The 209,597-nt window shown below is 37.0% G+C and overlaps 2 protein-coding genes, 1 long non-coding RNA gene and 1 pseudogene across 9 annotated transcripts; 2 read left to right on the top strand and 2 right to left on the bottom strand.

Moving 5' to 3' along the window:
* Positions 1-49,489: 49,489 nt before the first annotated feature.
* METTL14 (methyltransferase like 14) lies at positions 49,490-76,002 on the top strand. Of its 2 annotated transcripts, none has more exons than XM_038581770.1 (11): positions 49,490-49,716; positions 53,597-53,685; positions 54,557-54,644; positions 57,216-57,296; positions 57,653-57,740; positions 61,842-61,932; positions 63,177-63,318; positions 68,089-68,181; positions 70,339-70,455; positions 71,760-71,970; positions 74,519-76,002. In XM_038581770.1, exons 1-11 carry the CDS (start codon positions 49,651-49,653, stop codon positions 74,821-74,823), a joined length of 1,371 nt encoding a protein of 456 aa, XP_038437698.1. In that variant the 5' UTR covers positions 49,490-49,650; the 3' UTR covers positions 74,824-76,002. The 2 variants fall into 2 exon arrangements, with proteins under 2 accessions (XP_038437698.1, XP_038437699.1); XM_038581771.1 differs by lacking the exon at positions 49,490-49,716 and adding an exon at positions 50,129-50,438.
* On the bottom strand, positions 56,540-56,626 carry LOC119867241 (annotated as a pseudogene).
* Positions 76,003-86,655: 10,653 nt separating the features above from the next.
* SEC24D (SEC24 homolog D, COPII coat complex component) lies at positions 86,656-191,647 on the bottom strand. Of its 6 annotated transcripts, none has more exons than XM_038581764.1 (24): positions 189,218-189,356; positions 188,335-188,455; positions 186,830-186,988; positions 176,715-176,844; positions 170,004-170,170; positions 167,604-167,864; positions 167,194-167,324; positions 159,004-159,115; positions 156,025-156,152; positions 132,472-132,610; positions 129,498-129,613; positions 121,767-121,891; positions 116,958-117,149; positions 116,061-116,154; positions 107,975-108,091; positions 107,028-107,198; positions 105,722-105,818; positions 105,439-105,584; positions 104,122-104,260; positions 102,995-103,113; positions 97,903-98,082; positions 95,391-95,582; positions 92,635-92,724; positions 87,348-87,488 (listed from the first exon to the last, which is right to left on the bottom strand). In XM_038581764.1, exons 3-24 carry the CDS (start codon positions 186,945-186,947, stop codon positions 87,348-87,350), a joined length of 3,105 nt encoding a protein of 1,034 aa, XP_038437692.1. In that variant the 5' UTR covers positions 186,948-186,988; positions 188,335-188,455; positions 189,218-189,356. The 6 variants fall into 6 exon arrangements, with proteins under 6 accessions (XP_038437696.1, XP_038437692.1, XP_038437697.1 ...); XM_038581769.1 differs by having other exon boundaries at positions 167,194-167,321; XM_038581765.1 differs by lacking the exon at positions 189,218-189,356 and adding an exon at positions 188,797-188,814.
* Positions 188,364-192,335, top strand: LOC102152811. The gene is made up of 3 exons (XR_005382577.1): positions 188,364-189,104; positions 189,781-189,855; positions 190,101-192,335. It is a non-coding gene; the product is annotated as an uncharacterized LOC102152811 (long non-coding RNA).
* Positions 192,336-209,597: the final 17,262 nt, after the last annotated feature.

The following is a 209,597-nucleotide window of genomic DNA, read 5'->3' as shown; positions in this document are numbered from 1 at the left end:
AGAGTCACATGCTCTACCAACTGAGCCAGCCAGGCTCCCCTAACACCACTATTTTGACTAATTAACTTAAAAGTCTGCTTTATGTTTTGTGCCATTTCAATAATAACAGTGTTCATCACTTGATAAGTCCTGGCAATGATGAATAAATTGAAGATATATTATCTCCTTTAATCAACCCAGCAACCCTGTCAAGACAGACATTTTACATGAGGATAGTGAGGTTTGGTGGAGTTAAATAATGTGCTAGACCTTAAAAGATGAAACTAGGACTCAAAGCCAGGCCTTATCAGATGCCAAAGCACTTGCACTTCTCTGCTGCTCTGTGCTGCCTCACCCTGGATGCAAGCAGCTTACAAGCAGCAAGAAGGGCACAGGCTTTCTTCTTTTTCTTTTTCTTTTTCTTTTTCTTTTTCTTTTTCTTTTTCTTTTATTTATTTATTTATTCATGAGAGAGAGAGAGAGAGAGAGAGAGAGAGAGAAGCAGAGACACAGGCAGAGGGAGAAGCAGGTTCCATGCAGGAAGCCTGATGCGGGACTCGATCCCGGGACTCCAGGATCATGCCCTGGGCAGAAGGCAGGTGCCGAACCGCTGAGCCATCCAGGGATCTCCAGCTTTCTTCTTTCAAACAGATGTGTGCAGGACTTTGTGAGCTCACCAGTAAAAAACTAAACCAAAGCAAAAATATAAAGCACTAAAGGTTTAAAAAAAACTAAACAAAGCCAATGGATTTCAGTGTCTGAGCTTTGTCTGGTTTCTTTGGTGATGAAATAGAGTTGAACTTGTGAGCCTCTCTGTAAAATGGAGATATTCGTGGGAGAAGATATGCAAAACATGATAATCCTAGGACTATTGTTCTTATAAAATACATCCATCTCTTTCAGACAGCAACATTAGTCATGACTTACACATTCTTTTAAAAATACATCACTGAGTCCATTTAAAGTTCCGAAATGTGTTAGCACAGAAATAGAGTAACAGTTGTTGTAACCAAATTCAGGGCTCCCCTCAGATATCTTTTATTGACATTATGTTGATACACAGGAACATTAAAGCCTTTGAATAAAGTGCTACATTATCAACATAAAGGATTTGGTGGGAAATAATAGATGTTTCAGTTTCAATTATTCAATTCAAATGGATGTTTCAAACAAGTGGCTTTCTAGTTAATAAATATGTTTATAGATATTTTAGTTCTTGCTTAATGCCTTGTTCTACTCTATTCTAGAACTTATTACAGTCCTGCAATTGTTTGCTTCTAGACCACTCACTCAATAAACTGTGAGCCCCTGGTGTGCAGGGCCTATATGTGTGTGATCCCTCTTTGTACAGCCATGGCCTTGATAATGGCCTAGTAACTAGTAGACACTTATATTTTTACTTTTTGGAATATATACATAAAACAGAGTTTCTCAACCTTGGCTCCATTGATACTTTGGGCCAGACAATTGGGGTGGGGGGCATTGTGCTATATGTACATTGCAGGCATATGGCGGTATCCCTAACATTCACCCACCCACTAGATGCTATCTACTCAACTTGAAGTATCCGCAGACATTCCAAATGTTTCCTGGGGGGCAAAACCACTCCAGGTTGTGAACCATTTACATAGAAGGATGCATACACACACAGAGATATAAAAAAATGATGCTTTTAATGATTTTTTCAGATTTCTTTGAATAGGTTAACAAGTACATGGACTACAAAAAAACAAAAGTACAAAAGAATATATAATAAGGGGCGCCTGGGTAGTGCAGTTGGTTAGGCAACTGGCTCTTGATTTCCACTCAGGTCATGATCCCAGGGTCATGACATGGAGCCCTGCGTTGGGTTCCACGCTCAGTGGCAAGCCTGCTCATGGCTCTCTCTTTCTCCTTGGCTCCACCCTCATCCCCACCTTGCCCTCTCTCTAAAAATAAATAAATATTTTTAAAAACAAAAAAGAATATATAGTAAAAGGTAAATCTCTCTCTTTCATCTCTCCCCAACAGTTTCTTGTCTTTGTATTTTATTCTAGACCTGAGATGTTCAACACAGATGCCACTAGGTATACACGTCGCTATTATGCACTTGAGATGTAGTTTGTTCTGAGATGTAAGTATAATATACAATGAATTTTTAAGACATAAATGAAAAAAGAGTGTAAACTATATCATTAATAATTGTTTTACATTTATATGTAAGAATATTTTTGTTAATATTTTGGATATATTGGGTAAAATAAAATATACAATTAAAATTAATTTCACCAAAAAATAAAAAATAAAAATAAAATTTCACCTTTAAGAAAACAATTTTAGGGATGCCTGGGTGGCTCAGTGGTTGAGCATCTGCTTTCGGCCCAGGGCTTGATCCTGGAGTCCTGGGATCGAGTGCTGCATCCGGCTCCCGGCATGGAGCCTGCTTTTCCCTCCTCCTGTGTCTCTGCCTCTCTCTCTCTCTCTGTCTATCATAAATAAATAAATAAATCTTAAAAAAAATAAGAAAACAATTTTACTATGGCTACTAAGAAATTTAAAATTATATGTGTGACTTGCATTCTATTTCTATTATAAAGCACATTTTTAGAGAAATTTTCTTTTGGGTTATAAACCTATAAATATGTGTATTTAATGTTGTTAAACTTAATACTTTTCTATACATTGCTTTATTCTGTACTTAGCATAAATATAGCATATGATACTTAGTAGATACCTAATAGATGTTTACTGAGTCAGTAAACAATTGAATGACTACATATATACATATATAAATATATACATACTAATTCATATACACATATGGTGTTTTTTACATAGGACTTTCACATACTTTTATTTGATTCTTATAATATTGAATATAAATATTTAGCCATCACCCTCATTTATCTCACATGTGAACTGGATATAACAACATTTTTGTGAAGATTAAATATATTTAGATAACTAAAGAACTTAGAACAGTACCTATCAGATTACAAGAACTATATATCATCATCCTTCTCTTCTTTGTTATCATAATTGTTTTTGTGTTAACTGTTTTTTTAAAGATGAGGACACCAAATCTCACAGAGAATAATGCTCCTACATTACATATCTAGTAACATGGCTGGTCATAATTGGAATCTTGTGCTTTGACTTAGAAATTCATGCTCTCAGTGCACCTGGGTGGCTCAGTGGTTGAACGTCTGTCTTAGGCTCAAGTTGTGATCCTGGAGACCCTGGATCTAGTCCTACATCTGGCTCCCCACGGGGAGTGGGGAGTCTGCTTCTCCCTCTACCTATGTCTCTGCCTCTCTGTGTGTGTCTCTCATGAATAAATAAATAAAATCTTAAAAAAAAAAAAAGAAAGTCATGCACTCATCTCTATCTTATGCTGCCTCATTATATTTATTTACTTAAAAACACAAAAAAGGAAACTCAGTTTCCAGATCATGTTTTTAAATTCCATCCCCCTAGAGAAGCAATCAAGTGCCTATTTCCAGGTCTGGATCAGTAAAGCACAAACCTGGAATACTTTGATATGCCAGATAATAAGGAATGCTTAAAAATTGAGAATATACGGGAGTTTTGTGTACATTTCTCAAACTTTTGTTTTTTACAAAGATTTTATTTATTTGAGAGAGAGAGAGCGAGTACAAGCATGAGTAGTACAAGCATGAGAGGAAGAGGGAGAAGCAGGCCCCCCACTGAGTAGGGAGCCCGATGTGGGGCTCGACCCCAGGACCCTGGTATTATAACCTGAGCCAAAGGCAGATACTTAACTGACTGAGTCACCTGAGTGCTCCATTTCTGAAATTTCCAGTAATTCCAATTATTTCAAAATATTAAGTTAAAAACATACACAAATATTTAGAATGTCAGAACATGTATCCATGTAATTTATGGGTTAAGGAAGTATAACCAGAGGGCACCTGGCAGGCTCAGTCATTAGAGCATGCAACTTTTGATCTCAGGGTGGTGAGTTCAAGCCCCACATAGGGCATAGCGATTACTTTAAAATCTTAAAAAAAGGTATAAGCACAATGGAAGTTGGTATTTAGGACTGAATGAAAATGAATTTACTTATCCAATTTTGTGGGATACAGCTATGATGGCAATTGGAAGGAATTATAAAACTTTAAATACCTATATTAGAAAGTAACAAATATAATGGGATAAAGTGATATTATGTGCTTCCTAATGTAATGCATTTGAGGGAGACATATCCTCTTTTCAATACTTTTATCAAAAATATTTCAAATGACTCAAATCATGAGGAAACAATCAGACAAACTGAAATCATAGAACATTCATTCTACAAAACATCTGGTCTTGATGCTTCAAAAATGTCAGTCATGATAATCAAAGAGAAGATAAAACACTCCTAGACTGAAAGAGGCTAGAGAAACCCATCATCTACATGCAATGCCTGATCCCAATTTGGGTAGGGTTAAAAAAACAAAACAAAACAAAACAAACCAGGGATGCCTGGGTGGCTCAGCAGTTGAGCATCTGCCTCTGGCTCAGGGCGTGATCCCAGGTGCTGGGATCGAGTCCTACATCGGGCTTCCTGCATGGAGCCTGCTTCTCCCTCTGCCTCTCTCTGTGTCTCTCTCATGAATGAATAAATAAAATCTTTTTAAAAAGTTGTCATTGTTATTATTTAGACAACTGGGGAATTTACAAATAACAATATTGCTGTAAGAATTAAATTTCTCAATTGTGATAATAGTTTAATGTTTGGGTAAAACATGTAGATGGGTATTTTGTTCTGTAGGGATGATGAGCAATGATATTAGCAAAGATAGAGAAGATAGATGACAGATAAAACAAATGTAGCAAATAAATTAACACTTGGGATTAGAGGATGTGTATTCTGATAGTTGGGTGTTCATTGCTTGGTATTTTTTTTTCATTGTTTTTGAAGGTTTGAAATTTAAGAAACATTTGTTAAGCACTATGTTCTGGCAAAGATCAAAATAAACAAGGCTCTCTTCCCCAGGGAAACTCTACCTTTGTGGAAAAGATGGCATGACTGAATTGCTATAGTAAATGCTGATAGGGGCATGAATATAGATGTAAAAAAATTATGCAGTAAATAGGGAGGAAATTTAGTTAATAAAAATTATCATTATTGAAAACATAAAAAATAAAGAAAAATCTAGAAAATCAAAATTCTTACATTCTATGGTCCATAGATTACAGAAAATATAAAAAATAAAAACTGAGAAAATTAAAATTCTTATATCCCATGGTCCACAGATAAGTATTATTAACATTTTATTTGTAATAATATGAAACTATAGTTCTTTACCTGATTTTCCAACTTCTTTTTTTTTTTTTTAAGATTTTATTTATTCGTGAGTGACACACAGAGAGGCAGAGACAAAGGCAGAGGGAAGAGCAAGCTCCCCAAGGGAGCCCAATGTGGGACTCCATACCAGGACCCCAGGATCAGGACCTGAGCCAAAGGCAGATGCTCAACCACTGAGCCACCCAGGCTCCCCTTTCCAACTTCTTTTTATTTTATTTATTTATTTGAGAGAAAGAGCATGAGAGAGAGAGCAGAGAGCACAAGCAGGGGAGGAGGCAGGATGGGCAAGGAAGAGAGTCTGAGGGAAAGGGAAGCAAACTCCCTGCTGTGCAGGGAGCCAGGCTCAATCCCAAGACCCTGAGATCATGACCTGAGCAGAAGGCAGATGCTTAACCAACTGAGCCACCCAGGTGTCCTGATTTTTCAACTTCTGAAAAGTAATTTTAATGTAAAATGTATTTCAAAAGACACATTATACTAAAAATAATTTACCTTATTGAATATCTTTCTCCCTCTAACCTTTCCCTTTCTCTACTATAGATTCTATCCCTCTAAATGGAAATATCTTTGCACATTTATGTAAGTATGTCTGAAAGAAAAATTACCCAAGGGACTTGACAATTAAGGACAATTTAACCTATCATGTTGGGGAAAAAATACACTGTTGTTTGTTTTATAATATCATGCAAAATGGATTGTAAAGAGGAAGTCTTTCACAAATGAATGTGCTGCAGTTTCTTTTTTTTTCATTTTTAAAAAAGATTTTATTTATTTAGAGAGAACACACGCATGCAGGAGCAGGGGGGGAAGGGGCAGAGGGAGAGGGAGTAGCAGACTCTCCACTGAGCAGGGAGCCCGTCCTGGAGCTTGATACCTGGACCCTAAGATATTGACCTGCCAACTGAGCCACCCAGGTGCCCAGGTGCTGTAGTTTCAATGGGGAATTCTAAGTGAATTAAATGGTCTAAATACAGAGAAGAAGAAAAAATGATAATTGAAAATACTGAACATAGATAATGAAAACATTAAAGACAGGAAAGTCACTCTCCTACACCATTTATGGGGAGTGTCAATTGGTAGAACTTTCTTGTAGGACAAGAGAGCAATACCCATTAAAATTTTAAATCTGGGAGGGGGATGATGAAAAAAGAAAAAGAAAAAAATTTACGTGTGCAACATACAGGTGCCAAGAGACACATGAAAAGAAGCTCAGTATCACTAACCATTAAGGAAATACAATCAAAACCGCAATGAGATATCACTTCACACCTGTGAGAATGGCTAGTATCAAAAAGACAAGAATAACAATCGAAGGTGAAAGAAGTAGAGAAAAGGGAAATCTTGTGCCCTGTTGGTGAGAATGCAAACTGGTGAAGCCACTGTGGAAAACAGTATGGAGGTTCCTCAAAAAATTAAAAATAGAAATACCATATGATCTAGTAATTCCACTACTGGGTATTTACAAAGAATATGAAAATATTAATTTGAAAAAGTATGTGTACCCTTATGTTTATTGTAGCATTATTTCTAATAGCCAAGATATGGAAACAACCCAAGTGTCCCTAGATAGATGAATGCATAAAGAAGATGTCATGTATATATACACATATACACATACAAAGTATATGTTACTCAGCTTTAAAAAAGAATGAAATCCTGCCATTTGCAACAACATGATGGATCTAGAGGGCTTATGCTAAATGAAATACATCAGTCAGAGAAAGACAAATACCATATGACTTCACTCATATGTGGAATTTAAAAACAAACCAAACAAATAAAAACAGAAATTGGCTCATGAATACAAGAATGAACTGATGATTGCCAGAGAGGAAAAAGGTGCAGGCCAAAATAGGTAAAGGAGATTAAGAGGTGCAAATTTCCAGTTATAAAATAAATAAGTCATGGGGATTAAAAGTAGAGTGTAGGGAATATAGTCAATAATATTTTAATATACTGCACAGTGACAGATGTTGACTACACTCACTCTGGTAAGTATCATGTAATGTATGGAACTGTCACTATTTTGTACTCCTGAAACTAATATAACATTGTATAGCAACTCTACTTCAATTAAAAAAAAAGTCTTTTAAATAATGTGCCTAACCATGTTGTTGAAGTCTGAAAGTTTGTGTTCTCCCAAAATTCATATACTGAAATCCTAATTCCCAATGGTAATGGTATTAGTAGATAGGGCCTTTGGGAGTTGATGAGCTTGTGAGGCTGGAGCACTCAAGAATGGGACTAATGCCCTTATAAAAGAGACCCCGCAGGGCTCCTTACCCACATCTTCTGAGTGACTATACAAAGAGGTCTGTAATCCAGAAGAGAGCCCTCACCTGACCATGCTGTCACCTTCATCTCATACTTTCTAGTTTCTAGAACTGTGAGCAACAAATTTCTGCTGTTCATAAAGCCATCTAGTCTATGGTATTTGGTTATAGCAGCCAGAATGGACGAAAACACATGTTCTTATTCTTACAGTTTTCAGAACATACATAGGGAACTTTAAAAAAGAAGAAAGAAAGAAGAAAGAAAGAAAGAAAGAAAGAAAGAAAGAAAGAAAGAAAGAAGAAAGGAAAGAAAGAAAGAGAAAGAAAGAAAGAAAGAAAGAAAGAAAGAAAGAAAGAAAGAAAGAAAGAAAGAAAGAAAGAAAGAAAGAAGAAAGAAAAAGAAAAGAAAGAACAAGAAAGAAAGATAGCAAGCAAGAAAGAGAGCTTTTAATTGTCTTTGGGAGACAAAGAACATAGATAATGAAAACATTAAGGTCCACTGAGTTACACACAAGCTTTAATTTTCTCACTCATTAAAGATTTTATTAAATCTTCTAAGAAAGAGCAAAATGATGGAAATGTGATCCTCTGCTTTACTATTCCCAAACCACTCTTGGCAGACATGCTGATGATTAGGGAAATGGCTGAACAGCCAGCAAAAGTGAGACAGAGTAGAAACAAAATGCTTGTATAATTCCCAAACAGGACAATCAGCCACTAAATAATTAAGGTTTGTCTATGCAATAGATGTAAATTATGTTTAACAATTCCCTTCTGCTCAGTCCTTTCACTATAACATGCAAAATGGATTGTGCAGAGCAAGTCTTCCCGCAAATGTTTCACAGTTGAAGATATGCTGGGGTTTCAATGGGAATTCCACATGAATTAAATTGGCCTAACTACAAAGAACAGAAAAAAGATAATTTGAAAGGTGTGAAATGGCTGACCAGTACTGAAATCACTGAAAATCATCAAGGAAATGATAACAAATCAAACAGATTAATTACATCCATGGATGGTATTTTACAATTGCACGTGTCCCTAAATGGCAACTTTAAAAAAAAATCTTATTTATTCATGAGAGACACAGAAAGAGGCAGAGACACAGGCAGAGGAAGAAGCAAGCTCCATGCAGGGAGCCCGAGGTGGGACTCGATCCCAGGGCCTCCAGGATCACGCCCTGGACTGAAGGCAGCGCCAAACCGCGGAGCCACCCGGGCTGCCTCTTAAATGGTGAAGTAAATCAAAGTTTGTACCTTAGACGGTCACAACCCACAGTTTTCTTTTTTTTTAATCTTTTTTTTTTAATTTTTATTTATTTATGATAGTCACACAGAGAGAGAGAGAGGCAGAGACACAGGCAGAGGGAGAAGCAGGCTCCATGCACCGGGAGCCCGATGTGGGATTCGATCCCGGGTCTCCAGGGTCGCGCCCTGGGCCAAAGGCAGGCGCCAAACCGCTGCGCCACCCAGGGATCCCAACCCACAGTTTTCTTAATGAGCAGAATTGTTTATTGGGTCTTTATAGCTAGTCTTCCCACTTTGAATCTCTGAAGACATGAATGTATATTGTTAGCCCAGTAACAATTTCCTAATACATTTCCTAAAATTTTTACTTTGAATATATCCAAGGGTGCCCAGGTGGCTCAGTCAGCTAAGTGTCTGCCTCTTGGTTTTGGCTCAGGTCATGATCTCAGGGTCACGGGATCTAGCCCTGAGCCAGACTCCGCAATCAGCAGGGAATCTGCTGGAGATTCTTTCCCTTTATCCTCTCCTGCTCACTTGCCTCTGTATTCTCTCTCTCCAAAATATAAATCAATTAATCAATCAGTCAATCCAAAATATTTTTACTTGTGTGTGCGTGTGTATTTGTGTATATGTCTCAAAAGAGGTATGACAGTCCAGAGATGGTTCAGAACCTGAGAAAATAAAATTATCTTCTAAGATGTACTTCCTCTAATGTGACAATTTATATTCAAGATCCCAAAAGTTTATGAGAAGAAATCAACATTAACATTGATGTTACTCTTTATTTGTGGATCCATATTTTGTGTGTTTAAATGCAATTGCCAATTGCCAAAATAAAGTTTATTTTATAAATATTATAAGGTCTGCAAATATTTTCTTTTCTACTTAAGCTAGTATGATTTTGTTATTTTAATTTGAAACTTCTTAAAGTGTATATTTTTGGAATGTAATCAATTACATTTAAACTATGAGCAGCAGCAGAATTATTGACAACATTCAGCACAATGAGGCTAATTTATAGATTTAGACATTTGGTTTGCTCCTAATTGAATACAGTTGTTTTAAATTCACCAAATTATTTACCTTTGAAAATAATTTCCTTTTACTCTACTAGATCTAGCTTTATTTACTTTTTCTTAGTAATTGGCCATTGCTATATTATCTTTCCTTTCACCTAAGCTAACACACCACAAATTAAGTAAACATTTTTGAATCACCTATTCGACTTGTCTAAGATAGGAAAAAGTCCATGTGGTTCAGTTTTGGAAACTCCGTTATAAAGTGGGCATCTGAAGGTGCCTGTGTGACTCAGTTGGCTAAATGTCTTACTTTCTTTCTTTCTTTCTTTCTTTTTTTAAGATTTATTTATTCACGAGAGACACACACACACAGAGGCAGAGACACAGGCAGAGGGAGGAGAAGCAGGCTCCATGCAGGGAGCCCACAGTGGGACTGGATCCCGGAACTTGATCTAGGGACTCAATCCAGGGACTCCAGGATCACGCCCCAAGCCCAAGGCAGACGCTCAACCACTGAGCCACCCAGGCATCCCATTTTTTTCTTTTAAAAAATATTTTATTTATCTGTTGGAGAGAGAGACAGAGAGTGTGCATGCACAGAAGAGAGAGAATGAGCATGAGCAGAGTGGAAGGGCAGAGGGAGAGGGAGAAGCATGATCCTTGTGACACAGGGCTCAATCCCAGGACCCTGGGATCACAAACCCAGCTGAAGGCACATATGTAACCAAATGAGCCATCCAGGTGGCTCAAGTGTCTTGTCTGACTCTTGGTCTCAGCTCAGTGGAAATCTGTAAAGGAATTTGCATGCTCAAATTTGGAGGTACAATATTACAAGTGAATCAAATACTTTGTTATTTTAAAAAGTGTAGAAGAATGTATTATGAGTTATATCCCATAATTTAAAACATCTAAAACCAGTAAAACTGAGCTCTAAATTATGGAATTATAGATTTGATCGCTGAGAGGAACTGTATTAACCTTTCGAATGTAATCTCCTCATTTTTATCACTTCTCAGCACTTTGGCTAAGATCAAATGTAATCTCCTCATTTTATAAATGAAGAAACTGAGGTGCAAATAAGTGATTCTTTCCTAAGCTATACAATTACATTGTAGTGAAGATGGAGCTAGAAATCCAGACACCAAACTCTCAGTTTGATGCTCATTTTAGTGCCCATATACTGACTCCCTGATATGAACAGTATATAGTTGTATACCAAAAATCTATGTCTCAAAAATAATGGAATAACAAGTAGATGCTGATATAAAGATAGCATATAAAACAAATATTTAGTCAAACCAAACATGTTAATAAAGTATATTAGATAATAACTAGTTATGGCTATCTCAAAATTCACTGCTTTATGCATTCCTCATATCTTAATAATCTTCCAGGAGCAAGATAAACAATTTTTTCTCTTATTTCTTTTAAGATTTATTTATCTACGTTAAAAAGAAAAGAGAGCATGCATGCAAACAGGGGGAGGGGCAGAGAGAGAGAGAGAATCCCAAGCAGACTCCATGCTGTTCATGCTCTCCATTTTAGGGCCCTGAGATCATGACCTGAGCCAAAATCAAGAGTTGCTTAACCAACTGAACCTCCTGGGTGCCGCAATAAATTTTTCAATTATTCCTTTTCAAAACATTAGCCATTGAGATATCTTAGAGGAATCCATCATATTTATTGAGCATCTTTCATTATTGGACCAGAGACTGTTGCAGGCAGTGGGAATGCCAATGGTTAGACAAGACAAAGAGGGTTCTTGTTCTTATGGAGCTTTGAATTCTTTTTTTAAAGATTTTATATTTATTTATTTATTTATTTATTTATTTATTTATTTATTTATTTGAGTGAGAGAGCATGAATAAGGGGGGGAGACAGAGAGAGAAAAGCCGACTCCCAACTGAGCAGGGAATCCGACACAGGGCTCTATCCCAGGACTCCAGGATCATGATCTAAGCCAAGGCAGATGCTCAGCCAACTGAGCCACCTAGATGCCCCTAGAGTTTGAATTCTAAGGAATATGCATGCATGGGTATGTATGTGTGTTTGTACATGCATGTGTGGTGGTGGGGAAGAGTCAAACAAACAATAAATCTCACAGAATGAAAAGGGCTGTGAAGAATAAAGGATGAGTAACAGAGAATAGACAGAGGCTACGTAGATTGAGTAGCCAATAAAGGTTTCCAGAGAAATTGAATCCTGAAAACAAAAGAGAGCTAGCCAGGAAATACCAGATAAAGAGTATCTCAAGCCAAAGGAAAAGCTAGTGCAAAGGATTTAAACTTGGGATAAGATTGGTCCACTTAAGTGACATCTGCGTAGCTCAAGAGTTGAGCATCTATCTGCCTTAGGCTCAGGATGTGATTCCGTGGTCCAGGGATCAAGTCCTGACATCAGGCTCCCTGTGAGGAGCCTGCTTCTCCCTCTGTCTACGTCTCTACCTCTCTCTGTGTGTTTCTCATGAATAAATAAAATCTTAAAAAAAAATTGGTCCACTGAAGAAACAATGAAGGAAGTAAATACTTAAAGATTAAATAAAACAGAGAACAGAAAGACAATAGAGAAAATTGGTTCTTTGAAAAGAACAAAATTGACAATATGAATCTTCTTTTATCTTCTTTTGTCAATCTAGCTAAAGATTAAGACGCACATGCTAAAATCAGAAATAAAAACAGGAACATTACAGGCAATTCTGCAGAAATAAAAAGGATTCTGAAAGTACTACAAACAACTGTATGCCAATAAATTGGATAACCAATACAAAATGGACAAATTCCTAGAAACATAAAACTTAACAAAGACTGAAGCACAAAGAAATAGAAAATTGGAATAGACCCATAATAAGTAAGGAGATTGAATTAGTAATCAAAACATCCTGACAAAGAAAAGTCCTGGACATGATGATTTCAGTGGTGAATTGTACCAAAAGTTTAAAGAAGCAATAACAGCAATCTTTCTCAAACTTCAGAATAGTTGAAGTAGAGGAAACACTTCCTAACTCCTTCCGTGAGGCCACCATTGCCCTGATACTAAGTCAAAGACATTATAAGAAAACGCTAAAGACCAATATCCCTTAGGGAAACTGATGCAAAAATCCTCAACAAAATATAAGCAAACGTAATTCAGCAGCATATGAAATGGACTATCTACCATGACCAAGAGGGATTTATTTACTTATTTTTTAAGATCTTATTTATTTATTCATGAGAAACACACACAGAGAGAGAGAGGCAGAGACACAGGCAGAGGGAGAAGCAGGCTCCATGCAGGGAGCCTGATGTGGGACTCGATCCCGGGTCTCCAGAATCATGCCCTGGGCTGAAGACGGCACTAAACCACTGAGCCACCGGGACTGCCCTGACCAAGAGGGATTTATTCCTAGAATGCAAAGTTGATTCAACATATGGAAATCAATCAGTGTAATACATCACATTGACAGAATGAAGGAAAAACACCACATGATCATCTCAGTTGATGCAGGAAAAGAATTGGACAAAATTCCATAATCTTTCATGATAAAAACACCCAACAAACTAGAAATAGAAGGAAGCTACCTCAGCATAAAAGCCATACATTACAAACACACAATTACAGGGCAGCCCGGGTGGCTCAGCAGTTTAGCGCCTCTTTCAACCCAGGGCATGATCCTGGGGACCTGGGATTGAGTCCCACTTTGGGCTCTCTGCATGGAGCCTGCTTCTCCCTTTGCCTATGTCTCTGCCTCTCTCTCTGTCTCTCATGAACAAATAAAATCTTAAAAAAATTTTTTTTACAAACCCACAATTATCACCATACTCAGTGAAAGATTGAAAGCTTTTCCTCTCAGAGCAGGAACAAGATAAGGATGCTCACTTTTACTACTGCTATTCAACATAGTACTGGAAATTCTGGCTAGAGCAATTAGGCAAGAGAAATAGAAGTCATTCAAATTGGAAAGAAGTAAAATGATCTGTTTGCAGATGACATGATCTTATATGTAGATAACCCTACAGATTCCATACAAAACCTGTTAGAACTAATAAATGAGTTCAAAAAAATAGTAGGATATAAGATCAACATGCAAAAATTAGTTGCATTTCTATTAACAAGAAATAGAAAAAGAAGGAAGCCTGGGTGGCTCAATGGTTGAGCATCTGCCTTTGGCCCAGGGCATGAACCTGGAATCCTGGGATCCAGTCTCACATTGGGCTTCCTGCATGAAGCCTGCTTCTTTCTCTGCCTATGTCTCTGCCTCTCTCTCTCTCTCCATGTGTCTCATGAATAAATTAAAAATCTTAAAAAAATATAGAAAAAAAAACAATTCCATTTACAATAGCATCAAAAAGAATACTTAAGGGGTGTCTGGCTGGCCCAGTTGGTGGAGCATGCAACTACTGATCTCGAGGTTGTTGAGCTCAAGACCCACATTGTGTACAGAAATTACTTAAAAATAAAATCTTAAAAAAAGAATATTTAAAAATTAACCATAAGGTGAAACATTTGTATAATGAAAACTATAAAAATGCTGCTGAAGGAAATTAAAGAAGACATAAATGGAAAGATACATTTTCATGTATTGGAGGACTTAACATTGTTAAGATGTTGATATGACCCACACTGATCTACAGATTCAGTGCAATCTCTATCAAAATCCCAAGGATATTCTTTGCAGAAATAGAAAAATCCATCCTAAAACTCCTATGGAATCTCAAAGGACCCCAAATATTCAAAACAATTTTGACAGACACTAACAAAGTTGGAAGACTCATACTTCCTGATTTCAAAACTTTCTACAATGCTATAGTGATCAAAACAGTGTGGTACTGGGATAAAGACATATATAGACCCATAGGATTGAATGAAAATCCTGGATATAAATCCTTACGTATATGTTCAAATAATTTTCAACAAGGATGCCAAGACCTTGAATGGGGACAGCATCATCTCTTTAACAAGTGGCAGTGGGAAAACTGGATATCCACATGCAAAAGAATTAAACTAGACCCTTACTTAACACTATATACAAAAATTAACTCAAAATTAATCAAAGACCTAAACATGAGAGCTAAAACTACAAATTCTTAGAAGAAAACTTAGGGGGAAACCTTGATGATATTAGATTTGGCAATGACTTCTTGGATATAACACCAAAAACACAGGCAACAATAGAAAAAATAGACAAATTAGACTTCATCAAAATAAAAAAAACTTTTGTGGACATTATCAACAGAGTAAAAAAGCAACCCACACAATGGGGGGAAATATTTGGAAATCACATTATCTGGTGAAAGATTAATAGCCAGAATATATAGAAAATTCCTAAAACTCAACAGAAATATATTTTAAAATGGGTAAAGGACTATAGTAGATATTTCTCGAAGAAGATATACAAATGGCCAACAATCATGAAAAGATACACAATGTCACTAATAATTAAGGAAATGCAAATCAAAACCACAATAAGATACCATTTCATACCCATTAAGATGGTCACTATCAGAAAAACAAAAAACACAAGTAGAGAATGTGGAAAATTAGAGTTCTTTTGCACAGGTGGGATTAAATGGTGCAGTTGCTATGGAAAGCAGTGTGGTGGTTTCCCCAAAAATTAAAATTAGAATTACCATATGATCCACAATTCTACTTCTAGATATATGCCCAGAATGATGGAAGACAGGGTCTTTTTGTGTGTGTGTGTGTGTATTTTTTTTATTAGAGTTCTATTTGCCAACATATAGTATAACACCCAGTGCTCATCCCATCCAGTGCCCCCCTCAGTGCCCGACACCCAGTCACCCCATCTCCCCGCCCACCTCCCCTTCCACCTTGAATAGATATTTGTACACCCATGATCAAAGCAGTTTATTCACAATAGCCAAAAGCTGGAAGCAACTCAAGTTTCCATGAAAGAAAGAAAAGAAGAAAGAAAGAAAGAAGAAAGAAAGAAAGAAAGGTGATATACACACAAGGTGGAATATTATTCAGCTCTGAAATGGAACAAAATAATGACATCTGCTACAACATTGATTAACCTCAAGGATACTATGCTGAGTGAAATAAGCCAGTCACAAAAAAGACAATAATGTATGATTCTACTTATCTGAGGTACCTAGAGTAGTCAAATTCATAGAGACAGAAAGTAAAATGATGATTGCCAGGCGATACATGGGGAGAGGTGATCAGGGAGCTGTTGTTTAATGGGTATAGAGTTTTAGTTCTGCAAGATGAAAAGCGTTTTAGAGATTGGGTGCACAGCAATGTGAATGTACATAATGTCACAGAACTGTACACTTAAAAATGGTTAAGATAGTAAATTTTGCGTTATATGTATTTATCAAATTTTTAAGTAATCTCTTTGTTCAACATGGGGCTCAAACTCATGACCCCAAGATCAGGAGTCACATGCTCCACCAACTGAGACAGCCAGGTGCCCCACCAATTTTTTTAAAAGGCTATAAATTGAACTCCAATAAAAAAATACACACACACACACACACACAAACCTTTATTTTAAAACATAAAAAAATAAAAATAAAAGGCTATAAATACTTTTTAAAAAAGAGACATGTAAATTTTTTGTCTCATTCTGACCCTAGTTGTATGATATGATCCTCTGGTTCATCTTCAAGTTCAAGAAATAACTTTTGAGAAGGTACTGTGGAGAAGATACAGTAGTAGGTACACGAGACCTACAAAGAGGAATATGAGTGGGTTCCTACCTTTATGGAGGAACTTTGCCAGGTGCCCCAAGCAGAGGGTTTAGCAGGAAAAGTAACACAATGCATGGCATGTTTGGAGCAGTTTTCAATCTAGTTTGGTTGGTGGTAAGGCATAAAACAGACATATTTGGCTTTTGTATTAAACAATTATTTTCTAATCTCCTCTAGGTCACTCTAAAGATCAACCTCTTTTGTCCTCTTTCCCTATACACTTTCTAAGTTCTAATTCCCATGCTTGTGTTATGCAGAGCAATTTAGAATCATTAAACTATGTTCAAAACTCAATCTCAGGGGACCCACAGGTCTGGGAAATGTCATCTCAGGTGAGGTTCATAAAGTATTCAGCTATCAGTGGGTAACTTCTTAAAGGGGGACTCATATGACCTGTCAAAGTGAGTAAGATTTTTCCAATACTGTTTTACATAAAAGAAATAATTGAATACACAATAGTGAAGTGCAAAGTAAAGACATAAAGAATACAGTGAAAACATAGAAACAAATATTTGAATCCTGGCTGGGAAATTAAGGAAAGTTAGGTAGAAATGTAGCATTTGAATAGCTATAAATTTATTGAAAGAGGTTTTACTTAATCTTTACATCTCTGGAACCCTACTGAGTGACTGGTACATTGTACATTGTCAAGAAAGTGGATTAAAAAAATGTGCAAGGTGTCAATAGTCAGAAAAGAGAAAAGACATCATAAGCAGAGGGTTTATTTATTTAAGATTTTATTTATTTATTCATGAGAGACACACAGAGAGAGGCAAAGACATAGGCAGAGGGAGAAGCAGGCTCCCTACAGGGAGCCTGTTGTGGGACTCGATCCCAGGACCCTGGGATCATGACCTGAACCAAAGGCAGATAGATGCTCAACCACTGAGCCACCCAGGTGCCCCAGGCAGAAGGTTTAGCAGGAAAAGTAACACAATCTTTTATGCATGGCATATTTGGAACAGTGAATAGTCTAGTATGCCCTTAGTATGGAAGGATTTAGTGGATCAGGCTAGGAAAGGAAGGCCAGGCATTTGTATTATAAGCTCTTAGAGAGAACTTTATCTCTCACCTACTGCGGAGGGTACTGTGTCATCGTTGAGTCAATGAGTAAAGATCATGGAGGGAAATTTCTGTATCTGATAACATGTCACACTATAACCATAAAACTTTCATATTACAAAACGTTAAGACATCCTGGTTAAAATATAACAAATGCCCTTTGTAATAGATGAGCTGAAAAGAAAAAGAAAAATTCCAAGGGTCAAAAAATAAAAAAGAAATTGTAAACCAGAGGAATAAACACCTGAATTTTTGAAACTGCTGTTCTGAAAGTTTTGCTGGATTTAGTAATGAAGGGGCTTGGGTTTTAACATTTAAGTGAGATCATAAGACAAGATTTTAGGTAGTTATTGCAATTCCTGTCCAAAGCTGAGTCTTCATCTCAATATAAGGATAAATTAGGAAAAGCACCCTGCCAGCTCAGGAAGAACAAAATCTACCCTGGGAATTCATAAAAACTCATGAAAAGGGAATCTGAGATTGTGTGAAAAAAGTGGAGAAAGGGAAGCAACTACCCTTCTTTTTCTTTGCCTTGATAATGGTCAGCATGATTACAGGCTAACTTCATAAAAATAGCTTTAGGGTCATAAAATATTCCTCCATGGAAATCTGGGGTAATTTATTTAAACAACATATTACCACTACTTAGATTGTTTCTGATTTCTTGTTAGGATAAATGATATAGCAATGAATGACTTTGTATCAATTAACTATTGCTGCCTAATAAACCATGCCAAAATTTATCACTTAAAACAATAACTTAACACAAGTCTGTTGATCACCTGGCTCATTCTTCTGGCCTGGGCCAGATTCAACTATCTTCCCTGGGCATATTCATGAGTCTATACTCAGCAGCAGACTGGGCCGACAGGTTTGCTGATCTCTCGTGTAACACATGAGCAAACAGACGTCTGGTCCACGTAGTCATTCACTTCGTAGCAGGCTAGCTGTTGTTTACATGGCACCTAGACAGGGTTCCAACAGCCAGCATAGAAGCGTGCAAATGCATTTGAGACCTAGGCTCAGAACTGGCTAGCACAACCTCACTCTTCTCGCATTCTTTTGTTTAAGGCTTCTCATAAAAACAACCCTGATTCAAGGAGAGGTTAAAACAGACTCCACCTCTTCCCGGAGGGAGGTGCAAATTCACATGACAAAGGGTTAGGATACAGGAGTATGAAAAGCTATGGGAATTCAGCAATATATTGTAGCTGTCTTCATGTCTGTAGGGAATTTTTTTTTTCCCAGTCAGCCACCATATGAATATTTAATTCTACTTTCACCAATAATATTCTACTTTCTTTTCAGATAAACATTTCTTACCTAATGTGTGTACTCTCGGTAAAATTGTAAATTAAGGTGTCCTGTGCTCCCACTTAATCTAACTACGGTGCGGCAGAGACTACTAATTGTCCCCAGCAACACCAGAACCAGGCAATGAGGCACTTAGGGTACAAAATGTAAGGGGCACATGCATCTGCACAATCCCAAGAGTGTCTCTTTCATTTATACCTCGAGCAACTTACTTGCCTCATTCTAGTCTGTCCTCTGGTCCCCAGTATCCATTGTCTTATTCCTTCTTTTAGTAATTGGGTATTTCCAAGTCTTAGTGTGGACATGAGGCCACATTTCCTAACCTCATTTCCAGCTCCATGTGGCTTCCAGTAAACAGGAAATGAATGGAGTATTATATATAATTTTTGGGTCCTATCTTTTTAAAAAAAGAAGTTGCTTGTTCCCTATCCTCTCCAACCACTTTTCTGCCGGCTTGGATGCAAGGTTGTGACCCATCTATAATCCTGTGGGTAACATCACTACTTTCTAGGGGATGGTGGAACAATAAAACAAAAGAAACCAGAGTCCGTGACTGATGTAGAACACTGCTAATCTGCCTTGAAGGGTTATATGAGAAAGAAACAGATTTCTTTTAATTATCAACCTACCATATTTTGGGGTGTTGGTTGCTCTAGTACACAAAGCCAATAGGATGCCCCCACTACCCTCCCCCACCATGGATGATTTTGAATCTTAAGTCCACTGAAACCAGGGCAGGAAAAGTAGTTGGAACTGGCTAATTCTAGCAGTAGCCCACTGACAAGAGATTCTAGAAATTCTTAGAGCTTGGATCACCTGCTCTAGAGCTGTTTCTTAGCTCCTGTCCATTCCTGAGCCAATTTTACAAATTTCTCATTAATTTTTTTACTTAACTGTAACCTTTAAAATAAATTCTCCTAAATTTTTTTTTAAAGGGGCATCTGAGTGGCTCAGTCAGTTAAGCATCTGACTCTTGTTTCTGGCTCAGGTCATGATCTCTGCGCCCCAAGACTTGAGCCCCTCGTTGGGCTCTCCACTCAGCACAGAGTCTGCTTGTCTCTCTCCCTCTGCTCCTCCCCTCGCTCACACTCGCTCTCTCAGATAAATAAAAACAATTTTTAAGTAAAATTAATAAAACAAAATAAATTCTTTTTGCTTAATTTTGCCAAAATTTATTTTATTATTTTCAGCAATACTTGCATCCATACTTTTCCATGTTTGAACATATATTTTAGGACATATTTGTTAGCCCACTGACATCCATTTGTTAGCACTGGGATCTATAAGTAAAAGTTCTTGATGGTTTTTCTGGCCTTTGATATAAATAACTTTCCATGTGATTCCAGAGGCCAGACTGAACTGAAAAATTCTTTCTATTCCTTCAATAATGAATGGTATGACACATGCAGAAAATGGCAAAAGCAATTGCCGTCTTTACATGGTGACCATTTTACAACAAGAAAAGAGTTACTTTTTTATTCTTACACCTTTCTATGATAATGAGAAGCTACTGCAATTGTTCTAATGAAATAATTGTGACTAGGTCTTTAGTAAAAATAACTTGCCAAGAAGAAACTGAACATAATAGCTATATACCAAAGATAGCCCTGTTCATGTTCATGAATATGTGATGTGGCTGTGTTGGGAGAGGCAAGAAGGGATCTGGAACGGGAAGGCTAGGGTAGAAGAGAGAGAGAAACAAGAGATGTAATGCAAATGTGCAGGGCACTGGTGTATTAATTGGTTCATCTCTCAAGGATGCACAAAACCAAAGGCTTTGGGGTGGTTCAGTGGTTGAGCATCTGCCTTTGGCTCAGGTCATGATCCTAGGTCCTGGGATCGAGTCCCGCATCAGGCTCCCCGAAGGGACCCTGCTTCTCCTTCTGCCTCTGTCTCTGCCTCTGTGTGTGTGTGTCTCACAAATACATAATATCTTAAAAAAAAAAAAAAGTCTTTGGTTATAAGACTGATTGATGTTGATGATTCTTTTTCTATTATTTCCAACCTAATTTGTAGTCCTTTTATAAATTAAAACAGAAAGCTGTTCCTGTTACTGTGTATTTATATTCATTACTCTGCTCTGGAGGTCCAGTTACCAATAATGAATACTGTTGTGGATTTTAATAGACATTTGTTTAAAATCTATTTAATTCCGCTCCCTCATTTAACTTTGGGAACTTCTGTTAAACACAGTGACCAGTGCATTCCTATGCCTAACAGTTGTTGGGAAATAAAGCCAGACTAGGTTTGACTCTGGCTATCAGTATTTCTTTGTAGCTTTGCCTCTCAAAAACAAAACAAAACAAAAACTGAAGAGTTTATCTTTGAATTGTTGAAAATTCTCACTTTCAGAAGATGTAAGTTACATATTAGTCATTTACAAGGGTAATTTTTTATGGTGTTGGAGATTTAACTTACTTATTAACAACACAGCAAAATAAGTCTGTATTAAATAAAAAACATATTTGTGACGTTCTATGAAAGTCAGGGAAACCACATTCTAAAACCATTACAATCCTGCTTGGTTTAAAGAGTTATGTCTCTGTCATTTTTTTTTTTAAAGTAAGCTCTATGCCCAACATGGGGCTTAAACTTATGACCCCAAGATCAAGAGTCTCTTGCTTTACCAACTGAACCAGCCAGGCGCCCCTCTGTCATATTTTTAAGGCAAAGCCATTTCATTTAAATAGAAAGAAAAAACACATGTCATATAAGGCTTTGGGATTCACATTTCTTTCTGGTACAGATTTAGCCAAAGATTTGGCACATTCAATTTTTAAAGGGCTAACAAAAATATGACACTTGCAAGTTTTTTAAAAGTTAGGTTTAGGGATCCCTGGGTGGCGCAGCGGTTTGGCGCCTGCCTTTGGCCCAGGGCGCGATCCTGGAGACCCGGGATCGAATCCCACATCAGGCTCCCAGTGCATGGAGCCTGCTTCTCCCTCTGCCTGTGTCTCTGCCTCTCTCTCTCTCTCCGTGTGACTATCATGAATAAATAAATTTTAAAAAAATAAATAAAAGTTAGGTTTATTTATAGAATTTTCATTATTTTGTTATTTCTATTATATCAAATCAAAAACAAAGAATCTTCACTGTTTATTCATTCAATTTTCATTTATTCCAGTAAGACATTTATTGACCATCTGCTATGTAGTAGATAGTAAATAAAGCAGAGAATGAAAAAAGTCCTGGTATTTAAAGTTTAGTGAAGGAAGGCATATAATAAATATAAAAAAATATAAATGTTATAAGCCAGATGGTGATAAATGCTATGAAAAATTAAGAGACAGTAACAACAGAGGTGACAATGCTATTTTATATAGTTTGATCACAACCTTCATTTTTATGATTTATAATCTCCTTTTGGAGATCAACATAATTTTAGGGTTGTGCTAATAATTCCAAGTTAATGCTCAGGTCTGTCAAAGAATCTGTCATATCTAATATTTAATGTATATACACACACACCTCTTAGTATTTATGTTTCACTTGATTATGATTTTTTTAAATTTTATTTATTTATAGAGACAGAGAGAGAGAGAGAGAGGCAGAGACACAGGCAGAGGGAGAAGCAGGCATCATACAGAGAGCCTGACGTGGGACTCGATCCAGGGTCTCCAGGATCACGCCCCGGGCTGCAGGTGGCACTAAACTGCTGCGCCACCGGGGCTGCCCTGATTATGAATTATATATTTGAACACAATGTTATCTGGTCATATACATGTATTGTGAAATATGAGGTTAAATAAATATTGTTTACTCTTTGATATTGGAAATCCTTTGCTTATAAGCAAATTGTGTTGCTAAAAGTCCATTTGTAATTATGCATTTAGAGCTCTGAACAGTTTCCCACAGAAATAATATCAAGTAAAAGGATATATACCCAAGTTTATTATTTAGCTGAAATGCAATTTATTAGAATTAAAGAAATAACAATATTGTCTCTGACATGGTATTAGGTCAAATGGAAAATCCATACAAAAGAATCAGATTTTTTTGTTGTTGTTGAAGGATGATATTCAAGAAAACTGGGTTCATTGAGAGGAAAACAGAAAATGAAGAGAATACTGAGGGCCTAAGGGGCATTTTCAGGGTCTTTATTGCTTGAATTGATTGTATTTTAATATTACAAAATAATTGTATTTTGAGGGGGTTATGTAAAGGGTTTCTTAATGAAATATTTTTTAAAAATCACATAATTGAGGTAAATATAGCTCTATGAATTTTTTCAATTATTTGTGTATTTTATTATTATATTTAATTCAAGTACAATTAACATCGTTATATTAGTTTTAGTGTACAATACAGTGATTCAACAATTCTATTCACTTCTCAGTGCTCATCAAGATAAGTTAATTCCCTTTATCTAGTTTACCCATCTCCCACACACCTCCCTTCTGATTTGTTCTTTGTGTTAAGGTCTAGTTTTGATGTTGTTGTTGTCTTTTCTTCGTTTATTGTTTGTTTCTTAAATGCCACACATGACTGAAATAATATGGTATTTGTCTTTCCCTGACTTATTACACTTATAATACTTTCTAGCTCCATCTACATTATTGCAAATGGTAAGATTTCGTTCATTCCAAATAACTGTATTTTAAAGTTCTAATTTTCCTTTATTTTTAAGAAGCCATGTCATTTAGCACTACTCATATTAAGTCATCTCATCAATTTAATTAAGAAAAGACAAAGAGGGGGTGATTTTTTTCTTAAGTTTGGAAATAATCAAAGAGGCAGGAAAAAGCGTACTTATAAGACTCTTACATTATAGCTTTATTTGAAATAGCAGAGTTGGCATAAACTCAGTGTCCAACAGTAGGTAAATGGAAAAGAAATTTAGACTTAGAATACACTGAAGCCACCAAAGGGACAGTTTCTGAGGAATATTTAATGAACTAGGAAGGAAACAAAATTCAAAGGCAAAAAAAAAAAAAAAAAAGCTAGTGACAAGACTATATGATCCTATACAGGTTTTTGTATAAGCTTTTCAACTAAAACTTTGGCAGTATTATCTCTGGGTGATAGAATTAGTGGTATTTTAAAGTTTTTTTCTTTATATATATTATATATATATTTAAGATTTTATTTACTTATTCATGAGAGACACAGAGAGAGAGGCAGAGGGAGAAGCAGGCTCCCTACAGGGAACCTGATGTGGGACTCCATCCCAGGACCCTGGGATCACCCCCTGAGCTGAAGGCAGACACTCAACTACTGAGCCACCCAGGCATCCATTTCTTTATATTTTTTATTTCTAAATGTACATTGTTGATTTTATCACTTTAAAGGGTTTTTTTTTTAAGTATGCCTTGCATAATAGGAAAAGTAAGTAAGAAAACGGTTTTAGAATAACTGTGTTGGACACATATATGGGAAATAATATTCTTAAGAAAGAAACTGCGAAGTATCTGTTTACTTCATTCTTCCTTAGATGAAACAGCTTGAAGATGAAGACACTTTAGACAGGAACTGGTGCTGGCCCCAGATTTCAGGACCTTTGAAATGGATGCCTATATTAAATTCCCTCTAGTGAACTTACCTGGTATGGGCCGCATTTTCCTGACTGGATCTTTTTTTTTTTTTAAAGATTTTATTTATTTATTCATGATAGACATAGAGAGAGAGAGAGAGAGGCAGAGACACAAGCAGGCTCCATGCACTGGGAGCCCGATGTGGGATTCGATCCCGGGTCTCCAGGATCGCGCCCTGGGCCAAAGGCAGGCGCTAAACCACTGCGCCACCCAGGGATCCCCAGTAGGCCTTGTCTTTGTGGAAACATACAGTAGAACCTCCACCATTATAGATTGTTGATCTATGTCAAATGCAGATACACATTAGAAAGAAACTGGACATCTATCATTTCATCATAGCTGCTATAGATTGTTAGAATTTTCACTCTTTACAATTTCCCTCAAAGTTTCCCAAACTTTCAGTCACTAAAGATTGTGTCTTTGCTTTACTTGTATAATTACATTATCATAAATTTGGAGGGTTTTTTTGGATGCCTGGGTGGCAGAGTGGTTGGGCATCTGCCTTCGGCTCAGGGCGTGATCGGCTCAGGGCATGATCCTGGAGACCCGGGATCAAGTCCCACATCGGGCTCCCACAGAGCCTACTTTTCCCTATGCCTATGTCTCTGCCTCTCTCTTTGTGTCTCTCATGAATAAATAAAATCTTTCATAAATAAATAAATAAATAAATAAATAAATAAATAAATAAATAAATAAATAGGAGGTTTTCAAAGAACTTTAGATTTTGTGTAGAAAGTCACATCCTTAGCCATCCAGAAAGTAGCATTTCCCTATTTTAAATTCCTGTGATGTAGTCACATTCCTATTCCACTTTCACAGAAATTTGGAGTGGGCCAGTATTAATATACAATGATGAGGTGACAAAGACAAAGACAGGTTCTGGCCTAGAACTGACTCCAAGACCTTGGAATCTTAATACCTATAATTTGCTGCCTCACTTTATATGCTTACAATTTTTCACCATATAATCTAGATTGTAATAAAAACTTTTTAGAAATATATTTGATTATTTGTCCTTATAACAATTTCCTAAAAACATAAGTATTATTCAGAGGACTCTGTCTACCACCATACTACCCTGAATAGGCCCAATTTCATCAGAGGGCTCTCACCTATTAACTGCACATAGAGACAATCAGTGTAAAGGCTGAAAGCTTGGCTTCCCAAACTAAGCTTTTGCATTTAAAGACTGCCCTGCTATTCTGCTATCTCACCAGGTGTATGTGCTTGGATGAGTTACTTCATCTGAACAGCCCCCATCTGTATGATGAAGTTAAAATTAGTACCTAATTTAGGACTGTAAGAGAAGCAAAGGAATTAATTAAAATCTTGGCACACTGTTGGTTATTAGCACATTACCAGATTACTCTTGAAACAGTGTATATGAATTTGCATTCCCTAGCAGCAAGTATTTTTATTATATTAAAGCCACTAAACTTTTGGGTTTGAATTTAGTTCCCTGACTCATATAACTTCATGGGTGTATACCCAATTCCTGACCTATATCTGGTTCTCAGTTTCCTAATTGTCCCAAAGAGCCCCCTCCTTTTAATATTCTCAGAACCAATCACCACTCACCTTTCCAAAACTGCCCCCTTCAGCACAGCATTCTTTTCTTTTTTTTAAGGATTTTATTTATTTATCTAAGAGAGAGCACACACATTCGGGCAAGCAGAGGGAGGGAGAGGGACAAGCAGACTCCACGCTGAGCTCGGAGCCCTACAGGGGGCTCAACTCCAGGACGCTGAGACCAGGACCGGAGCCCAAAATCAAGAGTCAGGTGCCCAACAGACTGAGCCATCCAGACACCCCTCACCACAGCATTCTATCACAACTGTACGAATTGTTTGTACTAAGGACACAAATGACTTGCAAACTTTTGATCAGTTCCCACTCTCTTCTCTGAAGACAGCTTAAAGCAATCTACAGGATATCTTTAGTTTTAGCCTTGTTACAGAGAATTTACTGATTTCCCTGAATCAGCAATGCCTTCATGTACCAGGCTTCATTTCCCATTTGTTTAGCATGTGTTTACTGAGCATATACTGTATGCAGCACTTTGCTAAATGTTGGGAATCGAATATGAGGCATAATCCCAGCCTTCCAGAAGTTTGCAATGCAGTCTTTTAATCATGTCCCCACTACTGTCTCAAATTTATCAATTAATTCCAGAGCAGGAAATTATTTTTGGAGCACATAACAATGCACTAGGATATTATATTCCTTCATGAGCCTCCAAAATGGACCTAGATTTCTTCAAGCCATTCCAATCTGGAAGTAGAATGACAGGTTCACAATATCCCTTTGTCCTTGAATGTGGGGACTGCCATTTCCCTTTCAGAAGCCCCTAAACACTTCTGCACATTCCTAGAGGTCATCTCATGTGTGCTCAAGAACTTAATAATCACACTGATCATTTTGTGTTCTTTATTGTTCTTTCTTCCCTGTGTTACTGCCCTAGGAGGCTGTCCCCAAGCCAAATGTAGGGGTCCCACTACATTCACTGCTGAAGTTATGAGAATCAGTCTTCTTACTTTAGCAGTAAACTGATGACTAGGTCTAAAACAGTAATGAAATTGGGTTTTTATCTGCTTGCTGGTTGCTTGGTTGGTCAGAAGAGTTTTGGTATCTATTCATTGTCCTCTCTCCTTAGAAATCATCTGTGGTCAATGACACTGGAGGAAATCCTACCTGAGAGCCCCACTTTATGATTCTCTTCCTGGCAGTTTCAGCAGGACCTAGAGACATGCCCTAACATGTCTGAAGCACTGTTTACTCTGAAATTGGAAGTTTTGCTCTAACATGTTTGTAAAAACAATTGCACATACAAAACCTTATAGGAATAGTTATACCACATTCCTCAAGAAGACTGAATCGGGATAGTGGTATTGTGTATAAAATGTCATTATTTCCTAAGTTTTCTAAGGTTCCATCATGTAATTTTATGGCTTTTATAATGAAAAAAAAAGTATAGCTATATTGAGGAAAGGCATAGTGGTTCTAGAAAACCATATTCTCAATGGCACAGCTTCAGCTGTCTGAGACATATCTGAATCAGTGTTCTAGGGCTGGTGCTGGCATAGTGTTATTGATCCGGCCCATCTGCAACAGGTTGAGGTTCTAGTTAAGACTCTAATTATAGTTGCAAAAGGAGTGCTAAACAGGAAACACAGAGGCAGAAAAACAATTTTCCAAGTGCTCGGCATGCCAAGTACAGGACCTATCATTAGAAGAACTAATCCCAAGTCTCACCAGCTAGTGAGGTGAGGAGTGCTTGGTTAGGAGTGGCTCAGGACTTGCAAATGGGGGCTTTCAGTGACCCTAGCTCACAGGCAGAATCAGAATGGGAAATCTTGAGAAGTTCTGCCTGGCTACTCCCAACTCAACCTGGTATAGATACAGAGCACAAGGAAGTTTGGGTTTGCTGAGTTTATCTCTATCCTCTGAATATATTCTAAGCCATTCTTTTCATCAATATCTTTATCAAAAGAAATAATTCTTATTTACTTGGTATATTTTTTAAAACATATCTTGAGCCCTCTTTATGATACATTTACCTGTTCTAGAAATTCAGATAAGAAATAGGATGCTACTAATAATTTGGTCCAAGTCTGATGGGATGACTTGTTCATTTACCATATTTTAAAATGTGATCCAGAATTAAGCGCTGTTAGTGTACTTATTAGCTAACTTATGTTAAGTTTGTGGTCATTATGTATGTTTGGTTTTGTCATTTGTATCAATACCATATGGGTCATTTCACTTATTTCTTTTCTGTTTGCAACTTTCACAGTCTATGGAGGTTGTTTGGAAATTCTGAAAAATTCGTTATTTTTTATTATGAAAGCAAAACCTGCTTATTGTAGGAAACTTCGTAAGTATAGTACAACATTAAGAAGAAAATTTAAATAATTCACAGTCCTACCACAAGGGATAATCATTAATATATCCATGTATCTTTCAATTTAGTGGTATTTTTAAAAATCACAATGCAATTACGAGGTTTACTGGATAAGCAAGACTCAGCATGCTTGCTATGTTTGTAACACCCCTCTAAGTGGTTTCTTTCACCTAAATTACTCTGATGCTACCATATGACCTTGGCCCCTAGCTACATATGATTGGTCAGAATGAGCACTGCTCTGAAGGGCAATGAAGGGCAAGGCCCCCCTCAAATATGTCCACATCCTAATCTCTGGAACCTGCTGGTACATGTTACATGGCAAATGGGAATTAAGGTTGCTCTTCTGCTGACTCATTACATTATCCAGATGGGCCAAATTTCATGATTCCAGATATAAATTACAGAGGCTGCTGCTGCTGCTACTATTACTAAGAAGTCATGAGAAAATCTCAAGAGATCTTCCCTGAGTCATCCCCACTCTTTAAAGGGCCATACTACTTTAACGTCTTTTCAATTTTTTTTGAGAGAGAGAGACAGCACACACAAGATGGGGGGGGGGGCAGAAAGAGAGAGAGAGAGAGAGAGAGAATCTCAAGCAGGCTCCATGCTCACAACCCTGAAACCATCATCAGAGCCAAAATCGAGTCAGATGCTTAACTGACTGATTAGTTCTAGAACTAATCTTTCTCTAGAAGCTAGGAAAGTTCTGCCTTTAAAAAAATTCCCAGGCCCTAATTCAGAGCTTCTCAATTGGGTTGCTAGAGGACATTTACTTGTCAAAAGTGTGTAGGAGGTAGTACCTCCTCCAGCTGCAGAGTGGTGGGGCAGCACCTAGAGGGCAGGTACTTGCTTGGCTACAGCATTTTCACAGCATTTTCTCTGGGTGCCTTACAATATTACCATAATTTATGTTGCCAGGACATGAAAAATGTTAGAAAAGAAGAACAATTAATATTCTCAAAATACTTGTATCCTGACCCACTTTTTCATGAGACAGAAAAGAATATGAATACTGAGTAATCACAAAATTCATAAATAATAAAAATATACATATATATAACATTCTTAGAAACATTTTTGACATGTTCTAAGACATTTTAGTAGAGGTATTTAACTATGATTAAAGGATATTATTTAAAATATTAATATGGAAAATCATATTATTCCTAAAATATTAATGGGTCATAGAAAAAGGTGATTATATTGAACACTTTCTTTTTAAACCAAGAGAGACATCCATGAGAACTTCTAAATGAGACTGCGCTATTGAAAAGTAATGCCCTTTGAATATTACAGCCCATAGAATTCAATCTTCATTTGATTATAAAGTTCACATTGCTATGATTTATTAAGTACAGTATGGATAGAAATGACATAATACCTAGGAGACATTATTAAAGAGCCTAAGATTAATACCAGGAACACCAAAGCTATTGAATAATGCAGTATGTTAAGTATGACAGAATAGCATCTATAAGCTATAATTTGTAGTATATTGTTCAGGTGAGAATTAATGATGGAGAAAATTTTATTGATGAAAGGTTTAGTCAGAGAGTATGAGCAATGGGGTCATACTGTAAGAACAAAACAAACATGCATTTTAAACTACTGCCTGATAGTTTACAAAAAACTCGACAAAAGGCAACATCTTGACAGAACAATTTTGTATTTGTTTTAGAGAGAATAAATAACCACATTTTCAAATTTTCACTTCTTTCTTAGACTGATCGCTGGAACCCAATTTCAGATTAATTTCTAACACTTCTGCTGGAGGGATATATTTAAAGCAAGAATTTATACTAATCAAATATCCATCTGTCCACTACATAAGACCATTCAAATCCTCCAGAATCTGTTTTAAAACATGTACATCCTTTTGCTGGGAACATTAATTATTTTCCCTCCAAATTAGGACAAACATGCTAATTATCCATGAGTTATACGGCCCTCAAATACACAGATTTCCACTATCATTATAAGTCCATGCAATGTCCCTCTCATTTTACTTCATTATTCCCCCTTTGTCTTACCCATTCTCATTTACATTGCCCTTTCCATCAAAGATGTTCACACTAGCATATTCAGTATATGTCCTTAGGCATCTGAAAATCTAGCCATGAGAGATAATAGATTTTCTCTGTGTGTTTTGAATGTACATAAATTGTTTTTCCCAATAGAATTCAGTATGTATTTCTAAGATCTATCCACTTTGCTATATATAAAAATGGCTAATTTTAATTAAGCATCTCTTCACATTGGTTATTTAGGATCCGTATTCCATGAATAGCCTATTTTTTTCCCTTGTCCAATTTTTGTTTACAAAAATTACAGTTTTTAATGGCTCCTAGTATATCTATGGTAATCACTTTTCAGTTTTACATTTTGAAAATATCTTTTAACCTGCCACCAGTCTGTTAAACTTATCATGTCTTCTTTGTACAGAAGTACTTAATATGAATATGATCACATCAATTGATCTCTACTACCTACCCTTAAGTTTTGTACTTTTATTTAAAAAAGATTTTATTTATTTATTCAGGAGAGACACAGAGAGACAGAGACATAGAGGGAGAAGCAAGCTCCCTACAGGGAGCCTGATGTAGGACTCAATCTCAGGACCCCGGAATCATGCCCTGAGCCAAAGGCAGATGCCACTGAGCCACCCAGGTGACCCAAGTTTTGTACTTTTCAAATCTTGTTTAAACATCCTTTCCCAGCCCAAGTTCACAAAGAGAGCCTCATATATTTTATGACTTTTGTATGCTGCCTTTTATAGTTAGGTTTTTAATCCATTTGGAGTTTATTTTGTATTTAGAGTGAGGTAAGTGTCTAAATTTACTTTCCCTATCTACGTATATTAAATAATCCCTCTTTCCCCCTCTGATTTGTGATGCTAATTTCTACTACATTCTACATGCTCATATACAACATGGACTTTGCTGTTTTTTTTTAATTATTGTTGCATCATTTTATCTGTTCCTAAATCAGTAGCATATTGTTTTTATTGCTGTGACTTTATAAAATGCCTTAATATATACAGTAAGATAAATTTTATTCATTATTCTTCCATGCAGATTTTTAAAACTATTTGTCTAGTTCCTCAAAAACACTGCTGAAAATTTCATTAAAACTCCACTGAATTTATAAATTTATGGAAAATCACATTTTTACAGTGTTCATTTTTTCCATACTCGAACTTGGTACTTTTCCTCTTTTTGCCTAGATCTTGTCTTATGTCATTTAATACAATTTGAAAAGTTCTTTGCAAAGGTACATTGGGTTATATACTATGTACTTGGCAGTTCTTGTTGCTATTGTGAGTGAAATCACATTTTCCATATTAATTTTAGGTGGTTGCTGCTGACATTGAAGAACGTTTGGACACTTACATGAAACTTAATAAATATATATAAAGTATTTATTTTTGTATTTTATTTATTCATGAGAGACACAGAAGGAGAGGCAGAGACACACGCAGATGGAGAAGCAGGCCTCCTGCAAGGAGTCCCTGATGTGGGACTCAATCCCAGATCCCGGGATCATGCCTCGTGCTGAAGGCAGACACTCAACCGCTGAGCCACCCAGGCATCCCTGTATAAAGTATTTATTTTATTTATTTTTGTATAAAGTATTTATAAAGTTTCTTATATAGTACTTAGTAGTCACTATCATTATTGTTGCTATTGCCTATTATTGATCTTCCATCTCCACAATATTTCTGAATTCCCCGTTAGTTCTTTTTTTAAAAAAAATAAAAGATTTATTTATTTTTTAGAGAGAAAGCATGAGTGAGGGAAGGGCTGAGGGAGGAGAATCCTTAGCAGACTCCCCACTTAGTGCGGAGCCAGACATGGAGCTCAACCCCAGGACCCTGAGATCATGACCAGAGCAGCAACCAAGAGTTGGACATTTAATGGACTGAGTGACCCAGGCACATCTCCCCTATTAATTTTAATAGTTTGTCTATTGATTCAATGGGGTCTTCTCAAAGAAGATCTAATAATCCACATATTCCATTCAATGTTATACCTCCTATTTTTTCTTATTTTAGTAAGAACCCCTTACTAAATTGAATGGCATATGTGATAACAAACCTTTTTTCTGCTCCTAATCATAAAGATAATGTGTCACATTTTTCCCCCAGTACATTTCCAGTAGGCTTTGCTAAAAGCTTTAATAAAATTAAGGAAATTCTCTTCTATTTCTAATATTTCTAACACTTTAAAAATGTCATTAATAGATATTAAACTTTATCAAATGTCCTTTCTGCATATATTGAGGTAATTTTTTTCCTTTTAGGGCATTAATGTTCTAAATTATAGATATCTTTTCTGGTGGTGACCCTCCTAACATTTCTGGAGTAAGACATTACCAAGTTTTATTTATTAAAACATCACTGAATTCAGCTAATATTTATTCAGGACTTCAGATTTTTATGCATAAGTGAAATGGGCTAATAAATTTCTTGTATTGTCCTAATCCAGTGTTGGTCTGAAAATTTTAATTAATAAATTAATCAATTTTAATCAAGATTTAAAACGAGTTGCACAGCTTTCCCATGTTTTCTTTTTTCTGGAACACTTTATATCAGCTGAAATTATCTCTACCTTGAACAGTGTGAAGAACTCAAAACTTTAAAACTATCTGAGCCTGTGGATTAATTTTTCAATCCCATTCTAACCCCTCTGTGACATCCAGAAACTGCAAGTAAAATCTACGTTTCAGATTTCTTAGCAGTTAGGATTTCTAAATGTGATTTAAATTCTGTCAGTAAGATTCACTTGTGGGAGATTTTGTTTCAAGATTGAGTCATGTGAAAGCAGGATACAGTACATTCATTTTTATGGTATAGATTGTAGCAGCAGCAGTATTAGACTAAAGCCAGCAGTGCTGGCAGCAAATTCCTGATTGTAATAGGAGCCACAGTTCTTCTGTTTACTGAGTTCTGCTGGGTTTTCAAGATCATTCTTCAAATTTCAGCCAGAGTCTTCAGCCTTTCCAATAATTCTGTGGTTTTTATACATTCCTCAATAAACTCCCTTCGGATTATACTAGGTAGAGTGGATTTGCTTACGTAAAATTAAGAACCTTAACTACAACAAATTGTAGTTAGACTGGAGGCCTGGTGAATTATTAGAAATCTCTTTCATGGTTTATGGGTGATACAAGTTTTCTATTTCTCCTTACGCAAAATTTTCCTGGAAATTAATAAAATATTCTGTTGTTTTCTCTAGGATTTTTCTCTTGATTGAATACTTCTATCAGGAATACTTTCTAAAAAGGTTTTTGAGTGACGAACTTTTTGTATCCTCATACCATCAAGCTCTCACATGTCAATGTAGTTTATTTATCTAGATGTAAAAATCTAGGTTACAAGTTATTTTTGCTAAAATCCTTTGAAATTAGTACTCCGTTATCTCCTTGCATCAAGGGCCTGGACACTACTCTTTCCTGCAATTGCTTCTTTCACCTTTGATTATCTGGCCAAAGAGTTGGGGTGAAGGAATGGAGAGAAAGATGAATGCTCAGAGCATGGCATTTGTTGTTCTATGCTGCCATGTCATTACTCTGATTGGCACTGAGCTGATGCCACTGTTTTTCTGTCCTGCAGAGGCAAGGGGATGGGAAATGATTGGCCAGAACAATGTGGGAGATAGAAAAGGACAACTCTTTCTTCAACCAAACCTCTGTTCATGATGCCTAGCCTTCTTCATCTGTAGGCTGTCATTCCCTGCCATCACTTCTTTCCTTTCATTCTCTTCTCCCCTCTCCTAGACACACACATAGCTTTTGTATTTCAAAACAGGTATATACAGCCTTAGAATAAAACTTTTGTAAATATCCTCAGATGACTGACACACTGAGAGGTATTTAAATCTTCGGAGCAAGGGTGCCTGGGTGGCTCAGTCCATTGAGTGCTCTGCCTTTGGCTCAGGTTTTGATACCAGGGTCCTGGGATGGAGTCCTGCATCAGGCTCCCAGCTCCATGGGGAGGCTGCTTCTCCCTGCCTCTGCCTCTCACTCTATCTCTCATGAATAAATAAAATATTTTAAAAATAATAAAAAATAAATCTTTGGAGCATAGATCAAATTTATTTGCTTATGATTGAGGAGACAATAATCTGATAAGAGAAAATGAGGGAAAGTAGGCACAGTAGTATCTGAAATAAAGAATAAAATCAAGAGAAAGCAAGCAGACCAAATGAAGACCAGAATGAGGTTCAAAGTATGTACATGTTGTACATTCACCAATTACCCTTATTATGAAAGTAGGTGAACCTGCTGGGTCTATTTCCATGAAAAACTGTAAAATTAATTGGAAGGTCTAGCTACTTTTTTTTTTAATATTTTATTTATTCATAGAGACAGAGAGAGAGAGAGAGAGTGAGGCAGAGAGAAGCAGGCACCACACAGAGAGCCTGACGTGGGACTCGATCCCAGGTCTCCAGGATCACGCCTTGGGCTGCAGGTGGCGCTAAACCGCTGCGCCACCGGGGCTGCCCAGGTCTAGCTACTTTTGATAGCTGTTCTCCAGCTCAACTGTAAGGTCCTTAAATTATCAGAGAGTAAGATCCAATCTTTAACCTTTTAACTAGAATGTCAGACTGAAAAGAAACTCTCAAAATAAAATGGAGAATGGAATACAAGCCATTTTGAGGAGTATATTTGTCCTAATGGCATAGATAGATGAGAAGAATGGTGTGTCTTTATTTCAGGGAAGAACAGATCATTAGAGATATGGTTACACAGAACTCAGGAGGCTATTTTTATCAGCAGGGGAGGGAAACTGCTAAAAGGAGGCTAAGAAGACTTAAATGCTTAACAGATCTACATAATATCTTGGGTATTTCTTGATCTTGATGGAAAGATTCAGAAGCTAGGTTCCCATGATTCTGCTTTAGAATAGAATCAGAATATTATTCTATTATTACTATTATTATCATTGTGTCTAACCATTATCATTGCTCTGTCTTCTCCTCTCCTCCACCAATCTACTTACATCTTTCAGATACTGAAAATATCTGTGTAGGTATTCATAGATACCTAAAGAATTTCAGACTAAATTAATTGTATTAGGTATTTATCATTTTACTGTGATATCTATCTATCCAACTATCTATCTACATAGAGATTATTATTTTTCTAGTCTTGCAAAAACTCACTGAAAATAAATATTTTTAAAGATTTGAGAGAGAGAGAGAGAAAGAGAGTGCACATGGGCTTGATCTTATGATTCTGAGATCATGACTTGAGACGAAATCAAGAGTTGGATACTTAACCAACTGAGCCACCCAAGTACCACAAAGATAAATAACTTTTATTTACAAAAAATTTTTTTAAATAAAAGAATTAAAAAAATGAAAATGAAAATAAAAATAAAAGAATATTCATTGACGAAAAGTAGCTAAATAAGATAAAGGAAAAAATCCTTATCACATCACACTGTGGTGGCATATTGAAGACGGCAAAATCTATTAAAGTATTTTTAGGCCACTCCCCATTTTCCTTAATGTGAAAAATTCATTACTATGGTTTTGGATCTCACATAGTAATTAGACTTTAAGAAATTACAACATGTCAAATTTCCATATAATAGACAGAACATTATTAATTATCTGAAAAGAACATTCAAGTTTTAAAGGCTTAAACCGCTTTCCAAATATCTGCATGAGGCCAGATTTTCTTCATATAATTCAATCAAAACAAACATACCACAGCAAAATTAATACAGAAAATATATGAGAATCTAGCCAACCTGTAAGCCAGACATAAAGCAGATTTCAAAAAAATGCAAACAATGCCACTCTTTCCAAAAAAAATTTGTTTTAGAAAATACAGTTATTATTTTTCATAAAATACATTATTTATGCTAACATAAAATGGGATAGTTATCTTTGAATAAATAGATGTCTTAAATTTTTCTAATATTTTAAGTAATGATTGATATAATCCTCATAAATTGAGCTCTTTGAGGTCTCCAATTTTAAGAGTGTAAAGGGGTCCCTGACCAAAATGTTTGAGTACTTAAACTGCAATTGAGGAACCTGTGATACAAAATGCTTAGATGACTTGTTCCAAGTCATAGAGTTAGCTCATTTTCATGGCCCAGAAATTTCAAAGATCTTTAAAAATTTTTATATTTTTATAAATATTTTATAACTATTTCATAAAATAAATTACATTTATTTAAGGTAAATATAAGGCTCTTTTGATATTTTAAAATCCTTTAAAAAATTTTCTACAATGCACCTTAGGAAACTATATATTTCAAGTTCCAGTTTCTTTAAGATTATAGTATCATCCTTTCAGAATCAGTTACATCTTACATAAGTTGATAATTCTTTTTCCAGTCCTATTATTTTGTTAAGTTCCACAGGCTCTCAAGTAAATGAGTACTAATAATATCAGAAAGTTTTTTTCATTTCAAGTAAGGAACGTGTCTGCAAAGTCCTATTTATATATTCATATACACACATAAACTTTATAAATTTGTAAGTTCATAAGATATAGTTCATTGATTTTTCTATAAAGTTTTGAGATATCTAAGAGTCTTTTTCTACAAACACAATTAAAAATTGAGACAATTTTTTCAGTCTAGCTAAATACCAAGTTTATCTTTACTTTAACTCAGATACAATCCCCAAAATTAATTTGTCACATGCAGTATAATCCCTCTAGAATCTCCAAGAATGTGGCATCCTTCATGGCACAAAGTCTTTTGATACCATCATATAATAAATATGTGTTCCACACTAATATAGACACAAAAATCACACAGTATTTGTAATAAATAGAAACTGCTTAACATAGCATCTTGATGAGGTAAGCTTGTGTTACATTATTTTAACAGAACAAAAAACTAAGCTGTAAAGGCCTGTTCAGACTTGCCTAGGGTAAATCGCAGAATTAGTGGTGAAGCCAAAGGATATGAATTTCCAGTTTTTGGAGCTTGTGACAACACAATAGTGGTATCCTCTCTTATAGTTAGATTCAAAATATATTTGAGATATGTTTTGTTCTACATTATGTCTGTGCACTTCATGCAATATGAATAAAAGACATGACTTGGTAGTAATATGAGTTGGATTGATCAGAAAGCAGAACTCACTATTCTTTGATCCCCTAATTAGCAATAATATAAATAGTCCTTTCTGAGGACATATTGAATCTACCAGCAGCTGAATCCTCAAAAGGAAATTTGCTTTTTGAAAAAGAAATGGAAGAGATAAACATTTAATAAGTATTAATTGGGTGACCCTATATGCTAGGTGTTTGAGATGTGATGGATAGGCAGGGGCACTGCTCTGGTAGAGAACCTTTGAGTGGGGGCAGACAAATTAAGCATATAACATAAGCCAGTAAAGTGCAACAAAAAAGGTAATACAACAGAGTTATAACACAAAATGACAAGAGAAAAGCAAGCTTCCTTAAATACGGCGGGCATTCATTGAAGGTATCTTGTACCAGTTAACTTCCAACTGTGGAGTGACTTGAATGAGGAGAAGCTAGGCCTACAAAGAGTGGTGGCAAGTGCAAGGGTCAACAGTGCAAAGAAGCCTGAGTCTGAGGGACAAACAGAAGGGAGCACAGCTGTAGTTTAGTGAGTCAAAGAGAGATGAAGAGAGGTCAGAGAAGCTAGGCAGGCCAGATGTGGCAGGTTCTTACAGGCTGCGGTAGAGTTTGGATTTCATTCCAAGCCTAATGGAATACTTTGGAGGATTTTATGTTAGAGCCAGATAAAATAATCTACAGTTTTAAATTAAAGGGAGGAAGGAAGAAGGGGAACCAGTTAAGTGAATGATTATGGTGATCTGAACCTGGAAGATAGTGTAAAAATGGAGAAAAGCAGACATTTAGGTTCTGTTTTAGAAGTGTTTCTTATAGGAATTATTGATGGTTTGGACATAGGAGGAGGTGAAGGAAAGAGAGAATGCACTTATTTCTTCACACAAAATATTTACTACTTATAACAAAAGTACAATTCATAAAAATAAAACTTAGACTTCATCAAAATTAAAACCTTCACTCTGTAAAAAACTGTTAAGAGGAAAAAAAAAAGATACAGATTGGAAAAAAAAATTTGAAAATCACATACCTAACAAAAAATCAACACCTAGAATGTATAAAGAACTCTCAAAACTCAATAGTATAAAATAAATCATCTAATTAGTACATGGGCAAGAGACATGAAGAGACATTTCACCAGAAAGATACATATATGGCAAACAAACACATGAAATGATGTTCAACACCATTATTCATTAAGGAAGGGCAAATTAAAACCATAATGAGATGGTTTTAGTAATATCAGAAAGTTTCTTCATTTCAAAATAAGGAATGTGTCTACAGTGTTGTATACCTTATCAGGATACTACATAAAGTGCACGCACTATATATAGAAGAATGGGTAAAATAGGGCAGCCCAGGTGGCTCAGCGGTTTAGCGCCACCTTCAGTCCAGGGCGTGATCCTGAAGACCCAGGATGGAATCCCACATTGAGCTCCCTGCATGGAGCCTGCTTCTCCCTCTGCCTGTGTCTCTGCCTCTCTCTCTCTCTCTCTCTCTTTCTCTCTGTGTTTCTCGTGAAGAAATAAATAAAATCTTTTTTTTTAAATGGATAAAATAATAAATAGTGACACTGCCAAATGACAGCAAGGATGTGGAGAAATGGAATTACTCATACACTTCTGGCGGGAATATAAAATGATACAGATGTTCTGGAAAACAGTCTGGCACTTTCTTTAAAAACTGAACATGCAACTACTACACAATGCAGCAATTGCACTCCAAGCATTTATCCCAAAAGAATGAAGACTTATATTCACACAAAAACTTCACATAAAGGTTTATAGGAGCTTTAATGCATAGCAAAAAAACTGGAAGAAACTATATGGCCTTCATCAATCATATCATCAGACATGTTACTGCACATGAATGATTAAACAAATTATGGTACATCCATATTATGGAATACTGCTCAGCAATAAAAAAGGAATAAAGTATTGAAATATACAATAATCTGGATGAATCTCCAGAGAATCATGCTGAGTATGAAAAGATAATAATCTTAAAAGGTCACATTTAAATAATATTCTTGAAATGACAAAATTTCCAGGGGTTGAGGAGGAGGTAGGAATGAGAGAGAAGTGGGTATTGCTATAAATATATAATTTATATAATTATAAATTAATATAACATAAATTTATATAAATATATAAACATATAAAGAGGGACCCTGTGGTGATGGAAATACTCCGTCAGTGTTATACCCTGGTTATGATATTGTATCATATTGTATAGTTTTGCAAAATGTCACCACTGAGGGGTAAAAGATCACTGGATCTTTCTGTATTATTTATTACAACTGCATGGGACTCTATAACTATCTCAAAATAAAATGTTTTATATATATAAATTATATATATATATATATATAATTTATATATATAAAAGGACATCTCTCACTTAACGTAAAACAGGACTTGCAGAAGTTTTGGCTAAGACCCCAAAAGAGTAAATTCAACATTACAAAGTGAAGATCAAAGCCACCCAGTAAGGACTTGTATGAAAAAATTGAGGGTAACTAGTTGTAAGGCTCTGAATGACTTTAGTCACTTTGATGGTCTCAAATGGTTGAGAATTAGATATTGGAGGAGAAAGTTTTCAGGAATCGTTGTTATGCTGTGATAACACCCTCCCCCTCAAGGAAGAGACATAGATAATAGTCCCTCTTCATTCTAAATCAAGAGAGGAGCTTTTAGGAGACCACTGGGAGAACTTAAGGTCTGGGGGACATGGGAGTGTTTACTTCCTACTTGGGAAATCCAAAAAGCTAGAGAATGGCTGGTGAGTTGCTCAGAGGGCAATTTGGCTGTGTAGAGTGGTCACTCTCTAACAGATTTCTGCTTTTCCTGAATTCTAGCAGTAAAATACTACATGAACCAAATGTGGACACTCACTTAAGAAAGCCAGCATGGGGGTCCTTCTAGGTTATACCCAAAAGCATGGCCAAGACAGGTGAACAGTCCTCTGCAGAAAGAAGCTAAGTAAATAAATAAAGCCAAGGACCAGCAGGACAAGATACATTAGCTCTTGTCATGGGAACCTACAGGGAGTGTGGAGTGGGTCTTTGAAGAACCCGTGAAAATGCTCATGAGAAAAAGAGTCCATTTTAAACTACCAAGTCCAGAAGGTGCCAATGCTAAGATAGTACTAGTTTAGTTGTAACTTTTCTTGTAAGCCACTTCCATTAAATCCCCTCTGTCCCCACACTCCAACCTTGGGAGGGACTGCAGGCCTAAACAAGATAGAGTTGGAGCATCCTTGTGGAGAAAGAGAGAAGAAGCAGACTTTACTGACCTTTCTCTACCTCCTGGACTGGTAGCTTCAGGTCTTCAACTCTCCTGGAGATGGGCAAGGATACAAGCCTTAAACTTGAAAGCCAGATTTAAATTTTGACCTTATATTGTAATTGTTAAACTGAGACTGAAGTTTAAACATAACTCTTTCTAATATCTAAGAACGACCAGAAAAAACATGAAGATTGCTTAAATTTTCATCCAGGGATAGGGGAAGAACCAGCCTCACAGAAATAGTGGAAAAAATAATTAGTTTAATGAATGTACACTACAAGTCCTGCTTACTCAGTATTCTTTTTTAAAAATCGTTATCTATGTATTTATTCATGAGAAAGAGAGAGGCAGAGACAGAGGCAAAGGAAGCAGCAGGCTCCACGCAGGGAGCCCGATTTGGGACTTGATCCTGGGAGCCCAGGATCATGCCCTGAGCCAAAGGCAGACGCTGAACCACTGAGCCACCCAGGCGCCCCTTATTCAGTATTCTAAATACAAGGTAATCTTCCTATATATTTTGATCAAATTTTTCCAAATTATACTATTGCATAATAGTATGTATGTGCATGTGTATATATACATGTGTACAGAATTATGTACTTTTCCATCCTACTGTGAATACTGTTTTCAGCAAAAACAATATAGTCTTAGATACAGACATAGGAGAGTTGCTTCTTCATAATATGATTTCCAGTTTTACTAAATTATTTTACTTACTGAGCGGTAATAGAGTACTACAAATGTGAAACTGCACATTTTGGTTTGAAAGAAACGTTTTACCATATGTGAGATTCAGCCTTTAGAAGAATAGCAAAATGATTACAGTTGGAAATTTAAGTTAGAATCAAGCTCCTATCCAGGATGAGAAAATATCCAATTTTTTTCCCCTGAGTAAAGATTTTCAAATTTTTGTGGCCAATTGGCCAAAACTGTTTTTCTCTGCTAAATATCACCAGGATCAACATGCTTTGATTTATTGTACATATGACCCATAAATGGATGGGAGGAAAAAAACAGCGGAGATAATTCAAATCAGAGAGAATTTTGAATAGCCATATGACCCATAAATGGATGGGAGGAAAAAAAACAGCAGAGATAATTCAAATCAGAGAATTTTCAATAGCCAATGACTGGCCAGCACATACTAATTCTGCACATCCCTAAGTCCTCTGACATAAATGCCCAGAGGAGAATGCTGGGAATGGAGAATAAAGGGTGACTCCAGTGATTTCATTTGGATGTACTCATTTATAATATGAAACAGATTTAGCATGGTAACCATAATTTCCTTTTAATTTCTTTATTGGGATTGCCTTTTTATATTCATTTGAAACTTAATTCTTTGAAATGCAGAAATTTAATTCCAAATATTGTAAAAATTACAATATTTGCATTGGCAACAAAAATGTCACATGCTTTAAAGAATGTATACAACTAAATCTATCTTTATGGTAGTTTGGTATAAAGTTCTAGAAATAATTTTTAGTATTTTTCTGAGCCAAATTTCTACAATAATGCCTTTCTTTATAATAATATTTTTTTAATGGTATAAAGTTCAGTAGTACTTTGTAAATTCTGAGAACAGATCTACTTTTTTTGCGGAGGGTTATAAAATGATATAAATATTTAAAATCCCAAGTAGGGGATGCCTGGGTGGCTCAGTGGTTGAGCGTCTTACTTTGGCTCAGGGCGTGATCCCGGAGTCCAGGATTGAGTCCCATGTGGGGATCCTTCCATGGAGTCTGCTTCTCCCTCTGCCTATATCTCTGCCTCTTTCTCTGTGTCTCTCATGAATAAATAAATAAAATCTTTAAAGAAAAAAAATAAAATCCCAAATAGATCATTTAAAAAAAAATCAGCACTTAATGATGATACTATACCATCAATCTCTCATTAAATGTGGGTTATATTTTTGATTTATCACAGAATGCACTTTCTTTTTCTAATTGTTTTTACCATTTCAAACTCTGGAGGGAGAGAATTTTCAACTTCAAAGTAAGAATTAAATTTTAATTTAAAAGAATTAAATTTAAATTTAAAAACAATATAAAGTATTGGAGCTATTAGTTTGAATGAGCTAAATCCCCAAATTTCATATTCTTTTACAAATCACGGAATAAGCTCCATGAAGCGGTTCCTTCAGAAACAGTTTCATCTATGTAAGTAATTTTATGGTAATCTTCTTAGAGAAAATCCTACATGCTCTTATATATATTTCACTTAGACAAGTTTTTAACTCAACATTTTTTGTAATACGTACAGATAGTGACCTGTTAAAGAAAATAAATTATAAGAGATAAATTAGGAATCAATTATTTTCACTTCAAAGGGATATTTTCCTCACTAAGTCTATTCTCTCACAGCACTTTTTTTTTTTTTTTTTTTTTTTTTTTTAAGATTTTATTATTTACTCAGGAGCAACACAGAAAGAGAGGCAGAGACACAGGCAGAGGGAGAACCAGACTCCCCGCGACAAGCTCGATGCAGACTGAATCCCAAGACCCCGGGATCATGCCCTGAGCCAAAAGCAGATGCTCACTCACTGAACCACCCAGGCGTCCCTCTCTCACAGCTCTTTAAAATAGCTGTAATTTTAGTGTTTTTAAATAAGAATTGAGTTTTAGGAGATGTTTCAAAATTGGGCAGAAATAAGAAAAACTTCTATGGAAAGTAGTACAACATGTGCATTTTCATTCATTCATTCTTTCATTCATTTGACAGAGAGAAGGGGGGGAGAGAGAGCATAAGCAGGGAGAGAAGGAGAAGCAGACTTGCCTCTGAGCAAGGAGCCAGAAGTGGGGCTCAATCCTGGGAACATGACCTGAGCAGAGCAGATGCTTAACCAACTGAGTCACTCAGGCACCCCAATTATAAATATTTTTAAAGCTTCTTTCTTTTCTCCCTTCTTGATGGTGTAAATGCTTTAAAATGTGACAAGCATTAAAAAAAAAAACTACTGCAATATTATGTAAAGTGAATTAAGAAGAATTTCTGGGACACCGGGTGGCTCAGTCAGTTAAGCATCTGACTTTTCTTCTCAGGGTCATGAGTTTAAATCCCACACTGGGATCAGAGCCTACTTAAAAAAAAAATTTTTTTTCTGGAATTAGTCCACTGTTAAAAGTTCATTTCCCTTCATTTGGATTTTGTTGTATTTACCTCTGATACAGTTATTTTGGTCACAGCAATAAAGTTTAATTGGTTATTTATTCACGAGAGACACAGAAAGAGAGGCAGAGATTTAGGCAGAGGAGAAGCAGGCTCCCCAGAAGGAGCCCGATGTGAGACTCAATCCCAGATCCCAGAATCATGCCCTGAGTGGAAGGTAGGCACTCAATTGCTGAGCCACCCAGACGTCCCAGCCTGCAAAGTTTCAATAAGGATCAAATACATACTGACTGCTATATTCTTAAAGGTTCTCTTGATTGCCTGTAAATCTTACCGATAGTTAATACTGAACTGAATGATAAGCACTAAAGAAATCTTGGGAAAGTAATTTTATAAGTAACAATTCAAAGACATTTATGATCTAATATGCCCTGTACATCCCCTCTCCCTTGAACACTAAGCATATACCACCAGCTTCATACAGCAAAAGTGTAGTTCTTTCTGCCCACAAGTCCTGTCCCAATGCTACTTAAATAAGAGACTGTAAGATGTTTCAAGAATTATTTCTGAACCATTCTGCTCAATGATCCCAGAACAACATGGTTGTCGGCGTAGAGGTGGCATGATCATGGTTTGGTCTTTCCATCCCTTTCTACCTATAAATAACACTCTTGCTTGTTCCATCATATATTTATCACTTAGTCTATCTAGTGATACATCTACATCTTTCAGGTTACTTAGTATCTATTTTTAGCACATCTTATGAATTCTGCACATATCTCACAATCTACTTGCTATTTTATTATCTATACTTACCACATCCTATGGGATTCATCCATCCCATTTTTTGCTCTCTAGTAGAAATGATTTTCTGTAATAATATAGCAAATTAACATTACTTTAGCCAACATTTAGTTTTCTTCATCTATTCAGTGAACTGTATTGCCATTATAAAGTCTTTATTATTTTACTCTTTCACCTTACCATTCTCACTTTCCTCTCAGTTTGGTATTTTTCTTTTTTAATTTTTTTATTATTTATTTATGATAGTCATACAGAGAGAGAGAGAGAGGCAGAGACACAGGCGGAGGGAGAAGCAGGCTCCATGCACCGGGAGCCCGATGTGGGATTCGATCCAAGATCGAAGATCTCCAAGATCGTGCCCTGGGCCAAAGGCAGGCGCCAAACCGCTGCGCCACCCAGGGATCCCAGTTTTGGTATTTTGAAAAGACAAAAGGGATGTTTTGTGCAAATTCCCCAAATTAATCAAATTTATTCAATTTTCTACACATTTCCATTTGCTATTGACATATAATTTCTGAAATATATCTCTTCTTACTTTATATTCCAGGAAACCAATGCTTTAAGATATTGTAATGTAATCACAACACCCTTTAAAAAGATCTATTGTTAAGTGATAAGAAACTTCATCCCTGTTTCTTATGTAGTCTATGTATTTGACACATAGGCTTATTAAATATTCTTTGTGTTGCAGTTGCACTGAATTTTAGCAACTGAGTATAAAAAAATACACACAGATTCGGAAACTTTCTGCACCTATTAACCATAAATGAACTTCCAATGATGATGTAGATGCAGAATGCTAACTGGCAGTCTCCTATCCCTTCCCAACACAGCTACCTCCAACCAATCTTTCCAACAAAGCTCAGATAAGTTAGAGTTAGCTCCAATTAACAGGTTCACCAGTAGGCATCTGTTGAGTGTGTTCTTTTCACTGGCAGAGGGTGCCTGGGTGCCTCAGTTGGTTAAGCATCTGCCTTTGGCTCAAGTCATGATCCCAGGGTCCTGTGATTGAGTTTGGCTGGGCTCCCTGCTCAGCAGGGATTGGCTTCTCTTTCTACCCCTCCCTCCTGCTTGTGATCTTGCTCTCTCATGCTCTTTCTCTCAAATAAATAGAATCTTTTAAAAAACAAAAACAAAACAAGACATGGGCAGAAAGCAGAAATTATTAGCAGTTCTGACATTTATTTTACCTTTAGTGCTTTCCTAAAAAGTTCTATTTACCATATGTTGTATTTTTTTAAGTCATTTTGGAGCCCTTTATTTTAGAATTTTTCTCTTACTCAATTATAAATTCATAAAATGTACAAAAAAAGAAGGCATGTTTGGAGAAAAAAAAAAAAAGACAAAAACTTGAATATGCCCAGAAGACTGGGTTTATAAAGGAGAATAGAATGAAGCTGGGCAGGGTGGTAGAGGATTGCTTAGCATATGATGCTAAGTGATGTCAGTTTTTATCCCCTTGAAATCTGTGCTGTCCAACATGGTAGCCACTAGCCAAATATGATTAATTAAATTTAATTTACTAAAATCAAAAGAAATTCAGTTTCTTGGGTACACAAGCCAGGTTTCAAATGCTAAGTAGATACATGTGGCTAGTGGCAACTATACTGGTTAGTGAAGGAGCACATTTCCATTATTACAAAATAATGTATATATATTTACATATTTTTAAAAGGATGGGGTAGATAATGGATTTAGGTTATATCCCTGTTAAGTCTGAGATTGTGAGGGACATCCTAGTAAGATATACAATAGGCAGTTGGATATATAGGTTTTGAAGAGTCATTCTCAAGGAGCTTAGGAGGAGATATATAAATTGTTATATGGATTTCTCATTACTTCCTTGAAATAAGTAACTAGAAATGAAATTTTTTTCAAAGACTTGGAGTTCAATGTGGAGACTTTCCAAATTTCTTCTTCCTCCTTTTCCCACAACACACACTCCCTAGTGACCCTTACATTGCCATGAACAGATGATATTGACAGGCCTGTACTGTACTCTACAGGTGAGCTGATGTGGTCTAGTGTTTTATAATTCATTGGTTGGGAGACAGATTTCAGAGTTATATCCCTTTCTTTGTAAAAACTACAACCTTCCACCAGATTCCAATGACTTTGTAAATACCATAAAGTAGAAGATATTTGCATCTTTATTAGTTTGGGTACCAGGCAAGAACAAAAATCATTTAAAAAATTCACTCGGTGCCGGGTGGCTCAACTGGTTAAGTGCCTGCCTCCAGCTCAGGTCACATTCTTGGGGTCTTGGGATTGAGCCCTGTGTTGGGTTCCCGATTCCTCAGGGAGACTGCTCCTCTCTAGCCCTCCACCACTCTCCCTCCTTGTGTGCACATATGCATTCTCTCCCTGTCTCTCTCTCTCAAAATAAATAAATAAATAAAATCTTAAAAAAAATTCTAAACAGCATTTGCTATGGGGAAATGTTAACACAGGTGTTGAACGTTAGAAGAACAAAAAGGGGAAGGTGAGATTAAATTAGAAATTCCTTTTTTTTTTTAAACTTTTATTTATGATAGTCACAGAGAGAGAGAGAGAGAGAGAGAGAGAGAGGCAGAGACACAGGCAGAGGGAGAAGCAGGCTCCTCACAGGGAGCCCAATGTGGGATCCACGATCCCGGGACTCCAGGATCACGCTGTGGCCGAAGGCAGGAGCTAATCCATTGAGCCACTCAGGGATCCCCGCTCTGGGACTTTTAAAGGGCACAGATGTCCTCCTGGATACCAGATGCAGAGAGTGAGAGAAAAGAACGACAGTTTTCCCATGTTCCACGTTAGGATTTTCTGCCTGTGTTTCTTCTTGGGAGAATCATACAGAAAGTCATTTGATAAGGAAGGCTGAGTAATGTGGTCTGCAGGCTTCCAGACCAACAACCACCATCAGAGCCAGAGTTTAGGTGAGTGTGAGGCTCAAAGACCACAGGCAAATAATGTACACCACGCTTTACCAGAAAAAATACATATATAAGTAAGCTCTACAAAAGCAAATAAATTAATTAATTAAAAAAAAAACTCTACAAAAGCAAAAAACAAAAAAAATCTGACTTATTTGGTTTATAGACGTTGACACTTGATATATTCTAAGATCACAGTTAACTGTCATTTAAAATGCTAAATAGGTATTTGAAATGAATAAATGTTTAATCCTATCTTAAGAGTTCAAATCAGTACTCAACTTACATGATTGGCAGGAGATGCAACTGATTTTTAAAGATAAACACTTTAATTCATATTACAAGTTAGTACTGTCTTTTAAAGTATTGGCCCCTTGACGTGTGGGTGACTCACTGGTCACCTGAGTGGCTCAGTGGTTAAGCGTCTGCCTTCGGCTCAGGGCGTGACCCCAGAGTCCCAGGGAATGAATCCCACATCAGGCTCCCTGAAGGGAGCCTGCTTCTCCCTCTGCCTAGGTCTCTGCCTCTCTCTCTGTATCTCTCATGAATAAATAAATTCTTCAAAAAAAAAAAAAAAAAAGCATTGGCCCCTTGAAAGTTAAATACTTTCAAACCGTGTTGCCACTACTCGAGGGATTTTTAGAGCTCCTTTGAAATTGCCTTTCACAGCTAGTTCTTGAGAAATACACGATAATTAGTAGAATCTATCCCTGCCCACTTTTGGCTTAGTCTGAGTCACCTGGTTTTGATGTGGAGAATTTAATAAGTCTCAAAAATTAAATCCACTCTCAGAGAATAAAGACGTGTTACTAATATTGGTGATTACTTGCCACAATTTCCAATTTAACTTGAGGCAACAAGATGCCTTGGTCTACGTCTGCTACTTCGAATATGGAATAAGAGGACAAATATGCAGGATAATAATGGTAACTTAAGACTTTGATCTCGGGAGCCCGGGTGGCTCAACGGTTTAGGCCTGTCTTCAGCCCAGGGAATGATCCCGGAGTCCCGGGTTCAGTCCCACGTCGGGCTCCCTGCATGGAGCCTGCCTCTCCCTCTCCCTGTGTCTCTGCCTCTCTCTCTGTGTCTCATGAATAAATAAAATCTTAAAAAAAAAAAAAAAAAAAAAACGACTTTGGTCTTTATTGCCTTTCTATGAAGAGAGGACAATCTCCCTAACTTCAGTAGGCTGTTTCCATATCCCAGGGTTATTTCAAATGTATCAACAGCAAAAGCGCCCGCAGCACTTTTTCTGACGTCTAGGACATGGACCAAGACCACATTTCACTATCACCCACCTCCCTTAAGAGAAGCATCCCTATCTTTCTCTCTTTGCCGTACCCACATGGCATTTGGGTAAAATAGGACACTTCTCAAGGACTAGTGAGGCGTGGACACAGGCTGATGCGATGGTTGCTCCCTGACCGAAAGGAAACGCTAGCGATACTAAAAATCTTAACAAACACGTGCATGGCACTAGGTGCCAAACTCTTTGATTCTTCCAGTCGTCACAATCCTGCGAGGTCGGCGCTTCTACAACTCCCAGTCTACGAACGAGAAACCTGGGGCTCACGGAGGTTTGATCGAGTCATTACTAGCCAAGGATACTCCTCCAGTAAAGGCTAGTCCAGGGTTCAAACCGGACACTCCAGTTCAAGTTAGTGCTTTCAGTTAAAAAAAAAAAAAAAAAAAAGGCCTGCTCTCTGGCCATTTTTAAACCGGCAACTGGGTGGGGAACTAATGGAAGGGGGAATCCACAAAACGTGTCCACACCTCGTGCGCAGGCTGATACACCGGAGAAGCCTGACGTCCCAAGGTCGGGCCAGCGAGAGGCCAGCAACGGCCGCGCTCCGGAGAGGCTTTGACCGACGCAGTTCCCGGCGGCAGAAGGGACTCGGAGACGCTCCGCCGCCACAACGTCCCTCATTGGGTCGCTTCCCGGCGACGTCAAATCGAGAGCGTCCGGGAGGAGGAGGGACTTCCGGGCTCGGGGGAGCCAATACTGGCTGAGCCGGAAATACCTATTGAGGAAAGGTCGAGGGACGCCGGGTGTCGGAAGGTCCCGGCGAATCTTGTATTCCACAGACTCAGAAGAAAAATAAGGCGGCTACTTATCCGCTAATTGTCAGCTTTTCGGGGCAGTGGGAAACAGGTGTTGGGACATGGACAGCCGCTTGCAGGAGATCCGGGAGCGGCAGAAGTTGCGGCGACAGCTCCTCGCGCAGCAGGTCCGCGGCCCAGGGAAGACTCGAGAATGCGCGTGCGCGGTTCCCTTCTCCCCCCCCCCCCCCCCTTTTCTTCCCGGTCTTTTCCTACCCGCTGCTGTGCATACCTTTCCAGGTCCGGCGACCCTGACCCCTAGGCCTCTTTGCCTTTCTTGTTCTTAACTTCCGCAGTACCCCGAACATTCTCCATTCTGTGCCGTGGTCCTTCTGTTGCTGATCTCCCGCCACGATTGGTCTCCAGCAACCAGCGTGGGATGCGCGCCGAGGGCCTGGCGCAGGGCTCAGTGAGGGGATACGAAGCTGCTTTGTCTTTGTAAACGAATTACCGTAGTTCACGCAAGGGAACGTGATTTGTTATACCCTGTGTCTCTTCACTGTTTAAATGGTCTTTCTTGCCTTTCTTCGCAGCACCTAATTCTTGAGATCGTGGCTTCCTTGCGAAGTAGATTTAGAGTGTTTTCTGGGATCCTGTCGCAAGACTGCATTAGAAGAAGCCTGAGTGTAAATTTTAGATGGTGCATCTTGTGTGTTGCAGCCCTCTTATGTTAAGTAGGGCACCGTCGTCATCCCCCACCCCTGGTATTTGAATTCTACTCTAGCGGTCACAGCGAACCCTTGAAATAGGGAGCATTGACTCCGCTTACCGAATGATGAGACTGAGGCTGAAGAGGTTAAGTAGATTTTGCCTCGTGTCACTCACCGCTAGGCCAGAAAATTGAACCCAGGTTTGTCTCTCTAAAGCTTGTCTTCGCTGCTTCTCGTGTCTAAGTTAACACTTGATTAGGAGAGGACACATGCAGAAATGCAGTACACCTCTCCTTAAAGTCAGGCTGTTTCCCGTCCTACTATCCATATCCGTAAAAGTGATGGAAGACATGCTACGAGGTTTTAATGAGGCATCTTACTGTTTTTTCAGTAATGAATCTTGGTTTTAGTAAATGGAAATTTGGAACTTCTACTCTTAAGATCTGATGAAAAGGTTTATGGCATAGTGTTAAAATGTGGGAATTTGGAATCAGATATGGCCCTCTGGCATTACAGTCTGGGGCAAATCAGGTGTCTTTTTCAGGCCTTCTTTTTCCCAGCTTCTTTTATGTTGTCTTCACAATGTTCAGTAGCTTTGTTACCACCAAGTAAGGTTCTTATTTTTTTTTTTTTTTTAGTTTTGAATTCTTGGACCCAAAATGCATTCATAAACAATTACTTATTGTGTCTTGCTGTATACCAGGGAATCTAGTAGCCCCTGACAATTCAACTATGAATAAAAAGTATTTCTTACCCTAAAAGAGCTTGCATAGCACATAAAATTTAATAATGGGTGCTGTTTAGTAAGTACCTTCAATGAATCAAGACACTTCCAAGCTTTCAATACACATTACCTTCAGTCATGCAAGTCAGATGCTATTTGCATGATCTAGATGCAGAAGATAGAGCTCAAATAATTTAAGTTTAGCGTGCTGAAGTCCACAAAGTTTGTAAGTTTGCAAGCTACAGTTTAGGCTTTCCTATGCTCTTTCAGGTACACTAGCTGTTCCCTGGTCTTCTAGTTGGTTAGGAACCATTCCCCTTAAGTAGAGATATCTGACATAATCAATAACAGACCTCTACGTTACCAACTAATTTCAGCCTTTCTTTCAGTTGCTTTTCTCTATGAACAGCACAGACTGGTTTATTACCTTCCAGAATGTGATTTGTGTGATATATACTTTATGATTTTTTTTTTAAATTGTCCTTCCTTTCTGATTTCTGTCCATCCTCTAGAGCACAGCTCAGGTCAGAACTTTGTAATAAAAGCTATCTTGATCTCTCTGGCTTAGGCTCTTCTTCTACCTGGCTTACATTGTCCTCACTGTTGAGTACACTGCTTACGTACTGTTACACAGAATATAAACATCAGCAATTTACACCTGCTTTTTACTTAGCTGTAGCTTTATTCCCAAAAAAATTGTATATAGAAAGGATACCAAATTGTCCTGATTATTCAAATAATATATTTAGGGCTACCATAACAGAAAATCTATGATTTACTTATTCCAGTCATTCCACAATTTTTTTGGAGCATTAGAGGACAATTATATATGTGAGCAGAATCTTGACTTAAAGCAGTCCTATTGTATACGTTATATTCTAATGTAGGAAATCTAGTTGGCTCATTCAAATATTGAACATCTGCTGTGAGTCAGGCATAATGCAAGCTGCTGAACATACAGATAGCAAGAAGAGTTCATCTCCTTAGGAAGTTTACATGTTAACTTGAGAAGTAAACAAAAGTAAAGATAAAATAATTGAAGTATAAAATAAAATAATTGAAAGTCGCGATAAAGACTATGAAACAATATAAACAGTAAGCAAAAGTAAAACATAAATAATTGAAAGTTGTGTTAAGTACTATAATCCGAATAAGGAAATGAGAGAAAAAGAAAAGTGGAAGGAGCCTACCCATTCTATATACTCTAAGGAAATCACTTGTACTCATCAGAGACATGAAGAAAGAGTCAGCCATGGGAAGAAAGAAATCATTTTAACAATAGGAAGTAGATGTGTGTTCTAACTAATGAGAATAGAGTTAAGATTTTATGGAAGAAGTAAAATATCAGAAACAGTTGATATACTGGTAGAGATGTATCACTGGAGTGACACAACTCCTTAGGGGAGTTGTGAAGGTAGGCAGACTAAAAAGGTAGTGGTAATTGTTTAAGATCAAGGCTAACAAGACCACTTGCAGCTCTGATATTTTAGTATATTCCCTTTCTTGAGCTAAAGGAACTAATTAATCCAAATTTCCTCATGCCCTTCTTGTACTTAAAAAATATCAAATGGTTCTTCATGGCCTATAAATTGCATTCTACACTTGTTTGTTTGGCTTTTAAAGATTTCCGTGAACTGATCCCACTCTCTGTAGCCAGTTTATCTCAACTAGTTATTTGTTCTGTTTTGCAAAATTTCTCCAACTGCTAAACAGAATTTGCATTACCACTTTTTAGGAATTATTAAAGTTCAGTATTGTGCCTATAGATCATTGTATAAAGACTTGAATAGGGATCCCTGGGTGGCACAGCGGTTTGGTGCCTGCCTTTGGCCCAGGGCGCAATCCTGGAGACCTGGGATCGAGTCCCATGTTGGGGTCCCAGTGCATGGAGCCTGCTTCTCCCTCTGCCTGCATCTCTGCCTCTCTCTCTCTCTCTCTCTCTCTCTCTCTCTCTCTGTGTGTGACTATCATAAATAAATAAAAATTAAAAAAAAAAAGACTTGAATAAAACTGGATATTTATTATAGCACAGGATAAAGTGTAATATGTGAATTGACAGATGCAAAGTGTTAGTGCCTATACGTTAGCCGCTTTTTTTGTTATTGCTACTATTACTAAATTGTGTTTTATTATTTACTTAAAAAGTAGAAGATTGGCTAAAATTGTCTTAATTTCAAATATAACTGAAAGTATAATATGCTCACTAGCTCTCCAATTTATTCCTAATTAACATGGTTTTGTTCCAAGGTATTTCCTATTATTCCTGCAAATTAACTAATCTATTTGCCTGCTGAGGTTGTTAAGATTTTTTGTTTTGTTTTGTTTTTTTTAAGGATTTTATTTATTTATCTGAGAGAGTGCACACGCGCAGTCACAGGCACATACAAGGGGGGCTGGGCAGGGGTGGGGGGTGGAGAGAAGCTGACTCCCTGCTGAGCAGGGAACTGCAATGTGGGGCTCCATCCCTGGACCCTGGGATCATGACCTGAGCCAAAGGCAGACATTTAACTGACTGAGCCACCCAGGTGCTCCTTGTTTTGTTTTTTAATATCTGATATATTAAATGTTACTACATAAGCTGGGAAGGCTATCCAGTGCATTATGATCTAATTTTTGGTTTTTGTCTTTTCTCAGTTGGGAGCCGAAAGTGCGGACAGCATTGGTGCTGTGTTAAATAGCAAAGATGAGCAGAGAGAAATTGCTGAAACAAGAGAAACTTGCAGGTAGTTGAATTTTTTTCTTTTTTTTTTTTTTAGTGACGTGAATATTGTGAATGTTTTTTGTTTTTTTTTTTAAGATTTTATTTGAGGCAAAGAGAAAGAGGGAGGGCGGACATGAGCAGGGGGAGGGGCAGAGGAAAGGGACAAGCAGATTCCCTGCTGAGCAGGGAGCCCAAAGCTGAGCTTGATCTCCAAGACTCCAGATCATGACCTGAGCTGAAGGCAGGCGCTTAACTGACTGAGCCACCCAGGTGCCCTGGGTTATTGTTTTGATAAACATAATCCTAGGTATGAAGTGTGTTGTTAATGACAGGCATCAAAATAAAAGATTTCAGAAATACTGGTTTTTAGTATTCATGAATTATGAATACTTATTTTCTGAATGTAATAAGTTCTTATTCATAAAGTAGTTAGAAAATGGAATGTTAGACTAAGGATAGCTTATATACCATAAATAAACAATTATATTTACAAATTCTTATAAGAAAAAACAGGCTTTACCCTAAAAGCAGTTTTCATTGGTAGTTCAGAAAGCACTTCAGAATTTTTCAGTATTCTGGTTATTAATTTGAATATCAATTTTTCTTAAGACAAATTAGAATGGTAACATAATATAGAAGTTTCTTTTTGCCATATATCCATTACATGAACTTAAGTTTCTGATTTGGTTGCTTTCTCATAATAATAAAATACAGAATTACCAATCAGGATGTATGACTTTTTTGATTTATAAACTGAATGAATAGATAGATACCGTTTAATCAGAAAAAAGTGCCTTGTTCTGTTTTTATAAACTGTCATTTAATATTATTAATAGCTACCATTTATACATCTTTCTATATCTGTGTGTGATACTCCAGTTTTAATTTTTCAGGGCTTCCTATGATACCTCTGCTCCAAATGCAAAACGTAAGTATCAGGATGAAGGAGAAACCGATGAAGACAAAATGGAAGAATATAAGGCAAGTAGAGAACAAAGCAATTTTATGATCAAGAAAAAAATAAATCCCTACAATAATGGATTCTTATCCAGGAAAATAAATATAGTGAAAAGCTCAATTTTAAACTTTCTAAAAGAATTGTTAGTAGCATATGTATACAGGTATACCTCGGAGATACTGCAGGTTTGGTACCAGACCACCACAATGAAGTGAATGTTGCAATAAAACCAAGTCAAATGAAAGTTTTGGTCTCCCAGTGCATATAAAAGTTATGTCTGTGCAATCTTACAGTCTTTTAATTGTACAACAGCATTAATGTCTGATTAAACAAAGTGTATACCTTAATTTAAAAATACTTTATTGCTAAAAAATGCTATCCATTATTTGAGCTTTATACCAAGTTTTAATCTTTTTTTTTTTCTGGTGGAGGGCCTTGCTTGCCTCACTGTTGCTGCTTTACCTTAAGCTTTTATGTTATGGAGATGTCTTCTTTCCTTAAACCTCAGAACCGACTTTTATTTACTTCAGACTTTTCTTATGCAGTGTCCTTAACTCTCTCAGCCTTCATAGAATGGAAGAGAGTTAGGGCCTTGCTCTAAATTAGGCTTTGCCTGAAAGGAATGTTGTGGCTAGTTTGATCTTCTGTTCAGACCAGTAAGCTTTTTCTATATTGGAAATAAGGCTGTTTCACTTTTTTTGTATCTGTGTGTTTACTGAGGTAGCATTTTTTTCTTATCATCTGTGTGTTTACTGAAGTAGCATTTTTTTTTTCCTTCAAGAACTTTTCCTTTGTATTCACAAGTTAGCTGTTTGGCATAAGAGCCCCAGGTTTTGGCCTATCTTGAATTCCACATGCTTTCCTCATTAAGCTTAAGTTTTAACTTTTGATTTTAAGTGGGAAATGTACAATTCTTCCTTTTACTTGAATACTTAGAAGACGTTATAGGGTTATTAATTTCAATATGAAGTCTCAGGGAGGCCCAAGGAGAGGGAGAGAGACACAGGAACCACCAGTTGGTGAAACAATGAAAACACATTTATGGATTAAGTTCACTATCTTGTATGCACATGGTTCATGGTGCCCCAAAACAATTAAAATGGTAACATCAGAGATCACTGATCATAGATCACCATAACAGATATGGTAATGAAGAAGTTATAAATTTTGCAAGAATTACCAAAATGTGACACAGAGACATGAAGTGAACAGATGCCATCAGAAAAATGGTGCCAGTAGACTTGCTGGCAGGGTTGCCACAAACCTTTAATTTGTAAAACATGCAATATCTTCAGAGTGCAATAAATTCAAGCACAATCAAATGAAGTAATTCGGTAATCGGTTCAATTAAGATCTTTATTTCAGTTTCCTCATTTTAATATAAGAGGTGACATATAAAAAGCATAATGCCTAGTAAGCACTGGACATTAATATTCTTAAGTAAGAGTAAAGAGGTAGATGTATCAGAAACTTTGGATAATTGGACCAAATTTTGAGTGGCTACAGTACTGTCTTTTTGAGTTGTGTTATTCCATACTTACTATATAGGGTAGTGCAATTAAGATATTTTGAGGACTCATGAGCTAGACAACAATGTAGAACCGTTTCTGAAAAGGCCGAAGAAAAAAACACAACTTCTAAATCTATACTTAGAATAGTTAGTTGAAAAGAGACTATTAATAGATAAAAAACCTATCCCGATTTTTTTTTTTTAAACTTTATTTTTTTATTTATTTATGATAGTCACAGAGAGAGAGAGAGAGAGAGAGAGAGGCAGAGACATAGGCAGAGGAAGAAACAGGCTCCATGCACCGGGAGCCCGACGTGGGATTTGATCCTGGATCTCCAGGATCGCGCCCTGGGCCAAAGGCAGGCACTAAACCCACTGCGCCACCCAGGGTTCCCTCCCGATTTTTTTCAAGTTAGTTGTGCAACTGTATTTAATTAGCAATAATCGCGCCTCGGATAAACCTCATTGGCTACGATACTGCCACTGCGCAAAGCTGCAACTGTATTTAATAGAGAAAAGAATGCATAGTTTCAGTAAATCTCTAGGAAGTTTAGGGATAAAATTACCTAATCTCATAAATGCCATTTTGTGTGTTCCATTTTGGTATATGCTGATATGCAACTTAAATATTACTGATTATTGTATTGGTATCATTCTATTTTATTATTATGATTATATAAATATGTATATTTTAACCATATCAGTTCTTGATATTTTTGACCTATAAAAATAGCAGTTTCATACGATTAGAAATAAAATTGCCCCATCTGTAGTCATATCTTTCATGACTTGAGCTAAATTCTAATACTTCTAGTATGATGAGATAAATAATACTAGACAGCTCAGTCAACTAAATCAGTAGTTACAGATATTTATTGGTAAGAATGAAAAGGAAATTTTTATTTATTGTAAACGTAACTAGATAATGATGAGAATGCAAAGACTTCAGTGTTTGAGTTTAATGATAATTTGAAAAATAATATCTTAGGGAAATGAAATATTTATATTGAGTCTCAATACTCAAGATATCATGAATACATAAAATATTCCTCCTATACATAAAATGTCTACTTCCTTTTCCAAGGATGAATTAGAAATGCAACAGGAAGAAGAGAATTTGCCATATGAAGAAGAGATTTATAAGGATTCTAGTACTTTTCTTAAGGTAAATAAATTTTCATATCATAACTTCATGTTTCAGCTTTATGCATGAAAAGATTTTAAATACTTATTATTTTCCATATTTTTTCAGTTTTTGAGGGATCATTATAAAATAATCATAAAATGTTCTTGAAATAGTCTTCTGATATTTGGCTGGTTAGGATGAGATAATGCTGTATCAGTGTCTAGCTACTAAAGATTAATACTGTCATTTTAGTTGTGTTTTCAAATATTAATAATTTTTTAAATCTATGTATCAACTTCTATTTCGTATGACCTCATAATAAAAAATAAAGTACAGAGTTAGTGTATCTGCCATTAGACTAAATGCTCTTAATTTAATTTTGACTTTTTCTTTAGGGAACGCAGAGTTTAAATCCCCATAATGATTACTGCCAGCATTTTGTAGACACTGGACATAGACCTCAAAATTTCATCAGGGATGTAGGTATGTTAGATTTGTTGGGAATATGCTATTGCTAACTCTTGATTACATGCATGTAGTTTATGCATTTTGTGGATTATTTCTAACAAAATTATTTGCCCTGGCTTGGCTTTTCTAATTCCAAAATAATCTTTCGTGGCTTCCCATTTCCATTTTCCATACTTCCCGTATACCCTCCTTATCCTTCCAGCAGTGTACTTCCTTCCTTCCTTCCTTCCTCCTTCCTTCCTTCTTCAGTTTGGTTTTGTGCGTTTTTATTTTACCTTAATTTATTCTCTCTGTGATGCTTTTCCTTTCTTTTTGTAGATCTGATTTTTCTTCCGTATATTATTTTTTTCCTTCTCTCTAAACAATTTTTTTTTAACATTTCTTGCAAGGCAAGTCTATTGGCAACAAATTCTCTAAATTTTTATTTTTCTAAGAAAGTCTTTTTTTTTTTTAATTTTTATTTATTTATGATAGTCAGAGAGAGAGAGAGAGAGAGAAAGGCAGAGACACAGGCAGATGGAGAAGCAGGCTTCATGCACCGGGAGCCCGATGTGGGATTCGATCCCGGGTCTCCAGGATCGCGCCCTGGGCCAAAGACAGGCGCCAAACCGCTGGGCCACCCAGGGATCCCTAAGAAAGTCTTTATCTCAAAGAGTATAGAATTCTTGTTTGGTGTTCTGTTTCTTCCAACACTTTAAATATTTCACTCTAATCTTTTCTTGCTTTCATGTTTCTGAGAAATTGGATATAATTCTTGGTTCTTTGTAGGCATAGTGTTTTTTCCCTCTAGTTTCTTTAGGATCTTTTCTTTATCTTTGATTTTCTGTAGTTTGAAAATGATACGCTGTAGGTTTAGAGGTTTTTTGTTTTTTTTTTTAGTATTATCCTGCTTGATGTTCTCTGAGCTTCCTGAATCTGGTTTGTTCTCTGACATTAATTTGGGAAAATCTCAATCATTATTATTTCAAATATTCTGTTCCTCTCTCTCGTTCTTCAGCTATTTCCATTACACGTTACATCTTTTGTAGTTGTCCCATAGTCCTTGGATTTTCCAACCTTCTTTTTTCTTTTTTCTCTTTGCTTTTCAGTTTTTAATGTTGTATTAAGATATCCTCAGGCTCAGAGGTTCTTCCCTCAGCCCCTGTCCAGTCTACTAAGAAGTTCCTCAAATGCATTACTCCTGCATTTTTAAAAACAGCTTTATTGAGATAATTCACATACCATATAATTCACCCATTTAAAGGATATAATTCCTTTTTTTTTGGAAATCCAGTTTGTATAGTCATTACCACAATCTAATTTTCATTTCCCCTATAGAAACTCAGTATTCATTAGCAGTCAGTTCCCATTTCCTCCTCATCTGCCCCCTCACCTTAAGTAACCATTAACTTTTTATCTCTAACAATTTGCCTATTCTAGACATTTCAAGTAATGGAATTATACAGTGTGGCATTTGTATCTGGCTTCTTTCACTTGGCACAATGTTTTCAAGGATTGTTGATGTTGTGGCATGTGCCAGTACTTCGTTTATTTTTACTGCCAAATAATATTCCATTGTATGTATATACTGCATTTTGTTTATCCATTTGGGTGGTTTCCACTTTTTGGCTGTTACAAACAGTGCTTCATGAGTATTCATGTAAAATTCTTATGTGAACATATGCTTTCATTTCTGTTAGGCATGTAACTAGGAGTGGAACTGCTGGGTCATATGTTAATTCAGTGTTTAACTTTTAGAGGAACTGCACAGTTGTTTTTCAAAGCAACTATACCATTTTATATTCCTCCCAGCAATGTATAAGGGTTCCAGTTTCTTTCCATGCTTGACATTTACTATTGTCTGTCTTTTTAATTATAGCCATTCTAGTGGGTATGAAGTGGTAATTTTGTTGGGATTTTGACTTACATTTTCCTAGTGATTAATTTAGGCATCTTTTATATGTTTGATGGCTATATAAATACCTACTTTGGAGAAATATCCAAAGGCTTTGCCTAGTTTTTAATTGATTATTTGTCTTTTTATTATTACTTTATAAGAGTTCTTTATATATTTTCTGTTCAAGTCTCTTATCAGACCTATGATTTGGAAATATTTTGTCCATTCTGTGGGGTTGTCTTTTCACTTTCTGGTAGTATCATTTGCAACACACAAAAAATTTAATTTTGGTATAATCTGATTTATTTTTTTCTGTGTTGCTTGTAAGCAATCTTACTCTTGAAGTAGAAACTGATTTTAATGTTTTCATGAGCAAAATTGAGCTATAGCATAAAAAGTTATAATGCTAAGTGAAATAAGCCAGTCACAGAACAAATATGCAGATAATTACAGAGGTACCTAAAATAGTACATGTAATATGATAAATACCTATACTTTTATGAGGTACCTAAAACAGTCAAACTCATGGAAGCAGAGAACAATGGTTATCAGGGGCTGGAGGAATGGGAAATAGAGAGTTGTTATTCAATTAATAAAAGGTTTTGGTTATGCAAGATAAATTAGTTCTAGAGATCTACTTATAGCATAGTCCTTATAGTCAGCAGTGCTGTTGACTGTAGTCAATAAAACTTTAACAATTTTTTAAAGATAGATCTCATCTTATTTAAGCATTCTTATCACAGTTGTATGTGCGCACACACATATACACATACAAACACACCCAGAGAAACACAGAAAAACTTTCAGAGGTGATGGATATGTCTGTTACCTTGGTTGTGATGATTTCACAGGTATATGCATATGTCTGAATTCATCAGATTGTGTACATTAAATATGTGTGTTTTTTATATATCAATCATACTTCAGTAAAACTGTTTTTTAAAAAAATTATGATAGTTGTATAACTGAATGTCCCAGTATTCACCTTTCTGCTTTTAAGATATTTACTTCCCCCACAGGAAAGATAAAATGCTTAGGAAACCATTATGGATTGAGAAAAACTTGCACTTTCTGTTTTGTAGAAGGTTGAGAGCCAATTCTACTGTGATTAAAACTTGACTAAAATAAAATCTTCAAACTTGTTTTATTTGAAATTTGTTTTATAAGCACTCATTAAGGAGGCTTTATAAAATCTTTCACTTTTACAGTTTCATATTAAACTTATTAATATCTGTATTTGTAGTTTTTAAATTAAGATGCTTACATGATTTATATTGCTAGGAATATGTTTCTTATGGGGGAAAAGAAAACTAAATAAAAGCTTTTAGGAATCTTTGATATTTGAAGACCTACTTTTCCCTACAGTTCTTTAAACAGGGATTATGCTATTTTACCTAAAATCTCTTCTGAGCTCAGAGATCTAAAACAGTTTTGAGAACATGGGAACAGTGAATCTCCTGTTTTTAAGTACCCTTTATAGCACTTATACATGTTTCCTAAGACCTTAAAGCCTGAAAATATGTATGAGGATTTGGTGTATAATGGTCTGGAGATGTGAAATCTTTAAAATTACAAATACTGATACAAGAAATACTTGTAGAGAAAGCAACTTGTCTTGGAGGTGAGAGGTAGTCTACTGTTAGGGGACATATCTTTACTAGATTTGTTCCAGGATTGTGTCCATGAGCCATAGCCAATTTAAGATCATTGGCAGTGTTTTTCTCACCTCTAACTATTCGGTTTCTTCCTATACATAATCATAAGAAAAAAAAATACTTTCCCTGCCCTTGATAACTATTTAAGAAGCTAAGTACAAACCTCAATAATCACTAGATTCTTAAGAAGAAAGAATCCTTTTAGTTAAGGGAAAAAGGGAAAAACATGATAGAAAGGAGTTGTTTTTTCTCTCCCTGAGAACTGAATGAAAGACTAGACTTAATTCTGTGAGCAAATTTAATTTAAATATGAGAGATTAAATGATTTATTGATTTGGACTGGGCTTTAGAACATCTGGGTTTTTGTTTGCATGTGGGATTAAGGTGTGTGTGTGTGTGTGTATATATATATATATATGTGAAAATTTTTTTAAATACTCAAAATTAACTTTTTTAAAAGGACACAGGAATAAAGTAGTGTTTGTGTATTGTTTTGTTTTCTTGGAAGGGCTCATAACCTTTGAGTTCACTGATTATTAACTTCAATTGTATTGAAATTTAGTACTTAATATTTTTTGTCCTCAGGTTTGGCTGACAGATTTGAAGAATACCCTAAACTGAGGGAGCTCATCAGGCTGAAGGATGAGTTGATAGCTAAATCTAACACTCCTCCTATGTAAGTGTGTTTTTTCAGTTACTTTTTATTCTCAACTCAGGCGTACAATAGCATTCTTTTTATCCTGTAGCCTTTGTGTTTGAAAAAAATTCAGCAGCACCTATATAAGATTAACATACTGTGTTTTATTCTGTATGATAAAATAGATTCATTTGACATTCCACTGCTCAATAAACTAGTAGGTTTCCATTTTATTTTTATTTTTTCAGTTTTCTAGATAATTTCCTTAAAGTGTCTTTAAGTGTTTTTTTCTTAGAAAAATCATTCATGTTTGTTGTATTCTTGAGTTTCTTAAAATGTTTTTAAATGACTTTTTCTCTCAAAAAGCAGTCTATTTATTGGAGGGAGTTTAGAAAACTTAGATGAAGGAAAGAAGAAAATAAAAATTAACTATAACTCAGCATTCAAAGATACTATTTTTTTTTCAAAGATACTATTCTTAACATAGTGGATTATGAAAATTCATTTTAACCTTCGCTAAACAGAATATTTTCCTTAAAATGTGTAGAAAGTCTTTGGAGATTCTACTTAATTCACATTTTGCTTACCTTGAACATTTTATACATTTAACAATTTGCTAAAATGTATACTGTTAGTGATTAGAGGAACTAGAAAGAAGTCTGAATGTGCAGAGAAAAGTATTGGCAGATTCTAATATTCATCCAATTTAAAAAAATCTTACTCTTCAAGTATTTTACATTTAAATTACTTTCGTGATATGTATAAATAACCTTTCAGTAAAGGCTAGTAGTAATTTATACTAGGTAGCCAGAAAAGGTTATTAATATAAACAACTTTACTAACAAACTGATAAAATTATATCCATCTTTAGAAACAATTTTTTAGAGGGAGGATTTTAAAACTAACAAATAGTTTTTCTAACGTAATAATTAAGAAAAAAATAATGTGATAGTCCTTAGAAAATTCAGATGATGATGGAATGGGACTCAGAGACTTATTCACATACTATTATGGATTTTCAGTGTAAAAATGAGAGTACATTCTTGATGTACATGGGGGAATATGATTTTAGTTTGTAGTGCGATTATATCCATCTCCTAGAGAAGAGTGTGGGTAGATGGTTTACTGTCTCTACTGAAGAAAGATACTCCTGCATAAAAATATCAGTAATTAGTTTATAATTACTTTGTAAATAGTGTTTAGTAATATTTAAGCAATTCCTTTCACTATCATCTGTAAGGTATTTGAAAATCTTAGTCACTTTTTATGCCTTAATCAAATAGGTACTTACAAGCAGATATAGAAGCCTTTGACATCAGAGAACTGACACCTAAATTTGATGTGATTCTTCTGGAACCCCCTTTAGAAGAATATTACAGAGAAACTGGCATCACTGCTAATGAAAAATGCTGGACTTGGGATGATGTATGATGAAACTTTCTACATTGTCATTAATTATTTATTTTTCAAATGAATATTTATTTAATGAGAAGATTATAAATATTCCTACCTTTTTAAGAATCATAAATATATAGTATATGATGTAGCAGAAGATCCAGGGTACATGGACAAATATTGTACTATCTTTGGTCTGATTCTTCTTTTTGGGACTGAAATTGAGCAGGTAGTGAGTAAATAGTCTCTAGAAGACTCACAGTTCCAGTCTTTAAGTCTTTGATGTATAGCTAGAAAAGTCTAAAAACAGAATGATTGATAATTCTTTCTGCATTTGCTTAGTTTTAGTAAACATTAGAGTATATTACATAGATATAAAAAAGATGGTTTCTTTTCAAGAAGCTTAGAGTATAATAGATAAAAAAGATACATAATTTTGGTATAATTGTAATAAAATTACATTTTCCTAAATAAATTAAGCAAACCGATAACTTTAGTTACATCAAGTTACCTGTTTTTACTGATAAATAACAAAAATATAAAATACTTACTGAATACCACTTTGCTAGGTAATGTGATAGGTACTAGAGATTCAGAAAGAATAAGATCTGGTACCTGAACTTAAGGAGCACAATAGTTTAATGGGATAAATCAATATTTATCTAACCAGATAATTGCATTATTATTTTGTTAGTTCTGTAATAGAGAACTGTGTAAGATGATCTGAGAAAAACTGACCAAGCCTTGGAGGATAGGTACATGAACAAAGAGGAGGTGACACATTAACATTATAAATAGATTCATTGGAATTGACCAGAATGAAAGGGGTGGGTTGGTGATTCCAAATGGAAAGAACAGTAAGAGCAGAATGGATGGAGGCAAAGAATATCTGGTGTGTAGGTTGATGTTGTTAGAAAACAGATTGGGACCTTTTTGAGATGATGTCCTCTTAGAAGCTTAAACTTTTATCCTGAAGACATTAAGGAGTATTTAAAGGGTTTTAACCAGTTTAGTTAAATGGTCAGATTAGTGTGTGGAGGATGGACTAGAGGAAAAGTCTGGAAAATGGAAAGCAGTTAGAAGACTGTTGAATAGCCTAGTTAGGAGATGAAGGGATCTTGAATTGGGGTGATGGTAGTAAGAATAGAAAGGTGATAAATTCAGTAATGTTTAGTAGATGCTATGGTGAGATCTAGTGATTGGACTAAGGGCGGAGAGTTAAGGATGATTCAAAGATTTCAGTCTTGGGGTAAGTGGGTTGAGTTTTCACTACTTAAAGAGTGGATTTAAGAAGAACTGTATTCAAGGAATTAGATCATATTGAATATGTTGATTTTGAGGTGTATGTGAGACATCCATGTGGAAGTTGTAATAGGAATATGTCGTTCAAAGGACAGATCTGTGTGTGAAAATACAGACTTAGAAGAATAGCACATCAAATCTGTGAGAATAGATAAATTTGTCCTGAGATAGTGTCTTAATTAAGATAATGTGTGGATTGACAGTAAAGCCTCAGAAAACTTTTAGGGGCACAGATAAAACAGAGGTAAAAAAAAATGGGTCAAAGATAAATAAGGAAAACCAAGAGTATGAACATCATAGGGATCAGGGGAATAGGGAATTTCAAGGAGAGAGTAGGCAGGAGCTGTTGAGCACAGAGGGGATATAGGGAAAGGAAAGGGCTGACACTGTAAGGCTGGTGTTTCTTAGGAAACTGCTGAATCCTTGTATGTGCTCCTCTGAGTTAATGATAGTTACTCTTATTAATAATTATTTAATCCTCAAGATAACACATCCAGTTTTCCTCGAAGCTTTTCCTTTCATTTCATTCCCTCTGACACTTTTATTTACATTTTTATGGATCTTACCACTTTGAAAAGTTTTTTCCATACTCTGATGGTAAATGTAATTTGTGCTGATTGTTGACCTTCAGAAAGATAACAGTATATAGTATTCTAAAAACAAGGTGAAAGACATAATGCTCTTGATATTTATTGATGAGAAGTTTTCCAGATAGGTTGTACAAATTTATGTTTCTTCCAGTAGTGTTTAAGAAATATCTATTAAACCATATCCTCATCAAAATTGATTAGTATAAAAACAATCTTTATAAATCTTGAGTTTAGTAAAAAAAAAAAAAAAAATTGAAAAACTAAATCTCATTATGTCTGATTAGTATGTTGATCCTTGAACAATGTGGGTTTCAGCTGCATCATTTTACTTCTACATGGATTTTTTACAGTGCAGTAACATAAATGTATTATCTCTTCCTTATGATTTTATTAACATTTCTTTTCTCTAGCTTACTTTAAATATAGAGTATAAAATATATATAATATACAAAATATGTGTTAGGTGACTGTTTATGCTATCAGTAAGGCTTCCAGGCAACAGTAAATTATTAGTAGTTAAGTTTGGGCGAGTCAGAAGTTATAGTAACATTGTCTATGGCGGTATGGGTTGGTGCCACTAGCCCCTCATTGTTCATGGGTCAACTGAAATTAGGTTGAACTTTATTTTCTCTGGCCATTCTCTGAGGTTTGGTCAATAAAGGGCACACGAGCTTCAATTATATGTGACAGACTAATAGAGTTTTTGAAATAAAGGAATTTCATTTTATATGCATATTCTTGATTTCAGTTTAATTTCACTGAACAACACTGGCAGGCATACTGAAATGGTCTGTCTGGCCCTTGAGCCTTAAGTTCTTAACCTTTATGTGAAACTATCCTAAAGAAAGTGCATTAGTTAAAATACATAAAATGTAAATGAGAAAAGAGTTTGGATTTCACAAGTATTCTCTTTCACATTAGAGAATCAGTAGTGCTCAATACATTTTGATAAAGTATGTAAGCACTTACTTAAAATACCAGCTCTTAGCATTTAGAACTGCAATGCCAGAAAGAGTAATTTGCTTCATGTTCTTCACTAATGTGTGTTATCACTTATTTTTAGCTATTTCATGTATAACCACGTGGGAATATGTGTGTGTGTTACATATTTACTTATTCATGTGCCTCTGAGAATATTAGATGAGAGACTGCAAGATTTAAAAAGTCAGAAGTATAAAACTCAATAGGTTTGTACATATTATAACTTATTTCCATTATTACTGTCAAATAATGTTTTTCTATTTAGATTAAGTTTAGAAATGATATGGTTATAACTTAAATGGATCTATTACTAAAGTTAAGATTTTTTTTTTTAAATAAATGAAACGTAAATGTTTGCCTGAACCGTGGTCTTGAAACTTAACTGTGGCAGAAAACCAGAAGAAAAAGAATATCATATAAAATGATTGCTTTAAGTTTTTATTTAAATTCCAGTTAGTTAACATACAGGGTAATATTAGTTTCAGGTGTAGAATTTAGTGATTCATTACTTACGTAAAACACCTGGTGCTCATCACAAGTGCCCCCTTAATACCTATTACCTATGTAACCCATCCCCCTGCCTCCCTGCCCTCCAGCAACCCTCAAGTTTGTTCTCTATAGTTGTCTTTTTTATGCTTCATCTCTTTTTTTTCTCTGTGTTCATCTGTTTTGTTTCCTAAATTCCAAAGATGAATGAAATCATATGTCTATCTCTTATTTTACTTAGCATAATACACTCTAGCTCCATCCATGTCATTGCAGGTGGCAAGATTTCATTCTTTTATATGGCCAAGTAATATTCCATTGTATATATACCACCTCGTCTTTATCCATACACCAGTTGATGGACATTTGGGCTCTTTCCATAGTTTAGCTATAGCTGATAATGCTGCTATAAACATTGGGGTGCATGTGCTCCTTTGAATCAGTATTTTTGTATCCTTTGGGTAGTAGCACAATTGCTAGATCGTAGGGTAGTTCTGTGTTTAAATTTTTGAGGAACCTCCACACTGTTTTCCAGAGTAGCTGCACCAGTTTGCATTCCCACCAACAGTGCATGAGGGTTCCCCTTTCTCCACATCCTTGCCAACACCTGTTGTTTCTTGTCTTGTTAATTTTAGCCATTCTGACAGGTGTGAGGTGATATCTCATTGTAGCATTTCCCTGATGATGAGTGATGCTGAGCATCTTTTCATGTGTCTGTTTGCGTCTATATGTCTGTCCTCTTTGGAAAAATTAGACTACTTTTTTTTTTTTTGCATTTCAGACTTAAAGTGGGTATTATAATGAAATGTGCATATTGACTTATTTTATATAGAACTTTTTTTTAAGATTTATCTATTTATTTATTTATGATAGACATAGAGAGGCAGAGACACAGGAGGAGGGAGAAGCAGGCTCCATGCCAGGAGCCCAACGCTAGACTCGATCCCGGGACTCCAGGATCGCGCCCTGCACCAAAGGCAGGCGCTAAACCACTGAACCACCCAGGGATCCCCTTATTTTATATAGAACTTTTGTAGATAATGGAGACCAACTCTTCCCCAAACATTTGTTATATTTCATTTTAATTTTGCCCCTAATTTTGGAGTAATTTAACCTCTTTTTGTTTCTTTTTCTGTAAATCATAAAGGATTGCTCTCAAGCTATATCTTATAAAATTCCATTATTCTGTGAATATGGTCCCCCATAACCTTTCTCTATATAAAATCAAGTGTGTGTATGTGTGTGCATGTGTGTGTTTTCTTAATATAGAATAAGAAAACAGGATAAATTGTAAGGATACAATTTATTTTCTAATGAAAATTAGTACATTTAAAGAATACATCTACTGAAAGCCTTGATAAATCTCAGTGGTTGTTCTTTTGGATTTAGGATGAATGGGAAACAAAATACTTTTATGCAGTATCGTTTTGGTTTCCTACAGATAATGAAGTTAGAAATTGATGAGATTGCAGCACCTCGATCATTTATCTTTCTCTGGTGTGGTTCCGGGGAGGGATTGGACCTTGGAAGAGTGGTAAGATGGTTTTCTTGAAGTGGATTTTTAAATTCATAAGAAAAAGTATAAAAAGTTTGAAGATAGATGTTTCTTTGTTTCTTGAATAGTTGCTTAAATATTCAGAAGGAAAAAAATATGTTCAGAAAGAATGCATGAAAGGCAGTACTCTTTAGTTAACTAGCCCAAGGGATCAGTAAGTCAAAATACGATTTGTTACAACTTCAGGAGGAAAACAGTTTAGACATTTGAAACTGCAGCTCAAAAACGGGCTGCTTAGTGTCATTTACTGCTCATTATGAGTAGCTAAAAAGTATTCTGAATAACGTTAACTCCTAAATTCCAAATAGAAGCCAAATCAAATTGGAAAAATAACAGCATCTGGAACACATGGTTTGAATGATTGCATGAGAGTGAGAAAGAAGTTACATAACATCTGTATTTATGTTAAGCATCTTATATTTACTGTATTTCAGAACTTTATTGTAATATTTTGTCTTCTAAATGGAAACAAAATAGCATATGCTTTTTTATCCAAGAATCATGGAAGCATGTGGCTAAGAATTAGAAGGCTTCATTTAGTTTTGGTCTCAGTTCTGCTGTCTAGCAGTGAAACTTTGGGTAAAGAGATTTTTATTCTGGTGGGTTTCAGTTTCCTCACTTGTTATTATATGACATCTTTCATTTTTAGAACATTACTTGTTATACAGCAAATGATCTCATTTAATCGTGTTTATTTTAGGAAGTGCCCAGTTGACAGATAAAGAATTTAAGTAGGATTATATTGAGATAAATTTGTGCTGAAATTCTGAAATTCTACAATTACTTTGTATGTTTTATATAAATAAGAAGTTTGAGACTGTTGGTTAACATCGTTGCTTGCGTCATTTATTAACTCCCAAGGTTAAGACTATAGCTGTATTCCAGTTGGGTATCTATTTTTTTGCTGGCACTTCTCCAAGATTCTCTGGAAAAGCTAAGAAAATAGAAACATACTATTTTTATAGATATATTGGCATTTACCCTTTATAAGCTGTAACGTCTGGCTTTGGGCTTGCCTTCCAACTGGCAAATTAGGTTGAAAATGATTAGGAGGCGTTAATCACATTTGTTTATGCAGCAGTCTGTCATACTGGTGAAAGTATATTTTGGCCAAAAATGATTACAAAAATAATTTAACATGAGAAATACTCCTGAGCTTTTGTTAAATTGATTAGGGCATGAGGATTTAGACTCTTGTGATGTATAATGAATATCCAGTGTAAAACAAATAATTGGCAACAGGAACAGATACTGATCTTGATTTTTGAGATTTTAAAATAAAAATCCAACGTTCATTTTGAGATGTTTCTCACTTTACAGTAAGAGCATTCCTGAAATGAACAGTACCAACAGTATTGTACTGCACAATTTACTTATTTCCCCTCTACTTTCCTCTTAAATCGGTGAGTGGGGGGAAACAAGGACATACCTTTGTTTTTAATCCCACCAGCTAATCAGCAGTAGGCCTTCAATTTGCCACTCTAAGCAATGTATTAGCAAGTACTTGTTACATGTTCTTACATAACATTCTAGGACACAAAGGGTCAAAACTCTATTTTCTAGATCGTATGAAGATGAAAGTAGTTTTACCCAGTAATGAGATAAAGATAATAATTTTAACTCTGAGTATTTTGAAGTTGTTAGTATTAAATATGTAAAAATAAGACTCATTTGAAAAGAAGCTATCAGAATACTTTCAATAGTTTTTAGTTTTGTCGGAGGATCGAAAATTGAGGTGCTAGGAAACATCTGTTGAATTATTCTATGATTAAAGAGGGGCTGAATGTTTCATAATTTAAAATCCACTTTCTATTGATGACAGTGGAAGGTAGTATTAAAGAATTGGAGTATTATGTAATCCTTTCTATGTCTTGATACTATACTTAACTGTATAGATTATATTTATATCCAAAAGGTATCTGTACATTCTGTATAGTGACTGTTTATTTAAAAACTAGCATTTCTTTTTTTTTTTTTTTTCCTATTTCTGAACTAAGAATTACTGTGACATCTTAGAGGTTAGTGTCTCAAACCTCTAGGAAGTTTTTTGATGCTGGTTGGTTATTTTTAAGTATTATTTATTTCTTTTAGCTAAGAATTTCTTTCTTCTTTTTTTTTTAATTCTTTCATTTCTAGTGTTTACGCAAATGGGGTTACAGAAGATGTGAAGATATTTGTTGGATTAAAACCAATAAAAACAATCCTGGAAAGACTAAGACTTTAGATCCAAAGGCTGTCTTCCAGAGAACAAAGGTATTGCTTTGCTGTTTTGTTTTCTTTACTTTCATTATTTTCCCGCAGGCTTTTCCAAATGACTGTATATTGTTTAGTTTTGGTAGAAAAGCTCTTTTCTTAGACTTGTACAAATGGCATTGAATAGTACAGTGGTACATCCAGTTTAATTTAAAAATATTTTATTCACTGTGTTAGATCAACAACCTTCACTGTCCTGGAGAAGGTAATATGTATTCTTTTGTGTCCTAAACATCTTTCTTAGTCGGTTACTCTGACCCCTCCAGACTTTGTCCCTTTTTCTGGGCCTAGAAAAAAGAAATGACAGCAAGACTCACAGCTGGCTGGCTTAGAGGCATACTCTTGTCCTTCAATTTTGCCTACATGAGAACCCCTGAGAACTTCTGCTCCATACAACTACCCTGTTACTATCAGGCTTTAAAAGTTTGTCCTCCAATCTTTCCCTCTTTAGGGAGCAACTGGTGGAAGAGTCTTGTTAAGTGTTTCTTAGACTGGAAAATTCTTTTGAGGGGAATCTAAGGGAACCTTTGCCATGATTCATGGAGTCAAATGAAAGATTAAATTTATTTAACCCATACTCCTGCCATTCAGATTAAATAGGGAAGGTCAAAAAAACAACAAAAAAGAAAATTGTTTGATTTTCACATTTTCTTATGTCAATTAGAAGTTTGTGTAGATGATTAAAGTCCCCTTTCCATATAAAAAGCTTGCATCTTGTTTCCATATAAAAAAGCTACATATCATTTTGATCTTGAATCATACATGAGGCCTAGTATAACACCATTTTAGGATCCCAAGGTCAAGTGCCATGTTTTCATAACTGGTGAAAAGAAGTTATCTAGTGTTGCAGAGGAAAAGACAGTGGTCAGTTGACACAGTTCTAAAACATCATGGCCCCGAATTTAATACTGTCATGTCTAGCTTCCCTGGCAGTCTTCCCACATCCAAAGACCCAGGTTTTCCTATTGTGTTTTTGCCCATGGAACTATTTCCCAAAGATGTGGAGAAATGCAGTTTGTTTTGGAATTGGGGACATCAGAAATGTAAAATGTGGGTAGCCCCGGTGGCCCAGCGGTTTAGCGCTGCCTTCCTCCCAGGGTGTGATCCTAGAGACCCGGGATTGAGTCCCATGTCGGGCTCCCTGCATGGAGCCTGCTTCTCCCTCTGCCTGTGTCTCTACCTCTCTCTCTCTGTATCTGTCATGAATAAATAAGTAAAATCTTAAAAAAAAGAAAAGAAATGTAAAATGTTATGAAATATGACTTCTGATGAAGAAATTAATTGGTTTGCTCTTTTTTATTTAGGAACACTGCCTTATGGGGATCAAAGGAACTGTTAAGCGTAGCACGGATGGGGACTTCATTCATGCTAATGTTGACATTGACTTGATTATCACTGAAGAACCTGAAATTGGCAATATAGAAAAGCCTGTAGAAATTTTTCATATAATTGAACATTTTTGCCTTGGTAGAAGACGCCTTCATCTATTTGGAAGAGATAGTACAATTCGACCAGGTAGGACCTCAGAAAATCTTTTAAAAACTTTATGCCCTCTTGGGATATAGGTGTCAAGAAAAAGCACACGCTGCTGTGTAAAATAAAGTTCTTACGATGTATTTGGTTCTTCTTGCTATATTTCGATATGCCAAGCTTGTTCTTGTCTCTTTATGGTCGTCTCATTCAAATACCTGACAGACCTTTCCTCACAACTTCTAAACTGGCCACCTTCCCACTCCACTCCCCTCTTTCCACCACTCTCTTTCCTTTTACTTGGTTTTCTTTTTCTTCATAGTACTTATTAGATGAATCACAGATTCATTTGGACATAGGTTTATAGTCCGTTTCTCCAGCATGCAGTCTCATGGAAGGCAAAGATTGTCTTACTTCTTTCTACCTGGCATTCAGATCATTCAGTAAATAATGTGTTGAAGAAATGCATAAATGAATGGTTGAATAATCCTGCAGAAAATAACCATACATTTGTGAAATACAGATCTTGACTTTATGAGAAACCAAAATACCTAGCTTGTTTACTTTATATGTATAATGGTGTTGTCTTTTCAAAATTTTAGTAAAATTAGTAAATTTTTAGTAATAGTAAAATTAGTAAAATGTGAACTTACTATTTTGAAAAAAAGAAAACAGGCTGTTATGGAGGAAGATTTTTTTTTCTTAGAGGGCACAACTTCTATGTACAAAGTATTGAAATATCAGTATATGCTGTTTCTTTTATTGCTATCTCAGAAGATGTAAAAGTAGCATTTCTTTATTCATGATAAATAAGCAGCCTGTTTAATATGTTAGAAATCCAGTTTAAAGATGGAAATAGCCAGATCTTGTTTGTTTTAAATAGCCTACATTTTATAAAAAGTAGGAAAAGTTAAAGAAGTAATAATAGATTAATTGGCTGTGAAGGTACCTAAGAATTTAAAAGAAACTCTGATTTTCATTCTAAAAAAAGTAATCCTTTAAAGTTGCCTTAATTTGTACATATAACATAATTCATTATCTCTCTTCTTACCCATCAGCTACTTCTTTGTGGGTGTACTTTGATGAGCACAGTAACTTGAAAATACTTCAGAGTTAGAAATCCATGATCTTAAGTTTCATGAAATTATGTAAAATAATAAACAGAAAAGTAAATAATTGAAAAATCAGTCTCTATTGGACATTTACAGTTAATTTGTAGTTTTTTCTATTCCAGATACAATTTGATCAGAAATCAGTAAAGCTGTCTAGCAATATAGCTGACAAAAATACCTTCGTACCTATAGAGGCATAATCTGATCATAAAATTCTGAGAACTTTTTTTCTTTTAAGATTATTTATTTGAGAGAGAATGAGAGCACAACCTGGAGGAGGAACAGAGGGAGAGAGAAGCAGACTCCATGGTGGGTAGGAAGTCCAATGCAAGGCTCAACTGAGAAATTATTTTTATTTCATATAAGATGTATATTTGAATTGGATTTTGAAGGATGTAATTTTCAATAGGTTGAAAGGATCGAACAAACAGATGGAATTTTTGTTTTTTGTTGTGTTTTTTTTCAGAGGTAGAGATTTGTACGGAAATAGATACTATAGTGATAACTTTTTTTTTTAACTCAAATGAAATTGTCATGAAAGGCATTAATGAGAAATGTGACTGGAAAGGTAGTTCAATGGGACACCTGGGTAGCTCAGCAGTTGAGCATCTGCCTTAGGCTCAGGGTATGATCCCGGAGTCTGAGATCAAGTCCCGCAGTAGGCTCCCTGTGAGGATCCTGCTTCTCCCCCTGCCTATGCCTCTGCTTCTCTCTGTGTGTCTCTCATGAATAAATAAATAAATAAATAATTTTTTTAAAAGAAAGTTATTTCAAGCTGCATCATAAAAGACCTTAGATAACATATACATGAATCTGTGCTTTGTGGAGAGCCCTAGAAGGTTACGCAGAGAAGTGACATATTTTAAGGTTTGTTTTAGGCTTTCCACTTTCAGGGAGGAGAGGCTGGGAGAGCATTACAATATGTATGTGTGTCTGTGACATGTACAGGAGGCTGGCCTAGTAGAAAAATAAAGGCTCACATTTGAGGGTGGCAATAGACATGGAAAAATGGGAATGAATAGGAGCAACATGGTAGTGGTTGAATTTCTGGCACCTGTCAGCAGGGTTAATGTTGTGGTTCGGAAGAGTAGAGGCAAAGTTGGTTCCAGGATCTTAATCAGAAAACAATGGTATTATTTTCCCAAGTAGGAAGGTAAGCGAAGTTTATTACATTTTCACTGAGCCCAAACTCACTGTAGTGTGTAATGTTTTTTCTAAGTGCTAGTCTTACAAAATGTGAAACATGGATGGAGACAATGAGGAAGATATATTACAAAGTTACAATCATGCAGGTGAAATAAGATATATACATATGAAATCTGTATAACCATGATTAAATGCCATGTGTTGTAAAAAAGATAAATATTGAGTGAGTGATAGGGGGAACTTTAAAAATACTTTAGAAATTTGAAGTAGCTCCGAAAGGATCAGTAAGAGAAATGAGGGGGAAAAAAGATAATCTTTCTTTCCGTCTATTTCAGGCTGGCTTACAGTTGGACCAACCCTTACAAATAGCAACTATAATGCAGAAACATATGCATCCTACTTTAGTGCTCCTAATTCCTACTTGACTGGATGTACAGAAGAAATTGAGAGACTTCGACCAAAATCACCTCCTCCCAAATCTAAGTCTGATCGGGGAGGTGGAGCTCCCAGGGGTGGAGGAAGAGGTGGAACTTCTGCTGGCCGTGGACGAGAAAGAAATCGATCTAACTTCCGAGGCGAAAGAGGTGGCTTTAGGGGGGGCCGTGGAGGAGCACACAGAGGTGGCTTTCCACCTCGATAACTTTGTAAGACCGTGATCTATTCATGCCCCTATACCTTCTTTACCGTAGTTTAAATTCCAAATGGGAGGCTTTGTTTAGTACTCAATTCCAGCTTGCATTTTGCTTTAGTTTCTTTGAGCTGCAGGAATATTTTAGCCAATCTCCCTTGCAGTCATTACACACATTGTGTAGTCTTGTCCAGGATAAACAAATCATCCTGCCTTTGGTTATGTGCATGTAACTGAATAATGAACAAATACCTTCCTTTCAGAGACTAATTTATTCTGATAGATTCCAACTAATTACAAAGTCTTTTGCTTTTTAGAAATAATTTAACTGAACAGTGAAAAAGACCCAGTCTGTAGTATGCTACTAGTGCCAAGAGCATTTGATAATAGGCATCCTGCCATTGCTGTCATAGTAAATAGAAAGCTGTTTGGGAGCCTTGAGAGAATGGAGTTGGGACAGATGGTTAACTTCTGTCAAAGTTTTAATATTTTCTTGGTGAAACAATAAAAAGAGACTTCTTTTTAAAAAATCTTAAACTCAGATATGACTACCACTGAGAAATTGAGAGAATTTGAACAAAATCACCTCCCAAATCTAAATCTGTTAGAGGAGGTTGGCACTCCCAGCAGTGGGCAGAGGAAGAATTTAGTAGGTAGCCTTAAAGAGAAAAAGCTCATCATAATTTGAGTTGCATAGTTCCAGATGACTGTTAATCACACTTCTTCAGAAGCAAAGGACAAATATCCAAGTGCTAGACCTTTGGTGTAGACTTGAACTTGGATTGACTTTCAAAACAGTTTCATATTCCTTAGCAAAGTAAAAGAAATTAGGCAACAACAGAGACACCTGGTTATCAGGTGTTTTGGAAAATAAAGTACTTGGTGGTGAGGAAGTGATATCTTTGAACTTGTTATGGAGAAAACAATATAAAAATCAATTACAGAAAACTCAAATTAAGACAGCTTAGAAAACAGAATTGCAATTGCCTTTTATTAAAACCATATGGTGTGTTGTTTTTAAGAGCCTGGTTTTGCAGATCAGTTGGTTGTATAAAACTTAATGCTGTCATTTTTCTCTCTGTACTATAATTCATGTTTTAAATGAATCTGATGAATGAAATACCCTTATTCTTGAAAAATATATTTTTATTTGGTGTATGATTTTTCTAATGAAACTTTAAACCTTTGAAATGTGGGAGTCTGTTTTCTGTAAGTGAAATTGCCTTTGTTAACCTAATGAAAAAGGACTGACTTAAGATCACTCCTGTTTTGATCTGTGAGCATTTTAGTAGCCATTCTCAACTTGTCATTGGCTCATATTATACCTAAAATAAGATTATATTACATGCACTGAAGACTCAGTTTGAAGATTAGGGCTGAATTATAGAAATAGGGTTGAGATCCTTAAAAGCCTGATGAATTTAACTTGCTCAACCTGTTCGTTCTTTCTAGTACAAATACCATTTGATGCCTTTTTTTTTTTTTAAGATTTTATTTATTCATTCATAGACAGAGAGAGAGAGGCAGAGACACAGGCAGAGGGAGAGGGAGAAGCAGGCTCCATGCAGGGAGCCCGATGTGGGACTCGATCCCAGGTCCCCAGGATCACACCCCAGGCTGCAGGCAGCGCCAAACCGCTGTGCCACCAGGGCTACCCGCGTTTTTTTTTTTTTTTTTTTTTTTTTAAAGATTTTATTTATTTATTCATGAGAGACACAGAGAGACAGAGAGGCAGAGACACAGGCAGAGGGAGGAGGCGGCTCCACGCAGGGAGCCCAATGTGGGACTCGATCCTGGGACTCCAGGATCACACCCTGGGCCAAAGACAGGCGAAGAACCGCTGAGCCACCCAGGCGTCCCGATTAATGCCTTATTGTAAATATGAATCACAGTTGGTTAGAATTTTTACTGAAATGATTGTATATTTTCAACTTCAGTAATTATAAAATATCTAGAGATATAATTGTATTTGTCAAAGTTGACATGAGAATAAAGAAGATAGATGTTCTAATTGCCCACAGTGAGCAAGTAGAAATACCAGTTAGGAAGTGACCCCATCCTGTAAATGAGACTAGTGTGGTCCACACCTTGGGTCTAGCCAAGGGAAGACAATATTCTTAGTGCTTACCTGGCCTAGTTACCTGTGAGATGTATATCATAATGTCCTCTTACAGAGAGTTAGGAATGGCCTCTTTGTAAGGTGAAAGTTATAGGGAGCCACTGCCCATCATATTTAGAATACAGCAGTTAAGGAGGGGTGGGGGAAAATGCAAGGCCTAGAATTATCTCTTTGACAATGTAACGTGGAACTTTTATAGCACAGGATGGCATTGACTCAGTTTTGCTACCTTTCAGTTTCAGTAAAGGTCGGGGTATTATTTTTATGACCGCATATTCTTTGAGGAAAAGTTTCCAATGAAAACTCATTAGTTGGACCTCTTCTGACTTTTGATCATCTTTATATTTACATGTCTTAGATTTTCAAAAAATTATCTAGGAATTACCCAAAATAATTTATAGTTGCTTCACTTACAGATTCCTTATTGGGGATAGAAGCTAATAATTGTGAAATAATATTATATTTTTTCAGTTTAAAAGTTATAAGATCATGGGGATCCCTGGGTGGCTCAGCGGTTTCGCGCCTGCCTTTGGCCCAGGGCGTGATCCTGGAGTCCCAGGATCGAGTCCCATGTCAAGCTCCCTGCATGGAGCCTGCTTCTCCCTCTGTCTGTGTCTCTGTCTCTCTCTCTCTCTCTCTCTCTCTCTCTCTCTATGTGTGTGTGTCTATCAAAAATAAATACAAATAAATCTTTAAAAAATAATAAAAGTTCTAAGATCAAGCATACCTATTATACATAATTATAATTCTAAGTGTTCCAGTCCAGATATTGATGTTTATTTTCATTGGCAATAGTTCTTTCTCTGTTACCTGTTTCCCTTCAAAGATTGGAGATTAGGAAGCCTAAAGTACTACAGTTCTTTTGGACTTTTCCTTCACTGTGTAGAATAGAAAAGGAGAGGAGGTTGATGGTATTATTTAGAATAGATTTTGTTGGTGGGGACTATCATACCCAAACACTACTGAACCAGATTAGACCAAAGAATTATGGAAACATCAGTCAAAGAGTAGAATGGTCACCATAACACAGCACCATATGAGAGGTGTCAAACTGGGAAATGGAGGCCAAGTGTGCAGGAGACTCTGGTTATGGCAGTCAGGTCATATATCCAAGGTTGGAATGGATCAGCACTGCAGCACCAGTATACTGGTCTGATGCTCAGGTAAGTCAAAGAGCCACCTATAGCCCATAAATCTGGAAACTTAAATTATATGTCTGTCTCTGTTCTAAAGCTGCGTGTTATGCCATAGCTTGATTTTAAGTTGATGGAGTTTTAATGGCTAGATGCCTGCATGTTAGTGTGTTGTCCACAGCTGAGGTCCTGCATCGTGGCTGTTACTAGGAATGATTCCTTTCATGTCTTCCAGAGTACTTCCTACTCATTTTAATTGCTACATTATAACTTTCTGATTAGTTTCAGCAGCTTATTTTAAAACTTCTGCTTTCATCCTGAATTTAACTACATAAGATTTGGTCTTTGAAGTATAGTTCCAGATTTTTCTGATTTGCTTAATCTTTATTATCTTGACAGAATTATGGCCCACTGGGACTCATTCATAAATAGTAGTTTTTGATCTAAAAGTGTCTTATATTTTTGTGAGCTATTAAAAACAAACTTTTGCCTATAAGTAGGGCCTCTCTTGGTACAATCCTGTAATCTTGCAATCCATGTAGGATTTTTAGCATTATCTTGTCTTTGATACTTAGTGATAGGGATTGAACTTTAGTTTGGGTGTCAAGTAAATGTAGTCAGTTCTGAAGCTATAAATCCAGGACTTCCCAGCCATGGAAGACTCCATTTCTGGAAAAGCCACATTGCTCCTGTTCACAAAGCCTCTATCATTTACTCAGATATAAACACTGCTATCTGTAGTGCATAGAAAATATTACCTCATTTAATCTAGATAATTCTTTTCCAGCAAACCCTCTTCCCAGTATTAGACAAAATGTCAAAATGATCAGTTTGTGTATGTGTTATACTTCTTGTCTCTGACTGGAGGTGCTAATAAATAGTGAAATTGGGTAAGGTAGGTTTTTTTTCAAAAAATAATTCTAAGTAATGGAGACTCTAGAGGTCAACAATATAAAATGCATATATAGGAACCAAGCATATAACACAAATCGGTGAAGCAAGCCATGAGTTTGTTTTATAGTGGAAGAATTACCTTTTTTGAAATATTTTGTGTGCATATTAAACATGGGAGTATTTACTTTCCATTTATGTTTTCCCAGTTTGATGGGTTTTTTTCAAGTGTTCTCTAAGAAAAGCAGAGCAACACAGAGCACTTTAATAAATAGCCACTGACTTGATCTCAGGCCCATGGAGACTAGAGAGAAAGGAGGACAGGAGAGCTCACATCCTGGATAAGGTGGACATCACTACTTACCTAGTTGTCCCCACACAGTGCAGATGGTAAGATTGAGCTATCCATGTGAAATCTCCCTGATAATCTAGATGTTGGCAGTTATGTCCTTTGCTACATTTCCTTTTGTTAAAATTAGTTTGGCTAGCTAAACCTGCATGCATATTTTAAATTCTGGTTTCTAAACACTAGTGACCAAATTTATTAAAAGAAGAGGAGAAAAGGTTTACTCAATTGGAACAGGAAACCATCAGCTTTGGAAGAATGTGAGGTAGTCGATATACTTCAGAACATACATAAAAGATCGCAGGTGTGAATACTTTAAAGTGGCATATGGTGATGTGACTGCAAGCCTTTTGTCCACTGGGAGAAAATGTAGAGGTCTAGGCCTGTATTACCACAAACACCTTTTATAGAACCTCATACCTAGACAAGTTTATAGATTTACGGTTGTTAATATCCTAAAAGAGTAACTGCATTATTCTGTTTTGTCTTAAAGGGACGAAGTCAGTTTTGTTCAGAGCCAGTTTAGTAGTTTGCTAGTTAATAAGGTAATTGCCTAAGTGTCTTCTGGAATTTACTGTCATTCTATAGGTTTATGCTTCTCAAGACAACTTCTGGGTAGATACATACTTCAATATTTAGTAAAGTTTTTAATGTAGTAACATTGGTCATAATTCATATAAGCTACACAGGTGTATGGATTATTTGGCCTTGTCCAAAAAGCTAGGCTTATATGCATGGTTTATAGGAGCTCAAGATTATAGCTTACTTTTCTATTGTTATCTCTTATGGAAAAAATTAAGCATATAGTAGTACCCCCTTATCCATGGGGGACATGTCCCAAGACCTCAGTAGATGCCTGAAACCAGGAATAGTACCAAATCATATATATAGTAAGCTTTTCTTATATATATGTACTTGTGATAAAGTTCAGTATATAAATTAGGTATAGTAAGAGATGAACTATAATTCCAACAATATGCTGTGATAAGTTATGTGAACACAGTCTTAAAATATCTTACTGTACTCTTTTTGTGATGATGTGAAATGTTAAAATGTGTATTTGATGAGATAAAGTGGGGTGAATGATACAGGTGTTGTGCTGTAATGTTAGGCTACTATGTCAGAGGAGGATCATCTGCTTCTGAACCCTGATTGACCTCAAGTAACTGAAACCATGGGAAGCAAAACCATAGATAAAGGGGGACTACTACAGCATCATCATAATTAGGAACACTGTATAAAAATCCCAAAGCAGGGATCCCTGGGTGGTGCAGCGGTTTGGCGCCTGCCTTTGGCCCAGGGCGCGATCCTGGAGACCCGGGATCGAATCCCACTCGGGCTCCCAGTGCATGGAGCCTGCTTCTCCCTCTGCCTGTGTCTCTGCGCCTCTCTCTCTCGCTCTCTCTCTGTGACTATCATAAATTAAAAAATAAAAAATAAAAAATAAAATAAAATAAAAATCCCAAAGCAAAATTTCAGCAAATACAAGCACAAATGTAAGCTTATCAGCCAACGAACTTCCTGAATCTTAAATCCCATCTCTGTAAGATGATGCTAACAAGGTATTTGATCAAGATAGCTTTAGAACCTTTTTGGGGTACATTGCCACTTTTGATTGTCTTTACTCACCCCAAATTAAGTGCAAGATTGTAAAGGTACTTGCCTTTGTCTACTCATTTAGTCCTGACTTAGAACCCTGCTGCCTGTGCTCACAGACATTAGTCTTTGTCATTTATAAAAAGGCAGCAATGTGCTTTCTCAGCTTTTAATGGATAGCACAAAGTAAGTGCCTAATAAATAGTCCTTTACTCCTTTGCTTGCTTAGTAATTGGAAGTAATGCCCAGAGAGTTTTTAATATCCTCTTTCCACTTCTTTTCCCTTCTGCTGGTGCTTTCTTGGCTACATTAGAAGACTGTGTTTTCCTAATAAGGATATTTTTTTCTCTCAAGAGAACATTATTTTTGAGGCTGAGACAACAAAGTAATTTCCACTTAGCAGATTTATAGAATGAATTTTATCTGACTTCAAAGACACCTGATTCTTTTCTCAGGTTGTAAGTTTTCTTTCTACCAAATGTAACATAACTACATATGTATCACCTTGTTAATAATAGCTTAAGTAAAAAGTCAGACTGCATTCCTATAAGTAATAGTGGAACTAAGAATAGGTTGCTTGAGAGAGGACAGGGTAGGTGAGGATTGGCTTAGGGTGGCCCTCAGGAGTTTTGGGAAACTGCTGCGGACCAGTAACACTGCCTCAGGGAGAGATGGCCTTACTCAGAAATAGCTGGATGGCTAGGAAAATGTTCGTCCCTAGACATTCATTTCCCACAAGCACACTGAAAAGCAGAGAAACCCTGGAATTAAGGAGACTGTCGGTGGGCCTGGACACTAGTCATCAATGTGAGGCAAAGATGGTAAAGTTTCTTTGCCAGCCCTGTGAAATAGACATTCAGATTCAATTATGTTGACTTATAAAACATGACCTTTTTGGTTTTTTTTTTCACACTAGAGTTTACTTTTGTAAATTCGTATCTGCTAAATCTGCTTTGCCCTAATTCATAATGTAATAACTTTTTTTCCAAATAGGCATATTGGGCCTGTAAAACATTAATTGGGTTACATTAATCTAAACCCCATCGGATATCCTAAAAACTTTATTTTTCAAACGTGAATAATATATAAGAATAAACAGTTTTTCATGGACTTCAATGAAATACCTCTGTTTGAAAAATATGGACTTAAGAAACTAGTCGTATAAAATATCTTAGAATTGAAAATCCTTATTGCAAGAGTTTTAGATATATGACAGGTAAAAAAAAATTACTGTCATCAAAATAAAAAGTACACCCTGAAACTTTTTGTACAGCTTATGAACTCTTGAGACCATCTGTATGGCTGTAATGATAGTTTCTGTAGACGCTAGTCATTTTGCTTCCCCAAATTAACTTTGTTCTTTATGTGACTTAAAACTGGATTTTCATTTATTAAGTTTGAATAACAGTGGCTGTTATTAACAAATAATAATAAATTAATTAATTAATAATAAATAGAGTGAGCTGGCACCAAAAGGAAATATTTCTGGAAAATAATGTGTGCTAAATATAATTTTCTTACAAACAGAACTGTTCATAAGGGCAGGAGTAAGCTGCTTATCCGTGTCTCAAGAAAAGGCCAAGAAACATCCATGTGATGATGACTAAGAGATTTCTATTGCTTTTTTCTGAGATTTTTTTTTTTTATCCAGTTTAGTCAGCATTACATTTGTGTTTTCAGCAATGTGAATTTACAAATTCACCCTCAATTGCCTTTCTGGAAAATTATTTGACCAACCTGTCTGAAGGGTTTCAAACACTTTGGTATATAATGCCTCCTAGTGGAGCTGAAGTTCAATTTCCGGTATCTTTCCATATGTCAAAGCATTATCTAAAAATTTGATCCTTATTCCTCATTTTTTTGATAAACATGCTCCCACCTGACTGAACATTAAAAAAAAATATTAACATACCATTCCTAATTGTTCTGTCTCTTGTCATTAGAACAGACTTGTAGAAGTGAAGGTAATGGCATTAGTAACTTCCTCAAAGATGTGCCTTCTTTTGAGTAAACTCATTTTTTCATAATAGCTCCTCAAAATACAAAATATAAATTATTGTCTTTGGCTTATATTTTACTGAAGTTTTGGGTTTTTACACTTTAAAGCAGCTTAGGCTACAGTTTTCTCATACTGATAAGTTTCTTTTAATATCTGAAACCATCTTTTAATTGGACATTTCTATAGCGTTTAAGGATAGCTTGATTTTGAGGGTTATCCGTTAAGACACTCATGGCATAAGAGCAGATAAAACTAGGAGTCACATTAGTCCTAGTTTTCATGATACTTAGCAGGTTTAATAATAAAAAAAACTAATAAAATAACAATGAACATTTAAATAGAACTGTGTCAGGGACTGTTCTAAGCCCTTTACAGTTGTTAACTTTATCCTTGAAACAAGTGAGTAGGAAACCAAGGCACAAGTTTTTCTAATTTGCCCTGAAGTTCCATTTCAGGGTGGAGCTCATATAGAAACCCAGGTCAGTGGTTCCCGTGACCATTCTGCTCTATTGCTTCTCGAGGTTTGGGGAGGGGATGTACATTTCTGAACACCGTGGAATAGCACCCACCATTATTGGCAAGCGGTCCTTCAGGATTCTTGGGAGCATTTCCATTATATTTTTGCGTTTCCCTTCCCATTAAAAGCTACTCTCCATTTATACCCTATATTATATTACCTCTGTCTTTCAAGAGTCTTGCTCTTTTAAATATTCTTTTCTGGGGATCTCTGGGTGGCGCAGCGGTTTGGCGCCTGCCTTTGGCCCAGGGCGCGATCCTGGAGCCCTGGGATCGAATCCCACGTCGGGCTCCCAGTGCATGGAACCTGCTTCTCCCTCTGTGTCTCTGCCTCTCTCTCTCTCTCTCTGTGTGACTATCATAAATAAAAATAAAAAATATTCTGTTTCAGTTTTCAACATTTTTCGGAGTTGATGAAACAGTACAGCTACAATTTATTCTTCCAACATAATACTGGCTTCTTTCCACCAGCATCTAAATGCCAAATCTCTGTCCTACTAAGAAATCCTGTCCTTCCTCTGTGATTCTCTTATCCCCTTTTTGAGTTGCCTCCCCTGACTCCCATTGCTCAACATATTCCAATCTAGCATTTAAGTTCATTGACCCCATGAAACTGCTCTCACCAAACTCACCCATGACCTTTTTACTAATTCCAACATGTCTTTCAATCTTTAACTTCCCTTTGGGAAGAAGGCTGTAACTTGGCTGCCCCACTCTCTCCATGCATCCCTCTTACCTTGGTTTTGTGACATCCCCTTGCCAGTTTTCCTTCTTAACCTCTCTGGCCCTTCTCCACAGTCTCCTCAGGTTTCTGCTTCATTGTCTGTATCAGAGATTTGCTGCCCTCTCGCTACAGAATTGCCCTGGGTTTCTTTATCTATTTGCTGGTTGTTGTTTTTTTTTCTCTGTATGTAGATGACCTGCAAATTTCTAACCCAGAGCTGTCTCCTGAGCCTCAGGCTCATATTTTTAGGTGCCATAGTTTCTCTCCCTTGCATAGTTTGCAAGCTTCCTTAGCATGCACAAATGTAAACGACTACCTCTTGTACACAGTACACACAGATGCACACATACACGCTATCCATGTCTACTCTGGGGTTTCCTTTCTGACGGAATGGTCTTAATGCCTACCCAGCTGCCCGGCGCAGAAATCATTTTCAGACAGTTTCTTCTCCTTCACTAACTAACTCTTCCTTATCCCCTTCTGTCAAAACCCGTTATTTTTAGTGCAGGCCGCCATATACTCAAGTGGACTACTCAACCTCAATCTCTCGGCTTCTAGTTTTACCACCTTATAACCCCCAAGTAATCTTCTTAAAGAATATCCTGTCACTCTTACTGAAATCAGTTTGAATGTCTTCACTTTAATTTTATGATTAAATCCAAACCCCCTCTTGAGGAGGACTCATTCTTCCCATTCTTCCACCTTATTAATCTTTTGCAAACACTTTGTCTCTCCCTAGTAAGTTCCAGCTAAGTTTAAGTTCTTCAAGTTTATTGAAAGGGTGATACATGTTCTCTCCCACTCTGAGCCTTCATGCATATTTTTCCCTCTGCTGAAGTATTTACCAATACAATTACCTCACTAATGTCTAATTTTTTCACGTCCTAGCTTCAATATAACTAATGGGAAATCTTTACTGATTAGACCTTGCCCCCAGCTCAACTAGGTCACATATCCCTGATTTTATTTATATATATTAATATATATACATAAATATATAAATACATAAATATATGTAAACAAACTTCTATGAAAAAAATGCTATAGCATATCACAGCATTTATGAAAACTACTGTAATTGTAAAGATGGCAGGGGTTTTGCTTGTGCTGCCCACTGTTGTCTGTCTCTCCAGTAGAGGGCCTGGCAGCTGGCACATAGAAGATGTGCAATAATCAAGTTAGAATAGACTACCTTGTGGAACGGCACATTCTTTGAGCACCCAATTACTTAGAAGGTTCTTTCAAGTGATTGGCACATTGTCACTTCTATGTATTGGTTCTGGTTTTATACTCTAGGGAACATACAGAGCAATCATTAGACTATTTTCAAAGGAATAAAGGAATGTGCTTTGGGCTTCTAGTTCACATAGAGCATCGCGCCTAGAACTGAACACTTATCTAGGTGTGGTCTCACCTCAGAGTAGAGCAGAGCCATTGCTATACTCATTTGATAGGCTATCCTTGTAATAGAGTAACTTGGGATTACATTTGCTTTTATCTCACTATAGATTCATGCTGACAAACTCCCCTCGGTTCTTTTTTAAATACCATTGTTTCCAAAGAGTATCTGCAGGTGCGTTTTTTTTTAACACAAGTTCAAGATCATACATTTCTTCTTGTTTAAAACCCATCCATGTGCTCGCTTCGGCAGCACATATACTAAACCCATCCAACTTGATCTGAAACGTCAGTTGGCTAACATGGGAAGAGATTTTAATCCTGTTAGTTTACTATTCTACTCAATTTCATAGCATCTAATTTATAAACCTTACTAGCTGTGTAATCATAGATAAGATCTTGACTTAATTACTTCAAGTCTTTTCCTCATCTGTGAATGGGGCCAGTAATGAGATTGGGGTTACCATGAGGAATAAATGGTCATAAAACACAAAGTGCAGTCCTTAGGACATTATATGTACTCAATATACTTAACTCTTAATATTTATTCATATCATTGATACCAAAGTTGAATAGGGCAGATACAGGACAGATGCCTGTGTCAGACCACTCAAAAACACTCTCCCAGGTTTGTTTATATATATATATATTCATTAATAATGGTCTCATGTAGCCAGCCCATTTCTATTATTCTGCCCACAGGACATATTAGAGAATTTTTTTAAATGCATTTCTCAAGTACATTGTCTCTGATATTTCCTAGATTGATTTATTCATCTAAAATACTTTCCAACCCCCCCCAAATTTTTTTTTAGTTTTTCCAATTTGTTCTTAGTGAACCTTTTAAATAACTTTTTCCAAGACATTGAGTACTACCCTTATTTCTTTTTAAAATCTCAAAATACCAAGGCACCTGGGTAGCTCAGTGGTTGAATGTCTGCCTTTTGCTCAGGGTGTCATCCCAGGGTCCTGGGATTAAGTCCTGCATCAGGCTCCCCACAGGGAGCCTGCTTCTCCCTCTGCTGTGGCTCTGCGTCTCACTGTGTGTCTCTCATGAATAAATAAATAAAATATTTAAAAAAATAAAACCTCAAGATACCTAAAAAATTTCTACCTCTTGAGTAAAGAGCATATGAAGTGATTTATTGATACTGGTTAATATCCATTATTTACAGGTAGAAACCCTCAAAATTGTACAGAGAACCATTAAGAATATAGATTAAGACAGTTTTATAGACAAAACAACAACTGGAAAATAGTTTTAACATACACAACATACAATTATGAAAAAAACATAGAACACAAATTGTTCTACCAAATAGATTCCAAGGTTATTAAAAGTCTGCAAGGCAAACTTTAAGTTGAAAAACATGTTTAATAGGTGTTACATGGTTTAAAAAAATTAGGTATAATGTAAAAATGTTTTTTCCCCCTCACTGCAAATGGGAGAGCCAAGACAACTTTTTACCCCAAATCTATACATTTTGAAAAATAATTTATATGTCTAGCACAAAGAAAAAAACTGAGAATGTTTACAGTTCTGTAAACTATGCCTTTCATGAAATGCAAACTGTATCACTTTTAACAGTTAAAAATTGTGCGATCAGAAATCGAATGTTCCCTTTAAAAGGTACAATTGTACCTTCATTGACTTTATACCTGAGCACCAAAGCTGAAGTCCTAAGTGTCGTCTTGGAAAGCTATTCTGAAAATGAGCGAGAAATCAAAACTAGCCGGTTATCATCTGGAGAATTAGGCACCAAGAAGGAGATTATCTCCTTAGAAATGCAACATTAACAATAGAGAAGATCCAATTAATTAAGCAGCTGGCAGATCTCTTTGTGAACACAGCAAAGGAAATCCACATAAGAAGATCCTCCATAAAGTCCTTTGTCTTCTACCAGGAACTGTCGGAAAACCATTTCTGGCTGCTCTCGCTGCTTTACTATTGTCAGCTAGGAAAAATAACAAGGTAGGTGGTTATGAACATTCTCTGAATGTCGCTCAATTTTGTATGCTTAAATTTCACCAAAATTATATTATGTCCACTGTGTGTGAAGCTTTAGAGGATGATGGGAAATTGCCTATTATCCAGAGTGGAGGGAGGCACTGACCCCCAAACCATAAAACCCAAGACATACAAGTATAAGTGGCAACAATGAAACATAAAGCACCATGGGCAAGGCTTCAGAATGGTACTATCACTGGAGTCTTAAAGGATAAGGTAGGATTTCCTTAAAGATGGGGTTTAGAGAACATTCCATAATGGGGTGCCGTACACCACATTCCAAAGATGGATATGGCTGACATGTGAACTAACAGTCTCAAAGTCAGTAGAAGGTTAGGGATAAACAACCTTAAGATTAGGGACAAAAGCCTAAGTAAGTTGGAACTTTTGAGGGAATCATGATCCAGTGAAAGTGCTGCAGAACAAGAGGAGTTAAAAAAAAAAAAAAAAGAACAAGAGGCGTTAACTGGTAGCATATAGAATGCATTAAGAGATGAGGGAAACTACATAGGAAGCAGTTGGAGGCATTTAGGTAGAGATGATTAGGATCTGAATTACAGGGCAGTAAAGGTAGAAAGGGAGGAGATTTGAGAGGTGCTACATGGGTAGAACATGTGATCCTTGATCTCAGTGTCATGAGTTCAAGCCCCCCATTGGCCAGGAACCTACTAAAAAAAAAAAGAAAAGAAAAATAAACACAATTGAGAGGTGCTACAGAGATGGACTACACAGGGGACTCTTGTTCCCTGCTCCTAACTACTATCTAGGGCCATGCCGTCCAGAAGTGTAGCCACCTAGATGTGATTATTGAACACTTGAAACATGGCTAGTCTGAACTGGGTTGTGCTGTAAATGTAAAACACAATGGATTTCCAAGACTTAGAGAAAAAGAAAATGCAAACTCATTAATTGCTTATCCATGTGGAAATGGGGACATGGCACTGGAACAGCTGTGTGGACAGGCACACTCCATTCCAACATGGAGAAGCAAAACAAACCTTTGATGGAAGCTTCAGACTTGCAACCTGGTGAGCCTGAAGCCAAGGCCATTTTCTTTTTACTGATGGTGTTACCCACCTTCTCCGAACTGCCACTAGGCCTCTACATTGTGTCTGATGGCCAATGGCAATGTGGATCTGGCCTCAGTGAAAACGCCCTGGCTGGGATTGGGCAGTATGAGACATTGTGAATGGATGGATTTGAGGCTCTGATTTCTTCAGAATTTCTTTAGAATTTAATTTCTCTGGAAATGAATGGGGGGGGGTTCATACTACACATGTGAGGGACATATTTTGTTGCTGCCATTCACTTGGGTTATTTATTTTCCTGTGGTGCTCACTGTAAAACCTTTGATGAAGTGTGTCTGGCTATGATATGAGGTGGGAAACAGAACAGGAAGTGAATTTCAGCCTAGGAATAAATTTAGCTTTAAGGTAAAATAACAAATATTCTGGCTCAGGTTGCCTGGGGGGCTCAGTCAATTAAGCATCTGACTTGGACTCAGCTCATGATCTGAGGGTCCTGGGATTGAGCCCTATCTAGGGCTCCCTGCTCAGTAAAGTCTGCTTCCCCCTCTCCCTCTGCTCCTCTCTGTGCTCATGCTCTTTCCTTTCTATCTTTAAGATAAATAAAATCTTAAAACAAAACAAAAAAGCCCTGGCTCTACCATTTGAGTTTCTACAGACAAAGTTGAACTACTCACTACTCATTCCAGAATGACACAGAAAGTATGGTGGAAGGTTTCAGGAAGCAGATTCATGGAAGTGGTGGCAAGTAGTCTTAGCTGTCTTAACATGCTGGTGGTCTTCTCAAGGAGTAGACCACAAAAATAAGAGGAAAAAGTACTGAGATGAACTGAGGAATCCATATTTTATCAGCCCCTTCCCTTTACATTTCCTTCTATAGGGAGGAACATAGCCTTATGTAGAGTGGCAAAAGAATATTCAAATGATCAGTGCTGGTTGCCTCACAGCCTCCTACATGGAAGAACTGACCATCTCAAGTAGTCCCTGTTTATATTCTCTAGGCCACAGTACCAATGGCCTTAAAGAATCATGGCCTGGGTGGCTCAGAGGTTGAGCGTCTGCCTTCAGCTCAGGTCATAATCCTAGGGTCCTGGGATTGAGTCCCACATCAGGCTCCCCAGAGGGAGCCTGCTTCTCCCTCTGCCTGTGTCTCTCTCTCTCTCTTTTTGTCTCTCATGAATAAGTAAATAAAATCTTAAAAAAAAAAAAAAGAATCATTGCACTTCAAAAGCCTTCTCATCTCTCACTGCCTGCCCTCATAAGTAATGAAAGTGATTAGGATGGCCCAAAAGAATGAGGTGAATGAGAAGACAGCCAAAGACACAACTTAGGGGGACACCAACTCTTCTTATGGGGGAGATAAATGAAAGGAAGCCAAAGAAAAAGGTCAGTGAGAAAGGAGCATTCTGACAAAATACAGTTTTGAAAGTTGACAGAAGAGAAAATTTGAGGAAAGAGGTAATATTCAATTTTGTAAGTGTTGTAAAGGGATTGAGAATTTCCTTAGCAGTTTGCCCATTTTCATGTAGCTGGAGACATGGGAATGAGGGAATATAAGCAGTTAATAGATGGCTTTTTCAAGAAGCACAGTGATAAAATGCCTGGTATATTGTTAGTATTTAATACAAAAATAAAAGGGAAGCAGAATCTTGGAGAAACAGGAGCTTCAATGAAGGTAGATTTGCTTTTTGTTTTTTGGTTTGTTTGTTTTTTTTAAGATTTTATTTATTTATTCACGAGAGACACACAGAGAGAGAGGCAGAGACACAGGCAGAGGGAGAAGCAGGCCCCGGGCAGGGAGCCTGATGCGGGACTCGATCCCAGGACTCCAGGATCAAGCCCTGGGCTAAAAGGCAGGCGCCAAACCACTGAGCCACCCAGGGATCCCCAATGAAGGTAGATTTGAACTGCTTTATAAACTAGAAAGGAACCAATGGGAGGGGAGTAATCTAGAAAACACATGTGGAAGAAAAGAATGACAAGGGCATGGAACACAGAGCCTGGAGCAGGGCAGTACGAGAATTTATCAGTGAGATATTTGATTTAGGTAATCTTCCCAGATAGAGCGTGATAGCAATCTCTTCTTGTTCCCCCATAAATATAAAAGCATGGAGACAATGATGAGGTCTACAAGGGCCAGATCCAGAAGGATTTGATTCTACTGTTCTTGACCCTTCCGTTCCAGCTTTTGTTCCCTATTCAATCTTGACTCTTTAAAAGAGATCTAGAGATTCTATAAATGTGTTTTTATTTCCTTTGTGTGGTCTATTTTCAAATGTCAGGGCCAAGTACAGTGGACTAAGCAGCTGGTGCTCAGCCTGTATCTGCCCCGATCTAGCCAGGATACAGTAATGCACGTGAGTGAACTCCGCAGAGCCTCACTTTCCTATCTGTTAGATGGTGCTGGAGGGAGATGAAAAGTAGTTGGAGGACCAGGTATCTTCTAGATTCCTTTCAACTCTAGTATCTGTAGATTTTAGATTTTCAAGTTTGTTATACAGATAGCACCTTGAAAAGGCCCAAGTCTTATAAACAACAGATACATTTGCAAGTGGCACATAAGAAAATTTGATTTAAGGATGCAAGACAAAATTAGTTAACATGCAACTGCTCATATCTTATTTACATATATTCAGAGCTTATTCCAGGTATTTTTATAAAAAGCTAATAACATGCACTATTAGAGCAGATAGGAGAAAGCAGAGGAGAGAGAAGTTTTATTTGTCCTTGAAGGAGAGGCTACTGAGCACAAAAATGATCTCCACATTTAGCCTCTTCTCTGCAAATGGAGCAGGTGGTGGGGATGCTGCTGCTGCAGCTGGAATAAAGGTGGATGGATCATCATTGCTGTGCACTCAATATCGTGGTTGTCAATTTTTGTTTCATGAAACCTTAGATTTTATTACATGCCTCCAGGCATTCAGAATATTATATGAAAAATTTATTTAGTGTGAGCCTTCTCTGCCATCTCTAGGTCTTGCCTTGAAACTGAACTTGAGTAGATGTCATGTGATGTGAAAAGAGTTCTGGAAACATTCTGTGTTCACCCAGTCATCCTAGAGATTATAAAGCTCTTCATTAGTTCAATTTACCTCAGCTCTGCCTAAAGTTGATGTGCACATGCATTAATATCTTTTATGGTTAAGGATGTTGACTTAGATTCCTATCACATTTATGTTTCAGGGGAAAATGACCCCTAATACCCTGACTGTTGTAGAGGTCCACCTCCAGGTGAGTGTCCTATACCTCTGCAGGGAGTGGCACAGTAATAAAGCAGCATCAACTGTACATTTTAAATTCTAGGAGAGTCTAATATTGAGCTGGAGAAGGAAGATAGGTAAGTAGCTGGGACTTAATAACAAGGTATAATTTTCCTGAGTTACAGACATTTCATGTTCTTTTATTCAAACTTAAAACTTCTGAAGGGCTTAGAAGGGCTAGAATAACAAACTTCTCAGAGAACATAAATCTAAAGTTGTAAAAATAAAATTTTAAAAATGTTCTGAATGGTAGTTCTGTAATTAAGTACTTTTAAGCACTAAAGGCAGTCATTTCATAGTCTGTTAATGGTATCAATTGCTACTAAGCCATGAAAAGTTCTTCATGATTACTAAGTTAAACTTACTAAAATAACCTATGGTCAGCCTGTGGTGATAGCTATTTACTTTTACTTTTATGTTTTCATCTGTAGAGTAGGTAGCTATATTAGAGGTTAATATGAGGTTTCTATAAAAAAGACCACATGATAAAGACACAGGACATGCATTTTAAAAGTCTGTAATGAGGGACGCCTGGGTGGCTCCGCAGTTGAGCACTGCCTTTGGCTCAGGGTGTGATCCCGGATTCCAGGGATCAACTCCTGCATCGGGCTCCCTGCATGGAGCCTGCTTCTCTCTCTGCCTGAGTCTCTGCCTCTCTGCCTCTCTCTCTCATGAATAAATAAATAAAATCTTTAAATAAATAAATAAATAAATAAATAAATAAATAAATAAATAAATAAATAAAAAAGTTTGTAATGAAATTTTTAAAAAACACAAAGAAAGGAAAAAAATAAAATTTCATTCTTACCTTCATTGAATATGGCCTCTTTTGTTGGATAATACTCATTATCATTCTGAGTGTTTGAGAATATGGGTTTCCAACCTCAGGCAGTAATGTCTAAATTTAAGAAAACCAAAGTTTAAGTTTCAGTGTAATTGGTAACACTTAGAAGCAGCAATGAGATTATCAGAATGTAAAAGTTAAAAAACATCCTTCTACACCATATTGGCTTAGTTTGTTTACCTAAAAACCAAAAGTGTGAAAAAAATGCACTAAAAATTAATTATTCTAATTGGCATATACTTCTACGAATTCTAACCTTCCATCTTTTGAAAATAAACCTCCTTCTCTGGAATTTGACACAGGTACATCACTATAACTACACAATGGGTATATGTTTTATGCAAAGGATATCTTTAGATCATTCACCGTATTTAATCCCTTTGTAAGGTGGCTATTTCAAGGCTTTATCATGGGAGAAAAGGATGTACCTTATTCCTACAGTGGATCTGTTGCCATGTGAATCATTATCATGTTTAGAAAACGCCATCTAAATACCATTGTTCCAAAATTAGACAAACCATCAAATGCTGATTTTTCAAGGAGACTGTGGCCCCTGAGATGTCCCTGAAATCTGGCTAACGGCTTATAAAAAATAACCATCTACCTAGACATGGCCTCCAGGGAACATGAAGGATCTGGACTTCATTTCTTCCAATAAGACAGGAAAATGCTAATGCCTACTTTTCAAAAAAAGATATCAAGAGCTAAAACATCATCTGTGAATCAGCCATTGGAAAGCCAAAATAGAACATTTTACCATCAAGTCACAAGTGTCAGGAAAAGATCATGGCCAATATTTTCCACAGGAGTTGTGTTAAAAAAAAAAAATTCATTATTTATATTCACATTCCATCCCCTATATGTGTATTTTTTGACATTAAGGTAGATCTTTTTATGTAACAAATAATGTTAGTACACTTCACATACATGTCTTGAAGTGCCAACTGTCTCTGAAATGAAAGTGATATTTAGTTTTTCCTTTTCTTTTTTGAAGGTGGAGAGGAGGCACACTGATATAAACATCAATCTGTTGCTTTGAGATAGAGAAACTTTGAAGATTTCTTTCTTGAGTAATAATCAATTTAGCAAATAGACATTTAACATTTACTCCAATAATACATTGTGACAGATGAGGAAGCGTCCTTAAATTTTATATAAGCATTCCTCAAATTCATAGCTCTTTGTCTATTGAATTTTAATTTTTTATTTTTTAAAAATAGCATTTCTAACCATTCCTTAATTTTAACCACATGCAAGCATCTTGCTATTTCTAAATTTTCATCTTAAAACTAGTCTCTTAGTAGGACATGGACACCTTTAAAAATATATTTTTGACACTCACAATGGATATGCAGCTGTCTAAACTGACCACCTACCTAGCCTGGAAACTTGATCCTGTCTCTTCCTACAAGATATTATGTATCTATCTTCATAACAGAAACTGGGGAATTAACTAGACTTAATTCAGTTTTCCATCATACAAGTTTGGCCTCAGGCAACAAATCTGCTGAGCTATACATGTGAACTCATAAGAAATCCACCATTAAGCAGATTAAGACAATAGCCATCATAGCAATGGTGCTCATGCCACAATGGTCTTTAAATAAGATCTGCAATAAATGTTGACTCTCAAACAAATTGTAATTGCTGGTTTTTCCTAAGGCACTTAATTATTTTTTTTTAAGATGTTATTTATTTGAGAGAGAGAGAGAGAAAGCACATGAGTGGTGGGGAGGGGCAGAGGGAGAGGGAGCTAAGCAGGGAGGCCAACATGGGGCTCAAGCCCAGGACCCTGAGATCACAACTGGAGTGGAAGGCAGAACTTTAAATGACTGAACTATCCAGACACCCCTCTTAAGGAACTTCAAAAATAAAGTCATTTGTATTCATTTTATATCAAGTCCACAGTCTCTTATAATGAGAGGAGTATATAACTTATATATAACAAAGGGGTATAATAACCTGTTTTTGTAAGATTATTATTTTGCAACTCACTAATCTGACATAGTCTTAGTCTGTAGCTGAACATGTATAAAAGATTTCTGCATTCTTCTAAATATGCAGTTCAGGGATGAGTACAGAGTATAAGAACTAAATTCACTTTCCACCTGAAAGAACTTGTCTCCAAATCTTAATTCATCTATAAAACATTGACAACAATATCCATCTCACTGATTTGTTATGAGAATTAAATGGAATGATGTTTTTAAAGTATTTAAAGCACAGTAATGAACACATAGTAAATGACTGGGATGTGTTGGTAATCTCTAATTAGAGTCATGTATTTTGGTTGTTTGATAATATATTTATAGTATTATATATATAGTATAGTATAGTATATATAGTATACATAGTACAGTATAGAACTATATATAATATAGTTCTTTCTTATAAAGAACTATATGCCTAATTGTTCTTTTTTACTCTGTAGTATGTGGTTGCACATGAACACGAAACATTTAAAAATCTGTACATTACCAGGGCACCTGGGTGGCTCAGTTGGTTAAGTGAGAGTTGGCTCAGGTCATGGTCCCAGGGTCCTGGGATTAAGCCCTGAGTCCGGCTCCCTGCTCAGCAGGGAATCTGCTTCTCCCTCTAGCCCTCCCCTCTACTTGTTCTCTTTCATACTCATTCTCTCTCTCAAATAAATAAATAAAATCTTTTTTTAAAAAAGAATTTGTATATTACCACAAAAACGAAAAAAAAAAAAACCTACTTACCATATCTGTGTTGACATGTGCAAAGGATGGCACATTAAATATTCCTTGGACCAGTTCTGGTGGGCTACTAACTCCTAACCATAAGAACATGTTTAGACCATTAGCCAATAAGAATATTCCTTCTTCTGAAAGACGGGACTCAGAGCAACGAATAGCAGCAGGAAGTGTTGTACTCTTGACATCTAAAGTGTGCTATAAAGGCAAAGGCAGGAGAGTTAGTCTGTCCTCCTCCCCTTCTCTCTCTCTCTCCCTTTTCCTTTCACCTCTTCCCTTCTTTCCTTTCAGTGCATATTTAATGAATGCTTATTGTGTGTCAGGCATTATTCTTGTTATTAGACAGTAACTGTTCAAGCTGCCTCGAACAGCTAATCATTTTTTGGAAGGAATAAGAGGCAACAAATAACATAAATAAAATACACTGAGTTTTAAATGGTGTTAAGTGCTATGAAGAAAAGCAGCAGAAAGTGAGACAGACAGGGCATGTCAGTGCTGGTGGTACAATTTTAAACAGGGTAGTCCAAGAAGGCTTGTTGGGAAGGTAACTTTTGAATAGACCTGAAGAGATGAGAGATGGGGCCATGGGGATCTCTGGGGAAGAACATACAAGATAGAGGAAACAGTTGGTGCAAAGATCTGAGGGCAAGAATCTGTCTCAGATGTTTCAGGATCAGCAAGAGGCTGGGGAACCTGGAGTAGAGTGAGGAAGTGGACAGTAACAAAAGATGAGATCAGATAGGAAGCAAAGGAGGTTAGTACGGACCGCACTGGGCCAAGGCAGTAGGAAATGTGGTATTTACTGAAATGGGAAATCCTACAGTGTTTTGAGTAGTAAATGGATGTGAGCTCATAATTATTTTAACAGGATCACTCTGATTTTTATGCCGAACACAGACCAGAGAGGCAAAGGTGAAAGTGTCAAGGTTTGCTAGGAGCGTACTGTCATAGTTCACGGGAGAGATGATTATGCTCGAATCTGGGTGGTGACAGATTAAGGAGGAGAGAAAGTAATCAAAACCTGGACATTCTTGGCAAGGAGCTGACATGTTTGCTGGTGGATGAGATGCGACAGATGAATGAACTAAGGCAGTCAAGGGTGACTGCAAGCTTTGGCCGGAAAAATTGACAAGAGAGAGAGCAGAGGCAAATGGGGATGGAGAAGACTGCAGGAGAGTAGGAGTGGAGAGGCAATCAGGGCTCAGTTTAAGGTGCCCATTATATACCCACAGAGAGATGCTTGGTAGGCTACAGGAATGACACATCTAGAGTTCAGGATAGAGGCCTGGCTGGAGATATAAACATGGGAATCAGTGTGTAAGTGGCATTGAAAGGACAGATGAGCCCCCTATGGGGTTGAGTGCAGATAGACAAGAGAAGCTTCCCAAGGACTGAGCACCAGGATGCTCTCACAAGAAGAGGATAAGCTAGCAAAGGCAGCAGGAAAAGTGGCCAAGGAAGCAGGAGAAACTAGGAGAAGTCAAGTGAAGAAGGTGTTTCTAGAGGAAGAAATAAACTATGGCAGATGCTGGCGAACTGCCCTTTGGATTTAGCAACATGCTGGCCATGGTGACCTGGGCAAGAAGATTTTAGTGGAGTGGTGATACTCTTATCCTTAGAGTTCTAGTTTTCTCTGGCAAATAGGTTGTTGCTAATTCAATTTTATCTGAAAATCAATCATTTTTTAATAATTCATACCTAACATTCATGTTGAAAGAATAGCTTTTTAATTTCCAACCTAATTTAATAGAGATTGTATTGTTACTGAGAGCCTACATGGGACTTTCAATATGGGAATTAGAAATATGCCATCAGCCTTCCCCTCTTTTATCCCTCAATTATAACTTGAACTTGTTAGGTCTCAGAGAAAAAGAGCTTAGTCACAGAGTACAGAGGCATATAAGACATTAAGACTGACTTCAAATAAGTGGAATACATGCAAAGTAAATTCTCTGAGGGCAAGTAAAGTTGTTCCCTTGTAAAGTGTAGGTGCCCTCAAATATATGCTGATTTGTAAATCCTTAATTGTATTTGGTCAAGGCTAATCACAGCCATTCTAATTAAATGTGGTGACTCTTAAACACTCATACCTTGTACAGAAACAAATACACGTGTGTACATGAGATCTCATGTACACACATATCAGTTGCCCTTAATGCTATAAGCTTGGCTTGAATAATTGAAGCTTGGCTTGCTCCAACTTATATTCTGACTTTTCAACCTGCCAATTAGAGCATGAGGAAAGAAAAGTAATCATCTGAGCAATTTGCTGGAGTAGGAACACCTCGAATCCCCCACCATCACCATCACCTTTCTGAACACATGTTGATGCCCATACACAACTTGCTCAAAGAGCCTGTCTGTGCTCTCAGTCCCACACTACATACTCCGAAGGCATTAGTGCCTTTAAATTTCTTCTCAAGAACAAAATGTTTCAGATATAACATATGGAAAAGGAAAATATATAACATATCCCTTCCAGGCTCCTCTAGGAAATGCACCACTGCATTATACTTACTATTGGTAGAAGTTGGGGATAGAAGAAAAGCTGAGAGTCAGCCACACCCATGGTCATGACCAGCTGTCTCTGGTATGCCCGCTCATCTGTTGAGATCTCTGGTCTGCTAAGCAGCACACAATTTTTTAACAAACAATTCATGTACACTGGTAATACTTTCATGGAATCTGGTAAAATAAGCTGAAAAAGAAAGACATGTGCTTATTAGCCTTTATCAGAAGGAACCCTGAACTTTCTCTGTAAGACAGAACCATCATTTGTTTTTGAGGTGAGGTGAGGATTCAATGATAAGTCCAGATAAAGTACGCAGAACACAGAAACTGGCACATGCTAGGTATTCACAGAACGGCAGTTTTCTCTCGGTGCTTTGGCAGGAGGCAGTCCCTGCTCTGTCTCTTACCAGGTGTGTGACCCTGGGCAAATCATTCTCCCTTTTCCTAGGTTTTCTCATCTAAAACTGGGATTGTTAGGAGGGAGGATCAAATGATTATTATGAAGCACTTATAATGGTACCTAGCATATAGTATCACACATTTATTAAATACAATTAAATAAATGATTTCCTAAACTGTATTACCAACCTTAAGAACAGTATTTTTAAGAACAGTATTTTTTCAACTGTCTGTGAGATATCGCTTTATTCTTTTCATGCATCTTAAATTCACAGTTAGTCATAAACTCATGAAACACATATTGAATGGTGTCATGGGTTCTATGCAAAGTGTCAACGATATTCAGAGGAATAAGAGACAGTCAATGTCACAAAGTGCCGAAGTCCATCAGAGATAACAGATATAAACAGATAAAACATAACAAGGAGGTTGCAATACTATAGATACAAACTAAAATAGGAAATGCTTCATGGATTTAGGTGTGTCACTGCTGAATGGCAATAGGCAAAATCAAACTCCTACAATCCCATAAATATGTTCTTCCTCTTATGTTTCCTATTTGAGATACTAGAACTACCAGATGAACCCTAATATCATTTTTTATTTACCTTCAATTAGTATATGAATTATTTTAATTCTGTCTTTCTGATCCACCTGTATTCTCCTTCTCCATCCCCACTTTGGCTCATGTGAGCTCACTCTTACTATTCTGAAGTACATACATACTGTAATGTGATGCTGCAAATACAAACACAATGTAGCACAAAACACAATGTAGCACTTCTGGAAACTTATCCTGATGAATTAAAAAAAAAAGATTTACAAATAATTTGTATTGTTTAACCTTCTCCCAACACAATTTTATAAAAATGACCAAGAATCAAGATGGATCTGAGTGTCACTTCCTTCCATTCAACAATAGGTCAATGGACAAGGAAATACCCAAAAGAAAAAAGATACATAGAAGATAATGATCATTTATAAATATAAATATCTGATCTATAAATTCATGATTTCTTTTTAAGTGTTCTCTTTTTTTTTTAAGATTTTATTTATTTATGAGAGACACAGAGAGAAAGAGAGAGAGAGAGAGGCAGAGACACAGGCAGAGGGAGAAGCAGGCTCCATGCAGGGAGCCCGACACGTGACTCGATCCCAGGTCCCCAGGATCATGCCCTGGGTTGAAGGTGGCGTTAAACCACTGAGCCACCCAGGCTGCCCATAGTGTTCTCTCTTAATGATGAAAAAGAATATATACTTATCAGAATCCACACTGAAAAGAAAATTTCCCTCGTGACTCCATTAGGATTTATTCCTCAATTTAAATCTTTTCATATTTTAAGTTTTTTCTCATGATCTACTAAGTAAGGAGTGTTTAAGAGTTTTCTAACTGGTTCAGGCAAACCTATTTCAGGACAATTCTACTTTGTAGTTTGTTTCCCTTCTCCTCCTAATCTTTTTTCAGAGAATCAAAGACAGGTAAACACATGTTTCCTCATCAGAGTAGAATACTCTTCTTATAATTTTTTGTCTCTAGTATGGAAGGTTTTTATTTGACAACATTTGCTACTGCATCACTTTTTCAAGCAAAGAAAAATATGATCAAAAGATGTAGGAACCAGGTCATAATCCTATTCCAGAGCCATGTGGCCTTAATGCTTGGCCAGTTATCAGTTAGGTGCTTTACATATTATGGATTAAGAATATTCTTAGATTCTCATCTAGAAGCATGTACACACAGTTTTTAAAATATCTTATAAATTCACTGGTTGCTTTTCATTAATCAGGTTATATTAAGATAGTTTAGAAATCTATTGTCCTAAATGCCACCAAGGGGTGAGCTTCCTGGCCTATGATGGCCCTACAGTACTAAAAGTATGACCAAAAGAGATTGGATCAGAGGGGACATGCAGAAGAAAACAGAGGAGGTACATATAAGGAGGAAAATTGACGATGGAAAAGAAGAATGGAGTTAGGGCACAAAAAACCTTAGTCAATGTTTTTGAGGTGGGAAGAAAATGTGGCACTATAAACCTTACCCCACCTCTCTGGATCCCCTCCATAAATAACAATCATTCTTGGAGAGAAAAGGTACAGGTGAGGAAGGCATAGAAATTCACCTGAGTCCAGTTTGATTGAATTTGGAGAATTCTTCTCTGAGTTTTGAAATGACGGAAGTGGTGATGAATTTTTAAAAAACAAAACTATTTTGCAGTTAGGTGCATCTGACTTGCCATTTGAAGTCACTGTACTCTCATCCAATGTAATGTATTTAAGTTCGGAAGAGTACATTATCAGATGTAATAAAAAGAATCTACCTTGCTTATATAAGCTTAACAAATTGTTTTAATGTTGTTTGTAGTTATGTCTCTTTTTTTTTTTTTAAGATTTTATTTATTTATTCATGAGAGACAGAGAGAGAGGCAGAGACACAGGCAGAGGGAGAAGCAGGCTCCATGCAGGGAGCCTGACGTGGGACTCAATCCTGGGACTCCAGGATCACACCCTGAACTGAAGGCAGACACTCACTGCTGAGCCACCCAAGTGTCCCTGTAGTTATTATGTCTTAACCCAGCATCTAAATATGACCTTCAGAGTAGATGCTGCCTTAAATTTTGCATACTAAGTGCCTCTCTTGCCTCAAGCTAGTCTTGGCCCTGTTCAATAAAAGCAGATCTTCTGAGGTCCAGTGTCATATAATCCAAGTATACTGTTCTCAGATGCTGTTTCTCACAAGTGAACTGTGGATGGGCAATACATCTGAAGTTACATTCTCTGAAGAGAACCCGAAGTCCAGCCATTTCATGTTTTTAAGTGAGAGTATATTTTAATATACTACTGTCACTAAGTTTTATAATCCCTACATTTTCCCCACTCCATGATGGATAATCATAAGATATCTAAATTATGTCATTTATTATAACACATCACTGGTTGAAATGTACACTTGAAATGTGCTCTTGGAGAAAGTAAAATCTCATGATAAGAATAGGAATAAGTTCTACCAACTTTTTCAGAGAAAAATCTGGCATCATCATGTTTTTCCGCCAGAAATAATTAAACTGTATAACCACATGATCTAGTAGTAGAGACAAAGCCTTTAACTTTCAAACCAGAAGGAAAAGACAGATTTTATTTCTTTCCTTAGATAGGCAACAGATTTGTTTTTAACTTAAGGTCTTTGAATCCAGTTGCTTTAACATTAACAAATACACTTTCTGAGAGGACACTTAACTATACCTGTTCTCTTTAAACTACTCCTTCTGAAGTATGAGATACTCCAGAGACAGAATGTTTCTAGAACTGTAAAACAAACTAAAACTGGAGTGTAAAATGCTCATGACTGGACTAGATCCAGGTGCACCGGTGGGTTTTGTATAAATTAAACAATATACTGTGAAAGAGTACTAATACTGGAGTTCAGTTACCGAAGTGTCAAATCTTTCGGATGATAATGAGGAGTGACACTGACATACAGATTCAAGAGTTCCTTATGTGACTGTCAACACAGGACATAGAAGAATGGGCGGCTAATTTAATCACTTAGAACAGCACAGAAAGGGGACGCCTGGGTAGCTCAGTGGTGGAACAGATATCTGCCTCTGGCTCAGGTCATGATCCCAGGGCCCTGGGATTGAATCCCGCATCAGGCTCCCAGTAGGAAGCCTACTTCTCCCTCCGCCTGTGTCTCTGCCTCTCTCTCTCTCTCTGTCTCTCATGAATAAATAAATAAAATCTTAAAAAAAAAAAAAAAAAAAAAAGAACAGCACACAAAGGATTTTTTTGTGAAAAGTCCAAGCTACTAACTGCATTTTATTTTCCTTCTTTACCCAGATTATGAAATTTGCTCCCCACCTTCCAATTTTACCTACATCATCTCTGTTTCTACGGCCTTACTTTTGAGTGTGGTTTCAGATGTCCTCTCAGCACCCATTTTTGACAATAAGTTAACCACAAAGCTTTCCCATCTGTTGTTCACTGTCTTCTCTTTCAATCCAAATTCTATATTCAGATATTCAACATAAAATTATGAAAAGTGGCATTTAGCTTTCTTTGACTGACAGAGAAAAAAGTGAACAAGAGAACAGATGCAAAAATACATATGAACATGAGATTCTACTTTTTCTTTTATCTGAGAGTATAAATGAGACTTATTTAAAAGATCTTCTAAAAATTTCAAAGTAGTAGATGATACACACAGACATTTCCTTCGACACTCTTTATACCTATTAACTTTTAAATACAAGAACTCCATATTTATAAATTATATTTATGTTTATAAAATATAAAGAAGCCATTCCTGCCATTTGCTCATGTCAACTATGATTATTAACATGCCTAAGAAGATATTTAAGCACACACATTTCTCAACCAAATATCCATCTTTATATGCAAAAGAGAATCCCATTTATATTAAAATACTTACATATAACATTCTGTGATTTAAACATAAGGTAGTGATTGTCAACCCAATATGCACACATATTTTTTGGTTCATGCATCTCATAAAGCCACTAAGTTTCTTAACGTTGGCTGTAAAAAAGACTATAGCCTCCCCAAATGGCATTCTCAATCTTGGTTGTATAGTTTACTACACAGCATCTAAGTGCCTGGAACATCATAAGCCTTCAATAGCTAAATCTGAAAGAATGTGTAGTTGCTTGTAATGCTTTAGGATCTAAGTACAGTAGGAGAGTTACCTGGCTTGCTGCAGACGGACTTGCACAATTCTTTCGGTAACATGCCAACATATGGGCAGTCTGATTAACCAGAATTTCCCGGATGACCTTCAAGGGCTGGTGTAGAACTGCTTTAAATGCTAGTTGCACAAAACAATGAAAATGGCATCAAAGCCTTGGCTCAGAAATTAATCCCTTCAAATGATAATAATAACAAACAAACTGCTATTATCTTCAGACCACCCGGCAAGGAATAACAGTGTTTAAAATGTTAGAGTCATTTGTTAATATTCTCCATTTTACTGTGATGATATACATACCCAATGGAGAACAATGGCCTACCTCTAACAAAAGATAGGTAATTGGTCCCAATTTTTCCACAGAATATTTCAAACAGAAACCTACACATCAAGAAAAGAAAGACCAATTTGCTATCTTCTCATGTCCTGAATTCCTATGGGCTGGACTGCTGTTTCTTCTAAACTTTAGTTAGTGTAGAATCTCAAAAAGGGGGTGTGGAGGGGAGAAGGAACCAAAGAAAATTCTAACTTGGCCCCTCCCATTTCATAATGATCATGGTATGGATAGGCAAGTTCAGCCCAACATTAGGGACATTATCCCCTGGTGGTAGAGGGCATACTCACACACCATAATTAGAGTCTAAATATTACTTTCCTAAATTTCAACTCAGGGATCCCTAGGTGGCGCAGCGGTTTAGCGCCTGCCTTTGGCCCAGGGCGCGATCCTGGAGACCCCAGATCGAATCCCACGTCAGGCTCCCGGTGCATGGAGCCTGCTTCTCCCTCTGCCTGTCTCTCTCTCTCTCTCTCTCTCTCTCTCTCTGTGACTATCATAAATAAATAAAAAAATTTAAAAAAAATTTCAACTCAGAACCCACTCCAGAACCCACTGAAGGAAACTTTGAATAAAACTGTATAGTGTGGGCCTGAACTGAGTTACATCACTATTAATCTGGAATTAGAGATGCTAATTATTCTCCCAGGTACTCAGCTTTTCTAGGTGCTGAATTTGCCCACCAAAAGGCTATACTACCACAGTAGTTGTCAGTTATTAATTCAATTAACCAAGAAGTGTTGACTGAATTATTAGGCAAGATACACCGTATCACAGGATTAGCAGAGTGTTACCTGACTTGGCGAAGAAGTTGATAAGGGCATCTGTCTCACAGCTCTTATAGAGATCAGCCAGTTGGGAGCTGCAGTTCAAGCTAAGATTGTGAATCCGAAGTCTTCTCTGACCTCCGATGGTTGTGTAAAGCACAGCACACTGCGAAGGCAACATCAGGGATACATGTTTTTCTGGTCAACATATCCACTCAAGCTAGCCTGATCTTATTTACATTTACAGAACAATGTATACAGCTCAAAGACCTCTAATTCTTCCACAGATCTTTTTATGTTATGCTAATGGTTGAACAATTACAAGGGAGGTATAATGATAATTTATACACTAGGTTTCTATGTAGCACTTTATTGGTTTAAACTTAATTTTTTTTAAAGATTTTATTTATTCACAAGAGACACAGAGAGAGAGAGAGAGAGAGAGAGAGAGAGAGGCAGAGACACAGGCAGAGGGAAGCAGTCTCCATGCAGGGAGCCTGAAGTGGGACTCAATCCCAGGGCCCCAGGATCACGCCCTGAGCCAAAGGCAGGCTCTAAACCGCTGAGCCACCCAGGGATCCTCTAAACTTAAATTTTAACTGGGCTTTCACACACAAGTTATCGCTTTGCATCTACTGCTAGTCTACTTTCACATATCCCAGATTTTATCACCAGGGATTCAATTCCCTTAAAAACATATGGCTAACTTTACTGATGTACTTAAGTCTTATGCTGATGATACACACATTTCAAGAATGCAAACAAGTATCCATTTTTTCAAATATCTGTGATTAAAAAAATAAACACTACTTAGAGTTCGTCCTCAACTTAATGCCAACCCCTCTCCATTCTTTAACGGTGATGCTAGCATCTGAAAACCATGACCATTAGATGTAACTGTTCTTGTTTTAATTCAAGATCTCCATGGCTTCTACTTTATTTACTAAAAAAACAAATTCTATTTATACTTGCATATAATATAATAACGCACTTAACATGGTGCCTGACGTATGGCAGGAATGCAAAAAAATGAATGAATGGGTGCTAAAGCTTAAAAGAAGTGAACACTGCTGGCAATCAGTTTGCTAATGCCTACAACACTGACTACAGTCTGTGGGACTCATGTGATGACATACAATTGCTACTTCATACAAATAGCATATGTAAATCAAAGTGCAGAGAATACACAACAGAGTGCTGTAATTTAATGACTTTTGCCTTTGGAGCAATAGAGATGAATTTCTTTACAGAGAGACTAACAGAGTTGATGGTATTTTAGTCTCCCCAACTGACCATGTCAGTAACAAACTAAAGCACCAAAGATGGAAATATGTTTTAAATTACCTGGATTAAGGCTCCACTATCTTCACCAAGTTTGTCATCATGCTTGAACTCCACAGTCACTGCCTTATCACAATCAATGGCTGCCATTTCCACATCAGTGGTGTTGTTCATAAAAATTCCCCCAAAGAAATCGGTAGCTCTGAAACCTAACAATGATAAAAAATAAAAAGGGACATTTTGTTCCTATTTAACTGATTGCTATTTTTTCTGTTGGCTGGTTATTAATTTGAAGAGGAAATAATTACACAACAGAGAATTGAAAAATAGTATAATTGAAAATTACCTGTGCTGGTACGAACCCTCATAATAGCATCAAATCCTATTTTCTTTTCAATATCATTTCTGAGGTCATTCAAAAATTGTTGGCTATCCATGTGCATCTAAAATATAAAGTAGGATCAATGCCCACCAGATGGCAGTAAAATACTTAAAACAACAATTCTTAATTTTTAAAATCTGATTAAAACCCACTTTTTCCAGATAGCGTAGAAAGGACTCTTAAAGCTTTTTCAATTTTACTTTGTTTGCAATCTTTGGTCTTACCAAATCCCTTAATTAGTTTACAATATAAATACGTAAATAGATTATTAAAAATTATTGATGATAAATAAAAATAGATGATTAGCATTTGTCATTTGTGTTGGGGGAACACTCATTCCCACTCCATGTTTCCATGTATAGGTACGTAAGTTAGAGACACTCCCCTGACCCCTTCTTCTCAAGTGAGGGGAGGTGACTTATTTGATTAGTAAGTCTGAGTTAAGGAACTGGGTAGGCATAGCTTAGTTTATTTCAGGTCCTTTTTGGGGGGAGGCAGCCTGCCTGTAGTAGGCATATACTTTTTGCCCCTCAATATGTTAAGTTTTTTTTTTTTATTTTTATTTATTTATGATAGTCACAGTGAGAGAGAGAGAGAGAGAGAGGCAGAGACACAGGCAGAGGGAGAAGCAGGCTCCATGCACCGGGAGCCCGATGTGGGATTCGATCCTGGGTCTCCAGGATCGCGCCCTGGGCCAAAGGCAGGCGCCAAACCGCTGTGCCACCCAGGGATCCCCAATATGTTAAGTTTTGAAGGTACTGTTGTCCACAATGGTAACTGTGCCCACCCTGTACCTGGGTATAGAAGTTTGCTATATTGAAGGGTAAAGCATTAGCAAGCCCAATGCCTATATCGTGCTGACTTTTTACTGTCTCATGACTCTGTCTCCTAATTAAGGTTTGAAAGAAAGAGGTATCATGAACTGACCCTCTCCCCAATCATAACAGTTTAAAACAAATACATAGTTACTTTTAAAAACAATTATCTTAAATATATTTAAAATACTAAAATTTCATATAGAATATATTTTCCCCTATCATGGAAGCCTACACTGAAATTCACCTCTGAGGCTAAGGGAGCTCAATCTGTTGCCAAACACTTAGGGAACAGGAAAGCAATTGCTTAATCACATATACATATGTCTCTTTCAGCTCTAGAATTGCTATTTGTCAGTTGTCCACAAGGGGGCATAGCTTTCTTAATCTATGATTTAACACCAGAAGTCCAATGGCAGTAGAAAACCTGAGGTGAACAAGTTGCTGGCTTTTACCTGGAAATTGTTGTATTTGTAAAGGGTTCCTCCAGTGAGCTGAGGCACGAGACCCAAAGAGGCCACATCCACATACTGGCTGGGAAAGAGGAAGAGGGTCACACAGCAGCCATGAGCCACACAGTCCTTGGCCAGCGAGTCATAGACATTTGTTTGGGGCTGGAAAAGTATCTAAAGAAAAAAGATGCACAATTCCAGGGAAAAATGTTTTTGGTTTCAATTTTTAATTTCTGAATTCTTTTTAAATGAAAGAAAAACTGTTTCCAGTTAAATGAACTGGGCTAAAGGAATGAACTATGGTAATTATCAGTGTGGCCATTTATTCAACACCCAGTGTGTGCTAGGCTCATGCTGTATGAAATACACGTGTGTGTGCAATGTTATTTGATCCTCAAACAATGCTAATAAAACTGATATGCTGTCTTATCTTTACAGATCTACATGAGGCAACTTGTCTGCTGTCAGGTGGCCAGTAGCTAATGCCTACATCATGGTCTTACCCTTCCCACTGACTTGTCCCCCCTGCAATGGCTTATATGGTCAGAGGGTTTGAACAAAGTACATTTTGGACATTGGTACCTCTACTTCCTGTCTTAGGAGTGTCATATAGTGCAGTCTACATTCTCTACCTTTATTTTCTTTCTGCATTTCTTCCCATTTCCCCATTTCTATAATAGTCTTATCACCCAATCTCTTACACAGATCATACATGAAAAAAGTTTGAGGCCTTATTTTAATTTAGGTATATTTCAGACATCAGTTTTTATAGAAATATAAAATTTCCTAATTATTTACAATTCAAAATATTCCTGTAATATACAATGTCCTGGATTTATACATTACATTTAGCTTCTCTCCCTTTCTTATACAAGACACCTTCACTCTTTCTTCACTCCCCTTTAGAAACTGACATATGGACACTACAAAGGGCCATTGTTTACAAATACCTTCTCTTTGTCTGTATTAATTAGCTTTTTGTCATCTCTGTTTCTGAGCTTCCCTGGTGCTTCTGCAGTCGGCAAGGAGGAATGGAAGATGAACAGCTTCCCGGCACAGTCTGCTGCCTAAAAGAAAAAAATATATAGAAAATGACTTGGGTGGGAAAGTTCTATTTTAAGGCAATCAGAAAATAAATTAAAATATAGGTACTTTCTATGAGCCACACATTATATATCTTTTAATCTTCTCAATAACCTTTGTGTGCTTGGGCAAGTACTATTCTCTCCATTTTACAGACTGAGAAACTGAGTCTTAGATAGGATTGTGATTTGCCTAAAATCACATAAGTAGTAAATAAAACAGCCAATATTTGAATGTAGGTCCATATACAATGATGATATGAAAAACCAGTAAGAGGATGTACTACAGGGAAAATACTTTCTTGTTTAGCCTACAGTATACTCTTTCAGGACCAAGTGAATCCCATGATTCAAAAGTAAATAGAAATCCTGGGATCATAGTACAACACAAGCTCTTTCTTTGAAACCTTTCATAAACATAGATCACACCTAAAGTGTTATTTCAAGGAAGAATGCAAAGAATATAGCAGTTGTGGCAACAATAGCAGTTGTGGCAACAATAGACACAAGAAGCTAGCTGTTGGGCAAGATGACAAAGGAAAAATATGTGATAGAGATTATGTATCTGTAGTCCCTAGGAAGCAATAAAAGGATAATTTAGGTTCCACAAAAGTTGGTTTGGCATTGAAAGTATTTAAAATCTTATTTAAGGACCAAGAAGTAATATACTAAGCAGCATTTACTGAAATTAAATGATCCAACATATTGACCCCTCCAATCTTGCCTTTCACCAAACAATCCTGGCATATTGCTGCCAGAGCTCTCTCTGAAAAAAAACTAACTGTTCTGATCATGTATGGGGCATTTCTCCTTAAGAATCCTGGAGACTTTCTACTGCATGATGAAGTCCATATTCCTTTCTCTGTGTGGGAACAGGGAGGGTAAAAAACAGTGAGATGAGTTGCTGGCAACAATTGCTGTGGGCAGCTCTGTGCCAGGCCCTTCACACACTTTTCTTATTTAATACTTAGAGCCTTTCGGAGAAGGTAATGTTTGCATTTTAAGGCTAGGAAAGCTGAGGCTCATCCAGTTTGCCCCAGGTCATACAGCCAGTGACCCTCTGGCCTTTCAAGGCCCTTTGGAGTTCCATCTGCATCTCTTTCCAGTCTAATCTCCACATTTTCTTTTTTTTTTTTTTTAATCTCCACATTTTCTACCCCCTGCTACCCTTTGCATTAGAAGTTTCCATCATATAAACTTTGCTTTCCTAGTATACACCATGGGGTTTACACATCTCCATATCTTTGCACATTCTGTTCCTTTAGCCTAGAATACATTTCTCCTTTTCTTGGCCTGGAGCTGTTGTTCACAAAGGCTGGGTTTAGTAGCACACTCTGGTGTGCCTGGGTCATTTCTTTAAGATGTGTTCTAAGTCATTTGCTACTACTAATAAATACGTGGATTTGTGAATGATTTCCCTAAAAAACAAAAGGAGATAATTCAAATTTAGCCCTGTCCTAATGTGTCTCACTAAGTGATATTCAACATGTTTTGTGGAGTGGGTCAGAGAGGGATCACAGCTGACACACCGGGAAGGGTGCACAACCTGTGCCTCATCTTGTCTTTGCTGTGGTCAGCAGTAAGCAGCAATTTTATTGCTGCACTAGCCTTCTACTGAAAATTATTGATACAGCATAAGTAAGAAGAAGGTAAGAATGAGAGAAGAAACATACATCAGGCAATGACCCTACATGTACATATACACTGCACAGGAAAAGGCAGTATCAATGCTTTGGCCAATAAGACACATTAATTCCTATGACTAAATCTGAGTAAAATGTATAATAATATTGATAATGACATGTTAAAAATTTTGAAATTCTAGGACTAATTTTTTTCATTTCTATCACTGTCATTCTTATAAAAGTACTTTTTGTTTGTTTTAATTCTTGTAACAGAAAAGGTATGATGGGATCCCTGGGTGGCGCAGCGGTTTAGCGCCTGCCTTTGGCCCAGGGCGCGATCCTGGAGACCCGGGATCGAATCCCACGTCGGGCTCCCGGTGCATGGAGCCTGCTTCTCCCTCTGCCTGTGTCTCTGCCTCTCTCTCTCTATCATAAAAAAAAAAAAAGGTATGAAACCTTTTTTAAAAGCCCATCTTCTCCCCAACTTTTCTTACATGACCCACCCACTTCCCCTAAGAAATTTACTGTCAATCCATCTAAATATTCATTCACTTCTATCCATCTAGATAGTCTCCACTCATACAAGTACTGTAAATGTATACCACGGTATCTAAAGAGCATGGGTCCTCGTTCTTATCTGCACAGATAAGAGTCCCAACCATTTATTAGCTGAGTGATACTGGGCAAATTATTTGACTTCTCTAAGCCTTAGTTAACTAATATGTGACACAGTAAAAATAGTAGCTACAGAAAATATTGTTAAGAGAATTCAACAGGCCAGTACATGGTGTTAATCATAATTAAACATGTACGACTGCCTTGTTAATATTACCCATGGAGTAAACCTCTAAATGAAAAAATCAGAACCCATTAGAAAAATAAAGTTCACTATTGAGAAAAATAAAGTAGCCATATTTGTTTCTAAATCATTTGCCAGTAAGTATGTCTTAATTTTGGATTTATAATTTCATTAATCACATATTTACAAAATATTCTGGAAGAAGCAATAAAACAAAAAGCTCCTAGGGCATTATATGCTTTAAATCCCTATAAATCTGTTTTTACCAAAATCTGAGTGTGCCCACATTAATGCACCATATAGGATTGATAAATGACAATGACATATTTCATTCTTATTATGATGGAAAACAGGTGAGAAAGGCTGGCCTGGAGAACCCATTGTTCAAAATTTCTCTACTGTCTATTCCTCTGAGAGATGTGTTAATATCACCCTTGACAGAGTTGGTTGCCTCTACCTCTGTGTTCCTACTCTACTTTGCAGATAAGACTTAATGACACCAAAGCACAACTTTAAGTATCCTACTGTCTTCTACATGTCACAGGCTCATGAAAAAGGAAGGACCTTGATTTTTCTACAATGTGTTTCTCTGCACCCTACTGGGTCTAGTGCTTTCACTCTATAGGTGCTCCATAAATTTTAGAAGGAAAGGAAGCAATGTTGTGATGCATCATCTTGAAATCAAATGTAGATATACATTAAGATAATTTAAAGATAAATTTCCCCAACTCATGGTATATTTGAAACAACCATTAAAGGCCACATTCTTCCAATTTGTTACCTAATTCTATTTATCTAGTTTTCTGATGAAAGTAATAACTACTTAAGTCAAAAGACAACACCAGAAATTAACATGTAGTTGAATTTTGACTGTCAGATTTTGACACTCAAGTTAAAAGACAACACCAGAAATTCACATGTAGTTGAATTTTGAATGTCAGATTTTGAGAAGAGATAGCAGATTTTGAAAGACGAAGTGGGGAAAAAAGACCCTAAGGCAATGACTTGCTGTGGTCAGGGATGCATGTACAACAGAAAAAAAAAAACAAAAACAGTGTATCAAAGCCTGCAGTTGAATAGTTCAGGGACTTTTGGGAAATCTGTATAAGAACTTTCCAATCCTTCCCTCTTTATCTTTGTGACAAATTAGCACATGTTTTTTGTTAGTTTTTGTCTACTCTCTGTGCTTCCAGAAGTTTATTACAACTAATTATATATAGATTTTACTTGGAATCTAGCTTATAGAAAATAAAGCTATAATTCATATGGGGGAGTCCAGCTCTAAAATGTCTTCACTTGGATGCATAAAAAATACTGCACTTCGATGTTGTTTCAGTTTCTACTCCCTATCCACAGAGGATGAGACTCTCATCTCTGGCCTCTTGTGCATAATCCCCTGAGCAATGCAGCTGACCAGCCACAGTCCTGAGCTTTCCAAAGTTACTCTTTGCTCTCCTCCTCTCCCACCCCTTTTGGGAATACAAGCAAGAAATATCATGTCCTGTATTACAGAGCTACATTTTTTCTACCACATTGTAAGCAACTAAGAACTAAAAAGAATAATCCTCACATTGCTTAACAAAACATTTACTAAATCTTTCTTGATTGAAAGAACAAGTGAATGAATGATGTGGTCTCCTCAATATTTAGATACTACCCTGCAAATTCTCAAAAATGTTAGCTCTTTGCCTAATAATGACTTCAGGCAAGCACTTTAGTGCCCTTGTACATAAGTTACCCACATTTAAGCCTGATTGCCTTTCAGCCACAAAGGGCCTGAAAAAATGATGAGATACTATCACTGCCAGAGGTAGAGAAAAATCACACATGCATGCACGTGCACACACACACACACACACACACACACACACACTTTTATCCTATTTGGAAAAATTGTTTTCTTCATCCAAACCTAATAAAGTCGCTATAAGGCAGAAAGCATACACTCAAACAAGCTCCAACTATACTACAGCATTTTCTGCTCTTATACAATGAATTAGAACCACCCAGAATCTTTCTGGCAGATGAAGGAGAAACTTCTCGTTGTGGGCTTTTTTTTTTAATATATCTATTTATAAAAAAGTTTTGAAGAAACAAATGGTCAAAGAAACACATACAATAGAATCACCAAGAGAAATGTAAAGAACTAGAAATCAGCAAGAAGATCTTAGAATGGAAATAATTCGAAAATCTACCCTAAGTATTATTGGTATCTTTCTTGATAGTTAAGGCTAAAAGAAACATTAGGAGTTATCATTCTTGTAAAAACTGACTCTAGGGAACTAGCTAGTGAATCTTTCTACATGAAAGAAATTGATTAATATGCAAAGAAAGAAACTTCCTTCGTAGTGTTTTCTCTTAATTTAACTATTAGTGGAAAGCTTAGGACAAGATGTTAAAGGATAGTTAAATGAAAGCACTCCTAGCTCAAAAGTAACGTACAAAGTTGTATGGGTCAGGTATGCAACTTTCTGGTGAGTTAACATTATGTAAGGATGTTCTCAGAGATTGCAGAATAGCTTTGCTGGTGGTTCCCAAATATGGGTGATAGGCAGGACAAATTGGGGAGCTGATGAATCAGAATCTCTGGGAATGGGGCCAGAAATATGCATTTTTAAAAAAGTAGCCACCCTTTCACACGTGACCCTGTAACTCAGTAGTTGAGGAATTAATGCCTTGCTTATCCTTCCACAGAGTACAGTGCCACTCACCTGTGCATGAAGACAAGTGTTGGCAGAACAAGATCTGCTCTGCCAGCAGGCACAAGACAGTAACTGCCACCGACATTATGTCCAGCAGCGTCAATTTTAAAGGCAGTTCCCTATCTTTTTAAAAAGACAGTTCTTTACCTTTTATAAAGGTAGTTCTTTTATTTATTTTTTAAGATTTTAAGTAATCTCTATATCCTACTTGGGGCTCAAAATCACAACCCCAAGATCAAGGGTCGCATTTTCCACCAACGAAGCCAGCCAGGCGCTTCAAATAGTTCTTTTACTTTGTAAGAATACTACTACTTATTGGGCAGCCCTGGTGGCTCAATGGTTTAGTGCCGCCTTCAGCCCAGGGCGTGATTCTGGAGTCCCCGGATCGAGTCCCATGTTGGGCTCCCAGTATGGAGCCTGCCTTCTCCCTCTGCCTGTGTCTCTGCCTCTCTCTCTCTATGTGTCTCTCATGAATGAACAAATAAAATCTTAAAAAAAAAAAAAAAAGAAGACTACTACTTATTAACTTTGATATTCTGAGTTGTTAGATATTGGTTCTCATCTTTAAACTTCAGTGTAAAAGAGTACATTACTCTAACAACAATATTGCAAATATAACCAAAAAATAACATGCAAAAGATACAAAAATACATTGGATGAAACAAACTGGCCTATGGCAAGTGAACACTGAGAATGCTGACTGTCCCAGCTGTCCCTGCACAAGCAACTTTGAAGAACATTACAGTTATTACCAACACAGTGGTTTCCCAGTAATGTTTCATAAGTAACACCACATTTCGGACACATGGAATGCATGCAAATTCGCTTTATCTCTTTTTTCTTTCAAAGCTGCTAAACAGCTTCTAGACCTCTCGTGGACTGCCAGTGTGAACCCATCATTACAAGACAATATTGCTCCCTTTCAGAAATGAAATATGGGGTTGAGCTGGGATGCTGCACTTCATTGCTCTAGAAGCCTTGCCCACACTCACTCTTCTTTCCACTCTACTGTCTTAACTGATGATGTACTGGCTTACAAATATCCACTCACCTTTCCTCAAGAGCCCATGAATACAATTCTATTTCCAGTACTAATTTCTTAGACTAGAAAGACTCATAGGATCCTGTATAGGATCATATATCAGGAAATTTACATAGCATTTCTAGGTACCTTACTGGAAGAGAGAACAGCAACAAAACTCTTTCAAATTGAAATAGCAAAGTATTTGTTTTCTGTAAATGTGGAATAAAATAGGAATTCCTATGCCTTTCTATAGCCCAACCAGTGATCAATGTTGGTTTCCACCAGATGGACCCTAACATGTCCAAATCACTTTATGATGAAGAATTTATTTATTTATTTTAAAAGATTTTATTTATTTATTTGAGAGTGAGCAAGAGAGAGCAGGAACAGGAGGGAGAGGCAGATTTCCCCACTGAGCAGGAAGCCTGACATGAGGCTTCATCCCAGGATCATGACCTGAGCCAAAGGCAGATTGCTTAACCGACTGATCCACCCAGGCACCCCTTATCTTTAATTTTATGTTAAGTTGACACATATTCTGAGGCTTTTTGAGGGACATCTGCAAATTTTTGATTCAATGAGTAAAATACTCTGAAGATTAGGAAACCAAGCAAGAATCACTGTACTAAAACCAAGTTAGAATGTTTAGACACAAAATTTATGTGGAAGTGGATCATAAACTCAGTTCTTTAGCATTATTCTTATTATTATTATTGCTACTGTTATTATTATTACTAGCCATTTTATTTTAAAAGTCAATTTCAGGAGCATCTGGTTGGCTCACTTGGTTGAGCATCTGCCTTTGGCTCAGGTCATGATCCCAGGGGTCTGGGATCGACCCCCCATCAGGTTCCCTGGTCAGTGAGGAGGCTTCTTCTCCCTCTCCCTCTGCCTGCCATTACCCCTGCTTATGCTCTTTCTCTCTGTCAAATAAATAAATAAAATATTTAAAAATAAATAAATAAAGGTTAATTTCAATTTCACTTTAACAATTTGAAAATCAATTTTTTAAGAACTTGCTGTGCCTGTCAAAGTGGTTTGACTCTGTGCTAATAAGGTAATAATGATCAATAGTACTTTTCAATCATTTTGCCATCTTCAGATTACTGTCTTTATTACTATCAAAATGACCAGTCTTTATAGAGCTCAGCTTCCCAACCAAAGACATGGCCAACTTCGTGTCCGCTTTTGGCATTTAGCAAAGCCCTGCATGGCACTCAGATCTGTTGCCAACTGCCACAGGCCTTGCCCTTGCATATTTGAAAACCCCAAGGAAGTAGAGGGTGATAGGGGGATTTTTCCCTTCATATCTGGTTCTGATATTGAAGTAATTTTAAAATAGATCACATAAAGTTCATATAAAAGCCAAAGGGAGGAGCTAAACTGGAAATCCTGACAAAATCAGTTGCTCAGATGCTAATAGTTCTGGAATGTAAACGCTGAGAGCAATCCATGGTTTGGGCCATTTCCTTCTAAGATTGTAGAGAAGCTTGGAATGGCCTCTAGCAAACTACATGTTTTAACAAAGGCTGTATTTTCTTTCATGGATGAAAGCTCCTGTGTGTGTGTGTATATGTGTGTGTGTGCGTGTTTTAAAAATTTATTTACTAGCAATTAAAAAAGACTTCTCAGGGCAGCCCCAGTGGCACAGCGGTTTGGCACCGCCTGCAGCCTGGGGTGTGATCCTGGGGACCTGGGATCGAGTCCCACATCGGGCTCCCTGCATGGAGCCTGCTTCTCCCTCTGCCTCTCTCTGTCTCTATGAATAAATAAATAAAATCTTAAAAAAAAAAAGACTTCTCACCTTTAGTGCTTCCATGCCAGCCTGGATGACAGGAGCAAAGACAGTCTCATTTTCATTAGAGTCTGCAAACATCTCTGGAATCTGGTCCAATAAGCTATAAGAAATAAATGAATAAAAGGTTTTAAATGTTTAGCATATTTGTAATAAACTTCAAGAAATAAATCACTACCATTTCAAGACTAAACACATATGGTATTTATTTTTCGCTGAACACCTATGGGTGACTTTCATAATCATTCCTCAGGGAATGATATCCTGGCATGTTTTGAAACCAAAATTTATGATTTGTTTGGAACATTTATAAAAGTATACTATATTGTAAATATTTTTGTAAATATTTTTCACTATATACATTTTTGACCTCTTAAAATCATAAATTCTTAGAATAGTGGCTATATCTTTAGTTATAACCATCATCATTGAATGCTCATCCATATGCAGGAAATATCTCTTTCCAGCAAAGAGAAGAGACTGATCTGGTTGAGTGTGAGTATTAAAAAAAAAAAAAAAAAAAAAACTCCTCCTTGGGGCGCTTGGGTGGCTTAGTGAGTTAAGCATCCGACTCTTGATTTCAGCTCACGTCATGATATCAGGATCATGAGATCAAGGTCAGGCTCTGTGGTGGGCATGGAGAGTCTGTTTAATATTATATCTATCCTTTTGCCCCTCCCAACTGCTGTCTGTCTCTATATAAAATGAAACAAAACAAAACTCCTTTTAGATATTGGTGTACATTTAAAATAGAACATAAATTACAGAGTTTGATAATCCATGTGTTAAAAGTCCCTTGCTAATGACAAAACAAAACATGTGACTAAATCAAAACAATTAAAGAAGATAGTTGATTATATTATATATAAAATATATGATATATATTATAAAACACTTGATACTTACTTGTGAATCACAGACTGGGATTCTTGATAGTTGACAAGGAAACCATCCAGTAGAGGAACAAAGACCTCTCCAACATCAGTCACCACCATCATCTGAGGCTGGGCCAAGTTACTCTTTACATTAAAGAAATGCAGCACTTTGTTATATGTGATAAAACCGACTCGGATTGCAGAAGTTTCTTCTTGTTCTTCCCTATGAGAGAAACACAGCATTTGAAGTTCTTTCATATATTTATGAGAGAAGTTTCTATCAGCAATTCAGTAGGTACATCATCTATAAAATATATAGAAGACATATTTAAAGTTTTGATCTTCATTATTGTTTAGTCACAGTAGGGGGATGGGGGATATTACAAAAATAAGTTGATAAAAAATTCTCAAAATTCTAGGTAAGAAAAAGTCAAATAGATATGAAAATATATTTCTTTAATATATTCCCTTCTTTAATATATGTATTCCCAATCTACTGCAATTACAAAGTTTGCTTTTTTTTTCCCATAACTAAGCTAGGCATATTACATTCTTTATAAACAAAGCTCTCTCAGAAGTCACCAGAGGTCAAAAGAACAAATGGAACATCTGAAGCAAGAGAAAGGCACACTCAGATTACAAACAGGATAGCTATTTTTATCAAGAAAGGACTTGCTTCTGTGTGATTCTTTCAGATTCTAGAGAATCTCAACAGAAATTGAGAGATTTTAAGAGCTATATACCATAAATACATAACATAAATCACATATATAAATTTATGATGTAATTCTTATTAGGTAGCCATTTGTGATGTCATGGCAAGACAATAAAAGTAATAAAAGCTCTAAAACCATAATAAAAAGTAAATTTTTGAGAAATCCCAAGGTAAGGCCTTAATCTTCCTGAAAGGAATATAAGGCATGACTACTCTTTTTCAAGTCTATACTAAGTATACTCAGAGTTGAGTGGTCTGAACTCCAGTTAATATTTACCCAAATTTCTCTCTTTATCTTCCTTCCCCTGCTCCCTCCCTCCTAAAATACTACTGATACTCTTACTAATTTTCATTATGGATATAACAGTACTCAGTGGTTACATGACAGCCACAAAAGATATATGCCATTTTCTTTAATCCTTAGATATCAGTAAAACTTATTTTGCTTAGGGACAACTTTTTTGAAAAAGAGCCTAGTATGCTCTTTTCTAAACTTTGTACATAGCATAAGAAGTTACTTGAGTATGAGAGAAAGGAAAATAAAATATAAGATCAAAGTATCTGAAGTTCAAATTGTTGATGCCACTGCAGACTTCCCAATTTCTTTGATGTTTCAGCAGATTACAGGCTGACAAACTAAGGACTTCAAACTCTATTTCTTCTTTACTTCCTTTGCTAATTGAGGGTATTTATTCTTCATTTTGGCCTTCATAAATGGGTGGGCAGTTTAAACAGGCAGTTTAAATCTCTTCCAAAAGTACTTGGTAAATGCATATATTTTGGACTCTTGCAAAATTTTCAGAAATGGTTTGCTTATCCTTTGTAACTGCCCATAACATACTTTTACACCCACACACCTCCGCTCAATATCCTAAACTGTATGACTTCATATAACTAACCATTATAGTATATCGTTCCCATGTTCCCCATTCGCCCATCCCTATTTACTTGGAATTTTACTCCTTAAGACCAAGCACAGATACTCTTGCTCTCTCAAAGCTCCCCTGATGCTACCAACCAGAAGTTATTCCTCTTCTAGATTTCTACAAATCATTCTCCCTAGGCTCTTACTATACAGTGCCTTTCAGTTAACGTATCATGACTCTTTGACCAATAGAGACCCAAAGTTTATGCTCTCTGCTTCTGTCAGGGTCTAGGATAACATGGGGAATTAGAGGTATGTTCAGGATGATTATTGTGATGGTGAAATGTCGTATTTAGGATGGCAAGTTAGAGCCCAAATTCATAAACTACATCTCTTCCCAACTCCCATTTAGTGATGTCACTATGCTAGTTTAAAATCAGCCTGGCTGGAAGTATTTTATACCACAAATGAGCAAACACTACAATTAAGGTTTTATTTATTTGAGATCCAGTTTACCAGCACACTACCATTTCCGAGTAAACCTTTTATTATGTAAGGTGATAAACGTCCAACAAACCCTAAGGGTATTTATTCTCTTTTAATAGTTAATTTAGAGTCAATTAAGGCAAATGACACAAAAGAAAAATTACAGAGAAAAACCTAGATTGCTATTTCCCAATGGATTTGGACATTTTCAAGTAATGGGAAAGGCATATCTTGGGATTCACAGGGTTCATTTAGAATCTAAATTAACAGTTTTAAAAACATTTAATCGGAACATCTCACATTATTGCAAAATATTAGTATATGTTTTCATGGGAACATATTTTTTTTTAATTTGAGAAACAAAGAATTACCTTAGATTTTTCTTTTTCAACAGTATAACTACCTTGTTAAATCATATCCAGAAGAAAATGAAATTTCAGCCTTTCCTTCATATTAATTCTACACAAATTTAACAAAGTTACATATGGGATATCACATAGAACAACATGTGTTTCTTCTTCTGCTTTTCAATTACCAATTTTCTCAACACGTGCCCCCATTATTTTAATGGAATGAATCTGACAGAGCAAAACTGAATATGTTAGTAACTAAATGAATCGGAATATTCCAAAAGCAAGCATTTTGAACATTTTAGCTAAAGCAGCATTAAAAACAACCAGAAAAAAACCCTAACTGCTTGATTTAAACAACAGATGAAACATTTCAAATCTTTTCTTTCCTGTTCCAGAGAAGTCAGACAGAAATGGCATCTGGCAAAATCAAAGATGTAAATTTAAAATTAAATAGTAAAGAATGGGTCCTTCACTTTTCAAAAGATTAGCTAAGAGATGAACATACCTTAGATGTTAAGACTTATATTGTGCTTTAGAAAGGCTATTTGGGGGGCAGTTGGGTGGCTCAGGGCGTGATCCTGGGGTCCTGGGATCGAGTCCCACATCAATCTCCCCACAAGGAGGCTGCTTCTCCCTCTGCCTATGTCTGTGCCTATCTCTCTGTATCTCACATGAATAATAAATAAAATCTTAAAAGGAAATAAAAATAAAAAAGCTATTTGGCATATTACATAGTTCAGAGGGGTAAATCAGATTGATGGCAATCTTATCAATCATAAAAAATATAAAGTTGTAAATATAAAGAGCCCACAACAAACTTTGGGGAAGAAAAAAAGCAATCAGATTTGTTTTAAAAAAAATAAAGGAAGAAAATTGCATTTTAGCTTAAATAAAAACTTTTAGGAGAGATTTTAAAAAGTAGCAGGGAATAACCAGCAGTATCCTTTTATTTTTTCTCCTATCTCACTAAAGTCACAGTCTGCTCCAATGGGATACAGAACTCATGATGACATCTAAGGGAAGGAGTGTGGTTTCATAACTTTGGTCAACAGGGTATACACTTCACATCACCACTGTGTTGCAAAGGAGCAAGGGGTAGGTGAGGTAACCATGAGAAGAGGATCGCCTAATTTAATCAGTTCTAGAGAAGGGAAAGAAAGAGACATCATTTCCATAAATTTAGTTTTCTTTCATATCATTCAAGTTCCAAGTTCAGAGTTAGAATTAAAACAGCCCTGTGAGAAAAGTCTATGATAAAATACATGATATTCAGCAGAAAGTCCACACTTCTCAAGTATCCCTAAGAATGAGGTAACAGAAACTATAGTCACAGTCAGCAGGCACACATGCCTTTCTTGTGCCTTCAACTTGCTCCCAGTTCATTCTTCATTTTAGAATTCGGTTTGAAATCACCTCAATGTTTTTTAAACATCCTCACAGCTATTCCAAATTATCCTTGAGAATATTATGACTTGAGCTTCATAGATACAAACAAAGCTACTCCTGGGAGGTCCAGAGTTCACTCATTTGAGGCTCATATGCACCAGTGCAGCAGCCACATGTGGAAGGAATAGAGGGGAATGGGCATCCAATGACTCAGGAAGCCCTAAAGCCTATAGATATCCCATCCCTCAAAGCATTCCTTTTCAGAACAGAGACTGCTTACCCTCAGGAGATATGAAGGAGGGGAGATGTTGAGACTGGTGCAGACACTACATTTCAGACAATATTTGTTAGTTTTTTTTCTTAAGCATGTCTCCTCTCATAAAGGAAGAGTTTCTCCTGCTCCCGAGGCTCCTTACTAGATGGTACTTCCCATCCTAAACAACTAGTTTGTACACTATAAAAAAGAGCCATGTTTGCTAAAACACCTTTCCACCTTTACTTTTATGCACTGACCCCTGCAGTGGCAAGGAAAGTGATCCACTTTGTGCTAGGACCTAGAGGCAGTAAAGCGGCAAAGAGGTTTGACAGTATGTTACAAGGGCAAAGGAAATTTGGCTCAAAGACTACCATCTCTGCCATAAGACAACAGTTCAGTTTCCTGGCATCCCTTAGAACTCTTACCACAATCCACAGCTACCAGCTTCCACTGGAAAATCAACCCCTCTGAAAATGAATAACAGATTTCCAAAGTCTTTCCCATCACACTGTTGGGATTCTCCTTATGGTTTATAGTGTATTTTGAATATTGTTTATCATAGCATTAATTTTTATCAGTTTGTTTCTTTTGCTTTGTACAAAAAACAACTCTGGACGTTTTAAGGACTCAAAAAAAATGGTGCTGTTTGATTTATAAATATTTGCCCAAAGTCCTCATTAGCAAAAGATATCTATATCCATATTCAGCACTTGTTTTCTGGCCAATAAACTAATTCAGTAATTTTGTGCAATTTATAAAAATAATGGGAGTTCTCTTACTTTGGAAGTTTTTCCAGCACAGTCTTCAGTTCTTCACATATGAGCTTCACAAGTCCATTCTTGATGTTACTATATGAAACATCAATCATGAAGATAAAGGCTGGTGGATTGGGAGGCTTATTCTTCTACAGGAATGCAAACAGATCACACAAATGTAATTATAAAGTATATACACTGTATAATCAAAATAAAACATTCAAACTCTTGAAGATCATCAAACTTTTCATTTACTATTTTTGGGTATAACATCTGTGGAATTAAATAATTTTCTAGAACACAGTCTCTGATGCTGTAAAAAAAGATTAAAGCTGTTTGTTTCCAGGGTATGACCTGTAACACACTATTGAATTAGACAGGATTATGATATCTAGCAGAGAAGCTTCACTTTTGTAGCACTCCAAAGACCTTAACACTGCAATTACCCAATTGTGAGTACAGTCTGGTGACCAGCCTTGCTTATAACCCTCTGCTTTATAAGAAAAAGTGAGTGAGGTGCCTCAGTGGCTTTGTCGGTTAAGTGTTTGCCTTTGGCTCAGGTCATGATCCCAGGGCCCTGAGACTGAGCCCCACATCGGGTTCCCTTGCTCCACAGGGAGTCTGCTTCTCCCTCTGCCCTTCCCCTCTCCCTTCCTCCCTCCCTCGGTCTCTCCCTCCCTCCCTCCCTCGCTCTCTCTCTCAAATAAATAAATAAATCTTAAAAAGAAGAAGAAGAAATGTCTGGAACCTTGACAAATTGTGCCCCCAAAGAGTACATGCAATAATTAGTATTTGTCTTGAAACTAGTAAAACTTCATTAACTTGATAACACTATTGTCTTTTTTTAAAGATTTTATTTATTTATTTGAAAGAAAGAGAGTACATGAGTGGAAGGGAGAGGCAGAGAGAAAGGGAGAAGCAGGCTCCCCCACTGAGCAGGGAGCCTGATGCAGAACTCTATCCCAGGGGATCCCTAGGTGGCGCAGCGGTTTGGCGCCTGCCTTCGGCCTAGGGCGCGATCCTGGAGACCCAGGATCGAATCCCACGTCAGGCTCCCGGTGCATGGAGCCTGCTTCTCCCTCTGCCTGTGTCTCTGCCTCTCTCTCTCTCTCTCTCTCTCTGTGACTATCATAAATAAATAAAAATTAAAAAAAAAAAAAAAAAAAGAACTCTATCCCAGGAAGCCAGGATCAAGACACAAGCTGAAGGCAGACACTTAACCATCTGAGCCACCCAAGTGCTCTTTAATAACACTATTTTCAACTTTTTTCTTCATAAGCTCTTTCAGTTTTAAAGATATGAAATTATATACTAAAATATAATTGTAGGGGCACCTGGGTGGCTTAGTGGGCTAAGCATCTGACCCTTGATTTCAGCTCAGGTCATGGTCTCAGTGTCATGAGATCAAGCCCCACACTGGGCTTCCTGCTCGGTGGAGAGTCTGCTTCTGCCTCTGCCACTCCCCATGTTCCTGCTCTTCCTGTCTCTCTCAAATAAATAAGATTTTTTTAAAAATAAAATATAATTGTATAACTTAAAATTATATTATATTGTCAAATACTTACCTGTTCCTTACATATTTGTTTTAGAAGATGGAATATTGGGCCTTTTCTACATCTATTTAAAACAATCACTATAACATAAAGCAGGTGCTATATAAATGTTTTGTAGCTGTTGGTCCCTTTACTGGCTGGTGTTCAAAAAGCTCTTAGGAAATGCTTCTTCAGTTGAGTCTTACAAATTATTTAGAAAACAGAGCCACAGGCAAACTTAGTGACTCAAACTAAAACAAGAGTTCAGGTTAATCCAATTTTCAACTTTATGGTAAATAACACAAACGTTCTAAAATAAAATTGTATTATAATTATAAAATTAGATGACAATGTCTCCAAATTATTTTACTGATTCATTCTATATCCATTATAATTCTAGATACAATACTCTTCTAATAAAGTATGTCACTTGAAATTAAAAAAAAAAAATGCAGGACTTAAAAATCACCAATGTAAATGCTTCATTGCTTTGCCACATTCAAAATCAGGCAAACAAGGAAAAGAAAGAACTGTACTGCTATCTGAGCAATTTTATTTTATTTTATTTTTTAGCAAATCCTTTCTCACCTAATCTAATTTATAACATAGACTTACATTGAATTATATTAAATAAAAATAATAATTTCCTTTTTTTTTAATCATTTCCATTAATTAAGCCAAAGCCTCGTTGTGACCAACCCAAATGTGTCTTACCATTCTTGTGTTCTCTTAAGTTCAGCATTACTCATTCCCCACAGAATAGCTTCCATAAATCCATCACACACATCTCTGTGAAATGCTTCACTGTAACTACTTTTCTATGCATGGGAAACTAATTCCTCATTCCTCTAAATGATATTCTCTTTCAACATCTCTGTATCTATCAATAACCTCACTACACATCAACTCAGAGCTTAAAAATATCAAATTAGATCTGACTATTCCTTTTCTTTCAATCACCAAGTCTCATTAATTATCCTTTCAAAATAATTCTTTCATGTTTCACCCAGTCCCTATTCTTAACCATCCAGAAGTTTGTCCTCTCATGCCTAGAAAATTCTAATGACTTCATCATTGGCTGCCTTAATCAATTACTCTCCCCTTTCAATCCAGCTTGCTTTGTCCAGCCAAGCCTAACAGGTATAAACTTTATAAAAACTTGGTTTTTTCATGACATCTTACCAAAACCACTGTTAAGGGCCAAAGACCTCCTGACTGCAAATGAGTGACTTTAAGTAAAATCCAGCTCTCATCCTAAATCTCTTTTCTCTCTCCAATTTTAGGCATGGCACTTTCACTTTCTAAGCTGTCAAGTCACTGCAATATCATTTCCTCTTCCACTTTTCTGACTGCTGCTTGTTTTTTATTTTCTTATCTTTCTCCAAAAGACACCCACTTTTTCTTACCACATGCTCCATCACAGAAATCTCGTTTATATTTTTAGCCAGCACCACTTTATAGGTGACTCCTCAAATTCTTTCTAATCATGGTCTGAGCTCCAGAGCAGCATTCATTTAACTATAGCAGACCTGCCAGGATCTTCACTTCAATATTTTAGCAGGTAAGACAAGATTTATCCCACTATACTGGCCTTCTCTATAAGGAAAGAAAAAGCATTATCCTCAAAAATAATCTGGGTTTCAAATCTCATTTTCTCTGTGGAATTGCCCACCTTTCTTACCATCCACACCAGTTAATTGTAAAGCATTCTTGTTCTGGCACCCAAATTTAGACACTCATTTCCAAAAGTATTTCTAACTGCGGTAAAATAGACATAAAATTTACCAATTTAAGCATTTTAAATTGTATAGTTCAGTGGTATTAAGTACATTTACACTGGTGTGCAACCATCACCACCACCCATTCTAGAACTCTTTTATCTTGCAATACTGAAACCATTAAACAATGACTTATCATTCCCCTCTCTCTCTAGACCCTGGCAACCACCATTCTACATTTCTACATCCTTGCTTTCATGAATTTGACTCCTCTAGGTACTTCATAAAATAAAATCATAATATTTGTCTTTTATGTGACTGGCTTATTTCATTTAGCATTAGTTCATCCATGTTTAGTGTGGGTCTAAATTTCCTATCTTTCAAGGCTGAATAATATTCCACATACATATATACTACATTCTGTTTATCCATTTATCCATGTATGGACTCGTGGGTTACTTCCACCTTTTGGCTATTGTGAATATTGCTATGAACATGAGTGTGCAAATGTCTCTTTGAGACTCTGCTTTCAGTAATTTTGGGTATATACCCGGTCATTCTATTTCTAAATTTCTGAGGAACTACTATACTCCTTTCATTTTATCTTGCTTTGATTACTGCATTAACTTCTAATGTCCCCCTGCTTCCAAATTCTTTCCTCTCATTACACAGACTGCTATCAGAATAACCGGTCCAAAGACACAATACAGATCACAATCCTACTGCCTCTAAGGACAGAATGTTTACTGAGTCCTCAGAGTCAAACACAGAGCATGGCACAAAAGACTGCTCAATACTGCTGACTGAGTGAATAAATGTGTGGATGGATGGATGAATGGATTAAGGAAACAACTCCCTCTTTACCTTTAATGGTCTCATTACTTACTGAATTAACATAAATTCCTCAATGGCCTGGCATTTTTAACTCCCCACAATACTCATTTAACAAACATGTATAAAAACCAGGAGATGAAAGGTAAGATGACAAACCCAGTGGAAAATAAATGGTTAGTCTGTATCTCAAAACAATTTCCCAGCTTTACTTCCCATTATTCCCCAATACACATTCCTTCAACTAATTTAAGTGTTTGCCATTTTCAAAACATTTCCTATCCAGAAGTCACAATCTAGCAGGCCTGGGCCAAGAATTTGGCCAGAAAAGTATTTTGTTTGGCATAGTGTTTTTAAAAAATACTTGAATATGAATGTGTTTTGGGGGAAAGGGAACATCCTCTCCAATTATCCTAGTCCCATACTAACTCCCCATCACTTATCTACACTTATCTACAATACCTGCCTCATCCCTGAAGAAAGTGAAGTTGCAAATACTCTGTATCTACTCACTGTTTTGTTTCCCTTTCCACATGTCCAAACTCTGCTCATGGTGTAACCAGCTCAAGTCACTCTTTGAAGCCTTCCTTCACCCTCCAAGTCATATGTCATCACTTGTCCATTCTCTTATAGCATTTTTTGACACTTAAGGCATTTATCATACTTGGGTTTATACCATAGGATTATTTGACTCTTAAAACATTTATCATACTTGGGTTTATATCATAATTATATACTTATTGAGTCTACACGTACGGAGTACCTTGAAATCAGGTTCATTGCTAGCTTTGGTATCCCTCATAGCACATAACCAAGTGTCTTGGGTGTGTTAGGTATCCATTAAATGTCACAGTGAATTAAAATTGAGTGGAGGGATGACATTTTTATTTAGGAAAAATAAAAGGCTGGCTTGGAATGGGATTTTACGTTTCAGGTACACTTTGTGTACAGATATATTCCGTAAACTTTTAATTGAAAAACTTTCAATTATATGACAAGAGTTGAGGTACTTTTTTCCAGGAGAACCCCATAGTGATTTCCTAAATAACTGCCTACAAATCCACAGTATATTGATAAAGAATAGAGGTTCTGTGGTCATGCCAACAGAGCTTTCAGTCTGGGTCCAGCACTTTCTATGTGTGTGATCTGAGGGTGGCACTTAAGCTCTCTAGGCCTCTTGTAATAATAGTACGCATCATGTGGGTTCACTTGAGTACTAACTATACAACACAAAAAAAAGCATTTAGCATAGAGCATCACACATAGTAAATAGCCAATGTTAATTTTATTATATACAACTGGTATCAAGATAAACTAAAATGAATAGGGCAAAATGTAATTTTGTATTTCTAAATTTGTATGGTATCAAAAAACACATGTACAAATTAAATAAGCTCCTTTTCATTGTCCAAATCCCTAAGGCAACTCACTATTATACTTTATTTACATTTTGAATTATAATTAAATTTGAAGATACTTAAATCATCTTTTATTTTGAATCCTACTTGGAATAATAAAAGGTAGATTAAGCTTACAAAACATTCTTCAAAATGTACATTTTTTTTTTTAATTTGGTTCCTTGCCTGCTGGGTGAAATTTTCCATCAATTAGACATCTGGAACATTTCCAGATAACAGAGTTTGAAGATACGAAGACTTTTGTTCCCAGAAATAGATTTGACTCTCTGCCTGAGTTTCTACTAAAAAAGCATAAAATCAAGATAATATAGCCTTTTTGGCAGAGAACTAGAAACTGAAAACATAGTTATATTTATACTATAGTTGCAAAGATCAATCAATAAATTTTCCATCACTAGTTATAATGGCTTTATTATATTTAATTAGAACTTGATTATTTATGTGGTCTACTTAATCATTCACCCTTAGTCAACAGCAGTAAAGAACAAATTAACTGTCTAAAAGTAGTTGGTACTTTAGGATTTTTTTTTGTCTGATATAGTTATACCAAAAATGTTCTTACATTTGTCAAAATATGTTCAAATGACACATTTTGAATTAATAAAGCATTAACTTTTCTTTAATAACTAGTCTATGAAAAAAAAATTACCAGTTCTATGTAATGTAAAAAAATCATACAAAACACTAAAATAAATGCAAAAGTTGTATTAACTAAAAAATTTAAATCCAATCAATTGAAAAAAAAAACTTCTATTTAGCAAAAATATTTTTTGTAATTTATACTCAATACGTGGACTAGTCCCCTCACAAATATCTGTGATAGAATTCTGTGGGTCAGAGGCTGTTTTCTGAGAACTGGGCATCAGCTGGCATTCATATTTGTCAGGGGAAGACAGACATTTAGTCAGAATGACTATTTCTTCAGGTCTACATATGATACTTCAGATATAAGCTGAAATCTGAACTCAATCCCAAGAAAATGCTTCCAAAGTACCGAAGAATTTTAGAGCCCTGCAAGTTACCCATAATGATGTCACTCTCACTGTGACATTTGGAAAGGGAAATAGCCAGTCCTGGGAATAGTAAAAGACCTGCAAATTCATTCATTCATTCATTCATTCATTCATTTATTTATGCATTCATTCCACATACACTGATCAACTGTCTTCCAGTTGATTTAGATAGACACTATCTTCCAGTTGTACTAGATAGACACTGTGGTGGATACCATAAAGACAGCCAAGACAAGATTCTTGTCACCAAGAATACTGAATTCTATGAGGGGGGGGAACATTTAAGAAGATTTAAGTTTCATAGGAATAATTGCTACAACAAATATATGAACCAAATTCTATGGGAAAAAAAAAAGCACTAGAAGATTTACTAAATAACCACCATGATAAAGTCAAAGAAAACTGTACATATGCACACATCACACACAGTCACATAAAATAAAATTTCAGCCAGGTATTACAGAATGAGTAGGAGTTTGCTAGGTGGAGTATATATATAGATGTAACAGAAGGATGCAAAGATAGTCTGGTCAAAACAATCTTACCCAAAAGCATGGGAGTTGTAAAAAGGAATGATGAGTCCAGAGTATGTGGTGAGAGTTTTGTAAAACTGAAGAGATGGCTGAGGTGATAGTATGAAAGCCAACAGTTAATGGTCTTATAAGGAAAGTTAAATTCTTGAATTTAATTTTTTAGATTAAGGAAATGGGGAGGCATCTCACGCTTACGTTTTAAAGCAAGGAAACCAAAGGCCAGAATCCCAGGCTCTCACATAGTCCAAGGAAGATTCTAAGAACTCTAAATCACTGTGGTGACAACTCATGTGCAGAAAGGAGGCAAAGAAAACTGTCATGGTCCTATTGACCATATTGGCTGAGCTTCTGCCTTGGAAGAGAAAATCTTCTGAAATCACTGACAAAACAAATGAGATTGAGGCACTATATGGAACTGTTGCTTTAAGAATCCAGAATATTTTATCTGATAGGGACATAAAAATTAAATTCTTGTTTTCTATTTCTGGCACCACTCTTTATTTTTAAAAATAATCACTGCACTGAATAGTTTGGCAGTTTAATCATGTTAACAGCCTAGAAGCCTTGATCTGTGTCTGAGGCATTTCTACATCCCCATGATACCCCCAAAATGCTTTGTTTGTGAATCAAGATTCAGTTTTTACATATGAAAGTTATTCACTTGAATTTGACATCAACGTATAAACACTTGAAGTCCTGGGAACACTTACTCTGCAGTAATCCAAAGTAGCAACATATTCATAAGATCCTAGAGATAGCTCCGGCTTCTCATAGTGGTCCAGCCTTCTCCCGATGTGGTCCAGATGTTGGAAATAGAACGGTGGAACTAATAAAAACAAAATAAGAAAGGAAATATTTTGTTTTCATAACACAGACAACTTAGTAAGTTCTTAAAATTTATTATGGGAGGAAAAGAATTAGTGTGTGGGGGGGGAGTATTTTAAAGCTATAATATAGTATATATTCTAAATATCCACTATTTAAAAAGCATGTGTGGAAAGTACAAAGGTTTTCTTAAAAAATCTTGACTCTTCTGCAAGTTACTGATGATACATAACATTTATGATTTGGACCACTGTGCAGAGACAGGGGATAACAAAACTGGTGTTTTTAAATTGTCACAAAGAAAATTTAATTATCTCTATTTAATTACCTCTTTTAAAAGGAATTCTGACTTTTCTAACTACTTAAATTTTCAATATACCCAACAGAAATATACATTCATTATTTGGACTATACTATTAACTACAATATTTATTATCCTTTAATTAAGAGATGTCTTCAGCCATGGAAAGTTTGCATAGTAATCTTTTAATGTTTGGACTTCAGAGTGGGGAGGATTACTGTATTAGGGAAAGACTATACCACTAAGATCTCAGCTGAGAACTCTTAATTTGATTCAAATGTCTAAGAAGGTTAGTTCTGGCAATGACCTGGAAGTCATCCAACAGCACAGGAACACTTATGAGTCACACACTGAACACTTGGACAAATATGGCCTGGTATCTCTGTGAAAACAAACTCCTGTTGCCTTGAGATTAATAGGGCTGGCTATTAAACCACTGACAATAGAAGTATTTAGAATAACCAGCAATGCTCTGGTTTTCAGCATTTCATAAAGAGCAACATTTTCATTCGTAAAAACCACAGAAGTAATGTATTTTTTTTTTAAGATTTATTTATTTATTCATAGAGACACACGGGGTGGGGGGAGGGGAGAGAGGCAGAGGGAGAAGCAGGCCCCATGCAGGTAGCCTGACGTGGGACTCGATCCTGGGTCTCCAGGATCACACCCCAGGCTGCAGGCGGCGGTAAACCTCTGCGCCACCGGGGCTGCCCAAGTAATGTATTTTAAAACCAACAAATCTATATTCTCTATTTTTAGTTGTGAAACAACATGATCACAACAGGACTGTTTTTGTAGGTTGGACTTAAAAAATAATCACCAAGAATTGATTTGTCTATTTTTTCTTAAAAATAAAATTGATTCTTAAAATTGATTTGTCTTATTTTTCTCTTATTCATGAGATACGGGGGGGGGGGGGGGCAGAGACACAGGCAGAGGGAGAAGCAGACTCCATGCAGGAAGCCTGACGTGGGACTGGATATCCCAGGTCTCCAGAAGCATACCTTGGGCTGAAGGCAGCGCTAAACCAGAGCCACCTGGGCTGCCCAATTTGTCTATTTTCTTACCATAACATGGTCATTTCTTTTCTTTTCTTCCTTTTTTTTTTTTTTTTTTTTGGTCATTTCTTTTCAAACAAGTTTTATAACATTCATATGTACATATGGATCTCTGAAATTTGGAAAATTCAATGTCTTGTAAAGATTGTGGAAGTGAGAAACTGACAGTCTCAACAGAGGTAAGTGAACTATGACAGACCAACAGAATCTGGTCTCATAGGGATACCCAATTTGAGTGAATGCCACAGTTGGAGCAAGGAGAGAGACATCCCAAGAGGACCACTGTTTTTCAGTTGAGCCTAGAAATCAGTGATTCCGCTCCATAGCAAGTCATGTTTTAGAACTGACCAAAGTTCTTGTGCAAAAGACTCACAATGCTAGTCTCTGGCCCTCTAAGCTGGACAAAACCAAACTCTGTAATAAGGGGGTGAGGAAACAAGGAGCTCTCCCACCAGAGAGCACTCACAGAGTTGAGATGCCATGAATGTAATCACATAGGCAGAAAGCTGTGCCCTAGCTCTACTTGTCAGTAGGGAGTAGTCAGCAGCCATAGGAGACATGGCTCCTAGGCAGAGTGCTAAACATTCTTCAGATTTAATGGCCTGCAGGGAAGCATGTCTATGAAGAAAAGAAACAGAGGAAAAGACGTAGAAAGTTCATGCTCTTATACTCATCACATGGTTCTAGAAAAACTCTAGAAATGTAAATGAATGTGGGAATGTTTCAGCTGGTATGTGCTTTATTTAGCACCAAAAAAATTAAAAATTAAGACATGTTATAAATATAATGAATGTAAGTTGCTCTTAGCAAGTTTGCAATTTTTTTCAACATCAGTCAATTCATACTGGAGTGAAAGTGAAAATATAAAGAATCTAGAAAAGCCCTTCAAAATAATGTTTTTTTTTCCTTCTTAAATAATCCAACGTTCATAGCTGAGGGAGAAAAAGTCTGTATGTGTTAGTTACATCAGAGCTTTTCCGAAATACTGATGAGCTTCCATTCAGGAATAACTCAGAGGAATAAAGAAAGAAAGAAGTCTCTCCAACGTATCATCTGAAAACAGATACAATAAAATTTCTTCTTTATAATGTCTGTAGAAGAAAACCAACCAGAACATGCTCCATTTGGGACCACCATGCCCCTCTCAGCCTCATATAAATGCATGAAGTTGTACATACAATTTCCCACATGGAAGCTGCTGTTTCTTGTAAAACTCAAAAGTAGGTAAGTAGTTTTATGTCTCAATCCCCTTCTACAAAGGCTCAATTGGAGGCAAAATAAAATTTTACCTCTCATGTTTACAGATGATATGCCTGAGAGGTTGTGTTTGTTTGTTTGCTATTCCTCTGAGTTATTCTTGAATGTGAGCTCATCGGTATTTAGGAAAAGCTCATTTATAACTAAGAGCTTTAACATATATTTTTCCCATAAGCTTAGAAGTACAATATGTTTCAACTAATAAAGAGCTCTTACTAATAAGCATTTATTGGCACCACTTACCATCATTCACACAGTTGCAAAATCCACACTGATACCTCCTTCCTCCTTCAATGAACTGCATAAATGGGCACATATAGGCTTTGCACCTGTTGCATCTGACTGGTCCATTCTCTCCATGATTTACCAAATAAAGGGGAGTCTATAAGAAGTAAAATGAAGAAATAGGTGGGTATAGGATCTCAAGGTACTTCAGAAATGCTATGCAATAATTGTAATTTGAAAAGTGGCAATGGCATCCATTAAGGAACTTTTAACTCTTGATGTTCACCAGGAGGGCAATGGTGCCTCTCTTGATACCTCTTGAATTCAAAGAAATACCCAAACAAAAATTAATTTGAATTTTTGCCTCATTAATAAGAATACATATGCATATTTATATGTATATGTGCATATATATTTATCTGTATGTGTGTGAAGGCAGAGAGAAAATATAACGATGGCAATAATATTTAGTAAAGCATTATGTTAAAAATATCTTAGATACCTTATATCACATATTTTGCTAAGTTTGTTCGCTGCTTATAAATAAAGAAGTGAACTGGGTTTGACTTTAAAAGCTCTAGTTTGTATAGAGTTCTAGTTTGTTTAGATAGTTCCATCAAAGAATATGAAATGTCTCTTCAAAAATCCAACTATCTGAAGAAATACGGTAATGTTCACTTATTTAGGCAAAGACCTTGATTCTGCCTTTTCTGTTTCTTTATCCCATGACAAAATGTACTCTCAGTGGCGCTGGTCATACTTTGCCAGAACTGAAAAAATAAATATTTCAATTGCCTCTTCCTCATAAACATGCATAGAAACCATAATACAGCTTGAAAGCGAAAAAGCTCAGCATTAGAGTCGGCCTTGTTTCTCAACTCTTCTGGCTTTCAGAATAAAACCACAAAGTTTCTTCTTGCTTTTATAAATCTCCCTTAAAGATAACATTTCTAGAAAAGCTTAAGAATTACAGGGTTTGGCACGTCAACTAAGTTTTTCTTAAAAAAAAAAAAGGATGTAAATAAAGCAGACTGCTTTTTAATGGAGACCTGAACAGGAGGAAGAAGGTGGTGGATGAGGCGGGGTCAGAAAGCCATTTTCTACTCAACTTAGAAAACTGAGATTTTACTGTTTGCCTTGGTCCAGATGTTCAGTGTAAAGACTAATCCACTGATGAAATTTCAGAAATGAGTTGTGAGGTCTCACAGTAGAAAACAACAACAACAAAAACCAGGTTTAGTATGGGACACCTGGGTGGCTCAGTGGTTAAGTGTCTGCCTTTGGCTCAGGTCATGATCCCAGGATCCTAGGACTGAGCCTCCCTCAATCAGGCTCCCTGCTCAGTGGGGAGTCTGCTTCTCCATCTCTCTTTACCTGCCATTCCCCTGCTTGTGCGCTCTGTCAAATAAATAAATAAAATCTTTAAAAAAAGAAACCAGATAGGTTTAGTATAATATATAAGGTAACTGTTGTCATGTCTATACAGAACAACCTTTTGTCTCTCCAAATCACTGAGCTCAGGAGAGAGTGTATTTAACAGCAGAGTTATAGTTTGATAAGTTTAAGATATACTTGAGTTCTAAAGGCATTTTTTTTAAAGGCATTGTTTTTTATATAAACATTTAATTAGCGAACTTGTTACTGTAAACTGCCACTGTTAAAATTATCTAGAAGGAGGGAATCTACCTTCCAGGAAATTCTGATATAATCTAATGGTTAAAGCTGAGAGCCACAGAAGATTTTAAAAACCTCCCCAAGAATTTGAAATGTACATTTCATATACATACTTAAATGTATATATATTCAAATACTGACACATAATATTTTTTAACACATACTCCATGTTTAAGAGGCAAAAAATGACAAGTGTTTGTCCTCTTTAGCTGGTGATAATAATAATAACTAATCTGAAGGGAAGCAAACAAAAAGATGCAGGTCCCAACCAGAAATTCTTAGGATAGTGAATGGAGAATTAGAATGAGAAGTAAAAGATAACAAAAATGTAATAATAAGATAGCTTTTCTTTTTTTTTATCAAAACTCCAATTATCAGTCATGACTTTGTTGCTGTTTTATTCTACAGCTTCAACTTCTGAAATCAGAAGATGCTTTCAAAAATTAAACCAGAAAGTCTGCAATTCGCCGGCACTCCAGTCAACTTTACTTTTCTCACCCTTTTATTTTGAGAGTTCAAAGACTATAATCAATTCTCTGAGAGACTTTAGAAATATGATGCCATTATTTGCCAGACAAAGCAGAGGTAATAGGTGGAAAATTAACCTTATTTTTACCGATATGATTTACCCAAAGGCAGGCCCAGCTTAAAATTACCGTGAAACTGTTGACAGCTAACACCTGAGCATTCCAGTCCTGGCAGATTCAAACTTGCAGAACCAAAAATAAATGTCTAGTAATAAACTAGAGGCGAGCAATGACTGTATCTAGGCTGTAAAATACACTCACATCTTTTCTGTTTTCACCCTTTTGGAAACTGGATGATGGATTGGTAAGTAAGGTCTTCAGACAATTGAGGTGACAGTAAAGAATGTTAAAAGCTTTTTAACTGTTTACATTTTCTTTTGGGGCAACAGGACTCAAATGGTTTCTAAATTACACTGCCTTATTTCATCTCTCTCAGGCCATGTTGAAAACTATCAGAGATTTTCTTTGCTCTCTCCAGATGTCTGCTTATCTGCTCTACAGTAGTCTGCGTGAGCTCATAAATAGCTAATCTCACTTTTCTTCTGAGTTCAACTTTAGTGTATACAGCTTCATTAAAAAATCAAATTATTTCCCAAAAAATCTCAAAGGTTTTTTTTTCCTCACCAAGGACATTACATCATATTTACTTCACTAACATTTTCAGATTTTATAATTTTGTTTATAACTGTGCTTTAATCTTTTGGCCTCTGATATATTCCTGCCTGTTCTTTCTTTTCTGTTCTTCTCTTCAATGGGAAAAAGTGAAAGGATGGAGAGACTGGCTCTAAAAACCTCATCTGGCTATTTGTGGTTCTGGTCCAGTGTGGCATCGGTTTATACAACATGGAAGTGATGGGGGCGGTGAGGGAGGAAGAGGAAAAATAGTATTTGAATCTTTGGCTTGTAGTTTTTAGATTACCAGGGCTATACTTGTACCTTATTTGTACTAATTTTAATTAATATGTTTTAATTGAGTAAAATGTTCCTCTTTTTTGTACATGTATAATACCATGCTCCACTCTGGACCACAAGAAAGAATATAACTCACTGAGAAATTGAGTTTAGTGTTAAAATGATAGAAGTAATTTAAAAAACAAAAAATTGGGGGGTTAGTTTCCCAAGTAAAAGAAGTAGACAACAAGATGTATCAAACAGTAACTCCTTGGTACTACCACTACAATTTAAAATTTTTTCTTATATTAGTAGATAATCAGTTCTTCAAGTATTCCTGCCTTTTTTTCAGGTAACTTTAACATCTGTACAGTAGGTGCTGGGTATATTATATGTGTTAGTAGGGCATTCAGCCTGTCAGGATAGAAAAGACATTAAAGAAAAAGCATGCAAATATGCAATTAAAAGAATAAGGAATAGAAAGAATAGTTGGGAATTAATCATTAATAAAAGTTCTCTTTATCTTAAAAGGCAATGTTAAACCATTCAGATTGCATCCCCAGAGCAAAAATACTCAAAGAAAATGAAGTACAATGTAGAAAGATCCCATGTGAAGAATTGTTAAGATTTGTAGACTATGAGCTTTGTCTGGTATCTATATAACTAAGAAAAGTCTGAATACAAAAGTCTTGCTAGATAGTCTCTCTTTTAGATAAGAGATGAATACCACAATGCACCTCACTATTAAAAGCTGTTTATAATCCTGGGAAACTAAAGAAAACATGAGAGTGTTTTTGCAGCACCAATCCAGTAGATGGCACTGTGCAACTAAAAAATAAAACTCATTTACTCAGTAGGTAATAAAATACTCAAGATAATTATGCTATTCATTTTATGTGAATCTAATAACACTTAACTTACATCAGCTATTACTGTCACAAAATTAAGAAACCTAAACTCTTTTGAAAAAAATTAAATCATGGTTAAAAATATTCTGGATGGAACAAACTTAAACAACATGAAAGGCTGCCTTAACCATAAATTGTATAGAAATTATATAGAAATTATAGAATTTGCCAAAATTATTGGTGCCAAAATAACCAATGATAATAGCCAAGAAAAACTTCAAGTTTCTAATCCCCTACCAACTTTTCCTTGACTATATGTGGGAAAATAGGCAGCCCCAAAGTACAGCAGGCAACCTAAAGATGACCTGGGAAGAGATGGGCATGAGGAAGCGATGCTCCCACTGCCAGGGTCCACTTCCCATTTGCCACATTAGTATTAAAGGCCAAAATAACAAAGCAAAATCGGTCATAATACTCAGCAATACACTGTGATGGAGAAATTTCTTCTCTTTTTTAGATTTTTTATTTATTTATTTTGGAGAGAGAGGTAGTGCAAACATGTGAGTGCAAGGGGCAAGGAAGAAAGAGAGAATCTAAGCAGACTCTTCGCTGAGGATGGCCAATACCAGGGCTCCATCTCAGGACCCTGAGTTCACGATCTGAGTGGAAACCAAGAGTCGGATGCTTAACTGATTGCATTACTCAAGCTCCCCAATAAATTTTTTTTTAAGATTTTTAAATTTATTTATTCATGAGACAGAGAGAGAAAGAAAGGTAGAGACATAGGAAGAGGGAGATGCAGGCTCCATGCAGGGAGCCCAATGTGGGACTTGATCCTGGGACCCTTGGATCAACCTGAGCCAAAGGCAGATGCTCAACTGCTGAGCCACCCAGGTGTCCCTAGAAATTATTTTCTAAAGCAAACATCTACCTTCCTGTTGGAACATCAAATCACAGGCAGTGGTGTGGATGAAGGGAGGGATAGAACAGAGAAGTCAAATCCGAAGAGTTCAGGAACACCTGGACTTAGGAAGGTGACACTGCTCATAGCCAGATATTGCTGGGTGAAAACGGTCTCCCATTGCCCCATTTCCTGCTCCTGATTTTTCAGCACCAGTTCTAAGTAAGGGTTCTAGAAGTTTTAATACATGCACATAAATTCTGTAACTACCTACTGTTCCCTATCTTTAAATATTTACTAATTTTGAAAAAATATATATCTTCCAGTTTTAAAATAGACTTAACTTCTCTCCCTTTTTTCTCCCTTTATGTCCCTCAATAGAAGTACCAGAGAAAATAATCAGTCTCCTGGACTATACAGTTGTCTCAACACGACCAATAGTCTACCTCACTTAGTGCCTGAAGGAAATACCTCAGCTAAATAGTTACTGGTAAAGGGAGAAAAATTTTTGAAGTGGGTCCTAAATCAGATCAAAAGTTTTAAAGTAAGATGATCTACTGAAATGTAACATGGTCCCCCAAACTGATAAAGGGTCACATTCGACATCAATTATATTCCTCAGTAAATCACTACAAATAGGTAAGAGCAGCAATAGTTTCATAATATCAAATATATTTTGGCATGCAGCTACTTCTTGGGATTGGAGCGCTGCTTATTTTTTGGTTCTATATCAAGAAGAGGTCAGTTGATAACTTGGATTAATTGGGGGGATGTAAGTAGAAGCATGGAAATGGTATGTGAAAAGATAATCCAGAACCTGTGATGAGCAACTACCCTTTAAAAATGTTAAACATTCAGACTATTAGGCATGCTGGAAGGCAAGCAGGGTTAGATTCCAAAGGATTATGCCCAGAAGCTAGAATGAAGAGAGAGTCTGTATCAAGTGCACTTATTAAAGATATTTCCACAGGAAAGAGAAATGAGAAGCAGCTTGTATATGTTTTCTATTTTTAGTATTGCCGTATATGACATTTGGTCAGCATACACTGAAAGAAAGGGAATAGAGCAATAGGCTACTTACTGTACATACAATTTCTAAACAGCAGTAGTGTTTTGACTTTTTAAAATAGCAAATACAGAATGAAAAAATATTTGCTGAATGCCTTTTAAAATTGTTATGCATCTTCTGAAAAGAAAGAGCCTGATAATAAAAACATTCAAGGCATTGTACTAATTCTAAGCATATACTTCTATTTTCTAAGGATGTTTTTAGTTGGCTTTTATAAACCTAAAACTTTGTGTTTTCATATTTCCAGAAAAGTATCCTCTTGTTAGAGTGTCCTTCAAAGTCGATTTTTAGTTTTCTCTTCAAAATCACTGTTAGCTTACTTTTACTCTTAGAGCTATCTTAAAACTCACATTGGATTTGAACACCTTTTTAGTTTTGGATATGGGTCCTTTATATTGGGGGGGGGTGTCTGTTTTGTGCATCAAGCATGGAAAATTCTGAAAAATTTTACTGATGCAAACCTATATGTAAGATCATAACTATTATCTGTATTATTTGTAGTTTACAATGCTTTCAAATACATAAAAATATCAATTTGATATTGAGGCACTAACAACATTGGAGGTGGGAATTAACCATTCACAGGTTCAGAAAGGAATGGAAGGTCAGTATTGAAAAGTGACTTATCCAATAAATTGCAGAGCTGCAGCTTGAATTCTCATTCATTTATTCCACCTATTTGCCTCCTCTGTGCTATACACACAGAAACTGCTTTGTAGATTGCTCCTACAGGAAAGCCTACAGTTTCAGAGAAAGGCATCATTACTCGTGGTCTAATGATTTAACCAAGCCCTCAGTGCTCCCTGGTAACTATTAAAAGTCTTCTGTCATTTCTCTTTTTCTCTCTCTATAGGAGCTACTTTATACCTTTCAACCTCCAAATAAGCTCACTTTCCACCTATCTTAGCAGATCATATTGCCTCCTTGTTCAAAAAGAAAATAGAAGACCTCAGAAAGGAACTCCCTTGACTTTCCCTCTACCAATTTGCCAGCTAGATATTTAATTTTCCTTTCTCTCCCTCTCATGTTACAAAGGGAAGTGGTGTCCCTCTCTCCTCCTGACTTGGCAGAAGCTTTGTCTAAACTGGAACCAAGTCTCAGCCTGGATCCTGAGGACTGGCTTAGACATTTCAACTGTATGTTCCCAAATTATCTTGAATCTGACAGCACTCAACATACAGCTTTACTTTTCAGTATCACTACTAAATTCTCAATTCATGACTCACAAGTCTAACATGTTTATTGTTTTATTTCCTAGAGCACAATACCTGAAAGAGTGGGCAGTCAACAGTTTTTGAATGAACAAACGAAATATCTATCAGGTACTCAAATACACCGTCATGAACTCAGGGCAGTTCTTGATAGCTGTTTAAGCGCAAAGTACAAATAAAAGAAGAAATCACTTGTGGGGGGCAGGGGGTCAATAAAAGCTTCTTTCAAGGAAGAGATGAGCAATTATGGGGAATTATATTTTCACTGACAGAAGAAGAAAATTCCAATTAGTCCAAATAGTGTAACACAGGAGGAAAAGCTTGGGTATATTGGTAGTTAATAAGCAAGTATCCTAAATCAGCTGAACTGAAGGGAGATTGAGAGGAGGGCTAGACTGATTCTGTGGAAAGGTATGTCCCGAATGGCCATGTTTAAGACATACATGTACATGCATGTACACACACACACACACACACACACACACACACCTACCTCCAATCAGTTGTTATATTACATGGTAACGATTCTGACAAAAGATAGTTAAGAGATTTAACCATTCAGTAAATAAATGATGTCTTTAGAAAAACAGTATATTTGGCATAGGTTTTGAAACTTGCTTATAAATTAGTGAATTTTATAATGTTTTACAATTAGCATGAGTGATTTCTAGAATTTGTTTCATAATCTCCTGTATTTTTTTCAATTCATAAAACTGAAAAAACAAATTCAAAAGATGTTTGAATAGTTTAGCTTTAATTTTTAAAGTAAAATTTTTTAAGAGATGGGGAGTAAGGAGGAGAGTGAGAGAGAATCTCAAGCAGGCTCCAGCCCAACAGAGCCCAACATGGGGCTCAGTCTCACAACCCTGAGATCATGACCTGAACTGAAATCAAGAGTCAGATGCTTAACCAACTGAGCCACTCATGAACCCCAAAATAAATTTCTAACTTAAAAAATTCACTCATTAATATGTAAGCTTCAGGTTCACTGCTGATCCCCAGGGCCTTAACTACAGAGTAAATTCTCAAAAAAATATTTGTTTAATGACTTGATAAGGAGGAAGAAACAGAAGAAGAGAAAAACTGGTTTGAAAGAAGTCTGAACTACAAAAAAAAAATTAAAAATGAAAGAAGTCATGTTTAAACTTGAGGATATATGCCAGTTCTTCTACCACAAAACATTACATCTGGATGTGATAAACCCTAATATGCTAAAGTTCATCCCAAAATATGCACAAATAGGAGACTCTTTTCCTGCAATAGCCAAAAGTGTCTTAAAGCAGATACAGCTGTAACCTTTCTACCCAGGGCCTCTAATGCCAGGAGGGCTTTTTAGTTGAAAAGTCAAGTTGGACCATATGCTAGTCTAAAGAAGGGCTGCTTCTGGTAAGAGAGCATCCATAGTCTCAGAACAGAAAATAATTATCAGAGAAGAGCCCTTCGGTTTTCCTAAATGGCAATTCCTAGTTCATGACTAGATTATAAATGGTAGGGAATGGTTCTAAAGCTAAAACAACGGTCTGTTTAGATTGGGTATACTGATGCAGTCTTTCAAGTTAAAGGTATATTTGCAAAGATCAATATCACTTTTCTTGCTGGAACAGATATTGGAAACTTTTGAGTAAGACACTTCTTCCCAAGGAGCTATGATATTTAGAAATTCAATAGTTGAGAGAGATTTTCCCACATTTCTTTTAAACCTTAATTATATTATCTTTCATCTCTAAGAGAGAATTATATTTGTTGTCTAATTATAGGTCACTTGAAGGAGACATATTTGCTGTAAGAATGCACAGAGGATGAAAATACATTTTAGACCTAAAAACCCTATAAAATTGTTTGTTTCTTCCTAACAAAATAATTGGCAGTTTTCTATTCCTTAAAGGAAAGTTGTAAAATACTACACTTTAAAGATGAAAGTGTTAAAAATAATAAGCTTAGGAGCACACTCTCTGTTTCTCGGGCAGAATTATAAGTTAACCGAAGTCTTTCTTCCATTTATTTCACTTCTTTATGTGCTCATGAAAACACCTTAAAAACATGTTTCTCTATGCATGAGTCAAGTATTTATTTATATTTTTTTCTTTAAATTCAAGTCAGTTAATATTTAGCCTGGTTTCAGGAGTAGAATTCAGTGATTCATCACTTACATGTAATACCCAGTGCTCATCTCAATAAATGCCCTCCTTAATGCCCATCACAAATCTAATCCATCTGCCCACCACCTCCCCTCCACTGACCCTCAGTTTGTTCTCTGTAGTTAGGAGTCTCTTATGATTTGCCTCCCTTTCTGTTTTTACCTCATTTTATTTTTCCTCCCTTCCCCTCTATTCATGTTTTATTTCTTAAATTTCCACATATGAATTAAATCATATATTTGTCGTTCTCTGATTAACTTATTTCACTTAGCTTAATACACTCTAGTTTCATCCACGTTGTTGCAAATGGTAAGATTTTATTCTTTCTGAAATGACTGAGTAGTATTTCATTGTACATATATACCTCATCTTCTTTATCATTCATCAGTAAATGGACAATTGGGCTCTTTCGTAATTTAGCTGTTATTGATAGTACAGGCATCCCTTTGAATTTGCATTTTTGTATCCTTTGGAAAAATACCTAGTAGTACAATTTCTGGGTTATTGGGTAGCTTTATTTGTAACTTTTTTTCAATAAGGCAGGAAAGAATATCCAAAGGAATAAAGTCTCTTCGACAACTGGTATTGGGAAAAAGGGACAGTGACATGCAGAAAAATGAAACTGGACCACTTTCTTACACCATACACAAAAATAAATTCAAAATGGTTAAAAGACCTAAATGTAAGACAGGAAACACTCAAAATCCTAGAGGAGAACACAGGAAGCAACTTCTTTGACCTCAGCCATGGCAACTTATTAGACATGTCTCCCAAGGCAAGGGAAACAAAATGAACTGTTGGGACCTCATCAAGGTAAAAAGCTTTGGCATAGAGATGGAAACAATCAACAAAACTAAAAGGCAACTGACGGAATGGGAGAAGATATTTGCAAATGGCATATCAGATAAAGGGTTAGTATCCAAAATCTATAAAGAACTTATCAAACTCAATACCCAAAAAACCAAATAATCCAACCTAGAAATGGGCAGGAGATATGAATACATAGTTTTCCAAAGAAGACATCCAGATGGCTAACAGACACATGAAAAGATGTTCAATATCACTCATCATCAGAGAAATACAAACCAAAACCACGATGAAATACCACCTCACTCACACCTATCAGAATGGCTAAATTCAACAACACAAGAAACAATAGATGTTGTTGGCAAGGATGTGAAGAAAGGAGAACCCTTTTGGACTGTTGATGGGAATGCAAACTGGTGTTGCCACTCTGGGAAACAGTATGGAAGTTCCTCAAAAAGTTTTAAAAAAACAGAGCCAAGGCATTATTTAAATAATATCTTCTCAATCAGGCTTATCTGACTACTCTATTTAATCTGAAACCTACCATTTATCCCTCCCCACAGGCAGCCTTCATCTCCTTAACCCTGCTCTGCTTTTTCCTTTTTCCACATATTACATCATTTTCTCAATATGAGGTCCACTGCCTTATCTCTCCATTAAAACATAAGTTCCATGAGGGCAGAGATCTTTAACTGTGTAGTTCACGTACATATCTCAAATAACAATAATGGTAAGTGGCACATATTGGGTGAATAATAAACATCTGTTGAATTAAATCCTTGTTGGAATAAGGTAGAATAAATTAATAGTTCTTTATGCAGTCCAATCTGCTGTCAACGTAAATAACTGCTTAGTTACCATCCCTGGAGGCAGCCACAGACACTGACTAGATCACTTCCAAGTGATACAGCAAATCATCCTTGTGAGTTAACTTGATTTGGGCAAAGAGACAAAGCCATTTGGAACAAAGACTTGAAAATAGGGTTAAGAAAAGTCGAGAAAAAATTTTTCACTTAAAAATGTTATGTGACCAATTCAAAAGCATCTGGAGGAATAAATACATCTATGTGTTTATTATATATCACTAATAAGCTGGAAGGAGAGGGAAGATGACTGCCTAATACATCAAATAATAAAAATTGATAAATATGAGCTAATACACATTTTCTATCATTTTTAAAAAGAAATGTAAAAAAAGGAGAAATATAGACAAAATTATGTTTGAAGTATTTATTTTTTTATTTTTATGTTTGGAGTATTTAGATAAAAGACTTTTTCTTTTATTTTTCTTTTTTTTTTTAATTTATATTAATTTATGATAGTCACATACAGAGAGAAAGAGATAGAGGCAGAGACATAGGCAGAGGGAGAAGCAGGCTCCATGCACCAGGAGCCCGACGTGGGATTCGATCCCGGGTCTCCAGGATCGCGCCCTGGGCCAAAGGCAGGCGCTAAACTGCTGCACCACCTAGGGATCCCAAGACTTTTTCTAAATGTTTAAAACTGTAACAGAAAGGGAGTATGGAACATAGTAAATCAAAATAAATTCAAATCTCAACCCTATGTTAAAATATTTCAATTTACCTCAGTAGTTCAGTTTAGGATTAAGAAAAGTGATTTCTAATGCATGTGTTCCATGATATCTATACGCACCATATTTTACAAGTAAGGCTCTTGTTTCACCTGTATTTTGCAGAAATATTTTTCCAGGAAATCAATAATGCTCTTATTTTCCCAAACAATGAGTAACATTTTAAGGATTTTTTTCTTTATATATTTCATATGCCCTCCTTCTCACTCTCATAAATACACACACACACACACACACACACACACACACACACAGTATGTATCTTCATATTTACAGTGAGATAATATTGAAAGAAACATCTATGGGGGGGGGATAAAACTGAAACCTAAGCTAAACTTAGGAAGAATTTGAATTTAACTGTCCAGGAAATTCTTTAAGCAACTGTTTTCCTAGTCAGCACAGGTGTTTTGTCTGCCAGCAATATTAAAAGCAAGGATAATTTCCAGTGAGTATCCAAATGGTGATTTTTCATAAGAACATATGTGTAGGAAAGAAAATGTTTTCTTTGATATAGAACATGGAGATGCAAGTAAATGTCAGATGCCTGGATAGAGATAACTCCAAAATATAAGTCCTAGCTTTAGCCTGGTTCCTAGATCGTCAGTTCCTTTTTTATTTACTTTGATACTCATTCAGTTACAAATACATTTATACACAAAGCAGATACTCAATAAATGTTTAAGCAAAGATATCTATTCTGAAACTTTCATCAAATTACTTGGCTCCAAAATTCTAATTTATTTCCATATATAAATGATACTGTGTAATGAAAATATCATATTAAATATTTGTTTAGTGCTAAAATGTTTCAGGAACTGTTTTAGGTCTTGGGAGAGCAAGTGAGGAAAAATCAGATATGCTCCCTACCCTCATGGATTCTAGTGGGAGAAAGACATCCACCAAATACACAAATAAAAAACTCAAACTGTGGCATGTGGTATAAGGGGAGCTACAAGGAGTCTAAATGTGGGATATCCTGGAAGGCTCTCCTGGGAAGGTGACTTCGAACTGAAATCTAAAAGTTGAATAGAAATTGATTAAGCTAAAAAGACAGGAGAGTGTGTGAGAGATTAAGGGGAAATTATTCCAGCAAATGTCCATGAAGCATCTTACGAAAAGTCAAAAACTATATAAATGTTTATGCAATGGTGAGTGCTTATCAGTTGAGTAATAAAGACCGAAAATTACAATATACTATTAAAAAACAGGTAACATACAAGATTTCCTCTTAAAAATACAAAAGAGCAGCTAACTCTTTCCACTTACATATGAATATAAATGTGAAGTCTGTATCAATTTCTCCTTCTTAGGTAAGATGTGTAGCTAGAATCATGGACAGTATATGTAACATCCCTCTTAAATGTATACATTTCAAGTAAACTTAAATTACTGTAGTTCGTATTTCTCTTCCTTGTATACAGTAGACTCTTCAAGTCAATGATTGCTGAGTTAAATAAAATTTTCCATGGAGGAATTTAATTATTATATAGCAAATAATCATAATAATAATGATAAAGATGACAAGAGTAACTATCATTCCTTATACCAGCTTTTTTAAAGATTTTATTTATTTATTTATTTTATTTATTTTATTTATTTCTGAAAGACACAGAGAGAAAGAGAGGCAGAGACACAGGCAGTGGAAGAAGCAGGCTCCATGCAGGGAGCCCGACGTAGGACTCGATCCCGGGTCTCCAGGATCACACCCTTGGCCAAAGGCGGCGCTAAACCTCTGGGCCACTGGGGTTTCCCTTGCTTATTATTTTTAAGCAACTATCAGGTAAGGAGTTATAATTTTACTTATGAGAGAAATGAGGCCTAAAAAGTTAAGTACTTTCAAGGTTACACTGCCAGAAGTCCATAGAGGTGATTTGTACACCCAATTTCATATGATTCCAGAACTCCTGCTTACTTTACTCATAATTATGCTCAACTCTTGACAAAGAATCACTTCAAGAATCACTTGTGCGAGACGCTTAGGTGGCTCAGTGGTTGAGCATCTGCCCTTGGCAGGACCCCGGGACTGAGTCCTTCATTGGGAACCCCCCCCAATAAGGAGCCTGCTTCTCCCTCTGCCTATGTCTCTGCCTCTCTGTGTGTGTCTGTTATGATTAAATAAATAAAAATCTTTTTTAAAAAATCACCTGTGCTTTAGAGAAACTTGGGTGTCATTTTCAGACATGAAAGGTTTGCATAAGGTTTTCTTTTCCCTCTCCCTTCCTTCCTACTTTCCTTCCTCCCTTTCTTCTCAAAATAGGATTTTGTTTCTTTCTTTCTTTATTTATAGTCTTTAATCAGTGGAATGCCTCTCAAGCTTTGAAATATAAAACTTTAAAATATTTTACTCTCTCATACTTGATCACTAAGAAGACATCAACTGCATAAATTTTAAGCCCTTGTATTATCTAAATATCCACAAAATTTGAGTAAAGTTTAAAACCATGAAGTAAGGCATAGTGTATTTCACTGATTCTAAAATCTCATCAATTATAAGAGACACAAAAGCTTCCAATTGAACAAGACACAATGCTAAGAAGTCATTGTTAATAAGAGATATTCCTGCTTTAGAAATGTTAAAATGTGAGGAAAATGTGGGCCTTAGAATTGATGAAAATGAGAGCAAGAGGCGCTAAAATATTTCCTCTCCAATGTGTGGCTGCTCATAAATGCCCAGTGTTCTACATCCAATGAGACTGATCTTGGCTCCTATGTTATGGATGTCACACACTCAATCATCACCAGGCATGGAAAGTCATAAAACTCACAGTCGCTGAAAATTAAATCAAGGCAGAATATTTTTTTTTATTCTTATTTCTCCTGAAGGTATTCTCCATTTAGTAAAAAAATAAAGATTTACATGAATAATTTAGTGATTGAGAAAATAAGCTTGGTGCATTTATCTTCTACACTATAACTTAAAATAGAATTCTAATAACCTTTGCCCTGACAAATGTGACTCTCCCCATACGTCTGCTGTAAGACCATTCTATAAAAGGGACAACATTCTGTTCTTCAGCTGCCAAACTTTTCATAGCACTAAATAAAGTGACCAAAATCATTAAGGGATAAGATTCAGTTTCTAAAGTAACTTTATACATTAAAGTATTTTAAATGTTATAATTCTATCCTATTTGAATACATATATTTTATTTTTTCCAAGTTTTTATGTTAATACCTTTTAAAATATTGCATTAAAGCAGACAACTTCAGATTATAATGCACATAAAAAATAGATTCAGGCTCTTGAAGCTTTTACTTCAGAATAATTTAAGTTATAAATATTCTTAAAGTTTTTTAAAGGACATAATATCATGTCATAATCCATTTCATTCAGGGCATGTTTTTCCCTAAAGCTGGCTAAATTTGGGCTATATGTAAAAAATCCATAGTGTCACAATCTTCATGTGCTTTTTTAAGTGAGAAATACACTCCAGGTTTCTTTTATTAAAAATACAATATAGATGAAACCACTTTGGATTGGGTCATGTAATGTGTTTACAAGAATTTCTAATAACATACAGAATTTGTGATACATTCATGGTAATCTACACTGAATGCACAATAAGAGTGGAAATGTAGGGTAGACACTAGCAGTCTTCTAGATCTATGGGACATCAGAGTCAGACTTCTTCCTCTTGGAATAAAGGCCCAAAGTCAAAATATAAGGCACAGTAGAGACCTAAAGTCATTTCCTGACTCCCAATCCAGTGTTCCACTATTTGTTTACTATCTATTGTACTTTGGAGAAGATAGTCTATTTTTATTGGTTCCTGAAATTATGATCAAACTTTCTTCCTACTTGTTTCACTGTTCTGCTCTTTATGATGAAATATAAGCTCTCATTAATAGATGATTGAATACACTGATGTGTATATTTTTACTATGTGCTAGAATACATCTACAATCTCTCAAATAATTTTTTTCTTTACCCATAGAGTTTGTTAGAGAAGAGAATTTGAATATAAGGGAAGTCTGTAGTCATTCAAAGGTACAAAATAAAATAGGATAGCCAAAGTAAGATAAAAATTTTACTTCCATCAAGTAACATGTTTATCAACAAGGTCCTTAATAATTAAGACTTACTGTGCTGAGGGCACCTGGGTGGCTCAGTTGGTTAAGTGTCTGCATTAGGCTTAGGTCATGATCCCAAGGTCCCTCTCTCTCTGCCCACCCCACCCCTTAGCTCCCTGCTCCCTACTCATGCTTACTCACTCTCAAATAAAATTCTTAAAAAAAAAAAAAAAAAAAAAAAAGACTTGCTGAGCTAAACATATTAATTTAGGAGGCCCAAAATATCTAGAAATCAACCACTATTCTGTAGCTTGGTTTAACTTGGGTCTTTTAAATATCTATCCAACCCTGAGAGTGCATTTATTCAACGAGTACCTTTACTGTATGCCCAGGCCACTGTTGGATTTTGGATGGTCTTTGTCTTCAAGGAGTACTAAGCAGTAGCTTAAAATCACAAGACTTCGTTAAGACAGACATTTCAAGATACCTCACAAGCGTACAGAAGCAAGAAGTCCACTGCTAAAACTACTGTCAGCAAGAAAAAGCTATTTTATGTGTTTAATTAAATAAAACCTCAACAAGATCATTTATAGCTAGATGTAGTGTAAGAACTTGGAATTTGAAATCTCAAGCATTGCTCTCAGCTCTACAACTTTAATAGCCTCAGAACCTGCATAGCTTCTACATCTATAAAACTCAGGTAACACCTACTTCACAAGCTGCTATCTTCCAAGTGAGAGTTTTTTTCCTCTGATGCATTAAACCTCAGTGTAAACTCTGTCAAAAACTGTCAGTCCACACCAACAAGACTGGCTGAAAAGTCAAACACATGACCAAGAAATCCCTCCTGCAGATGATGTATATATTAAGTCCAACCCTGATGTAATGTACTGGTGTTAGGTTTAATCTCTGACAGTCTTCCTTTTTTCTTAACCCCATTTGTCAGTTCTTTGAAATCCACTCCTTTTTCTTTCCAATGGCTTCTTCATATCCACTGAATATATCAGGATATGAACAAGCATTAGGAAAAAAATAATTTTCCTAATGCTTAATAATTGTGTTTAATAATAGGACAAGCTTCTCTATTAAGTCATAATTATGGTAAAACTTCCCTGAACCTAAACTTCATAAAACAAAGTTTTCCTCATCACAGCTTTTTCCATACTGCACAAAAATTAGCTGGGTACCTGCAAGTTTTCTATAAGTCCTAGACAACAGTAACTGGTCTTGTTTTTCCCTCATATCCCTAAAGTTCACCTCAGTTCCTATCACAGAGTAATTAGGGAATTATAAATCAAGCGAAATTTAAAGGCTTGGATAAGTTTATCTGTACTACATTAATTCAATAAGAAATTACTTTCACAATTATATCCAATCTATAATCTAAAAAAATATAAACAGGTATTTCTGAATCTAATCAAAGACACAGTAAAAGCTTCTGCCATCTGCTTTATAGATGAAATTATTTAATGTCATGTATAAGTAGATGTACACACTTGTCCAAAATGTAAAGATTTCCTATTTTGAAGAAAATGCAAAATCAAGTATAATCTTCAATTTTTTTTGCAGTGGAAATCTATACTATGTCTATCTTTATTCTTAAAATACAGCATCAAAAATAAAATCACAAATTACTAAACAAAAGAACTTCCAAGATAACCAATTACTTTTTCCTGAATAAATACCTCATAGTTTACTACATTGAATGTGGCAATGGGTTTCACTTGAAACACATACAAAACATTAAAATTTATAGTAAGGAACATGAAATCTTAAATGATGATGACATATATATGCCCTTGTAAATAGCATACATCTCCAAAGCAAGTGCTCACAGGGAACATTCTCTAATCATAACTGCTTGGATTAGGTTTATTTTTATAGGCCGTTGCTAACACAATAGCATGCTTTAAAAGGTTCTGTCAAATAGAACCAACTTAAAAAAAAACCCAACTGTATTAAATCCTTTTTTTAATCCTTTTGATAGATGCCAAATCAAGATATCTTTAGGGATATCTTTTTAAATTACAGCAATGATGGCAATTTTAGTCAGATAAGGAATAAAATCTTAAAATTTTACTATACCTAAAAATAAGCAAGTCATTTATTATAGAAGAAAATGAATTCAAATGCTATTCATATGGAGATTAACAGTATTTATATAATCCATTTACCTTTCAGAAAGATACTTTAAAATTTATTTCCTTGATTTTAGGTTATAAATATAAATCAGCATGTCCTTCATTTTCTATTAACTATAATTGTATATTTAGTTTTTGATTTCAGGCTCAAGCAAATATACAATAGTACCATTTATGGACATATGGAACAGTGGACTGGCTTAGGGTATAGAGGTCAGAAATTCACTGTTAAACATATTAAGTTTAAGGTTTCTGTGAGGTACCCAAGGAGAGGTTTCAGGAAGGCATTTGAGTATGTGAATATGTAGGAATGATTGAATGAGAACGTAACAGCACAGTAATTTGGAGTTAAGGACCTATGTGTCAGACAGCCTGGGTTGGAATCCTAGCTCAGTTACTTAGTGGCCATTGGCCTTAATAAGTCACCTAAGTCTCTGACTCAGCTTCCTTATATCTATAGGAGATGGTGATGTGAAGGTTAAATAAATGACTTTCAACCTAAGTAAACAGCTTGATGTGAAAGATTAAATAAGTGACCATCCATTTTTTAAAAACTCCCTTAATTGTGCTCATTAAGTGCTCTGACCACTATTAGTCTCATCAGTGACAGCAGCAGCTGTAACAGATAATATTTAGTCTTTGTAAGGAAAGGGAGCCTAAAGAGAGAAGATCCCAAGTCCATGCTTTGGTGAACCCCAATATTATAAATCAGGAAAAAAACATAGGGAACTACATGTTCCCTGCCTAGGAGGTTAAAAAAAAAATACCCCAGGAAGGTGTCATGGGAGCCACAAGAGTCTGTTGGGAGACCCCAATCCTACCTCATTCAGCCCATCAGCATAGTGTAGCAGTGATGGTTCACCACTCCTAGTGGCTCACTTCATCTAGGCCCAGTTAATCCCCAAAGAAGAAGACAATATTTTTGAGAGCACAACTTTTAGGAACTTGTTGTTTATTTCAACAAATAAAAGTAAATGTATTTCTTTAAATAGAGAATGTCTTCATTCAATCCAGGAGACCATGCTATGTAAGAGACAGCAATCCTTCCTAAATAGACTATATTCATTAAATACCATACATTTGTCAATTACACACCTCTCTCTCTCTCTCTCTCTATATATATATATATATATATACACACACACACACACATAAACGTATACGTATACATATACATATACATATACATATATATATGCATAAATAAAAGTACCAGGATGCCTGGGTGGCTTAGAGGTTGAGCATCTGCCTTTGGCTCAGGGTGTGATTCTGGGATCCTGGAGTGAGTCCCACATTGGGCTCCCTATGGGAAGCCTACTTCTCCCTCTACTTATGTCTCTGCCTCTCTCTCTCTCTCTCATAAATAAATAAATAAACAAACAAATAAACAAACAAATCTTTTTTTAAAAAAATACTGTCAAAATACATTTACCTGGTCAGTGTACAGAGTCTCTCGCAACATGAAAAGAATAAAGCATGCTATTATTTCAAGTAGAATTTCTCCCTAAGTCAGATTCCAAAAATAAGCCACCACTCTAACCTCATCTATTTATTACTTTGGGAAGCACAAGGACTACAATGTAGCATAAGCTTTCACCAAAGGAAAACTTCACCCTGGTAGGGAGTTAGTATTTGGTGAGATCAAACAAATTTGTTAAACAGAAAGCATACACATTTAGTCTGTGTATGAAATGTATATATGCATAGCAGGGGCAGGGTAGGCTTAGACTAACATTTGAAAGCTTTTCTCAACTAAATACTAAGTTTTATTTTCAGGAACAGGTTAGTGAATAATTTTACTGTTAATACTAAATGGTGATAACAAGAAGGTTACAGATTCTGGTTTTGGGTATGAGTAACTGTTGGAAGTTTTGTTCTGTTCCATGGGTGCTTGGCCCAGGGCAGCTATCTCATGGGGAAAAGCAGGGAGGAGACGTTTTTACTAGTCTGCAGTTGAAAACTGTACAGATTCATTGCTGTGAAGAAGATGCACTCAAGCTAACACTCTCCCTAGGGGCAGAAATCCCATGTATCCCCATATTGATACACAGTAAAGTTGCTACCCAGCTTTCTTTCAAGGAAGAAGTGTAACCTTTTTTTTTTTTTTTTTTTTTTAATGATAGTCACACACAGAGAGAGAGAGAGAGAGGCAGAGACACAGGCAGAGGGAGAAGCAGGCTCCATGCACCGGGAGCCCGATGTGGGATTCGATCCCGGGTCTCCAGGATCACGCCCTGGGCCAAAGGCAGGCGCTAAACCGCTGCGCCACCCAGGGATCCCGAAGTGTAACCTTCTGATTATGAAAATAATAGATTACTGTAAAATGATTCAGATAGCATAGGAATGAGTTAGCACACATTTGCAGCAATCCCACCCCCCTCAGATGTGTCAAAAGTTTGGTATAACATTCTTTTGGACACTCTCAATGTTATTGTATTTCCCTCAATTTTAGGGTTCGTATCTTAAATTTTCACATCCCTGGGATCTTATGCATCTTAAAATTGATATACAGTTACAACAGTGGTTGTTTTACTAATATATAATGCCACACAGCTGTTGCAAAGAATAAGGCAGCTCTGTAGGTAGTGACACAGTAGGAGTGCCAGACAATTTAGTTGAAAAAAGAAAGCTGTAGAAGTGTATGTATGCTATACTATTATTTATATCTTTATTTTTTTAAAGATGTATATTTATATGCTGATACATAAATTTTTCATTTCTAGAAGGAATCATAAAGAATAGGTAAAGACTGCCTCTAAGGAAGAAAGCAGAAGGGTAGGAAGGGATCATTTTCATTGTATACCTCTTTCATCTAAGTTTATACTTTACTTAAATTAATTGAGTCATTAAAAAGCAAAGCAATACTACATATTACTATATGGATTCATGAGCATGAGGTCAAAATATAGTCGCGTACAGACAGGATACATACCAAATTCATTACAGAGTCTGCCCCTAAAAGGGAGGGAGGGAAGGAGAGGAATGGCCTGATAAAGGAAAAATCATATTTAACTATGAAGTTTTAGTTCTCATAAAATTATTTTCAGCAAATATGATAATATGTTAACATCTGTTGGGACACCTGGGTGGCTCAGTGGTTGAGCGTCTGCTTTCAGCTCGGGATGTGATCCCAGAGTCCTGGGATCAAGTTCCACATTGGGCTCCCTAGAAGCCTGCTTCTCCTCTGCCTGTGTCTCTGCCTCTTTCTGTGCCTCTCATGAATAAATAAAAGCCTTTTAAAAATTATGTATATGAATGTGATATTTATTCACTGTACTTCTTTTAATTTTTGTTCAAAGTACAAAAATTGAAATAAAAATACATGGATACTACCATAGAGTCATCAGAACTTCTAAAATTAAAAAGACAACACCACCAAACACAGGATAATGAGGAACTGGCACGCTAATACAATGTTAGAACAACTGTAAAATGGTACAACCACTTAGGAAAATGGTCTGGCAGTTTCTTATAAAACTATATAAATATGTACCTCATGAACCAGCAAACTACTCACAGTTATTAATCCAAGAGAAATGAATATATGTTCACAGAAAGACTTGTACAAGAATATTTATAGGAGCTTTATTCACAATAGCCAAAAACTGGAAAGAGCCCAGATGTCCATCAGTAAACGACTAGATAAACTAGTACATCCATACAATAAAATACCATTTAGTAATAAAAAAAGGAGCAAACTACTAATACATGCAATAGCATGTTTATGGTGCTCTAAAACATATGCTGATGGGGATCCCTGGATGGCTCAGCAGTTAAGCATCTGCCTTTGGCCCAGGGCAGTCCTGGAGTCCTAGGATCAAGTTCCACATCAGGCTCCCTGCATGGAGCTTGCATCTCTTTCTGCCTATGTCTCTGCCTCTCTCTGTGTCTCTCATGAATAAATAAAATCTTTTTTTAAAAATAAATAAATAATAAAACATATGCTGATGATAGAAACCTTACACAGAAGAGTGAATATTCTAGAAGTCTATTTATATGAGGACCTAGAATAAGCAAAATAAATCTATGGTGGCAAAAAATCAGAACAATGGTTGTCAGGGAAAGAAGGTTGTTGGAAGGGGGGGAAGTATTTAGGGGGAAGTGTACTAATTAATCTCTGCAATTTACTTTGAAATGCATTAAGAAAAAGGTGGATTGATGGATAAATGAATCAATAGATGATAAAAACAAGTATAGTTAAATATTAATGGTAGGATCTAGGTGTTCACCATAAAATTCTTTCAAATTATCGATATGCTTGAAGTTTTCATAATCAAATGTTAAAAATTAGCTAAAAATTACTTCTATTATTTAAAACACATTATATTTAACATATACTGGCCTACCTTATTCTTATTAATAAAGAGGATTTTATGGACATACTAAATTTCTGGGACCATTATATAAGAGATCATACTTAAGTAAATACTGAATGTACATCTTGACTTACAAACATGAGACCATATTGCATATAAGACTGGCTTCCAGGAACGGCCTCCTCTATGCCCTAGTCTAACCCAGTTCATTTTACTCCCACAGAGAGGCACCATTCTGCCACACTATAAGGAGAATGAGTGGACATCTCAAAGAGTATGCAAACCACTGGCCAAGTGCACACAGTCTCTTTCCTATGCAGACCCTTTGTCCCCTATCCCCATGCCATCCTACCACCCATATTAGCTGGCCTGGCCAGCCCACAGATGGAGACAAATCTGTTCTCTAAAAAAAAAAAAAAAAAAAAAAAAAAAAAACAAATCTGTTCTCTAGTACAAACGCCCTGCCATTTGTTCTAGTGCTGTTAGGTGTTCACTGGATCAGCCAACCTAGAGGGATCATTACAGCCAAGCTGAAGTTTAAGTTGGGAAGACAGTCTGGGCAGCAAAAGGCATCAGGGTTCAGTATAGCTTACTGGGTTACTGCAATGGGATTATGAGCAAAGCTCCAGCCAGAATTAAAGCTTTTCCTCACCTATTTGACTAACTCTACTATAGTACCTTGTGTCTCTGTGTGTATGTGGGTATCCACCATTCAGGGCATGAAAAGAAGGAATGGCAGCATTGTTGGAGGGAATGTCTCAGTCACAACACCCATTAACATCATCCTAACATCAGAAATCTTAAATAAACACCACTTCTCATCTTTTTTTTCCCAATGAATCATATACTGGGTACATCTTTCCAAGTCAAAACATACACTTTCTAGTCATACTGACTTTAAGTAAGATTTTTTGAGCACCTTGGCCCCATGACTATTAAAGCATCTATACAGTAAGACCATGAACCTTAGGCTCTGTTAGCTTCCTTCACCAGAACACCTAGATGTTGGGGCCCCCGATCCAGGTAATAGGTCACATGAGAAGTTTTAGTATTTGTCACTATGTGACATTCCATATTTCCAGAATATGCACATTGTTACAACAGACCCAAAAGTGACCCTGTCCTTCAGTGTTTGTTATACAGGTTGTCAGAAAACAGAGCTTTGTCAGATTTTGGTCTTCCTAGTGAATTAAAGGATTAGAGGTTTTTGCATTATATAAATATTCTCCAGATGTCTGTTTATAATATAGAATAATATATAAGAAAATGATGATGAAGGAAGAATTTTGGAATTGGTAAATTATTGAATTGCTATTTTTTAAAAGATTTTAAGTAATCTCTACACCCAGTATGTGGCTTGAACTCACAACCCCAAGATCAAGTCACATGTTCCACCAACTGAGTCAGCCAGGCACCCCTTTAAATTGCTCTTTTTATCATTCTTACCTCATTTGAAGGAATTGTGGCAAAGGGTTTGATGATAGCAGCTAATGGAATCTGAGCTTGCTTGGCCATATCTGAAGTGCACGGGAAACAGTATGTTGTACAACGAATGTATCGAGGACTAGCATTGCCTGAAATGTTCAAAGGAACACACTTAAAATTTGCTGAGAAAAAAATATCTGCCCTATAATATTTAAATATTTATAATTCTAGATAACACATTGCCTTATTTGTATAACTTTCTTCATGATTTCTAAAAAGACTAGTATTATGCAATTCTATAATCTATGTTTATATTTATTGAATGTCTACTAAATGTTAGGCATTGTCCTAACCGCTTCCTTGTAGAGCTTATGTTCTTACAGAAGATACAGACAATAACTATCAAACCCAAAGAATGGGTAAATCTCATAGGTCATTAGAAGATGATAAATGCTATGAAAAAAACTGTATCTTGTTAGGGGGTATCTTAATGGGAGACAGACTGCAACTTTAAACAGTTATAGAGTAGGCCTTTTTGAAAAGGTAACATTTGAGCAGACTCCCAGGAAGGAAGGCATATTCACCTAGGCAGGTGCCTGGGGTCAGGGCACATCTGGCCTGGTAGAGGAGTAACAGGAGGTTGTGTGGCTGGAATGGAGCATACACTGGGCACAGCAGCTGGTGAGGAGTTCAGAGAAGTAACAAAGGTTGTGCAGTAACCAGAGGAGAAATGGTGATGGCAGGGACCAGCCTGATTGCAATAGAGTTAATGACATACGACCATATTCTGTACATATTTTGGAAATACACTGATTGTTGATGGGAGCGAGTATGAAGTGTGAAGATGGGAGGTGGGAAAGAAAGAGATCAAGAATGACTCCAAAGTTTTTGGCCTGAGGAACCAGAAGCATGAAGTTGCCACCAACTGATAAGAAAAAAACTGCAGGAAGGGAAGGGATGTGTTAATGGGTATGTGGGCAGAGATCAGGAATCTGGCTTTGGAGATGTCCACTTTGGGAACTCTAGCAAGCAATCTAACAGTAAAGTTAAGTAAACAACTCGATATGTGAGTCTGGTACTGATGAAGATACACATTTGGGAGTTTTCTATAAAGAACAAACCAAGGGGATCCCTGGGTGGCTCAGCAGTTTAGCACCTGCCTTCAGCCCAGGGCGCAATCCTGGAATCCGGGATCGAGTCCCACATCAGGCTCCTGCATGGAGCCTGCTTCTCCCTCTGCCTGTGTCTCTGCCTCTCTCTCTCTCTGTCTATCATGAATAAATAAATAAAATCTTAAAAAAAAAAAGAACAAACCAAAACCATGAAACTACTTTAAAACCTCTAAGGGAATAATTGCGGCTAGAGGATGACCAAGAACTAAGTCCTCAGTCCTCTAACATAAAGATGTCAGAGGAAAAGGAGAAATCAATTAAAAGACTGAAAAGGATAAAAACAAGGAGCATCTGGTGTCCCAGAGGTGAAGAAAGTACATTAAGGAAAAGCATGATCATCTGTGCCAGGCAGTAATGCTAGATCAGTAAGACCATTGGATTTACTTGCCATTTGCAATGACAAGGATGGAGCTAGAGAATATTATGCTAAGCATAATAAGTCAATCAGTCAGAAAAACACAAATGCCATATGATTTAAGTCAAGTGTGAAATTTAACAAAACAAATGAGCAAAGGGGAAAAAAGAGAGGCAAACCGAGAAACAGACTTTTAACTACAAAGAACAAACTAATGGTTACCAGAAGGGAGATGGGTGAGAGGGTGGGTTAAATAGGTGATGGGGATTAAGGAGGGCATGTGCTATAAAGAATACTTGGTGTTGTATGGAAATGCTGAATCCACTTACACGAGGTACCTAGAATAGGCAAATTCACAGAAACAGAAAGCAGAATAGAGGATACAGGAACTGCAGGGAGAGGAGGAATAGGGAGTTATTGTTTAATGGCTACAGAGTTTCAGTGCAGGAGGATAAAAAAGTTCAGGAAACAAAAACTAACGATTTCATCAGCCTGTGTTTTAACTTGCCATGAACAATGGAATAATTACATATTCCTGGAAAGAGCAAACCTGCACAAGAACAGATATATTAAACTGGCAGCACATATTGGATAGCTAGTAGAAACAGAGCTCAGCCTTTCATTATCCGAATTCAAAATTGGAAAAACAGGGCAGCCTGGGTGGCTCAGCGGTTTGGCACCACCTTCAGCCCAGGGCATGATCCTGGAGACCCGGAATCGAGTCCCACGTTAGGCTCCCTGCATGGAGCCTGCTTCTCCCTCTGCCTGTGTCTCTGCCTCTCGCTCTCTCTGTGTCTCTCATGAATAAATAAATAAAATCTTAAAAAAAAAAATTGGAAAAACAGAACCTACATCTTAAAGGACCTGCTGAAAAAAAAAATATCATTGGGGCTAGAACCAGGTGTGTGATTTCTCATGTTCAATCCCCTACTGCTCTACTCATGCTACCTTGGCCAGGTTTCTAATGTAGTAAATAAATTAAATCAAAGTAGGACATGTACTAATTTAAGCCTATAAATTAAAATAATTTTCTTAAACTAGTATATTGAACTATATTTCATCAGACACTCTCTAGACTTCTACAAGCAAAAAAGAGAATTCAGTTGGTTTTTTTTTTTTTTTTTATTTATTTATGATAGTCACACAGAGAGAGGGAGAGAGAGGCAAAGACACAGGCAGAGGGAGAAGCAGGCTCCATGCAGGGAGCCTGACACGGGATTCGATCCCGGGTCTCCAGGATCGCGCCCCGGGCCAAAGGCAGGCGCTAAACCGCTGCACCACCCAGGGATCCCGAGAATTCAGTTGGTAATACATCTCTGTACTTGAATAATCGATGGTAAGTTGGTCCCTATTATCACCTATAAGGAGGTCCCCAGTCAATGTAGCCTTATGAAGGGTACACCAGTATATTTCCTTTTAAAAAATGGTGAAAATTTTAAAACCGCAATGAAAAATATTAGTGAAAATAAATACCTTGATCTTGTATCACACAATCTGTAGTGACCAGGGGAGGGACCTGGCCTCTGGTATTGGTGGCATAAATTTGTCCTCCTCTTGTGGCTCTGTCATTCTCGATCACCTGAATCTGATAGAAGATATCAAGAACAAGTTAAAGTAAGACCCTTCCAAACATTCCCCCTCTCCATTTCATTATACACACACACACACACACACACACACACACACAAATAGGCATTTTCTAAATCCTTTCCATTCATTTCGGATTAAATGCTCACTGAGAGCCTACCATATCTTCAGTTCCACTTTTGAAACTTTCACAATTTTAGAGCAGCAGGTGCTAAATTCTGTTCTGTGATACTCTGAGCTCTGACCCTTCAAAGAACTTCATCTCTTTCAATTTGCTTATTGGCACCATAGATAAGTATAAAAAAAAATTCTGGTAGAAAATGAAATTGAAAATAGCTTTTAAAGAAAATACCTTTTGTAGTTAAAGGAAAATATGCAAAGCTAAAAATCATTAAATCCAGAAAAAATGATTTACAGTATCACCTAAAACACTTTAACTTTTCTCTTTAAATTTGTCTTTTCAGTTTGCCTTTCAAGTTCTTCCACCTCACCCCTGCTCCATGGAACAGTAAAAAAACAAATATAGTGTTTCCACTTGGAAGTTGCCTATTGCATAGAAATCAGAAGAAAAAGTCCCTAAGTTTTGTCATCTAATTTGGAAACACTTTGTTATGTCTCTACTTAAATATTTATTGATGAATAACATAGAGTTAAAAATTTGTCTTTCTGGGGTTCCCTTGGTGGCTCAGCGGTTTAGCACCTGCCTTTGGCCCAGGGCAGGATCCTGGAGTCCCAGGATTGAGTCCCATGTCAGGATCCCAGCATGGAGCCTGCTTCTCCCTCTGCCTGTGTCTCTGCCTCTCTCTCTCTCTCTGTCTATCATGAATAAATAAATAAAATCCTTAAAAAAATTTGTCTTTATTGTATATGTCTAGGGATTAAAATAATAAGCAAAATTTAGTAGTATGAAGTTAACAAAACACAAAGGCATCCTAATAATTATCTTCCTCCTCTTCTTCTTGCCCTCACTTCTTTTGTCGTGGAATAAGAGATACAAGAGACATGGAATAAGAGACAAGGGGGCTAAAAAGAGAGAGAGAGAGAGAAATGAGACAAGTGCCCAGAATGCACTACATACCTTTGGAAGATACACAGTTTTTTAGATTCCAAAAGAAACTATTAACATGAAAATTATCTTCCCCCAAACTCTGAAATGTTACCTTCTCCATTTTGCCCTCCCATCGCATCCAATGCAGCAGGCCTATCTGGCACTGATACTGGTTTTATGGTGTATCAGAGATAGATTTAACCTCCCTTCAAATCTATACATTTATGTTTTTTTAATTTCATAAGATTTGAATTCTTATTAAAGATATAGCATACACACCAAACATAACTACTATAAGATACAGATGAGACCAAAAGCTACCATGGACAGAGACAAGAAGCAAACAAAAATCAAAATACTATTATATCCTATATTTCAACCTTAAGGTTAATCTGATTTCTTCAAAATTGGAGAACTTTTTATATAATCAACATTTAAGGTAATCATTTCAGCCAATGAAGTGTCAAATATGAAACCAAATTAAAAGCCACAATAATCTACATATTGAATATAGTTTCCAATCTTAAAGTAGACTACATTTCTAAAAAAAACTTATTTTTAATTAGTTGTTCACAACTTACAAAAAGCACAGCCTCCAAAGAAACAATGTCATATGTGGTAATTGTATTTCTAAACTAATTCACATCTTGGCTGGAATACTATCAGGGGATTAAGAAATATTAAAACACTTCTAGTAATTTAAAAATATATAGGTTTTTAAAATTTACCTTAAATGCATGTTCTTGAAAAAACAGGCTTGGAAATTTAACAATACACAGAAATTTCAATAGAGATTTTGACTATGATTCAGTACTTATAGGATTTCGATTTGATGATGACAGTGACCCTTGATAATACCAAAGCTACCTCAAAACACATAGATTTCTTTTTCCTTCACAGGATCTGCCACTAGTGTTACTTTTTACTTATCTGCTATGAACAGAATATAATGCGATCATAAAATAAAATCAGGAAAGAAAAAAAAAGAGTGTTTCTCTTGAGAGAACAAAAAGAGTAAGGGAAAAAAAAGGTAAGGAGATATGTGTACACCTAAGGCAGGTTGCTTAAAGAATTATCTGAGCTTGCTTAGGGTAGTGACAGAGAGGGGGATAGGAAGAGCTCCACTTTTGAATGGTCCTCCTACAGATACAGAAAGGCAGTGAGGAAGAGTTTCAACGGTGACACCAGTTTTTTCACTCTCACAATGGAGATAATACCATCACCCTAAAGGTTTTGGAGTGATCACTTAGCTCAGAACTGGCATGTAATAGGAGTTCAGTAAACATGATTTTACATCTTTCTTCCCAGAAGGAAGAAATTATTTAGTCAGTTAAAGCATGTTGATAATAGGAATATAAATAGGCTCCATCTGGCATTGCTATTTAATTACTTTTATGATAAAAATAACACTAGACTGATCTGTATGTATGCATTTTAAGAGTCTTAGATGAATCACAGCAACACTGCTTATTGCTGTTGTTGTTAACCCTCATTCATTCATTCAACAAATACATGAATGTATACTACATACCAGGCTATATTCTAGCTGTTGGAAACACAGTATGAACAAAACCAAATTACTGACCTCTTGGAGCTGACATTATAGTATGGAAGACAGGCAACAAAAGTGTATAAATATGATACATCTATGTCAAATAATAGTAAGTACTGTGGACATGGAGTGATATGTACAAGGGTACCAGGAAGACTGGGGATGAATGAGGATAGGAAGGAAACGAGGATATGAGCCATGCCTTGCATATATCTAAACAGAGGAAAAATCAAGTTCGAAGGTCTTGAAACAAAGAGTACACGTAGCATGTTTAAGGAATAATAGGGAGCCTGGTGTGGCTGAAGTAAAAGGAGAAGAGGAATAAGAGACTGAATCAGAGGATTGTATGTGACTGATGTAAGGCATGGAGTGGAAAAGAATGTAGGCTCTTACAGGTCATTATAAGAACTTTGGTTTTTAACTAGAGGAGTGTTGGAGGGTTTTGTTCTGAGTCATAGCATAGCATGATCTGACTTAAAATCTGAATGGATCATCCTGGCTGCTGTGTGAAGGCTGGAAGATCAGGGAGACAGTTAGGAGGCTCTCACAATAATCAAGGTGGATGAATGGTAGTGGCTTGAACCAGGATGAGGACCACGACCAATAAAATTAACTATAGGACAATGTGCAAGAAAGCAATCATTAAGGGTTTGGGGCCTGAGGAACTCCAGGGTTTGGGGCCTGAGGAACCAAAGAACAGGGTTGGAATCTAGATTTCAGGGAAATGTCTTACCTAGGAATATCTGCATCTTCATTTAAAGCCATGAGAATGGATGGGATCACCTATAGCACTGCCTCTTAGTGTGCCTACGAATCATCTGGAAAGCTTGTTAAAACATAGATTCCAAGGCTCCACCCCTAAAGACTCTGACTCAGTAGGTCTGAGGGGAAGCCTGCAAATATGAATTTCTAGTGAGTTCCCAGCTGATGCTGATTGTGCCATCCTGAGAGCAGCACACTTTGTGAAGTGTTGATCTACAGAGGAAATGTCAACAGAGAAAGGGACAGGTCCAAAGACCATCTTTGGGACACTTCTGACACCAGAAAGTCAGAGAGATGGTGAAACCAACAAAGGAAATAAGAGATAAGCAGAGATGTAAATGAGTGGTGGTATTCCAGAAACAAAATGAAAAAGTGTTTCAAGAAGTGAGCAGATATGCCAAATTGCTACTGATATGTTGAGGTAGATGAGATCTGAGAACTGACCACTAGATTTGGTAATGGGAGATCACTGGCAACCTCGACAAGCATAGTGTTGGTGGGGTTGTGGTAATGAGATCTAAACCGGGATAGGTTCAGGAGGGGAATGGAGGAGATGAACTGAAGACAGTGAGTATAAGTAACTCTTCTGGATATTTTATTGCTATAAAAGAGCCAATAAATGAGGGGAAACTGGATAGAGAATTTGAAAAGGGCCAAGGGAAATCTCTTTTATTAATGAGAAAAGGTATTACAGGATGTTTATAATCTGCTGAAAATGACCTAGACATTGAAAAATTGAAGTTTATCTTCAAATGAGTATAGATGATGCAGGGGAGAGATGTGATGGCTAATTAAGATATGTCAACCTGGCTAGGCTGTGGTACCCAGTTTTTGGTCAAATACCAGTCTAGATGTTGCTGGGAAAGTATATTTTTAAAATATGTTTAACATTTAATCAGTAGACTCTGAGTAAAGTAGACTCTCCATAATGTGAGTGGAACTCATCCAATTATTTGAAGTCCTTAAGAAAAAAAGACTGAGGAATCCCAAAGTAGAGGGAATTCTCTGTCTAGAGGCCTTCATACTTGAGCTGCAAAATCAACTTTTTCTGGCTTACCCTGCAGATTTCAAATCTGCCACTCCCCAGAGCTGAGTGACTGAATTCCTTAAGATAACGCTCGATGATTGATTGATTGATTGATTGATTGATAAAGATATATACACATATATCCTGTTGGTTCTGGGTTTTTTTGAAGAATTCAAATACTCTAATACAGGGGACATTTGCTGAAGGGTTATCCTCGAGAGGCATAAGGGAATCTAGGAGGTGATAGCCCTGGTTAGGAGTATGAAGAAGCTAACCCAAGGTAATAAGAAAAGAGAGATGAAAGGGCACATATGCAGGGAGTTGTGGCAGTGCAGAATGCAGAGGTTCTCTTTGGATTGTTTCTATTCTCTTGGTGAAGTAGGAAGCACAGTTACCATGAAAGAGTCAGAAAGGGGAAGGCAGTGTTAGGAGTTTGGAAAGTGAAGAAATGATAGTCCCTAAGAAAATGAGAGAGACAGTGGAGTTGGGTGATGGCCTTCAGACCTGCTACACATTAGAATCAGTAGGGAAGCTTTGAAAAATCCCAATGTCCAGTTCATATCCCAGTCTAATTAAATAAAATTGGCAGGTGGGAACAAGGCATCAGTATTTCTATAGCTCCACCACTGGTTCTTTTGTGCACACAGGTTTTAGGACCACAGAACTATAAGTTCACCTTAGTTTAATAGTCATGAATCAAAAGTGAGATCAGTAAGCATGGTGTGATTTTTCTCAAGTCACAGGTGGCCTCCGGGGTGCAGGCAGAGAGTAGGTGGAGAGTTGGTTTAACAACAAATGGGATTTTCCTAGGTGAATTCAGTGAAGAAAGTGAGGCAAAGGAGTTGAGAGTAAAGGATGTAAGGGATAGATTTTTTATCATAGATCAAATAATCTAAGCTGCATAAGAGAAGTGAGAAGATGAAGGCAATGCAAGAGAAAAAGTGGTAAGTTATAAGTCCTGGTGAGTGAATCATTATTGGAGTTTGAGTCCTAAAGGAATGAGCTAAAAAGATAAAAGGCAGTGATTGGAAAACGAGATGTTTTCAATTGAGATTTTGAAGTGTCCTGTAATTGGTAATGACAGGATCTATGATAAGACGATGGATAACAGGTAGCGTGGATGAACCATTGGGAGCAAAGAAGATCAAGAATTGAAAGGCCTGAGAAATAAAAGTTTCTAAAGATGGATAGTAAAATTTCCAATAATTGTGACAAAAGCAGTACTGGAGAGACTAACAATGAACCTGGAGCTAGAAACATCAGAGAATGAAGTGGAATGACCTAGAGGATCTGTAGATGTTATACAGAAGCAAAACAACAAGAAGTTAAAATGATGAATTCAGTGTAAATATGTGATATTCCTTTAACTAGAATAATGAAATAATATTAAGGCATTAAAGCCATGGCTGATAATATAATTATCAATAAAGGCACTAAGAGTTACAAAAACTTAATTTCTAACATGTTACATAGGGCTTGACACTTTATTATACATTTTCAAGTTCATATTCAAATAAATATAGAATAAGTGGATAAATCACAAAAATAGACAAAATCCTCTACCCACTCTGCGCCTTTTTCAAGGACTTCACAGCTCCTCCCATCAAGAGCCAGTCTTTTTACTCCTTGACTCTCAGAAGACATTGTAACTTGCTTTGGCTGAGACAATGTCACAGAAGTGGCAATGTTTTAGTTCCAAGCCATGGCTCAAGAGGCCTTGCAGATTCCTAGTTTCCCTCTTAGATGTCTGCCACAGTCAAGTGAACAAATCCAGGCTAGCCCGCTCAGTCACATGGCCCAATGATTCCCAGCTAAAAGACGGGTACCAAATATCAGACACATGAATGACACCATCTGTAGTGGGCTTAGTGCTACCCCCCACCAAAAATATATCCATGTTCTAATCTTACACAGTAAGATTATTGATGAAGTCTTTTTTTAAAAAAGATTTTATTTATATATTCATGAGAGACACACAGAGAGAGGCAGAAACATAGGCATAAAAAGAAGCAGGCTCCCTACAGGGCGCCCGATGTGGGACTTGATCCCAAGACCCTAGGATCACGACCTGAGCCAAAGGCAGACACTCAACCACTGAGCTACCCAGGTGCCCTGATTAAATTAAGTCTTGAAAGGCATTCATCCGATTATCTGGATGGGATCTCAATGGAATCAAGTGTAACCTCTCATAATAGAGAGGCAGAAGGAGTTTTGAGATGGATGCCCAGAGGAAAAGACACAGAAGAGAAAGAGGCAATGTGATGGCACAGGCATAGTCATTCAGCCACAAGCCAAGGGGTACCTGAAGCCATCAGAAGCTAGAGGAGACAAGGAATGGATTCCCCTATAAAGCCTTTCAAGGGAGCATACCCGTACAACACATTGATTTCAGACTTCTGGCCTCCAAAAACATAAAAGAATAAATTATTGTTTTAAGTCACCCAGGTTGTGATTATTTGGCACAGCAACCACAGAGAATTAACATACCATCCTAGACCATTCATGCTCCAGCCAAACCTCCAGCTTACCCCAGATGTACAAGTAAACCCAAACCAAATCCACTGAGCCTGGCCCAGAGTAGGAGAACTGCCCAGAGGACCCACTGACTCATGAGGATTAATAAGTAGTGGCTGTAAATTACTAAATTAGGTGGTGGTTTGTTATACAGCAAAAGTTAGCTAATACAGTAAGTAGCTCTTTGAGCTATGTCTAACTTTTTCTACTCATGTTTATAGAACCACTTCCAAGACCTAGGTTAACTGTATCAATTCCATTATTATTCTAAAAGGACTATGTATCTCTGCTCATGGCTACAGATTTGCAGTTTGTCCTGAAGCAGGAGTATATATATCCCTGCCAGACTAACCCAGGCCTTTGCTATGATTTGGTTTGGTTGAGGACATGTGAGTGGTTGTGACATGTACAACATCTGGGTGAAAACTTTAAGAGCTATTGTACCTTCTGGCCAGTTCTCTTTTCTCCCTTTCTCTTGATAAAAACATGTCCCAAATACAGAATGCCTCTGCACACTGGCTTTTGGAATGATAAGGGCACACAGAACCACACCTAACGTCAAACTTCAGCTACTACAGCCTACATGTAATCTAGGTGATAAATAAATCTTCATGGTTGAAAGCAAATTGGGGACTGTGTGTTATGCAGAATAACCTAATAAAAGCTGACTGATACAGTTACTAAAGAATAATCTTCCAAAGAAAATCACTTTATTAGAGAAGAATTAAGTTAGAGCTCTATTTTATATAAAATAATTTTTTAATAGGCAAAATATAAAATACTTTGTGCTTTCCTTTCTGTGGGTATCTGACCCTTATTGAGAAGTATCCTTTACTTATCTAAACTAGCATGTTTATACACTCAGGTTATTACTTACTCATTAAACAATCAATAAATACTGCTAATATATGCCAATATAAACATCAATAGCACTGCCAAGTTTATGTGACACCAAAAAACATCTACATAGGCTTTCTGTCATGGAGACCCTTAATATGCCATAACCTAGCCTTCCAACCCCACACATGGAAAGAAGGAAGCTTCTGTGTGATGGGTATTGTGCTTTAACAATAAAGGACAGGAAAAATGCTAATAAACTGAAGAGTTTCTGAGACAGTGAATGAAGAATGGTCCTTTGTGATGGAGATGATCGGAGTGAGAGAGAACACTTACTGGGCTGGGGATGGAGTCAGGATCCAGCTTCTTCTGGAGTTGTGGTGGACCAGCCATCTGTGCAGGACCTCCAGGGAAGCCTCCTGGGTAGGCGAGCTGCCCGCCTGCCATCTGCAGACCATAGTTGGCTGCTTGGAAAAAAATTTTAAAAAGAAATGAGTAGAACATGAAGTCCAGATATAAGACTCACTAACAATATTATGCTATTCAATCAAGTAGGCTGCATTTTTTCATCTTATTATATAAGGCAGAGAGTTAAGGTGAGTATCTATGATTCCCTTTTCTCTGTACTTGCCACACTATTTTAAAAGTAGCTTTCCTTAAGAGTTAGTAATAGATGCCTAGTAACATAGAACAAAGCTGATTTCCTAGATAACCCTAGGCCTTTCTGCTGAGCCTGCTTGCCTTACCCTGCTGCGGCGAATATCCAGGGCCCAGGGTCTGTCCTGGAAGAGGCGGGGGCTGGTACTGAGGCCCAGGAAGCCCATCCTGCCTGTGTGTAGATGGAGGCAAGGGCGAGGCACCAGGGCCATTTAGTGCGGTAGGTGGTGGTGGGAGAACCTGAGATCCAGGCTGCATAATGGATGGCTGTGGAGGTCGTGAAGGACCCTGGAATGAAGGTGCTGATGGAGGGCCAGGGGGCCCCTGGACAGGGGGAGCCATGCCTGAACCTGTGCAAGAAAGAAGACCAGACCACTAAACATTGCACTTCTCTTTTTTTTTTTTAATTTTATTTTTATTTTTATTTTTATTTTATTTATGATAGTCACACACAGAGATAGAGAGAGGCAGAGACACAGGCAGAGGGAGAAGCAGGCTCCATGCACCGGAGCCTGATGTGGGACTCGATCCCGGGTCTTCAGGATCGCGTCCTGGGCCAAAGGCAGGCGCCAAACCACTGCACCACCCAGGGATCCCAAACATTGCACTTATCAATACTAAATTCTACGAAGTACACCCAGGGACACTACTTTTCCTGATATAAAATAAGAAGTCATCCTTACAAATCAATTTTTCTTCTTTTGCCTCAAGATAAATCTTCATTCAGAAAGTTATACAATTGCTATTCGGGGCATTTTATAAAATGGGAGAATTTTTAATGGGTAAAAGCAATATTTATAATTTTTGTAAGGAAATTAATAGGATAGGGGCAGCCCCGGTGGCGCAGCGGTTTAGCGCCACCTCAGCCCAGGGTATGATCCTAGAGACTGGGGATCGAGTCCCACATGGGGCTCCCTGCATGGAGCCTGCTTCTCCCTCTGCCTGTGACTCTGCCTCTCTCTCTCTCTGTGTTTCTCATGAATAAATAAATAAATAAAAATCTTTAAAAATAATAAAGAAATATTTTAAAAAAAGAAAATTAATAGGATAAAGTTTAAGTCAGTTGCATTAACTTTACATGACACATGTCACTAGTTAAGAAATTGCATCTGGTACAAAATCTAGAAAATAATATAGAGGACTATTTTACCATGTAACAAGCATTATTCAGGTAACTTATACATTCAAAAAATTATTTTGTGGCCTGTGCTTAACTTGATCAAATAGTTCTTGGAACTTGATAGAAATAACAAGGGAAAAAAGATGGGCCACTAACATGTTTTTTTTTAAGATTTTAATTATTTATTCATGAGTGACACAGAGAGAGAGAGAGAGAGAGAGAGAGAGAGGCAGAGACACAGGCAGAGGGAGAAGCAGGCTCCATGCAGGGAGCCTGATGTGGGACTCGATCCCCGGTCTCCAGGATCACACCCTGGGCTTCAGACGGCGCTAAACCGCTGAGCCACCCAGGCTGCCCACTAACATGCTTTTTCATCATTTTGGAAATAGTTGTAAACCAGATTATTCTATCTCTGATTATATGATATTTAGTTACTTCATTGGAGACCTACCCATCTTGAAATTAGTAAAAGACAGGAAATAGTCAGAGGGTTCTTTTTTTTTTTTAACAGATACTTCTAAAAAACTACTTAAAGTAACGGAAACATTCTTTATATAGATAAATGGCTAACTATGCTGTTATTACAATGAAGATTCCTATGGTCCTCAGAATATACAGCATTTCCATTGATATGAATCTCAGTACTGTAACTGTTTTCTCTCCTATTATTCTCTTTTCTGCCTCACAACATCTGAGCTTCCATTCTTTTCATGACCTAAATACAGAATCAAAGAACACTGTGAAACAATGAGTACTATATTTTTTATTTTAGGGCCTCATTATAAACAACACAAAGTTAAAACCAGTCTCACATTTCTTAAAATAAGTTCACTGTTGTAATACTTATTTGGGAGGTCAGAATCTTTTGGTTTTTTACTGTTCTAATATTCAGTGTAAGGTATGCTCAAGGTCTTTCAATTATTTTGAAATAAATGGCAGCATAATCAGGAAAAGAAATTAATTATTGTCATAAGGAATACAGATGATTTATATAAAAATATCTAAAAAACTACTTAAAAAAATAAAAATAAAAAACTACTTCAATATGGTATGCCAGAGTTTTGCCTATTTTTTTGAGTTATGTTTACTTTAAAAATGGAGAAAACCTTCTTCATTAAAAATACTCATAAAGGGGTGCCTGGGTGGCTCAGTTGGTTAAGCACCGGTCTTCAGCTCAGGTCTTGATCCCAGGGTGGGATGGAGCCCTGCACCAGGCTCCCTGCTCAGTTGACAGTCTGCTTCTCCCTCTCCTTCTGCCTCTCCATCCTGCTTGTACTCTCACACACTCTCTTTCTCTCTCAAATAAATAAATCTTTAAAAACTACTCATGAAATATGTGGTTAATGAGCACTAATAATGAAACTGTTACCATAGCTGTTGATGTGCATAGCATTGAACTGATTGCCCAGTTGGGTGACAGATGAAGTGGACGCAGGACTTGGATAAGATGATTGTGCAGAAGGTGAGTATGGTGCGTAGGAGGGTGCTGCACTGTTGACAGGTGCTGCACTGTTGACAGGTGGAGGACCTGTAAATCTAAGAGAGAAAAAAGGGTGTTAAACAATATCATAGTTTCAAATGCAAATGATATATGATAAATGTCAATAACCTACTAAATTATGTAAGCCCACCTAGTGGGCCCTAAAGAAATGATGATCCTAAGTATTTAATCTTAATGTGAGCTCAAAATGAATCACGCAGCATCATCTTATATCTAGGCTCACAACCTCAACATGTCAAGATACTTAGCAAAAATATTCTAACGTAAACACAGAACTAGCTTTGGAAATCAAGTTGGGAAGCTGAGTCCACCAGAGCCATATCTATACCAGGGTTAATGATTAATAGAATAGAACTAAAAAAAAAAAAGTTTTGTAGTTGTATCTTTATAATCATTCTCCTTAAATCCTACTCAGCATTTAAAGTAAAATGTCACCTGCACTATAATTTCAGTGCCGTACAAAACAGTACTTGAAAGTGAACTCAGTAAAAAGTTTTGAAAGTGTTCATTCTTTTTCATCTGAAAATTTCATCATGCTTTACCTTTAATTTAGCTTGAATTTATTGTATATTTATTTTTCCTTATTTTGAATGAAACAGTAGCCACCATAGAATAGAATATAAAGTGTTCCTATTGTAGTTAATCTGCTGAATAAAGTTAAAGTTTTTCCCTTTAAGTTACATTATGACTTAGTAATGTAAATGTAAATGAAAATGAAAATGAAATTTTCCCCCCCAAAAAAAAAAAAAAAGAAATTTTCCCAGATTTATACTCTGAATTCAATTTCTACATAAACTGGAAACTGTCCGTAGTGACCCATGTTCTTGCCTTCCATCTTTCACTGGCACTTGAGAAGCTAGGAGAAGAGCCTGAGCAAGGCCAGTGGCTTGCTTGAAGTCCCACAACTTATGAGTGACAAAATTATGACTAGCCTCTTCCTGGTCTTAAGCAAGTATACTTTCCAAAATATCACACAAATTTTCTCCTGTCATTTTTCTTCATGTATCTTAAATTGAATAATTACTGTAAACAACATTTAAAATTAACTTCCAGGGATCCCTGGGTGGCACAGCGGTTTGGCGCCTGCCTTTGGCCCAGGGCGCGATCCTGGAGACCCGGGATCGAATCCCACATCGGGCTCCCGGTGCATGGAGCTTGCTTCTCCCTCTGCCTGTGTCTCTGCCTCTCTCTCTCTCTCTCTCTCTCTCTCTGTGACTATCATAAATAAATTAAAAAATAAAATAAAATAAAATAAAATTAACTTCCAAAAATAAATAAATAATAAAATTAAATTAACTTTCAAACCATTATGCTGTATTGTATTAAGCATATTTCTGAATGATGATATCCCACATTTTGAGTTAAATGAATGAACAAATGCTTTTACTATGCAAAAGTACACAAGCTATCCTATAGCAGATACTTGGTTATAAGGGTTATAAAGTTAGTATGAATAAATTTTAACCCAAACAATATTGCTTATTAGCAAAATGATTTCCCCTCCTGTCAAAAACTGAAACAAGACCAACACAGTCACACGAAACAATTTTTTTTTTAAGATTTATTTATTTATTTATTCAGAGAGAGCGAAAGAGAGGCAGAGACACAGGCAGAGAGAGAAGCAGGCTCCATGCAGGGAGCCCGACGTGGGACTCAATCCCGGGTCTCTAAGATCACACCCCGGGCTGCAGGCGGCGCTAAACCGCTGCGCCACCAGAGCTGCCCATGAAACATCTTTTAATTTAAATAATTTTTGGAACAAAATTGAATATAGAGAGAAAATATAAAAATTAACTTTTCACAGAAGTTTTCTTTATATCTCTAATTTATTAATGACACTAGGAATAAGAAAGGCAAAGCAAAATATAACTCTAGTCTTAACTGACATATTTAAAATATTGTTGGTCACTTAGAAATGATTTCAAGAATTGTGTTAATGATATGTTTTGTAAATTCACTGTTTCATAAAAACATCATTTCTTTTTTTTTTCAAGAAATGATACTTCTGCCTTATTTTAAAATGTCACAATAAATAAAGGTAAAAATTGCATACAGGTAGAATGTATATACATGCTCTATAAGAATATATTAGTGGATGCAGCATAACATATTGTTATAGGGTTTGGATCTAATAAGTAGGAACTGGGAACCAGCAGTTACATTGGGGGAGGAGGGATTATTCAATTGTTTAAGAGAAAAATTCTCTAAAACATGTTCACAGATATTTCACAAGTGTTAATATTTTTTAAATATAAAATTGTAGGAGTAATTTATTACATAGATAGTACATATAGGATGAAGTGTTTCAAATGGAAGTTATGACATAAGCAGCCTCCAGTATTTTTTTAACTTAAGAAAAGGTTAATATTTAAAATACATTAAGAGAATATACAACCATTAGGTCGTTACTTTTAAATCCATAAATGCCTACTTATCCTTCATTGCTTAATATAAGTCCTGGGAATTATGCTTTAGAACTTCACAATTACATTTTTTTCCTAGCCAACTTAAATATTGTAAATCTTAAATTTGAATTTTAAAAGCAATTTTATTAACAAGAATAAAGTAGTAATAAAGGGCTAACAAAAACTTTCATATAGATAAGGGAAAAGAGATTAACAGAACATTTTAAACATGCAAAGTGATTTAATATTTTTCAATTTCATTACTTCACTAAATTAGTTAATCCAAGGTCCAGAGCATGTAGGTATCAGAGTTTAGGTCTCTCAACGTGGAGATCCTGGTGTGTAATTATGGGCAAGCCACTTAATCTCTGTAGCTCTCAGCTTTCAAATGAAAAAAATGAGCAGATAGAATGGAATGATCCTTTTCTAAGCAACAAATATAATGTGGTTAAAATTAAGAATCATATAATTTGAATATTTCTCATGTTGATTCTTTCACTTAACATGTTTCTGGGTGCAGAAAACATTCAATTCTATATATATATTTTTTTAAGATTTTATTTATTCATTCATGAGAGACACACAGAGAAAAAAGAGACACAGGCAGAGGGAGAAGCAGGCTCCACGCAGGAAGCCCAACGTGAGACTTGGTCTTGGGTCTCCAGGATCATGCCCCAGGCTGAAGGTGGCACTAAACCGCTCAGTCACCTGGGCTGCCCAATTCTATATTTTAATTTACTGTTTTCTTGATGTCAGAAAAGGGCAGATCCACCATAAAAAAACAACAAAGAGGGATCCCTGGGTGGCGCAGCGGTTTGGCGCCTGCCTTTGACCCAGGGCGCGATCCTGGAGACCCGGGATCGAATCCCACGTCGGGCTCCCGGTGCGTGGAGCCTGCTTCTCCCTCTGCCTGTGTCTCTGCCTCTCTCTCTCTCTCTCTCTGTGTGTGACTATCATAAATAAATAAAAATTTAAAAAAACAAACAAAAAAAAAAGAATTACTATCAGAGGATTAATAAAACATTAAAGTTTATTCTTAGTTTAGTCCAAAACCTCTGGAGAGTTGACTCAGTTGTCTGTGGCGTGCTCAACCTCACATATTTCTTATTTTTAAGTTTGTAACAAATTGCTCAAGTAACGAGCTGCATGCTGAAGTTTGTTAGGATGTGGAGAGATGGTACCAAATTTGTCAAGATTGGACTGAAGTAAAATCTAGGTTTCAAATACTCAGTCCATAGAACATAGAAAATAAAACCTATGCCAAATATCACTGCTTTCCACCAAGAAAGAAGAACAACAACAAATTAAGAGAAAACAACTATTTCTCTTATTTTTCTTGCTCCCTCCTTTTCATTGCAACCAAATTCTTAGTCAGCAGATTTCACCCCATCAGCTTCAATTTGGGAAGATGAGTCTCCTCTTCCCATCCTCTTCCACCACAATTCATCATTTCTTGATCAAAACAGATAACTTACATAACTTATAGAGTTTATTTCTTAGATTAATCCTGCCCAGCAATAACACTGTGTACATAACTTTAGTACTATTTACAAGTTTAAGACATTTATTCTGCCTCGGCCAAGATCAAAAAGACAAATGAATAGGTATGATTTTTTTTTAATTTTTATTTATTTATGATAGTCACAAAGAGAGAGAGAGAGAGAGGCAGAGACACAGGCAGAGGGAGAAACAGGCTCCATGCACCGGGAGCCCGACGTGGGATTCGATCCCGGGTCTCCAGGATCGCGCCCTGGGCCAAAGGCAGGTGCCAAACTGCTGCGCCACCCAGGGATCCCCAATAGGTATGATTTTTAAATTTTATGAAACATTGCCTGTGAAGAAGCAATACTTAAAAATAAAAATGACAAATGTTTAAATTTTCATCAACATAATGACTCCAAGTTATATCTTGTTTTCATTCAACAGTTTAGATATTATAAAAATTAAGAGGTTTTTTGAAGGATTCTCTAAGTTTAAACAGAATGGATGAAATGCTATGAAGTGCTATAATCATCAAAGAAATGTCACAAGCCATCTATGCTCTCTGACAATCCCCGTCATCAGACTGTGTGATTCACCAGTACAATCACTGGGCCCTTTGCCCTTGCATTGAACTATGTACACAGAAATATGTCCATGAGGTCAAAGTAGTGTGGTAACCATGGACGCTGAGCATGAATACTACACTTTTCCCTGACTTTTTCATTTTTAAATCCATTTCCAACCTCTAATTCACAGTTTAAGCTGAAGCAAGTGAATAGTGAAGGAGATGGGGCAAAATCTGTCAGGGTTTCCCTGGGAATCATAATAAAAGCAGCTTTCTAGGTTGAGCTGTCATGAGTAGCTAGAGACTGAACCAGTAGGAAGGACAAGCTACAGACACTAGACCTTCTACAAGTACTGAAAATGATATTGATAACTGCTAACATGTATTGAGTCTTTCATGGGCATTATGCACTATGCAAGATTCTGTGCATACACTAGCCATCAAAATCCTTACAACCACATTATTATTGTTAAAATTGTGATGAGGGAACTAAATAATATAGAAGTCAAGTCACAGCTGCCTGAGCCTAAAGTAGTTGGCTGAACACAGTGGACACTTTTCACTGTGCCAGACTTTGTACTGAGCTCACAACCACACAGCAAAGGTCTGATGGTAAAGTCCATGGTTTACTTATTTCTAAGGAACCTAATTCAAGTGAAACAAATGGAAAGAACCAAAAAGATCAATACAATCTAGGCTAATACCAATAACCAAAAGCTTTCTTAACTTCAAACCAGCTATTTAATTTTTGCATTTCTTCTTTTAAAACAAATTCTAAAATGCTTGGCGGTTCACAACAATAAACTTTTCCAGATCTTCTCCCCTGTCCTCTGGACTGAGAGTTCTATTTCCTCATTTTACAAGTGAGCAAAATGAAGAGGCCTAGAGGCCCAGGAACTTCACCAGCACCACATAACTAGTTAATTTTTGAGCCAGAAGACACATTTTGGTTCTTAGTCTTTCTACTCTAAAACTTATGCCCCACCACCATGCTAATGAGACTTGCTAGGATAGTAGGGTCAGATCCCAAATCAGGCCCTTTTGACTTTGTGTCCTTGTTCAAACCACATTACTTAGATTCACTCATCCTCTGTTTCCTACATTAATCTTCACTCTGTATTTCACAGCAACTATTATAATGATAAATGTTATCATGACAAACAAGACCTGGGAAGAGTCAATTTCACAAACGTCCTGTAAGAGCATCAATTTGATGATATTTAAAAGTCCAGAGAGTTTTCCCACTAACAGTGACTACTCACAGGCCCCTTGAAAGGATAACTGAGTGGCTTCAGCAGCTGCAGGGTCCAGATTCACACTGAACCCTACATCTTAATAACCTGAAAAAGGAACCCAAGAAATGAAGCGTCCAGGTAATCACTGGAGAAATTCCAAAGTAAACACTACAAACAGCTTTGGCACTGGGATTCTCAACAGCAACAGCTCACTGGACAAACGGTAATGGGACTTGCAGCAGAGAAGGTGTGATGCTGGCTCCCTTCCCAGGGGATAGTCCCCAGTAGGGTACAGAGTCTATACATCTCATACCTTGGCTTCTTCAGACCTGCCTTCCACTTTTCCCTTCTTTAATTTATTATAAACACGAACAGAGGATTTATTTCCTATGTTCTTTTTTCTACCGACCTACCATTCAAAAATCCCTCATTGGCATCTGTGTACCTTCCACATCAAATCCAGTTTTACCATTGGCTACAATCTGACTTAATTTTTAAAATATTTATTAAGCACCAACTGAGCTCAGTTCTGTGAAGGATTCAAGAGGATAGATGATTTAAAATTTATTAGGGCATACAGGTCATAGATATCTGAAGGAATCAGAAATTAATACAGAACTCTAAAACAAGATGAATATAATCCAAAATTAAAATATGTGGTATTGACACAAGTAATTTTTAATATATTTTTAAATACGTACTAGTATTGTTTCTTTTCCCACCTAATTTTTCCAAATGCTTTGTTTCCTAGGACAGTCTAGCAACTCCTTTCAAGGGTGTGGGCAGTATCAAGAGGTCAAACTTTCAATCAATAAATATGCAGGTTTAGAAGGCACTTGTGAGACAATTTTAGTAGAATATACAAATTCAGGTTGGAATCTACTTAGCTCACCTTTGAGGAGGATGCCCTTGGGCATGAGCTCCACTCTGGCCAAATTGATGGGGTCCAGGAGGTGAAGGGCCCTGAGGCAACATCCCCCCAGGGGCAGCAGCCCCCAAAGGCCCTGCTGGCTTCATCATACCTGCAACAGAAGGGCATGAATTTAGAAAAGTATGAATGTGCAAGGGGAGAAGATGCCATGCCATTCAACTAAAAAAAAAAAACTAGGAGTAGAAAGAGGGGAAAAAGTGGGTTAAGATAAGTTCTCCTTTAAACTTGCATTAACCATCACAGACCTATCAATGTCAGGCTCTGGTATAGTTATTTGACCATCATAATGACAGGAAAACAGAAAAGGAAACAATCATTTCAATACTAAACAGAAACCAAAACAGAAGAAATAAACTTGCATTTAGTAGAAGCACTTTGATAGAATATACTATCACACAAAAAATGCTAGAATACACAATGAAAAATGTCATTATGGATATCAAAAAAACTCTGGGGAAAAAAACACTATGAGGCATCATAAAAATCCTAACTGTAACTATGAAAAAAAAAAAAAAAAGACCTCTGAAAATACCTTTGAGTTACAGCATGAGGAAAACAAATGGAAATTAGCATCTGTTTTTCCAACAAATGCAAAGCAAGCCTTCAGAGATAATACTTCCAGCACTCCAAACAGTTGGGTGATAAACAACTGAGGGACTCCTTAAGTCATCATACTCACTCATAAAATGTGAGATCACATGATTGGTAGATGCTCCTGTTTTCATTTCATAAGTAACTGTTTTCATTTACAAGAATTTCCTTCTCAAAAAGATCTTTAAAGGCTTTAAAGGTCTCTCTTTAGAACTATTTGTAGACATTTTTCTCTTCTAGAGAAATTGTGGTACAGGAGAAAAATCACTGAACATGGGTCAGAGGAGTTCAAGGCCCCACCTGGCCATTTACTAGCAGACAGATGTATGGTATTGGGCCAGAAGTTTATCTTTAAGTACCTCAGTTCCCTCCCCCTCACTGCAAAAGGAAAGCCTTGGACTAGATTACACCTTCTAGCCTTTTAAAAGAAAAGAAAAAAAAAAAAACATGTCTTCTATTTGCTCTCTCCACTTCCAATCTGCTTGTTTTGTGCCAGCTCACTCAACTCACTTTTGACCCTTACCCTCCTCTCTGGCACCATCATCAATGACCTCCTACATGCTTTCTTTGCACTCCTCCACTTGACCTCAAGATGATGTCATACCCAACATTTCCTTTTTTCTTTTATCTTCCTCTAGAGAGTTTATTCTCTCAGGTAACAAGAGAATTGACTGGATGGCCTTGCAGTTGCCAAAAGAAAAAAGTTTCTTAAATTATCATCATAATACTTTTGAGAGCATGCTTTCAGATACTTGGGTAATATAAAATGTAATATAACCAGGGAAATGGCTATACTCATGAATAATATTATTGAAACTTTCACAAATGTTTCTTTTCTTAAAACAGGATTCCTCAAAGTTAAGAAAAATTTTATATTACCTTTAAAGCCACAGTCTTTTTTTTTTCTTTTTTTTTTTTAATGATAGTCACACAGAGAGAGAGAGAGTGGCAGAGACATAGGCAGAGGGAGAAGCAGGCTCCATGCACTGGGAGCCCGACATGGGATTCGATCCCGGGTCTCCAGGATCGCACCCTGGGCCAAAGGCAGGCGCCCAACCGCTGCGCCACCCAGGGATCCCTAAAGCCACAGTCTTAATTTAGCAATTTTTCATATAAGAAAAACAACAAATATTTTTCTTATAACAATACATTTTTATATGAAGTTCTGAACTCCAAAGCCAGCAAAGTTAGAAAAACATGAGACTTGGAGTCACACAGATTTGGGTTTAAATTCCTTCCCCACCATTTAACTGTTGTGATAGTTATCTGACAAGACACTTCCATCTTTTGAAACCTCAACTTTTAAAACTGTGTCATAGAAGTAATGTCCCCTATCTCTGAGATCTGTTCTGAGAATTGAATAAGGCAATAAGTATGGGAGCATCCAATCAACAAATCTTGGTTTTTCTCTCCTCTGACCATATCCCCTGTCCTCCTGTTTTCAAGGATTTATATTCTAACATAACATATACACCATAATTATATGCATACTTGTATTTTCATTTTTGAAACATTATTGTGGACAAAAGCAGAAAATCCACAATATTAGTGCTAAAATACACATACTACAATGAAACCAAAGACATTCTAATTTCTTTAGATAAGTAAGTAAATACCAATTTCATCAACAACCCACCCTCATATATATGTCCAGAGAATAAAAACAGTTTCCAGAATTACTCATGTCTGGGTATTCCCATGTATATCCATGGGATGCACATATTCATAAATTTCTACATTTCCAAAACAAAATCGAAAAAAAAAGTTTACATTTACTGAAGCAGAACTGTTATATACCAATTTCACTAAAACATTGTTTCCTTTTTATTTTGAAAATCAACTCTATGGCAATATTTGAAACTCATTCTTGTTCAAGATACATTCATTGTGCCTTTGAGACACTGAAAGCTCTTTTGGAACTCACAATCATGTAAACAAACAATGAGAGTGCCTTGTGATTAGTGTATAATATGCAGAGGGACAAGGTAACTCTTCCTAGGGGAATCAAAAAATTCAAAGTGGAAGGACTACTTGAGCTGAATCTTACAAGACAAGTAAGAGTTTTCTTTGTAGAGAGACAGGACAGAGGATTTCAGGCAGAAGGGAAAACTTGTGCAAAGATATAAGAGAGCATGATTTAATCAAGGACTGGTAGAAGGTGCAGTGTAGAGAGACTGCGAGGGAAAGTGGCTGGAAAAGAGGCTATCCTGGTTGGTTGGGTTGGGCTGCAAAGTCCTGTATGCCATTTGGACTCTATCCTCGGGACAAAGAGAAATCAGTATCACTGTTATCTGCAAAGTCATAGTTTTCTCCTGGCCACATTACAGGTATTTTCAAAAGTGATCGGAGATAAAAAGAAATCAGGTTCCTTAGAGAAGAGTACGAGAATTTTAAGAGGAAAGGAAAACCATACCATGAGAAAGATCTAACTATCCTTGTGTCAAAAGAAAAATCTCTAAAATCACCAACTGGTCTCTAATACAGTGGCAGATATTATAGACTAGCTTACTCAATACCAATTCTATTTCCTTTCTGTAGGGTCCTGAGTGAGAAAGATGGAATCTCCATTGCATAAATACTCTTAAAAATGGGGTTACCATAGTCTCTAAATTCAGCAAACAATACGCCTCTGGGAGACTCTAGACAGGGTAGAAATAGTGGTTCTGGGGTAAAAAGGCAGTGGTTGAGGGATCCCTGGGTGGCGCAGCGGTTTAGCGCCTGTCTTTGGCCCAGGGCGTGATCCTGGAGACCCGGGATCGAATCCCACGTCGGGCTCCCGGTGCATAGAGCCTGCTTCTCCCTCTTCCTGTGTCTCTGCCTCTCTCTCTCTCTCTCTCTCTCTGTGACTATCATAAATAAATAAAAAATTAAAAAAAAAAAAGGCAGTGGTTGCTAATGGAATAATCTTGTGTGGGGTGTGCATTTCTATTGACCATGGAGTCCCAAGCTTGGTCCCAGCTTTCTCCAGTACTCTTTTGGCTTCTTGATACTTTTTAACAACCCTCATTCTGCTACAGTGATTTCTATGACCACCACCACCAACAACAACAAAAAAAAAACCCTGACCTTAACAACATCATGTAAAGCATACCTTGGATCTGGCCCTGGATCTGGCAAACTAAAACCAAAATTAAAATCTATTTGTGAAAAAAAAAGTTTATCTAAAATAAACAAAGATGTCTTTTATTGCTTTATGTCCTCTCATTACTGTGGTTAGAACTTCCAGTACTATGTTGAATAAAAGAGACAAGAGTGGACATCCTTGTCTTGTTCCTGACCTTAAGGGAAAAACTCCATTTCACACCACTGAGTATGATATTAGCTGTGGGTTTTTCATATAAGGCCTTTATTATGTTGAGGTATGTTCCCTCTAGATCTACCTTGCAAAGAGTTTTTATCATAAATGGAGGCTGTACTTCGTCAAATGCTTTTTCTGCATCTATTGAAATGATCATACAGTTTTTATCCTTTCTCCCATTAATATGATGTATCATGATGATTGTTCTGCGAATACTAAACCACCCTTGCATCCCAGGAAAAAATCCACTTGATCATGGGTGTATGATTTTTTTAACGTACTGTTGGATCGGTTCACTAATATTTTGTTAAGGATTTCTGCATTTATATTCATGAGAAATATAGACCTATAGTTTCCTTTTTGTGGTATCTTTGTCTGACTTTGGTATCAGGGTAATGTTGGCCTCATAGAATGAATTAAGAAGTTTTCCTTCTGGGCAGCCCAGGTGGCTCATTGGTTTAGCACTGCCTTCAGCCCAGGGTGTGATCCTGGAAACCCGGGACTGAGTCCCATGTCAGGCTCCCTGCATGGAGCCTGTTTCTCTGCCTGTGTCTGTGCCTCTCTGTGTCTCTCATGAATAAATAAATAAAATCTTAAAAAAAAAAGTCTCCCTTCCTCTTCTATTTTTTTGGAAGAGTTTGAGAAGAATAGGTACTAATTCTAGCAAAAATAAGTCAGAGAAAGACAAATGTCACATGATCTTATTCATATGCAGAATTTAAGAAAGGAAACAAATGAGCAAAGTGAAGGGGAGAGACTGAGAGCCAAACCAACAAACACACTCTTAACTATAGAGAACAAACTAATAGTTACCAGAGGGGAGGTAGGTGGGGGGGATGGGTAAAATAGGTGATGGAGATAATAAATGTACTTATCATGATAATAAAATAATAAATAAAATTAAAATAAAATAAAATAAAATAAAATAAAATAAAATAAAATAAAACACAAGTTCCCTATTATATGGACATAACAACAATGACTACTATTCCTAAGGCACTGTGCCTGGTAGTGTACCTATATAAGTTTACTATGTATTATGAGGCTCACCACTTCCACAGCCCTACCTTATTTTCCAGGACATCAACAGTTTTTGCCTCTTAGCTTCTACGCCAGTGGTCCTCAATCAGGGGTGATCTTGCCTCTGAGGGGACATCTGGCAATGTCTAAGATTTTTGGTTGCCACAATCGGGGGATGGGGGCAAGGGGCAGGTGCAGATGGGGAAAGGTAGTACTGGTATCCACTGTGTAGAGGCCAAGAATGCTATTGAACATTCTACACTGCACAGCACAGCCTCCCATAATAAAGAATTAACTGGCCCCAAATGTCAACAGTGCTGAGGATGAGAAACCCTGTTCCAGAAAGCACTGTGTCCTGGCCTGATGCCTTCTCCACACTTTCTAATGTGGAGTGTAACTCTTTCTAAAACATACATGAGATGACTCTTCTCACCTTAAAATGCTTCTGTGGCAACCTACTGCCCTTAAAATAAAGCCTTAAGATGACCCCATCTTCCATTCCAGGCATATCTCTCACTGTCAGCCATGTTGAACCTCTTGCATGTGGCTCAAAAGGGCCACCTCCAAACCTTAGCAAGCTGCCTCCTTACCTGGCCAACTTCTACTCATATTCCAAGTCATTTCTTCCAGGAAAACTCCCTTGGTTTTGGAAAAACAAAACCATAAGTCTTGGTTATATGCCCCTGCCATGTGCTACATACCACCCCCTACCTCCTTTATTATGATAAATGTATTATGATAGCACTATTCCCTGTATTGCCACTGTCAATTTACTTAATGCATGTCCCACTAGATAGGTAAGTACTACAAGGGCTGAGATTAGGTTTATTTTATTCATTGTTAATAGTGCCCCAAGTATTTTGCTCACTCAATAAATCTGTTAAATTCATTACTACAAAGCACTAGCATCACACAATAGGCACAAAGGAAGTATGGTCTGTGAGAAACACAAAAAGAGAGTTAGTACTGCCCAGATATATGTTAGAATAAATAGTTCAAGGAATCACAACTATGTCACCTATGTCCGTCACAAAACCAAGAAAAGGATCATCAAAAGGCTAGAAAAGAAGGCACAGAAGATGAGGAGATCTAGGGTCACTCAGTACAAAGAATTAAAGGCTAAGGTAATGTACTAATAGCCTTAAAAAATTAAACAAAAACACCATATTTTACAGAGAGGTATATTTACAGAGTCTGATAGCCTGGTATCCATATGAGAATTAAATAAGGAGAAAGGGGTTTAAATTAAAGTGTGAAGGATTTAATCCAACAGTTTCTTCGTTGTTGTTGTTGTTGTTTTAATATTGGTAAGTACTAAAGTGTTGCTGATGAATGAAGTAGCTTGTCATTCACATATTCATTTAGTGTCTTCTCTGCTCTAGGCACATCTGTTATAATACATTGTAGTAAATGGTATAGAGGCCTACACAGGTGTTAGGAGAACACAAAAGGAAGAAAGATTTATAGATAAGTTCAAGAAGCAGTGGTCAGAAAGGCTTGTAGGCACAACATTTGAGGTGAATCTGAAGGAGGAGTGTGAAGGTAAAATACCCTACAGGGAGGACAAGGTGAAGGCGTGGATTGGCCTTCTGGTAGTGTGGACTACAAATCAGAGTACAAGTACAAACCAACTTCCAAATGACTAATGGGTTAGCATCACTGCTTGTAACAGGTATGGTAACGGGGCAGACAAGCTGAAAAGAAAATGGGTACATTAATGAAGGTCTAAGGAGCTTAAAATACAATGAGAGAGAAAAAATAAATAAATAAAAAATAAAAATAAAAAATAAAATAAAATAAAAATGCAATGAGAGGCCATGGGAAGCCATAAAAGATTTTAAGCAAAAGGAGTAAAAAATTAGACTTACATGCTATAAAAATCCATCCAGCACGTACTGGAGAGAGAAAGAATAGGTAAGAGATTTTAGTAATTCAGGTGAAAGATGAACAGCTTGAACAGGAAGTGTTACAAGAGGATAGAGAGGAGGAAGCAGGTAGGAAAGAGGTTTACAATCATTCAAAAAGAATTTGGGGGATCCCTGGGTGGCGCAGCGGTTTGGCGCCTGCCTTTGACCCAGGGCGCGATCCTGGAGACCCGGGATCGAATCCCACATCGGGCTCCCAGTGCATGGAGCCTGCTTCTCCCTCTGCCTGTGTCTCTGCCTCTCTCTCTCTCTGTAACTATCATAAATAAATAAAAAATTTTTTTTTAAATTAAAAAATATTAAAAAAAAACAAAAAGAATTTGGAAGGACAGTTGGATTGAAGAAGGCAAAAGGAAGAGATTGTTTTTATTTTAAGACTTTATTTATTTGAGAGAGAGAGAGAGAGAGAGAGAGTGCTGAGAGAGAGAGTGCTAACAGAGAGAGAGTATGAGCAGGGGGAGGGACAGAGGGGAGGCGGAACTTGATCCCAGGACCCTGGGATCATGAGGCAAAGGCAGATGCTTAACCAACTGAGCCACCCATGTGCCCAGGAAGAGATTGTTTTTAATAGTGAAAGTTTCTAATTTGGATAACTGAGTAAATGATGATGACGCTGGGTGAGATATGGAATGCCAGGAAAAAATAGGTTTCATGAAAAAAATTCTGAATTATTTTGGACATGCTGAGTTTAATGTGCCCATATAAACAGGTGGGCAACTGAAAATATGGGTCTGCAGCTTAGGAGAGACATATGGGCTAGAGAAACAGATCTGAGAGACTAGTACTTCATACAGAACGTTACAGTCTAGGGGGAAAAAATCCATAGAAAGAAGAGGGATGGCAACAGAACTCCCAGGGAGCCCTCTGAGAGCCTTCTGTCTTGGTGGGAGAGGGACTATCCACAGCCACAGAGCTAGAGGAGAGCAGTTTTTAAATTTATTTTTATTTTTTAAATTTTATTTATTTATTTATTTACTTACTTATTTGCTTATTTACTTACTTATTTTCAGCCATAGAAACGTCTTTATTGAAGAGAATGGGGGTCATGCTGAGTTCAGGGACATGCAATGGAAGGGGCAGTTGTGAGCTGTTGTTGGTGGTCAGGGCCCCAGGTCCACCCTAGACTCCCTGGGCCTTCGGGTTCTCCCTCAGGCTGTTGGTCTGGCCAAGGTCCTGAGAGGTCCTTTGGGGCCAGTGACTCAGATTTGGTGTTTTGGACCTGTGACCAAAACGTAGATTGAAATAGGGTTCCAAAAAAAAAAAAAAAAGAAAGAAAGAAAAGAAAAGAAAAGAAATAGGGTCCCAGGATTTGGGATCCCCTCAAGGCCGGGGTGGGGAGCCTTCATGTATTAGAGATGGAGGCTTTAGGATTTGGGGTTCCTTGGGGGCTGGGGCTCTTTGCATTTGGGGGTCTTGAGATCCACCGACAAGAAGGAGAAACGGCAATGCTTAGAGTCATTCAGAAGGGGTAGGGGGCTCCTTAGAAAAAGATGTCCAGAAAGCCATCAATAAAAGTAACAAAAGATAGCATCGCTGGACCCAAAGGAGTAGACCGTTTTGTACAAACAAGAGGCAGAAACAGTGTCAAATTCAAAAGATGACAGGACAGGGTCTACTGCATCTGGTAATAGGGCCACTAATGACCTTGGTGGGAGAAGGGTAAGAGTGGATGGGGGGGCCCAAGCTATGGGGCAAAGACTACAATAAGCCATAGAAGGACTGAGAGGCAAGGATAGAGAGTCATGGAGAGAAGCAAGTATTTGCTTAAGAAGATGGCTGTGAAGAGAAAAAGGAAGGGCAAGCGATACTTCGCTCTACTTCGGTGTGTATTAGAGTTTGTTATTTTCTTGAGGGACTTGGGTATGATTCCTGGCTATACCACACCTCTGTGACCTTGGATAAGTCACAGTACACCAGCCAGTCAGTTTTCTTAGATGCAGAATAGGGCTAGTAATCTACTTCACAGCAATGTGTAAGGATTAAATGAAATAATGCATGTAAAACTTTCAGGACCAGTTTTTGATACATAAGAAGCACTCATAAGGAACAATTTATAATTTTCATCATATACAAATATAGAGGAGAATGAACCATCAGATAGAAATTAGAAAAAGATGGTTCCTACAGGATCTACATCTATAAATATTACAGGGAAGATTGGTTCTGGACAAGAGGAGGATGCTTCATCTGAAAGTTTTTAAAAATTAAGGACACACTAAATCACAAGGGTGACTTTACACAGGAAACTCAGTCTTAGAGCATCTCCTGCAACAAATTGTGTGTGGTTGCTATAACCAAGCCTCCTCAGGGCTTTCCTCACCCCTCAGTGACTTTGCACTCCATACATGCTATCCAGCAGAGCCCAGATCCTATATATCTGAGTCAGTCCTCATGATCCCCAAGAGAGACTGATTTATATACAGACAATTTCAACCAATGATTTGAGCTGAATTTCTTAGGATTCTCTCAAAAGTTCAAAGAATTGTCCTACACAAATATTTTTAGGAATTTGGGCTGTTAGACCTGAAACAAGCTATTATTAACCTCACTCCAACCCTGAAACTTGGTCCCCTGATAAAGGAAGGTGGCCTCATGGTGTCAACTGCTTTCAGAGCAATGGTCCCACTTCATTGCTCCTTTTTTTCCCCCAATCTCTGCCCCCAAAGCCAAGATTCCCTTTTGGATACTGTATTTTAAAGCAACCCATATTGTTCAATAATGATTTCAAGGCAAGGCCTTGTTTTTCTTGTTATTATCATGGAGTAATGTTTAGTACATGAATTGAATCATATTTTTCCAATACCAAACCTTTTTCTTTTAATATGATTGCCAAAACCACTTCAGTGTATGTGTATGTTTAGTATATCATGTATATAGAGTATGTACAATATATTTTTTCAATATATATTTTTATGTATTTTATTTGTTTTTTTTTACTGACTGTTGAAATAACCTCACACCACCAACTAGTAGCAAGAACAAGTTTTATGAAAAAGAAAACACTCAGGAAGCTTCCTTTTTTAAATCTATTTTTAAAAACCAAACTCGTTGTATTCCAAGCAATAACCAAATTGATGATGTAGGCTTCTTCTATAAGAGACTTTTCCAAATAAGCTTATACTCTCAAACCACTGCATCATATAATGACCATTCAACACTCCCAAAGCTGCTCTTTCAGAATATCTTATGTCTCTCAGCCTGAGAATCAATAATCACATGTGAGCCAAAATAATGCACTTTACCTGGTGCAGAACCTGCATGAGATGGGTCCCCATAGTGTCCATAATGTGGTGAAGAAAGGCCTATTCCAGGCTGGGACTGAGAATAGGCGGGTGTAGCTACATACCCTTGTTGACTCATTATGAAAATATCATTCCAAGGGAAAGCTCTACAGAATGATTCTACAACAGAAAAAAAGAAAATGTCAACGAGAGCTTGAGTGACTTAATGCTATTAAAAATACGAACACTGCTAATAAATATTTATAATGGTTTGAGGAAAATATCAGGTGTGAGATGTCTTCATATCATATAATATATCATAATATCCTCTAAAAAAGCTCTAAGCATAGGTCTATGGAACTCAGTAACTCATTTCTATAGGCAAATTCTCAGGCACAAAATCTGAATTACTGCCAATCACTTTTTCAATGGAAGAATGAACTATTTCCCAGATAGTTTTTCATAAGTGTATCCACTATTTTTGTGCCTTTGGTTTCCATGGCTCCATTTCAGCACAAAGCATGCCACTGGCAATAATCACAGGTCATTCAATTGACTGACCAGTAGAACTGCCAGTGGTCTGCAATCAGATGCTTCATGACTTGTGTCATTTCAGTGATACCCTCATTAGTAACTTTAGCCAGGCAGCTAGGATAAAGAGAAATCAATAGTCTAACAAATATAGCAGAAGATAAAGAAGTTGGTAATGGACTTATTTTATGAGTCATAAAATGACTAAGCCAGGTTGCAGCCTACAAACATTTGAGTTATCAGTGGTTTCTCATTCAAAGATGACAGACTCTCTTTCTAATTTAAATATCACACCTCTAAGAACATATACACATATACTTAAGAACTAAGGAAAAAAAGCAATTTCATATATGTTCAGGCATGTACACACATCTGACAATACAACATACCCATCCGGATTCTATTCAGAAGTTAAACATCAATTTGTTTTAAATTTAGCATTTTTTTCCAGGTTTCATGAAATAAAACATATTTCATGAAACTATTCTCAAAGAATTTTTATAATAATAATAATAATAATAATAATTAATAATAATAAAATGCTCTGAATCCTGGTAAAGGAAGTCGGTTTTCACCACTAATCTACCAATACTTGGCTGTGTGACGTGGAATAAGGTGAAGAACCTCTCTGGGCCTCAGTTCCCTCTTAGAAAATGAAGCTTCTGAAGGCTTTAGGGTCATAGAACACCGATGCCACAATTTCTTTCCAGTTGCTTCATCTGGCAGGAATATTTTTTTCCTTTTGTTATTTTGTGATGCTACCTTTTAAGGTAAAACGTTCAGTGATACCTGCTGAGGCTTGAAGTAGATCTAGACTCAGGAAACCTCATTCCTCTCTTGGTTTCATTTTCCTATTAAACTCTAACTTTCCAAAATCAAAGCAACCAGATGAAAATGTGATTAAGACCATTTTTCCCCTCCTCAGAAGGAAAGAACTAAAGAGGGGAGAGAGAGGCAAAAGGCTGCCGGTCCACCGTGTTCCTGACAACACTTACCCTCCTCCCACGTTAGCGGACAGAGAGAGACGTGGCAGCCCGAGCTTTGGTCAAGCTCCTCCAACCAAGCGCTTAGGAAGTCGGCGGGAGCGGGAGCACACACCTACGCAGCCGCCTGTTGCTGAGTGACGGAGAGGGAAGGCAGGGATGTTCGCTCCCAACAGCAGGAAGCGAGCAGCCGCGGCCCTCACTGGTCCTCGCAGGAATCTGCCTCCCCACGCTACCCCGTGTGCCACGTCAAACTTCCTCACAGCCCCAAGTTACAGAAGCCTGACTCAGCTCCAAGCAGCGACGACATGGCACCGAGCCGCTCGGCGGGAGCAGGCCTGCGATCCAAACCTGGGGCGCTTCGACCGCAGCCCGAGCCCCCGGTCGTCCTCCCGCCCCCGCCGTCGCGGGCCAACGACACCCGAGACGCGCTTCTCACCCCCCCCCCCCGGCCAACTTCGGGTCTGGACAAACCGGCGTCGCCACCAGGATGTCCCGAGGCTTGAAGACACAGTTGCCATTTTTGACCATGAGTATTTCCAGTATCGCCATCCTCCAAGGAGGAAATTAAGTGGATACGGACGCCAGAAAACCGCTGCCCGTGCCGCCGAATACCGCGGCTCCCGAGGACGCTAACCGCGCCGTCGCCAGCATCCCCAGACAAAAAGACGGGGGCGGGCGCGGGTACACATGCCCACGCCCACCCACCCCACCCCCAATGTTACACCGTGCGGAAGGGCTGAAGGGACGGAGCAGGAGGTCTCCCCCGCCGCCCGCCACAGGTGAGCGTCCAGCCCGCCGCCAACCCCCCCCTCGGCCGGGCACCACCCCACTCCAGCTGTGCCTGCGGAGGGGCCGTCCCGCCGGCGCGCAGCAAGGCAGGGCGAGGCACTACCTGGTCGGTTCCCGCACGCCGCCGGGCTCCCGAGACCTGCGCTCTGCTCCTGGCGCCGGGCACCCCCGGGGACCCAGCTCCCGCTGCGGCCGCTGCTCCCGCGGCGCCTTCCCCCCCCGCGGCTCGGTGCGTGTCCCCGCAGGCTGGTCTCGCGCACAGAGTTGCAGCCGGGCTGGGAACTGCCACGTCAAACCCTCTCCCGGCTGCGCGCCCCCAGCGCCGGGGCTCGGACCAGCTGCCGCGCTCCCGCCCGCGCACGCGCACAGACCGGACGGGGCGGGGCCGGGGGCGGGGCCGGGGCGGGGCCGGGGCGTGTCCAGGGCCGGGGCCGGGGCCGGGGCTGGAGCGCGGCCGGCGTATTGACCGTCCGTACTCCCTTTCTTTTTTTTCCCCTCTTTTTGCCTCATCGTCTGTTTTGTTTGTTTGTTTGTTTGTTTGTTTGTTTTCCTACAACATGTCAAAATGTTAACGCTGCTGCTAGGTCAGAGCCACGTTTTCGCTGTGGACCCCGGTAGGAAGGCGGGAGTGCGTAATGAGGGCTCATTCATTCTTTCATTCAACAGGTTGCCGCTTAAGCTGTGCATCCAACCCGTTGTGAATATTACTCGAATATTCCTCGAATAACTGTGATATTGCAGGTATTGTTTGCGGATACGAGAAGGTATATACGATGTAAGACCCGCCAAGAGATTAGAATTTAAAGGCGAATCTGGCACGTGTACAAGGACAATCCGATGACGTATTCCTGCAATGCAATAAGGAGGAAGGGAAACCCAAGGCGGCCTGGCCACGAGACAAATAGGGAGGAAAAGGGGTTGAAAAGTATGGGAAGAGGGGTCTTCATTGAAGCTGAAATTGCTGGATTTCTGTGTGTTCCCTCTAGGAATGCCTGCAGACTCATGATGAAGGAAGGTGACTGAACCCACGCCAAACATGGATTGATACATGTGAAAGCACCCCGTGTTTAGCTCACTGTATTGTGAGAAACAGCTGAGAAAGGCAACATACGTGACACCTGGCACTTGGCTTCTTCTCTATCTAGCCTTTCAAACTAGGACCATGTCACAATGTCCCACTCCTAGATACAGAAGCCTTCAGCCAACCCTAGGTTTGATAGAGCTACCACTTTGCCCAAACTTACCCAAGGAAACCAGCGTTTTGTTTCCAAAATATACTTTCCCCTCTCTCTGTGTCTCTCATGAACAAATAAACTAATCTTTAAAAAAAAATATATATATATACATATATATATACACATATATATATACTTTCTTCTAGGCTACAAGAAGATAAAAAATACTTGACAAATCCCTTAATTGATGAAATCCCTGGGCAAAAACTTGTATAGGTAGGAAGCTACTGATGAAATGCTCCATGAGTTTTTCAGGCCATTTTCAGTGATTCCAGCATGGTAAAAACTAATGGTCCCTTCCGCCTTCTTTCTTTCTTTCTTTCTTTTTTTTTTTTTTTTTACAATTTTAGGGTGTGATGCACTGCCTACAACCACCTTCAACACTGGTCAGATTTGAGAATCCACAATGAAAAGTTTGTTTTAAATTTGTTTCTCGTATTCTCAATACAATGGGAATATTTGATGGAGTTTAGGAAGCTTTGGTCTGTGTGTTGAAGAAGCACAGCTTGTAAGAGCAATAAAAAAAAAAGTTGTCATATCACGGTTATGTCACAATGTAGGAGAGAATAGTCACTTGGAGACAGGAACACTATGTAATCAGCTGATTGGCTTGTTGCCTCTAGAAAACCACTAAATTTCAGTTTGTAAATCCTTTCTCACTTCTTGTTCTGGGGCACCAGGACAAACAATGTGTGATTTCAGTTCTAAGACAGTGTTGAATTCCTAAATATTTAAAGTTGAAAGGGATTAGAGATATAGATAACTCAATATTCAGTGAAGACTGAATTCAACCAAATCATCTTATAGACTAAAAAGCCAAATTTCAGAAAATTAAAATAACTTACTAGTCTTTTAGTTGGCAGTCATGCCTTCTGATTTTAATTTCAAAGCAATTTTTACCCCATTTTTCTTCCTTTTACTATTACTCTGATTTGCTCTATTAAATGGTTTTGACTTTCTTTCCTATATCTACCTTATATTTAAGCTTTCAAATACATACAATATTAGTAGACCATACAGCTCCACCAGTACTTGGAGTTAGAAATCACATATTTCTTTTTCTTATGAAATAGACTTCTAGTTTCAATCCTGCTTCCCTCCCTGTGACCTTAAGTAACCACCCCTTCAGTGAATAATTTCTGACCTTATTATTGTGGTAGGGGGTTGCTGAACTTCACCAAACAGGAAGGTTAGCCTGGATTCCCAGCCTTCCTTGGTCCAACTACCCCAATGCCACCTGATGTCAGCCTCTCATCTTCCATGTATAATCTATGTGGTCACCCTGGTAACCATATCCTAATTGAAAGGTGAGATCACAGGGAATGTCCATGTGCTGGGGTTCTGTGTTCTTCAGGGTCTTTCTGTTCTACCTTTATTTATTCATTTTATTTCTTAAGTAATCTCTATGCCCAGTGTGGAGCTTGAACTCACAACCCTGAGATCAAGAGTCACATGCTCCACTGACTTAGCCAGCCAAGCACTCCTCTTTTCTAACTTTGAAAGGAAAAGAAAGAAGAGACTCAACTACATAAGACTATACGGAAAGATAATGAATTTCCAGACAATACTTTGGGCTCTTTCTGTTATATACACTTTGGAAGAAAAGAACTATGATGCTCTAAGCATTTATTTTAAATTGTTTTTAAGATTTACTTATTTACTTACTTATTTCCTTATTTATTTATGAGAGAAAGCAGGGGGAGGGACAAAGGGAGAGGAAGAGAGAGACTCTCAAGCAGAATCCTTGCTGAGCATGGAGCTGGACTCTGGGCTCAATCCCACAACCCTGAGCAGAAACCAACAGTCAGACACTTAACCTACTGAGCCACCCAAGTGCCCATCTAAGCATTTATGTAACTTAAGTTTGGGGTCTCTGGTTTAAAAGCTACGGTTTGAAGAGGGTTTACAGGGGCAGCCCCGGTGGCGCAATGGTCTGGCGCCACCTGCAGCCCAGGGCGTGATCCTGGAGACCTGGGGTCGAGTCCCACGTCGGGCTCCCTGCATGGAGCCTGCTTCTCCCTCTGCCTGTGTCTCTGCCTCTCTGTGTGTGTGTGTCTCTGTGTTGCTCATGAATAAATAAATAAAATCTTAAAAATAGGGATCCCTGGGTGGCGCAGCGGTTTGGCGCTTGCCTTTGGCCCAGGGCGCGATCCTGGAGATCGGGTTCCCGGTGCATGGAGCCTGCCTCTCTCTCTCTCTCTGTGACTATAATAAATAAATAAAATCTTAAAAATAAACAAATAAAACATTAAAAAAAACTGAAACAGGAAAAAAATTTTTTTAAAAATGAAGAGGGTTTATTACATTTTAAAAAACTGAAATAGCCAAGAATTGGACTATGTTAAATATCCAAAAGCACAGTCAATAAGGCCAAGTTAAATGGTAGTGGGGAAAAGGGTACTTGGTAGGCTAAGTTCAGTAGCAATCAATAACAGTAACAATACAATTCAACAAGTATTCAACAAGGCCCTACACCAAAGTGCTTCTAGAATTACCTTTTTCTCTTTTTTTTAATAACAGCTTTATTGAGATATAATTAACAATTCTTCCATCGAAAGTATATGGTTCAATGGTTTTTAGTATGTTACAGAGTTGTATAGCCATCACCACAACCAATATTAGAATGTTTTCATTCCTCCGCAATAAAACTTGCCCATTAGTAGTCACTCCCCTTTTCCCCTACTCTCCCATTCCACAGCCCTAGGCAACTACTGGTCTACTTTTTATCTTGTATAGATTTCCTATTCTAGACACTTTATATGAATGGAATCATACAATATGTAGTCCCTTGTGATTATCCTTTCACTTAGCATAATGTTTTCAAAGTCCACACATGATGTAGTACCTATCAGTACTTCTTATTACCAAATAATATTCCATTGTATGGATATAGCACATTTCATTATCCATTCATCAATTGATGCACAGTTAGGTTGCTTCCCCTTTTTAGCTGTTATGAATAATGTTGCTATGAACATTCATATACAAATTTTTGTTTAGATATATGTCTTTATTTTTCTTAGGAACTTCACATAAACAATGTAGTTTCAAAAAAATACGGTCTAGCTTCAAAGACTGTACTCTTAGCAGTTAGTCAATGTTTCCTCTCTTATGAAATTTTATTTTTAAAATAAAATAGGCAATGTCACTCTCCCCCCAAAAGACAATAACAAAATAATTAAAATTGAAATCTCCAGTGAGAATGTAACTTATCAGAGCTGATCCTAGAAGAAATTTTTAAAAGTTAAATACAGAGTTACCAAATGACTCAGTAATTTCGCTCCTAGCTAGAATTACTTTTTTAAATATCTTGAATATTTTGCTCTGAATGTACTTACATCACTTATGGTTTTGGCCACACATTGGGCAGTGTGACATCCTACTACCAGGTCAGTTTGATTCAGGTTTGAATCTTGACCTATCACTCACTATTAGCTATGTGAGTTTTATTTATTTAGCAAGTATTTATTAAGCACTCACTATACGCTGGGTGCTGTACTAAGCAATGTGGATATAAAGTTGAATGACACATTTCTCTGGCTCTTAAGAGTTCATGAAATAGTACAGGGATTGGCAAACTGCAAAACCTGGCCCACCTGCCTATTTATGTACAGCCTGCAAGCTGAGAATGGTTTTTATATTTTTAGACAGTTGAAAAATCAAAAGAATAATATTTCATGATGTATACAAAATATATGAAATTCAAATTTCAATGTCCATAAATAGTTTTATTGGAACACAGCCATGCTTTTTTCATTATCGTACTTCCTGCGATAGCTTTTTTTTTTTTTTTTTTCCTGCGATAGCTTTTGCACTACAGTAGCAGAGTTGAGTAGTCGTGACATTGGCCACAAGCCTCACAAAAAACTAAAATATGTACTACCTATCCCTTTACAGAAAAAGCTTGCCAACACTTGGTCTGGGGGGACCCACAAGTATAGTGCAGTGGATTAGCATTCAATGAGAAGACCAAGTTTCCATGGGAAAATGTAAGAAGAGACATTTGACCCAGACTTGGAAAGTGAGAGAGATACCTCTGGTGAAGGTGACGTCTGAACTGAGCCCCTGAGGACAAGAATGAGCTAGGCAAAAAAAAAGGAGTGAGGGGTAGCAAGAATAGCAGGAATGGAAGAGGGAAGACAAGGACTCTAGGGCATTCAGAGGTACAGTGGTCCAGTATACCTCGAAGATGGGATTCAGAGGAGTGAGGACAGGAATGAAATCAAGCAAGCAGGCTAAGCAAGCCCTGGGGTCTCTCAAAGGCAATGCAGAGGCAATGGAAACTTTTAAGTGAAGATAACTCCATAAAGTCTTTTTTTGCTCCAGAAATCAATCTGGCAGGCAGAGATGGGGTTCTGCAGCCAGACCAAGTCATGACTTCTGTTTCTGCCATTTAACTAGCTGTGTGTTCCCTCTCTCAACTTCAATAACCTCACTAACAAAAATGGCTGCAATTATCACACTAATCACAAGATTTTTGTGGGGATTAGATGAAATAATGCAAGTAAAGTATTGGTACAGTTTTGGGCACATAATAAATGCTCAATAATGTTGTTATGATACCACCAACATAATTATCATTATTAACAGTATATCTGTGACAATGGAATTAAGGAGATAAAGTCTAAGGATGAAACCCCAGGGAATTCTGCAATGAGTGCACATTCAGTTTCTCATATGTTTTCTTGGTGGTGTCTAAGATTTGAGGAGGAATAGAAAATGCAGTTTTATAACCTACTTTAAAAGCTGTGGGAGGGGATCCCTGGGTGGCTCAGCAGTTGAGCGCCTGCCTTTGGCCCAGGGAGCGATCCTGGAGTCCCGGGATCGAGTCCCCCGGGCTCCCGGCATGGAGCCTGCTTCTCCCTCCTCCTGTGTCTCTGCCTCTCTCTCTCTCTATGTCTATCATAAATAAATAAATAAATATTTAAAAATAAATAAAAGCTGTGGGAAACTGAGTCATGACAACTGCACAGCCATACTTCTAGATTTGTAGCTCACCCATTACTCATACTACAGTTTTGACTCCAAAGATTGTCCACTTGATGAAGTCAATGAGATATGTCTCAATGATTTCATTGCACTGATTTTCTTGACCAAGGTAAAGAAGGCAGGAGAATAGGCACTTAAGAGGTGAATGAAACCCAATTTTTATTTAACAAAATGCTTATAAGAAAGACACTCTCACCGTCACAATAATGAAAGCTGGGGGCACCTGGCTGGTTCACTTGGTAGAGGGTGCAACTCTTGATCTCAGGGTCATGAGTTCAAACCCCACATTGGGCATGGAACCTACTTAATAAAGATGGAGAGAGGGAGAGACAGAGGGAAAGAGACGATCTAAGTGCCCTGTCTACAGATTTGAAAGCTTATTATGTGATATTCTATCACAAATATTTCCCTTTTTGCTATCAGGATTGAATTGAGAATTAAAAAGTACCAAATAAAAAATAAATAAATAAATAAATAAATAAATAAATAAATAAAAATTTTTAAAAGTACTAAATAAAAATATAAATAAATAAATAAATGAATAGTACCAAATAACTCACTAAAATAGTGGTGAGAAGAGTTAACAATGATACTATCTAATTGAAGTTAGTGCTTGAATATATGCTTATTAACAAGAAGAAATCATTTTCCTTTGATTCCTTCCTCAAATCCTCTTACTTGATTTTATAGAAAAATAATGCAATTCTATGTTGTTATTATAAATAAAAATATCAGAAATTTAGATTTTGGAATATTGCATTGTGGCAAGACTGCTAATATTTCTGGAATATGCATCCTTCTGTGTTATTGCTGATGTGGGCTTACTCAGCCAGAGACTGCAGCTCCAGCCTTTATAGCTGGTTGTAGTTCTGTGACTCACTGACCAGAATGGTAATTATGTATGCAACTTCTTAGTCTATCTTTATATTTTCAGCCTGATTCTCTCACCTTCCTGCAGGCTGGAATGAAGATGGTAGGGATGGGATCCCTGGGTGGCGCAGCGGTTTGGCGCCTGCCTTTGGCCCAGGGCGCGATCCTGGAGTCCCGGGATCGAATCCCACGTCGGGCTCCTGGTGCATGGAGCCTGCTTCTCCCTCTGCCTGTGTCTCTGCCTCTCTCTCTCTGTGACTATCATAAATAAATAAAAATTTAAAAAAAAAAAAAAAAAAAGAAGATGGTAGGGGTTAGCCCAAACTAACCATAATGAGGACAGTCCTCTGTGATTGGTGGCAAAAATATGAAAGAAACTCTGGTGCCTGGATATCTTCATGAACCAGAGCCACCTACTCATCTTGAACCCCATGTCTACTTCTGAGCTGTTGTGTGAGAGAAAAATAATTGTTTGTAGTTTGAACCACTGATTTTGGGTGGGAGGAGGGACCTCTTAGACAAATAATCATATTCTTAAAATTAGTATATTTAAAAAAATAAGATACCTGTAAATTTTACTTTTCAGAGTAAATCTACTATAAACCAATGAACAGAACAGTATATAGACTATAGATAAGAATAATTTAACCACAGAGGAGTAAATGGATAGACAGTTTCGTGATTCTATTGTTTTAATGCAACCTCACATTAAAAACATACCCTGATGAGTAAGGGTGGAGTTTTGAAAGGAGCTGATGTTTCTATTGTTCACCAAAATGAATAGTGTTTCACTGGCCAAGAACTAAGGTGACTTTTTGGACTTTGTCCTTCCTGCTAGATCTAAGAGTTGTTTCTAAACTTTGAGACACAGAGAAGCCTACAAAGTTTCTAAACTTTGAGACACAGAAAACCCTATGCTGATTGATCAGGAGTAGGTCTGGAGAGCTCATCCTGACCTCACAAAGGTTCTATGTAGGTGGCAACAGTGAGAGTGGGAGTCTGTTTCCTCTGGAGCACCCTTCAGCCTCCCAGGAGCACTTTTTCCAAACAGGAGCCAAGAACAATTGTTTAAAGGTGCAGAGAGCAGGATTCTTTCTCACTTTAGATCTGAAGAGTGGAGGAGTCAGTCATAAGTGGCCGAGTGTGGTGGCAATACCCAGTCAGAGTAGAAGAATCTAAGGACTGAGTTTAGAAGCGCATGGAATTCATCACCCTGAAAAGACTTTGGAAATATCTGCATCACTCTGAATAGAGACTGAATTTAGAGAACCTGTGGCTTGTCCCATAATAATTTGGGTTATTTTTTAAAGCGTAACTTTATATTGTAATCACAGGCTTCTAAGATGTTTACATGTACATATACGATTATATTGGAGAAGGTCATCCAGAGGACATGACCTCCAGTTGACCCTGCAGCTGGATCTGTGCCATGGGGGGCTCCCCATCCCCACCCCGCTCCTCACATGTATGTTCTCCCCACCATTACCACAATGGGACCAATTTTCAAGGATGTGGCCTTCAGAGAGGCTGCTGTTGAGCTCTCTGGGTAGTATATGTGACTAAACTCCATTAAGATCTCTATATAGGGATGCCTGGGTGGCTCAGTCGTTGAGCGTCTGCCTTGGCCCAGGGTGTGATCCTGGAATCACAGGATTGAGTCCCACATCAGGATCCTTGCATGGAGCCTGCTTCTCTCTCTGTCTATGCCTCTGCCTCTCTCTGTGTCTCTCATGAATAAATAAATAATTTTTTTAAAAGAGATCTCTATATAAACTTTTAAGATTTTGTCAACTAGTGGAGATCTCAGTGGAGATCTACTCATCTAGCAGCCTCTGAAGACAAGCCTTGTGAATAAGTTCCCTTGCTTATTGAAACTGCCACCTTTCAACATGGAGCGGCTGCTCTTTCTTCAGTCTCTCCTTGCCCTCTGTTTTCCATCAGTTTACGAACCAACAACTTAGGTGTTTATTTCACTAACAAGTGATATTGCCTCCTAAGAAAAACACCTTCTTTTTATTTTTTTAAAGATTTTATTTATTTATCCATGAGAGATACAGAGAGGGAGGCAGAGACCTAGGCAGAGGAGAAGCAGGCTCCATGCAGGGAGCCTGATGCGGGACTCGATTCCAGGACCTCAGGATCACAACCTGAGCCCAAAGCAGGCGCTCAACCACTGGGCCACCTAGGCACTCCAACACCTTCTTTTTAGACTTAGATTTTCAAGACTTGTTTATAACTTGAGAGTTTTCTCATCTGGTACAACTGTGGGTTCAATCTTTGTTCTAACTACTAAAAAGAAAATGAAACGGGGCTGGTGAATTGCCTCAGAAATTGGGAAAAGTGGAATTGATTTTAAATGGTTAAAGATATGAATGAATGTCTTTGTTGAAGAACTAATATGATGTCAATATAAATTTATGTTCATTATTTTTAACAGGAATCAAAAAGGAGCATAATAATTACCTATAAATCTTTCTTTGGAACTTACATCTGGTAAGGATTTATAGGCAACCAGTTTGAGCAATAGTACACTTTACTGAGGTGGGGAAAACTATATGGGAGGGGATGAGGGTAGGGAACTGGGTTGGGACAAGTTATATTTGAGATATATATGAGACATCAAATGTTAATATTAGGTATGAATTGGAATATCTCAATCTGAGGTTAGAGGGGAAGTCTGGTCCAAAACTACCAAATGTAGAAATAATCATCTTGAATAAGAAGTTCTGACTATAATATTTAACAAATCTGGTTTAGATTCATGGAATATCTAGTTTTATTTCACATTTAAGTGACTAGATAAACAGATCTGGAGTTCAGGAAAGAATTAAGTAGTAGGCAAAGAATGCAGCCCTGGGTACACCAACATTTAAAAGTGATGTCAAAGAAGAGCCAGCTGAACAGATGTATAAAAGATGTTCTAAGACAATATCATTTCAGTACAACAAAAGCAAAAGCTGTTTTCTGAAGGCAACAAATTAGATTTGCTTTGCCTTTTTACTTTTTTTTTTTTTTTTTTTTTACTTCTTGGCTTTTAAAGTACACTTGTATTTAATTTGTATTACTAATTAATATTAATATTTGGTTAATTAAAAATGGCATTATTTGAACAGTATTTCAAGGTGAAGTAAAATGCATACATCTTAGTTTAGATCGAGTAAAGGTGGGATCCCTGGGTGGTGCAGCGGTTTGGCGCCTGCCTTTGGCCTGGGGCGTGATCCTGAAGACCGAGGATGGAGTCCCACATCGGGCTCCCGGTGCATGAAGTCTGCTTCTCCCTCTGCCTGTGTCTCTGCCTCTCTCTCTCTCTCTCTCTCTCTCTGTGATTAGCATAAATAAATAAATTTTTAAAAAATTAAAAAAAATAGATTGAGTAAAGGTTTAGGCTTCAATTCAGAGTCAAGTACATAGGAAATGAATGAACTTTTACAGGTTGAAATAATTCATTCAATTGTTCATTTTTTAACTGGCTATAATTTTATTTTATTTTAAGATTTTATTTATTTATTCATAGAGACACAGAGAGAGAGAGAGAAGCAGAGACACAGGCAGAGGGAGAAGCAGGCTCCATGCAGGGAGCCTGACGTGGGACTTGATCTCCCGTCTCCAGGATCACACCCCAGGCCGCAGGCGGAGCTAAACCTCTACACCACTGGGGCTGCCCACTGACTATAATTTTCGATATATTATGTAAATATTAGTGATGAAACAAATTTTTTATTTTTTATATTTTATGTCTCTTACTTCAGATCAGAAAATCAATTTTAGTGAATGCTTTCATATAAAATGCCATTGTTCAGAGAATAAAATTTTATTAAATTAATACGTTCTCTAGAATTGAAACATTGAAAGGATAATTTATGAAATAATAAATATTATTTCATGCTGCTAGTATTGAACTTTAGTTGTAGCACCTATATTAATTTTTAACATCTTTATTGACATTTAATTGACATACAGCAAGCTGCACATACTTCAAGGGTTCGGTTTGATGTTTTTGATATATATATTCACCCATGAAATAATCATAGTTAAAATAACAAATCCACCATCCCTAAGTTTCCTTGTGCTCCTTTGTAATTACTTCTTCCTCCCTCTCCCTAAGCTTCCACACCTGAGAAACCACTAATTTTCTTTCTGTCAAAGATTAGTTTGCACTTTCTAGAATTTTATATAAGTAGAATCATATTGTATATACTGTATTTGGGGGAGGGGTTTGGCATTCTTAGATATTTTGAGAGTCATCTATTTTGTGTGTGTGCACTGGTAGTTTACTCTTCTTTCTTATCAAGTAGTTTTCCATTGAATAGATATATCACAATTTGTTTATCATCATCAGCTGATGGACTTTGGATTATCCGGCTTGGGGGTTTAACAAATAAGGCTGATAGAGATCCCTGGGTGGCTCAGCGGTTTAGTGCCTGTCTTCAGCCTGGGTTGTGACCCTGGAGTCCCAGGATCAAGTCCCATGTTAGGCTCCCTGCATGGAGCCTGCTTCTCCCTCTGCCTGTGTCTCTGCCCCTCTATCTCTCTCTCTTTCTCTGTGTCTCTAGTGAATAAATAAATAAAATCTTAAAAAAAAAAAACAAATAAAGCTGATATAACCACTTATGTATACATCTTTGCATGGACATATCCATCTTGTTTCAGACAAATACCTAGGAGTGGAATAGTTGGGTCACATAGTTGATGTTTATTTAATTTTTTAAGATACTGACAGATTCTTTACCGGAGTGGTGTGTCATTTCACATTACCACCAACAATGAGAATTATAGTTGCTCCATATCCTCTCAAGTACTTGATATAGCAAATGTTTTTGATTTTAGAAATTCTCATTATCCTGTAGAAGTATCCAAGGTAGTTTTTGTTGTTTCTTTTTTAAGATTTTATTTTATTCATGAGAGACACAGAGAGAGAGAGGCAGAGACACAGGCAGAGGGAGAAACAGGCTCCATGCAGGGATCCTGACGTGGGACTCCATCCCAGGTCTCCAGGTTCAGGCCCTGGGCTGAAGGCGGTGCTAAACTGCTGAGCCACCTGGGCTGCCCTCTCAAGGTAGTTTTAATTTGTATTTCCCCAATAGCTAAGGTTGTCAAGCATTTTCTTTTCTTTTCTTTTCTTTTAAGCATCTTTTCATATATTTATTTGTCATCTATCTGTACATTGTATTTGATAAAATGTTCAAATATCTTGCTCATCTTTATTGGATTGTTTTATTTTTTATTATCAAGTTTGATTTCTTCACATATTTCTTCACAAGTCCTTTAGCAGATATGCTATTTGCAAATATTTTTGCTCAGACTGTGGCTTGGCTTTTCATTCTTTAATTATATTTTGAAGAGAAATTCTTCATTTTGATGAAATTCAATTTACTAATTTTTCTTTTATAAATCAAGCTTTCGGCATTGTATCTAAGAAATCTTTATCTAGCTCAAGATTGCCAAGACATCTCCTATGTTTTATTCTAGAAGTTTAATAATTTTAGGTTTTTCATTTGTATCGATGATCCATTTAGAGTTAATTTATGAAAATAGATTATTCTGGGCCATGAAACAAATCCCAATAAATTTAAAGGATTTAAAAACAACAACAAAAAAAGGATTTAAGTCATACAAAATTTATTCTCTGACCTTAATTGAATTAAATTAGAAATCAATAACAGTGACCTGGAACAATCCCAGATATTTGAAAACTAAATATTATATTTCTACATACCCATGGGTCAGTAAGAAACCAAAAAAGAAATGAAAAATTATCTTCAGCTAAATGAAAATGTGGCATGTTGAACTTTGTGGGATGTAGCAAAATGCTACATATAGCACTAAAATGCTATATTAGAAAAGAAGAAAAGTCATCACATTAGTGACACCAGTTTTTACATCATAAGGTACTAGATAAAAAGAACAAATGAGACCCAAAGTAAACTGTAAAAAGGAAATAATAAAGATCAGAATAGAGAAACCAGTCAGATAAAAAACAAACAAAAAAAAAAAAACAAAAAAAAAAAAACAGGAAAAAAATAGATAAAATCAGTGAAAAATCAAAAGACAGTTCTTTGAGACAGTAAAACTGATAATCTTCTAGCCAGATAGATCATGGAGGAGAGAGAAATGGAGACACAGAGGGAGAGGGAGAGAGCAAGAGAACACAAATTACCATATCAGGACCAAAAGGTAAATCACTACAAATTCTACCAATATTAAAAAATGAGAGAACATTGGGCAGCCCGGGTGGCTCAGCCGTTTAGCGCCACCTTCAGCCCAGGGCATGATCCTGGAGACCCGGGATAGAGTCCCGCACCGGGCTCCCTGCATGAAGCCTGCTTCTCACTGCCTGTGTCTCTGCCTCTCTCTTTCTCTGTGTCTCTCATGAATAAATAAAACCTTAAAAAAAAAAAGGAGAGAGAATATTGTGAATGACTTATGCCAATGAATTTTACAACTTAAAAAGCAAAGTTCACTGAAGAGGAAATGGATAACCTGAATAGTCCTACATCTAGTAAATTGAAATTGTATATTCAGATATATTCTAAGCTCAAATATCCTCATTAGTAATTCTACCAAAAATTTAAGGAAGAAAAAACCCAATTCTATAAAAGTTATTTAAAAACATTGAAGAGTAGGGAATAATTCCCAAATAATTCTACTAGCATTACCTGATGCCAAAATCAGATAAAGTCATTAAAAGGTAAAAATATACAAATCAATATATTTTTTAAAGATTTTATTTATTCATTCATGAGAGACACAAAGAGAGAGAGAGAGGCAGAGACACAGGCAGAGGGAAAAGCAGGCTCCATGAAGGGAGCCCGATGTGGGAACTGATCCCGGGACTCCAGGATCATGCCCTGGGCTGAAGGCAGGTAGGCACCAAACTGCTGAGCCACCCAGGAATCCCTATACAAATCAATATTGCTTGTAAGTATAGGTACAAAGATTAACAAAATTTAAGCAAATCAAATGAAAAAATGTGTAAAAAGAATAATATATTTTGACTGAGTGGGGTTTATTCCAGGAATGCCAGACTGGTTTAGCATTCAAAAATCAATGCACCTCACCAAATAAAGAGATTAAAAAGAAAAAATCATATGATTACCTAAGTAAACTCAGAAAAAGGCCTGTGACAAAATCCAACATTCATAGTGATTAAAATTCTCAGTGAACTAGGAATAAAAAAGAATTCCTTCACCGTGATAATAGAGATAATGGACATTTTTAAAAAATTCTGCAGCTAACATCATATTTAATGTTGAAAAATTGAATTAATTTCTCCAAAGATGAGAAAGATGAGATGAGCCTGTACTCAACATTGTACTAGAGGTTCCAGTCAGTGCAGTAAGGCAAGGTGTAAAAAAGTCATCTTGTTTGGAAGAAAGAAATAAAAACTCCTTATGGCACACAACATAATAGTTTATGTAAAATATTCAATGGATTCCATTTAAAAAACTACTAGAACTAATAATATATTAGCCAGTTGAAGAATACATGATCAATATTTGAAAATCAACAGTATTTCCTTTTTTTTTTCTTAAGATTTTTATTTACTTATTCGTGAGAGACCCAGAGAGAGAGGCAGAGACACAATCAGAGGAGGAAGCAGGCTCCATGCAAGGAGCCCAATATGGGACTCGATCCTGGGACTCCAGGATCATGCCCTGCGCCGAAGGCAGGTGCTCAACTGCTGAGCCACTCAGGTCCCAAAAATCAACAGTATTTCTATGTAACAGCAACAAACAATTAGAAATTGAAATTGTAATAAATTTTAATAAAGCAATGCCATTTATATTAGATTCAAAATATGAAATATTAGGGATAAGTCTGACAAAAGATGTGCAAATCCTATACCCAGAAAAGCTCAAAACATTGCTGAGAGAAACAGTAGAAGATTCAAAATTTCTTAATAATTTAAATAAATGAGATATGCTATATTGATAAATTGGAAGGTTTAGTATTTTCACTTCTTTCCAAATTGATTTATAAAATCCATGCAACTCCAGTCAAAATACCAGCAAGTTTTTTTTTTTACACAATGACTAGCTATTCAAAAATAAACATGGAAATATAAAAAAAATCTAATTAGTCAAAACAGTTTTGAAAAAGAGCAAAGCTGAGTCTTTTTTTTTTTTTAAAGATTTTATTTATTTATTCATGATAGACACAGACAGAAAGAGAGAGGCAGAGATACAGGCAGAGGGAGAAGCAGGTTCCATGCTGGAAGCCTGACGCAGGACTCCATCCTGGGACTCCAGGATCACGCCCTGGGCCAAAGGCAGGCGCCAAACCACTGAGCCACCTAGGGATCCCCCAAAGCTGTGAGTCTTATACTACCTGACTTTGAGACTTATTGCAAAGCTACAATAATCAGATCAGTATGGTATTAGCATCAAAAGAAACAAAAACATTAAGGAAACAGATTGGGGATTTTAGAAATAAATTTAAAAATATATAGTCAATTGATTTTTAACACATGTACAAAACAGGACTGACCTTTCTTATCTTTTCAACAAATGGTGCTGGAACAATTTGATATCCACACGCAAAAAAAAAAAAAAAAAAAAAAGAACTCCAGTTCCTAACTCTTTTTTTATGATAGTCACACAGAGAGAGAGAGAGGCAGAGAGTGAAGCAGGCTCCATGCAGAGAGCCTGACGTGGGATTCGATCTCGGGTCTCCAGGATCGCACCCTGGGCCAAAGGCAGGCGCTAAACCGCTGTGCCACCCAGGGATCCCTCCAGTTCCTACCTCTTACCTCATATCATGTAAAAGAATTAATCCAAGATACAACATATACCTAAATGAAAAACTCAAAACTTTTAAATCAAGATCATAAGCCTGATGGTGAATGTTTCTGTCTGTTTGTGCTCTTAAAGGAAATGTCTTTAGCATATATGTTTAGGATGATATTTTAGGTAAAGGTGATAAGCATGGCAAATACACCTGTTTTGGCTTATTTTTTCTTTACTACAGAGGTTGGAAAACTAAACTACATTTTCCAGAATTCCATGCATTAAAACTTTTTAATCATTCTTTGACATTTTCTGGTATTTTCCAAGTTTTCCACAATAAACACAGAATTAACTTCCTCAAGTACACATTGCCAGTAAGGGATCAAGCCAAGTAAATATACACAAGCAAATCTGTCAAAATACTGTTCTATCAAGTGTTTGCTGATCACTAGATTACTGTGTTAGAATTGCATTATTTTTTTAATTTTTATTTATTTTTTTAATTGCATTATATAATACTTAAATTTTATTTGTATTATCTATTTCATCTGAAAGATTTAATAAGGGCAGCCTCGCACACATGTCGGTCTTTGTCTTTTGGTGATCTTAGGTATTTGTTCTTTGGCTTTGTTACTTTTAGCCCTGTTCACTTATAAAAAAAAAAATACAATACTACATGTGGCTATTAATGTGATCCTTTTTGTTTCTGCTTTTTACAAAGCAAGCTACTCATTTGTTGAGGGGGCAATTTCAATATGTCAGGAGTTGATTTTGCCCCTTCCTGCTCTTCCACTTTGGATATGCCTCTACAAGATGTTCACATGCTATACAAAAGATGCCCCTCTGCTTAACCCAGACTGCACAAAATAATCAAATGTCAGATTTGGAAGAAACATTAGAGATCATTCCAGTCCAATACTTTCATTCCCCAGATGTTTAACCTGAGGTTCAGATAGTCAAGCTAACAGTCACATGGATTTTGAAAAGCTGAAACTAGAACCCAGATCTTTTGACCTGCAGTCCAGTGCCTTTTCCATGATTACAAACTCTCCACATATTCTATACTTTCATTATAAAGCCTATTTTAAGAGTTAAGCAAACTGAATTATAACTACATTTCAAGAGGACACTTTGAAGCAAACTTTTTAAAAAACGAATCAACTCCTAAAATATATGTACACTAAGATATATGTGTGCATGCAGACACATGCCCCCCGTCCCCACCTCCACACACAAATCAGAGAGAGGAAGGAGGGGAGGAGGAGGGACGAGAGGAAAGTCTTCCATTTATGGCTCACTTTAACCCAACGCCATACACAGTCCTTGATTTCTTGGAATTTGGCTCTCAGCTTCTGTCTTTCTAGGCGCTATGCCTTCTTCCCGTGGCTTACATTGACAGTTTCCAAGCCATCCAAAAGAAGGTGTAAATCTACTTTTGTAGCATGATGCTTTAACTATAAAAGCCAATTCTTCCACTTCCAAATTTCAGCTTTAAGATGTCATCTTTACATAAAGCAGGCACGAAGTGTCTCTAAGTGCGGAACAGAAGGTAGAAAATCAAGATCTCCTCGGGATAGTCTTGCTTCTACTCTCAGATAGATGGGACAGCCTCCTCCCTTTTATTTCTGAGGCTAGGATATTTCTGTCCTGTTTAAAAGTGCAGTGGTCGGGGATCCCTGGGTGGCTCAGCGGTTTGGTGCCTGCCTTTGGCTCAGGGCGCGATCCTGGGGTCCCGGGGTCGGGTTCCCGGCATGGAGCCTGCTTCTCCCTCCTCCTGTGTCTCTGCCTCTCTCTGTGTCTATCATAAATAAATACATAAATATTTTTAAAAAGTACAGTGGTCCCCTCTTATGTACGTTTAGCTTTCCGCGGTTTCAGTTACCCATAGTCAACCACAGTTCCAAAGCATATGATCCTCCTCTGACATACGGTCAGAAAGTCACTAGCAGCCTAATACAGTGTCTGCATCGTTCACCTCACTGCATCTCATCACACAGGCATTTTATCATCTCGCATCATAGGAAGAAGGGTGAGTGCAGTTCAATAAGATATTATGAAAGAGAAATCACGTTCACACAACTTTTATTACAGTGTATTGTTACAGGTGTTCTATTTTATTATGAGTTATTGTTGTTAATCTCTAGCTGTGCTCAATTTATAGATTAAAATTTATCATAGGTAGGTATGTATAGGAAAAAAACATAGTTTATATAGGGTTCAATACTCTGCAGTTTCAGGCATCCACTGGGGGTCTTGGAACATGTCCTCCGTGGATAAGGGAGGACTACTGTATTACCATTACCATTTGCTCTCCCATCCCTACCATAGTTTCAAAATGTGTTACCTTACTAAACTGACCACACAGCTTCAATGAGACAGAATCTTCTAAATAGAAAAATAAACGGAGAAAAATCTGATTTGTCAGAGATCCCATCACTATGTCATAAAACTTTTGTTTCATTAAATCTTGGTTATTCTCATTCTCAACATTAGGGACTCTTACTTCTATAATCCTATATTCTTTCCACAAATGCTGGCTAATTTCTCAGGTGGTTTTCAGATCTCTTTTATTCTTTTCTAATTCTTAGCTATCTTGACTCCATTACTTATTTCTTGCTTCCCTCTATAAGCCCTTTAAAGAAAACTGCCACCCTGCTTTTGTGCATAAGGTGCTTACAAGGCACTGAAAAACATAACCATCATGGGATCCCTGGGTGGCGCAGCGGTTTAGCGCCTGCCTTTGGCCCAGGGCGCGATCCTGGAGACCCAAGATCGAATCCCACGTCAGGCTCCCGGTGCATGGAGCCTGCTTCTCCCTCTGCCTGTGTCTCTGCCTCTCTCTCTCTCTCTCTCTCTCTGTGACTATCATAAATAAAAAAAACAAAAAACAAAACATAACCATCATTGTAAACCTATGGAAAACCTCATGTCAGTAAATCACCTGAATAGCAAATAAGTGATGCTTCTGCTGCCATTACATGTTTACTTCTGCTCTCAAAATGAATGTAATAGGGAAACCTGGGTGGCTCAGGGTTAAGCATCTACCTTCAGCTCAGGTGTGATCCTGGAGTCCCAGGATGGAGTCTGACATTAAGTTCCCTGCATGGAGCCTGCCTCTCCCTCTGCCTAGGTCTCTGCCTCTCTCTGTGTGTCTCTCATGAATAAATAAATAGAATCTTTTAAAAATAAGAAAGAAAAAAAATAAAAAATAAAAATAAAATAAGAAAGAAAAAGAAAGAAAGAAAGAAGAAAGAAAGAAAGAAAGAAAGAAAGAGAAAGAAAGAAAGAAAGAAAGAAAGAAAGAAAGAAAGAAAGAAAGAAAAAGAAAGAAAGAAAAGAAAGAAAAGAGTGATAGACCCTGGCATCTATACTGGTAAATAAATGTGAGACCTGTCATTTCTGTAACTGGGCTAATAATGTCTTCTTGTGTACATTCTGCATCTCCTCAGTAAATTACAGAAATATTTCCATCCACATTTGTTTTATTAAAAACAAGACAACAGGATTCCTGGGTGGCTCAGCGGTTTGGCGCCTGCCTGTGGCCCAGGGCACGATCCTGGGGTCCCGGGATCAAGTCCCATGTCGGGCTCCCAGCATGGAGCCTGCTTCTCCCTCCTCCTGTGTCTCTGCCTCTCTCTTTCTCTCTCTATATCTATCATGAATAAATAAATAAATCTTAAAACAAAACAAAACAAAAACAAGACAACAGGCTCAAAATGGAATCACTCATGCTAACCTCCATGTTACCAAACAGACATAATTTAGTTTTAGGGTTCCCCAAAACAGAATATTCAACCAACCAGCCAGAAGTTGTCTGATTAGCATTAGTTGGGTAATCTGGCTGATAGATCCTTACCATCTCCTAGAGGAAAATAAACTTGCACTAACCAATCCACTTTTGGCTTAGCATAACTTCCTTGTTTCTGCTCTTTTCTGCCTATAAAAGTCTTTCATTTTGTTCAGCTCTTTGGAGCTCTTTTCTACCTGCTAGATTGGATGCTGCCTAACTCATGAATTGCTGAATAAAGGCAGTAAGATCTTTAATATCTACTCTGTTGAATTTTGTTTTTTAAAATCTAAATGAGTTATTTCTAGCTCTGTGTTTAGGCAATTTTTAAATTTACATAATCTCTAGGCATCGTATTAGGAGTATTGTGCCAGCATTCTGCCTTCAAGACCAAAAAAGCAAAGTACAACGAGGATATGAGAACAACATCCTTGCTGGTATCACTTATTATCAATTTCCTTTGACAAAATTCTTCCTATTAGATTATTTTTTAGTGGTAGATTGGAAATGTCTTAATGAAGTTCTAAAGTTCAGATTATTGAGTTAAGAAACAATGTTAGATGTAGGTGAACCATTTAACTGAAGATGCTGTATAAAACTAAGTATGTTTCATTTTTTTCAAATTGGCTTCATAAAACACCCTTTCAAGTTTTTATTTTTTCACAGAAACCTTCAAGGGCTCACTGATTTGGGGGACTTGAGCCCAATGATAAAGCAAGTCTCTGGCAGGCTTATCTGAACCTCTGATATCACTTGAATGCAGGGGATGGCAAATACAGCTATGACGTTGCTGCTTAAGAATTATAATCCTTTTTTAAGTGAGCTGTGAATTAATAGCTATGTTAATATGAAAGACTAGAAATTCAGCTCCACTTG

The sequence above is a fragment of the Canis lupus genome, chromosome 32 (assembly GCF_011100685.1).
Source record: "Canis lupus familiaris isolate Mischka breed German Shepherd chromosome 32, alternate assembly UU_Cfam_GSD_1.0, whole genome shotgun sequence".
Taxonomy (NCBI): Eukaryota; Metazoa; Chordata; class Mammalia; order Carnivora; family Canidae; genus Canis; species Canis lupus.
The sequence above is the reverse complement of the archived record's forward strand: the minus strand, read 5'-3'. Positions and strand labels throughout refer to the sequence as shown.

Coding starts and splice junctions, on each gene's coding strand:
- METTL14 (XM_038581770.1), top strand. CDS start 49,651: ATGGACAGCCGCTTGCAGGAGATCCGGGAGCGGCAGAAGTTGCGGCGA. Junction 57,741..61,841: donor AAATTTCATCAGGGATGTAG/GTATGTTAGATT, acceptor TTTTGTCCTCAG/GTTTGGCTGACAGATTTGAA. Junction 68,182..70,338: donor GATTGGACCTTGGAAGAGTG/GTAAGATGGTTT, acceptor TTTCATTTCTAG/TGTTTACGCAAATGGGGTTA.
- SEC24D (XM_038581766.1), bottom strand. CDS start 186,947: ATGAGTCAACAAGGGTATGTAGCTACACCCGCCTATTCTCAGTCCCAG. Junction 117,150..121,766: donor GTGCTGGAAAAACTTCCAAA/GTAAGAGAACTC, acceptor TTTCTCTCATAG/GGAAGAACAAGAAGAAACTT. Junction 104,261..105,438: donor ATAGTGGAGCCTTAATCCAG/GTAATTTAAAAC, acceptor TTGCCTTCGCAG/TGTGCTGTGCTTTACACAAC.